At 42.2% G+C, this 222,180-nt stretch overlaps 10 protein-coding genes, 2 long non-coding RNA genes and 2 pseudogenes across 22 annotated transcripts; 9 read left to right on the top strand and 5 right to left on the bottom strand.

Annotated features, from left to right (window-relative positions):
* Nucleotides 1-3,382: 3,382 nt before the first annotated feature.
* Nucleotides 3,383-7,433, bottom strand: LOC115163527 (C5a anaphylatoxin chemotactic receptor 1). The gene is made up of 2 exons (XM_029715507.1): nucleotides 7,358-7,433; nucleotides 3,383-4,975 (listed from the first exon to the last, which is right to left on the bottom strand). Exon 2 carries the CDS (start codon nucleotides 4,961-4,963, stop codon nucleotides 3,908-3,910), a length of 1,056 nt encoding a protein of 351 aa, XP_029571367.1. The 5' UTR covers nucleotides 4,964-4,975; nucleotides 7,358-7,433; the 3' UTR covers nucleotides 3,383-3,907.
* A 23,466-nt stretch (nucleotides 7,434-30,899) lies between these two features.
* On the top strand, nucleotides 30,900-34,722 carry LOC115163525 (uncharacterized). The gene is made up of 4 exons (XR_003869761.1): nucleotides 30,900-30,936; nucleotides 31,605-31,683; nucleotides 31,981-32,046; nucleotides 32,285-34,722. It is a non-coding gene; the product is annotated as an uncharacterized LOC115163525 (long non-coding RNA).
* A 9,015-nt stretch (nucleotides 34,723-43,737) lies between these two features.
* Nucleotides 43,738-46,336, bottom strand: LOC115163524 (uncharacterized). The gene is made up of 3 exons (XR_003869760.1): nucleotides 45,705-46,336; nucleotides 43,865-43,976; nucleotides 43,738-43,761 (listed from the first exon to the last, which is right to left on the bottom strand). It is a non-coding gene; the product is annotated as an uncharacterized LOC115163524 (long non-coding RNA).
* An 11,470-nt stretch (nucleotides 46,337-57,806) lies between these two features.
* On the top strand, nucleotides 57,807-59,634 carry LOC115163523 (peptidoglycan recognition protein 1-like). Of its 3 annotated transcripts, none has more exons than XM_029715506.1 (4): nucleotides 57,807-58,214; nucleotides 58,395-58,587; nucleotides 58,678-58,796; nucleotides 58,885-59,634. In XM_029715506.1, the coding sequence occupies exons 1-4, from the start codon at nucleotides 58,196-58,198 to the stop codon at nucleotides 59,055-59,057; spliced, it is 504 nt and encodes a 167-aa protein (XP_029571366.1). In that variant the 5' UTR covers nucleotides 57,807-58,195; the 3' UTR covers nucleotides 59,058-59,634. The 3 variants fall into 3 exon arrangements, with proteins under 3 accessions (XP_029571366.1, XP_029571365.1, XP_029571364.1); XM_029715505.1 differs by having other exon boundaries at nucleotides 58,392-58,587; XM_029715504.1 differs by lacking the exon at nucleotides 57,807-58,214 and having other exon boundaries at nucleotides 58,294-58,587.
* A 419-nt stretch (nucleotides 59,635-60,053) lies between these two features.
* LOC115162841 (forkhead box protein G1-like) lies at nucleotides 60,054-68,145 on the top strand (annotated as a pseudogene).
* A 314-nt stretch (nucleotides 68,146-68,459) lies between these two features.
* LOC115163522 (small nuclear ribonucleoprotein Sm D2) lies at nucleotides 68,460-69,819 on the top strand. The gene is made up of 3 exons (XM_029715503.1): nucleotides 68,460-68,599; nucleotides 69,014-69,193; nucleotides 69,388-69,819. Coding segments are annotated over exons 1-3 (357 nt in total). The 5' UTR covers nucleotides 68,460-68,597; the 3' UTR covers nucleotides 69,563-69,819.
* Nucleotides 69,820-73,973: 4,154 nt separating this feature from the next.
* On the top strand, nucleotides 73,974-114,814 carry LOC115163521 (vasodilator-stimulated phosphoprotein). Of its 2 annotated transcripts, XM_029715501.1 has the most exons (14): nucleotides 73,975-74,655; nucleotides 99,644-99,815; nucleotides 101,798-101,978; nucleotides 102,150-102,216; nucleotides 107,394-107,485; nucleotides 107,599-107,834; nucleotides 108,055-108,197; nucleotides 108,355-108,406; nucleotides 108,525-108,552; nucleotides 108,671-108,716; nucleotides 108,865-108,921; nucleotides 113,054-113,123; nucleotides 113,228-113,285; nucleotides 113,421-114,814. In XM_029715501.1, the coding sequence occupies exons 1-14, from the start codon at nucleotides 74,651-74,653 to the stop codon at nucleotides 113,456-113,458; spliced, it is 1,245 nt and encodes a 414-aa protein (XP_029571361.1). In that variant the 5' UTR covers nucleotides 73,975-74,650; the 3' UTR covers nucleotides 113,459-114,814. The 2 variants fall into 2 exon arrangements, with proteins under 2 accessions (XP_029571362.1, XP_029571361.1); XM_029715502.1 differs by lacking the exon at nucleotides 108,865-108,921 and having other exon boundaries at nucleotides 73,974-74,655.
* Nucleotides 114,815-115,645: 831 nt separating this feature from the next.
* Nucleotides 115,646-141,333, top strand: LOC115163518 (clathrin heavy chain 1-like). 6 transcript variants are annotated; one of them, XM_029715498.1, is made up of 34 exons: nucleotides 115,646-116,186; nucleotides 117,120-117,327; nucleotides 117,772-117,774; nucleotides 125,220-125,488; nucleotides 125,783-125,944; nucleotides 126,067-126,180; nucleotides 126,302-126,475; nucleotides 127,406-127,603; nucleotides 127,776-127,976; nucleotides 128,218-128,370; nucleotides 128,517-128,639; nucleotides 128,804-128,941; nucleotides 129,119-129,283; nucleotides 129,478-129,658; nucleotides 129,793-129,956; nucleotides 130,099-130,224; nucleotides 130,331-130,473; nucleotides 130,614-130,848; nucleotides 130,964-131,086; nucleotides 131,276-131,421; nucleotides 131,573-131,756; nucleotides 131,903-132,095; nucleotides 132,359-132,516; nucleotides 132,655-132,927; nucleotides 133,094-133,261; nucleotides 133,457-133,606; nucleotides 133,803-133,934; nucleotides 134,049-134,159; nucleotides 134,333-134,503; nucleotides 134,707-134,928; nucleotides 135,633-135,653; nucleotides 139,570-139,607; nucleotides 139,692-139,767; nucleotides 139,944-141,333. In XM_029715498.1, the coding sequence occupies exons 1-33, from the start codon at nucleotides 116,145-116,147 to the stop codon at nucleotides 139,720-139,722; spliced, it is 4,920 nt and encodes a 1,639-aa protein (XP_029571358.1). In that variant the 5' UTR covers nucleotides 115,646-116,144; the 3' UTR covers nucleotides 139,723-139,767; nucleotides 139,944-141,333. The 6 variants fall into 6 exon arrangements, with proteins under 6 accessions (XP_029571358.1, XP_029571359.1, XP_029571354.1 ...); XM_029715499.1 differs by lacking the exon at nucleotides 135,633-135,653; XM_029715494.1 differs by lacking the exon at nucleotides 139,570-139,607.
* A 272-nt stretch (nucleotides 141,334-141,605) lies between these two features.
* LOC115163519 (cilia- and flagella-associated protein 45) lies at nucleotides 141,606-147,239 on the bottom strand. Its single transcript, XM_029715500.1, has 12 exons — nucleotides 147,096-147,239; nucleotides 145,300-145,413; nucleotides 144,995-145,137; nucleotides 144,651-144,795; nucleotides 144,305-144,475; nucleotides 143,930-144,108; nucleotides 143,680-143,809; nucleotides 143,304-143,450; nucleotides 142,946-143,056; nucleotides 142,633-142,826; nucleotides 142,105-142,329; nucleotides 141,606-141,868 (listed from the first exon to the last, which is right to left on the bottom strand). The coding sequence occupies exons 1-12, from the start codon at nucleotides 147,096-147,098 to the stop codon at nucleotides 141,793-141,795; spliced, it is 1,638 nt and encodes a 545-aa protein (XP_029571360.1). The 5' UTR covers nucleotides 147,099-147,239; the 3' UTR covers nucleotides 141,606-141,792.
* Nucleotides 147,240-153,953: 6,714 nt separating this feature from the next.
* On the top strand, nucleotides 153,954-158,806 carry LOC115163517 (glucose-6-phosphate exchanger SLC37A4-like; annotated as a pseudogene).
* Nucleotides 158,807-158,864: 58 nt separating this feature from the next.
* LOC115163516 (trafficking protein particle complex subunit 4-like) lies at nucleotides 158,865-160,537 on the bottom strand. Its single transcript, XM_029715493.1, has 5 exons — nucleotides 160,345-160,537; nucleotides 160,015-160,189; nucleotides 159,776-159,879; nucleotides 159,541-159,667; nucleotides 158,865-159,430 (listed from the first exon to the last, which is right to left on the bottom strand). The coding sequence occupies exons 1-5, from the start codon at nucleotides 160,517-160,519 to the stop codon at nucleotides 159,352-159,354; spliced, it is 660 nt and encodes a 219-aa protein (XP_029571353.1). The 5' UTR covers nucleotides 160,520-160,537; the 3' UTR covers nucleotides 158,865-159,351.
* A 199-nt stretch (nucleotides 160,538-160,736) lies between these two features.
* LOC115163514 (40S ribosomal protein S25) lies at nucleotides 160,737-163,065 on the top strand. The gene is made up of 5 exons (XM_029715491.1): nucleotides 160,737-160,840; nucleotides 161,556-161,651; nucleotides 161,758-161,941; nucleotides 162,668-162,829; nucleotides 163,016-163,065. The coding sequence occupies exons 1-4, from the start codon at nucleotides 160,838-160,840 to the stop codon at nucleotides 162,823-162,825; spliced, it is 441 nt and encodes a 146-aa protein (XP_029571351.1). The 5' UTR covers nucleotides 160,737-160,837; the 3' UTR covers nucleotides 162,826-162,829; nucleotides 163,016-163,065.
* A 2,276-nt stretch (nucleotides 163,066-165,341) lies between these two features.
* LOC115163513 (gamma-sarcoglycan) lies at nucleotides 165,342-184,890 on the top strand. Of its 2 annotated transcripts, none has more exons than XM_029715490.1 (8): nucleotides 165,342-165,613; nucleotides 169,119-169,316; nucleotides 173,314-173,418; nucleotides 174,243-174,330; nucleotides 175,140-175,256; nucleotides 176,344-176,416; nucleotides 176,559-176,682; nucleotides 182,361-184,890. In XM_029715490.1, the coding sequence occupies exons 2-8, from the start codon at nucleotides 169,122-169,124 to the stop codon at nucleotides 182,526-182,528; spliced, it is 870 nt and encodes a 289-aa protein (XP_029571350.1). In that variant the 5' UTR covers nucleotides 165,342-165,613; nucleotides 169,119-169,121; the 3' UTR covers nucleotides 182,529-184,890. The 2 variants fall into 2 exon arrangements, with proteins under 2 accessions (XP_029571350.1, XP_029571349.1); XM_029715489.1 differs by having other exon boundaries at nucleotides 165,343-165,613; nucleotides 169,122-169,316.
* Nucleotides 184,891-185,371: 481 nt separating this feature from the next.
* On the bottom strand, nucleotides 185,372-218,883 carry LOC115163512 (sacsin-like). Of its 2 annotated transcripts, XM_029715487.1 has the most exons (11): nucleotides 218,624-218,883; nucleotides 217,746-217,816; nucleotides 217,398-217,516; nucleotides 216,267-216,417; nucleotides 212,524-212,614; nucleotides 212,300-212,385; nucleotides 204,529-204,640; nucleotides 204,201-204,347; nucleotides 202,574-204,056; nucleotides 202,336-202,427; nucleotides 185,372-198,468 (listed from the first exon to the last, which is right to left on the bottom strand). In XM_029715487.1, the coding sequence occupies exons 3-11, from the start codon at nucleotides 217,460-217,462 to the stop codon at nucleotides 186,893-186,895; spliced, it is 13,803 nt and encodes a 4,600-aa protein (XP_029571347.1). In that variant the 5' UTR covers nucleotides 217,463-217,516; nucleotides 217,746-217,816; nucleotides 218,624-218,883; the 3' UTR covers nucleotides 185,372-186,892. The 2 variants fall into 2 exon arrangements, with proteins under 2 accessions (XP_029571347.1, XP_029571348.1); XM_029715488.1 differs by lacking the exon at nucleotides 218,624-218,883 and having other exon boundaries at nucleotides 217,746-217,957.
* Between the last annotated feature and the right edge of the window lie 3,297 nt (nucleotides 218,884-222,180).

Below are 222,180 nucleotides of genomic sequence, written 5' to 3'. Positions count from 1 at the left end.
TCCACCTGCCTGTATGACCTCCCTACAATGCCTGGGCATGCTCCTGATGAGGTGGCGGATGGTCTCCTGAGGGATCTCCTCCCAGACCTGGACTAAAGCATCCGCCAACTCCTGGACAGTCTGTGGTGCAATGTGGCGTTGGTGGATGGAGCGAGACATGATGTCCCAGATGTGCTCAATTGAATTCAGGTCTGGGGAATGGGCGGGCCAGTCCATAGCATCAATGCCTTCCTCTTGCAGGAACTGCTGACACACTCCAGCCACATGAGGTCTAGCATTGTCTTGCATTAGGAGGAACCCAGGGCCAACTGCACCAGCATATGGTCTCACAAGGGGTCTGAGGATCTCATCTCGGTACCTAATGGCAGTCAGGCTACCTCTGGCGAGCACATGGAGGGCTGTGCGGCCCCCCAAAGAAATGCCACCCCACACCATGACTGACCCACTGCCAAACCGGTCATGCTGGAAGATGTTGCAGGCAGCAGAACGTTCTCCACAGCGTCTCCAGACTCTGTCATGTCTGTCACGTGCTCAGTGTGAACCTGCTTTCATCTGTGAAGAGCACAGGGTGCCAGTGGCGAATTTGCCAGTCTTGGTGTTCTCTGGCAAATGCCAAACGTCCTGCACGGTGTTGGGCTGTAAGCACAACCCCCACCTGTGGACGTCGGGCCCTCATACCACCCTCATGGAGTCTGTTTCTGACCGTTTGAGCAGACACATGCACATTTGTGGCCTGCTGGAGATCATTTTGCAGGGCTCTGGCAGTGCTCCTCCTTGCACAAAGGCGGAGGTAGCGGTCCTGCTGCTGGGTTGTTGCCCTCCTACGACCTCCTCCACGTCTCCTGATGTACTTGCCTGTCTCCTGGTAGCGCCTCCATGCTCTAGACACTACGCTGACAGACACAGCAAACCTTCTTGCCACAGCTCGCATTGATGTGCCATCCTGGATGAGCTGCACTACCTGAGCCACTTGTGTGGGTTGTAGACTCCGTCTCATGCTACCACTAGAGTGAAAGCACCGCCAGCATTCAAAAGTGACCAAAACATCAGCCAGGAAGCATAGGAACTGAGAAGTGGTCTGTGGTCCCCACCTACAGAACCACTCCTTTATTGGGGGTGTCTTGCTAATTGCCTATAATTTCCACCTGTTGTCTATTCCATTTGCACAACAGCATGTGAAATTTATTGTCAATCAGTGTTGCTTCCTAAGTGGACAGTTTGATTTCACAGAAGTGTGATTGACTTGGAGTTACATTGTGTTGTTTAAGTGTTCCCTTTATTTTTTTGAGCAGTGTATGTCTGTCACTGATTGTTTCTACTGCCCATATCCTGAACAGTCTGATGGTTCATCCTACATCACCTACAGTTCACACCCTCTGTCTACCTCTGCTGGTCCGTGCAGCATTGTCATAAAATCAAAAGCTATTTTACCTTCAGGAAAAACTCAGATGTCTGTAACTGGCCTGAGATCAGTATCATGATATCATCTAGCTAAAGGACATTTCACCATCAGACTGTGCATTAACTCTGCATTAACCATTCATTTGTTTAATGAAAGTCATCCTCTGACGCTAACACTGCCATGTCACATATGGACACCTGAAAGTGAACTGCTACCTCTCTTCTCTCAGCTGCACCACCTTGCAGCCTGAACCTGAAGCCCATGTCTGTAGCACTGGCCCTGTAGGTGACTGTAGTGAGGGGTCAACACACACACTTCTGTCAATACCTACCTGTGGCCTTGTTTGTATGAATGTAGTTTGTAAATAAAGATGTTGTGGTCTTTTAGGCCATGTGTTTCATTTGACACTTTCTAGTATTCAACCTAGAATAGTGGACTCCAGAATGCCTACTGGATATTTCTCACACATAAATACAGTTATTCTAACATTAGATCTTATTCAGAGCTGATCTGATTGATCAAAGACCAATTAGTGACAAAAATATCAGGATTGAGCTGCCTGTGTTAGACGTAGCCTCTCTCTGGCAGCCTAAACTGCTTTCAGTGTGCTAGTTGTATAACATAAAGTGTACATCACTGTCGCCCCCCTGTGGTGTATCAGTAAAACTGCCTTAAACTTTGCTCAGAACATCTGCTGCATATTTTCATGTACCAAGTTATGAAAATATGTTCATTCTAAGATATTGTGCATGATTGAGAGCATGGTATACTAACCCTAACCCGGGCCTTAAGCTTTTTATTCCTATTTGTTTTTTTATGTCCCAAATGCGAACCCCCTCATCTTTAGGCAAGCACAGAGCACAGGGCTTGTGAATGATAAACAATTTGGTCACACTTTATTTTGATATTTTATTTTCCATCTGTAGATGCTCTACTGATGGTCATACTATCAACAAACTATCTGTTGATAAGCAACTGCCTGCTAAGCTTACGGTTAGAATTAGGTTTAGAATAAGGGTTAGGATAAGGTTAGGGCTAGGGTTAGGGTAAGGGTTATGTTTAAGGTTAGGATTAGGGTTAAGGTTAGGGTTAGTAGTTAGTTGAAATGTTACTAACAGTCTATAGAGCATCTACATATGGACTATCCAAATAAAGTGTTACCAACAATTTCAAAATGGCACCAGTGAACTGTATTTCTAGGGAATGCAGGTGTGATTTATTGAGGAAGTGGCACTGTTGATTACCACAGATGATATGTGAAAGAGAATGTCCAGTTTAGGTATAATGCCAGGAGTCGCTTGTCGATTTAACAGCTCTGACACAGTTCCACCTCCGACACTCCAACACAACCGCTATGGGGATGTCAGCTAAAGATTTAACAGCTCTGACACAGTTCCACCTCCGACACTCCAACACAACCGCTATGGGGATGTCAGCTAAAGATTTAACAGCTCTGACACAGTTCCACCTCCGACACTCCAACACAACCGCTATGGGGATGTCAGCTAAAGATTTAACAGCTCTGACACAGTTCCACCTCCGACACTCCAACACAACCGCTATGGGGATGTCAGCTAAAGATTTAACAGCTCTGCCACAGTTCCACCTCCGACTCTCCAACACAACCGCTATGGGGATGTCAGCTGAAGCGGATCTGATTGAATAGAGCCCGCAATTGCACAAGTGTGATTGCTGGCAGAAACATATTGCAGAGAGGACAGGGCTTCCTGTTCTGTTGCACAACACTGTATTAAAGTGGAATCTTTAGGCAAGCACAGAGAACAGAGCACAGAGATTGTGAATGATAAACAATTTCAAAGTGGCACCCCAGTGAACTGTATTTCTAGGAAATGCAGGGGTGATTTATTGAGAAAGTTGCACTGCTGATTACCACAGATGATATCTGAAAGAGAGAGCTTATCACAGTTGTGACAGAGGAAGAAGACATGGGTGTGGGATGAAAGCATTTTAAAGAGCAACTTTGGTTCATAAAACATTTTATTTCAACACAAATACATGTATTTATTTTCTTAATATAAATGTTTTACACAATTCATGTTCTGGTGTGCTCGTTAACAGTTCTTGTTATTATCTGAGGGCAAAAACATGGCATGTTTGTCAAAATGACATATAAAATCTAAACATAGCTGATGTTATGCAGGTGTAAATGCATTGGAGCTGTCAATTCGGTGAGCAGCTGCTCTTGATCATTGTCATGAAGCCACACCTGTCCCCCTTGCGTTAGGCTATCTATAAAATAATTATGCTTAAGTTGAAAATCATTAAACTAAATAATGAGGATTTCTATCAGCCTAATCAAGGTGTAGATTACATCTCACATTCCAGTGTTAGAACTTGTAAACAAGGCTGCATGGGATTTCTCTTAATGCGACTCCATGCAGCAAATTTGCAATGTCCACTGTAGTTATAACGCTTGTGGATTTGACAGCTCTAACGCAGTTCCACCTCAGACACGCAAAAACACACATGCACACAAACAGAACTTCACATAATATTCATCTCCTGGGTTCTTTCTGATGTGCTCTTGAACATGCTCTGTCTGGTTACCGGCTCCTCAGTGGCAAAGTTAAACATATTGCGCAGGGAGCAATTGATACTCTGCTTAAAGCCTTGTCCCAGACACACATAGATCAGAGGGTTGAGGCAGCTGTTACAGTAAGCCAGACAGAGGGCCAGAGTGTGGACCAGCTGTACGTTGGCGCTGTGCGATGAGTGCCGGGGGGTTGATAGAACCAGGAAGTCCAGTATGTGCAGTGGAAGCCAGCACAGGAAGAAGCTCAGCGACACGGTAACAATGACCCTCAAGATGCGTCTGGACCGTGCCTCACTCACCCTCCCAGGCCCCACCCTAGACCCCCGCCCGACCCTGTTGTACACAAACCAATGACAAGTCACAATGGTGATGAATGGCAGCACGAAACCCATCAGGAAGCGTACTGTAATGATAGCCCAGCCGCTGGCTACAGTGTACAATCCCAGGCACTCTGACTTACTGGTGCTTAACTGGACCTCCTTCACGTAGACAAACTGGGGGATGCTGCCCAGCAGAGCCAGGAGCCACACCCCAACACATACCCAGCCAGCCTCGCGAGGCCTCCTCCAGTTCTGGCACCACACAGGCTGGCTGACCAGCAGAAAGCGGTCCAGGCTGATGAGTACCAGCAGCAGCACGCTACAGTACATAATCAGGTAGATGAGGCCCTTGAGCAGCTTGCAGGCCACAGGGCCAAAGGGCCAGTGCTGATCCATGGTCAGGGGCACCATGAGGAGGGCCAGGGACAGGCAGCACAGCAGGTCAGCCAGGGCCAGGTTGAGGAACCACAGAGAGGTGACGGAGCGTGGCATGCGGAAGGCCGTCACCCACACCACCAGAGCGTTGCCCGGGACACCCAGCAGGAAGATCAAGCCATAGAACACCAGGGCGGACAGGTGACGGGGCCCGAGCACAGGACCAAGGACCTCAGGTTTGACGAATTCACAATCAGTGATGTTGTAGAAACTCAACTCCTCTTCAGTGAAAATCGAGCACAAATCATCCATGCTTGGAGGTGACTGTTGAGGGGAAAGGAAAAGACAGTCATTTGATAGCTACTATAAAATAATTGCATCAATACAATAATACAGGAAATTTTGAAAAAAGGAACAATCTCTACTTTTTTCACAAATACTTTTCCTAATATTAACAACATTTGAAATATATATTTTCTTAGGATGTATATAAACTCTGTCAGACAACTTAAAAGGCATTTCATTTTTACATGTATTATCCAAAAGTGTTTAAAGGCATTGATAGTTTCATGATAACATTAGATTATTCAAATATGTAATACAAATCTCCAAACTTATTTTGGTTTAATTTTGTTGACAAGTTACTAACAGAGTTGACAAAAACACTTAAAACAGACATATTTTTGCCTCTAAAAATAAAAGTTCTAAACAATTATTTGTCAAATATAGAAAGTCCTTCATTTGTAAATCCCCAATAAAAAGATCCTATCAGATCGTTCAGCACTCTGACGGAGTTAACGTTAGACGAGTTTATGTTTGACGGAGTTGAAAAAAAAACTATTCTTCGTTCAAGTGGTATACAAAGTAGCAATTTTGTTTTCCCTCAGTTGCTTTATGACTTCAAAACCTAATTAAAATAAACATATTTGAACCAAAATGAATATCCTATCTTAATCTATACTGAACAAAAATATAAATGCAACATGCAACAAGTTCATTGATTTTATTGAGTTACAGTTCATATGAGGAAATTCGTCAATTTAAATAAATGCATTATGCCCTAATCTATGGATTTCACATGACTGGGAATGCACATATGCATATGTTGGTCGCAGATACCTAAAAAAACATGGGCCTCACAATGGGCCTCAGGATGTCGTCATGTAATTTTTGTGCAGAAAAATTTCCATAGAGAAAATGCAATTGTGTTTGTGGTCCGTAGCTTATGCCTGCCCATACCATAACCCCACTACCACCATGGGGCACTCGTTGACATCAGCAAACCGTTCGCCGACACAACGCCATACACATGATCTACGGGTTGTGAGGCCAGTCAGTATGCCAATTGCACGCTCCCTCAAAACTTCACATTTTAGAGTGGCCTTTTATTGTCCACAGCACAAGGTTTACCTGTGTAATGATCATGCTGTTTAATCAGTTTCTTGATATGCCACACCTGTCAGGTGGATGGATTAAAAGGGATAAATGCTCACTAACATGGACGTAAACAAATTTGAGAGACCTGCTTTTGTGTGTATGTAAAATTTCTGGGATCTTTAATTTCAACTCATGAAACATGGGATCAACACTTTACATGTTGCGTTTCTATTTTTGTTCAGTGTATAAGGGAGATGGAGTTGACAGATTATGGTTGTGACCATGGTGATTTCAATATTATTTGTTTAATTCTATCAAAAGTAGAAAACTTTACAGGCCATGAGTGGTCTTGTTGCACTATGAGAACATGAAGGGTATTACGATGTAACTGACCCTGCTCATTCCTGATTCATTTAGGATTTCAGACTAATCTGATGGAGGTGACCAAGAGCTCTATTCCATCTGTATCGTTGTAGCGTAACAACAATTTAAGATAATTTCTGTTTAAACCGAATGCAGTCTCCGCTAAAGCGAGAACATTGCCTTCATATTTCAATCACGTTTTAATGCTGAACTTCCGTGACACATACTGAATAGAGCCGCAAATCTCCGGACACGTTTTTTAGGAACCACCGTTTTGAGAGAAATATTACTTAAGTTAAGAGAGGGCTATTGCAAGAAATTACATAACATTCCTTTTCAGTTCATATGTATTTTTGCTCGTTTTTACGAGAGTTTGAAATTGGGATCCTTTGCTCTGGACAACGGCATTTCTGAGAAATTAACGATATTGAAAATACTTTGAAATTTCCAAAAGCAAATCTTTCCCCTTATAAAATTCCACTAAATGTAATTTTTAGGCTCAAATAATGCAACAAAAAAATATTTTTTTACTATAAAATAAAGTTTCACTGCATGACAAGGATTGTCCCATCTTTCAAGAATCCCCGAATTGAGAATTGTATACATTTTTAAGCATTGAAAGCATTATATGTTTATCATTACATACTATTTTGATGAATTGCTATCTGCTATTGTTTTATTTGAAAGATTTAATCCGTAAGTGTCCATATCCAGACCAAAATAAATATTCATAGGACTATTATCATGTCATTAATGCTGGAATGGCTTAGTTGTGATAACAGGGTTAAAGAGGATATGAAACACAAGTTATGAAGTGACACAAAACCAATCAGAATTTTACTAAACTATATGACATTTAAAAGTCCTCATTCAAGTGAAAAATACCTCTAAAATGAAATAATTAGAATCAGATAATGAATCACCAAACACTGTAAAGTTAAGGTTAGAGTAAAGGTTGTACTTTACCTTAGATTTCAGATGTGATGACCGTACACACCCAGATAAACGAGGAACTGTTCTTCTTTTGCACAATTTCTGTCCACAGACCCCTCTACAATTATGACCTTATGACCTTCCTTATGATCAGGAATTGTAAAAATGTCAACGCATTACCAAATATAGACAGGCAGATACAGTGCCTTCGGAAAGCATTCAGACCCCTTGACCTTTTTCCACATTTTGTTACATTACAGCCTTATTCTAAAATGGATTACATTTTTTTTCTCATCAATATATAAACAATACCGCATAATGACAAACCAAAAACAGATTTTTATATATTTTTGGCTAATTTATATATATATAAAATATGTATATATCACATTCACATAAGTATTCAGACCCTTTACCCAGTACTTTGTTGAAGCACCTTGGGCAGCAATTGCAGCCTCGAGTCATTTTTGGCATAACGCTACAAGCTTGGCACACCTGTATTTGGGGAGTTTTTCCCATTCTTCTCTGCAGATCCTCTCAATCTCTGTTAGGTTGGATGGGGAGCGTTGCTGCACAACTATTTTCAGGTCTCTTCGATCGGGTTCAAGTCCAGGCTCTGGCTGGGCCACTCAAGGACATTCAGAGACTTGTCCCGAAGCCACTCCTGCGTTTTCTTGGCTGTATGCTTAGGGTCGTTGTCCTGTTGGAAGGTGAGCCTTCATCCCAGTCTGAGGTCTGGAATGGGTTTTCATCCAGGATCTCTCTGAACTGTTCTGCGTCCATATTTGCCTTGATCCTGACTAGTCTCACAGTCCCTGCTGCTGAAAAACACCCCCACAGCATGATGCTGCCACCACCATGCTTCACCGTAGGGATGGTGCCAGGTTTCCTTCTGACGTGACGCTTGGTATTCAGGCCAGAGAGTTCAATCTTGGTTTCATCAGACCAGAGGATCTTGTTTCTCATGGTCTGAGAGTCTTTAGGTGCCTTTTGGCAAACTGCAAGCGGGCTGTCATGTGCCTTTTACTGAGGAGTGGCTTCCGTCTGGCCACTCTACCATAAAGACCTGATTGGTGGAGTGCTGCAGAGATGGTTGTCCTTCTGGAAGGTTCTCCCATCTCTACAGCTCTGTCAGAGTGACCATCGGGTTCTTGGTCACCTCCCTGATCGAGGCCATTCTCACACGATTGCTCAGTTTGGCCGGGCGGCCAGCTCTAGGAAGAGTCTTGGTGGTTCAAAACTTCTTCCATTTAAGAATGATGGAGGCCACTGTGTTCTTGGGGATCTTCAATGCTGCAGAAATGTTTTGGTACCCTTGAATTTACTATAGGTGGACTCCAATCAAGTTGTAGAAACATAGCAAAGGGTCTGAATACTTATGTAAATAAGGTATTTCTGTATTTTATTTTGAATACATTTGCAAAAAAATTCTAATAACCTGTTTTCGCTTTGTCATTATGGGTTATTGTGTGTAATTTTTTTAAATCCATTTTAGTGTAAGGCTATAACGTAATAAAATATGGAAAAAGTCAAGCGGTCTGAATACTTTCCGAAGGCACTGTATATTGTAGCCTAGTACTTGTGCATAGCTTATCCATTTTATTTTTTAAAGGAATTTCCTCAGAGCCACATTGCTAATGCTAGCACCTATTACTATCATTGTTATGTTCACAGCAAGCCTTACAAAATCATAGTCCAACTACACTATTAAATCTGAATTTCACAACTTTATTGTTAAAGTCATTATGGTTATTACTGTACTGTTACATAAAATATTTGGACAACATTGTTTTATATTTACAATTTGCTGGGAAGCCAAAGCTATACACACACATGTTGAGTATGATGATAGCACATGTACTGCAAATTTGTTTAATATATAGATGTATCTACATATTAAACTGTCAACAGCAGATACAACAGCTGTGTTGTTCCCTTTTAATATCAACAAGCACCTTCAGGGTTTGCATGTGTTTACTCGTGTGTGTGCCCTAGCCTAGGAAGCCGACGAGCTTTAATGGTGAACTGCCTGAAAAAAAAGGTAAAATATGTGTACTGTCTTAATAAAGAAAAAAATCCACCACCATTTTCGGATTTTCGGGCAGTTTAAAATGTTGCACACCGCGTTCAACTAACACACATTTTCCAGTTTTTTTCCGTCACCTCGCCATTAAAGCTAGTTAATGAGGAAAGTGATGTCTTTGCAGCCTGAATGGTGGATTCTTTATGTACGTGTCGGTCCACGGGGACAGGAGTGTATTACTGGGAATGCACATCAATCCTAGACAATGTAGTGACCACTAGATCTAGCGATCACTATCGACTGCCTCGGCTATAGGTGTCCATAAAACAGTGGTCTAGGCAGCGTTTCCCAAACTCTGTCCTCCCCCCCCCCCACACAGCTGATTCAAATATCGAATCCATTATCAAGCTTTGAATATTCGAATCAGCTGTGTAGTGCTAGGACAAAAATCTAGACTTGCACCCAGGGGGGACCCAGGACCGAGTTTGGGAAACCCTGGTCTAACCCAGGGATATTCAACTCTTACCCTACAAGGTCCGGAGCCTGCTGGTTTTCTGATCTACCGGATAATTAATTGCACCCACCTGGTATCCCAGGTCTAAATCGGTCAGTGATTAGAGGGGAACAATGAAATAAACCAGTGGAACTGGCTTCGAGGTCCAGAGTTGAGTTTGAAGGGTCTAACCCTTATGGGTGGAGTGCCCATATCCGCTAACCTGGCTGACAACCCTTTTGTCCAAAGTGGTGTGGAGTACCAGGCTTCAACACCATAATTAAAACAATGAAATAAATACAGTTCCAGTCAAAAGCTTGGACACACCTACTCATTCAAGGGTTTTTCTTTATTTTTACTATTTTCTACATTGTAGAATAATAGTGAAGACATCAAAACTATTAAATAACACATATGGAATCATGTGGTAAACAAAAAAAAGTGTTAAACAAATCAATTTGACATTTGAGATTATTCAAAGTAGCCACCCTTAACCTTGATGACAGCTTAGCACACTCTTGGCATTCTCTCAACCAGCTTCATGAGGTAGTCACCTGGAATGCATTTTAATAAACAGGTGTGCCTTGTTAAAAGTGAATTTGTGGAATTTATTTCCGTTTGAGCCAATCAGTTGTGACAAGGTAGGGGTTGTATACAGAAGATAGCCCTATTTGGTAAACGACCAAGTCCATATTATGGCAAGAACAGCTCAAATAGGCAAAGAGAAACGACAGTCCATCACTACGTTAATACTTGAAGGTCAGTCAATCCGGAATTTTTCTATAACTTTGAAAGTTTCTTCAAGTGCAGTCGCAAAAACCATCAAGCGCTATGATGAAACTGGCTCTCATGAGGATCGCCACAGGAAAGGAAGACCCAGAGTTACCTCTGCTGCAGAGGATAAGTTCATTAGAGTTACCAGCCTCAGAAATTGCAGCCCAAATAAATGCTTCACAGAGTTCAAGTAATAGACACATCTCAACATCAACTGTTTTGAGGAGACTGCGTGAATCAGGCCTTCATAGTGAAATTGCTGCAAAGAATGACACCAATAAGAAGAAGAGACTTGCTTGGGCCAAAAAACATGAGCAAGGGACATTAAACCAGTGGAAATTTGTCCTTTCATCTGATGAGTCCAAATTTGAGAATTTTGGTTCCGACCACCGTGTCTTTGTGAGACGCAGAGTAGATGAACGGATAATCTCTGCATGTGTGGTTCCCACCGTGAAGCATGGAGGAGGAGATGTGATGGTGCGGGGTGCTTTGCTGGTGACACTGTCTGTGATTTATTTAGATTTCAAGGCACACTTAACCAGAATGGCTACCACAGCATTCTGCAGCAATACGCCATCCCATCTGATTTGCGCTTAGTGGGACTATCATTTGTTTTTCAACAGGACAATGAGCCAAAACACACCTCTAGGCTGTGTAAGGGCTATTTGACCAAGAAGGAGAGTGATGGAGTGCTGCATCAGATGACCTGGTCTCCACAATCACCCAACCTCAACCCAATTGAGATGGTTTGGGATGAGTTGGACCGCAGAGTGAAGAAAAAGCAGCCAACAAGTGCTCAACATATGTGGGAACTCCTTCAAGACTGTTGGAAAAACATTCCTTATGAAGCTGGTTGAGAGAATGCCAAGAGTGTGCAAAGCTGTCATAATGGCAAAGGGTGGCTACTTTGAATAATCTAAAATCTAAAATATATTTTGCTTTGTTTAACACTTTTTTGCTTACTTCATGATTCCATGTGTTATTTCATATTCGTGATGTCTTCACTATTATTCTACAATGTAGAAAATAGTAAAAATAAAGAAAAACCCTTGAATGAGTAGGTGTGTCCAAACTTTTCACTGTTACTGTATATATAAACATTCTACAATTACCAACTCTCATATGCACTCCGATAAACTCCAAAACCCTTATTGGGCCCTTGAAATAGAGGAAAAGAATAGAGGAAGTAATAACTAAAGTTATTTTCTTCTCTCCACAGATGGGTATCAATGATTTTCTTAAATGAAATACCCTTGCTAGATATTGTTAGGTATTCTCCTTCACACTACTCCTTCAGATAACACTTCTCCCTCAGAGCTGTCCTTGGTTTTATTTATGACATTTTGCATAGAACATTACACTACTGTCTAACTTAACTTATTTACATAACATAGAAGCTTATCCTCTTTCATTGTTGGACAATATTTGAACTGTAGTTCCATTCTGTCCAGGAATCTGTTTCATGTTGACTTGTGACCCATGGTCTGTGAGGGGTTTCCTCAGGAAGATAGCAGGGGTGTAGGGGTGGGGTTGGTGGCTCAGTTCAGGGCAGGTGAACCGCTAGGTGGTAGAATGGGTGTTTCATCCCTGAACGCATCTGACTGGAGGTCTGTAAGACAGAAATAATAATACATTACCAATTACTTATAATGAACGACTGATGATCGTATTGATCTTTCGTCTATGCAAGCAAAGAAGCATGGATGAATGAAAGTAAGAGATTTTGAAAAGAGAAAGAGAACACGCATTTACAGAGATTGAGAGAGAGAGAGATTGAGAGAGAGAGAGAGAGAGAGAGACAGACGGACAGACAGAAATACAGACAAAGAAATCCACACACAACGTACCAATGAGGGATGTGTTCTGCTGGTGGTTGATGAGAACAGACGTCTCTTCCTCCTCTCCCCAGTCTGCAATATTGGCCGGGGGGATACACTGCTCCAGGAACAGATCTTCATCCTCCTCAGAACAGAAGTCCATGTCCTCCGGGGGCCACCGTAACTCGCCACTCTCCACTTCGCTCACGTCCGTGGGTTCCACCACGATGGAGGGAAGCCGTTCCTTCTCAGAGGGACTGAACTGCTGCAGGTGATTGGGAGAGCCCTCTGGACTCAGATACACCTCCACTGGGTCTGGGAAGATCTGGATGCAGAGGGAGGGTCCAGAGGTGGGTGATTGAATGTTGGGTGACATGGATGGTGACATTAATTCACTGGTATAGATTCTTGTATTGTAAACCTTAATTAAAAGATCCATCAGGATCTATTGTTCAACAGCATGCCATTTATTAAGGGTATTTGGAACGAGAAACATGTCTGTGATATTGAATATTGATGCAGAGGTGGATGGGTGGGCAGGTGGCTGGGTGGATATGTACCTGGAAAGGTAACCTGTTCTCGTTATTCCTCTGCGGTGACATCTCGCTCATCGATGACTCCTGGGCACCAAGCACCTCCATCCTTCTGTGTGTAAAATATAGTTCAGCTAACTGATAACACACACACAAAGTATAAAAAGCCACTGGGATGAACGACAGGAACACAGCACATGAAGACAGAAACACATTCACACTCAACATTGATGTATCACTTTATATGGCTGAGTAGACAGGCGCATACTCATACTACTGTTGTGTCTCTGACTGATTAAATTATATGACAGGTTCTTTTATCAAATCGATTACGTAATGTTTGATTGATTACTTGATTGAATTATACCTTGCAACAATTAACTCGTTAATAACCTGGGGCACCAGGTTCCAAATAAACGCTTAAGATCTGAAGATCTTTTATATCAATAGCAGTCAATTGTTAATCGTCACCTTATTCAGTCTCTGAACGTCGTAAAATTCTTGGTTATCTTCACAAACCCTGGCTAACAAGTTGAATCAGCAATACAAAAACTGGCTTAATTATTTATTTACTAAATACCTAAATAATCACACAGAATTACATATACACAGGACGGATCATACGTCGATTACTAATCATGTCATAAAAGAAAAAGTCCCTAGCGGACGAAACCGATATGACAGCTGGTTACACAATGAAAGGGGGTTGGGTTTGAATGAAAGAGCAGGAAGACTGAGGGATAAAGGCGATTGAGTCTCTATCGGACCTTGAGAAGCTATGCTACCGTAAATACAGAATCTTATGCATTCTAATAACCGCCCATTTGGAAAAGGAAAATGCAAGATATATATTTACACTGAGCTGCGCTTCGATCGGTGGGTCGAAGATGGAAGACTGGTTTGCCCAGCAGAGATCGCCATTGTCCTTTGCAGAATCTTTCTGGTCGTAGTGTTGTAGAGAGGATACGTTGAAGTACCCTGTCATTCTCAGGAGATTGTCTGCCCATTCCTAGGCCACGTACGTTTACAGCTGCAGCTGATAACTCGGCTTCTAGGATGTATCACTTATTCTTTAGTGAATAAGAGTTCAAAGTTCATACCATTTTGCCATAATCAGCTCGCATTGAATTCTGGCTGGTCTAGTAGAAATGGATTCTTCCAGCGTAGTGATCGTCAACTCCACGTGATCTGGTCTCATGTAAGTTTCATTATGTAGAGTGGATATTCAACCATTCGCAACCACAGCTCACGCTGGGGTTTGCTTAGTCTGATGTGAATTGGGTCATGGGGACTTTTATACTGTTCACTTGGGCGTGGCCACTGAGTGAGCATAGTTTACTTATGAAAACAATTATCTAATTTAGAAGGCTAAAATTACATTTAATCTTTTCACAAATAGTTTCATATTTAAACATTTAAATTGCACAACAATTCCATGTGAATCTGATAACTAGGATGTGTAGACTTTCCAAGATACAATTTATGTTGTCCTGTCATCAGTAATAATGTCCCAGACAACAACTAATCTGACATCATATTCTTTAAGTACCAACAGATACTTTAAACTGGTTGGATTACAGAAATGTTGTTCCATAACCAACCTTTTGATGTTACTGTATTGCAAAGTCTCTCTCTGTGGTAACAATGAATTTTCAAAAGTCCATTTTTGTAGAGTGGAGAGAGAAGGGGGGGAGGTATTTATGGGAGGGGTCATAAACCGGTGGGGGGTTTTACGACCCTCACCCAACAGGGCAAAGTCATTACAGTCCCCCTCTGGTGATTTAAATGTTGTGATTATCCTGCAGGTTGCAAACCAACATAAAAATTACCGTGGGTTGTCCTGGTTGTGGACCATCATTGTGGTCCCCCTATGGTGGTTGACCTTGGTAGGCTCTCTGAAAGTGGAGCAGTCCACTATTAGGATGGGCAGTGGATGTTCAATTGGCGAATGCCGTTGCGGTCCCCCTCTAGTGGTTTACCTTGGTAGGTATCCTGGAAGCTACAAAGTACCACAGGAATGGCCAGGGGATGTCCTGGTTGGTGATCGACATTGCGGTTCCCCTCTGGTGGTTTACCTTGGCAGGCTCTCTGAAAGCGGAGCAGTCCAACACAAGGCTGGGCAGTGGATGTCCGGTTGGTAATCGCCGTTGCAGTCCCCCTCTGGTGGTCGACGCAGGTAGGATTTCTGCAAATGGAACAGGCCGCCACAAGAATGGGCAGCGGATGTCCGGTTTGGAATCGCCGTTCTGGACCCGTCATCTGGTTGTCCAGACTGGAAGATCTGGGCAGTAACTTAGGCAGATGTTAACAATGCACACACACTCATGAAATATAGAATTACATTTCCTCCCAAATGAGCGGTGTTGAGGCACTAACTGATGGTTGTATGGGGAAGTTGTTTATGGCTCTATCAGTTGTCTGAGTGTCAAAGAAAATGAAACAAAATGAATAAAAGCATTAACAAAAGAGATAACTATATTTTATTACACCTTAATCATCTAATTGGACTGTATTCTATATACGTCTGAGGTCTTGGCAAAATGAGCCTATCATGGCTTTGTCTAATATCATATCTAGGGTTTTCCGACTTAGTGGTGTGTTGCTTAGGGCACTATCCTAAGTTGATAACTATATAATAAGTCTACAGCTGTAAGGCGCTAGTTTTAGGCAGTCTACAGGGATGACCTATAGACTTCTGGGGAGAAAGTGGTGAGAACTGTAACTGTAGGGTCAAAGGCCTCAGGGTACATTTTCAATTTTACCCAGGCTGGCATTTTGCTCGGACCTGCGCATGTCAAGGGAAGAAAACCAAGTGTCCTGGTAGACTACAACTTGTTCAGAATGAGTCTGACGTAATCAGGTAATTTTCAGATCAATGCCTGGTGGTCAGTCAGAATTGGTGTCGAGGGAGTCTGTAGTGGTTTTACTACAAGTCACTGTGTCTTCCACTACAGTGGCTTACAAAAGTATTCACCCCCTTGGCATTTTTCCTATTTTGTTGTCTTACAACCGGGAATTAAAATAGATTTTGGGGGGTTTGTATCATTTGATCTACACAACATGCCTACCACTTTGAAGATGCAAAATATTTTTTCTTGTAAAACAAAAAAACAGAAAAGAAATATGACAAAAAAACAGAAAACTTGAAAGTGCATAACTATTCACCCCCCAAAGTCAGTACTTTGTAGAACCACCTTTTGCAGCAATTACAGCTGCAAGTCTCCTGGGGTATGTCTCTAAAAGCTTGGCACATCTAGCCACTGGAATTTTTGTCCATTCTTCAAGGCAAAACTGCTCCAGCTCTTTCAAGTTGGATGAGTTCCGCTTGTGTACAGCAATCTTTAAGTCATACCACAGATTCTCAATTGGATTGAGGTCTGGGCTTTGACTAGGCCATTCCAATACATTTAAATGTTTCCCCTTAAACCACTCATGTGTTGCTTTAGCAGTATGCTTAGGGTCATTGTCCTGCTGGAAGATGAACCTCTGTCCCAGTCTCAAATCTCTGGAAGACTGAAACAGGATTCCCTCAAGAATTTCCCTGTATTTAGCGCCATCCATCATTCCTTCAATTCTGACCAGTTTCCCAGTCCCTGCCGATGGTATTCTCGGGGTGATGTGTTGGGTTTGCGCCAGACATAGCATTTTCCTTGATGGCCAAAAAGCTCAATTTTAGTCTCATCTGACCAGAGTACCTTCTTCCATATGTTTGGGGAGTCTCCCACATGCCTTTTGGCGAACACCAAACTTGTTTGCTTATTTTTTTCTTTAAAAAATTGCTTTTTTCTGGCCACTCTTCCATAAAGCCCAGCTCTGTGGAGTGTATGGCTTAAAGTGGTCCTATGGACAGATACTCCAATCTCCACTGTGGAGCTTTGCAGCTCCTTCAGGGTTATCTTTGGTCTCTTTTTTACCTCTCGGATTAATACCCTCCACGCCTGGTCCATGAGTTTTGGTGGGCGGACCTCTCTTGGCAGGTTTGTTGTGGTGCCATATTCTTTCTATTTTTAATAATGGATTTAATGGTGCTTCGTGGGATGTTCAAAGTTTTGGATATTTTTTATAACCCAACCCTGATCTGTACTTACATTTACGTTTTAGTCATTTAGCAGACGCTCTTATCCAGAGTGACTTACAGTAGTTAATACATACATTTCATTTCATGCATTTTTTGTTGTTGTTGTACTGGCCCCCCGTGGGAATTGAACCCACAACCCTGACATTGCACACACCATACTTCTCCACAACTAAGTCCCTGACCTGTTTGGAGAGCTCCTTGGTCTTCATGGTGCCACTTGCTTAGTGGTACCCCTTACTTAGTGGTGTTGCAGACTCTGGGACCTTTCAGAACAGGTGTATATATACTAAGATCATGTGACAGATCATGTGACACTTAGATTTCACACAGGTGGACTATTTAACAAATTATGTGACTTCTGAAGGCAATTGGTTGCACCAGATCTTATTTAGGGGTTTCATAGCAAAGGGGGTGAATACATATGCACACACCACTTTTCTGTTTTTATTTTTAGAATTTTTTTAAACAAGTTATTTTTTCATTTCACTTCACCAATTTGGATTATTTTGTGTAAGTCTATTACATGAAATACAAATAAAAATCAATTTAAATTACAGGTTGTAATGCAACAAAATAGGAAAAATGTAAAGGGGATGAAAACTTTTGCAAGGCACTGTATTTTAGTGGCGATAGGTATGAAGAAGTCTATTTCATAGCTATGTTATCCACAGAGGAGCTAACCTCACGACGGAAGTACTCTCTAAGTACTGAACCAGTTGTACGCGGTGTGATCATGGTTCATGACTTCTAATAACTTTCCTTCTGAATGAAGGATTCTATTTATTAGTGGAATTTGATTTTTAATATCCTTGCTAAGGGTGTTAATTCCTGCGGACCTGGTGTCCGGAAATTCCCTTTCTAGTCCTTGTAACTTATCTTTTACCCTTTTCTCAAATGATTCTCGCTTCAGTTCTTCACGTTGTTTGATGGTATCAGCTCTTCCACTCCTGTTTCAGTGAGTAGGCCAAAGTAAGCTGAACGAAGCCTATGATAGTAAGCTTATGGGTGTTCATTCCGAGCTTGTTTGACAGTGTTAGCTAATGAGCTATCGTGTTTGCAAGTCGCAGAACCACTGAATTCTAATTTCAAAGCTGTGGCAAGTTTAGCGTAGTCGGTTAGCACATGTTGCTGTTGTAAACGAATGAACCTCGTCACGTGTCTATTAGACATTCGCTTCAACAGGTAAACGCTGTCAGAACCTGTAGCGTTCGGTAGCCATACAATGCGTCCTCTATGTCAGCTAGGAACGTCTCAGTATCGTTTTGCTGACCTGGAACGGGGTCAAAGGTGGGGAAATTCTTGACGAGTTTGTCAAGGCGTTCTGCACCAAGTGGGCAGAGAGGGTTGGCTTCATCCTGTGGGGTAATTGGGGCCGAAAGGCCAAGAGGAGAAGCAAAGCTTTGACTTTGTTGGCGAAGAGGTGCCATATTACTCAAGAGGAGAAGACTGAGGGACACATGAGAGAGGCAAAGTCTGAAACCTTCTATCGTCTTCACTCCTTTGAGTACCGGACTCTGGTTGTTTGGTTGGGTAGTCACGCTGTAGCGCGTGACCATTCTGGGATTCCACCAGATTGTACCTAAGGGTGGTATTCTGCTGCATTGCAGAGTCCACTTGAGCGCTTATAGTACTGATTTTGGACACGTGAGTGTCGCACTTGCTCCTTTCGGTCTCAAACTTATCTGTCATTGTTTGCAGATAGAGGTCTTGAGTATGGAGCGAGAGATTCAGTGATGAGATTTCCTCCTCTTGCTTAGAAATCAATATTTCCATCTTCATCACCTGAGCTCTCATCATTCATTTGGTCAGCGACTTCAATGAGTTCTGCTGATTTGTCATCCAACATAGTCATTGTGTTCATTAACTGATCATCTTTGGTCTGCAGCATTTGGAGTAGAACATTGTTACTTTGAGTAACGCTCAACAAAACTGCCTGCATGTTATCAAATTGCGCGCCCCTGTTTGCTAACAAGGATGGCGCCAACAGAGATGGTCGCCTCACTTCAAGTTCTCAGGAAACTATGCAGTATTTCGTTTTTTTATGTATTATTTCTTACACTGTTACCCCAGGAAATCTTAAGTCTTATTACATACAGCCTGGAAGAACTATTGGATATAAGAGCAACATTATGACCAGTAATACGACTTTCCTGAAGCGGATCCTCTGTTTGGACCACCACCCAGGACAATGGATCGGATCCCAGTAGGCAACCCATAACAATGGCGCCGAAGAAGGGGCAGACTGAGCGGTCTTCTGGTCAGGCTCCATAGTCAGGCACATCGCTCACCGCTCCCGAGTATACTACTCGCCAATGTCCAGTCTCTTGACAACAAGGTAGATGAAATTCGAGCAAGGGTTGCCTTCCAGAGAGACATCAGAGATTGTAACATTCTCTGTTTCACGGAAACATGGCTCACTCGGGATAAGCTCCCTAAATTTTATCAGCATATCGAATGTGCGACCCGGGCTGGCAAAATTCTGGATCATTGCTACTCTAACTTCCGCAATGCATACAAAGACCTCCTTCGCCCTCCTTTGGAAAATCTGACCACGACTCCATTTTGTTGCTTCCAGCCTATAGACAGAAACTAAAACAGGAATCGCCTGTGCTCAGGTCTGTTCAACACTGGTACGACCAATCTGATTCCAAGCTTCAAGATTGCTTCGATCACGTGGACTGGGATATGTTCGGGATAGCCTCAGACAACAACATTTTATGTATTCGCTGAGTTCGGTGAGTGAGTTTATTAGCAAGTGCATCGGTGATGTTGTACCCTCGGTGACTATTGAAACCTTCCCCAACCAGAAACCGTGGATTGATGGCAGCATTCGCACAAAACTGAACACGCGAACCACTGCTTTTAATCATGGCAAGGCGACCGGAAACATGACTGAATACAAACAGTGTAGCTATTCCCTCCGCAAGGCAATCAAACAAGCTAAGCGTAAGTATAGAGACAAAGTAGATTCGCAATTCAACGGCTCAGACACGAGACGTATGTGGCAGCGTCTACAGTCAATAACGGATTACAAAAAGAAAACTGGCCCCGTCACGGACACCGACGTCATGCTCCCAGACTAACTAAATAACTTCTTTGCTCGCTTTGAGGACATTACAGTGCCCCTGACACGGCCCGCGACCAAAACCTGGGGGCTCTCCTTCACTGCAGCCAACGTGAGTAAAACATTTAAACGTGTTAACCCTCGCAAGGCTGCCGGCCCAGACGGCATCCCTAGCCGCGTTCTCAGAGCATGCGCACACCATCTGGCTGGTGTATTTACAGACATATTCAATCAATCCCTATCCCAGTCTGCTGTTCCCACATGCTTCAAGAGGGCCACCATTGTTCCTGTTCACAAGAAAGCTAAGGTAACTGAGCTAAACGACTATCGCCCCGTAGCACTCACTTCTGTCATCATGAAGTGCTTTGAGAGACGAGTCAAGGATCATATCACCTCCACCCTACCTGACACCCTAGACCCACTCCAATTTGCTTACCGCCCCAATAGGTCCAATCGAAATCACACTGCACACTGCCCTAACACTTCTGGACAAGAGGAATACCTATGTAAGAAAACTGTTCATCCATTACAGCTCAGCATTTAACACCATAGTACCCTCCAAACTCGTCATTAAGCTCGAGACCCTGGGTCTCAACCCCGCCCTGTGCAACTGGGTCCTGGACTTTCTGACGGGCTGCCCCCAGGTGGTGAGGGTAGGAAACAACATCTCCACCCCGCTGATCCTCAACACTGGGGCCCCACAAGTGTGTGTTCTCAGCCCTCTCCTGTACCCCCTGTACTCCCAGCCAGAAGAGGACTGGCCACCCCTCATAGCCTGGTTCCTCTCTAGGTTTCTTCCTAGGTTTTTGGCCTTTCTAGGGAGTTTTTCCTAGGGAGTTTTTCCTAGCCATCGTGCTTCTTTCACATGCATTGCTTGCTGTTTGGGGTTTTAGGCTGGGTTTCTGTACAGCACATTGAGATTTCAGCTGATGTACGAAGGGCTATATAAATAAATTTGATTTGATTTGATTCACCCATGACTGCATGGCCATGCACACCTCCAACTCAATCATCAAGTTTGCAGACGACAGTACAGTGGTAGACTTGATTACCAACAGCGGCGAGACGGCGAGGTGAGGGCCCTCGGAGTGTGGTGTCAGGAAAATAACCTCACCCTCAACACCAACAAAACAAAGGAGATGATCGTGGACTTCAGGAAACAGCAGAGGGAGCACCCCCCACCCACATCGACGGGACAGTAGAGGAGAAGGTGGAAAGTTTTAAGTTCCTCAGTGTACACATCACAGACAAACTGAAATGGTCCACCCACACAGACAGCGTGGTGAAGAAGGCGCAACAGCGCCTCATCAACCTCAGGAGGCTAAAGAAATGTGGCTTTTCACTAAAAACACTCACAAACTTTTACAGATACGCAATCGAGAACATCCTGTCTGGCTGTATTACCACCTGGTACGGCAACTGCTCCGCCCACAACCGTAAGGCTCTCCAGAGGGTAGTGAGGTCTGCACAATGCATCACCGGGGACAAACTACCTGCCCTCCAGGACACCTACACCCCCCGATGTCACAGGAAGGCCAAAAAGATCTTCAAGGACAACAACCACCTGAGCCACTGCCTGTTCACCCCACTATCATCCAGAAGGCGAGGTCAGTACAGGTGCATCAAAGCTGGGACCGAGAGACTGAAAAACAGCTTCTATCTCAAGGCCATCAGACTGTTAAACAGTCATCACTAACATTGAGTGGCTGCTGCCAACATACTGACTCAAATCTCTAGCCACTTTAATAATAAAAATTGGATGTAATAAATGTATCACTAGTCACTTTAAACAATGCCACTTTATATAATGTTTACATATCCTACATTACTCATCTCGTATGTATATACTGTACTCCATACCATCTACTGCATCTTGCCTACACCGTTTGGCCATCGCTCATCCATATATTTATATGTACATATTCTTATTCATTCCTTTACACTTGTGTGTATAAGGTAGTTTTTTTGAAAATGTTAGATTACTTGTTAGATATATTACTGCACGGTCGGAACTAGAAGCACAAGCATTTCGCTACGCTCGCATTAACATCTGCTAACCATGTGTATGTGACCAATACAATTTGATTTGATTTGATTTGATGCAACAGATTTATCTAGTTTGGAGTGGACTACATCGTATTTAGTTTTGGCTAAATCGAGTTGTTCCTGGAGACAACAATTTTGTTGAAGAGTTTGTGCTCATTCATCGTCATAAGTATTTGCAATTACTTTAAATTGTTCAGATTTCAAACGCAGTTCCTCGGCTAGCAGAATGTTTTCATATCCTGCTTTGTCAATAGTTGCTCGGTTCTCTCCATCTGTCCCCTCATGTCAGCCATATCTTGCATGTGCTTCAGCTGTGCACTGCGGTATTGGACCGATACCAATCTTCGATGGCGATACATAAGGGCTAAAGTGGAGAGAACCATTACAAAGCCTGCGTTCGATGGTTGATTTTGGAGAGCGTTGTTCGTAATTTCTGCTGTTTTAACGCTAATGGCATACAGTTGAAGTCGGATGTTTACATACACTTAGGTTGGAGTCAATAAAACTAGTTTTTCAACCACTCCACAAATTTCTTGTTAACAAACTATAGTTTTGGCAAGTCGGGTTAGGACATCTACTTTGTGCATGACACAAGTAATTTTCCCAACAATTGTTTACAGACAGATTATTTCACTTTTAATTCACTGTATCACAATTCCAGTGGGTCAGAAGTTCACATACACTAAGTTGACTGTGCCTTTAAACAGCTTGGACAATTCCAGAAAATTACCTTTAGAAGCTTCTCAATAGGCTAATTGACATCATTTGAATCAATTGGAGGTGTACCTATGAATGTATTTCAAGGCCTACCTTCAAACTCAGTGCCTCTTGGCTTGACATCATGGGAAAATCAAATGAAATCAGCTAAAACCTCCAGAAGTCTGGTTCATCCTTGGGAGCAATTTCCAAACGCCTGACTGTACCACGTTCATCTGTACAAACAATAGTACACAAGTATAAACACCATGGGACCACGCAGCCATCATACTGCTCAGGAAGGAGACACATTCTGTCTCCTAGAGATGAACGTACTTTGGTGGAAATCAATCTCAGAACAACAGCAAAGGACCTTGTGAAGATGCTGGAGGAAACAGGTACAAAAATATCTATAACACAGTAAAACAAGTCCTATATCGTCATAACCTGAAAGGCCGCTCAGCAAGGAAGACGCCGCTGCTCCAAAACCGCCATAAAAAAGCCAGACTACGGTTTGCAACTGCACATGGGAACAAAGATTGTACATTTTGGAGAAATGTCCTCTGGAATGATGAAAGAAAATAGAACTGTTTGGTGATAATGACCATCGTTATGTTTGGTGGAAAAAGGGGGATGCTTGCAAGCCGAAGAACACCATCCCAACCGTGAAGCACGGGGGTGGCAGCATCATGTTGTGGCCGTGCTTTGCTGCAGGAGGGACTGGTGCACTTCACAAAATAGATGGCATCATGGGGTAGGAAAATTATGTGGATATATTGAAGCAACATCTCAAGACATCAGTCAGGAAGTTAAAGCTTGGTCGCAAATGGGTCTTCCAAATGGACGAGTATACTTCCAAAGTTGTGGCAATATGTCTTAAGGACAACAAAGTCAAGGTATTGGAGTGGCCATCACAAAGCCCTGACCTCAATCCTATAGAGAATTTGTGGGCAGAACTGAAAAAGTGTGTGCGAGCAAGGAGGCTTACAGACCTGACTCAGTTACACCAGCTCTATCAGGAGAAATGGGCAAAAAATCACCAAACTTATTGTGGGAAGCTTGTGGAAGGCTACCCAGAATGTTTGACCCAAGTTAAACAATTTAAAGGCAGTGCTACCAAATACTAATTGAGTGTATGTAAACGTCTGACCCACTGGGAATGTGATGAAAGAAATAAAAGCTGAAATAAATTATTCTCTCTACTATTACTCCTACATTTCACATTCTAAAAAAAAAGTGGTGATCCTAACTGACCAAAGACAGGGAATTTTTACTAGGATTAAATGTCAGGAATTGTGAAAAACTGAGTTTAAATGTGTTTGGCAAAGGTATATGTTAGCTTCCGACTTCAACTGTATTTAGGGTTGATATCACTGCTGAGGTCAGAGATCAATCCTTTTATGGGTGGAGGTTCACTAATTGGCAGAGGAGTGGTGACCACCTCTGATAACATGCACATTATTTTAAACATTTTGAGGAAAAATTTCCTATTTTTTTTCTACGTTTGGGTTTGGAATTCATTGGAAGCTGCAAATATTTTAATCTATTTATAGACGTTAATGAACCATCAGTACTGTATCAGTAATGTGGGAGTTGGACGTGAAAGAATTTTGCAAAAGCAAATTGATTAATCAATGATAATTATTAATCATACCTGGATCGGCTATCTGGGAATTAAACTTTAATTAACCTGAGAAGTTGGTCCATCTAGATTAATATGGGAATGTTTAAAATGTCTCATTTACTTGGAAGAACCTGAAAAGGTATGTTCGACAATTTAACTTATTCAATTCAATGAGACGATGAAATCAAATCAATTGAGATTGTCTGGATTATCATAAGTTTAAATAGTAGTTTAAATGTTAGGGTACATTCATCACCAGGTTCACATGTCCCTAAGGACGAAGCCCCATGGGATTCCTGCTGGAGGTGGGACTTCATTCAGTACTGAGTAGTCCTAAATGAGCTTTGAAAAGCATATTTTAATGATTTAATCGATGTTTATGATAAATCAAACCTGTATAGGCTATTTGGCAATTCAAAACTAATTAACCTGAGAGCCTTGTTGATGTAGGTTGTGTCGTGTCTCTGACTAACTGATTCAATTATATGACAGGTTCTTTTATCAAATCATTTACCTAACGTTTGATTGATTACTTTATTGAATTAAACCATCAACAATTAACTTATTAATAACCTGGGGCACCACGGAACAGTGTTTATAGAGCTGCTGTCTTCCGAATAAACGCTTATCAATAGCAGTCAATTATTAATCGTCACCTTATTCAGTCTCATATGAACGTCGTAAAATTCTTGGTTATCTTCACAAACCCTGGCTAACAAGTTGAATCAGCAATACAAAAATTGGCTTAATTATTTATTTACTAAATACCTAAATAATCACACAGAATTACATATACACAGGATGGATCATACATTGATTACTAATCATGTCATAAAAGAAGAAGTCCCTAGCGGACGAAACCGATATGACGGCTGGTTACACAAAGAAAGGGGGTTGGGTTTGAATGGAAGAGCGGGAAGACTGAGGGACAAAGGGGATTGGGTCTCTATCGGACCTTGAGAAGCTATGCTGCTGTAAATACAGAATCTTATGCATTCTAATAATTGCTCATTCTGAAAAGGAAAAGGCAAGATATATATTTTACACTGAGCTGCGCTTTGATAGGTGGGTCGAAGATGGAAGACTGGTTTGCCCAGCAGAGATCGCCAATGTCCTTTGCAGAATCTTTCTGGTCGTAGTGTTGTAGAGCGGATACGTTGAAGTACCCTGTCATTCTCAGGAGATTGTCTGTCCTTTCCTAGGCCACGTACGTTTACAGCTGCAGCTGATAAATCAACTTCTAGGATGTGTCACTTCTTCTTTAGTGAATAAGGGTTCATACAATTTTGCCATAATCAGCTCGCGCTGAATTCTGGCTGGTCTAATAGAAATTCATCCTTCCAGCATGGTGATCGTCATCTTCACATGATCTGGTCTCATCTAAATTTCATTATGTAGAAGAGAAGAGAAGAGAAGAGAGGGGTTTCATCCCTCTCCAACCAATGTCTGTTCACTTGGGCGTGGCCACTGAGTGAGCATAGTTTACTTATGAAAACAATTATCTCATTCAGAAGGCTAAAATTACATTTAATCTTTTCACAAATAGTTTCATATTTAAACATTTAAATTGCACAACAATTCCATGTGAATCTGATAACTAGGATGTGTAGACTTTCCAAGATACAATTTCTGTCATTTCCTGTCATCAGTAATAATGTCCCAGACAACAATTGATCTGACATCATATTCTTTCAGTACCAACGGATACTTTAAACTGGTTGGATTACAGAAATATTGTTCCATTCCCAACCTTTTGATGTTACTGTATTGCAAAGTCTCTCTCTGTGGTAACAATGGATTTTCAAAAGTCAATTTTTCTAGAGTGGAGAGAGAAGGAGAAAGGTATTTATGGGGGGTCATAAACCGGTGGGGGGAAGAGATGGAAAGGGGGTTTTATGACCCTCACCCAACAGGACGAAGTCATGACACTACACTGTACACATGCACAAGTGTCTCAGAGAGGAATACATACTATTGACCTACAGAAAACCTTGGATCAGGTGGAACTGATTGAACCCTAGTTTGGCTATCCTGGCACCAGAGTAAACCCTAGATTTCTCCCTTATATGGAACCCTCCCGGTGTTTACCAGACACAACCTTGAAGGATCATCATGTTTTTACCTGGATAACTAATTGACTTTCTCACGATGCTCAGAAGCCTTGTCACTTCAACCAGCAGGCTCTGGACATCCTGCAGTCACACAGCTGTTGTTGACAGATGCTTGCTTGTCCTCTATCCCTCCCTCCGTCTATCCCTCCCTCCCTCTTCCTGTTGCTCCCCTTATCCCTCTCATCGACCAACCCCTCCCGTACACACACCTGTCCCAGTGAGACCAACTTGGTGCTAGTACTATACACACACTGTCTCTGACACTCTGGTCTTGTCCAACTGGCTCAAGCAGCTTCCCAGTTACAAACGGACAGCAGGAAACTACTCACCCCAATGACCTCTCTAAGTACATATTCACTAGTGTACCTCATGACAACCACATCTGGTTTTCTCAGCATAATTCTCTCTAGCCCCTCATGCCCATAAATGGAGGCCGCATTACATGTCCCTTATCACTTTGAAACAGGCCCTTCTTTGGCCAGAGGGGTCAGTGCTATAGCTGATTGGCTGGGGCTGGTCTTTGAGGTACCAGAGTGAATCCCAGTTGTGGTGCGCTTAATCGCCACTTTCACATGGCCCCTCCACCCACACACACACACACACACACACACACTTAGCACTGAGAACTGAGCACTGAGGTTCAGATTAGATTGCTTATGGCTCCCAGGGCGGTTTGATCATATAAAAATAGAATATGTCCTCGTCCATCTATTTTTCATTATGTGACGGATTGGTAGAATGTGGCCATCATTTCGCTGCGTCCAAAGCTGAGCCTCCATGCTAAAAGCCCATATGACTTCCCTGTGATGCCAGCTATCCTCTGATGGCCAAACAGACACATTCCCCGAGAGTCATCTGCCATACATGGGTCAGATCCAGGTGAAATGTAACACACCCCCACACACACACACACACCCCCCGTCTGGTTCGACTGTCCCTTCTTAACCTGGGCCTCTATGGCCTTCAACTTCCATGTTGGATAACACTGTTAAATCATGTGATTAGGGAGAAACTTATTTTCACATTCACTGTATGAGCCTGAGTTATATCCTCTATAAATCTGTTTATGTTTTCCAAAAAAGCTGCCAGAGGATTGAGAGGGACTGAATATCTGTCTCCCAACCCTCACCGCTCCTCCCAGTGCCAGTCTAGTAGTATGGCCTTCTGTCACTGTGTCCCTCACTCACTCTTGTTGACATGTCTTTCGTTCTAATGAGGCTGGGCTGTAAGAGACTCTTTCAAAGCGGCAGAACAACTGTATAAACCACTTTTACAGTCATGTCCAGTTTTCTGTGAAATTGGTTTCAGCTTAAAAATACCATGTTTTTGACCCAATTCATTTTATGATATGTTATTGACATAGTATCTGTGCTATGTGCATGGCTAAGCTGTTTGTGTGTCATCTGTGACGTAACATTTTCAGCTGGCTTAGCCTAGATGTAATCTCCTCTCTGCCTCCTGAACATTCCTCTGCCAGCCTGTCAGTAACGAGCTAACACAGTCACTCACTTCACGGTAGCACGGGAGGATTGGGGGCAGGAAACAGGAACAAATCACCATGTGTAAACTGATGACAGACCACAGATAACACAAACATTTTCAGTTCCACTACTGATACACACACCCATTCACCAGTTTGACTCTCTAATTCCTCAAACCATCAAGCCCACACTATCTATACACTTTGCTACTGGTGCTTTCTTAGTATAATTTCTACACTCTACTATGAGGTCCTGACACAGGTCTCCATCTCCATAACAATCATCATCAACTATAACTAGAGTATCACTGCATACCTGTGTGATCCACACACACAATCAGTGAGGAGTCTTACCCTTCTGTGGTCAGGCAAAAGTCCTCCCTATCCTGGCAGACCTCCACGCCTTCCAAGGTGGTCACTCCCATGGTGGGCAGAGGAGGTGGTGCAGACGGAGGGGTGCAGCTCCTACAGCACTCTCCCTCCGCCGACCCCTCAGGAGAGCAGCTGGTCTCCAGGGCGACGCCTGGATGGGCTGTGATGGGGTCCACGTGGGAGGGGTTCTGACGGTGGAGACTCTGTGGTCAGTAAGGTCGCTCCCTCTGTGGGTCAACACGGGACTGACCTAAAAGACAAGAAACATGTGTCCACTAGTCCACAGCCTCCGGGCTTCTCTGTCAAACAGCTACCCCCTCTCTGCCCCTCTCTCCCTCACCCTCTCCCTCTCTCCCTCCACCTCTTTCTTTCTCTCTCTCCACCTCTCCCTTTCCCCCTCCCTCTCCCTCTCGCTCACTCTCTCTCTCTCCACAGGCAGGGCTTTGCAGTAGAGTGATTGTGGGATTATCGTCTCTTTCGATTACGGGGGCTGGGTGGGTGACGTCAGCCAGGCCTGCTTGTCCCTCCGCCAAGTGGGCACACAGTGCAGAAGATCTGGGGAACATGAAACAGGCACACCATACAGCCCGGCGTTCACTGTGCACTGTTACATTGGCTCAGTGAGTGTAAGTGTGCGGCTGCTCACACGCAGTCTGCAGAGGAGACATTTCACTCCTTCAGTCAAGACTAGGTAGACTGTGCCCCCACCACATCTCTCTCTATCTCTTGCTCTCTCCGCTCTCTCTCTCTCTCTCTCTATTTCTCTGTCTCTCTCTCCCAGTGAGTGCTGTCACTCTCGTCAGAGTGGATTTGGACAATTCAAGGGAATTAGCCCTGGGATCAAAGGCTCAGTGGTGTGGTGGAGATATATATATAGCAGCAGGCAGCAGGAAAGCCATGTCCACTCAAACGCAACATCAGTCACAGCACTGTAATCCCCACAGTACACATCCTGTGGTTCAGGCAGAGAAAGGACCAGCCACTGCCAGCCAACCTGTTTAATGGCCTCACCGATTGATTTTCCAATCACGCACCTGTGCAGAAGCCACTGATTGATAAATGAACGCATGATAATATTAACCTAGTTGCCTGATTGATATATCTAAGTGAACTATAGGACATCATGGTTTGATGGGTTCGATTTCTTATCTTTTGAAATCATGAAATATACTTATTAATTTCACTGAGGGAGAGAGGGTAATGTATAACGTTTACATTATGTCAGGATATGTTATCGTTAGCCGTCAGGGATCCTATGGGAGGAGAAGGGATACAGTCTGGTACAAGTCACCATGACAGCCATGAGTTGGAGAGGAGTGAGGAATTTGGGCAGAGGTCAGGTTAGATGAAGTGAGAAAGAACATATATCACTAATCTTCTGATATCAACAGAGGTGTATTGGTTCAGATGTGTAAGGAGGGGCTCAGCATAGGAGAAAGGGTTAAATACCAGTGCTTGTGTAAATATGGTCTTTGTCTTCTGTAGCTGAATGACTCAATGGGTGAATCATTTTGGTTTGAGCTTTACTAATCGTCCGTGAAATTTTATAAGGTTAATTTAGAACCTAACAGTATGTAAGTCAATGGTACTTTTTTTGTTGTTGTTGCGAAAGCAGAAGCTACTCTTCCTGGGGTCCACACAAAACATGAAACATGACAGCTCAGCTGTTTATGTCGATGTCACAATAAGTACTGACAGTTTGGTATGACGCATATGAACTGGTTCCCAATTTCTCTGATTTTTGTCAGTATCAATCTTGTGAAAATGTAGTTGAGTCCGAGTGTTGTCATCATGTTTGACTATCAGTGGACCTCATTTTGCCAACATTACCTGTTGTACTGGTTCATTCATCCAGAAACATAGCTCACCATCTGCTCTTTTGTTTTAGCGTCTCATGCTTCCTGTCTGAGTCATTTTTTGTCCAATTGTCATTTTTTGTCCACTTCACATTTACCTACTTAGGGCAGAGTTCTACTACTTTAGGTTGAAATTTTACAATATATTTCTGATAAAAATGTGCAATTAAAAAGATTGGGGACTCTAAAATCTCCTTTTCATCCCTGCATCAAATGACGTAACACATTTTCTGAATGTCAACACTTACCCCCTTCACTAACAAAAACTCTGCTATTGTTATTCGAGTGTTGAATGTGCTGAAAAGAATCTTAAGAATGTTGGTGATAAGAGAGGACATTGTGCTCTGCCTGCTTGACAATACGCCTTTTTTCAAAGGTGCAGTTCAACTCCTGTTTATTTTGCTCACACTTTGCATATACAGTACATGTTGTGATGGCGTATAGTTGTTACAACTGTACATTTTTCAAACACACCACATTCTCCTCTTATCTTAATCTCCAAGCTTTATAGTTTTATTCTAGCTTTCATTCTGGTTACATCTTGCACACCTTAAAAACTAGCCCCGCCTTTACATGTCTGTCTGCAAGCAGCCAAGTAGTCAAACCAGTCCGAATATTTAGAACACCTCTGCAAGATGTTCACAGGTAAAACTAACTACTGTTGTATACATTAAAAATATATTTGATGTAATGAGATGTCTTTCCAAATGTACATTCATAATGCCGACCTAATTCATATTTTACAACAGCTAGTTCATTAATGCATGTGAATTGTTGGATTCGAGGTAAACTTTGAACATTGTTATATGCATAAGCATAGTATATAAAGGAGTGGAAGAGACTGGTTTATATGTCAGAGGTTAATGGGTCTCTGTAGAAAGACAGATGGCTGTGGAATGTGTTGGGTGGATGGGAGGAGGTCACAGCATTGCTATAGGGGAACTCGGATGGAAATCTGTTGATTAGGCGAAGGAGGGGTTGAGGTCAGGTCAGATCCCCTGAAGGGAGAAATTATGGTTTATTAGCCTATTACCCTCTTCCTGTAGAACCGCAAGATGTAAGGATTGGAGAGAAGGAGTGTCCAAAGTGGAGTATATACTGTAACCCACCAATCCTGGTGGGAACATGTCTTTGTCTGGACACAGCTGTGTCGACACTTTGGGAAGAATTAAACTTGGTTAAGCTTCTCTAGTGTCCGTGAGTTATTTACTCTGAAAAATTAGAACCTAACAGAATGAAATGACATATGACTCTCTAACACAAGAACAATTAATTTGCCTATACTCCATTTCAACGGATTTATCTTTCTATAGAAGTAAACTCATCATCAGCTGTAGTTGCACATGGATTTTGAACCTGGCTGTGGAGACAATAATGGAAGCCTTAAGCCTGGTAATAACCTACACACAATAGTGACCTAAATACCTAACTACATTTCTTATGAAATACAGGTTAGTTGTGCAAGTAATCTTTGTAATTGAATGTCATGTATCCTTTGTTCACCTACATACTTGTATTTTAAGAGGCCTATGATGTGAAATGTATAAGAAATATATATATACAATATATCCTAGATCTCTGTGTGTATGCAATAGTCCAATGCATTTGTATATGGCATATGATGAATGTCCCTGACAAATCTTTACAGTGAAAGGGAGCTAAACAACTATATTGTATTCTGGAACACAGAACCCAAACCCACCGATCCTGATCCTACCGAGGGTGGCAGCGGTGGCCCAGCAAGTCCTAAACCAAGTAGGCCTTCTAACTCTATTTTATGCTGTTATAAAGTTGACAAGATAAGTGCATTACATATATATCTTATGGCATCTGTATTTTCCTGTATTTAATCATCATAATTGCTGTGAAAGGGAAGAATTTGTACGTATCTTATTGGCAAATCTTTGGGTATGCATCAAATGCCCTAGGCCTGGACTGATCTCTCTCTCTCCCTCTCTCTCCCTCTCTCTCTCTGATCATTCTTCCATTCTAGGAAAGATAGTAGCCTTCACAGCAAAACTTAACATCTGTGACAGCTACACAACTCACAGAGGAATCCTGAAGTTTACCAACATCCTGGTCAATGAGGGAGATGGCTACAGTACCGACACAGGAAAATTCACCTGCTCGCTAGCTGGCTTGTACCACTTCACACTGTACATGTCCACCTACGGGTGCGCCCAGTGGAGTATCTTAAAGAATGGCCAGCGGGTTGTCTCAGCATACCATACCAGCCTGCCAGACAATTGTTGCCATGTAGCCAGCATTGGTAGTGTGATTGAGCTCACTAAAGGAGACCATGTTTGAGTTAATCTGTGGGGGCCTACAAGGCATGACATTTTTGCTACTGAAGAGAAGGGTCATCTAATTTGTAATTGATGAAATTTCAATATTTCTCAGTGTTTTAGAATTTGTTGTTTATTAGGCTAAATATGTGTGCCCAATGCCACCCCTCATCTCTGATTCCCCGCTGTGCGCACAATATCAAGTGCGCCTATAGGCTATTTAGTGTGGTCTCAATCAAATGATCCAAATTATCCATAGCCTATAGGCTAAAGGCTATACGAAGTGCATGCCGAGAGAAGAGGAAGTTATATTTGTAAGGAAATTAACTTCCTTCCTGATTCTTTTGCGCTGCTGGGATGGTGTGATAAATAATTGTCTATTAGGCCTAGTCCAACAAATGCGACATCGTGCTTGCGGATTAGACTATATGTTCTGTTCAGCTTAAGAAGGACAGCATGAATATGAAAAGGAGGACCTAATGTTAACTTTGATAGCTTGCTACCACTATAATTGATTTTAAGAAAAACAATATGTTTTTTGCCCATTATGTTTTTATCAGAGGTATTGACCTCACAGAAAGACAGATTCAAGTAGCTTGGTGCTGAAACTTGAAGCAGGCAGCCGCGGCACAAGAAATCGAAAGAATCATGGTGCTGAAAGTAGGCATATTAGAGTAGGAATAATTCATTTCAACTGTCTTCATTATAGTTTTACTTAACTAACAAAAGGGATTTATATTGGAACAATTTTATTCCTATGTAAGAAATAAGAGGCAGGCCTACCTATTTTACAGATGAAATTAGGCAGTAGGCTTCAATCCAAACTCCATGCACTCTTCAAATAGTCTACCTGAGTGTCGGTGAAGGAAATTAAACAATTCCAGGTAGCCTAGCAGTTAAGAGCATTGGGCCAGTAACTGAAAGGGCGCTAGTTCAAATCCCTGAGCCGACTATGTGAAAAACATGTCGATGTTTCCTTGAGCAAACCACTTAACCCTAATTTTTCCTGTAAGTCGCTCTGGATAAGAATGTCTACTAAATGAATAAAATATACATTATTTGGCATCTGAAAAATACAGTATGATAAGATGAACCCATAGGCCTATCTCTCTGTCCATTCTTATCCTGTCATTTATGGTATTAAAAAAGATTCTCCTAAGGTCTCCAGTCATGTAAAATGGCATACTCCTAGAATTACAATAAATGTTTATAAAAGGCTATGCTATCTTGGACCCGTAAATGCAATACTTTTACTATACTCCGGCATAGTGGACGCGTCATAATACCCATAAAACCTAGCGGTAAAACCCAGTAATGGTTCCAATCGTTTTTTCACCATTCATTTTTGCGTCTGGGATTTTAGAACTACTTCATATAAGGTCTGTGTTTTGTGTAGGCTTATACTGACGTCTCGTTTTGATAACCATGTAATTCTCTCTCGGAAAAGGTGAGTTTTATCAATATATTGGCTTCAATTTACACAAAAAAATGTAAATGCTGATTAGCAACAGAAATGACCTCAGTAAGACTACAAATTCCTGCAGGAAGCTCCTGCACTTCATCTCTAGTCGACACTGTCAGCTACCGTTCACCAGCATGATCAGAGACCTGTGTACAATCCATAAACTTCTTATGTCCCCTTTCTCGGTCTTAGCTAGCCACTGACTACACTTTAGCTAGCTAATTATTACAGCAGTAGATCCCAAAAATATTTTGTTTTGCTTAGCCTAGATAATTGTTTGTCCAGTGTGTCGACTCAGGCCTTACGGCATTTTTCAAGTATGAGCATAAGAGCATTGAAAGGGGAGAAGACCACTATAAGTCTGGCCATGTGGAGAAGTGCAACTATAGTGAGGGGAAACATACCGGTTTGGTCAGGGCCAGCATGAGGGATAAAGTTTATCCTGTGTCGGTGAGTGTAGCTATTAAGTTAAGTTTGAGCATCTTAGCAATACAATGTGTTCTATACAGCTGTCAACATTCTACAGGGAAAGAGACACTTATACAATTATACTGTATAAGTATCAATTATACTGTATAATCATTAACCAGATTACCCTGGATACCAGACTTCAATGAGTGATAACTCAGTTCTAGAATGTTGTCATTGATGAGAATGAATTAAAAAATCTATTGACATTCAGAATGGACTTTGTTTAGACATCCAGCCTGTATGGTAGTTTCATGACCAGAGACAAATCTTCAGAGGCACAGTATTTATTTATAAGGAGTGGTACATGGAGTGGTACATGTGGTACATGTGGTAACGCTTTACTTGCAGCAACATATTATATATTATATCATAATATGTCATAACAGCTGACACAACTTGTTATACCTTATACCTGTTATAATATGGTCATAACACTGTCATGACACATACAGTATATTTAGACCTGTTGGGAAATATATTGCACATTTTATGGCTGGTTATGACACCTAACTACATAAGAGTGTAAAAACCCACAAAAACTACCACAGTAGTTATTTTATGGCTGATTATGACACATACATAGGAGTGTCAAAACCCACAAAACTTACCACACAAGGCAAAACATTCCATTACACCATAGCCTACCGTATGTTAATGTTATATATATAGTGCCTTTGGAAAGTATTCCGACCCCTTGGCTCCACATTTTGTTACATTACAGACTCATTCTAAAATTTATTAAATTGTTTTTTCCCTCATCAATCTACACACAATACCCCATAATGACAAACCAAAAACAGGTTTTTAGAATTTTTTTGCTAATTTACATCAGACTAGAGAATCTTGTTTCTCATGGTCTGAGAGTCTTTAGCTCACTTTTGGCAAACACCAAGTGGGCTGTCATGTGCCTTTTACTGAGGAGTGGCTTCCATCTGGCCACTCTATCATAAAAGCCTGATTGGTGGAGTGCTGCAGAGATGGTTGTCCTTCTGGAAGGTTCTCCCATCTCCACAGATGAACTCTAGAGCTCTGTCAGAGTGACCAGCAGGTTCTTGGTCACAGACCTGACCAAAGCCCTTCTCCCCCAATTTCTCAGTTTGGCCAGGTGGCCAGCTCTAGGAAGAGTCTTGGTGGTTCCAAACTTCTTCCATTTAAGAGTGATGGAGGCCACTGTATTCTTGGGGACCTTCAATGCTGTAGAAATTCTTTGGCACCCTTCCCCAGATCTGTGCCTCCTCCTGTCTCGGAGCTCTACGAACAATTCATTTGACCTTATGTCTTGGTTTTTACTCTGACATGCACTGTCAACTGTGGGACCTTATATAGACAGGTGTCTGCCTTTCCAAATCATATTTAATCAATTGAATTTACAACAGGTGGACTCCAATCAAGGTATAGAAACATCTCAAGGATGATCAATGGAAACAAGATACACGTGACCTCAATTTCGAGTCTCATAGCAAAGGGTCTGAATACTTATGTAAATAAGGTAGTTCTGTTTATTTATTTGTAATACATTTGCAAACATTTATAAAAAACAGTTTTCGCTTTGTCATTATGGGGTATTGTCTGTAGATTGCTGAAAAAATACCTTTAATCAATTTTAGGATACGGCTGTAACGTAACAAAATGTGGAGAAAGTCAAGGGGTCTGAATACTTTCTGAAGTCACTGTATATATTTATTTTTTATTTACCACATTAAATTATCATTGTAATTGCGCAAACATTTATGTCAGACATGTACCTACCCCAATGCTCTGTTGCTGATGACTGTAATGAATACAGGAACCGATTTCAGGAGCAGGACAAGACACCCTCTTTTTGACTGATGACTGATATAAGGGCCTGTACGTGATAGGCCTATCTGGCTTGTTTGATTATGATGGTCATAATGCTTCTTGACTGTGTCATAGTGTTTTTTGTTAGTCCAAGTAAAGTGACACAGGATGGTCATAATGCTTCATGTGTGTCATAAAGTGCATTTTCTACAAGTTATTGAAAATATGATGAAAAAAACATGACTGTAAAGAATGAATTACAAAAACTACTAAAGATTTAAGAAACAAACTTTCAAACGAAAGGAAAAATCATTTGAATAAATGTGGGTTTTGACATAACCAGCCATAAAATAACGCAATATATGTCACAGCCGGTGTAAATATATGGGTCATGACAGTGTTATGACCATATTATGACAGGTTATGACAAGTTATGTCAGCTGTTATGACATTATGACATGGTTATGACTGTTTTTATAGGATCCTTCCCACTATATGATTGATATGTCAAGCAATAAAATCCCAAGTTATCAATTAAAAGTTTATGTAAAAACACTACTTGTCCTCGTGAAAATTACAGCTGTAATGTCATCAATCAAATCAAACGTTTTAAACATAGCTGATTTCTTGCAACAAATGCATTTCAAGGTGTTCAAAGTTATGCATTGAAAGGCATGTGGCACCTTCCTCTTGGCAGGTCTCTATAGGTGACCAGAGGATTCTCTCTGCCACATGCAAATGCTTCCGTGGAGCTCATAAGTGTAGCCATGCAGCCTATTTTGGCAGTTCATAATATCGGCCGTACGGATGTGGAATGCGAGTGGAGGAAGCTGGTCGAAGACTACAACCCTCTGTCCCAAGGTCCCACACCGGAGGATCTTTAGTGGCTAAGGAACTGTCTCCTGGGCAGGTTCAGTGGAATGTCATGTTTCCTTGAACCTGAGCCAGAACAACCACTACCCTACTTATGTAATTCATTGCATTATCCTTTTGGCCAAATTTCATATTCACAAATGTAAATTTACAAACAAAACACCTAATTTTCTTACCTTACAAAAATACATTGAACTATATTTCAAGACAATTATATACTCTACCAACAAAAAAGCTGTTAGAATAATAAATGTGTGTATGTCTGTCACGGGAATTTTCGAATCCCAATGATAATAATTAACAATCAATAAGCCTTGACTAATCCCCAAGGTTTGTAAGACACTGGGTTAATAATAATTAGGCAAGGACTCAGCTTTCTGGAAAAGGTCTGTACAGTTTATTCAGTGAACGTTCTGAAGTACATTACACAAAGAAGTTCATTTTATGCTCCCTCCCTGCTTACGCACATACCTCCACACAAACAGTAGATATCCTATGCACATCCATACACACGAACAGTAGGTGAATAGTATCCCTCCCCGGACTTCTCACCACAGTTAATTACTATCCAGAGCTGCCTGTTCCTTTCCCCCGAGATTAGGGGGACCTTGAAGGTTACTCCCTGTTTCTTCCAAGCCTCTTCAGGTCGGGTCACACACACATGTCTACAGTTCCCTTAGACCCACTAACACACACATTTCTCTTCCTCCCAGGCCTCTACTAGACCTGGTGGGACTTACGTTCAGGACTTTAATTAGTCATCACACATGCTACATATCTACTAATTACTAATCAATTACGTTTCAGGGAGGGATTCTTTATTCATTTACCTTTACTATATAATTTCCTTATCATTCCACCCTTAAATGACTAAATAATTCACATTGATTATCAAATGCTATATGGAAACATAATTGTGATATAAGGACTAACCAAACCAATACATGTATATACATCCGATACTCATCAATCTCCAATTATGACACTTCATTTCAGGATTTTCATCATAATTATCATGAAAGGAACAGTCAATCTAAACATTGAAATCGGTCTCATTAAACATTGGCTCCTCGTGGTTAAAAGAAACGGAGCCATCTCCCAGGCCTGGAGGCCCGTATTCGTCCTCCCACTGGTCGGAGCTCGGAATCGGTCCATATCTCACCATCTGCTGCGTCATCGATCTCTCAAGAGTTCTGGTTTAAACCATTAAACCTCTCACACATGGGACAAGACAACATCCACACAGTACTAACACACTCATACAGGTGAAGGCAGCCCACAATACAGTACTTACAACACCTTTCCATTTCCCAAATATGCTATCGAACCATCCGGTCAGGGAAGTATCTACCCAAGCGTTCTCTGCTAATTCATGAGCTAATGTGGTTAAACCTGCCAGGGCCTTAGTCACTGATCCGTCTGGAGCTGTGTTATTTGGGATGTAAGTACAGCATGCTGATCTGAATATCACACATACACCACCCTTCTCGGCTAGTAACATATCCAGTGCTGAAGCTGTGTTATCAGGAATGTACGTGCAGCAATGAAACCCAATCATTCTACCTACACCACCCTTTTCTGCCAATAACATATCGAGAGTCAGTCTATTTTACCAGGTCATGAGGGAGGTGGCGGTTAATTGGTCAGAGAACCCCTTTACTGCATCCCCGGTTTCATTCATAAATCTCTGTTGATTATAATTGATGTCATTAATCCAATCCACATTTTTATTTATTGTCAACCACCAAAATAATGTAGTGGTAAAGCCTTCACCTATTTGATTCATAGCTTTATATTCATCTGGAACTTCCCTGAGGATGGCAATAGCATCCATCTAGACAAAGCTACTCCCATCCTGGTCAAAACTCCTCCTGTGCCTACTTTAGCCTCCTATAACTGGCCTCTGATGACTAACTCGAACTGGTTGGACCAATAACCCCGGGGTGCAAGTTCCTAACCACCCTTTTTGGTCATTTCTGTCGTATGTGTCCTTTGCTGGTACTAGCCCACCCTACATCAGTTATAGGTGCTGTGAGGTTAAGAATTTTCTCCTGTACTTCTAAACCTAAGTCCGTCACATTAAAACTTCTTAGGGCTAGGGGGCAGTATTGAGAATTTTTAGAAAAATATGTGCCCATTTTTAACTGCCTCCTACACCAACTCAGAAGCTAGAATATGCATATTATTGTTCAGGTTTGGATAGAAAACACTCTGAATTTTCTAGAACTGTTTGAATGGTGTCTGTAAGTATAACAGAACTCATATGGCAGTCAAAACCCTGAGACAAATTCTGACAGGAAGTGGATACCTGATGTGTTGAATTACATTTAAGCCTATGCCATTGAAACACACAGGGGCTTATTAATCTTTGAGCACTTCCTATGGCTTCCACTAGATGTCACCAGTCTTTACAAAGTGTTTTGAGTCTTCTACTGTGAGATCTGACCGAACAAGAGCCATGGAACGGTGGTGGCCGATTAGACTCTGGCGCGCGAGTTCATGTTGGGTACTCTCGTTCCAATACGTTTTAAAAGAGAATGCAATCGTCCGCCTTGAATATTATTCATGTTCTGGTTAAAAAAGGCACTAATGATTTATGCTATACAACGTTTGACATGTTTGAACGAACGTAAATATTTTTTTTCCCCTCGTTCATGAAGTGAAGTCCGGCGGGCATAGATCATGTGCTAACAACACGGAGCTTTTTGGACATAAATTATGAGCTTTTTCGAACAAAACTACATTCGTTATGGACCTGGGATTCCTGGAAGTGACATCTGATGAAGAGAATCAAAGGTAATGGATTATTTACATAGTATTTTCGATTTTAGATCTCTCCAACATGGCGGTTAGTCTGTATCGCAAAGCGTATTTTTCTGGGCGCAGTGCTCAGATTATTGCAAAGTGTGATTTCCCAGTAAGGTTATTTTTAAATCTGGCAATCCGGTTGCGTTCAAGAGATGTAAATTTATAATTCTTTGAATGACAATATAATATTTTACCAATGTTTTCGAATAGTAATTATTTAATTTGTTGTGCTGATTTGACTGGCGGTTATTGGAGGGAAACGATTTCCTGAACATCAACGCCATAGTAAAACGCTGTTTTTGGATATAAATATGAACTTGATAGAACTAAAAATGCATGTATTGTCTAACATAATGTCCTAGGAGTCTCATCTGATGGAGATTGTCAAAGGTTAGTGCATAATTTTAGCTGGTTTTCTGCTTTTGGTGATGCCTGTCTTTGAATTGACAAAACATTACACACAGCTATTGTCAATGTACTCTCCTAACATAATCTAACTTTATGCTTTCGCCGTAAAGCCTTTTTGAAATCGGACAACGTGGTTAGATTAAGGAGATGTTTATCTTTCAAAGGGTGTAAGATAGTTGTATGTTTGAGAAATTTGAATTATGACATTTAATTGTTTTCAAATTTGGCGCTCTTGATATTTCACCTGTTGTTGATAAGGTGTACCAGGGGTGGCACGCTTGCGTCCCACATAGCCCCTAGAGGTTAACGATTGCATTACAGCCATTAAAATCATCTAAGTTCTCGGTGCCATTCTTGTATCTATAACACTGGTACTCATCAGGAATTTAAGTGAACCGAGGTGGGTTGGCCGAGTACTTCAATCTGGCCAACCCAATCCCTGTAAAGTTATTTGCTTTCCTAGGGAATTGTTTAATGTTTACCTTAAATCCTACATCTTGATCTTCTTTGACTCCTTATTCTATAAGTCACTCTAATGGAAATTATATGATTAAAGGTTTGACTAAATGATTTCACCCTGAAAATGTATAACCGAGTGATTATAAGATGAATGTACTAATGTGTGTGTGTAGGAAAAGTTTAAGCTTAATGATTTAGCAATGTAAGTAAGACATTCAAGGAAAAGGGGAACTGTTAACAGACATCAGACAACTTGTGGCCACTGTGAAACTGATAACAGGAAGAAGGTCTCCCCACCCAAGGAGGGGAGAAACTTTTAGGCTTGCAGTAGATTATGTAACATGGTGCAGGATATGATAAGCAATGTATGTGATGGAGAAGACTTGTAAATAAGCATTGACAGTGTTAAAGAAGAGGGGCATTTGTAAGGGGTATGACATATGGTATGACCAAATGTTAGGTATAAAAGGCTGTGTACATTGTATGATATTCAGAGCTCTCGTGAATAAAAATTGTTGACTATTGTAAGCTGGGCCTCCGTCTGTGTCATTTAACCAGAATCTTATAAACTCTGGGGTGCAGACTGAGTAGTTTAATTGAAGTTCAGTTTATGAACATTGGGAACAGAATTCCCATAACAGTCACTCATCAGTGTATTATATAGTTTATCTTTTACTTCTTTTACCTCTCAATGACAACGGCGTCGTATGATTAGTACCGGAAGGTGTTGGATCTGGATGTATCAGAAAAGTTACCAAGACTATGATGCAGCTCAGAGTCCCTACTCTTCCCCAAAACCGCCAACCCTCTCCTGCCCTTAGTCGATCTGCTAGGTACTACCCCATACTCACACCTCTAGGAGCACACACAGTGATGAATGGTCAGGATAGGGAATCTTCGTTAAGGAGGTAACCCCCGGACCCTGTTGGTATTCGGTTCTTCTCCTCACTCTGTGTGTGATCAGCAGTGCTCATATGTGTACATACCTTCTTGTGGTGGATAACGTGGACCCAAGTGAGTCTCTCAGCTTTTCTAATGGCAAAGGTAGTGGTTTAACAGAACCTGGTACGGGCCTTCACAACAGGGCTGCTTCCAGTTTTTTCTCCTCAGGGACTGGATCCACACCCAGTCATCTGGTTGGATTGAGTGAATCACCTTCTCCTGTAATTCACCTGTTGGACACAAAATCTTGGACATATGGGTTTGGTTAACAAACAGTCTTCTCATGTGCTCTGCTAGTATATCGTCAACTTCTATGTCTACTTGTTCTGGTCTCCCTAACTCTGGCATTCTATTCTACCTGATTAGCTAAATTTGTCATCCATCATTTAAAGAAATAGATCCTAGTAAAAACACTCTAGGGATAATATCTTGACCTAATATTTTAGCTACCATAATCGTGTCCACCAAGTAAGTTGGTAATGCTTCTACCCATTTGCTATACTTGTCTATTATTGTTAAACACCCCTTCTTCCCCTCACTTCGGAATAGTTTAATAAGGTCCATTTCCAAATGTTGGAATGGATATTCTACAATTTTTTTTAAAAGTAATTATCCTCTAGGCCACTAAGTCTTTCCTAACCTGCAGTGTTTCCTTACCTGCTCTACCATCCTTCCTCCCTGTTGACACGTGGCTCCGCCCAGGTGTGAATATTGCTGCATATCTAAACAGTGTCTTTGGTAAGATTAGTGAATTATCCTTATGTCAGACCTTCTCTTGTAGGATTGCCCCTTTCATTTTCCACATGTCCAATTCTCCCTGGGGCATTCGTTCTTGGCTATCCTGTAACAATTCTCTGTCAAGTGTCTTATCATCTTTAAGATTTATCTGTGCTGCTTTGTATGGTTTTAAATGCCTATGTGCTTGTCTGTGTAAATAGTAACTTTTCTCTCCTTTCTTATTTCGCCGGCTCTAGTTAATGTTACTATTTTGGCCTGCTGTGCAGAATAGTGTCTGGGCAATGGTTCAGTGTCTAACACCTTAGTTCCTGAAACCAACTAAGCTTTCATTCCCCTTTCAGTTAGGGTAACAACTACTTTCAACAAAATCATCATATCTCTTCCTAGCGAATTTACTAAACATAAACTTAAAATCAAAACTAAAATACATGCCTCTCCTCCTAACTTTTCATATTTTTTTTAAAACCAATGGAGCCTATAGTCTCTCCATGAATTAATATCCTAAAGCTAAGCGAACCAATTTCTCTTCCCCTTTTATTCTTATTCTGTCTTTTTCTGTCTGTCACGGTATTATTTCTGTCCCCCATTTCTCGGGAGAGCCTTATACTCTGCCATCTAATCATGTTTATAATTTAACTATGCTGGTCTCCACTCAGTAACTGTTATCTAACCCTTCTGTGTCACTTCTATCTTCTCTTCCTGGCTTATGCTCTCCTCCTGCTACTCCCGAACCATCAAGGTCTCAGCAGTGCAGGGGAGGACTTCTCCGTCTGCCCTTCCTTCTATCTGTCGCTCTTTCTCATAACAGTCCGTGTCAAATATTGGTTCTGTTTCCACCTATTGACTAACTGTCTCACTGTCTCCCTGGTTGCACTCCTGGATTTTAGAAAAATCAACATGTCTATTGTTACGAACCGGCTCAAAATGGAGACAACGTGGAGACAAGGAGTATCAAAATATATATTTATTAACTAAAGTAAACTAAATACAATTAAGAATGGTGTGTGTAATCAGTAGTGTAAGTGAGTGTTTTGCATGCCTGAATGTAATAGTGCAGGGTGTTGAAGGGTGCCAAAGCAAATAACCAAAAAGCCACCAAGCTACTACAACCAAAATCAACAACGGTGTCTGCGTGGAGAGAGTCTCCACAATGACTGTGGAAGAGGTCTCTTTATCCTGGGACACACCCGGGCCCAGGTGTTTCCCATCTAGCTGACGACCCTCCCAACTCTGCCCACCGGCATCCTAATAAGGAAACAAGAACAAAGAAAGAGAATACGGCAGACAGAGTATTCTCCCCCTCCCCCCCATAAAACCAGGGACCAACAAGGACCCCGGAACAACGTACCAGCCTCTGCGTCCCAAATTGACACAGCCTCTGCGTCCCAAATTGATGAGGGGTTACGTGTTCACACCTCTCTTTGCCCCAGCTAACCTCCTCCGCCCCAGACCTCAGCAACCTTTACGCACAGGAAGCAAGTTTAAGAGGAAAGAAGAACACAAGACCAGGAGGGAACAGACAGGAAAGATAGAACATGACAAAACCAAACAATGGTCAGTCCAATAACATTCAGGAACAGGGCACACAAGAGACCGTCAGCTACCAGCTCCAACGAAAAGAACATCTCCCAACGGTTCATAGTCACTTCTCAACGGTTCATAGTCACTTCTCAACGATTCATAGTCACTTCTCAACGATTCATAGTCACTTCTCAACGATTCATAGTCACTTCTCAACGATTCATAGTCACTTCTCAACGATTCATAGTCACTTCTCAACGATTCATACTGTAACAGAAGCAGTTCTTTCTGCTGTTCAAAAAGAAGACTACTAGGACTAACCGATGAAGTCAAAAGTCATACCACCCTTTCAGAACCGTGTTTCTTACTACATTAGACAAATGAAGGAAAATCCATCACACATTTTGGATCCCAGGTTCCCAGAACATTTCCTTTATCAAAAGACTTCACTTTCCCTCATCAAAAGACTTCACGTGTTTAATTAAAACTCAGAAAATAAAACTTCAACCTATTCCATGTGTGTGTAACTTCTAAGATTCCATGTGTGTATACCCCTTTAAGAAATTGTGGCTCTGGGAAACATTCCAAAGAGAGACAATGAAGCCCTCCTTTTCCCCCAAAAAAACAACCACTTGGTCAGCATTTCATTATACTACACCGATTCAAAAACCCAAAACGTTGACTATAAACAAAACCTAATAACAATTCCACTGTAACCCCCTCAAATCATGAATCATTCGTTTTAAACTTCCTCAATGGTTATGTGTACTTAATTGAACATGCGCTACCCTTGGATACAATACAAATCTATGAAACTCCCATACCTAATATACTCCTTGACTAGTTTGGCCCAAGCTGGGTTTACAACATTAAATCCCCTTCAGTCTGTCTGCAAACAGGCTCTCAAAGTGTTTGATAGGAATACCCTGCCATTAGACACACACTACTGTGATTAATGTGCACTGTCCCTGTAAAATCAAATTAACTCCACCTGCAATCCACTTTACTGACTTAACATTGTTCCAAGTAATGGAAACAGATTATAATGTTAGAATACTTTAACTTCCTGCCTAAATTCACTGGTGTTACCTAAACAATTAAACCAAGAATCAATAACCAGAAACTATCACAAAGCTTTTACGATTTAACTATCCAAACCTGAACCGCTTTACAGCCAATATATAGCCCAGCGAGCGCGACTAACTCACCTATTCTTTCCAGTAGGCAAAATATAACCCCTACTCAAACAACATTCTGCCTTACCTCTATCGTAAGATTAAAACAAATGTTTACAACTTTCTCCTCTCTTTCGGCTTCACACTTATGAAATGTCTACGACTTTAAATGTACCATGTAAATCGCCAAATTTATAAAATACTTCATTCAACTCTTTTCAAATAAAAAACACATTTCGGTGGGTACTATTCTATCGCAATCCGCTATCCGCTCATTATAATTCATTAGATTTAGGTAACTGTCTCTTCCTTCATTCAGTTATTGAAATACAACTCCCATTCTCTATATGTCCTCTCAGCAGGCCATTTAGACAACAGACGCTATTTTTTTGAATGCACTCGTCTTTCAATATAAACTAAACAAGCTATCAAAACGTTCGGTTTATATCTTAAACAACCACTAACAACCGTATATTTCCAGGCAAAACATACCAGCAGTTGAATGACAATCAGCAACTCAAATTTTAATCCACTGATGCATAGGCTGAGAAACGAACCCGAGCCTCCCACATGGCAAGCGAGAATTCTACCGCTGAACCACCAACGCGCTATTGAAATGATGGAGACTCCTCGCAAATAACCCTATTTATAACACTATTTATAATTGTCTGTAGTCGTAAAATTAGGCACGTACTACCGATACAATTTCCAGAAAATAGCCCTAATTTAAAGGTCTAAGCCTTTCTCCTGCGATTACTCTCCTTAATCTCGCTCTCTCTTTCTCCCCCGATTGTCGCGCCTGTCCTTCCCCTTATGTTTGCAATTTCGGTGGTTGTGTCCTACTCGGTCACAATGTTTACAGGGAGCCTTACACTCCCGGGCGAAATGTCCTGTCTCATCGCAATTGAAACATTTTCTATCGTCTGATCCTGTCCATTTTTTTCTTTTTCTCTTAACCACAATTACCCCGATTGTTACTGTTAGATGCTCTGACTCAACCTGTTCTCTCTTTTTACAGTCTCAGTGATTATGGCCTACTTTATTGCAGTGTTTACACGGTGCCTAACAATCTCTAGCAAAATGACACGGTTTGTGACAGTTAAAGCATCTATTTCTGTAACGCTCGTCGTCGGGTGATAAGGAAGCGGACAAAAACGCAGCTGGGAGCGAACACATGTTTATTTAGACACAAATAAACACGTTACCAAAACAGACAAAGAATAGACGAAACGTTAACTTGCTCAAACAAAAGAGGCAACAACCCACAAACATCGTGGGGGGAAAAGGAACTTAAATGTGATTCCCAATCAGACTTCACAAGCGACAGCTGTCTGATTGGGAAATCACCCCGAGCCCAACATGGAAATAAAACACAAAGAAAGGCTATAACCAAAACATAGAAAATAAACCATAGAAATGCCACACCCTGACCAAAATAGCAGAGTTCACCTGGTCAGGGCGTGACAATTTCCCCCTTTCATTTGACTGTCTCTATACACTTTTCTCGACTTTCTCCCTTTCTCTACCTCTATCCACTTTCTCAATAAAGTTGCTAAATCCTGTCCTACTTTCTGTGTCTCTTCCTCCCTACCTCCCTCGGCTCCCTGAGGACTAGCATATGGGGGAGGGGGTAACGGGATGGGCGGTTTGATTGCCTCCGTTTCATTACCACCACCTCGTTATCTGGGTTTTCCCGCCACCCCTGGTCTGCCAGGGAGGGGTACAATTTGGGCTTAGGTGGTGTCTCTCTGGGAGCCGTGGGAGTCCTCTCTGTCTGCTCCTGGCTACCTAATTCTTCCTCCTTAGTAGCTCCCTTTCTCTTGGCCCCCTCCGCTCTTTTTCTAGCTTTAGCCAGCCAAACACAAGCGGTATCGAGGCCTTCTGTTCGTTGCTTCTCTATGTTATCCCCACAGACCCTCTTTATTTGTATAATCATTGATTCCAGTTTTTCTATATTTAAACATCCATCAAATTTGTACTTCTTCCTCCATTTCGGGCCAAAATAGATGTTCCTTTTATCATTTCCAAGCAGAAAACGCTCATCTCCCGTTAATACCGGGATCCCCTTCGAGGATTTACAACCCATGTTCGTTGAATTACTATCGCAGTTATTATGCTTCTTCTCACAAAATATATATACTTGCTATTAAACTCAATGTGTAAATGTACTTGCTATTAACTTCAATGTGTGTGCTTTCTACCGTTATTATCCTTAACCTCTTTTGAAAAATATCTACCGTTAATCTTTCCTAGAATTTCAGAATAATTATTTGTATGAATCCTGATACATTATTTATATCTCACACGTATACGACCATAAATAATGCTTATTTTTATATCATTCCTTGCGCCTTTAGACTGATCAATATATCTATCTCACACGCAAATAATTATCTTCTTATTCTATGTGCTTTTTAAAACTCTGATTCAGTTACTTCTATGTGTATTTCTTACCTACTGGTAATTTCCTCTAGGATCTCAGAATAATTACTTTTATGACTTTTGATAGATTATTGGGTCTCACATGTATCCAACAATAAGCTATTACCCAGAGGTTTTATGGCCCTGGTCAACAGCCCATTTTTGCGTTGTTACTTATGGCTTTTGACTGGTCAATATATCTATCTCACACGCAATTATCCTCTAACTCTTGTGGAAACTTCCCAATGTGTCTATGTGTCTTCTTCTACCTACTGTTAATTTCCTCTAGGATCTTAGAATAATTACTTTTATGACTTTTGATAGATCCATTAGGTCTCACATGTATCTAACAATAAGCTATTTTCCAGAAGTTTTTTAAGGCCCTGGTCAACAGCCCATTTTTGCGTTGTTACTTTATGGCTTTTGACCAATATATCTATCTCACACGCAATCATCCTCTTAGACACAATGTGTCTATGTGTTGCTATGTGTATCTCTTTCTTGAAACTTTATCTATAGAGGTGACTTTTGATCGGACATTAGGTCGCATACTGTAACGCCCTGGCCATAGAGAGGGTTTTTTTGTTCTTTATTTTGGTTAGGCCAGGGTGTTACATTGGGTGGGCATTCTATGTTCTTTTTCTAGGTTTTTTGTATTTCTTTGTTTTGGGCCGTGTGTGACTCCCAGTCAGGCACAGCTGAAGTTCGTTGTTGTTGATTGGGAGTCACACATAAGGAGCAGGTTTTTCCTTTGGGTTTTGTGGGGGATTGTTTTCTGTCTCGTTCGTTTTGACCAGACAGGACTGTTAGCTTTCGTTGCTGTTTGATGTTTTGTTATTAGTGGTTCATTTTATTAAATATTTATAATGAATCCACAACCTCCGCTGCATCTTGGTTTTCTTGCGACGACAGCCGTTACACATACGTCTACGACTATAAGCTATTTTCCAGGGGTCGTCAAGCCCTAGTTAACAACCTATTTTTCTGTCATTCCTTGCAATTATTGACTCGTTAATATCACGTATCTCACTCCGCTATATTAGGTTTCCCTTCTTCAATGGATAATCAGACCTAGATGTGCGCCTCTGGAAGATCTGACCTTCCCCTTCTATCGTCGTTATTTAGACAGGTGACCTATATTAATATAATCATGTCTCTGACCTCCTCTCTCATAATTCTATTATTATATTTCGCCTTCCAATTCACGAATTTCTTAGGTAGTTTATATTGGTAGTGGCCACAGATACCTTGGAGTCATTTCGGACCCCTCTTCTTACCTTGTTGAATTTACAACTAATTCCTGTCTTCCATTTGCATAGAATACTTGGTTCCCTTTAAAACATTTTTCTCCACACAAAATCCTAAAGACAGGTGACCAGATATAAACTCCTTCCGGATATTCCAGCGTCTAACACCCAGAGTACATTAAAATCCTTTATAAACGCTCCCGCCTTTTACTCTCACATCACTCATTTCAACATTTAATGCAATCATACAGGTGCAATACCCCAAAAAACTGAATAAAGCGCACTGACCTTATTTTATTGCAGCTGAGGTTTCAATGTTGGTAGGATCTCGTCACCGCTTTTGTCGTATACCAATAAGCCACCGGCCTGTAAAGAACCCTCAACAAGGGGCCGGGTCTTTAATCTACGGATATTTCATCCACCCGTGCACGGTTTCGGTGTCTCCATGGAACGACAGGAGCAGGTATTGAGTTCTGGCTGTCGAAAGGACCAAGCTGTCACGGGAATTTTCTAATCCCAATGATAATAATTAACAATCAATAAGCCTTGACTAATCCCCAAGGTTTGTAAGACACTGGGTTAATAATAATTAGGCAAGGACTCAGCTTTCTGGAAAAGGTCTGTACAGTTTATTCAGTGAACGTTCTGAAGTACATTACACAAAGAAGTTCATTTTATGCTCCCTCCCTGCTTACGCACATACCTCCACACAAACAGTAGATATCCTATGCACATCCATACACACGAACAGTAGGTGAATAGTATCCTTCCCTGGACTTCTCACCACTGTTAATCACTATCCAGAGCTGCCTGTTCCTTTCCCCCGAGATTAGGGGGACCTTGAAGGTTACTCCCTGTTTCTTCCAAGCCTCTTCAGGTCGGGTCACACACACATGTCTACAGTTCCCTTAGGCCCACTAACACACACACATTTCTCTTCCTCCCGGGACTCTACTAGACCTGGTGGGACTTACGTTCAGTACTTTAATTAGTCATCACACATGCTACATATCTACTAATTACTAATCAGTTACGTTTCAGGGAGGGAGTCTTTATTCATTTACCTTTATTATATAATTTCCTTATCAATGTCCCTTAAGGTCTTTATGTAATGTGATATTGTATATGGGGCAGTATTTACACGGCCGGATAAAAAACGTACCCGATTTAATCTGGTTACTAATCCTACCCAGTAACTAGAATATGCATATACTTATTATATATGGATAGAAAACACCCTAAAGTTTCTAAAACTGTTTGAATGGTGTCTGTGAGTATAACAGAACTCCTATGGCATGCAAAAACCTGAGAAGGTTTCATGCAGGAAGTACCCTGTCTGACAAGGTGTTGTTGTTCTTGCTTCTGTTTATTGAAGAGTCAGGATCTTAGCTGTAACGTGACAATTCCTACGGCTCCAATAGGCTCTCAGAGCCCGGGAAAAACATGAACGATGACGAGGCAGCCTCAGGCTGAAACACATTATCGCCTTTTCCAAGTGGCCCATCAGAGGACAATGGAATTAGGCGCGTGCCCGATTCGACCCCGTGCAGTATTTTCCTTCGGCTGTTTAGCTAATTGCAGATTCCCGGTCGGAATATTATCACTTTTTTACGAGAATAATGGCATAAAAATTGATTTTAAACAGCGGTTGACATGCTTCGAAGTACGGTAATGGAATATTTAGAAATCTTTTGTCACGAAATGCGCCATGCGCACGCCCGTGATTTACCATTCTGATAGTGTCTAGAACGCACGAACAAAACGTCGCTGATGGAACATAACGATGGATTATTTGGGACCAAACCTACATTTGTTATTGAAGTAGAAGTCCTGGGAGTGCATTCTGACGAAGAACAGGAAAGGTAAGACCATTTTTCTTATAGGAAATGTGATTTTGGTGAAGGCTAAACTGGGTGGGTGTCTAAATAGCTAGCCCGTGATGGCTGGGCTATGTACTTAGAATATTGCAAAATGTGCTTCATCCGAAAAGCTATTTTAAAATTGGACATATCGAGTGCATAGAGGAGTAATGTATCTATAATTCTTAAAATAATTGTTATGCTTTTTGTGAACGTTTATCGTGAGTAATTTAGTAAATTGTTAGTAAATTCCCCGGAAGTTTGCGGGGGGTATGCTTTTTCTGAACATCACATGCTAATGTAAAAAGCTGGTTTTTGATATAAATATGAACTTGATTGAACAGACATGCATGTATTGTATAACATAATGTCCTAGGTGTGTCATCTGATGAAGATCATCAAAGGTTAGTGCTGCATTTAGCTGTGGTTTGGGTTTATGTGACATTATATGCTAGCTTGAAAAATGGGTGTCTGATTATTTCTGGCTGGGTACTCTGCTGACATAATCTAATGTTTTGCTTTCGTTGTAAAGCCTTTTTGAAATCGGACAGTGTGGTTAGATTAACGAGAGTCTTGTCTTTAAATAGCTGTAAAATAGTCATATGTTTGAGAAATTGAAGTAATAGCAATTCAAACGTTTTGAAAATCGCGCCACAGGATTCAACTGGCTGTTACGTAGGTGGGACGAATTCGTCCCGCCGGTCCCATAGAGGCTAGCTCCCGAGTGGCACAGCAGTCTAAAGCACTGCATCTCAGTGCTAGAGTTGTCACAACAGACTCTGGTTTGATTCCAGGGTGTATCACAACCGGCCGTGATTGGCAGCGCACAATTGGCCCAGCGTCGTTAAGGTTTGGCCGGGGTAAGCCGTCATTATAAATAAGAATTTATTTACAAGTGTCATGAATCCCGCTTCCTGAGTCTCTTTTCTGCCTGAGTTGCCTGTTTTCTGTCTTGGAGTCTGTTCCTGAGGTTCCTGAACGCACCCTGTCTGGTTGCCGGGCGACGAAGCTAGGCGGGAGATCTCTCGATTACCCGCACCTGCACCTCATCAGCTATCTGCACACCTGGTCCTGATCATCACCTCTCCACTTCATAAGCTCTGACCTGACATCCATTCCCTGCCGGATCGTTAGCAATGAACAGTATGTTGTGTCAACGTATCAGCCTCAAGTTTACTAGAGTTAGTTTTGTTGTTCTGTACTTTTTGCTTGCCGTGTACTCACCTCCGCTTACTCTGTCTACAGTCATTCTCCCGGAACATTCACCCCACCCCTGCCTGGTCGTCGGTGGCTTCTGTGACATCATTGGATCTGCCTATTCACTCTCACCAACTCACCTCCGCTGCCCGCTCCGTCTCCTGGATTATTCTGCTTTCACATTTGAGTCTGTAAATAAATACTCACCTTCGTTCAACTCACCTTGTCCTGGTCTGCTTCTGGGTTCTGCTTTAGAGAATCGTGACAACAAGTCCCCCATGTACTTTTTGTATTGATTTGTTGTTAATACAAATAAAATGTAAAAAAGAACCCCAAAAAATATATACTTCGATATTTTTTGAATAAAATATTAAATAAATAAAAGATTAAAACGCGAGATAGATTAGCGTCAACACTAGCTGTTATCTATCCACACTTCCAGTTTTCGGAGCTTGCCTTTAAAATAAAAGCCTGCGGTAAAACGCTATGTGTATGATACAAAATCTATATTTTTTGCAGCTTTGCATAGTGCATAAGGTAAAAAAAATTATGTTAAAAAATATTATTATAACTACATTATAACTATATATTGTTCAAGGATGCAATTTTGAAATGAATGTTTAAAAAAAGTCTTACTGTATTTTTGTTGGATTGCACAAAAAATTGCACTGTACAGCAAAAATGATCGATGTGTGTCCATAAAACCAGAGTCCAGTATACTTACTAGAGTCTCAGGAATAAAAAAATCTGAGGAGTTTGAACAAAAGCTAGTTTATAGAAAGTGTTCCTGGACTTTTACTGTGGTCAATCAGCTTAAAATGGGGTGCCTGGACACTATATGGTACCAATATAGCACTGTACAGGAAAAACAATGATTTGTGCCGATGTAAAAGTGGGGTTGGGAGTACTCAGTAGGGTCTGTAGAATGTATATATGGTGTCATTTCATGGGGCTCTGAATAATACGGAGTGTTGCTGGCCTTTTACTCCACCCATTACATTAGCCAAAGCACAAATCACTTTATATGCATTACATATTGGCTTATAGAGAAAAAATATAATTTGTTCCGCTCTTGCTGCGGGTGATTATTTGATGACACCATTCTGTATACATCTGGCCCTTCTTTGGACACTGTGTTAACAAACCTCCAAAACGAACTTCAATGCCATACAACACTCCTTCCATGGCCTCCAACTGCTCTTAAACGCTAGTAAAACTAAACGCATGCTCTTCAACCGATCACTGCAATCACCCGCCCGCCTAGCATCACTACTCTGGACGGTTCTGACTTAGAATATGTGGACAACTATAAATACCTAGGTGTCTAGCTAGACTGTAAACTCTCCTTCCAGACTCACAATAAGCATCTCCAATCCAAAGTTAAATTTAGAATCGGCATCCAATTTCGAAACAAAGCCTCATGCTGCCAAACATACCCTCGTAAAACTGACTATCCTGCCGATCCTTGATTTCGGCGATGTCATTTACAAATAGCCTCCAACACTCTACTCAGCAAATTGGATGCAGTCTATCACAGTGCTATCCGTTTTGGCACCAAAGCCCCATATACTACCCACCATTGCGACCTGTATGCTCTCGTTGGCTGGTCCTCGCTACATATTCGTCGCCAAACCCACTGGCTCCAGGTCATCTATAAGTCTTTGCTAGGTAAAGCTCCGCCTTATCTCAGCTCACTGGTCACCATAGCAACACCAGCCCGTAGCACACCCTCCAGCAGGTATATTTCACTGGTCATCCCCAAAGCCAACACCTGTTTTGGCTGCCTTTCCTTACAGTTCTCTGCTGCCAATGACTGGAACGAATTGCAAAAATCACTGAAGTTGGAAACTTATATCTCCCTCACTAACTTCAAGCATCAGCTGTCAGAGCAGCTTACCGGTCGCTGCAGCTGTACACAGCCCATCTGTAAATAGCCCATCCAACCAACTACCTACCTCATCTCCATATTTGTTTTTTTTCTGCTCTTTTGCACACCAGTATTTATATCACTATTTCTACTTGCACATCCTCATCTTCACATCTATCACTCCAGTGTTATCTGCTAAATTGTAATTACTTCGCCACTACGGCCTATTTATTGCCTTACCTCCTTACTTCATTTACACACACTGTATACAGATTTTCTATTGTGTTATTGACTGTACGCTTGTTTATCCCATGTGTAACTCTGTGTTGTTGTTTTTGTCGCACTGCTTTGCTTTATCTTGGCCAGGTCGCAGTTGTAAATGAGAACTTGTTCTCAACTGGCCTACCTGGTTAAATAAAGGTGAAATAAAAATACATTTAAAAAAGATTGCCCACTAGGTTGAGTAGGTGATCCCTATTTCCCACCACTTATGCTCAGACACTCAAATAAACCTCTGTCATGGGCAATTAGGCCATCTGTCTTTTCTCTGTCTCATCTCTCTGTCTCATCTCTCTGTCTCATCTCTCCCCCTGAATCTGATTCGCTAATAGGCCTACTAGCTAGTGGAGGTGCCGATGGTGATGCTGAACTGGCAGGATTAGTATCGCCATCAGGAACAGTTCGCCCCTCACTCCTCTCGTCCTGCACTGACAGTTCTCTGGCTCGTTCTGGGTTCAATTCACCTTCTTTCTCTGGATTTTTGGACTTGAAAAATGTCAAACTCGTTTGCCTTTTATTATAATTTTTTGGGGGGCTTTCCCACGATTTAAATTCAGTAGGGAGACGACTAGGCTACATTACGTTATTACTTAGAGACCTCTTCACTAGCTGACCACCACTACCAAGACCTGTGTCAAGATCAGTTACTTACGCCACTGGCCCTCCCCATAACCTCTATGTACAAATAAGAGAGCAGGTCTGGAATCAGTGTGGCAGGATAGGTGGATTACATTTTACATGATGGTCTTTCTGGGGTGCGGGATAAATAACGAGGCAACTCGATTTAATGCTGATCGCTTTCATTAGAATGGCTACAGTGCAAACTGTGAAATAATTGATAAATCATGCCGCGAGAGGTACCGGATATGGGCAAATAGGTGCCGGAACAAATAAAGTCAAATCTGAGAGGTGCAGGATCCTGCTCAAATTAAGCACTGCTCATCTCTCTCACACACTCTCTGTCTCTTCTCTCTGTCTCGTATCTGTATCTTCTCTCTGTCTCACATCTGTCTCATATCTGCAGGGCTACCAACATGCATGCATTTTACGTACCAACTACGCAATTCTCTCAACAAAAGGTTGCAGCATATGTTGTGTAAATGGTGAACTCATACAGCTGTCAACTCTTGTCATTTTAATCCGTTTCACATTTGCTAGCTACCTTTTAGATCGAAGCCCAAATAGAATGATTGAAGATGATAGAAGCCCATCTCCTACTGTAAATAACCTACACACTGTGTGTGTAGCCAGCCAGCCAGCCAGGTAGAAAAATGGCAGAAAAATAAAAGACGGACATCAGAGTATTTTTCAATACACCAAAACGCATAGTAAGAACCCTAGTAGCCTAATATCTCAAAGACTAGTTGATAAAATGTTCATAAGAAAGAAATGAAATTCTAATGGAAATGTTTCACAATGATGTCATTAGGCAGAGCAGGCAACAGATGGCACACAGACAGCAGAGTTGGGGATAGATATGCAGGGACAGACTGGCAGAGACAGGAAGTCTCAGGTAAGTTTGTTGAGTCTTTGTTTGGCAACATTATGAAAGGTTCTCAATTTTTTGGACTTGTAAAATAGGAACATAATTGGAAAATGCCATGGATACGCCCACTCTCAACTTAAACTGGTGACTGAACTAAGATTTGTTAAAGGCAATGGTATTGCTGTTGTGATTAGTTGTGTAGTTTGGGGTACTGGTAGTTAGGAGTACGGCAAACACCTTATTTCTTTGGTTCCTCAATATACATTTACCATATTACAATGTAGGCTATGTGTTACAGCACTACTTTTGGTGTCCCCCCCAGGAATTGCTCTTGAGAACATTTCATGTAATTGTCCCCTCCAAAGTTGATATCAGATTTTCGCCCCTGGCTCTGTGTAGCCAGTTTGCGGTCTGTGTCGATGCTATCATTTGTTTTTGTTTTTATATTTTCAAAATGAATTTGCTTTTAGTGTTGATTAGGAACGTGTCTAAAAAGCCAATACTTGTGAGCTGGCCCTAGTGATTGGCCCTGTTTGAGAGGTGACAAGCGTTCCTCTACCCACTGTTTCCTATCATAGCGTTTATATTATAGATAACATGTTTATTTGATACTGATGCTCTGCGTCAAACATTTGTTCTTATCATATCAGAATGTATTTTTTTTTTATCGCGGATAAGACGTTTGTACATTTTGTACCTAAACAAATAACTTGTTATTATTTGTTTAATAAAATGTTTTTAAAAACTCCAAGAATAAATGCCCTTTGTGTGTTCTTTCTAATTAGATATTGTTAGTGACTTTCACCATATGTGTAAATGGAACGCTGTCAAGAAAGATACGTTGCGATCAGACTCACAAACAGCACACGCACAAGCGCTGGGGAAAAGAAAACCCCAATTCGGCGTGTGCTCGAGTTGAATCTCCCAATTTGCCGTGCGGTTCTGGTACTCTTAAAACTTGGACAGGGTTGGCAGGTCTGTATCTGTCTCTTCTTGGTCTCTTCTCTCTGTCTCACCTCTCTGTCTCTTCTCTCCTCAGTGAACTGAGCAGATCATTGCAGATGTGTCCCAGGATCCAACGCTACCTCAGACAGAGGATCACCCCTGCCCAAAGTGACGGTGGCCAACACAAACACACTCAAACAAACCCTCGTTCTTTATTTCCCTCCTCTAGCTCTCTGAAATCAGGCATTTTCTCCACACTATTTCTATTCACAAACTATCTCTATCATTTCAAAATAATGTCAGCTGACAAGGTAAAAATCTGTCATTCTGCCCCTGAGCACGGCGGTTAATCCACTGTTCCCCGGGCGCCGAAGACGTGGATGTCGATTATGGCAGCCCCCGCACCTCTCTGATTCAGAGGGGTTGGGTTAAATGCGGAAGATAAATTTCATGTGAATGCATTCAGTTGTACAATTGACTAGGTATCTCCCTTCCAGATAAATCTAAAATATTGATCTCGTCCCTCTCTTTTCAAGTGCGGCCACAAGGTGGCAGTGTTTTTCCAGTCACACAGTATGAAGGCTGAGGTACGTTGCTAATTGTTCATCATAGTCCCCAAATAGTTGCTAAATCTAGAAATACTACAGTATTCTAGAGTCCACTGAGCTATATGGAGACATTGGTATGTGGTGTATATGAAAGTTACTGCTTTATTTTCTTTGTAGGATGCCATGAGGCTGTACTATGTCTGCACAGCCCCTCACTGTGGACACTGCTGGACAGAGTGAGGAGGATGAAGAGGAGGCCTGATGTATGCATCCACAGTATCTGCTGTTGCCCAACAGGCCACCATGTCTCACAAGGGTTCACTGTTGCTTAAATCAGAAAGACTGGTGGATGTGTGGGGCTAAAATACTCTGCCAACTCAGAAACTTTTACAGGAACACTAACTTTGGGTGTTAGATCTTCATCATCTTGTTGGAGTGTACGTAGAGGAACTGCTAAGATTTGTATGGACCATTTAAATGCAATTTCTTACCATGTTGTGGAGGAACACCTGTTGGGACATACTTGTGTTAATGTATTAGCTCTAGTACTTTTGACATTTATTTGAAATTAAAAAAGACAAACTTTTGTTGTGAAATGCTTCTGTTTTCTTTCAAAAACTTGATTGAAAGACTTCTCTAAGACTTTGCATGCCACTGTTGTGTATTTGAAATGTTTCCTGAATTTCCATTGTTACACTATCGTGAGACCCGATCTCTGTTGCAATACTTGCATCCAAAAAAAAGAGCTGAAATATAGAAGGCAAAAAAACTTATTCTCTTTTATAGTTGGGCATATGAAATGTTCCTCTTTAGTGGTGTAGCTTCGACTTCCCTTTTTGTATCTTGGCATATCTGTTTGGCCACTGCAGTGTATTTCCCAATGTGTAATTTTCAATGCGTTTTAGACCCACTGAGCGTAATAGTGTCATTGAGAAAAGCATGAGTAATATGATTGGCATGCACATGAAAGGAAAGTACGCAGAACATGTAATAACCCGCTGGAGAAACACAGTCCACATACCCTTTAACAATATGTTGTTAACAAGTCACTTATTCTGAGGAACGTCAAGGAAACTGCCTCTTTTCAATGACCTCTAGCGACGAAATCAAAAGCAATTCTGGATAGTATAATACATGGACGTAAGAGTCACTGGTAAGGAAGTACCTATATGACTTCTGTTGAAAGGTAATGATTTCTGATGATGCTTTGAGATCTAGGTATGATACTTTGTTATGAATGGGTAAACTAACGTGAATTGTTAGGTCTACAGTTTGGATATGGTACATCACAGATTTACTGTGGTTGGTTACCCATATGCATGCATTTCAGTAGAGGTGGTTACTCGGGGACAGTGGGGAGCAGCAGCCCCTCGATGCCGGGAGACCCTCAAGTATCCTGCTCAAAGAGTTGTCAAACACCACACGGCACTGTTGCACTGCGGGGGCATCCAAGAATGTATGGACCAGCTCATCCACATACAGAGAATGCATATGCAGGATAGGAACTTTGATGACATTGGATACAAGTGAGTGACCTCTCCTTTCCAGGTATTTTCCATCATTCATTGTGTTTGGATAATACTATATGCATAATAACTGTTTTCTGGCATTTGCAGCTTTCTTATTGGGGGAGATTGCACAGTGTATGAGGGCCGTGGCTGGGGTGTTGTGGGCGCACATACCAAGGGCAACAACCACAACTCTTTGGCCATTGCCTTCATGGGCAACTTCAACAGTAAAAAACACAATATTGGACTTTCCATCTCCCGGTCCTTACAGTGTGTAAGGCATTGGTACCAATGGGTTATGCTTCTCTGTTTCAGATGAGAGCCCCAGTCCAGCAGCCCTGTCATCTGTTAAACAGCTCCTGCAGTGTGGGGTTTCCCAGGGACATTTGCACCCTGAATTAATCCTACTTGGAGACAGAGACTTGAGGGACACCGAATGTCCTGGGGAGAGACTATATGCTGCACTAAAACATCTCAAATTTCCCTGAACATAACCTCATCCACAGACTCAATTGCTGCTGGTTCAAAAGACAGAGAGAGTTGGCTGGTGGAAGAGATTACCCAGAACATCATAGCCATAGCCTATACTAGCAGGGTTTCCCAAAATCGGTCCGGGCAATTGATTTGTCAATTGATGTGCAAGCAGCTTCAGAAATTATCTGTTGTAAATTGCCACCCATTCACAGTGTAATTGTAGAGGTCATCTGTTTAGTATAAATATTAGACTAAACGTTATTATTTATTTTGGTATTCACATAAAATTGTCCACATACCATTATATTCCTTTTTCTATGAGTGTGCTGCTATAAAGTTTTCTAGGAAATAAGAACTGAGAAAGGTGTACGAGTAACTCACATTAAGAGAGTAAATACAAAGAATATGCTGCTGAACAAATACAAACTATTGACAGAAAACTGGATGAGATTTCAGTTGTGGGTGGCCAAAATATTATATTGTCCTGACTTGCTGTGTGGTGCTGGATGAGTTTAAGCTTTAGGAATGAATTGAAATGGCTTCTCAAATCACACAAAAAATCAAATAAAACAATTTGCCAAAGGGAGAAAAGCTTGTAGGCCTACCTGTAAATGTTTCAACATTGTAAGCAATGTTTAAAGGCACAACATTCCAAACAAGTGTACACTTGTATTGCATGGTGTAGGATTAAGGGGGAGAAAAGAGAGGAAAATGTGAAACATAAATGCAGCTTCATGCTGTGCGCCTTGATGTTACAACAAATCTTACCTGTCAACTGTTGTGCAGGAAGCTGCCCTGCAGGCAGACGTCTAGGCGTCACAAGCTGCCCGCACCTACGTCTCTTTTACATTCTCTGTTTGTTTACTTACCTTAAGAGTTTACCTCCTCCTGAATTACTTACACACCTTCACCTAATTCGTATTTGATTGGCTGTTTGCCAGGTTATTGTGTAAACAGATGGAAAGGAGTGGAGAGAGGCAGTACCAGAGGGCGAGACGCAGGTGACTGGTTTCAGTGTCACGCTCCTCGGAAGTGTTATAATTGAACCTGTGAGTTCATCGATCAGTCAGTCAGTGAAGTTGGCAGCGAACGAGGGGCGCATTTTGTCTTTCGCACCCTAATACGTTGTGCGTCTTATTTCGTGGATTTAGATATTCCTTCTCTTCAGACTGCCAGACACCGTGGGAACTGGGTGATGTTGAATATGGAAGATTTGAAAGCCCCTGTCGGATTTTTCAACAAGTCTTCATTCAGCATCAGCAGCCTGCTGTTTCGACGAGAGGGAGTGATGAGTGACGACGGCGCCGCCCTGGATGGGATCCTTTCCCGATGCTCCAAGCCCCTTTCCAGAAAACACATTTCTTCGGGGCTATCCGCTAGGCCTAAAGAAGTTTGGGCTGAAGATGGAAAATATGATTTACATAGAGACAAAAACTGTGATAATAACGAATACGCAGTCCAAGAGGACAAACGAGTCTCCAGAAATGGCAAAAGGGAAGACGGAGAAGATACCGAGAGAGTTGGAGAGGTGAAGACATGTATAGGAGTAGAAGGAAAAGCCAAACCGGAGAAACCTCCTTTCAGCTATAACGCTCTGATAATGATGGCTATTCGCCAGAGCCCGGAGCGAAGTCTTACCCTCAACGGCATTTATGAGTTCATCATAGGCAATTTCCCTTACTATCGAGAAAATAGACAAGGATGGCAGAATTCCATCCGACATAACCTGAGTTTGAACAAGTGCTTTGTCAAAATACCTCGCCATTATGATGACCCAGGCAAAGGCAACTACTGGATGCTTGACCCTTCAAGCGAGAACATGTTCATAGCTGGCACAACTGGTAAACTCCGGTGCCGTTCCACAGCGGGCACGCGGGCAAAGCTGGCAATTAAACGGGATTCCCGTTTGACCACCACTGCCGCCGGGCTGGCGTTCACTGGGTCCTTTTATTGGCCGGTGCCATCGTTTCTAAACCTTCAACATCCTGCGCACTCACTCCCGGGCACAGGGCCCCATCAGTCCAACTATGCCACCTCGATCCTTTCTCAACGGTCACACCACGTGAGTGCCATAAATGCTAGGGCAGACCGACTCTTCCAAACAAACCAAGAGTCGTCTTATGTTGGCATGGGTGGAGGCGCGCAGTACTGTCGCCATCACCAAATGAGCACAGCCACAACATTCGCCTCTTCATCGTTGCCATGCACTTTGTCTCTCCCTAACCCTTGTTCCTTTAACTTGCTCTCAGGACAAGCGAGTTATTTTTACTCACCAGGTACCCCACCCGGCGACGTTCAATGCATGGTACCAGGAGGCACTGGGGGGGGGGGGGGGAGTACCCCTGTGACAACAATTTTGGACCCCCTTGTGGCTCCCCTAAATGTGGACTATGAAATCATTTTTACATAACTAATTTTTGCTATCATTCTTTTTTTAAATCCGTTATTAGACAGTGGCAACGATGATGATTATGAACATGGTCTTTTGCCTGCTAATGCCTGCAATGCAGTGAAGAAAACGATATGACAACAATAACGTCTAATGTAACTGGCCCCTCTAACAGTACAACTGGCCCCAGCTTGGCCCCCCCAGTTGAAATGGTCTAGAACCGCAACTGCCAAGAGGAGTACCCCTCATCTAAGGCATCTCCAGACGGACACATTTACTCCGGAAAGAATGGACCATCGGATTGCTTGGGGAGTTTATGCATTGGGTTCACTAATTATTTTCCTCCAAGCAGCCCCACGAGCACCCTCAACACCAATCTTTCTTGGGATGCAGGGAAATGACCATATTTAATTCTCAAATTTAAATTAAAAACGTATGTTTCTCTTTAAGGATTGCATCTTTCTAATATCTACCAATACTGCGAAATTGATTTAAATAATTGATGTGAGTTTGCTATTATCCAAATAGTCCTATCTGTCTTTGGAAAGAAAACATGTATTTAATCTTTCTTTTTTAAATAATCATCTAAACGTATCACTAAAAACACCACTCACCATTTCAATTTTTTTCAGTGCAATAACCTAGAATAATATTGTATTATTTCACGAATAATGGGCAATATTTGTGGTGCGCTCAGATCACTTAAAAAAGTGTATTTTTCTTTGATAGCATTTCGTTAGTAGCCTATTAAAATACCAAATATAATACATTTACATTACATTTACATTTAAGTCATAATACTAACTATACATCACAAGATGAGAGATGCCGTAAGATAGTTTCATAATGGTGAATGATGTCGTAAAAAATACAACTATTTGGCATCTGTTAAGCTAATTAACCAGGTCGAGATTGTTATTGCGAGATTTTGCATCACCGTTTAGGCTACTTTTACGCACGTTTAGGCTCATCACTCTCTGACATTTGTATTCGTTTTTTCGTTCTTGGTGTTATAACTCCGTTTTGCGATTTTTAGGCCTAAGTCTTAGGGATGTTGGCTATATGGAACATCATTTAAAATATATATAAAATAATGAAAATAACTTGTCCAACAGTGTCCCATGAGTGCTCTACAGATATCTGTAGAAAACTGGCGAGATTGTCCAATGATGAGTCTTATTTCCATTAATATAAATTGAGAAATTGATGTGCTTCGACAAATCACTGTTAACTTAAAACAAACTTAAAATAACAATATTCTTAAATGTCCTCTATCAATCGTATTGCTTGAGGAAGGATGTGCGTAATTAATTAAAAAACGAAATATTTGGTCACGTCTGAAAAGGTATTGGAATAAAGTATTTACTCTGATGCAACTAAAATAATGTATAAATTAGAAACAAACGTCAATAATTATTTGGATACTCCAGAATTAAAAGTAAAACATTGGCTAAGAATTTTCTCTCCATCTGCACTAGCCTATTTCGTCACAATCAAAACTATAGGGATTGTCTCCATTTGTGTCTCAATATGAACACAATGCTGTGTTGTGCATTTCCTACATTTTAGAATACAACTAAGCTAAATAAAGTGGAAAGAAAAACCCTTTGGAATTACCTGGACTTGCATAAATTGATCTTGAAATTTAATCTGATTTTCATCTAAGTCACAACAATAGACAAACACAGTCTGCTTAAACTAATAACACACAAACAATTATACGTTTTCATGTCTTTATTGATCACACCGTGTAAACATTCACAGTGCAGGGTAGGAAAAGTATGTGAATCCTTGGATTTAATAACTGGTTGACCCTCCTTTGGCAGCAATAACCTCAACCAAACGTTTTCTGTAGTTGCGGATCCGATCTGCTCAGAGGTCAGGAGGAATTTTGACCATTCCTCTTTACAAAACTGTTTCAGTTCAGAAATATTTTTGGGATGTCTGGTGTGAACCGCTCTCGAGGTCATGCCACAGCATCTCTGTCCGGTTGAGGTCAGGACTCTGACTGGGCCACTCCAGAAGGCATATTTTCTTCTGTTGAAGCCATTCTTGTTGATTTACTCCTGTGTTTTGGGTCATGGCCCTGTTGCATCATCCAACTTCTGTTGAGCTTCAATTGGCGGACAGATAGCCTTACATTCTCCTGTAAGATATCTTGATAAACATGGGAATTAATTTTTCCATCTATGATAGCAAGATGTCCAGGCCCTGAGGCAGCAAAGCAGCTCCAAACCATGATACTCCCTCCACCATACTTTACAGTTGGGATGAGGTTTTGATGTTGGTGTGCTGTGCCTTTTTTTCTCCACACATAGTGTTGTGTGTTCCTTCCAAACAACTCAACTTTAGTTTCATCTGTCCACATAATATTTTGCCAGTAGCACTGTGGAAAATCCAGATGCTCTTTTGCGAACTTCAGATGTGCAGCAATGTTTTTTTTGGACAGCAGTGGCTTCTTCTGTGATGTCCACCTTTCTTGTTTATGGTTTTACATATCGTAGACTCATCAACAGAGATGTTAGCATGTTCCAGAGATTTCTGTTAGTCTTTAGCTGACACTCCAGGATTCTTCTTAACCTCATTGAGTGCTCTGTGCTCTTGCACTTCTAGGGAGAGTAGCAACAGTGCTGAACTTTCTCCATTTATAGACCATTTGTCTTACCATGGACTGATGAACATCAAGGCTTTTAGAAATACTTTTGTAACCCTTTCCAGCTTTCTGCAAGTCAACATTTCTTAATCTTGGGTCTTCTGAGATCTCTTTTGTTCGAGGCATGGTTTACATCAGGCAATGCTTCTTGTGAATAGCAAACTCAACATTTTTGAGTGGTTTTTAAAGTGCAGGGCAGCTCTAACCAACATCTCCAATCTCGTCTCATTTACTGGACTCCACATTAGCTGACTCCTGACTCCAATTAGGTTTTGGAGAAGTCATTAGCCTTGGGGTTCACATACTTTTTCCAACCTACACTGAATGTTTAAATTATGTATTCAATATAGACAAGAAAAATACAATCATTTGTGTGTTATTAGTTTAAGCAGACTGTGTTTGTCTGTTGTTGTGATTTAGATGAAGATCAGATCTAATTTTATGGCCAATTTATGTAGAAATCCACATAATTCCAAAGAGTTTGCATACTTTTTCTTGCCACTTGCTTTGAGAAATGCTTCATCCCAGAGGTGGTGACTATGTCCTGCATGATTTGGACTATATCTGCACTAGCTATTTATGCTATATTTTTCCCTTTAAAGCCTGCAAATGTTTGTGTACAGGGAACTCTATGCATGTCATACATATACTGTAGGCTATATGTATAATAATGTGATCCATTTTATAATGTGTGTGCAATAAAAACAAAAATAGTGATATAAAAGTGATGAGTTGTATGACATATACATTCAAAACATAAGAGTCGGTTCTGTGATACTTGAGGTACAGGAAGTGAGTATCAATGAGTACTTAAGGAATCCAGCACATAAACATACACACATTCCCTCAGCTCATTCAACACTTTTCTGTGTCAGACTCATGGTCATATTTAGACAGAAACTTCAATAGCACCTGCTGAAGAAACCCACTGTTACCACCACAAATAGCCATGCTGCTGTATCTGTAAGTATTAAAGTTCTAATGCAGCCATTTTTATCTCAATATCAAGCATTTCTGGGTAACAATTAAGTACCTTACTTTATATATATTTTTTATTAAAATGGTCAAAAAGAAACAGAAATAGCTTCTTAGCAAAGAGCAATTCCTCAAGCAATAATTTTGTTAGGACTGTCTGGGAGTGGAGAGGGGAAAACTGAAAACTAGCTGTTTTTGTCAGAGAGGATTGGAACTCTTTCTTATTGGTCTATTAACTCATTTACTGCATGGTGATGTCACCAGGCAGACCAAAACTCAATGCCATTTCAGTGTAAGAGCTGTTTGAAAAGACTGCCTGATATTTCAGCCTGTTTTGCCGGGATGATCTTCATGTTCATACATTTCAAAGCATTAGTCCATCCTCATATTGTGGAACTAAACACTACAATAACAAAAGTATGTGGACACCTGCTCGTCAAACATCTCATTCCAAAATCATGGGCATTAATATAGAGTTGGTCCCACCTTTGTTGCTATAACAACCTCCACTCTGTTGGGAAGGCTTTCCACTAGATGTTGGAACATTGCTGGGGGGACTTGCTTCCATTCAGCCATTCAGCCGCAGTCAGCATTCTTGGGTTGAGGTCAGGGCTCTGTGCAGGCCAGTCAAATTCTTCCACACCAATCTCAACAAACCATTTCTGTATGGACCTCGGTTTGTCCACGGGGGCATTGACATGTTAAAACAGGAAAGGGCCTTCCCCAAACTGTTGCCACAAACCTGGAAGCACAGAATCGTCTAGAATGTCATTGTATGATGTAGCGTTAAGATTTCCCTTCACTGGAGCTAAGGAGCCTGAACCATGAAAAACAGCCCCAGACAATTATTTCCCCTCCACCAAATATTACAGTTGGTACTATGCATTGGGGCAGGTAGCATTCTCCTGGCATCTGCCAAACCCAGATTCATCCGTCGGACTGCCAAATGGTGAAGAGTGATTCATCACTCCAGAGAACGCGTTTCCACTGCTCCAGAGTCCAATGGAAGCAAGTTTTACACCACTCCAGATGACGCTTGGCATTGCGCATGGTGATCTTATGCTTATGTGCGGCTGCTTGGCAATGGAAAGCCATTTCATGAAGCTCCCGACGAACAGTTCTTGTGCTGACGTTGCTTCCAGAGGCAGTTTGCAACTCGGTAGTGAGTGTTTGAACCAAGGACAGATGTTACGCGCTTCAGCACTCGGCGGTCCCATTTTGTAAGCTTGTGTGGCTTACCACTTTGCGACTGAGCCATTTTTGCGCCTAGATGTTTCCACTTCCCAATAAGAGCACTTAGAGTTGACCAGGGCAGCTCTAGCAGGGCAGAAATTTGATGAACTGGCTTGTTGGAAAGGTGGTATCCTATGACGGTGCCACATTGAAAGTCACTGAGCTCTTCAGTAAGGCCAGTCTACTGTTCAAGTTTGTCTATGGAGATTGCATGGCTGTGTGCTTGATTTTATACACCTGTCAGCAACAGGTGTGGCTGAAATAACCGAATCCACTCATGTTTAGGGGTGTCCACATACTTTTTTATATATGGTTTATACAAACATTGTAAACTCATGTTTTTGACTGCACCGGGCCTTTAAGATCATCAAAAGTTCAAAACTGAAACTACATAGGTGTGATAAAGGGCAGAACCAGCCTTGACTGAGATGTATAGGGAGGGAGATAGATAGATAAATATCACAGTCTGGCTGATCTCATTGATCTACTTCTACTGTTTTGCCTGCACGTGACATCAACCCCTGATGAATTTTCCCTCACCTTTCTTGGGGCTCATCCGAGATATAAGTTAACAAAAATAGACGTGTGAGGACAAAGATAAGGACAGATTTCTGGAGAAAAAAAAATATATATTTTTTTTCTCACCTATTTCTTACAACTATTTAACCAGGAAGGCTAGTTGAGAACAAGTTCTCATTTGCAACTTGGCCAAGATAAAGCAAAGCAGTTCGACATATACAACAACACAGAGTTACACATGGAATAAACAAACATACAATCAATAATACAGTATAAAAATCTATATACAGCATGTGCAAATGAGGTAGGATAAGAGAGGTAAGGCAATAAATAGGCCATGGTGGCAAAGTAATTACAAATTAGCAATTAAACACGAAGTGTGCCTCTATCAAACTAAATATGCTTCATGGGGACTGTAGCCACCTTTCCTAGACGGCTGCGGTTAGACCAGGATACTGCTCTTAGGATGGATCATGTAACCTTACACCAACACTGTTGGCAAACTTAGCATCTAGATACAAACATTATAATAACATTTTCATTACTCACATGAGTAAATGTGGTTTAGAGGTAAAGAGGGAGAGAGTGAATCAACAGGTAAGCTAGTACAGAATGGGGCTTTGTGTATCCTGGGGCAACTGTAATATGGTCCTGTTTGCTGTTAATTCAGTAATAAATAACAGCTATCCTCTGACAGGCGTTGATAATAACCCCACACCTCTAAATCCCTCAGCCAGCAGACTCACAGTACCACAGGGAAGAGAGTAAATCAACATCAGGAGAGGGACTGAGGCAGGCCTCAAGATGTGTCTGAGCACTCAGGAGCAGCTTGTGTTCACCAAGACCCTGTAGCTAGACCACACACACACACACACGCACGCACGCACGCACGCACGCACGCACGCACACACACACACACACACACACACACACACACACACACACACACACACACACACACACACACCTTGACATAGGTGTATGGACAGCTAACAGTCTAAAAAGCCCACTTTACAAGAAACAGTAAAAAATCCCAGCCCCTCTGGAATAATTCGTCCGGGGCTTATGGGGGACATTAAGGAAGTGAGTGAGTGAAGAGGGGCAAGTCTAAGCTGTTTGGTAAGTTTCGTAATGATAGTCAAGCACTGTAAATCAGTCCCAGACCTGGGCCTCCATAATCAGCACACTGTGGGTGTGATCACCTAACAAGGTAGAGCCGCCACCCTGTGAAATAAGGTTGGTGTCTCCCTGTCTCTGTCTCCCTGTCTCCTCTCAGGTCTACAACAGAGTTACCTGTGGGTCTGTGTCTGCCAATATTTGCAGTGATCGCTGATATGTAGCCTAAAGCTCTGTGTGTCCGGGACCTAAAAACATGACACTTCAATACAGCTACGACCGGAAGTGACTTTTTGTTGCAGGTTTTTAGGGAATCTCCTGTGTGTTTTAAGTATCATGTTCTTTCTCTCACAAATAATAATTTTCTTCTAAAATCATCTTGAGATTAATACGAATAAGCTCTAAATTATAGTTAATTTACTCTACTGCAATCTACAACTGAGACAGCATTTACATCATTGCATAAATAAATAAAATGTATCCAGATAATGTATTATAAATACATGTTAAGGCAACCCGGAAGTTATTGCAATATTTTAAAATGGGACCCGGAAGCCGTTGGACAGACAACACACGAGTGTGGCGTTGGAGCGATTGAAGAAGCCGGCAAAAAGCTAACATATTTACTAGATAGTTTTCCTGCTAAAATCGCCATTAGTTGAAGAAAATATGTAAGTACAATGTGTGCTTTGTTTGGATACAGTAAAACAGAGACCTCATCACTGTGGAAAGATGTGTAGCTAAATTTGTCTAGCTGGCTGGCTAACGATAGCTGTTCGTTAGCCAGCCATGATGATCTAACGTTATTAGCGATAGTAACTGCTGTAACTAGCTAACATATATTGTAGATGACCCATGTTGATCATAATAAAAATGGGAACTTATTAGCCAGCAAGCTAATACATCTTGTCTTTGGCCTCTTCATGTGAAACAGTTTTCAAACTTTGTTAGCAGCTAACAGTTGGTCTGAATTAACTTTAGTTGTGTCAAGTCGCCATAATCATCATCACGAAGTCTATCAACAATGTTTGAATTGCCTGGAGTTGAACTCTGTTAACAATGAGCATCCTCAATAATCCTTCCAGGAGCCTGTTAAATAAACCCAAGTCTGAGATGACTCCTGAGGAGCTCCAGAAGCGAGAGGAGGAGGAGTTCAATACTGGGCCCCTGTCTGTGCTCACCCAGTCTGTCAAAAACAACACACAGGTCCTAGTCAACTGCCGAAACAACAAGAAGCTGCTTGGCCGTGTCAAGGCATTTGACAGGTATTTATGTAGTTAGGCCACTGAGTTGGGAAGTCATCCATTGGAGTTATACGGTTAATCACAAATGTCCAGCAAATAGAGACACAAGAAAATGTCTGCATTTCGTCATCAAATGTTACCCATATCCTCCCAAAGGCTTAATTCTTAATACTTTTTGGTTAACTGCATACATTTGTATTCCTTTCTCAATGCAGACACTGCAACATGGTCCTGGAGAATGTGAAGGAGATGTGGACAGAAGTTCCCAAGAGTGGCAAGGGCAAGAAGAAGTCCAAACCAGTAAACAAGGACCGTTACATCTCCAAGATGTTCCTGAGAGGAGACTCTGTAATCGTGGTGCTGAGAAACCCCCTCATCACAGGAAAATAGACTGTTAATTTGCCCACTTCACCTGTCTTTGTCAAATAGATGATGGCAGGCAGTGGGTGGACTGTCATTATGTGAAAATTATGTTTTGTTTTGGATCAGAGAGGAATCTGAGCTGTGTGTTTAGAATTTAGTGTGAGAAAATGATAACTTCACTCTTTGGATTGCTGATTAGGATCGTTCTTGGCATTCTGTTTTGTTTTGGGCGCTCTTTTAGTTTTTCATTTTAATAATAAAATACGAGAAGTATGGTATTCAAAGTGTTGTATGTCTACACACTCTTAGCCAGATGTATTCTCTACTGTATGTTCTATCTCAAAATCATTTCAGGCTTGAAAGCTAGGGATATGTTGGAATGAACAGAACTCTGACTCTTGACTCCTCTTTCTCCTTCCTTCTCTCCATCCTCTAGCCTGTTTCCCCTGGCAGAAGCTAGGGTGTCAGTGTTGATTTCAGGCGGCAGCGCTCAATATGTGACAAACTGCCGTTTTAAAGACCCATGCATTATAGATGAGACCAGATGTGATGACTGTCACTTCACACCCCGCTCTGCGTTCTCCGTATCATCTTGTCCCTCGCTGTGGCTCACCCTCTCCTGACCACTTTGTTAGCTAATTGTCTCAATAGCATCTATTTCTTCTCAAACAGTTGGCACTTAAACCAGTGTGGTAGGCTTGAGTGACAAGGTTATTGCCCATTAAGTGGCATATGTGGAAGAGCACAATCATTTTCTTTTTACAGTGCTCTTAAATCATACGTCTGAATTAACAGACTGCATGGCTCTTTAGGTTTGGTCAAAGGTCAGAGTATTCCCTGCTGGGCATAAAGAATAGGACACTTAGTTATGCATAAATCCTGTTATGTCTTCATGATTGGCATCATCTAACCTTTAGAGTCCCAGTGGAGGAGGGACATGATACATGAACATTGTTGAGGAATTTTGGCAAACTCTTCCTTATCCCCAAAATAACAAGTTAAGTTTCCCATCTTGAATGTTGTGAAGTTAATGCCATTTTAATGTTTGCAGAGCAGTCAGAAGCAAGATCTCACAGTTCCCTGTATGCAATTTAGCCTAAATCTCACTCAGTCTTAAGTGTTGATTCCTATTCCATATTTCCCATTGAGGCGAGTCCTCTTATAGCTGACTATAACTATTGTGCTTCTCTATTCCCACAGCTACTCCATTCCTATTCATGGTTGTTATGCATCATACACTTTCAGCTTTTGAGAGTTTTCCCATGCTCTTTATTGGCCCACCTAGCCCTTCAAAGCCTGGGGCTGTCTTCCTTCTCTTTGTTCGGTCTCTTACTGCAGTAGTTCATGTTATCACCAATAATACAGTATATTACTGCAGTAGTTCATGTTATCACCAATAATACAGTATATTACTGCAGTAGTTCATGTTATCACCAATAATACAGTACATGCAGTCTCTTGAGTGTTCTGTTTAGTTACAAACATGCACACCTATTCATTCATTCATTCCTATTGCGTTCTAGAAAAGGGTGCCATGTGTCTTTACGTGAGACTTCATGAGTCCAGTTCCCTCCAGATTTTGGGGTGTGGATCTTCAGCAGGAAGGGGGATGTTTTATTCAGTTGGCAGCTGGGGCAGAAGGCGCATAAGAGGGGAAGTGTGATTATGATAGCATTCGGGCATGTGTTGATACTCCGCGCAATGCATCACCCTCGCCCGGCATGCGGCTCACACTCGCCATCGATCGTGCCCGGTAACCCGAGCTGCCGCAGTTTGTTTCCAAGCAGATCCATGGTCGGGGTGTCAGTGCAGCGAGGCAGGTAGAGAAAGAGTGATAGAGTATCAACTCTATTACACAGCAGTGGAGGCTGCTGAGGGGAGGACGACTCATAATAATGGCTGGAACGGGGCGAATTGAATATTTGATACATTCCACTTATGCCGCTCCAGCCATTACAATGAGCCAGTCCTCCCAATTAAGGTGCCACCAACCTCCTGTGACACACACTTGAGGTCACCTCATCACAGTGAAAGAAAAAGTGCTGCTACCCCACACATCAAGGCCAACATTATTTTAAAAAAAATCTTCATTTAATTAGGCCTACATATAGAAGTATTAATACATAGACATCCCATATGTTATTTGCAGACTAAAGGAAAATGTGGAGATACAATGTGTATTGCTACATGGCCAGGCCAGCTATGTTGCTCTGCTATGTGTTGTTCTTTTCCTGTTATCAATCAGATAATGGTGCAATTATTACATTATTACATCAGATAAAGGTGCAATTACTACATGGAGACGAATGTATTTTCTGTATACAACCTGACTGGAATGTTTTTCTTTCTCGAACAAAATAGTAGGTCTACACTTCATTATCACTATCAACCCATAAAACCATTCTCCTCTCAATTAAAACCTGTAGTATTTTCTGCCATCTAGCGGTGTATATTAGTAGTGTATGTTGTTTGCCGCCCAGTAGAGGGCGTGCTTAAACTTTAAGTACTCCAGGCTACATGAGTGCAGAACGCAGAGCAACACTCAATGTGCCTGTCAAACACAACCAGTCTACAGCCCGAACAAAAAGTTAAAGAGGGATAAACCTCTAAGGTTTGATAAAGCATTGTCCTCATGAAGACAAAATTAAGAGTTTCAGCTGGGTATCTTCCTTAAGGTATACCTATCTTCTTCCACTGTGCAGTGCCTCAGGTGATCCTCCCCAATTCCCCTAGTAGAGGTCATAGACCTAGTCCGGGTCAACTCATTTGGGCTAAAATTTCTTTAGCTTCCCTCTGCCTGGCGACCAGCACAGATCTCAAACACATAGTGTCTCTACCCCTCCCCCGCTCTCCTGTCCACACACACTACTTTTAACTGAATGGCATGTTATTTTAATTAAAATGTTCTTATGAATCTAGGATGTATTAACAAACAATCTTTTGGACATTGTGTTAGATGAGAAGATCATTACCTTGTCAAACCTGTTTCTGAAAGTTCCAGTGGTTACTGCCAACATTTAATTTCCTGAAAAATAATCTGTGGTCAAAATAACTCTTGCATATGGTTCTATTATCTATTATGCACAGTGAAATAATCCATGACCCATTTTAATCCCTATGAAGATGATTAGTACTCAAGGACCCTGCCTTTACCACCATTCCATTTTTTCCCCAGACTAATTTTCAATCTCTTCTCAATCTCATTTTTGCTACAGTCCTAGACTCACTGACACGAGGGCACACACACACACACACACTTAATGTACCCGGGTCTTCCTCTTATTTCTCACTGTCCAGCCGCTCTAACATAACCTTGGTCTCTACCTTAATCTAACTCTCATATTATCTAATCACTGGTGTCCAAATCCATCAGGCCCCATGTGAAACTGTGCCAACTATGGAGAGAGCTGACGTCACACTGTGGAAAAGTGGTACAGAGGACAGGAGGGGAGAATCCTAACATTACAGCACAGTCTACTTCTGGGTGAACCACTTTCTGGGAGTAGAGGAGTCTTTGACACACTTACATTTTCATTTTCTCCCGTCTTCCAAAAAATGACATGTTTTTCTGAGGAAAATCAGATTATATAATTAACATGAGCTTGAAAATGTGTACTCTATTTTGGGGTGCAGTTTCAGTAGTGGCCAGCAGAAAGCAGATTGAATGGAGGGTGCTCAAATTGTGGGACAGTTGCTCAGTAGATTGTAGAATGGTCAGCTGTCGTGTGTGTGTGTGTGTGTGTGTGTGTGTGTGTGTGTGTGTGTGTGTGTGTGTGTGTGTGTGTGTATTAAGACCTATCAGTGCTTCAGATGTTTACACATGCCATCGAGACGTAATGCATTCCTCCCTTTTCTGATCCAATTCCCTCTCCCCCATACGGAGAAAATAGGCTACAGTATCGCTCAAGAAGTTTTAGGAATACAGTGCAATATTTCATGTATATATTGGCCATATACTGCACCTCCTTGGCCCTTACTGCTTAAATAGTCTTTCCCATTATCTTCCTCCTTCATTATGTATGAAGTTAGTAGGCCTATAGTGGTGGCAGGTAGCCTAGCGGTTAGAACGTTTGGCCAGTAAACAAAAGGTTGCTGGTTTGAACACCCGAGCCAGGAGGGTGAAAAATCAGTCAATGTGCCCTTGAGCAGGGCACTTAACCCTAATTTGCTCCAGGGGCACTGTACTACAATGGCTGACCCTGTAAAACAACACATTTCACTGCACCTATCTGGTGTATGTGGCAATATAATTATTTGTTTTAGCCTACATAGAGCCTACAGCTAGTTTCTTAAACTACTTGTTGTCTCACCATTACTAATGTTATGTGCACAACGTTGATTATAGATAGGGCAGTCTTGTTTAGTGCAACAGGCCTATGTTGCTTAAATTCTAAGTACAGTATGTTCCCAACTTTCCACCAACTGCCTTGAACACCCGAATTGGAGTTATGCCTTTCAACCACTAGGGAAAGGCAGAGTGGTGTGGATTCTTCCCAAGGTTAGTGCTATCCGGGATCCTTGGGACATCCCTCGCCAAAACCCAAACCTTAATAACCCATTTAAAACGTCCACTTCAATGGGGGGACGTCCTAAGGATTCGGTATTGCAATAAAAAAAATCGAACTACATAGAGGGGCCGGTGAACATGGAAAGAAAGCCTACTTCGAGTTGAAAACTGGAGGCGGGTTGAGTTTAAACACCAATGAAATTACACAGACCGGGAAGGTCTAAAGAAGATTCCCAGCATTACCGATCAAGAGGAGTTCCCACTTTGACAAAATTGAGAAAGAGGCTTTAGTTTGTCCTGACATTGTTCGCTCGTTTGTAGTAGTCTGTTTAGAAAGGAGAGATGAGTCTCCGATCCTGATTGGAGTTGGCAAGCGCGCTTTACTACTGTATCCACTCTTTCAAATCCTCTCTCTCCGAAACCAGGAAATCATCGAGGTGTGCTTCTCTTTATCCTGCTTGTGGATCGTAGGCTATCCCTTTACGTGTATATAGATGTGTATCTTGCCGATATCGTCGTTTTTCTTTTCTTTTTTTCTTTTTGAACCCCGGGCTTAGATCTGAGGCCGAAAAAACTGCATCGGAGAGGATCTCCACTCTCGCCTAACAATGAGGTAAAGCAATTCAAATCTGATCGGTCTGTTCATTTTGTGTTGTGACTACCTGGTTAAATAAAGGTGAAATAAAAAAAACAACAATACAACATATCGATTTTGTGCGCTTGTAATGATCGAGCATGGCTGGTGCAAGTTTTTGTTTGGAGTCATATGATTTATCATATTGTAACTTCGAAAGATCTCAAACTGTTTTGGTAGTCTAGTTTTGTCTCGAGATAGCCTAAACATGTCATCATCAAAGTGACCGCCAGACTAAATCAACTTGTTTCAATGCAGAGCACCTGATACAATGTATCACTTTGTAGCCCATTGGAATTTTGGAACGGGATGAATGAGAGAAGAATCAGAGAAATGCCAGCTCGAGCGCTCTGTCCCCTTGTCATACCGTAGAAGCCTGCTGCTCTGTGATAGTTTAACATATTGTCAAGTGGCCTAATTCCAGTACAATAGGCCTAAGCCTAGACCGGGTCATTTGTACTTTACTTGAATTACAATTTGTGTCCCATGGTGATTTGCATGTATCATGGAATCAATATTTGTTGTCCTATTTGGGACATTTTGGTGGGAAATGGAACTGTAATGGTGCCCTGTGGTAGAGCACGCTGTTGTGTATGCTAGACATGGAGTTGTCTGGTCAGCTGGCCTGCCATAGTTCCACTGCTAGACATGGAGTTGTCTGGTCAGCTGGCCTGCCATAGTTCCACTGATAGACATGGAGTTGTCTGGTCAGCTGGCCTGCCATAGTTCCACTGATAGACATGGAGTTGTCTGGTCAGCTGGCCTGCCATAGTTCCACTGCTAGACATGGAGTTGTCTGGTCAGCTGGCCTGCCATAGTTCCACTGCTAGACATGGAGTTGTCTGGTCAGCTGGCCTGCCATAGTTCCACTGCTAGACATGGAGTTGTCTGGTCAGCTGGCCTGCCATAGTTCCACTGCTAGACATGGAGTTGTCTGGTCAGCTGGCCTGCCATAGTTCCACTGCTAGACATGGAGTTGTCTGGTCAGCTGGCCTGCCATAGTTCCACTGCTAGACATGGAGTTGTCTGGTCAGCTGGCCTGCCATAGTTCCACTGCTAGACATGGAGTTGTCTGGTCAGCTGGCCTGCCATAGTTCCACTGCTAGACATGGAGTTGTCTGGTCAGCTGGCCTGCCATAGTTCCACTGCTAGACATGGAGTTGTCTGGTCAGCTGGCCTGCCATAGTTCCACTGCTAGACATGGAGTTGTCTGGTCAGCTGGCCTGCCATAGTTCCACGCATCCATGCAAGGACCCTATTCCCCCGTAGTTGGCCAACCAGGCCTGTACACACAACCAAATTGCGCCGAGCATGGAACAAGCCAGTCAACGAATTCCACATCCTGTTGCAGCCTGTGAAGTTGGCAATTACACGCTTTGAAGCCAAGACTAGTTAGGCCTTTTCTGGAATGTAATTTTTTTCCTGATTCAAACACAATGGCCCTCGCATATCACCTGGGCCTATGTACATTTGTATTCTATAATATATCTGGGACTCTATCCACAATGTATATTTTTTGTGATTCCATAACCTGTGCAACAAGTTATTTATCTTTAACCAATCTTGAATTTCTCACTGCTTTTGCCAAACCAAGTTGAGTAAGTAAGGCCTTGTATTGTTTTTAACCTGTTGCTGGTCACTTTGGTTTACTTTGTTAAAGCCAACACTGATTTCTAGGCCTAATGAATGAATGGGCTCTGGCCCCATCTAAAGAGGCCATGTCATTTACCTTGCTTACATAATGGGTGAGGAATGTAATGTTGTCTGTCACGTAATCAAGTTCATTGTCCTCAGCATAGTTTACCGTATGTGAATGTTGCGACAAGTGTAGCCAGCTGGTTAAATGTCCCATGGTTTCTCCCAATACAGGTAGGCCTAGATCCTGAGGTGACCCACATCTAATAAATAGAAACCTCAGTCAATACATCCAAGGTAGTTTATTACACAAAGATAACCATATTCTCTGTCCACCCTGGCTGTGCATACATCCTCCCTATAACCATAATCAGCTGAGACAGTTTCCTCCATGTTTCTCTATCTCAGACTACACTGTCACACAGGAAATGCATCGGTGTCTGGTACTAACGGACTCCGCTGGGCTGGGCTAGCATACAGTAGGCTACACAGGGCACCCTTCAGGTGTAAGGTGGGTGTGAAACATGTCACATTCGATCTAAGAAGTTGTTCCATGCACTGTGTCAAAACATTTTATTTGGTTATGTCACATGTGCCAAATACAACAGATGTAAGGTCTACCTACACTGAAATGCTTACTTACCATGGTTGGGGTCAATTCAAATTGAAGGGAGTCAATTCAGGAAGTGAACTAAAATTATAGTTCAATAATCGAAAAAAGGGAATTTGTTTTCAATGACTTGTCAATGAAATTAAAAGCAGAAGCTGTTTTATTTCAAAAGTTTTTTTGTATATATTTTCTGAATTTTAAATTCAAGCCACTTCCTGAATTGAGCCCAACCCAGTTACTTACAAGCTCTTTTCCAACGATGCAGAGTTAAATAATAAGAATAGAAAACACAAGTAGTACCAATACACTATCAATGTGTAGGGGTACATGGTAATTGAGTCAGATATATACATGTAGGCAGAGGTAAAGTGACTAGGCATCAAGATATATAGTGTCTAGCAAGGAACTGTGTTTGGGGTGATAAAAGGCTGCTCTCACCAGTTACAAATGTTCTCCTTTCACTCTTACCATGTTGAGCACAGTTAAAATGTATATATTTTTTTTACATTTTGGGGAATATTCAGAGGTGGAAACTTTTTTTGTGGGAATTAACGGGAATATATGGGTATTAATACCATTTAAATGTAGATGTTTTTTTGCATTGGATATATTTACCATATCATATGGAGACAGAAACATAAGCCTTTTATCTTATCATAATTAGACATAATTGCAAATAATTAAATCCTTCCAATAGAAAAATGAATAATTTTGTTACGAATTTAACTTTAATTAAATCTGTTGACTCTTCACATGGGATGATTTTAATGAACAACAAAAGAAAGGAAATATTGAATGATCCATCGCATCTCCCAAAAACGTTTTCAACATCTGTAAAATGACAGTCTAGAAACTAAAGCTTTGGTTGTCTTCCTCTCAGGCTTCCATGTCTTCTCCCTGGACCTCCTCAATGTCCACCTCTTGAACATCAGACTCTGAGGCCTCATCTTCACTGTCCCTTTCCAAACTTGTTGAGGATGGCTTGTTGTCAGGCTCAAAAAGCTGCAAATTTGCCCAGATGGCCACCAATTTTTCAACCATTGTATTGGTCAGACTGTTGCGTGCTTTGGTGTGTGTGTCTGTGTGTGTGTGTTCCCAAACAAGGACCAGTTGTGCTCTGAGGCAACAGGGGAAAGAGCCTCAGATCCACAAAGTCCCTACCACCAGGTGGCTGATGAGATTTGTTGGGACGACTGCCATATTGCATCTCCATCCCAAAGCCCTTGCTTGGAAGTGTACTTCGCCAGACTGCCAAGAACCTTGCCCTCATCCAGGTCAAGGTGGCGAGACACGGTAGTGATGATACCATAGGGCTTGTTGATCTCTGCACCAGACAGGATGCTCTTGCCAACATACTTGGGGCCCAACATGTACACTGCGGCGTGTATGGGCTTCAGGCAAAAGTCTAAACGCTATTTGATGTTTTTCAGAACTGCAGTTTCCTCTGCTTGGAGCAACAGTAAAGTGGGCAGGGCAATATGGATTTCTTCTCTTACATCTGCAAGCAGAGTCTGAACATCAGACAGGATGGCATTGTCTCCCTCAATCCGTGCAAAGGCTACTGCTATAGGTTTCAGGAGTTTCGGGCTGCTTACCACTCTCTCCCAAAATACATAATCCAGGAGGATCCTCTTGATGGGGCTGTCCATTTCTTCAAGAGACTCCTTCCCCTCCAGGAGACTGTCAAACATGACAACACCACCCCAACGGGTGTTGCTGGGCAGCTTCAATGTGGTGCTCTTATTCTTCTCACTTTGCTTGGTGAGGTAGATTGCTGCTATAACTTGATGACTCTTCACATACCTAATCATTTCCTTGGCTCTCTTGTAGAGTGTATCCATTGTTTTCAGTGCCATGATGTCCATGAGGAGCAGATTCAATGTATGAGCAGCACAGTCAATGGGTGTGATATGAGGGTAGGACTCCTCCACTTTAGACCAAGCAGCCTTCATGTTTGCAGTATTTTCTGTCACCAGTGCAAATACCTTCTGTGGTCCAAGGTCATTGATGACTGCCTTCAGCTCATCTGCAATGTAGAGACCGGTGTGTCTGTTGTCCCTTGTGTCTGTGCTCTTGTAGAATACTGGTTGAGGGGTGGAGATGATGCAATGAATTATTCCTTGCCCACGAAGATTCGACCCCCCCCCCCCATCAGAGATGATTGCAATGAAGTCTGCTTTCTCTATGATTTGCTTGACCTTCACTTGAACTCTGAACTCTGCATCCAGCAAATGAGTAGATAAAGCATGTCTGGTTTGAGGGGTGTATGCTGGGTGAAGAACATTCAGAAATCTCTTCCAATACACATTGCCTGTGAGCATCAGAGGTGAACCAGTTGCATACACAGCTCGAGCAAGACATTCATCAGCATATCCTCTGACTACGTTCTTCCATTGAGTCAAAAAACTTCTGATTCCAGGAGGACAATGAGCTGTTGCTATCGATAAGGTGTCCGATTCATCATTTTCACCTCGACTAGAAGTAGAGGGACTTTTGTCAGAGGTTGCTTGTTGTAAGCGCTGAGGGAACTTTATGCACATGGCCAGATGATTCTGCATCTTTGTTGCATTCTTCACATATGATTTGTCACAATACTTGCAAATGTACACAGCTTTTCCTTCTACATTAGCTGCAGCGAAATGTTTCCACACATCAGATAGTGCCCGTGGCATTTTCCTGTAAAGATTATTCAATTAAAAAAAGTTTAAAAAAAAAATACAATTCCATGTACAGATAAATAGTTAAGCAGTTAGATTAAACAACTCCTTTGTAAGATAAATGTTTTAAAATGAAACATGTATGGAAACGGGTGAATTAACACTCAGTTACCAGGCTCAAGCTAGCTAAAACCCACATGGTAGCAAAAACTAACTAGCAGGAATTGTTAACAAGTTAGAAATGATTTAAACCCACTTTGCTGTAGGCTACTATTTACTAGTTAACAAAAAATCATGTATGTCATATAAAATGTATTCACCCCACTCAGTATTGTAATCAAAACTTACCAGAAAGCATGTAGTCCTTGGCTCAGACAGTATAGTAGTGTGGGCTCAATAGCATCTCATTAGTGTGCAAGATCTTGAGAATCAGTTGTACATGTGATGGAAGAATTCACTGTGCATGCAGAGGGTTGCAATTCCATTGAATTGGGGATAGTTTAACCAAAATATGCCACAAGACCTAGAATTGCCTTGTGTATCCTGCAAAAATGGTTCACTGTTATAAGCTAACTTTTTTTTTCTTTCTATGAATTAAAGCAAAATTCCCCAAATTCCAGGACTTAACTTCCCATGGAAAATTTCACTAAAATTTCCCAAAATTTCCTGGAAAGTTTTCCAACCCTTTGCAACCCTATAGAGCGACTTACAGGGTTAAATGCCTTGCTCAAGGGCCCATCAACAGATGTTTCATCTAGTCTACTCTGAGATTCAAACCAGCAACCTGTCAATTACTGGCCCAACGCTCTTAAAGCCAAATCAAATCACCCCAAACACACAGGGCGGCTACCTGCCGTTATGTGTGTTTGGGGTGATAAAATGTTCCCTTTTCACTCTCTCCATGCTGAGCACGTATACTATTGGTTTACTTAAAAGCAGGAACACACACTCTGTAGGTGAGTCAGTCTCCTTTATTTCTCTCACGTCATTCTTTGTCTGCCTGCCTGTCTGTATTGAAATGGGCTATGGAGGCCAGACTGGCTTGTGTAGTCTCACAGGGAGTGTATTCCACTTGCTACCCTCCCCTCCCCTCCCCCTCTACCATCATCAGTGAACGTTTAACCCCTAGTTGAGAAGTCAGAACTTATTATGGTGGTTTAGTTGTTTGTCTAACTTTGTCTCTTTGATGACACTGCCATGTAACAGTCATTATGTTGTAATCCTGTAGCTAAGACTTTTATGGCACATAATCATTGTATTTTTATTTTTTCATGTCTCCATAAGTAGACTATTTCCTTAATTCCTTTGTTCATCAAAGTAGATTCAGATGGGTTCCTTGTACAAAAATAAATTGTACTCGTGTGGAAATCAATTGGACTTGTGTAGTTGCGTGTGTGGTAGTATTCACTGAAAATACTTTGTGCGCCATCATTTATACATTAACACTGAATGACACTGTGGCCGAGCAATCTGTGACATGCTTCATCACAAGCTCTCCCATTTTAAAGCAATTAGATGCAGTGCACAATGTACAAAAATTAGCCTATATTGTCGCAATCGGGACATCCAGTTTCCTTGGTGGTTGTGGGTTTTCTTCTATTACTAAGCATCTAGATTACAATATCCCCCCTTGTTCAGCGGTGTCACTCACACGTCTAGGCGGGTGCAGAATGGTGGGTAGGGCATGGTAAACAGGAAGCAACAGTTTGGCTTTGGTCACTGACCAAAGAATCCTCTACACCCTCCTATAGTACGGTATACTGACGGTGAATAAAATGCATGTCTCATAATTAGGCTCACCTCTCAATTCTTCCTATGAAATTGCGCAAACTCAACATTTCGCAGTGCGTGTTGGGATAGCACTGCTCTGGGGCCTCCTGGCTTGTTTGATGTGGCTGTTGGAGGGTCTAATTAGCTGCTACACCCTCGATCATTTTTACCCCCTCAGCTAGCATTGGGACACTTGTGCATAAAGCAGAGGTGCGCATGAACGTGCAAATGGAGTTTTGAGGGGATTTGGGATTCTGCCTGACACTCCCATGTACACCATTCTGTTCCTTCCCTCCACCCTAGCTAGTACCCTTTCACACACCCATATCCCTCATTCCCAATGCTCCCAGTTTCTCCTTTTATATCCCATCAATAAGAAATGTAGTGCTGCCTGTAGCTGATCCTTATAGATGCTGTAGGTAAGGAGGAAACTGTGGTTTCTCAGGGCCACTTGTGTCTCTGGAACAACCATCATCATCATATTCTCCTTATGGTTCCCTGGTCAACTCCAGGTCTTGGTTGGCTTTGTCCCAACAAGCCGAGGGCATCAGCATAGCTACACAGTGTAAACTTGCACCGTCACTGGAGCTGTAGGTGAGAAACTAAACACTAGGCATTGGATACCATAGAATTAGGAACTAAAATAGAGATCCTATGAAAATTACTATGTTGGATGCTGTAAAATCACGAGCATGAGTGGTCGCTGACCGGGGCTGAGATGGGCTAGGTCTGACCTGGTGAAGCTAAAGCTTGTTGTGGAAGCCATGCTGTAACGTTTTAATGCACAGTCAGCAATGGCTGCAATTTCTCCCTCTTGTTCTCTTTGTCGCTCTCCATTCATAACTCTCTCTTCCTCCCTAGGTGAAAATGGAGAGGGAGATCTGTGGAAAACAGTTTTATAGCGTCAGCCATTGCAAAAACACTGTCACAAATACTGACTTTACCTTCTGCCATACATGAGGATGCTAAGACAATGCATTAACTGGATACAAGCTATATTTTGTTTTGAAGCTTTAAATAGAGGCTCAAGCGATGCCACTATTGGTTAAATAGGGAGTTTCTTTTTTAGATTTGGCATCAAACTATTTCCTGCATGGGTGACATTTTTGTGAATGATTAGCGAAGCGACTGTTGTTTACAGAAACTTTTGTGCTTTCGCTGGACTGGTTGCCTCTTTACATCTCCCGATTGGGTCTCTCTGTCTGATATCTGTGTTGAATAATTCTAGGTTTAGTCATTTGGATAAATTTTCAATGGGTAGTGAATCGTCTCTACTGAATGTCCACCATTGGGATATAGCTGTAAAAAGTACCACCTCGTTTAAAAGGTAGATTTACTGATCCTCATTCCATTGCTTCATTCTCTACTAACAAGCATGTTCATGCAATGACCCTTAGTGACCACGAGGCAAGTTTAACCATTTTGAAGACACTTTATTAGATGGTGTGTGCGTACTGTCAAAGAGTAGGACAGCAACATTTCATAGATCCATGATTTGATTGTGTACTTCAGCAAAAAAAATGTACTTCCTGTGTCTTGACCAGCGTTGACCCTTTTGAAGCTGATGATAAAGGAAATTCTACTACTCAGCATCTATATAGCTAATGCTAAGTGTCAATCCACAGGCATGCAGCACTCGTAGACCTCCATAAAGATGAGGTATCAACTCAATTTAGTTTCTATCCTTCCTCCCTCGCTCTTTTGTGCCCTGTGAGCGCAGCTTCATACCCATAACATATTCTCTAGAGATGTGGACAGAGTTACATGTCTGGACAACTGAGAGAGTGGGGAGTTTCTCTCATCATGTCCCCACCCCCTAATGAGGAGGGATCTTCTCCAATGGGCTATGCCTCCTCCTCAGCCTCTCAGGGAGGATATGCTTGGCCCTGTAAAAGGAATTAAGTGAATGCAGAGAGGAGAGAAATGATTCGATGGTCCAAATAAGGGCATAGTGAGTGCCAGTCACGGCACCCCCAGAGCGCTTCAGGAGCTGGAATGCTGCTTTTGCTCCTCGGCCTCTTTCAAGTGGTCAGAGGCCTGGCCCAGACAGCCAAGGAACGTTTCCACAACGTTGGAGAGACGATTCCAGAGAAACTCAGGCACCGATGAGTCAGCACACAAAGAATGCTGAGTGGTTTGGGCCTGACCGAGAAAGAAAGAGGAAAAAGTGAAAGAGTTTGAGAGGCAGAACATAACAAGAGACAGAGAATCTGACACCTTAGCGAGGGAGAGAGCGAGCCTGGTGCTGTGTTTATTTAACTAGGCAAGTCGGTTAAGAACAAATTCTTATTTACAATGACTGCCTACAGCGGCCAAACCCTAACCTGGACGACGCTGGGCCAATTGTGCGCCGCCCTATGGGACTCCCAATCACTGCCGGTTGTGATACAGCCTGGACTCGAACCAGGGTCTGTATTGATGCCTGTAGCACTGAGATGCAGTGCCTTAGACCACTGTGCCACTCACGAGCCTGGTGCTGTGTGCCTCACAGGGGAGAGACTAAAAGCACTAGTCTTCAGTCTGCATGTAGCAGCATGCTAGGACCTGTGTGAGGAGGGGCAGGCACGAGGAAGGGAGATGGAGAGTTAACAGCAGTAGGCAAAGGATTACAACAGGGGCCCTGGTCCTCCTCAATCTTTAGTCTGGGGGCTTCAGTAGTCAGCCAGTCGGTCCATACGGTTTGCCTCTTACAAAACGACCTGTTCTTCAAGGATCTGAGGTATTCTGTCCATTTATCATCCTATTTTGTGTACAGCCTATGTGTTTTTGTGTTTGACCGATTTAACACTCTACTTGTTATTCAGTGCTGTTACTGTCTGTGTCCCACTGTGTTAGTGTCAATTGGGCCAGATGTACACTACAAAAGTATATGGACACCTCTTCAAATGAGTGGATTCAGCTATTTCATCCACACCCGTTGCTGACAGGTGTATAAAATCAAGCACACAGCCATGCAATCTCCATAGACAAACATTGTCAGTAGAATGGCCCGTACTGAAAAGTTTAGTGACTTTCAATGTGGCACCGTCATAGGATGCCACCTTTCCAACAGGTTAGTTGGTCAAATTTCTGCCCTGCTAGAGCTGCCCTGGTCAACTGTAAATGCTGTTATTGAGAAGTAGAAACGTCTAGGAGCAACAACGGCTCAGCCACAAAGTGTTAGGCTACACAAGCTCACAGAACGGGTGTGCTGAAGCACGTACCACATAAAAATCGTCTGTCCTCGTCTGTCACTACAGAGTTACAAACTGCCTCTGGAAGCAACGTCAGCACAAGAACTGCTGATCGGTAGCTTCATGAAATGGGTTTCCATGGCCGAGCAACTGCACCCAAGCCTAAGATCACCATGCGCAATGTCACGCGTCGGCTGGAGTGGTGTAAAGTTCGCCTCCATTGGACTCTGGAGCAGCGGAAATGCGTTCTCTGGAGTGATGAATGAGTCTTCACCATCTGTCAGACCGACAGGGGAATCTGGGTTTGGCAGATGCCAGGAGATCGCATAGTGCAAAATGTAACATTTGGTAGAGGAGGAATAATGGTCTGGGGCTGTTTTTTTTATGGTTCGGGCTAGGCCCCTTAGTTCCAATGAAGCGAAATCTTAATGCTACAACATACAATGACATTCTAGAGTATTTGCTTCCAACTTTGTGGCAACAGTTTGGGGAAGGCCCTTTCCTGTTTCAGCATCACAATGCCCTTGGCACAAAGTGGGGTCCATACAGAAATGGTTTGTTGAGATCGGTGTGGAAGAACTTGACTGGCCTGCACAGAGCCCTGACCTCAACCCCATCGAAAACCTTTGGGATGAATTGTAACACTGACTGCGAGCCGGGCCTAATCACCCAACATCAGTTTCCTACCTCACTAATGCTCTTGTGGCTGAATGCTGTGGGGACTTGCTTCCAATGTTCCAACATCTAGTGGAAAGCCTTCCCAGGAGAGGGGAGGCTGTTATAGCAGAAAGGGAGTGTGGACCAACTCTATAATAATGCCCATGATTTTAGAATGAAATGTTCGACTAGCAGGTGTCCAAACACTACATGAAAAAAGTATATCACTGAGTCTGATGTCACTGTGACAGCCCTGGAATTGACTGGAGGGTAAATTCATTGAGGACAATACTGTCAGATGATACTGGAAACTTCAAAACTAATGCACTTGTTTTTGTACGTAAACTGAATAAGAGATCACACATGGTTGGTCACCTATGCCCATGTCGTTTGTGTGTGTACTCGCCTTGTGGTGCTAGAGATACCCAGGTAGTGCGCTGTATCCTGGAGAGACAGGACCAGGTTATTTTTACTCTGCCTTTAAGAACGTGTGTGATCGGCATCTTCATCATCCACGACTTGGAACTGGGGTCTTTATTTTCATCAAGGCTGAGAGAGGGAGTTAACATTGCTTTACTTTTTGTTTTAGCTCTCATTTTAAACTAGACATTTTTTAGTGGGAAGAGGTACTATGAGTGGAATAACATTTGTTCACATTTCCACTAGGCGTGAAGTCCTCCTGAGATCTGAATAAACTGAGCTGTGATGCATCTTATTTCATTACCTTTAGTCATGTTGATTTTCTCATGATATACAAATTAGAAAAATAAAAAGCTTTTGGAGTTCAAGCACCATTTTTGATTGGTACATGACTCTATCTGTGAGCAAATTAAAGTGCATTAGACTTTCTATTGATGTGATGTGCTAGACTGGACAGTTTGTCTGTCATGAATGACCCCACAGCATCATAGCACACTGACAGGACATAGAAAGCACTCAACATGTTCTGCCAAAGTGGAACAGTGGAGGGAAAGTCCAAATTGCTAACATGTTTGGCACGGGGCTTGGTAGACTGATTAACTGGTAGCCTAAGTATGAGCGCAGAGATGAGGATTGAGGGATTAAGAGGGACGATGGGGGACAGACGTGTAGACCGAGAGAGGGGGAGGGAAGAAAATAAGGAGTGTGGAGAAGAGCATGGTGGGAGGGCCAGGTAAACAGAGCGAGAGCCACTGGACCTGACTGTACTTGTCTGTACAAGCTCTGAGCAAAGCCTTATACAGACTTCTCAGAGCGTGTGCCCCTGTCGAGCACTGCAGTTTCCTGTTAACCCCTCACTGACTGAGAAATTATAGGCTCCGATTCTGGCTCTAAATGTCTGAGTTTCTATTTTTTTATTTTTTATTCAACGAAACGTTGTCATTGAGTTCGGTTTGTTGGTTCTCCTGTAGGTGTTGTCTGTCTGTGTATTCAGGCTGTAAACTTTATCATAATGTTTATCAGTTAGGTTGCTAATTTGTCATCTTGACAAACGGGATATTTTCATAAACTTTGCAGGAGCACTTGGTTATGACTTTGACATGTGCAGCAGCCACGTCCAACACAATTAATGTTTCATGGGTATGTGAAAATTCCTCAGATTAAGACTGTCCATTCCTTGTTTGAGTTATTTTAATGCTCAGCTAGCCAGTGAGCTATTGGCTCTCACTGTACAACACCTCTTAAACAAACCGGTCAGCTAGTTAACGCTTAGCTTAATTGCTAGTCTGGACTCTTAACTAACCTTCAAGGACTGCATTATGTGTGCTGCTTGGACACTGTCACAGGAATGGGGCGGCAGCGTAGCCTAGTGGTTAGAGCGTTGGACTAGTAACCGAAAGATTGCAAGATCGAAGCTCCGAGCTGACAAGGTACAAATGTCGTTCTGCCCCTGAACAAGGCAGTTAACCCACTGTTCCTAGGCCGTCATTAAAAATGAGAATTTGTTCTTAACTGACTTGCCTAGTTAAATAAAGGTAAAATAAATGTAAAAAATGAATGGTTTATGGACTTTTTTCCCCCCATGGTTCATTCAGATGGTAACACGTGGAAAAACATGTGCGTCCATGTAGCATGCCTGCCAAGCCCTTGGACTGCCTGCTTTAACATGGGAGTCTCAATGTCTGTAGATGTATCAATAATTCACTCCTCACTCTGTCCTCTTGAGCCCCTGCTTTCTCTCCTATTAAAAATGCATCCATTTCCCAGTCCCTTTTCTCTGTACCTTACCAGTTCGGAGCTGCCCTCACTGCTCCATACCTGGGTGGGTTGCATTCACTAAAAACAAATGTGAGCAAACCTTTTTAAATGGAATATTGGCATTCTTGCTGGAAAAGTTCAGCTTGCACTTCTGTTTCCGTGTCTACTGACCACGATCCACATCTCTTTCCTCACCCTCTTCCCTCACACCGCTGTGTCCCCAGCCAGGGACATCTTTTAAATCACTTCCTCCTTTCTTCACATGCCTTACCTAACAAACATTTAGGTCAACAGTGGGCACATGAGTGGGTAAACTTGAAAGGGTGAGTTTGTGTATATGTATGAGCGTGTGTCTATTGTTCACTAGTCAGGCTGAGTCAATCCTTATTAGGCATTGCTGGGAGCAGGAAGTGGGCTGTGGCTACAGAGCTGTGTCACAGGAAGTGGGAGATTGTATCACAGACTGGAGAGAGGTGAAGTGGGAGAAGAGATGGAAAAGGAGAGAAATGAGGCATGCTCTCTGACAGTCTGCTCCCTCTCCTTCACTGTCTTCCTCTCGGTCTTCACACTTATTAGACTTTAAGCCAAAATACCGTGGGCTACACATATACTGCAATGTAAACTGGCGAACTTGTGAAAGAGCAAGTAAGGCATTTCACTGTACTAGTGAACATGACAATAACTTGAAACTAGCTAGCAGGAGTTAGATGTGTATTGTCAGCTAATTTGATGTGTAGGGATGAGAAAATAAACCCTTTTAATTGTCAGCACATGCTTGTGGATTGTTGCATTATTCAATATTGTAATGTCTTAGATGAAAAGTTGCTCAGATTGTTAAGTAGTTTGCTTAGTGGCTACTGTGAAAGGTAAGGCAAGGATGTAATGTGAATTGAAAAGTAGAAATCTACAGTTGAAGTCGGAAGTTGACATACACCTTATCCAAATACATTTAAACTCAGTTTTTCACAATTCCTGATATTTAATCCCAGCAACAATTCCCTGTTTTAGGTCAGTTAGGATCACCACTTTATTTTAAGAATGTGAAATGTCAGAATAATAGTGGAGAATTATTTATTTCAGCTTTTATTTCTTTCATCACATTCCCAGTGGGTCAGAAGTTTACATGCTCTCAATTATTATTTGGTACCATTGCCTTTAAATTGTTTAACTTGGGTCAAATGCTTCGAATAGCCTTCCACAGGCTTCCCACAATAAGTTGGGTGAATTTTGGCCCATTCCTCCTGACAGAGCTGGTGTAAATGAGTCAGGTTTGTAGGCCTCCTTGGTCGCACACGCTTTTTCAGTTCTGCCCACAAATTTTCTATAGGATTGAGGTCAGGGCTTTGTGATGGCCACTCCAATACCTTGACATTGTTGTCTTGAGATGTTGCTTCAATATATCCACATGGTTTTCCTTCCTCATGATCTATTTTGTGAAGTGCACCAGACCCTCCTGCAGCAAAGCACCCCCACAACATGATGCTGCCACCCCCATGCTTCATGGTTGGGATGGTGTTCTTCGGCTTGCAAGCCTCCCCCTTTTTCCTCCAAACATAACGATGGTCAATATGGCCAAGCAGTTCTATTTTTGTTTCATCAGACCAGAGGACATTTCTCCAAAAAGTACGATCTTTGTCCCCATGTGCAGTTGCAAACCGTAGTCTGGCTTTTTTTTATGGGGGTTTTGGAGCAGTGGCTTCTTCCTTGCTGAGCGGCCTTTCAGGTTATATCGATATAGGACTCGTTTTACTGTGGATATAGATACTTTTGTACCTGTTTTCTCCAGCATCTTCACAAGGTCCTTTGCTGTTGTTCTGGGATTGATTTTCACTTTTCGCACTAAAGTACGTCCATCTCTAGGAGACAGAACGCATCTCCTTCCTGAGCGGTATGATGGCTACGTGGTCCCATGGTGTTTATACTTGCATACTATTGTTTGCACAGATGAACGTGGTACCTTTCAGGCGTTTGGAAATTGCTCCCAAGGATTAACCAGACTTGTGGAGGTCTACAATTTTTTTTCTGATGTCTTGGCTGATTTATTGTGATTTTCCCATGATGTCAAGCAAAGAGGCACTGAGTTTGAAGGTAGGCCTTGAAATTCATCCACAGGTACACCTCCAATTGACTCAAATGATGTCAATTAACCTATCAGAAGCTTCGAAAGCCACAACATAATTTTCTGGAATTTTCCAAGCTGTTTAAAGGCACAGTCAACTTAGTGTATGTAAACTTCTGACCCACTGGAATTGTGATACAGTGAAATAATCTGTCTGTAAACAATTGTTGGAAAAATGACTTGTGTCATGCACAAAGTAGATGTCCTAACCGACTTGCCAAAACTATAGTTTGTTAACAAGAAATTTGTGGAGTGGTTGAAAAAACAGTTTTGTCTTCCCCTGTATGTGTGACTAGGGGAGTGTGTGTGAGCCTTGACATGAGCCAGAGCATCGGGGAGGCCCTCACCATCTGTCATTGTCACCCTGCCAGCACCATGTCACCATGCCTGGCTCTAGTTAGTGACACTGGTCTGTCAGTGCCACTGCACATAAGCCTACTTGCATAACACTGCAGTCCTCTCCTATAGATCGGTTTGTATTTCCAGTAGTGTCTACATTTTGTTTAATTTCTCTTATATACCAGGGGCTGTGAAAGTGCCAAGGTTTGTATTAGCTGGTACATTTTCCCTAAGAACAGGTTGCATTTCCAGTGTTATTTTTCTGTCTGTGGGACTTAATGCAAAGCTGCCCTAGGAGCCTGCATGGCAGTCAGCTATCTGTAAGGGCTCTCCCTGTGGGTGGGTGGGAGGAGATGTTGATGTTGTGCAGGTGGAAGGTTCCAGATCCTCCTCTCAGACCCGGAGCACAGCAGAGCTTCCGGTCTTTGTCAGCCTCCATTGTTGTTCCCAAACAATCTTATTTTGGATCAAACCATCTTTCCTCTTGTCATAAAATTGGCCATTTTAATGTATCCTTTCATGAAGAGTGCCTTTTGTGTCCCTTTTGATATTTTAAGTAGAAATTGTGGACCAATATTGAATTTTAAAAGCCTGTTCTATTAAATGAAGTGCATTTTAACATAGACCACATGGCGAATTCAATAAATCTGAATTAAGACTTGCTAAAGTACCGAAATTCTTAATTTTGACATGTCCCTTTTGTGTATCCTCTGTTTATTTTACCTTTATTTATCTAGGCAAGTCACTTAAGAACTAATTCTTATTTTCAATGACGGGCAGAACGACAGATTTTTACTTTGTCAGCAAGGGGATTTGATCTTGCAACCTTTCGGTTACTTGTCCAATGCTCTAACCACTAGGCTACCTGCCGCCTCTGAGTTCTAGGAAGATTTTAACCCACTTAACCCCAACATTTAACCCACTTAACACCGAGTTTTGACAATCATTGTAAAGTAGTTATTTTGTTGCTTGACGAAGTAATTTCTGAAGATTAAATAAATCATAATCTGATTTAGTGATTAATTTACATCTGTCCCTCGTTTTTAAGGTCAACCCTGTTACTTTTACTGAACTCTTTCTTGTTTTAATACGCTGAAATTATTCTTTTTTTTAAAATTATTTTCAAAAGAAACATTGAAAATAAAACATCATTGTGTAAAAGCAGGTGAGCTGGTTCTATTATTTTTGTCCAATTTCTGCTGTTTTGTGTTGGAAAACCCAGCGTGTCGAGTAAAACACGTCAACCCTGTTACTCAGGGCTAGAAATGTTTTAACAATTTGAAAAATGTTAATGATGCTTGCATTCAATTGCCACTCGCTGTTGCAAACAAGTTTCCATTTCCCATCACAAGGAGATTCATGGCTGATTTTAAGATGAAATCGTCAACTCTTACTATAGTCATTTTTCATTTAACTTCTTGAGATGGGAAAACATGTTTTTTATGAAATTGAACATGTGCTTTTTTTATGACAGATTTCACCTAATTTTTACATTCGATCAAATGTATATATTTTTTTTACCAAGTTACACTTCTCAAAAGGCACCAAATTGGTGGAATGACCCTACTGCTTTCCTGCTCTTTTAGTCCCTCTCTGTCTCTCTATCCTTGTCTGTCTGGTCTGTTTCTCCTACTCTTAATCCATCTCTTCCCAAACTGTCTTTCACACACACGAACATCTGGTAAATGCATCAGTGCATATATTGTCATAATACACATGTCAAGGGAGGGCCTACACTTTGACTATACACTCACAGGTGTATAAATGGCCTGTTGATTGTGCTGAAGAGACACCATTCAATATGGTGTATTACCTGTTGCTTCCTCCCTTCATTAAGAGTTTATTGTGCTGGCTTGCATCAGTGGGTCCATTGACAGCCATAGTGTGACAGTGGCTGGGTGAGTTTGACCAGAGCAACTGGATGATGGCCTGTATGGACTGGCTCAACTCTCAAGTATGTCTTGTTTATGGCAGCGTGTGACCTGGCTAATGTTTCTGATTCTTTCTCCCCCTCTGCTCCCTGTCCCATCTTCTCCCCTCCCTCTCTTCCTACCCCACTGTACTCCACCATACTTGCCCCTGGTTCCCTCCTCCATCATTGACCCCTCACCCAACACATCCCTTCTTCTCCTTTCAAGTCAAAATCAAATAAAATGTATTTATTTAGCCCTTCTTACATCAGCTGATATCACAAAGTACTGTACAGAAACCCAGCCTAAAACCCCAAACAGCAAGCAATGCAGGAGTAGAAGCACGGTGGCTAGGAAAAACTCCCTAGAAAGGCCAAAACCTAGGAAGAAACCTAGAGAGGAGCCAGGCTATGAGGGGTGGCCAGTCCTCTTCTGGCTGTGCCGGGTGGAGATTATTACATTTACATTTTAGTCATTTAGCAGACGCTCTTATCCAGAGCGACTTAGCACATGGCCAAGATGTTCAAATGTTCATAAATTACCAGCATGGTCAAATAATAATAATCATAGTAGTTGTCGAGGGTGCAACAAGTCAGTAACACAAGAGTAAGTGTCAGTTGGCTTTTTCATAGCCGATCTTTGAGAGTATCGCTACCGCTCCTGCTGTCTCTAGAGAGTTGAAAACAGCAGGTCTGGGACCGGTAGCACGTCCGGTGAACAGGTCAGGATTCCAGCAGGTCAGGGTTCCAGCAGGTCTGGGACAGGTAGCACGTCCGGTGAACAGGTCAGGGTTCCATAGCCGCAGGCAGAACAGTTGGAACTGGAGCAGCAGTACGGCCAGGTGAACTGGGGACAGCAAGGAGTCATCAAGCCAGGTAGTCCTGAGGCATGGTCCTAGGGCTCAGGTCCTCCGAGAGAGGGAGAGAAAGAAAGAAAGAGAGAATTAGAGAGAGCATATTTAAATTCACACAGGACACCGGAAAAGACAAGAGAAATACTCCAGATGTGACAGACTGACCCTAGCCCCCCGACACATAAACTACTGCAGCATAAATACTGGAGGCTGAGACAGGAGGGGTCAGGAGACACTGTGGCCCCATCCGATGAAACCCCCGGACAGGGCCAAACAGGTAGGATATAACCCCACCCACTTTGCCAAAGCACAGCCTCCACACCACTGGAGGGATATCTCCAACCACCAACATACCATCCCGAGACAAGGCCGAGTATAGCCCACAAAGATCTCCGCCACGGCACAACCCAAGGGGCGGCGCCAACCCAGACAGGAAGACCACGTCGGTGACTCAACCCACTCAAGTGACGCACCCCTCCGAGGGACGGCATGGAAGAACACCAGTAAGCCAGTGACTCAGCCCCTGTAATAGGGGTAGAGGCAGAGAATCCCAGTGGAAAGAGGGGAAACCGGCCAGGCAGAGACAGCAAGGGCGGTTCGTTGCTCCAGCCTTTCCGTTCACCTTCACACCCCTGGGCCAGACTACACTTAATCATAGGACCTACTGAAGAGATGTGTCTTCAGTAAAGACTTAAAGGTTGAGACTGAGTCTGCGTCTCTCACATGGGTAGGCAGACTATTCCATAAAAATGGAGCTCTATAGGAGAAAGCCCTGCCTCCAGCTGTTTGCTTAGAATTCTAGGAACAATTAGGAGGCCCGCGTCTTGTGACCGTAGCGTACGTGTAGGTATGTACGGCAGGACCAAATCGGAAAGATGGGTAGGAGCGAGCCCATGTAATGCTTTGTAGGTTAGCAGTAAAACCTTGAAATCAGCCCTTGCCTTAACAGGAAGCCAGTGTAGGGAGGCTAGCACTGGAGTAATATGATCACATTTTTTGGTTCTAGTCAGGATTCAAGCAGCCGTATTTAGCACTAACTGAAGTTTATTTAGTGCTTTATCCGGGTAGCCGGAAAGTAGAGCATTGCAGTAGTCCAACCTAGAAGTAACAAAGGCATGGATTAATTTTTCTGTGTCATTTTTGGGCAGAAAGTTTCTGATTTTTGCAATGTTAAGTAGATGGAAAAAAGCTGTCCTTGAAACAGTCTTGAAATGTTCTTCAAAAGAGAGATCAGGGTCCAGAGTAACGCCGAGGTCCTTCAGTTTTATTTGAGACGACTGTACAACCATCCAGATTAATTATCAGATTCAACAGAAGATCTCTTTGTTTCTTGGGACCTAGAACAAGCATCTCTGTTTTGTCTGAGTTTAAAAGTAGAAAGTTTCAGCCATTCACTTCCTTATGTCTGAGACACAGGCTTCTAGCGAGGGCAATTTTGGGGCTTCACCATGTTTCATTGAAATGTACAGCTGTGTGTCATCCGCATAGCAGTTAAATTTAACATTATGTTTTCGAATGACATCCCCAAGAGGTAAAATATATAGTGAAAACAATAGTGGTCCTAAAACGGAACCTTGAGGAACACCGAAATTTACAGTTGATTTGTCAGAGGACAAACCATTCACAGAGACAAACTGATATCTTTCTGACAGATAAGATCTAAACCAGGCCAGAACTTGTCCATGTAGACCAATTTGGGTTTCCAATCTCTCCAAAAGAATGTGGTGATCGATGGTATCAAAAGCAGCACTAAGATCTAGGAGCACGAGGACAGATGCAGAGCCTCGGTCTGACGTCATTAAAAGGTCATTTACCACTTTCACAAGTGCAGTCTCAGTGCTATGATGGGGTCTAAAACCAGACTGAAGCGTTTCGTATACATTGTTTGTCTTCAGGAAGGCAGTGAGCTGCTGCACAACAGCTTTTTCTCAAATGTTTGAGAGGAATGGAAGATTCGATATAGGCCAATAGTTTTTTATAATTTCTGGGTCATGATTTGGCTTTTTCAAGAGAGGCTTTATTACTGCCACTTTTAGTGAGTTTGGTACACATCCGGTGGATAGAAAGCCGTTTATTATGTTCAACATAGGAGGGCCAAGCACAGAAAGCAGCTCTTTCAGTAGTTTAGTTGGAATAGGGTCCAGTATGCAGCTTGAAGGTTTAGAGGCCATGATTATTTTCATCATTGTGTCAAGAGAGAGAGGATCAAGGGAGACACTCAAGTTTTTAATACTATGTCCTGGCAGGGTTGTGCAGACTCAGGACAACGGAGCTTTGGAGGAATACGCAGATTTAAAGAGGAGTCTGTAATTTGCTTTCTAATGATCATGATCTTTTCCCTCAAAGATCCCTCAAAGAAGTTCATGAATTCATTACTGCTGAAGTGAGAGCCATCCTCTCTTGGGGAATGCTGCTTCTTAGTTAGCTTTGCGACAGTATCAAAAATAAATTTCGGATTGTTCTTATTTTCCTCAATTAAGTTGGAAAAATAGGATGATCGAGCAGCAGTGAGGGCTCTTCGATACTGCACGGTACTGTCTTTCCAAGCTAGTCGGAAGACTTCCAGTTTGGTGTGGCGCCGTTTCCGTTCCAATTTTCTGGAAGCTTGCTTCAGAGCTCGTGTATTTTCTGTATACCAGGGAGCTAGTTTCTTATGACAAATGTTTTTAGTTTTTAGGGGTGCAACTGCATCTAGGGTATTGCGCAAGGTTAAATTGAATTCCTTGGTTAGGTGGTTAACTGATTTTTGTCCTCTGACATCCTTGGGCAGGCACAGGGAGTCTGGAAGGGCATCAAGGAATCTTTGGGTTGTCTGAGAATTTATAGCACGACTTTTAATGCTTCTTGGTTGGGGTCTGAGCAGATTATTTGTTGCGATTGCAAACGTAATAAAATGGTGGTCCGATAGTCCAGGATTATGAGGAAAAACATTAAGATCCACAACATTTATTCCATGGGACAAAACTAGGTCCAGAGTATGACTGTGGCAGTGAGTAGGTCCAGAGACATGTTGGACAAAACCCACTGAGTCGATGATGGCTCCGAAAGCCTTTTGGAGTGGGTCAGTGGACTTTTCCATGTGAATATTAAAGTCACCAAAAATTTGAATATTATCTGCGATGACTACAAGGTCCGATAGGAATTCAGGGAACTCAGTGAGGAATGCTGCATATGGCCCAGGAGGCCTGTAAACAGTAGCTATAAAAAGTGATTGAGTAGGCTGCATAGATTTCATGACTAAAAGCTCAAAAGACGAAAACGTCGTTGGTTTTTTTTTTGTAAATTGAAATTTGCTATCGTAAATGTTAGCAACACCTCCACCTTTGCGGGATGCACGGGGGATATGGTCACTAGTGTAACCCTGGGGTGAGGCCTCATTTAACACAGTAAATTCATCAGGCTTAAGCCATGTTTCAGTCAGGCCAATCACATCAAGATTATGATCAGTGATTAGTTCATTGACTATAACTGCCTTTGAAGTGAGGGATCTAACATTAAGTAGTCCTATTTTGAGATGTAAGGTATCACAATCTCTTTCAATAATGGCAGGGATGGAGGAGGTCTTTTATACTAGTGAGATTGCTAAGGCGAACACCGCCATCTTTAATTTTGCCCAACCTAGGTCGAGGCACAGACACGGTCTCAATGGGGATAGCTGAGCTGACTACACTGACTGTGCTAGTGGCAGACTCCACTAAGCTGGCAGGCTGGCTTTCAATCTCTCACTATCTCTATCAATTCAACTCATTAAGTTTTCTTTTGCATAATAAATAATTAATTTGTACAATAACTGATTTTTCAACTCCCGATACCGATTTATTGGAGGTCCAAAAAAAGCCGATACAGATTAATCGGCTGATTTTTTTTAATTTTTTTTTTTGTTGTTTTTTTTGTATTTTATTTATTATTATTATTTTTTTTTAATTTTTATTATTATAATTTTTTTATATATACACTGCTCAAAAAAATAAAGGGAACACTTAAACAACACAATGTAACTCCAAGTCAATCATACTTCTGTGAAATCAAACTGTCCACTTAGGAAGCAACACTGATTGACAATACATTTCACATGCTGTTGTGTAAATGGAATAGACAACAGGTGGAAATTATAGGCAATTAGCAAGACACCCCCAATAAAGGAGTGGTTCTGCAGGTGGGGACCACAGACCACTTCTCAGTTCCTATGCTTCCTGGCTGATGTTTTGGTCACTTTTGAATGCTGGCGGTGCTTTCACTCTAGTGGTAGCATGAGACGGAGTCTACAACCCACACAAGTGGCTCAGGTAGTGCAGCTCATCCAGGATGGCACATCAATGCGAGCTGTGGCAAGAAGGTTTGCTGTGTCTGTCAGCATAGTGTCCAGAGCATGGAGGCGCTACCAGGAGACAGGCCAGTACATCAGAAGACGTGGAGGAGGCTGTAGGAGGGCAACAACCCAGCAGCAGGACCACTACCTCCGCCTTTGTGCAAAGAGGAGCAGGAGAAGCACTGCCAGAGCCCTGCAAAATGACCTCCAGCAGGCCACAAATGTGCATGTGTCTGCTCAAACGGTCAGAAACAGACTCCATGAGGGTGGTATGAGGGCCCGACGTCCACAGGTGGTGGTTGTGCTTACAGCCCAACACCGTGCAGGACGTTTGGCATTTGCCAGAGAACACCAAGATTGGCAAATTCGCCACTGGCACCCTGTGCTCTTCACAGATGAAAGCAGGTTCACACTGAGCAAGTTACAGACGTGACAGAGTCTGGAGACGCCGTGGAGAACATTCTGCTGCCTGCAACATCCTCCAGCAGGTTTGGCGGTGGGTCAGTCATGGTGTGGGGTGGCATTTCTTTGGGGGGCCGCACAGCCCTCCATGTGCTCGCCAGAGGTAGCCTGACTGCCATTAGGTACCGAGATGAGATCCTCAGACCCCTTATGAGATGATATGCTGGTGCGGTTGGCCCTGGGTTCCTCCTAATGCAAGACAATGCTAGACCTCATGTGGCTGGAGTGTGTCAGCAGTTCCTGCAAGAGGAAGGCATTGATGCTATGGACTGGCCCGCCCGTTCCGCAGACCTGAATCCAATTGAGCACATCTGGGACATCATGTCTCGCTCCATCCACCAACGCCACGTTGCACCACAGACTGTCCAGGAGTTGGCGGATGCTTTAGTCCAGGTCTTGGAGGAGATCCCTCAGGAGACCATCCGCCACCTCATCAGGAGCATGCCCAGGCGTTGTAGGGAGGCCATACAGGCAGGTGGAGGCCACACACACTACTGATCCTCATTTTGACTTGTTTTAAGGACATTACATCAAAGTTGGATCAGCCTGTAGTGTGGTTTTCCACTTTAATTTTGAGTGTGACTCCAAATCCAGACCTCCATGGGTTGATAAATTGGATTTCCATTGATTATTTTTGTGATTTTGTTGTCAGCACATTCAACTATGTAAAGAAAAAAGTATTTAATAAGATTATCTATTTCATTCAGATCTAGGATGTGTTGTTTAAGTGTTCCCTTTATTTTTTTGAGCAGTGTGTGTATATATATATATATATATATATTTATATTTATTTATTTATTTCTTTTTTTCTTTTCTTTTTTTATATATATATATATATATATATATATATATATATATATATATATATATATATATATATATATATATATAAAAATTTGTAATTAATGACAATTACAACAATACTGAATGAACAATGAACACTTATTTTAACTTAATATAATACAGAAATAAAATCAATTTAGTCTCAAATTAAATAATGAAACATTCAATTTAGTTTATAATGCAAGAACACAATGTTGGAGAAGAAAGTAAAAGTGCAATATGTGCCATGTAAAAAAGCTAACGTTCAAGTTCCTTGCTCAGAACATGGGAACATGTGAAAGCTGGTGGTTCCTTTTTAACATGCGTCTTTAATATTCCCAGGTAAGAAGTTTTAGGTTGTAGTTATTATAGGAATTATAGGACTTTCTCTCTCTACCATTTGTATTTCATGTACCTTTGACTCTTGGATGTTCTTATAGGCACTTGTAGTATTGCCAGCCTAATCTTGGGAGTTGATAAGTCATAAACAGCGCTGTGCATCTCAGCTTTGCTTAGAGCTGCTGTTTGAATGAATGCTTACGAGCCTGCTGCTGCCTACCACCACTCAGACTCCTCTATCAAATCTTAATTCGTAATTATAATATAATAAACACAGAGAAATACAATCCTTTGGTCATTAATATGGTAATATCCGGAAACTATCATTTCGAAAACATAACATTTATTCTTTCAGTGAAATACGGAACCGTTCCGTATTTTATCTAACGGGTGGCAACCCTAAGTCTAAATATTGCTGTTACATTGCACAACCTTCAATGTTATGTCATAATTATGTAAAAATCTGGCAAATTAATTACGGTCTTTGTTAGGAATAAATGGCCTTTCAACAGTTCGCAACGAGCCAGGCAGCCCAAACTGCTGAATATACCCTGACTCTGCTTGCACTGAACACGAGAATTGACACAATTTCCCTAGTTAATATTGCTGCTAACATTAATTTATTTTAACTACATATGCATGTTTTAGAAAATATACTTGTGTGTAGATTTTAAGAAAGGCATTGATGTTTATGGTTAGGTACATTATTGCAACGATGGTGCTTTTTTCGCGAATGCGCTTTTGTTAAATCAAGTTGAAGTAGGCTGTGATTCGATGCTAAATTAACAGGCACCGCATTGATTATATGCAACGCAGGACAAGCTAGTTAAACTAGTAATATCATCAACCATGTGTAGTTAACTAGTGATTATGTAAAGAGCGATTTAAAAAAAAAAAAAGTTTCATGCTAGCTAGCAACTTACCTTGGCTCATTGCAGCCACAAGGTCCTTTTGATGCTGCACTCGCGTAACATGTGGTCAGCCTGCCACACAGTCTCCTCATGGATTGCAATGTAATCGGCCATAATCGGCGTCCAAAAAGGCAGATTACCGGTTGTTATGTGAACTTGAAATCGGCCATGCCGATTAATCGGTCGACCTCTAACAATAACTCTCTTTCTGTCTCTCCCTTAGTGAGTCCAGTACCTGCCAGGCTCGGGCCACGGTGATGATCTATGATGATGGGAATAAGAAGTGGCTCCCGGCAGGAACAGGGCCGCAGAACTTCAGCAGGGTCCAGATCTACCACAACCCCTCTACTAACGCCTTCAGAGTGGTGGGACGCAAGATGCAGACAGATCAACAGGTTGTGTGTGTGTGTGTGTGTGTGTGTGTGTGTCTATTTACATTATCTATGGGTTTAAGTCTGTGCATGCATGTTTCACTGATTGTGTGATGTTGTACATCAACAGTACCAACAAGCCCTGCCAGCTGTACAACTGTGAATCAGCCCTTTTTCCACCTGTGGCCATGCACAGGCAGACTAACACCACTAACTTCCTCAGTAATGCAAGCACAGAGTCCCCACCAGGTTCTCTGTGCTGGGTCAAAGAGCTGTGTTCTGTCTACTATAGTTCCCCCATAAGGGCCAATAGCCTAATGCAGGCCTGGGTGGCATTGAGCACATGGGGCCTATCAATACTTACACCACCTCTACTGTTGCAGCTTTAACAATAAAACTAGACAAACAGCACTATATATACTGAACAGAAATATACATGCAACATGTAAAGTGTTGGTTTCATGAGCTGAAATAAAAGATCCCATAAATTATCCATACCCACAAAAAGCTTATTTCTCTCCAATTTTGTGTACAAATTTGTTTACATCCTTGCTAGTGGGCATTTTCTCATTTGACAAGATAATCCATCCAGCTGACAGGTGTGGCATATCAAGAAGCTGATTAAACAGCATGATCATTACACAGGTGCACCTTGTGCTGGGGACAATAAAAGGCCACTCTAAAATGTGCAGTTTTGGCACACTAGACAATGCCACAGTCTAAAGTTTTGAGGGAGTGTGTAATTGGCATGCTGACTGCAAGAATGTCCACCAGAGCTGTTGCCAGAATTTTCTTTTTTTGTTGTTGAGAATTTGGCAGTACGTCCAACCGCCCTCACAACCGCAGACCACGTGTAACCATGCCAGCCCAGGACCTCCACATCTGGCTTCTTAACCTGAGGGATCATCTGAGGTCAGCCATCCGGACAGCTGATTAAACTGAGGAGAATTTCTGTCTGTAATAAAGCCCTTTTGTAGGGAAAAACTGATTGGCTGGGCCTGGCTCCCCAATGGGTGGGCCTATTCCCACCCATGGTTGCACCCCCCCTGCCCAGTCATGTAAGATCTATAGATTAGGGCCTAATTAATTTATTTAAATTTAATAATTTCCTTTTATGAACTGTAACTCAGTAAAATCGTTGCATTTATGTTCAGTATAGATACAGTATTTCACCACCCCATCCCTCTCCCTCTCCTCCCTCTCCATACCATCCTCTCATTAAACATCCAGTCGCCTGACTGTTCCCCATAGACGTATGTTTCCTGAGAGGTGGTTGGCCAGCTCAACCACTTCCTGTGACAATTTAAGGATGCCTTCCCGATCTCTCATCTCTGTTGCCTCTGTTTGCGTCTCTCCCCTCCCTCCCTCCCCTTTGTTCTCTTGCTCTCTCTCTTTCTGAGTATCTCTGTGTCTGCGTCTCTCTCTCTCCCTGACTCTTTTGGCGCGGGGAGTTAAGGCGCTCGCTCCTCCGCTCTGTGGAATTCAGGGGTTGTAAAACAGAAACGATGCATCAGCACATTCAGACTGAGTCACTCAAACCCAGAGCACCATGGCTTGTATTGAATCACCAGGCTGGTGCCACCTGCTGGACGGATATAAACCTAGGGTGCATTTCTCTTGTCCAAACTGGCTTCCTCTCCTTGAGCTGAAAGCACAGGCTGAGTGCAATATGGAAAAAGCTTTCAATTAGGGAAGATTAGACTGAGATGCACCCTAAACACGAACAATTAGAGCTGGGCGATATATCATCTATACCGGAATGGATCTACATACCGGTATGGATTTTTATCACTGAGTGTCAGTATTAAGGCCTAGTATTGCCATAACCAATGTAGTTCCTTCCATACAACATGAGTAAAGACGGTTCTCTTATCTAAAATCTGCAGTTTGTTCATTTCAACTATACAGAGCATCACCTTGTTTTTTGATAAAGAAGTGGTATCCATGATATGCCAATGTTGGGAGTGTCATGTCTTGACTCCGACCCCCTTCTCTCTCTCTCTAAGGTGGTGATTAACTGTCCTATTGTGAAAGGCCTGAAGTACAATGAGGCCACGCCCAACTTCCACCAGTGGCGGGACACGCGGCAGGTGTGGGGGCTCAACTTTGGCAGTAAGGAGGATGCTGCCCTCTTCGCCAACGGAATCGCCCACGCACTGGAAGTGCTCAATTCCCTGTCAGACGCAGGTACTATTAGAATGGATCATACATGCAGCCTCAACATGCTTTGCAATTACCTAAAGGCACAGCACTGTCTGAGAAAGAATTGCGAGAGATGCATGTGTAGAAACATGAGCATGACTTGCATCTCACAGCTTTCTTCCTAAGTTATACTCTCTTTCCCCTCTCTATCTCCAGGTTATGCTACCCTCCCCCGCCCAGTGTCAAATGGACCCTCCCCAGAGGAACTGGAACAGCAGCGGAGGTACCAAGTGTGGAATATCTGGGGTGGGAGGGGGGGAGTACAGTACTCTCACCTTTACTTCCAGATTGAGTTGTAATTAAGGGTCAATACAAGTATCATGACAAAATAGCTTCGTATGACCAGAGTCCCACTGACCTGGTTTTACATAACCACACATGTACACTGACTCAAAGGATTTGTCAGCATTAGCCTTACGCTGCTTAGCCCTCAGCCAGCCTCTTGATGTCCGAGTCTGTAAAGCGAAAGAAGGTCAACTCTTTGACATCAGAATCTATCCTTTCCCAACAACTCCTCTCCCTGTGGACCCCACACTCGCCAAGGATACGCCCAGCTTTTACCTGTTAATCTCATTTAGTCTAATGGGCAATATATAACACACTGGGGAGGCTCTGGGATAGGCTGGCAAGATTGTCCATCAAATGGTGGTAGTAATGGTCACAGATATGATTGTCAAGATGGTACCGATGGTAAGGGGCGGCATCTTACGAGCTCCTACTCCTTTGCTATATAGTGACTTTTATCGTGTTTATCATAACTTTTTTTGTACAGAAAGTTCATAGTATTGTCACATATGATAGCCTAAGCACTTCTGGGCATCAGATCGACAGTTACTTACCTCGATTACCTTTGACTTCAACTCAGCTGTTCTACTGTTCATACCGGACCCTATTACAATTGTTCCATGGGCTACCAAAACGCTGTAGGCGTAGACACTGGAGATGAGGTAGAGTCCTGATAAAATTGAGGTGAAGAGAAACCGAACGGTGCTCCTCTGTTTTATTGGCAAATGTCCAGTCACTCAAGAATGAGATGGATGAGCTTTGTTCGAGAGTCTCCTATCAGAGAGACTTGAAAATACGCTATGCACGTAGTACTCAGTGGCTTCTCCATGCAGCGGCAGGATCAGATGGTGGCTTCAGGGATGTCGAAAGGCAATGGAGTGTTTTCATTAATAACAACTGGTGTACTGCTTCAAGTGTGATCCAGAGATGATCAATCTCAGTTGCACTTCACACTGCCGTCTCCCACCTGGATAAGAGGGGAAATAACTGCGAGAATGCTGTTCATAGACTACAGCTCAGCATTCAACACCATAGTCCCCTCCAAGCTGATTGTGGACTACAGGAGAAAGAGGGGAGAGCACTTCCCCATCCACATCGACGGGGCTGTTGTGGTGTGGGTCGAGAACCTCCACATCACTAAGGACTTAACCTGTCTGGGAACGTGGGACGCTTACCCTAGTCAACAGCCAGTGGAATCGCGTCGCGCGAAATACAAAACCTCATAAATGCTATAACTTCAATTTCTCAAACATGGATACACCTCTCCTGAATCGAACCACGTTGTCCGATTTCAAAAAGGCTTTACAGCAAAAGCAAAACATTAGATTATGTTAGGAGAGTACCCTGCCAAAAAAAATCACACTGCCATTTTCAAAGCAACTAGATGCATCACAAATACCCAAAACACAGCTAAATGCAGCACTAACCTTTGACAATCTTCATCAGATGACACTCCTAGGACATCATGTTACACAATACATGCATTTTTTGTTCGATAAAGTTCATATTTATATATAAAAACAGCATTTTACATCGGCGCGTGACGTTCAGAAAATATTTTCCCTCATTACTATTCGAAAACATTGTTAAAATTTAATATTGTCATTCAAAGAATTATAGATTAACATCTCGTGAATGCAACCGCATTGCCAGATTTAAAAATAACTTTACTGGGAAATCACACTTTGCAATTAACGACGTGGTATGCTCAGAAAAATAGGCTAGGCGATACATGTTAGCGCCATCTTGGAACCATCTAAAATCAAATATACTATTGTAAATATTCCCTTTGATTATCTTCATCGGAAGGCACTTCCAGGAATCCCAGGTCCACAACAAATGTAGTTTTGTTTGAAAAAGTTAATAATTTATGTCCCAATAGTTCCTTCTTGTTAGCGCGTTCCGAAGGCTACTCATAATGTACTGAAGCGCGCGGGACTTGTCATCACGAATGTGCAAAAAATATATATTTACGTTCGTTCAAACATGTCAAACGTTGTATAACATAAATCTTTAGGGCCTTTTTCAACCAGAGCTTCAATAATATTCAAGGCGGACGATTGCATTGTCTTACTAAACGTTTCGGAACAAAAGGGTTCCCATGGGCGCCCGCGTCATAGTAGTAATGGCCCTCCCCCTGCGACCAACTTCCCAAGCCTCTCTTTGGGTCAGTTTCTACCATAGAAGACTCAAACCACTTTGTAAAGACTGTTGACATCTAGTGGAAGCCTTAGGAAGTGCTAAATGATTAATAAGTCCCTGTGTGTTTCAATGGCAAAGGCTTGAAGTGATTCCACACATCAGATTTCCACTTCCTGTTAGGATTTGTCTCAGGGTTTTGACTGCCATATGAGTTCTGTTATACTCACAGACACCATTAAAACAGTTTTAGAAACTTTGGTGTTTTCTATCCAAATCTACTAATTATATGCATATTCTAGTTACTAGGCAGGAGTAGTAACCAGATTAAATCGGGTACGTTTTTTATCCGGCCGTGCAAATACTGCCCCCTATCCCCAACAGGTTAGCATAGTCCACACACACCCGCACAGTTGAATAGCGGGCATGGCAGCACCTCTTCCCACTCAGGAGTCTGAAAAGATTTGGCATGGGCCCTCGGATCCTCAAAGTTCTACAGCTACACCATCGAGAGCATCTTGACTGGCTGCATCACCGCTTGTTCAAGATGGCGCCGAAGGGGAGGGCTGCCATCTTATCGGCTCTTAACCAACCATGCTATTTTGTTTAGTTTTTTTGCGTTGTTTGTAACTTGTTTCGTACATAATGTTGCTGCAACTGTCTCTTATGACCGAAAAGATCTTCTGGACATCAGAGCTAGGATTACTCACCTGTAATTGGGCAAGGAGTTCTTCAATGAGTCGGACGCGCGGGATATTCTACAGACACCCGACCAGGCCCAGATCCCCGTGATTCGCTGGAAAAGGAAACACAGGTTTCACGGAAAGAGATCCGGATGCTTTATGAGGATCAGGCGACGAGTGGCTAATCTGCCCTTGCCTTCCGTTCTGCTAGCTAACGTTCAATCGCTGTAAAATAAATGGGACTAACTGAAAGCACGTATATCCTACCAATGGGACATTAAAAACTGTAATATCTTATGTTTAACCGAGTTGTGGTTGAACGACAACATTAAGAACATACAGCTGGCAGGTTATACACTCTGCAGGACAGAACAGCAGCCTCTGGTAAGACACGGGGCGCGGGCCTATGCAAATTTGTAAACAATAGCTGGTGCACGATATCTAAGGAAGTCTCAAGGTTTTGCTCGCCTGAGGTAGAGGATCTCATGATATGTTGTAGACCACACTATCTACCTAGAGTTTTCATCTGTTTTTTTTGTAGCTGTCTACATACCATCACAGACTGAGATTGGCACTAAAACCGCACTCAATGAGCTGTATTCTGCCATAAGCAAACAAGAAAACGCTCATCCAAAGGCGGTGCTCCTTCCTAGTGGCCGGGGACATTAATGCAGGGAAACTAAAATCAGTTTTACCTCATTTCTATCAACATGTTAAATGTGCAACCAGAGGGGAAAACCATCTAGACCACCTTTACTCCACACACAGAGACGCGTATAAAGCTCTCCCTCGCCCTCCATTTAGCAAATCTGACCATAATTATATCCTCCTGATTCCTGCTTACAAAGAAAACATTTAAAGCAGGAAGCACCAGTGACTCGATCTATTAAAAAAAGTGGTCAGATGAAGCAGATGCTAAACTACAGGACTGTTTTGCTAGCACAGACTGGAATGTGTTCCGGGAATGTGTTCCATTCTCATCGACGGGGCTGTAGTGGAGCAGGTGGAGAGCTTCAAGTTCCATGGCTTCCACATCACTAGTTCCACATCACTAACAAGCACACCAAGACAGTCATGAAGAGGGCACAACAAAACCTATTCCCCCTCAGGAGACTAAAAAGATTGAACATGGGTCCTCAGATCCTCAAAAGGTTTTACAGCTGCACCATCAAGAGCATCCTGACGGGTTGCATCACTGCCTGGTATGGCAACTGTTCGGCCTCCGACCACAATGCATTACAGAGGGTAGTGCGTACGGCCCAGTACATCACTGGGGCCAAACTCCCTGCCATCCAGGACCTCTATATCAGGCAGTGTCAGAGGAAGGCCCAAAAAATTGCCAATGGCTCCATCCACCCAAACCATAGACTGTTCACTCTGCCACAGTCCAGCAAACAGTACCTTAACATCAGCTGTCATACACTACATGCGCACATACACTACACACACACATACCGAAACAGCACACACACACATACACACTTTTACACTCATTTGCTGCTGCTACTCTGTTCTTTATTTTACTCTTATTATATATCCTGATGCCTAGTCACTTTACCCTGCTTGTACATACAGTATCTACCTCAAGTACCTCATAGCTCTGCTCATTTTATTTGGTACTGGTACTCCCTGTATGTAGCTCCATTCTTGTGTATTTTATTCCTCTTGTTAATATTTTATTTTTAAACTCTGCATCATTGGGAAGGGCTCGTAAGCAAATGTTTCACAGTAAAGTCTACACCAGCCTTCAGTCAACCAAGAGTGCTTTTAAAGTGTGTATGTGTGGCAGCTGCAGGTCCTGTGGGTGACAGATGTGCTGGGGTAGGGAACCTGGATTGACCCGGATTAGGGCTTCTTGGCCAAATGTGTACTTTCATTTCAGTGCTGGACTAATCAGGAGCTCCTTCACCAACCCAGCATAGCCGCATAGTCAGCACAATTTAATAACAGATATGCTCCTCAGTCTAACGCTGCTCCAGAGCCATTTGTCACAATTAGACAGTGCCCACAAGGATGTTTGAAAATGGTTGTTGCTTTAATTAAATAATTGCTGGGACAGTTCACTTGCCATGTCATTAGTGTGGAAAGATGAAAACCAAAATGTAATTTCTCTGCCAGGTCACCTCTGGCTTGAGACCTCCTTTTCAGGGAGGATGTAGTGCCTTCCCATTCATCGCCTCACCAGATACATTGTTATATTATTTGTGCCTCTTTATCTGTTGACTGTTTGGGTGTGTTTAGTGTATGTTTGTTTGTCTCTTAGTGTTATTCCCCATGAGTTTTATCTCTGTAGGCTGGAGCAGCAGAGGCTGGAGCAGCAGGAGACAGAGCGTCAGGAGAGGCAGGAGTGGGAGAGACTGGAGAGAGAGAGACAAGCTGCAGCAGGTCAGAGGTCACACTGAAAGCAATACAGTTAGCCTTTTTGAACACACCATTATTTGTTTTACCCATTCCCTGAACGCAGTACACTGACTGTCTTAACTTTTTTTTATTTCTAGTGCCCGCTGCACCATTGGCTCCCCCAGCACCTCAGGGCCCTCCTCCACCCCCCGGCCCTCCTCCGTCTGGGCCCCCTCCACCCCCGGGACCTCCTCCCCCAGGACCCCCGGCCGCAGGATCAGGACCCCCGCCCGCCCCACCGCTGCCCTCCCCGGGAGGAGATGGGGGCCTAGGGGGGGGTGCAGGGGGCCTGGCGGCAGCCTTAGCCGGTGCCAAGCTCCGCAGAGTGGCCAAGGTGAGAGGGAGAAAGGAGAAAGTGGAATCAGGATTAGAATTAGCATAACGATAGATACAAAACTATCTCCACATTTATGCAACCACCATTCATTTCTGATTTGGACTTCAATGTCATTCATTTTGAATGCCGAGCCTCTGTTTTGCAGTGCTAGCAAGAGCTAAAAGTGTTGTTGTGTCGATACTCTAACATCTCCTGTGTCTTCTACTGCCCTCTGTAGGATGATAGTGGTAGTGGTGCTGTTGCTGCTACTGCAGCACCGGCTGCCAAGCCTGATCAAAGCCGCACCAGTGCCTCCATCGGTGGTGGTGGTGGTGGAGGAGGCGGCTTGATGGGTGAGATGGCATCCATCCTGGCACGGAGGTAGGTGGTACTGAACGCACTCCTATAAATGAACAGATCCATACGCCTCAGTCTATAGCGCTGTGTATGCCCCTCTATGGCTCTGATCTAGCTTAGTGAATCTTTACGTGTTGTCTCACACTCTTACTCTCCTTTTATGTCTGTCTGTCTTGTTCAGGAAAAAAATGGCAGACGGTGGGGCTAAGCCACCTGCTAAGATGGCAGATAATGTAAGTATTTGTTAATTTATTGGCCAACTATGTTGTGAATACAGATTTGAAAGATGTCCATGTAGTCAGAAAACACAAAAGTTTGGCTGGTCTAACTATGTTTCCTTTCTCCCTACAGGATGACTCAGAGTCCCAAGGCCAAAGTGGTGAGAACCGTCTGTGTGCCAGTGTGCCAGTCTGTTTTGTTTGTACCTGGAAGACAAATTTGCTTAATATTAGACTTTTATACAGTTTGGATTTAAAATATGCCTCTCTGCTTTTTAGACACTCTTGGACGAAGACCTTGGGAGAAATCAGCCACTATGCCAAGGTAAGGTTTCAGCTTCCTATGTTCTCTTCGTGTCTGTAGTAAGAGCAGCCTGTGTGGACGCATGTCAATCTCAGAATTCAAAGAGGTGTGTGTGTTGATTAATTGATTGTGTCCCGTTCTAAGAGCAGAGTGTGTGTCTCACAAACAGGAATCACTCCATCTCCAAGAGCATGGACTCCACCTCTCCCTTGTCCCAGGGTCCCAGGTACAAAGTCCCTCCCCTGACAAGACAACAGGACTGACGCTTTGCTGCTCTCCCTAACATACCGTCCCACCTCCCTTCCCTCTGTCAGGTCAACAGGGGCACAGCTTCAGAGCGTGGTGCTGGGCCATTGTTCTGTTGACAGCACCACCTAGTGGACTGCAGAACGCTGTGACTTCTGTGACAGCTTTTATCATGTCTGCTCAAAAAGCTGCAAGATTCCATTCTGATATGTGAATTGATATTTTTTTTTATTCGTATTTATTCATTTGTACCAAAGAAAACAAGTGATAGACAACAATACAGATTTGTTTAAAAATGTTTTTTAAAAACGGTGTGGAGGTGTGGTTGGAAGCCCAAGGGCTTATATGAAAACAACACCACAAAAAAACAATATCCAATACATGAGTACAAAAACGTTTGTTAAAACGGATAACAAAACCTACTAATTATAAATGAATTGATCAGTAATCACGCAAAACATTTTTGTATGAGAGTTAGGCTATATGGAGATTACTGAATAGTTTGGTTCATCAGGCTGACGCCCAGTTATTGCTTAAGGTTATTGAGGGATTCTGTTTTGGCAATGTGAAGATAAGCATTTCAGAGTATGTTACCTCTATATCTGATAGATAATTAACCTGGAAGAATCCACTGAAGGGTTTAGGTAAACTGTCTGGGAGGTATTTGTAGATGAAAGTGCACAATTGGCGTACATTAATGTCGTAAATAGACACGATATTGAGTTTCTTAAACAAAGGTGCAGATGGAGCCAGGTAATTAGAGGAGGTAGCTAGTCTTGAGTAATGTGTGTAGGTAGGAGGCATGTGTACTGGCCCAGACAATATTACAGTAAATGAGATATGGGTATATTTAAACTATAGTATAGAGTTAGGAAGCAAGCCTGATTACCCAAACCACTAATCTTTCTGATGATACCAACCGATTTCATCACTTTGCTACCAAAAAATGTAATATGATCTTTCCAGGATAACTTTTCATCAATTAGAACTCCAAGGAATCTAGTGGATGTGACTTCCATTTCATTCCCACCAATTGAGATTCTGGCTCTTTATTATTATTATAATTGTTTTTTTTTTACAATATTTCTTATTCATACTAGTGAATACATTAAAGTTAGAATTTTGTTATGTTTATTTTTTTACATTTAAAGATAAACAAATGATCTGGAACCATTCAGAACATTTGACCATGCTTGAGTTGGCTTCATTAATTAGTGAATCAAAATTCTTGTGTGATAAAATCAAATTGGTATCATCAGCAAAGAGAATGGGAAGTACGGTAGAAGACACAGCAGCACGGTCATTGATATCGATTAGGAATAACAAAGGTACAATTATCCAAATCTTGACCCTGATAGATCCACAGCCATTTGAATAAACACATTGTTCTCTACCATAAACATAACTATATAACCAATTATACACTACCGTTAAAAAGTTTGGGGTCACTTAGAAATGTCCTTGTTTTTTTAAAGAAAAGCACTTTTTTTTTGTCCATTAAAATAACATCCAATTGATCAGTAAATTCAGTGTAGACATTGTTAATGTTGTAAATGACTATTGTAGCTGGAAACGGCTTTAAAGAAAATGTTTTTTATGAAATATCTACATAGGCGTACAGAGGCCCATTTATCAGCAACCATAACACCCGGTGTTCCAATGGCATGTTGTGTTAGCTAATCCAAGTTTATAATTTTAAAAGGCTAATTGATCATTAGAAAACCCTTTTGTAATTATGTTAGCACAGCTGAAAACTGTCCGCCTTTAGACTAGTTGAGTATCTGGAGCTTCAGCATTTGTGGGTTCGATTACAGGCTCGAAATGGCTAGAAACAAAGAACTTTCTTCTGAAACTCATCAGTCTATTTTTGTTCTGACAAATGAAGGCTATTCCATGCAATAAATTGTACAACGCTGTGTACTACTCCCTTCACAGAACAGCGCAAACTGGCTCTAACCAGAATAGAAAGAGTAGTGGGAGGCCCCGGTGCACAACTGAGCAAGAGGACAAGTACATTAGTGTCTTGTTTGAGAAACAGATGCCTCACAAGTCCTCAACTGGCAGCTTCATTAAGTAGTACCCACAAAACACCAGTCTCAGCGTCAACAGTGAAGAGGCGACTCCGGGATGCTAGCCTTCTAGAGGTCCTCTGTCCAGTGTCTGTTCTTTTGCCCATCTTAAATGTATCTTTTTATTGGCCAATCTGAGATCTGTCTTTTTCTTTGCAACTCTGCCTAGAAGACCAGCATCCCGGAGTCGCCTCTTCACTGTTGACATCAATTTGATGTTATTTTAATGGACAAAAAATGTGCTTTTCTTTCAAAAACAAGGACATTTCTAAGTGACCCCAAACTTAAAGTATTCAGACCCTTTACCCAGTTCTTTGTTGAAGCATTTTGGCAGCGATTACAGCCTCAATTCTTGGGTATGACACTACAAGCTTGGCACACCTGTATTTGGGGAGTTCCTCCCGTTCATCTCTGCAGATCCTCTCAAGCTCTATGAGGTTGGATTGGGAACGTTGCTTCACAGCTATTTTCAGCTCTTTCCAGAGATGTTCGATCGAGTTCAAGTCTGGGCTCAGGCTGGGCCACTCAAGGACATTCAGAGACTTGTCCCGAAGCCATTCCTGCGTTGTCTTGACTGTGTGCTTTGGGTCGTTGTCCTGTTGGCAGGTGCACCTTCACACCCCTCTGAGGTCCTGAGCACTCTGGAGAAGGTTTTCATCAAAGATCTCTCTGTACTTTGCTCTGTTCATCTTTTGTTCTCCTGACTAGTCTCCCAGTCCCTGCTGCTGAAAATCATCCCCACAGCATGATGCTGCCACCACCATGCTTCACTGTAGGGATTGTGCCAGGTTTCCTCCAGATGTGACGCTTGACATTCAGACCAAAGAATTCTATTTTGATTTCATCAGACCAGATAATCTTGTTTCTCATGGTCTGAGAGTCCTTTAGGTGCCTTTTGGCAACTCCATGCAGGCTGTCATGTGCCTTTTTACCGAGGAGTGGCTTCCGTCTGGCCAGTCTACCGTAAAGGCCTGATTGGTGGAGTGCTGCAGAGATGGTTTTCCTTCTGGAAGGTTCACAGAGGAACTCTGGAGTTCTGTCAGTGACCATCGGATTCTTGGGCACATCCCTGACCAAGGCCCTTCTCCCCTGTTTGGCCTGGCGTCCAGCTCTGAGAAGAGTCATGGTGGTTCCAAACTTATTCCATTGAAGAATGATGGAGGCCACTGTGTTCTTGGGGACCTTCAATGCTGCAGAAATGTTTTGGTACCCTTCCCCAGATCTGTGCCTCGAAACAATCCTGAATCTGAGCTCTACGGAAAATTCCTTCTACCTCATGGCTTTGTTTTTGCTCTGACATGCACTGTCAACTGTGGGACCTTATATAGACAGGTGTGTGCCTTTCCAAATCATGTCCAATCAATTAAATTTACCACAGGTTTACTCCAAGTTGAAGAAACATCTCAAGGGATGATCAATGGAAACAGGATGCACCTGAGCTCAATTTTTAGTCACATAGCGAAGGGTCTGAATACTTATGTAAATAAGATATTTCTGTTCTAAAACCCTGTTTTCACTTTGTCATTATGGGGTATTGTGTGTAGATTGCTGAGGATTTTTATTTATTTAATCATTTTAGAATAAGGTTGTAACGTAACAAAATGTGGAAAAAGTCAAGGGGCCTGAATACTTCCGAATACACTGTAGATGGCTTTTCCTTATTCAACAGTTGAGGGATGCTTTTCCAAGTTTACTTTATATTATTTAAGGATTCTTGGAATTTGTTATCCCTTGATGTAGTATAGAATGGAATATTGTTTGTCTGGCCTGTCATTTCTGGACATTTGGTGGTGTGGTCAACAGTTAAATGTCATTGAAACTTTGAAAGCCATCCTTGGGTTGTCTGTGTTTTTCACAGAATGTGGCTTTGTATGTGTGGTGCTTCCTGAGGCCTCTTTGGTGGTGCTATGGTGATGGGTTGGATTGACAGCGTAGGTTGTCACAGTGATGAGACTATGCTCAATCTTAATCAGTCCCTCCCTTTCTCTCTCTGCCTCCCCTACCCACTCGCTTTCTTTCCCCCCATTGCCACACCTCATCCAGGGTGAAGCCTGCAGGTGCTAATAATGATGCTGGAGGTGGTGAAGAGACCGATATTGAGAGGATTAAACGGGTAAATATTATTTTCTGCTGCACCTCTAATGCCAAGACTAGTAAAGATAATCATATACAATACTAATACTGTAAATGATAGAATGTTTTTATTGCTTCCTGCAGGAGATTCTTGACGAGATGAGGAAGGAGTTACAAAAAGTCAAGGAGGAGATAATCGGAGGTGAGACTGCAGATATTTGTTTTGGGCCACAACCATGTTTCACACACAGACTGATCCAATGAGGGGGAAAATAGCAAAGGCACTACTTATTTTGTCAGATGTTGTATTGATTGTTTCTTGTCTCCTGTTCCACAGCCTTTATTGAGGAGCTACAGAAGAGGGGCTCCACATAGTTCTGCTAGCGTAACGGGGGGGATAGAATGGATAGAGGAGGTTATGGCCCTGTGTGGACCTCTCCCCCATCACCCCCTCCAGTGTACCCCAGGGATTTTTCTTTCTCTTTCTCACACACCTACATAATTGCACATAATTATACCTTAACCCAGGGAACCGATTTAACAACAACATCCAAACAAAGGACTAGATCACCTGCTGCGATGACACCAGCTCTCCTCACTCATCCCTTCTTGTATCCAACTTTTCCTTCATTTCATGACAACCACTGCAGAGCACATAATCACGGCTGCTGTTGCTCTTACTCCTTGTCATGTACAGTTGTATCTCTCCCCCCATGTATCTGTCCCATAGAAATCCTGCTCCTATTCACTCCCTTCGTCAGACAGACCATTGTTTTTACTGGGGTATTCAGTAATCAGGGAAGATCATATCATTCATTCTTGTTACTGTAATGGCAGAGTGGATGGTTGGCTTTTGTACGAATCCTCTTTAACCTGGACAACTTCAACCTCATACTGCCTTCAAATAAAAACTTTTAGATAACCCTTGAAAGCTAGGCCTATGTTGTGTTGTCTTGGCCCATCTTGAGAATGTGGGAGGACACTACCAGATTGTTCATGGACCCTGTGGTTGAGGGCTTTCATCCACAGCACACACTGCTCCCTGCAGGCCTGGTGCACAACAGCAAGAGCTTATACTGCCTTGAAGCAACGTCTACCACTCCGAAGTGGACTGTTCTGTCATTGGCCAAAATAGAGAGACTACACAAACTTCAATTCTACAGACTTGGAGAAGTCAGAGGAGACATGCAAAGGGAATGTGATGGACGACTGCCCGGAGTGCTGTGAGAGAGGAGAGTGCTGTGGTTCTGTGCCATGGAGGGAATCCTTGTTCTTTCTGCAATGTACTTGGCCTAGAGAAAGTGTGTATTTTGTGTGCCACTCACACTCTCATCTTTACCTTCTGCTCAAAACAAGACACTAATCATTGGCCAGTGCAGTGGTCCTAAACTGTACTGTTTTGTTTTCAATTTTAGGTGTGTTTTCTAACTACATTGAAATATAAAAAATTTAAAAAATTGCCATAACTAAGTCAATTGGCCATGACCAACTGCCTTGGAGAATAGATATATTTGTTTTGAGGGAAAATTTTAGAAAAACTGAATTGCTCTTTCTATTTTAATTGAGGTGAATGGGAATTGTTTTGATTGTTTTTTTTTTAAGAGAGATTATTTTGGGTTACTGTTTTTTTTCTAATAGTTTAAGCTTTTTACACTGAAATATAAATAAAACATTGTAGAGACACTTGATTGGAGATGCCTTTATAGTCAAATACAGCCGCTTCTTGTAACGTATCAGAGTCTTGGGTTTTACCTTTTGTTGGTCTTTCCATTGAAGTGCATTTCCATCCTTTTCAAGCCTTTATTTTCAGGATATTCTGGCTGTCGAGGCATTGAATTACGATGTTGTGCATGTATTCAATACAGCTCAAACGCATTTATGAACATTTTAAATAGGAAAGAATGAAATGTATTTAGATATTTTCAATATGACTCACAGCATATAGGAATGTTTCTCTGGTTTTGTTCCTTCCAGAGTGAGGGATCAAATGTTTTTCTCTATTAAAGTGTGATGCTTGGGACGACACAACTAAAACAGTTGTGTAATGGTTATGGTCAGGGTTAGATCTACGGTTAGAGTAGGATCCCACTTATGATTAAATGATCCAATGATTCAGACAGGACATACATGAGACCTTATGCATGCTACAGGACAGTAGCATGCATGATAGAACAGCACCTATGAGTTTAGAATTCATTTCATGACTTAAAACGAGTCATTCTAGAGCTGAGACCTTTTGACAGACACGATATTTAAACATATGAACATGAACATCCTACACTGTATGAACATCATGCAGAGGACATATCCACTTTTAAAGTCCGCTGCCTATGATGAAGCGTGAATTATCCGGAACTGACGTAAAAGGGCGAATGATGTGGCACAAATTGGAAATCAATGTGAAACAAATAAGAATAAATAAGTGTTTGCCCTCTTAGATAAATTAAGGTTTGTTTTAGACTGTTCCATGTCAAAGCCAAAGATGAAATCACAGGTGGAACGATAATATTGGTTTGTCTGTCCTTCCAGAGATATCTTCAGCGGCTTCCGGATTGATAACATTCTGACAAAGATGGTGGCTAAATGAAGACGTCTAGCTCAGGCCATTTACCTTCGAAAAAAATGTCACAGTTCCGGTTTGCTTAAGGGGGTGGCTCTCAATGCGATAGCAGCTGTGTCTTATCGGTTTAGTTCACTGACTGTATATGAACAAAAACAATTAGGCAGTTGGATGTCTTGCTTCCTCTTCCGTCTCAGATTTTGAGCCGTTTCCGCCGCCATTGCAGGTTTGGACTGAGATCAGTGTTTAAGACACTGCCATCCATCCATTCCGGCAGTGGAGAAAACGCATAAACATCCGGCGGCTACACTTGACATAATATTTTGGAATCACAATTTAGAAAATATTCCCAATAACAGCTTGCTTGGACGTAAATATCCACTGTCTGACTACGACATACGAATCAGTGAGTGAGGAGGTCGTAGCTAGCACGGTGCTAACCTAGCCAGCTAGCTTTTTAGCTAGAATTCCAGGACTCCGTAGAAGCAAAGGAAAACCGCAATGGCTCAAATACTACCTATTCGCTTCCAGGAGCACCTGCAGGTATGAAAACAATATAGCTAAATACTAGTCGTGGCGAGGGATCGTAACTATCTCACTAAACCCCTCCAGGTCTTTATCGGCTGCTTGACGATTTTCGCTAACTGTTAGCTAGCTAAGCTAACTGTAGCTAGCTGTCCAACACCCGCAGCGAAATGAATGACCTCTCCTCCCCGTTGCCATATTATGCTAGCTAGCTAGCTAGCGAAAAGACTAGCACAGTGACAGTGAACGTTAACTTTCTGTGGTTGCCATCAAACGTAACGTTAACTGCTTTTATATGATAGCTGCTATTTAGATTTTAATTGGCCTGCTAACTCAAACATATGTCATGTTAAGTAATGGCTGCTAACTACTTAACTAGATAGATACGTTTCTGTTTGACAGTCCATTCAATAACAGCCAGATAGATACATTTAGCTATTTTTGCTAGTGTGACACTGATCTTAGATTACCCCTACCCTGACATTCAAGTGAGGCAGTTGTTCAGTAAACTAAATTGGTTTAAACAACAGATGTTCTATGGTTAAAACAACATAGCTATCAACAATACCTAGCTAGTTAGTATTATTTATTTTGATGTATTTATTTTGATGTAGTTAGCTATATCTATGGCCATAGGATGATAAAAGGGTAATGGGTTTGAGTCAGTACAAATGGATAGCTACAGTACGAATTATCATCAACATAAAATCTTAATCTCTGCTTTGATCATTAACCTGTGCATGAGCCTTAAGGTCTGTTAGCCCACTGATCTAAAGTGTTGGCATTAGTTCCAGGATAGGAGCCAACACGTTTTCAGGTCTCAGACAAGATCACTCACTCACTCATCATGTAAGCGTAGTTCACTGAACCACCTCTGCTACACAGTCACACTAGCAATTGTTTTTTTCAATCAAAATCTTTCTAACAATGTAATAATTCCATTTCCTTTAGCTCCAGAACCTGGGGATCAACCCAGCTAACATTGGATTCAGCACCCTGACTATGGAGTCTGATAAGTTCATCTGTATAAGAGAGAAGGTGGGCGAGCAGGCACAGGTTGTCATCATTGATATGGCCGACCCCAACACTCCCATCCGTAGGCCCATCTCTGCAGATAGCGCCATCATGAACCCTGCTAGCAAAGTTATTGCCCTCAAAGGTAAGGACTTCCACTGAGCCTGACTTGTTTCCTTTGACTGAACTAATATGTACAGAGGCTGTGTTTTTAACAACTTAATTCATCCAAACTAAGTGGTTAACTTCAACTTTATTGACTGCTGTAGGCCATCATTTCCCTATGTGTTGCTGTCCTAATATTAAAGGGAGTTTGTGTACGTACGATTTTGTTTGTCAGCAAGTTATTGATCTAGGCCTGTCACATTCTCCTTCACCTGTTAATGACCATATACAGGCCTGTCCATTTCTATTTTGTTTTAAAAAATCAGCAGTAAAACTGCTTGTGAGTTGCAATTTATAGTCTACATTTGAAACAATTGAACCCCTTTTGTACACTGATAAAATTGTCATACTATCATGAATGCTTTTTCTATTTTTGCTTGTTTTTGCTCTTTTCGTTTCTTAATGCTTTCTTATATGTTTGCAGACGGTGAGTTGGATTTTATATATCATGAGTTGTGGAAGTTGTAATCATGTTTGCACTGTGTTGGAATGTCTGCCCAGTACTGTATATGTTCTGTTTACATCGGAAAGAGTGTTAGAAAGTAGAATGGAAGCACAAGGGGATTGATTTAAAGAACAGGAGGCTATAGGGTAAATGGCAAACAGAATAGGGAAATTCAAGGGAGTTCATCAAGACCTCTAGGTTTGAGGAAAAAAGGGTTAAAGTAAAAACATCTGAGAATGCCTTGTGCACCTTTTATATTGCACACTACTGTCTCAATGGCGTAGAGGTCAAGGCTAATGCACAGGCTGAGACGGTGAAACATTCCTCTGACGCAAGATCCTTGTGATAACTTTTGATAATGTATTATTCATGCCCCTATTATGACTATATCCAGTTTGAGAGCTGGTCTTGGACTATAGGCCAAAATAGTCATGGTTTGCATGATTTTTGTCAGTGCATCCTGGGCTGCAGTGTAAGAACCTTGCATTTCAGAGACCAAGTGTATTGCAGATTAAACTTCAGGAAAATCAGATATGCAATGCAATATTTCAATACTAGACTATCGTAGCCAAATTAATTTGTATATTTGTTTGATTAATATTGATTTGACACTATGTATTCTATAATGTATTCTATTTTACTTGTCAGACAATATACACTAATGACCAAAAGTATGTGGACACCTGCTCGTCGAACATCTTATTCAAAAATAATGGTAATTAATATTGAGTTGGTCCCCCCTTTGCTGCTATAACAGCCTCCACTCTTCTGGGAAGGCTTTCCACTAGATGTTGGAACATTGCTGCGGGGACTTGCTTCCATTCAGCTACAAGAGCATTAGTGAGCTCGGACACTGATGTTCGGCGATTAGGCCTGGCTCACAGTCGGCGTTCCAATTCATCCCAAAGGTGTTAGATGGAGTTGAGGTCAGGGCTCTGTGCAGGCCAGTCAAGTTCTTCCACACCGATTTCGACAAACCATTTCTGTATGGACTTCGCTTTGTGCACGGGGGCGTTGTCATGCTGAAACAGGAAAGGTCCTTCCCCAAACTGTTGCCACAAAGTTGGAAGCACAGAATCGTAGAAAATGACTTATGCTGTAGCGTTAAGATTTCCCTTCACTTGATCTAAGGGGCTTAGCCCGAACCATGAAAACAGCCTCAGACCATTATTCCTCCTCCACCAAATATTAAAGTTGGCAGTATGCATTGGGGCAGGTAGCATTCTCCTGGCATCAGCCAAACCCAAATTTGTCTGTCGGACTGCCAGATGGTAAAGCGTGATTCATCACTCCAGAGAACCCATTTCCACTGCTCCAGAGTCCAATGGCGGCAAGCTTTATACCACTCCAGCAGAAGCTTGTCATTGCACATGGTGATCTTAGGCTTGTGTGCGGCTGCTCGGCCATGGACACCCATTTCATGAAGCTCCCGACGAACAGTTATTGTGCTGACGTTGCTTCCAGAGGCAGTTTGGAACTCTGTAGGTAGTGTTGTGACTGAGACCAGATGATTTTTACGTTCTACATGTTTCAGCACTCGGCGGTCCTGTTCTGTGAGCTTGTGTGGCCTACCACTTCACGGCTGAGCCGTTTTTGCTCATAGACGTTTCCATTTCACGATAACAGCACTTACAGTTGACCTGGGCAGCTATAGCAGGGCAGAAGTTTTACGAACTGACTTGTTGGAAAGGCGGCATCCTATGACGGTGCCACGTTGAACGTCACTGAGCTCTAAAGTAAGGCCATTCTACTGCCAATGTTTGTCTACGGAGATTTCATGTCTCTGTGCTCGATTTTATACACTTGTCAGCAACGGGTGTGGCTGAAATGGCCAAATTCACTAATTGAAGGGATGTCCACATACTTTTGTGTGTACATACCAGTCAAAAGTTTGGACATACCTAATTATTCCAGGGTTTTTCCTTATTTTGACTATTTTATACATTGTAGAATAATTGTGGAGACATCAAAACGATGAAATAGCACATGGAATCATGTAGTAACCAAAAAAGTGTTAAACAAATCAAAATATATTTGAGATTCTTCAAAGTAGCCACCCTTTGCCTTGATGACAGCTTTGCACACTCTTGGCATTCTCTCAACCAGCTTCATGGGGTAGTCACCTGGATTGCATTTCAATTAACAGGTATGCCTTAATTTGTGGAATTTTTTTCCTTGATGCGTGTTGGGACACGTTAGGGGTAGTATACAGAAGATGGCACTATTTGGTAAAATACAAAGTCCATATTATGGCAAGAACAGCTCAAATAAGAAAAGAGAATCGACAGTTCATCGTTACTTTAAGACATGATGGTCAGTCAATCCGGAAAATGTCAAGAACTTTGAAAGTTTGTTCAAGTGCAGTCGCGAAAACCATCAAGCGATATGATGAAACTGGCTCTTATGAGGACCACCATAGGAAAGGAAGACCCAGACTTAACTCTACTGCAGAGGATAAGTTCATTCGACTTACCAACCTCAGAAATTGGCAATTAACTACACCTCAGATTGCAGCCCAAATAAATGCTTCAGACTTGATGTAACAGACACTTCTCAACATCAACTGTTCAGAGAAGATTGCATGAATCAGGCCTTCGTGGTCAAATTGCTGAAAAGAATCCACTACTAAAGGACACCAATAAGAAGACTTTCTTGGGCCAAGGAACACAAGCAATGGACATTAGACCAGTGGAAATCTGTCCTTTTAGGTATGATGAGTTAAAATGTGAGATTTTTGGTTCCAACCGCCGTGTCTTTGTGAGATGCAGAGTAGGTGAATGGATGATCTCCGCATGTGTGGTTCCCACCGTGAAACATGAAGGAGGAGGTGTGGGGGTGCTTTGCTGGTGACACTGTCAGTGATTGACTTATTTAGAATTCAAGGCACACTTAACCAGCATGGCTACCACTGCATTTGGCAGCGATACACCATCTACTAAGCGCAAACCAGGTGGGGACTATCATTTGTTTTTCAACAGGACATTGACCCAAAATGCACCTCCAGGCTGTGTAAGGGCTATTTGACCAAGAAGGAGTGTGATGGAGTGCTGCATCAGATGACCAGGACTCCACAATCACCCGGCCACAAACCAATTTAAATGTTTTTGGGATGAGTTGGACCGCAGAGCGAAGGAAACGCAGCAAACAAGTGCTCAGCATATGTGGGAACTCCTTTAAGACTGTTGGAAAAGCATTCCAGGGGACTACCTCATGAAGCTGGTTGAGAGTACAAAGCTGTCATCAAGGCAAAGGGTGGCTAACACTTTTTTTGGTTACTACATGATTCCTTATGTGTTATTTCATAGTTTTGATGTCTTCACTATTTTTCTCCAATGTAGAAAATAAGAAAAACCCTTGAATGAGTAGGTGTGCACAAACTTTTGAAATGGTACTGTGTATATACAGTGGCAAGAAAAAGTATGTGAACCCTTTGGAATTACTGGGATTTCTGCAAAAATTGGTCATAAAATTTGATCTAATCTTCATCTAAGTCACAACAATGAACAAATACAGTCTACTTAAACTAATAACACACAAACAATGATACGATTTTATGTCTTTATTGATCACACCGTGTAAACATTCACAGTGCAGGGTGGGAAAAGTATGTGAATCCTTGGATTTAGTAACTGGTTGACCCTCCTTTGGCAGCAATAACCTCAACCAAACGTTTTCTGTTGTTGTGGATCAGACCTGCACAACGGTTAGGAGGAATTTTGGACCATTCCTCTTTACAAAACTGTTTCAGTTCAGCAATATTCTTGGGATGTCTGTGAACCGCTCTCGAGGTCATGCCACAGCATCTCTGTCCGGTTGAGGTCAGGACTCTGACTGGGCCACTCCAGAAGGCGTATTTTCTTCTGTTGAAGCCATTCTGTTGTTGATTTACTTCTGTGATTTGGGTCGTTGTCCTGTTGCATCACCCAACTTCTGTTGAGCGTCAATTTTCCAACCTTTTGGACAGGCCTAACATTCTCTTGCAAAATGTCTTGATAAACACGGGCGTTCATTTTTCCATCGACGATAGCAAGCTGTCCAGGCGATGAGGCAGCAAAGCAGCCCCAACCCATTAAGCTCCCTCCCCCATATTTTACAGTTGGGATGAGGTTTTGATATTGGTGTGCTGTGCCTTTTTTCTCTCTCTACACATAGTGTTGTGTGTTCCTTCCTTCCTTCCAAACAGCTCAACTTTAGTTTCATCAGTCCACAGAATATTTTGCCAGTGGTGCTGTTGAACATTCAGGTGCTCTTTTGCGAACTTCAGATGTGCAGCAATGTTTTTTTTTGGACAGCAGTGGCTTCTTCCGTGGTGTCCTCCCATGAACACCTTTCTTGTTTAGTGTTTTACATATCGTAGACTCATCAACAGATGTGTTAGCATGTTCCAGAGATTTTTTTTAAGTCTTTAGCTGACACTCCAGGATTCTTCTTAACCTCATTGAGCATTCTGTGCTCTTGCAGTCATCTTTGCAGGACGGCCACTCTTAGGGAGACTAGCAACAGTGCTGAACTTCCTCCATTTCTTGACAATTTGTCTTACCGTGGACTGATTAACATCAAGGCTTTTAGAGATACTTTTGTAACCCTTTCCAGCTTCATTCCAGTCAACAATTCTTAATCTTAGGTCTTCTTTGATCTCTTTTGTTTGATGCATGGTTCACATCAGGCAATTCTTCATGTGAATAGCAAACTCACATTTATTTTATATTTTTTTATATTGAAGGGCAGTTCTAACCAGCATCTCCAATCTCATCTCATTGATTGGACTCCAGGTTAGCGGAGTCCTGACACCAATTAGCTTTTGGAAAAGTCATTAGCCTAGGGGTTCACATACTTTTTCCAACCTACACTGAATGTTTAAATGATGTATTCAATATAGACAAGAAAAATACAATTTGTGTGTTATTAGTTTAAGCACACTGTCTATTGTTTTGACTTAGAGGAAGAACAGAATTCCAGGTAATTCCAAAGGGGTCACATACTTTTTCTTGCAATTGTATAATGTAAGTGATCAATGTGTCATTTCTCTTTGCATTAGATGGGCTAGTTTTATTTTTTAAAATGTAGTTCTGTGATTTGTAGTCCAGGTGTATAGCGTTACACAACAGGAAATGCAGGCCTATAGACTTTTGAGTGGTGAAATTTGAAAACAATAGCAGGTTCATCATAGGCTACAGACAGAGGAAATTAATGAATAGGAAACCCTTTCCTTGCTCCAATAATAAGCCAGTGATTGGAAAGCCTGAAATGGAATGGTTGTCAGTCAGTGCATCCAAAGACACTTCTCGTACGTCATCAGTTTGTGTTTTGTGGTCTTGCGTTAATCAGCATTCAGACCCAACCCCAAACTCCTTAATTCATCTCAGGATGAACATACTGCGGTTAGGAATCCTGTAGAGCTGCTTGAACTCCTTGAAGATCACCTATGACTAGGCACATACAATATTAGGACTTTTTAACAATAATTAATAGAAGGACCTTATACAGTTCCTTCAAAGTATTCATACCCCTTGACCTATACCACATTTAGTTTTTACAGCCTGAATTCAAAATTGATTAAAAAAAATCTCACCCATCTACACACAATACCCCATAATGATAGTGAAAACATGTTTTTAGAAATGCTTGCAAATTTATTGAAAATAAATACAAGTATTCACACCCCTTTGCTATAACACTCCAAATTGAGCTCCGGTGCATCCAGTTTCCTTTGATCATCCTTGATATCACTACAATTTGATTGTAGTCCACCTTTTGGACAATTCAATTGGTTTGACATGATTTAGAAAGAAACGCCTTTCAATATAAGATCCTACAGTTAACAGTGCATGTCAAAGCAGAAACTATACTGTGAAGTCCAAGGATTTGTCAATAGATCTCCACAATAGAGTTGTGATGAGGCATATGTCTGGGGAAGGGTATTAAACCATTTCTAGTGTGTTTTTAACATTTCCTCCAAGGGCACAGTGGTTGCCATCATTGGCAAATGGAAAAAATATGGAACTACCCAGACTCTGCATAGAGCTGGCCATTCGACCAAACGAAGCAACCGTGCAAGAAGGACCTTGGTCAGGGAGGTGATCTAGAACCAAGTGACCACTGACAGAACTATAGAGTTCGTTGACTGAGATAGGAGAAGCTGCCAGAAGGACAACCGTGTCTACAGCACTTCACCAATATTGGCTTTATTGGAGAGTGGCCAGACGGAAGCCACTCCTGAGAAAAACGCACATGACCGCACATCTGGAGTTCGCAAAAAGGCACGTGAAAGTCTAAGAGCGTAAGGCAAAAAATGTCTTTGGTCTAATGACAAATGTAACTCTTTGGCCTGAATGCAGAGAGCTATGTCTGGAGAACCAGGCACAGCTCATCACCCTTCTAACACCATCCCTACATGAGGCATGGTGGTGGCAGCAGTATGCTATGGGGATGCTTTTCAGTGGCAGGGACTGTGAGACTGGTAAGGATGGAGGGAGCAATGAATGGAGTCAAATACAGGCAAATCCTTACTGAGAATCTGCTTCAGAATGAAAACGACCTTAGACTGGGGACAAGATTTATGTTTCAACAGGACAATGACCCTAAGCATTCAACCAAAGCAACGCTGGAATGGCATCAGAACAAGAATGTGAATGTTCTTGAGTAGCCCAGCTAAAACCCAGACTTGAATCCCATTGGAAATCTGTGGAATGACTTGAAGATTGCTGTTCACTACTGCTCCCCATCTAACTTAACAGTGCTTGAGGGAATGGGAGAATCTCAAAATCCAGATGTGCAATGCTGATTGCACATACCCAAGACAACTCAAAGCTGTAATTAATCACTGCCAAAGGTTCTTCTACAAAGTATTGACTCGGGTGTGAATACTTATGTAAAATAGATATTTCTGTATGTCATTTTCAATAAATTAGCAACATTTCAAAATATCCTGTTTTCCCTTTGTCATTATGGGGTATTGTGTGTAGATGGGTGAGAAATCTATTTACCCCATTTTCAATCCAGGTTGTAACACAACAAAATGTGGAATAAGTCAAGAAGTATGAACTTTCTGAAGGCACTGGTTTGGAAGTTATCAGTTCACCCAGTCACTAGTGGTTGCTGTTTATTAGCCTCGTGGATTGGTGATGTCTTATCTTTTTTTTGGATTGGATCTTTTCCTTCCTGAATGCAGATCTTACCACGTTATTGGTTGCCCGTCGTTGTGGTCTTGCTTTCTGCATTGCAAGTGCTGTATTGTTTGGTCATTTGGTGGCACTCGCACCAAACCATGACTACCACTATTTCTAAATCAAGTGAAATTTGGTATTACAGTATTTTCATTTCCCCTCTAGTTTGTTTGTGTGTGGTGATTAGTAGTTTACATTAGTTAGTGGAGATACGGTGTTAGATCATCATATTGCTAAACCTTTTAATGTGTGAATTTTCAGCGGCAAAAACTCTCCAGATTTTCAACATTGAGATGAAGAGCAAGATGAAGGCTCACACCATGACTGATGACGTCACTTTCTGGAAGTGGATCTCCCTCAACACTGTAGCACTGGTCACAGACAACGCCGTCTACCATTGGAGCATGGAGGGAGACTCCCAGCCAGTCAAAGTCTTTGACAGACACTCCAGCCTAGCAGGCTGTCAAATTATCAACTACCGCACTGACGCCAAACAGAAATGGCTGCTTCTCATTGGGATTTCAGCACAGGTACTGAAATAGAGGGAATTAGATTGGATTTATGGTTGACGCTAGCTGTATTCTCCTGAAGTGACTTGAGTTTTTTTATTTTTTAAATGAGTTTGTCATAGAAGTTAATCCGTGTGAGTGTCTACACTAATGTACAGCAATACACTGACCTGAGATGCTAATAACTTGCTTTTTGGCTGTTTTGAAGCTTGCACAGCATTATGAAATGTTCTGCCCTGATAAGGCTTAATGTACCACTGGAAAATACTGCTGTAGCACAAGCTCTTGTACATTATGTGTTTTCCTTCATTTCAGCAAAACCGTGTGGTGGGAGCCATGCAGCTGTACTCTGTGGACAGGAAGGTGTCCCAGCCCATTGAGGGCCACGCCGCCGGCTTCGCCCAGTTCAAAATGGAGGGTAACACAGAGGAATCGACACTGTTCTGCTTCGCTGTCCGAGGGCAAGCTGGAGGAAAGGTAGGAATCTCCACTCAGCATGGACATGGAGTACTCAGGGAGGGCTGGAATGGAAAAAGAAAAATGAGCGGGGAGATGTCTCATAGTTGTTTTTCCCTCTGAATGTGTTTTTGCTTTTCTAGTTACACATAATTGAAGTGGGAACCCCACCAACAGGCAATCAGCCATTTCCAAAGAAGGCAGTGGACGTGTTCTTCCCTCCTGAGGCCCAGAATGACTTCCCTGTTGCCATGCAGGTACTGGAACCACTTCACAGACAAGAACTCAAACCTGTTCCATACAGTCATGCAGGCCCTCTGCATTAATACCTGTTATGATACAGCTTCTGAAGCCTTGTCCTTGCTCTCTGTCCTCTAGATCAGCTCTAAGCAAGATGTTGTCTTTCTCATCACCAAATATGGCTACATCCACCTGTATGACCTCGAGACTGGCACCTGTATCTACATGAACCGGATCAGCGGGGAGACCATCTTTGTTACAGCCCCACATGAACCAACCGCTGGCATCATTGGAGTCAACAGGAAAGGACAGGTAAGTCTCCACTGGGTAAATGGGAGTGTTTTAATCCTTTTATCAGGAGTAACCAGATGCCAGTGGGCTGATCTTTGCGTTTCCTGTCCAAAACACACAGATCCATTAAATATTAAGGAGGATGGAAAGCTGATCCATGTCTGTAGAGCCTACTGCTCCAGCTCTCCTCCTCAGAATTCACAAACACTGTATAGTACCTGTGTGATGATGACTTGAGAGTCCCATATATGTGACAGTGGAAAAACAGGGTGTGTTTGTGTGGAAGTGTGCTTTTGTCGATTTTTATTTTTTATTTTATTTAACTAGGCAAGTCAGTTAAGAACAAATTCTTATTTTCAATGACGGCCTAGGAACAGTGGGTTAACTACCTTGTTCAGGGGCAGAACGACAGATTTTTACCTTGTCAGCTCGAGGATTCGTTCTTGCAACCTTTCGGTTACTAGTCTATCGCGCTAACCACTAGGCTACCTGCCGCCCCAAATTGACGTGTGTGTCTGTCTGTCTGTCTGTCGGTGACCTTGGCTAAGGGAAGCCTTGTTTAATACTTATCTAACGGCACCTCCAGCAGAGAGCAGCATGTGAAACACAGTTGGAGATCCTGCCAGGCGTCCTAATCTCCTTAAAGCTCCTGGCTCTCTAACCCTCCAGTCTGCTGCTCCTTTACATCTTAATGTAACACACACACACACACTGCTCCATGGGGATGTCTATCTGTGTAGTTAAATCACAAATGCTATTCTCTAGTCTAGCAACATTCTTTTTACACGTTCAGTTAAATTCTGAATAAATATGTGAGTTTAACAAAGGAATTATATAACGGTTTTGTTACATTTGTCAGTACATATAAACGAATGTAATAGTACACATATTTTCATGTCTGTATAGGAGTGGGCTCTCTAACCCTGTCTGTGTGTTAATGTGTTTGTCCAGGTGTTGTCAGTGTGTGTGGAGGAGGAGAACATCATCCCCTACATCACCAACGTGCTCCAGAACCCAGACCTGGCCCTGCGCATGGCCGTGCGCAACAACCTGGCCGGGGCCGAGGAGCTGTTCGCCAGAAAGTTCAACACCCTGTTCGCTGCAGGGAACTACTCTGAGGCTGCCAAGGTGGCCGCCAATGCTCCCAAGGTACTGCCAATGCACCAAAACGCCCAAACAATGAAAATCATGATCTGGTAAATGTTTTTTGGATGATATTTCAGCTGTCTTGTGTATAATAAGGTTTCTACTACTACGGTCTTCTATGTATCATGTTCACATTTTTTGAAAGTCAAAACGCTCCTTTCCTCCTCCTCCCCAGGGTATCCTGCGTACCCCGGACACCATCCGTAAGTTCCAGAGTGTGCCGGCCCAGCCGGGCCAGACCTCTCCACTGCTGCAGTACTTTGGCATCCTGCTGGACCAGGGCCAGCTCAACAAGTTTGAGTCTCTGGAGCTGTGCAGGCCCGTCCTACAGCAGGGACGCAAGCAGCTGCTGGAGAAATGGCTCAAAGAGGACAAGGCAAGGAAACTATAGTTATCATAATAAACTGAGACTATAGTTGTCTCTTACTGTTGAGTTTGGATGTTCAACATTGAGCTTAACAGTTGTATGTTCCAATTATGTATTGCTCAACATATAGCAGTGCTCTAATCAAATATCCCTGTAACTATTGGGCTGGTTAGGACTTTATTCGAGACAGTGTTGGTTAGGGATTTACAGCTTGTAATGTGTGAATGAAAATTGCATGTCTTTTTTGCAGCTGGAGTGTTCAGAGGAGCTGGGGGACCTGGTGAAGTCAGTGGACCCCACTCTGGCCCTCAGCGTCTACCTCAGGGCCAACGTGCCCAACAAGGTCATTCAGTGCTTCGCTGAGACCGGACAGTTCCAGAAAATTGTCCTCTACGCCAAAAAGGTTAGTTGTGGTGGTTGTATTTCTATCGACAAGTCCTTTCCAATATAACATTTGACTTGACACAAAATGGAATTCTTTAATATGGTCAAATTAGATTGTATTCAGTTTTTAAATAACGGATGTGTTTTTCCTTATTTCCCTTCTAGGTGGGCTACACTCCAGACTGGATGTTCCTGCTAAGGAATGTGATGAGGATCAGTCCAGAACAAGGCCTGCAGTTCTCCCAGATGCTGGTGCAGGACGAGGAGCCACTGGCCGACATCACACAGGTCAGATGGCCAAACGTCTTCACCATCTCAACCCTTTTATCGTCCTATTTACATTTACATTTTCTGAAGGAAAAAAACCTTGTTCAGTGCTGCGCTGTGAGGTGCTGTATACAGTAACATGATTGATGTGTGGTAGCTGATGTATTGTCTGTCTCCCTGTTCAGATCGTTGACGTGTTTATGGAGTATAACCTGATCCAGCAGTGTACCTCCTTCCTCCTGGACGCCCTGAAGAACAACAGGCCTGCTGAGGGGCCTCTGCAGACACGCCTGCTGGAGATGAATCTGGTCCACGCTCCACAGGTACACACACATCACACCCCATCCCATACAGACCCAACACTTACACAGCAATTGTATGTTTTTTTTGTTGTTGTTTTTTTTATTTATTTTAGTGCCACACTCTTATTTGCTTCTCTTCCACTGACTCATGATGTCATGGATTTTAAATTCATGTATGATGTTTTTTTTCTGCTTCAGGTGGCCGATGCCATCCTGGGCAACCAGATGTTCACCCACTACGACCGTGCCCACGTTGCCCAGCTGTGTGAGAAAGCTGGCCTGCTGCAGAGGGCTCTGGAGCATTACACCGACCTGTACGATATCAAACGGGCTGTGGTGCACACACACCTGCTCAACCCTGAGGTATAGGACACTATCTAACACAACCACACACTGCATGGAATAGAATGTCCTGGAGAGTTCATGGTCTTGGAGAACAGTGTGTACTTGCTGTGTTTTGCTCTTAATAAACATAACCTTTATCGACTAATGTGTGCATACTGGTATTTCTCCTGTCTGTGCACAGACTCTGTATGTGTATTGACTCTGTCCTGCAGTGGCTGGTGAACTTCTTTGGCTCCCTGTCAGTGGAGGACTCTCTAGAGTGTCTTCGGGCCATGCTGTCTGCCAACATCCGTCAGAACCTGCAGATCTGTGTCCAGGTGGCCTCTAAGTACCACGAGCAGCTCTCCACCAACTCTCTCACTGAGCTCTTTGAGTCCTTCAAGAGCTTCGAAGGTAAGCAGGCCATACACCTGATGCAAACCACCTAGTCTTGTCCTCACCTGCATGGAACATGCTCATGACTGTCTCAACAACCACATCCTACCTCTCTACCTATAGGGACTAAGTTCTGTCTCTATTCATTCCAGGTCTGTTCTACTTCCTGGGTTCCATCGTTAATTTCAGCCAGGACCCAGAGGTCCACTTCAAGTACATCCAGGCCGCCTGTAAGACGGGACAGATCAAAGAGGTGGAGAGGATCTGCAGAGAGAGCAACTGCTACGACCCCGAACGAGTCAAGAACTTCCTCAAGGTAAGGGAGAAAAGTAGGCATTCTATAGCATGACATCACAGTTCAGCTTACTTCAGTCTTTATTTGTTTAATTACCCTGAAAGCCAAGTCTAGCTGTTCGTTTGATTCTGTGAGCTGATATCAATCTTTCCTCTCTTCACAGGAAGCTAAGCTGACTGACCAGCTCCCCCTGATCATCGTGTGTGACCGCTTTGACTTTGTCCACGACCTGGTCCTCTACCTGTACCGCAACACCCTGCAGAAATACATTGAGATCTATGTGCAGAAGGTACATAAACCCATATTAACCTGCGTAACAGCTTCTTTTTTTATACACACATACACCATTGTACGATATGTGAATTTTCTGTAAGAAAAATGTGTTTGTGTGTCAGGTGAACCCCAGCCGTCTGCCGGTGGTGATTGGAGGGCTGCTGGATGTGGACTGTGCTGAGGATGTGATTAAGAACCTGATCCTGGTGGTGAAAGGACAGTTCTCCACTGATGAACTGGTGGCTGAGGTGGAGAAGAGGAACAGGTAAGGACTGTGGGGACAGGTTATGTCTCAGTCCAGACTGGCTTTATGATGTAGTGCATTTAATTGTGACATTACTTCTGAATATATCTAGTTTATGAGCGCCTGAAACTTGAAGACGTGTATATATTTGTTGGCTCCAGACTGAAGCTGCTCCTGCCTTGGCTGGAGGCCCGTATCCATGAGGGCTGTGAGGAGCCAGCTACCCACAATGCCCTGGCCAAGATCTACATCGACAGCAACAACAACCCAGAGCGCTTCCTGCGTGAGAACACTTTCTACGACAGCCGTGTGGTGGGCAAGTACTGTGAGAAGAGGGACCCCCACCTGGCCTGCGTGGCCTACGAGAGAGGACAGTGTGACCAGGAGCTCATTAATGTGAGTGGGGAAATAAGAATTACATTTTCACTTGACTAATACATTGAAATGTTAATTTTACACTGTTTGCGTATGTTTTCCCTCAAATACTGATCATTTTACATTTCCTGTACAGGTGTGCAATGAGAACTCTCTGTTCAAGAGCCTGTCTCGCTACCTGGTTCGCCGTAAAGACCCTGAGCTGTGGGCCAGCGTGCTGCTGGAGAGTAACCCGTTCAGAAGACCCCTCATCGACCAAGTATGGACCTGTTCCTGCCTGTTTGAAACGCAAACCTCATCATCCTCACTAAAACCATGGCCCAAAATGTGCTGTGATGTCCCACCTAAACGTTGCTTATATTTCTCACGATGGTTAAATTATTTGTGACTTGTTGGCTATAAGTTCTCTCCATTCTGGAATAATGAATGATGTTTATCTTTCTTTCAGGTTGTTCAGACGGCCCTGTCTGAGACACAGGACCCAGAGGAGGTGTCAGTCACAGTCAAGGCCTTCATGACTGCAGACCTCCCCAACGAACTCATTGAGCTGCTGGAGAAGATCGTTCTGGATAACTCGGTCTTCAGTGAACACAGGTACTAGGGCTACTGAAGCTCTGCTACCTGTGCTCACTGGCAGACTGAGCTGTCCATTGTGTGTCTGCTCTTTCAATACCAGACTTGTTTGGAACTTTAAACTTGTTTTAGTTTGCCATGCTGAGGAGAGTTCATCTGTGTTTTTATTCAGAAACCTGCAGAACCTGCTGATCCTGACAGCCATCAAGGCGGACCGGACCCGTGTGATGGAGTACATCAACCGCCTAGACAACTACGACGCCCCCGACATCGCTAACATCGCCATCAGTAACGAGCTCTTCGAGGAGGCCTTCGCCATCTTCAGGAAGTTTGACGTCAACACATCCGCCGTGCAGGTCAGCGGTTGAGTCTTTTGCTCTGGCAAATGGAACATTGACCAAAATGTTGCTTGTTCAATTCCCGTTGTGGGCAATGCTACCGTTCTGTCTGAATTCTATGGATTAAGAGGTGAACTTGACAAAAGTTATTTCTGTGTTTTTAGGTTCTGATTGAGCACATTGGGAACCTGGACCGGGCCTACGAATTTGCTGAGCGCTGCAACGAGCCTCCGGTGTGGAGCCAGCTGGCCAAGGCTCAGCTGCAGAAGGGTCTGGTGAAGGAGGCCATCGACTCCTACATCAAGGCTGATGACCCCTCTGCCTACATGGAGGTGGGCCAGGCTGCAGCCCAGAGTGGTAAGAGACAAGAAAATGATCTACGTATTGTCCAGCATACAACCAACATTAGGGTTTTTCAATGTAGGCTTGCTATTGGTGGTGAAGGTATTCACCTGCATCCAATTTGGGGGGATAGTAGTCTGTGTACCAGTCTCTAACGTTCCACTCCTTGTGTCATATTCCAAAGAGACTGGACTTTCTGCAATCTCAAAGTTGCAGAAACCAGGCTAGGAGAAAAGGGTTTAGTGAAGTAAATCTAAATGTTCCTCTACTATCCTCAGGTAACTGGGAGGACCTGGTGAAGTTCCTTCAGATGGCCCGTAAGAAGTCCCGTGAGTCCTACGTGGAGACAGAGCTCATCTTCGCCCTGGCCAAGACCAACCGCCTGGCTGAGCTGGAGGAGTTCATCAATGGACCCAACAATGCCCACATCCAACAGGTACTCTCCGAACACAAAATACACATACTGGCGCATACACACACCGGCATACCCCCACACAGGTTTACCTGACACATCCTTCTCCATCACTGCTGACCAGTATCATACCTTTTCTTATGAAGTATTTCTCTATTCCAGGTGGGTGACAGGTGTTATGATGAGAGGATGTATGATGCGGCCAAGCTGCTCTACAACAACGTGTCCAATTTCGGGCGGCTAGCGTCCACCCTGGTCCACCTGGGAGAGTACCAGGCCGCCGTGGATGGAGCCCGCAAAGCCAACAGCACCCGCACCTGGAAAGAGGTGTGCTTTGCCTGTGTGGATGGAAACGAGTTCCGCCTGGCCCAGATGTGTGGCCTGCACATCGTTGTCCATGCTGATGAACTGGAGGAGCTCATCAACTACTACCAGGTAAGGCCCATTTGGTTCAATTACTACCAATATTCACTCTCATAGCAATTGCCTTATCCTGGCCAGAGTTAAAGAAAATAATTTACCAAATCATACCGTAGCATGTGATAAATGTGTTTTTAATGGTCCTGTGTTAATTGAAGATGCCATGGTTGTTTGTCTCTAGGACCGTGCTTACTTTGAGGAGCTGATCACCATGCTGGAGGCAGCCCTGGGTCTGGAGCGGGCTCACATGGGCATGTTCACCGAGCTGGCCATCCTCTACTCCAAGTTCAAACCCCAGAAGATGAGGGAGCACCTGGAGCTCTTCTGGTCCAGAGTCAACATTCCAAAGGTAAGAGAGAGGAAGAACGCTACGAGATAGATGTCTATATGCAAGCGGATTGAAATGATCTGCATAGTCTTTATATTTTCATATTTGTTCATATGTTATTTGAATGCAGCAATGTGTGTGATTTAGTGATTGTATCTTTGTGTGCTGTTTTGGGGTGGGTGTAGATAATGTTAATGTGTGTGATTGTATCTGCAGGTCCTGAGGGCTGCAGAGCAGGCCCACCTGTGGGCGGAGCTGGTCTTCCTCTATGACAAGTATGAGGAGTTTGACAACGCCATCCTCACCATGATGAGCCACCCCTCAGACGCCTGGAAGGAGGGACAGTTCAAAGACATTGTCACCAAGGTAACTGACTGACTGCAGCAACACACAAGCTCAGCATTGACTGCATGTCATGTTTTAGATTTGCAAACATTTCGTATTGGTCATTCAAGGACAAGTTGTCATGATGTATACCTTGGTCATTGTATTAGGCCAAGTATTTGTCACTGACTAGATATCCACATCCTGCAGCTAATTGTATGAGGCTTTGTGATTCCAGGTGGCCAATGTGGAGTTATACTACAAGGCTATCCAGTTCTACCTGGAGTTCAAACCATTGTTACTGAACGACCTGCTCATAGTGCTGTCACCACGACTCGATCACACCCGCGCAGTCAACTTCTTCATGAAGGTACTAGGATGCTACTCTGTCCATACTTGATAGCTTATTGTATGTCAATCTTTGGCATTCAGAACGACCTGCTTGACTGTTCACTGACCTGGACTTTTCTCTGTCCACCTCCAGACCAAGCAGCTGTCACTGGTCAAGCCGTACCTGCGGTCAGTGCAGAACCACAACAACAAGGGTGTCAATGAAGCACTTAACAACCTCTTCATCACAGAGGAAGACTATGCGGTACTAAGATCTTGTAACATAAGCTTAGTTTTGCATACTTTGGAGAAAATTATCTGTGAAAACTCTAAAATTACCATTGTGAAAAGAGAAAGTTCCGTTGTTGAAAATAAGTGTGCATTCATTTTCTGTCATGCGGAAATGACTTTCTCTCTTGTTACTCCTGTCCTGTCCAGGCCCTGCGTGCCTCCATCGATGCCTACGACAACTTTGACAACATCACCCTTGCCCAGGGCCTGGAGAAGCACGAGCTGATTGAGTTCAGGAGGATCGCTGCCTACCTCTTCAAAGGCAATAACCGCTGGAAGCAGAGCGTGGAACTCTGCAAGAAGGACAAACTCTACAAGGTCCAGCTTCTCCTCAACTTTATATCAAATACTAATATTTTGTCTAAAGACCAGTGATCATCAGCTCACACAGATACCCATGCTGCTGCTGTTTTTTGTAAAATGTGTGGATCATAACATTGCTTTTAGATATGACACTGTCTGAATTCTTTCCCCATGTTTCCCCTGTTTTGATGTTTATGTCTGTGGTGTTTTGTGTGTAGGACGCCATGCAGTATGCGTCTGAGTCGAAAGACGTGGAGCTGGCTGAGGAGTTGTTGGCCTGGTTCCTGGAGGAGGATAAGAAGGAGTGCTTTGCCGCCTGCCTCTTCACCTGCTATGACCTGCTGAGGCCTGACGTAGTGCTGGAGACGGCCTGGAGGCACAACATCATGGACTTCTCCATGCCCTATTTCATCCAGGTCATGAGGGAGTACCTCTCCAAGGTGGGTTAGGTTGGCCATGCCTCGGATGGCAGTTCACCCCATAGGGTATTTTATACAGAGTCTGGTAAGGGTTTTTTGTGCCTAGGTTATCAGTGTCTACAGTGAAAAGTAGGTACTGTTAACATGGTGAGGCAATTTGTTGTCAGGTGATGTTTTTAATGTACCAATTTACCTTTTTGAGGAGGTCACCTTTTAGGATCTTGTAAACAACCCACAACTTCAGCCGATCACATCCTGTTCCGTTTCTCTCGATCATGTGACCGGTAATCATGTGTTCTGTTTTGATTTGGGTTTTCATCTCTGCTACTTTTCCATACAAATGTTAACGTCAGGAGATTCATACTACTTAGTATTCTTCCATGCCACATATATTTGTCATATGGCAAGAAATATCACTTCTTGTGGTAGAACATAATGGTAGTATAGGCTATAGTCTGCTGGAATCGAGGACAGACCACTACGTAGACCAATTGTACAAAATTATGCATGTTGTATGATGCTTACTATAATGGTATTTTAAAAACAGGTCTGCTGATATAAAATATCTAACTTAAAAGTACCACATTTGTATCAAAAGTGGCTTATTTCCATCTCACTTTTTTTTTTTTTTTTTTTCTTCTCTGATTCCACGTTTGTTTGTTCTCTCTGTTGGGAGAGAGTGTTTTGTTTTTCTCCTTAAGTTGCCTCTCTGAATTCCCTTTCAGGTTGATGCGATTAAGGAAAAGGTGAAAGTCCAGCCATTTCCAGTCATTCTTTTTGACCCTCTGTAGTCTGTAGTTTGGAGGAGTGAAACTAGAGGAAACTGCATGAGTCTGTCCCCTCCCCATGTCACTGCTGCTTTTGACTCCACTCTCCACACCTTGACTAGACCCAGAATGGTCTGGAGTGGGGCTCTCCCACCCTGCCTCTGGGGAGCTGCTGGGCATGCTGGGGTTTGGGATGGCTCTATTAGCTATTGCTCTTTGTTCCAGGGTTGAATCAGTGACTGACCAATCAGGATTCAGGAACTCATTCACCCCAGCAACACCCAAACAGAGGGATGTTTAGTTCCGTTCCATTGAGGCTGCCCACATAAACCAGCAAACTCAGTAACTGTCTAGGAGCAGGAAAGGAGAGCTCTACTCTGGATAACCTACTGTTGTCAGACAATCCTCTTCCTTAGACCTGTAGATACTAATGAAAAACTACCACTGTCTGTAATATCACTGATCTGCAGTCTGCTGTTGGCTTGAGGCTGTGATAATCTCTACCACTTGCCATTTAGGGGTCAACTTTGGTAGAGTACTGGGGTTTGATTTGTACTGAAATGAATGCTGAAACAGCCCTGGGACCACATTGAATGTGGTCTGACCAGTGCTTAGGGCCAACATTGTTCAATTTTGTCCTTTATAGGGAAGTAATGTAGCCTCATTTGGGCTGTGCACAGCTGGAGACAGCTGCAAAGTGGGAGAATAGAACACATTGTGTATGGAGTACCCTCTTATGTAACGGTTTACGGAATTAACTCTCAAAGTAAAAAATGCCAAGTTTTAGATGTAAATATCCTCAACAAATTATGACGTTTATGTGGATGTTTTTTGCATTTTATTATAATTGTGTTCCTTTTATTTGTTATATTAGTTGTAGTGTCTTTGCTACTCCAGAACTGTAAAGTGTGGTCTGTTTAATGACAAGTGGGGTACTGTGTGTACATAGTGTGTAGAACGCGCGTAACGTACTTGTATTGTATTCAGGGCAAGCATGCGTTTCCCCCTCCCATAGCATAAGCAGCATTTTTGGACAGGCTTGGAGACATTGTTGTTGGCTGTGCCTGCTTCTGGATGCCTTGACTGGCTGTACAAACCATCCCTCCATCCTCTCACTCCCTCCACTGTGGCACACTGCCTTTTTCATGCACTCTTCTAAACAGAAATGATCTAACTGCCGCTTCAGCATGTCTCTTTCCCCTTCAATGAACCTACAGCCTGTTTACCTGTATCTTTAAACAATGTACTGACTGTTTTGCCAGAAGGCAAGTATGTAGAGAACTGAACCCTACGTTGTGATCTGACAGGAGAGAAGTATATTCATAACTTATCATGGTTTTGTTGAAGTGATCTTGTGAAGTTTCAGGATGCAGAGGTTGTGTATGTCTCTCTTATTCAAGATGCTGCTTGCTTGAACCTGTGAATTGTCAGTCTTGCCTTTTCTTTTACAATTCCTGCTCTAAGCTGCTTAACAACTAACCAAGCAGACCAAGCAGATAAAGATTTCCCTTATTTGCTGGTTATTGACAATTTTAATATAAATATAATCTTTCCATTTAGAACTTTTTATTATCATTGTGGTTTCCAGTTGATTCATTGAATCTGTTTGTTCAACTTCATGGTAGGGAACATTTTTGTTGTTGGTGTTAGCAATGTGATAGTGCTTGTAATCCCTGGTAGTTAGATTTCTGTGACGTTGGCCCATATTAGAGCTGTTGAAATGGGTTTGGTTCTCTACATACTGTCCAAACACATGGAAATAGATGCACCTGGTGGCTGGATGGTGGGACCATTCTAATTTATTTAATATTTACAGTGCCGTCGGAAAGTATACAGACCCCTTGACATTTTCCACATTTTGTTAGGATTCAGCCTTATCCTAAAATGGATTAAATAGTTCCCCCCCTCATTAATCTACACAGAATACCAGATAACAACAAAGCAAAAACAGGATTTCTTTTACATTTTTGTTCATTTATTTAATCCATTTTAGAATAAAGTTGTAACGTAACAGCGTGGGAAAAGTCAAGGGGTCTGAATACTTTCCGAAGGCACTGTGTGTATGTATACAGTGCCAGTCAAAAGTTTGGACACCTACTCATTCAAGGGGTTTTCTTTATTTTTACTATTTTCTACTTTGTAGAATAGTAGTGAAAACATCAACTATGAAATAACACATATGGAATCTTGTAGTAACCAAAAATGTGTTAAACAAATCTAAATATATTTGAGATTCTTCAAAGTAGCCACACTTTGCCTTGATGACAGCTTTGCATTCTCTCAGCTTTTGCTTCATGAGGTAGTCACCTGGAATGCATTTCAATTAACAGGTGTGCCTTGATAAAAATTTGTGCAATTTCTTTCCTTTTTAATGCGTTATAGCCAATCAGTTGTGTTGTGACATGGTAGGGGGGTATACAGAAGATAGCCCTATTTGGTAAAAGACCAAGTCCATATTATGGCAAGAACAGCTCAAATAAGCAAAGAAAAATGACAGTCCATTATTTTTTACATTTTAGCAGACGCTCTTATCCAGAGCGACATACAGTAGTGAATACATACATTTCATTAAAAAAAAAAATATTCCCCCGTACAGTCAATATGGAAAATTTCTGCAACTTTGAAAGTTTCTTCAAGTGCAGTCACAAAAATCATCAAGCGCTATGATGAAACTGGCTCTCACGAGGACCGCCACAGGAGTGGAAGACCCAGAGTTACCTCTGCTGCAGAGGATAAGTTCATTAGAGTTAACTGCACCTCAGATTGCAGCCCAAATAAATACTTCACAGTTCAAGAAATAGACCCATCTCAACATCAACTGTTCAGTTGAGACTGCGTGAATCAAGCCTTCATGGTCGAATTGCTGCAAAGAAACCACTACTAAAGGACACCAGTAAGAAGACTTGCTTGGGCCACGAAACACGAGCAAGGACATTAGACCGGTGGAAATCTGTCCATTGGTCTGGAATCCAAATTTGAGATTTTTGGTTCCAACTGCCGTCTTTGTGAGACGCAGAGTAGGTGAACGGATGATCTCCGCATGTGTGGGTCCCACTGTGAAGCATGGAGGAGGAGGTGTGATGGTGCTTTGCTGTTCTGTGATTTATTTAGAATTCAAGGCACACTTAACCAGCATGGCTACCACAGCATTCTGCAGCGATACGCCATCCCATCTGGTTTGCACTTAGTGGGACTATCATTTGTTTTTCAACAGGACAATGACCCAAAACACACCTCCAGGCCATGGTAAGGGCTATTTGACCAAGGAGAGTGATGGTGCTGCATTAGATGACCTGGCATCCACAATCACCTGACCTCAACCAAATTGACATGGTTTGGGATGAGTTGGACCGCAGAGTGAAGGAAAAGCAGCCAACAAGTGCTCAGCATATGTGGGAACTCCTTTAAAACTGTTGATAAAGCATTCCAGGTGAAGCTGGGTGAGAAAATGCCAAGACTGTGCAAAGCCGTCATCAAGGCAAAGGGTGGCTACTTAAACAAATCCAAATATATTTTATATGTGAGATTCTTCTAACACTTGTTTTGTTTACTACATGATTCCATATGTGTTATTTCATAGTTTTGATTTCTTCACTATTATTCTACAATGTAGAAAGTAGTTAAAATAAAAACCTTTAAATGATTAGGTGTCAACTTTCGACTTGTACTGTATATATTAGTGTTTTGTTTAGGCTTAGTTGTGTGTATCTAATCTGAAATTAGACTCCTTTACAACCCTAATGCTGGGCTGTCGTGGTCAAGCTTGGTAGCTAGTATCGCCAGTAGCCACTAGTAACAGTGCCTGACTAAAAAACCCTCCCACACACCGTAGCATGGCCTGCCTCTTGTGGCCTGTTTTTTTTTAATCTTGACTTTATTCATCTCTGCCTGTCAGGAATGGTCCCATCGGCCAGCCAGTGAAATAACCCAGAGGTCAGTTATAATGGCATCTCATTAGAGCTCCCCTTGCTGGCTGTGTCTGTGGTTAACATGCTCACCTCTCTTCCTGCCTCTCAGGTCGACAAGCTTGACGCCTCCGAGTCCCTGAGGAAACAGGAGGAGCAGAACACAGAGTCCCAGCCCATTGTTTATGGTACGGTGGCCTGACCTCTACATAACCCTGCCGCTCTATTGGTTGAATATGTTAAAGGGGGTCTATAATGCTTTGAAGTTTTAGCACCTGGGCAGTGTTAACCCTTTGCAGTGTGTTTGTATATTAGTAATCTTGTCATGAAGCTCATGCTAGTGTCCTCCGTGTTTGTGTTGCAGGCACGCCCCAGCTCATGCTCACTTCAGGCCCTGGTCAGGCTGTGCCCCCCCAGCCTGGCTATGGAGGCTACGGCTACCCAGCAGCACCCACCGGCTACGGCCAGCCTCCCCAGCCTGGCTTTGGCTATGGCATGTGAACGCCCACCACCCCTGACCCCTTAGTCACCTGTTTGTCTCTCCTTGTGTTCCTCACCAGCTTACCATGCTCACAATAGAGGATACAAACAAAAAGAAAACCTGCGCTCTTTTAAATTATTTGTATTATGTTCTCCTTTAAAAACTGCAATGGGCTTTTATTTGTATTGTTTTGAACAGATATTTGACCACTTTTTTTTCTTTTTCACATTCCATATTTGACTACTTAATAACACTTACTTTTAATGATGATTTTTGTGTAATAGTTTTTTTATGGGGTTATGTATGTAAGTGGACTTGAGAAAGAAGCAATTAACTTTTTTTTGAAGTAGTTGGAGAAGCATCTAATTTGCACTCTGTCGTGAGAAGAAACTAATATAGAAACTCTTAATTTTGATGTACTGAACGTGTGAACAGCTTACATTGTCTATTCGTCTGTCTGTATAATGCATTTCATTATTGTATATTCTGAAAAAAGGTTACATATAATATTTGAACATATATTGCCACTTCAACACTAAGTAACGATAGTATATTCTGCACAGGCGTGTAGCTTTAAGTTTTAAATGCGTACGGACGTATGTATCTGAGTGTGAATGTGTGTGTGATCTAAATAAGAATTTTAATCCCCCTTGTTCTATACTGGCTCTCCAGTCAACCCCAGTAGATGTTAGTCCTCCTTTGTTGGCTCCGTGTGTTTAATCTAGGTGACCTTCTGTTGTGCCGTGTACAGTGCTTGTGTGTGAGACTGTGTCTGTGTATGTGCAGGGGGATCGAAGGCTGACTCTTCAGACCCATACGTTTGTATTTACTCACCACCCTCCTTGTGCTGAGGTCTGTGTATGCCAGGTGTTGTGGTGTTCTAGGTCACCATATTTTTGTGTGTACAGAAGAACGATCGTTTTAAAAAAGTGGAGATCCTGCTCGTCGTCCTCCACGGCCCTGTCCCGTTTGGTTCGGTCAGTGCGATTGGCTCTGAGAACAAATGGAGGAATTGGAGGACAGGGCCGTTCTCCTTTGGTGTCCTAATGTCAACTTGTTTAGATCAGTAACACTCCTGTAGGTTATGTATTTCAATGGTTATTATGAAGAATTAGTTCAGTACTACAGCATACAGTTCTTTGTCAAGAATGGTCTGAAATAAAAGCCTGTATTTACCTTGATGTATTCCCAAAGTGCTTCGAGCTGTGTGTGTAAAGTATCATCCTAATCTCGGAACATTCCTTTCTATTATATTAACAATAAAACATTTTCATAAAAAACATGCTGGAAGAGAAATATAAAAGACTAAAGTCTATCCTGTAGATAAAATATTGGTCCCTGTATGACTGGAAGCTGTTAGGCACAGTCAAATTATTTTATCCTACAAAGAAAACATGTCATAACAGAATTTACGTTTTCACATAAACACTTTTTAAGTCTATATAAGCAATCAATTAGTATTTTTCCTTCAATCAGTTGAATAGTTAATGTGCACTGCTTAATCAAGGTCATGCCTACAGTAAAATAAAAAATGTTCATAGTATGTAATGTATACGGTCATGTTTATTCAGAAATTACATGATAAATCATATAAATGTGCTACATTAGATTTCTATCCTGTACCAATTCATTTTCTTCATTCTACCCTATCAAAAAGTGATGGTGGTGCCAATTTATCTCCATTATTGAAGTCTTTCATTTGTATCAGGGTTTTATGTTGTAGTCAGTCATGCTAGTGAGCCAGAGCAGGAAGAGCATGGACCCTTCTCTCCACTTCATTGCAATACTTCTCTGGAAGTCCAGCAGCCCTACAAGTAAAATTAACAAACATTAATTACAAAACTAAACCTGACTATCCTCTCAGTTCCTCTCAATTCTATGTACCACCTTGTTCCTGTATATAGTTAGTCCCCTCCCAGCCCCTGTACATAGTTAGTCCCCTCCCAGCCCCTGTACATAGTTAGTCCCCACCCAGTCCCTGTACATAGTTAGTCCCCACCCAGTCCCTGTACATAGTTAGTCCCCACCCAGTCCCTGTACTTACTTGAGCTCCCTGAGCTTCTTCTCCTTGATCTCGTCGAGGCGGATGTGGCGATGCCGGGCCTCCTCGTCCAGCCGGTCTCCCTCTTTGTAGACCTCCCTGCGCAGAGCGATGGCCTGCATCTCTCGCTCCCTCACCTGCTGGCGCACCCCGTCCGCTTGGCGCAACATCTTGATCCTGTGTTTCTCCTCCTTGTCCTTCTCCTTACAGATGGAAGCCTGCTGGGCTCTGGGGTGAGGGAAAAAAACTGTCAGTAAAACTCTACTGCTAATACAGAGGCCTTTGCTAACATTTTAAAACCTGGTTGTCCAAGACATAGCATAGTGTTATGCTTTGATTTCTGAAACCGCCTAACTGTAATACAAGTACAGTGATCGAGTTAGTACAGTAATAACTACCCACTGGGCACAGACGTCAATTCAATGTCTATTCCACGTTGGTTCAGCGTAATATCATTGAAATTACGTGGAAACAACGTTGATTCAACCAGTGTGTGCTCAGTGGGTACATTTACGTTGTGTCATGGTGTACCTCAACGCCCTCTCAAACTCAGCCCTCTCTCGCCCAGCCTCGATGGACAGGAGATGCTCCTTGTGTGTGACCTGCTCCAAGCGAGCTGCCTTCAACCTCTCCTCAACATCCACCTTCTTCTTCAGCTGCTCCTTCTCTTTTCTCCTCCAATCCCTCTCTGCTCCCTCCTGGTTCCTCCTGGCTCGAAGCTCATCCTGACAAAGTCATACACAAAACCACTGTAACCATTCCTCCATACCTTTTATAATCAATTACGACAACAACAGGTCAGTGTGAGCCACTGTGAAACAAATGGAACTTTGGTGCTGCTCACCTGCTCTGCCTTGTGGTCTTTGTCTCTCTCCTGTAGGGCTCGCAGTCTGGCCACCTTCTCCTTTCCTCTCTTGATGTGTCTCTGTTCAGCCTCGTACTCAGCCTCCCGCTCCTGTAGGGGTCACACAAAAGTCTATTTGGCTGCTTTAGCACAAACAGTCCAATTCTGATCTTTTAATCAATTATTGGCAAAAGAGCTGATCTGATTGGTCAAAAGACCAATTTGTGGAAAAAGATCAGACTTAGGCTGCCTGTGTAAACGCAGCCTTAGACAACTATTTTTCCCTTCTGCTTTCTGACCCAAAAACAAGAAGGCCAAAGATATATAATGAAGAAGTTCATAATGGAGTACCGCTTACCATTTTCTTGTAGGTGTACTCCATAGCCCGGAGGTCGGCCAGTCTCTCCTCTTCTTTGTTGCGCTCCTTGGCCAGCAGCCTGTCCTCGTTGATACGGAGGATCTCCTGTTGCAGACGCTGCTGCTCCTCCTTCTTCCTCTCCAGAGCCTGGGAGACACACACACCACACCATTCTGTTGTTTATTATTCATTATGCCTACAGTAACTGCATTACGATTCATTCATTAATGATATTCATGAGTTGCAAGAGCACAAACAGATCTTGGACCATGCTAATTCATGAGGAATTCCTATCTGAAATTCAAAGTGGAAATACATAAGCCTGGCTATAAGAATGTTGTACTGTACAAAGAGACTTGTCTCTAGCTAATAATACTTCCAGCTCCTCCATCTGCATCCTCTCCAGGTTCTCCAGCATCTGCTGGCCTTCGTGCTCCTTCATCTCATTCTGCAGCATCCTGTCCTCCAGACGCTCCTCAATCTGATTTATAATCAGATGACTTCCCCTATAGACACACGCAGGGAAGACAGCTGAGGTGTTACAGTATGGAAAAGAGATGTAGTGTATTTGACTTTAAATGGGCCATTGTGTGGGTGTATGTGTGTGTGAGCATGTGTGCCCTCACTGGATCCTCTGGTGTTTGCGCAGCTCGTCGATCTGCTCCAGGGCCTCCAGGGCTCTCATACGGTCCACCTCCATCATGGCATCCAGTCGCCTCTCCTCGTCCTGCAGCTCAGCCAGGATCTGCTGCCTCTCTAGGATCTGCGCATCCCTCACCGCGTGGCACTGGGCACCCAGGATCAACTGTCCACAACAATAAAATACCATACACAACACACACAAGGACACAAAGATGGAAGAGTCTGGACAGGGCATGGGTAGAATAACTGGGTAAATGTGTGATATTGCAGTGATGTTGGGACTGAAGCTGAGATAAAACGAATAACAAAGAGTATCAAAGTAAAGAGAAAGGGTGAGCAATGAGATTCTCTTGCTGTACCTCATTGAGTTTCTTGACCTCGTCCTCCTGCTCCATCCTCATGGCATTGGCCCTCTCCAGCAGGTACTGAGCTCTTTCCTTGGCCTCAGCCTCCAGCTCACTTAGGTCCTGGTTCTTCTGACGAGACAGGTCAGCCTGGCGGATATGGGCCTTCCTATCCTCAGCAGCATCCTGGTCAGGAAAAACAGCAACATTGGAACAGTGCAGAAGTTAGTTTGGTTTATTACTGTTACATCTCCACAAGGGTGTAGTGCTGTAGCTGGACCCTGTACTGCCAGTTAGTCACCCAGCTTTCATGAGGGAAAGGTTGCTTACAAATTCATCAGGTACATTTGTCCTTTCTCACCATAGCTGCTTCTCTCTCTCTCCTCTGGGCTTCCAGCGTGGCCTCCAGCTCCACCTTGGTTGAAACCCGAGAAGCTGTTGTGATCCACTCGATCTCAGTTGGGTGGAGGATGACAGACAGCCCAGACGGATCCTTACTTGGGATCCTGGCAAAATGACAGCATTGTTTTTATTTTGTAATTCACCACCACTTGTAAAATGTGATTGTGGGATATGTTTATTGGTGCAATGTAGGTTTATGGAACTGGATGGTATTCTCTTTTATAATAAGTAAACCGTGATAAACACTGCCAAGTGTAGTACTGGTATGTTCACAAAGAAATGGAGGTATTGACTGATACTTGCTTCAGGTCTCGGATGAGGTCCCTTGTGATGATGCGAACTGTCTCTGGTTTCTGTGTTTTCTGACTTGGAGAAGACATGGACTGGCCCCTGGGTCCAGACCGGCCACCCCTCTCAGTGTCCTTGACATCACAGGCTGACAGCGACTTCAGTGAGAAAATCCAACATACATTTCCACCAATTCTCTATCTCTCTCTCTCAAAAACACACATACACACACATACCTTGCACAGTTCAATTGTCACAGGTTACTGATATGTGTTTTATAAAATGCGGATCAAAGAGATGGCTGACATATGCCGGCCCACCTGTTTTGTGGTTCCAAAGAGGCTCTCATCCACATGAGAGGTGATGGCACGGGTGTGATAGCGACGTGAATGGGAGCCACCAGAGAGCCTTGATGAAGACTCTGCACTCTGTGGCTGTGAGAAAGTCAACAGTGTTAGTACTGGTACAGTTATACAGTAATTGAAAGTGTACAGAAGAGCAAATAATTGCTAGCTACATGTAGCTGCATATGACTGTCATGTACACTACCGGTCAAAAGTTTTAGAACACCTAGTCATTCAAAGGTTTTCCTTTATTTTTACTATTTTCTACATTGTAGAATAATAGTGAAGACATCAAAACTATGAAATAACACACCAAAAATGTGTTAAACAAATCAAAATATATTTTATATTTCAGATTCTTCAAATAGCCACCCTTTGCCTTGATGACAGCTTTGCACACTCTTGGCATTCTCTCAACCAGCTTCACCTGGAATGCTTTTCCAACAGTCTTGAAGGTGTTCCCACATATGCTGAGCACATGTTGGCTGCTTTTCCTTCACTTTGCGGTCAGACTCATCCCAAACCATTTCAATTGGTTTGAGGTTGGGGGATTGTGGAGGCCAGGTCATCTGATGCAGTACTCCATCACTCTACTTCTTGGTCAAATAGCCCTTACACAGCCTGGAGGTGTGTTGGGTCATTGTCCTGTTGAAAAACAAATGATATTCCCACTAAGCCCAAACCAGATGGGATGGCGTATCACTGCAGAATGCTGTGGTAGCCATGCTGGTTAAGTGTGTCTTGAATTCTAAATAAATCACTGATAGTGTCACCAACAAAGCACAACCACACCATAACTCCTCCTCCATGCTTTACGGTGGAAAATACACATGCAGAGATCATCCGTTCACCCACACCGCGTCTCACAAAGACACGGCGGTTGGAAGCAAAAATCTCAAATTTGGACTCCAGACCAATGGACAGATTTCCACCTGTCTAATGTCCATTCTTCATGTTTCTTGGCCCAAGCAAGTATTGGTGTCCTTTAGTAGTGGTTTCTTTGCAGCAATTCGACCATGAAGGCCTGATTCACGCAGTCTCCTCTGAACAGTTGATGTTGAGATGTGTCTGTCACTTGAACATTTATTTGGGCTGCATTTTCTAATGAACTTATCCTCTGCAGCAGAGATAACTCTGGGTCTTCCATTCCTGTGACAGTCCTCATGAGAGCCAGTTTCATCATAGAGCTTGATGGTTTTTGCGACTGCACTTGAAGAAACTTTCAAAGTTCTTGAAATTTTCCGTATTGACTGACCTTCATGTCTTAAAGTAATGATAGACTTTGCTTATTTGAGCTGATCTTGCCATAATATGGACTTGGTCTTTTACCAAATAGGGCTATCTTCTGTATACCACCCCCACCTTGTCACGACACAACTGGTTGGCTATAACGCATTAAGAAGGAAAGAAATTCCTCAAATGTACTTTTAACAAAGCACACCTGTTAATTGAAATGCATTCCAGGTGACTACCTCATGAAGCTGGTTGAGAGAATGCCAAGAGTGTGCAAAGCTGTCATCAAGGCAAAGGGTGGCTATTTGAAGAATCTCACATATAAAATATATTTTGATTTGTTTAACACTTTTTTAGGGTTACTACATGATTCCACGTGTTATTTCATAGTTTTGATGTCTTCACTATTATTCTACAATGTAGAAAATAGTAAAAATAAAGAAAAACCCTTGAATGAGTAGGTGTTCTAAAACTTTTGACCGGTAGTGTATGTAATTGTTAGGTCATGCAAGATTGTGGGCCTCTCTGATTCCACTTACCATGATGATCTTCAAAAATCGTCCACTCTCATCAACTGAAAGAAATAACAACTATAATAACACAACGAATATCCAATGTTGTGAAGCACCTAGTTAGCTATTTTCGGGCTTTGTTATGGGAGAAGTGCTTGGCATGTCCCTAAAAATGAGATGTTTTGTTGTTGTGTATCCATGGAAACCCCCATCTTCAACAGGGGAAGAGTCTACGTGGCCTCTGTACCTGCCTTTTTGACACAAGCCATATTAATCATCTCTTGTCTTGGATACTTTGTATCAAGGTGAATCAGATGTGAAATAATATTTGGCTTCAGTACATGCATGCATGCAGCATGTGCGATATTATATACAGTATGTGCAATGCATGTTGCTGTATGGTGGAGGTGGTGCATCACACTTTGTGCTCACTAAGTGGCGCTAAAGTACCTCATCTCTGCAAATTAGATTAGCCAACAACTATGTAACACAACGTCCTTATGATAAAACATAGTTCATTGCATTTTCGATAGTGGCGTGGTGGCGTGGTCATTGACTCGAATATCTGGTTTGGTGTACAGAGATTGAAAGAAATAGCCCACTGGGCACAGACGTCAGTCAATTCAACGTATATTCCACATTGGTTCAACGTAATTTCATTGAAATAACGTGAAAACTACGTTGATCCAACCAATGTGTGCCCAGTTTATGTTAACAAGAAACGTGGACTCACGATAGAGGTAAAGAGCAGAAAACAAATTGCATGCAATTCAGGGAAAATGATAATGTACTGTACAGTGCAGAAAGTATTCACACGCCTTGGCTTTTTCCGCATTTTGTTGTGTTACAGCCTGAATTTAAAATAGATTAAATTTGGATTTTGTGTCACTTGTTTTAACTTGTTATGGATAGGGGGCAGTATTTTCACGGCCGGATAAAAAACGTACCCGATTTAATCTGGTTATTACTCCTGCCCAGAAACTAGAATATGCATATAATTAGTAGCTTTGGATAGAAAACACTCCAAAGTTTCTAAAACTGTTTGAATGGTGTCTGTGAGTATAACAGAACTCAAATGGCAGGCCAAAACCTGAGAGGATTCTGTACAGGAAGTACCCTGTCTGACCATTTCTTGGCCTTCTTTGTCATCTCTATCCAAAACAAAGGATCTCTGCTGTAACGTGACATTTTCTACGGCTCCCATAGGCTCTCAGAAGGCGCCAGAACGTTGAATGATGACTTTGCAGCCCATGGCTGAAAAACAGTAGCGCATTTGGTAAGTGGTCGATCTGAGAACAATGAGACGGGTGCGCGCGTGCACGTGAAGAGTCCATTTTAGATTATCAGTCTTTGAACGAAAACAACGACTCCCGGTCGGAATATTATCGCTATTTTATGAGAAAAATCGCATAAAAATTTATTTTAAACAGCGTTTGACATGCTTCGAAGTACGGTAATGGAATATTTTGAAATGTTTTGTCACGATACGCGTCCGCGCGTCACCCTTCGTTACCCTTCGGATAGTGTCTTGAACGCACAAACAAAACACCGCTATTTGGATATACCTATGGATTATTTGGAACCAAACCAACATTTGTTATTGAAGTAGAAGACCTGGGAGTGCATTCTGACGAAGAACAGCAAAGGTAATCCAATTTTTGTTATAGTAAATCTGAGTTTGGTGAGTACCAACCTTGGTGGGTGTCAAAATAGCTAGCCCGTGATGGCGAGCTATCTATTCAGAATATTGCAAAATGTGCTTTCACCGAAAAGCTATTTTAAAATCGGACACCGCGATTGCATAAAGGAGTTCTGTATCTATAATTCTTAAAATAATTGTTATGTTTTTTGTGAACGTTTATCATGAGTAATTTAGTAAATTCACCGGAAGTGTTCGGTGGGAATGCTAGTTCTGAACGTCACATGCTAATATAAAAAGCTGGTTTTTGATATAAATATGAACTTGATTGAACAAAACATACATGTATTGGATAACATAATGTCCTAGGAGTGTCATCTGATGAAGATCATCAAAGGTTAGTGGTGCATTTAGCTGTGGTTTTGTTTTTTGTGACATTATATGCTAGCTTGAAAAATGGGTGTCTGATTATTTCTGGCTGGGTACTCTCCTGACATAATCTAATGTTTTGCTTTCGTTGTAAAGCCTTTTTGAAATCGGACAGTGTGGTTAGATAAAGGAGAGTCTTGTCTTTAAAATGCTGTAAAATAGTCATATGTTTGAAAAATGGAAGTTTTCGGATTTTCGAGGAGTTTGTATTTCGCGCCACGCCCATCATTGGATATTGGAGCAGGTGTTCCGCTAGCGGAACGTCTACTCTAGATGTAAGAGGTTAAGACATTTTTACATTTTTTTTTTTTTATGAATAGCTGAAATGTCTTGATTGAATAAGTATTCAACCCCTTTGTTTTTGAAAGCCTAAATAAATTCAGGTCAGGGGTAAAACAATGTGCTTAACACGTCACATAATAAGTTGCATGGACTCACTCTGTGTGCAATAATAACATAATCATATCTGTACCCCACGCATGCAATTACGTGTAAGGTCCCTCAGTCGAGCAGTGAATTTCAAATACAGATTAAACCACAAAGACCAGGGAGGTTTTCCCAAAAAAATTATGAAAAAAAACAGACACTGAATATCCCTTTGAGCATGACCCAAAAATGACCCAAAACACACCTCCAGGCTGTGTAAGGGTTATTTGACCATGGAGAGTGATGGAGTGCTGCATCAGATGACCTGGCCTCCACGATCACCTGACCTCAACCCAACTGAGATGGTTTTTGATGAGTTGGACCGCAGAGTGAAGGAAAAGCAGCCAACAAGTGCTCAGCATATGTGGGAACTCCTTCAAGACTGTTGGAAAAGCATTCCAGGTGAAGCTGGTTAAGAGAATGTCAAGAGTGTGCAAAGCTGTCATCAAGGCAAAGGGTGGCTAACATGATTTCATATGTGTTATTTCATAGTTTTTATGTCTTCACTGTTATTCTACAATGTAGAAAATAATACAAATAAGGAAAATGAGTAGGTGTGTCCAAACTTTTGACTGGTACTGTATATATAAATCAAATCCAAGTGTCTTTGTCACGTGTCTTTTGTCACCTTACAGTGAAATGCTTACTTACAGGCTCTAACCAACAGTGCAAAAAATAGGTATTAGGTGAACAATAGGTAAGTAAAGAAATAAAAACAACAGTAAAAAAGACAGTGAAAAATAACAGTAGCGAGTTTATATACAGTAGCGAGGCTATAACAGTAGTGAGGCTATATACAGGCACCGGTTAGTTGGGTTGATTGAGGTAATATGTACATGTAGATATGGTTAAAGTGACTACGCATATATGATAAACAGAGAGCAGCAGCAGCGTAAAAGAGGGGTTGGGTGGGCACACAATGCAAATAGTCCGGGTAGCCATTTGATTACCTGTTCAGGAGTCTTATGGCTTGGGGGTAAAAACTGTTGAGAAGCCTTTTTGTCCTAGACTTGGCACTCCGGTACCGCTTGCCATGCGGTAGTAGAGAGAACAGTCTATGACTGGGGTGGCTGGGGTCTTTGACATTTGTTAGGGCCTTCCTCTGACACCGCCTGGTGTAGAGGTCCTGGATGGCAGGCAGCTTAGCCACAGTGATGTACTGGGCCATACGCACTACCCTCTGTAGTGCCTTGCGGTCGGAGGCCGAGCAATTGCCGTAGCAGGCAGTGATGCAACCAGTCAGGATGCTCTCGTAGTTGCAGCTGTAGAACCTTTTGAGGATCTGAGGGCCCATGCCAAATCTTTTTAATTTCCTGGGGGGTAATAGGCTTTGTCGTGCCCTCTTCACGACTATCTTGGTGTGTTTGGACCATTCTAGTTTGTTGGTGATGTGGACACCAAGGAACTTGAAGCTCTCAACCTGGTCCACTACAGCCCCGTCAATGAGAATGGGGGCGTGCTCGGTCCTCCTTTTCCTGTAGTCCACAATCATCTCCTTAGTCTTGGTTACGTTGAGGGATAGGTTGTTATTCTGGCACCATCCGGCCAGGTCTCTGACCTCCTCCCTATAGGCTGTCTAATCGTTGTCGGTGATCAGGCCTACCACTGTTGTGTTGTCTACAAACTTAATGATGGTGTTGGAGTCGTGCCTGGCCATGCAGTCGGGGGTGAACAGGTAGTACAGGAGGAGACTGAACACGCACCCCTGAGGTGCTCCAATGTTGAGGATCAGAGTGGCAGATGTGTTGCCACCTACCCTCACCACTTGGGGGTGGCCCGTCAGGAAGTCCAGGATCCAGTTGCAGAGGGAAGTGTTTAGTTCCAGGATCCTTAGCTTAGTGATGAGCTTTGAGGGTACTATGGTGTTGAACGCTGAGCTGTAGTCAATTAATAACATTCTCACGTAGGCGTTCCTTTTGTCCAGGTGGGAAAGGGCAGTGTGGAGTGCAATAGAGATTGCATCATCTGTATCATATGTCTAATGTACACTGTCAATTTAAAATATATTACAACAGGCAATCACCATCACAAATTGGACACGTAGTTAAAGTGCTGAAACTCAAAAAGTCCACTACTTGGATACTGTACAGTACAAATACAATTCAATTGTGCTGTCCTTTGACTGTTTATGATGATTTGGACGTTTAAATGGCTGACTTGATGGCTGTCCAATTGCAAAATGATACAATGGCATTGGCCACATGATATATTGCAAGTTCATACTTCCTTTTTAGGATATGGAGGGGACTGCGTACTCTCATCATATCAATATCTGGAGAGGTACCAGTGGCTCTGAACACATGGCAAAAGGAATTTTGCAAATCGCATGCACGTAAGCAGAGTTAGAGCATAACCTGTAAACCAATGTTATCCTATGGGAGAATTCCGCTAGCACGTCGTGGAACACACTGCCATTTATTATTTTCAATAGAATGCATAGCCCCTCGTTAATTAACCCTTACTTATTGTACGGGTCATAAATAGGGTCAATTCAGAAAAAGTGGAACACTTTTTTGCATTTCTGTCATCTGTAGCCTCTTTCGACATCTATCCAATATAATAGCTACATTTCTGAAATCCTCAAGATATTTCCTAAATCACACAAACAGGGCAAATGTTGATATCATATTCTGAGGAGGTATTACACACTCATTTGTGTACACTGAGCCAAAACCCTATTTTCAGTGTGAATTCGGTAAATTGGGACCACAGGTTAGATAAACTGGGACACCATTTTTATAGTCCTAATTGTACCAATGATAATTCAATTCACACCTTGTTGTTATATTATCATCTTGAAGATTTCAGAAATGTATCATGTGTTGGGCTAATATGTTGGATAGCTGTCAAAAGAGGTTAAAAAAGATGCAAAAAAAAGTCCCCACTTTAGCTAGCAATGGTTGGTAAAGCGACAACCAAAAAAACTACATTTAAACATAATATTGGCAACTTTATTTATTTTTATGCACCAATACATAGTATTTTTTTTTTAATTAATAGGCTACTTGATGGCCAACAGATGCAAATGTGTCATTCTCCACGTTTAATGTCAGTTTCTTTGAGGACTTTTCCCTGTAACTGCAAAGATATTTATAGGGAAGGTAATCAGGGGAGTGATGAGGCGCAGGGGCGCGTAACGACGGTGACAGGTGTGCGCCATCACTAGCAGCCTGGTGACCTAGAGGCCGGAGAAGGAGCACACGAGAGTTCCATAACTTCCATTATGCCATTGTAGTCTACAGTTTGATACAATAAATATGTTGAAATTACTATATCACTGGAGTCATTGCAAATCAATTTGTTCCACTTGTTTAGCCTACCTGGAGCTGACAAACTGATTTAATAAATAGCCTACAACTTCAGTGTATTGTTGTTGTAGCCTTGTGTTATTATGCAATTATTAATGGCCATGTTTAGTTAATTAAATTGGAAGTTATCAAAGCTCTATCGAAATTGACGATCAGTTGTTAGAATGTATTAGATTGACAGTCTGTCAGATTAGGCTACAGGTAAAAATATATATCCTATGTTGACAAGCATATTATGTTCATATTTTTATTTAACTAGGCAAGTCAGTCAAGAACAAATTCTTAATTACAATGACGGCCTAGGAACAGTGGGTTAACTACCTTGTTCAGAGGGAGAACGACAGATTCTTACCTTGTCAGCTCGGGGATTCGATGTAGCAACCTTTCGATCTAGCAACCTTTTAAATTACGATATATATATAGGGGCGGCAGTAACCGCGTTGGGCCAGTAACCGAAATGTTGCTAGATCGAATATTAAGTATTATTTATATTTAATTCAGTGATTGAAATTACGACTCCATCCTCAGTAGCCGATTCCAGCAGATGATTGATTCGTGACTGCCGTTGACAAATACAAATATTCTCCCTAGAATAATCTCATAATGTAGACTACATTACCAGCACAGCCTACCCGCACTGTTTCTGCAAGCTGTTGGCTAGAGCGCAGGTGCCAAGACCATTTTGCCATTGAAAATGCAATGGAAACACATTCAACTTTAGATTTCTATTCGGTACATGAAAACTTCAGCGAAAAAGTATATGTTGTGTGCACTACGTCATCACGCACAGATTTGTATCTGCAACAAATCTGTTTGGAAACATCACCCGTGGGAAAATGCGCATATTTTCTGTATGCAGATTTTTAGAATATTCGCATGAAAATCAGTTGCCAATTGGATGGAAACCTAGCTAATGATGCATTTTCACACAGAACAACCCACAGTGATAATGGGTTTGTGTTTTGTGCTGATGGTCATCTCTGTTCACACACCCCCTGGGTTAAGGAGGATCCACCCTCTGGGCTTGCAGTCACCATTGGAATCCCCAATGAATCATTAACTAAGAACACTAATAATATCCAGTCACACCAGCAGGAAGGGACAGTCAGGATCAGCAAGAGGGGGGAGAAAGGTATATAAGAGGAATTAGGAGTGTCTTTTTTACATTTTCTTTTTTACAGACTGTTGGACAATACAAGCAGCGTTACGGGAGATAACAGAATCGGAGTAGGTCAATTCCATTCTTGCCTCTTCCCTTTGGCCCTTGTAGAACTCGGATAAGGCAGGGGAAATCAGTCTTAGAGTAGAGAAGTTGACCATTAACCCCAACTATTGATTACAGCTCTATCCCTCTTCTAACCCTCTCTGTACTGCACCGTGGATCCTGACACCAAAGTTCAGTCACTGGCTGCAGAAGTACTACAGCCTTGAACAACAGGAGCCTTTTCCCTCCTCTGTAGTTTTGTTTTTTGAATCCTCTTTTATTTAGCACTTTTTTTCTGCACTGCAAAAACCATGGCAACCACAGGGTATGGATACTACCACACCACAATTTTCCTGGCCATGTTTGTGGGCTATACGCCGTACTACTTCAATAGGAAGACCTTCTCCTTTGTGATGCCCTCTCTCATGCAAGATATCAAGATGGAAAAAGATGACATGGGTAATAGAATCCTCACTATTGTCTTTTCCTCTGTTTCTGTCTTGCATGTCCCAAACAGCAATTAACAACCAAAGTTTAGATACTGCTGATAGTGGTCTGACTTTGATTTGTTTCAAAGTCAGACCACCACATTTCTAAGCCAGCAACGATCCTATGGGGAGGTATCGGTTGATGCTTTATGTATATTGATATGTTTATCGAAATCAATAAAACATTGTGTTCTGCCTCTGTATTGTGTGTACTACCCCTCAGGCATGATCACTAGTAGCCAGTCTCTGGCGTATGCTATTAGCAAGTTCATCAGCGGCGTGCTGTCGGATCACATCAGCGCCCACTGGCTCTTCTCCATTGGCCTGTTCATGGTGGGTGCCATCAACATGGTCTTCTCCTGTGGCCGTTTTCCTGTGGCCGTACTGTGGCCGTTTTCTCTGGTCTCTGGTTCATCAATGGCCTGGGTCAGGGCCTGGGGTGGCCCCCATGTGGCAGGGTGCTGTGCAAGGTAGGACCAGGAAGCAACACTGTAGTCCCATGATATGAAGCTGTCAGACACGTATCAATCAATTGCCTGCACTGTTAAAAGATTGGTCAATCAGTGTACCATTCTGTACAATGCATTTGGAAAGTATTCAGACCACTTTACTTTTTCCACATTTTGTTACAATACAGCCTTATTCTAAAACGAATTGAACTGTCCCGTCCTCATCAATCTACACACAATACCCCATAATAACAAAGCAAAAACATTTTTTTTTTGAAAATTTATAAAATAATAAAAACTGAAATATCACATTTACATAAGTATGTAGACACTTTACTCAGTACTTTGTTGAAGCACCTTTGGCAGTGATTACAGCCTTGAGTCTTCTTGGGTATGACGCTACAAGCTTGTATTTGGGGAGGTTCTCCTATTCTTCTCTGCAGATCCTCTCAAGCTCTGTCAGGTTGGATGGGGAGTGTCACTGCACAGCAATTTTCAGGTCTCTCCAGAGATGTTCGATCGAGTTCAAGTCCAGGCTCTGGCTGGGCCACTGAAGGATTTTCAGAGACTTGTCCAGAAGCCACTCCTGCGTTATCTTGGCTGTGTGCTTAGAGTCATTGTCCTGTTGGAAGGTGAACCTTCTCCCCAGTTTGAGGTCCTGAGCGCTCTGGAGCAGGTTTTCATCAAGGATCTCTCTGTACTTTGCTCTGTTCATCTTTCCCTTGATCCTGACTAGTCTCCCAGTCCCTGCTGCTGAAAAACATCCCCACAGCATGATGCTGCCACCACCATGCTTCACCATGGAATATTGTGTGTAGATTGATGAAAAAAAGAAGAAGATTTAATCAATTTTAGATTAAGGATGTAACGTAACAACATTTTGAAAAAGTCGAGGGGTCTGAATACTTTCCGAATGCACTGTATATCCCTGTCCATTCAACACCAGTCATGTCAAGCCACGCAGCACATCACTAGTCTGATATTATGATATGTCATTCCCTTCTGCTCCTCAGTGGTTCGAGCCCTCTCAGTTTGGGACATGGTGGGCGATTCTGTCCTGCAGTATGAACCTGGCTGGGAGTTTAGGCCCCATTATTGCAATGTTGATGGCCCAGAGCTACATCTGGAGGACGACCCTGTCCATCTCAGGCCTCTCCTGTTGTGTGGTCTCCTTTGTCTGCCTGCTGTTGATCAGGAACGAGCCCAAGGACGTGGGCTTGCCCAACATCGACACTGGGGGGGCCAAGAAGGTCAAAGCAGGTCAGAGCTTGGAGCTAACCTCATTTGATTCTGTGGTTGAAACATTTCAAAATGTGTGTGACTGTGATATGCACAGATTTTCATTTGAACACATGCTTTTCTGAGTATTGTCTGCATGTGAAATTGTGTGTAAAATCAGTGACACTCTGTGAGAATTTACTCTGCACCCAGCGTGCTCCTCACATGCTAGCGTGCTCCTCACATGCTAGCGTGAACGAGTTCAAGATTTTATTTAACCTTTACTTAACTAGGCAAGTCAGTTAAGAACAAATTATTATTTACAATTATGGTCCACCCCGGCCAAACCCTAACCTGGACGACGCTGGGCCAATTGTGCGCTGCGTTATGGGACTCCCAATCACGGTCGGTTGTGATACAGCCTGGAACCAAACCAGGATCTGTAGTGACACCTCTAGCACTGAGATGCAGTGCCTTAGACTGCTGCGCCACTTGGGAGCCACTCTCTAAGTGATGTGCTAGTGTGACTTAAACCTCTCTCCCTTACCAGGCTCATCCAGTGATTAGACCACCTTCAAAGAGTTCATGCTGTCCCCCTACCTGTGGCTGCTGTCTGTGGGCTACCTGGTGGTATTCGGGGTGAAGACGGCCTGCACTGACTAGGGCCAGCTCTTCCTCATCCAGGACAAGGGCCAGTCAACACTCATTGGTTTGGAAGTCTGATACATTAACACCGGCGTTGTCCCTGTTTTACGCAGGTTGATGTCTATTTCCATGTCTTGTCCTGGAGGCAGAACAGTGATTTCCCCTTAGGTAGGCCAGCTGCAAAGTCAAAATGTAGCTATATTGTGAAAATTCATGAATACAAAAATGTGCTTTTTGGTATTAATTTAAGGTTAGGGTCAGGCATTATGGTTAGAAGTGTGGTTAAGGTTAGGTTTAAAATCAGATTTTATGACTGTGGCTGTGCCAGTTAGTGACCACTCTGCAGAGCTGCCTCCAGAACAAGATTAATGATGGAAAGCGCTAACCTGCCTGTTTTACTAGTGTGCAATAGCTTACTGTTGATAACTCAATATTAACTGCTTCTTGTTAGGTTTGCCTGAATGCAGCTCTTTTTCACAGGCAGTTCCTACAGGAGTGCCCTGGAGGTTGGAGGCCTGTTGGGCAGTTTAGCTGCAGGATACTTCTCTGACAAGGCTGTGGCACACGTGGGTTGACAGTGGCATCATACATTAATTCAGAGATCTATAAAAATCAAAGCAGTGTTTGTAAGGTACTATATTCATTTTTGTACAGCAAGGCATGAAAAGCCATGGAAGCCCCCATCATTTTCTCTTGATCTCCATGATGTCTGGGATGTTTGGTTCCATGTATCTATTCCGGGTCACTATCACTCCAGACAGCCCAAAGGTATAGTAAAGACATTATGTTCCTCAAATCTCCTTTCAGAGCCAGTACACTATCAGTCTATGTTTGTTAGTTCATGGTTTTCTTTTTTATGTTATAAATTCAGATATGGATCCTCTTCTTGGGGGCGACTTTTGGCTTCTCATCTTACGGACCAATATCCTTGTTTGGCGTGATAGCCAATGAGAGTGCTCCTTCAAACTGTTGTGGAACATCACATGCTATCGTTGCCTTAATTTTATTTTACCTTTATTTAACTAGGCAAGTCAGCTAAGAACAAATTCTTATTTTCAATGACGGCCTAGGAACAGTGGGTTAACTGCCTTGTTCAGGGGCAGAACGACAGATTTGTACCTTGTCAGCTCGGGGATTCGAACTTGCAACCTTTCGGTTAATGGCCAACAGTAAGTTTATCTCAACCTAGTCTCAAATTCCAATGAATGCTTTTCACACATTTGTGTGTAATGTCTTGGCTTTACTAGCAGTACAAGACATGTAGTTCAATGACTAAATCTATCTTTCCTATTATTTATGAGAACCAGACTAATTGACATCCCTGTATTGTTATCAGTTGGCGGCTTCTGCTCTGGACTGCCATTCAGCACCATCGCCAAGCACCACGGCTGGGAAATGGCCTTCTGGGTAGCAGAGATCCCCTGTCTCCTCACTACCATCAGCTTCTTCTTCCTGCGGAACATCAGAACCAAGATGGGTCACGTCCCAAGGAAGGCGGACTGATTATTACACCTCATAACTCTCTGTTGCCAATATGGGAAACTTAGGATAAGAATGTACATTTTCTTATTTGTGAAGTGTTTTTGAATTGACAGGAGACATGGTCCTATATATTCTTGTTTTAAGAGATGGTGAGACATGGAGTTGATCCAGGGATTATTTATTTTCACTGAAGATGTATTCAGGCAGTATTCAGGTGCAAGTACATCAACTATGTTGTGCTACTTAAAACTATCTTCAATGCTCATGGCTTAAAATAGATCCAAGATTTAATTATTGAAAATGTGTGTCAATCTGATTTTAATTTGAGCATAATCTTATAATTTGAAACCAAGGCACTTTAATGTACTGTTCATTTCTGAAAATGGCACTTGACACATCTCCTTATATGGGTGCAATCTGTTTGAGTTGATAAAAGACTTGAATAAAATACCTTATGTCGTGCTTGATTTTATTTCTAAAGGATCGCATTGAAAAGAGAGACGAGATATGAAAACATTACATAGTGGTGTTTATTCTTAAAGTATGTACAAAAATCTGTATTTACATTGTATCCCAGTAGAACATATTCTTATCATATACAAGTTAATCAAGGCTCCTGAGTGGCGCAGCAGTCTAAGGCAGCGGTCTAAGGCACTGCATCTTAGTGCTAGAGGCATCACTACAGACCCTGATTCGATCCCGGGCTGTATCACAACCAGCCGTGATCGGAAGTCCCATAGGGCGGAGCACAATTGGCCCAGAGTCGTCCGGGTTTCGCCGGGGTAGCCCGTCATTGTAAAATAAGAATTTGCTCTTAACTGACTTGCTAGTTAAAGGTAAAATAAAAATAAAAAATCAACATTAGTTCTGAAATAGCAGCACTGCTTGGAGACATATTGACCCATATGCTTGTACTGTAGCTTCCCAGTCATAAAACACAATTCAATGATTGGTTCAACAACAACATTTCAGGAGCAATTCATCCTTGTTCTTACTCAAGATCCAGGTCCAAAGTTACCAGCTTTATCTGCTATCTCCAATGCACCCTTCAAATTCTGATCAAAGAGTTCACACCTGTAACAAGAGAGGGCAAAATATATCTTGCCATGATTGCTCATCAATGAAATGGATAACTGATAGAGACTCATGTGACAGAGGGCAGATATTTGACATGTGAAAGTTACCTGATAGGCATCTCCAAAGAGTAGAAGGGGTTCTTGAGGGCAAAGTCTGAATAGATCTCGTAAATCTTCCTCAGGAGTGCATCAATGCCAGACTGCCGGGGGTCTGCCAGCACAATGAACTTTATACCTAAAAAATAAGTTGACACTGAGGCAGATTTCGTTTTTCAAACCAAGTGCATTGCATGTAGGCATCACACACAGAGACTGATAGCAGTGTTTGAATGCATGGCTTTACCAGTGAGTGTCTGAAAGCAGTGCAGTTTGAACATATCTGTCTCCAGCATCTCAATTCCTGTACTGCCAACTTCAGGGGACAGCTGTGAACCAATAGCAAACAACCTAGGAAAAGTACAACACAACATGTAGCAAGATCATGGAAAAGCAAATGTAACCATAGACCAAAGGATTTATTCATGTCAGAGCTGACAGTTCACCTGACAAGTGTACCTACTTACGAGAAGTGTAACTACTTACGAATGAAACATTGAAGCCAGCATCAGTTTTTCATTGGAGCTCAAGCGAGCCCTTCCGAACCGTATGGACAACGGATAGTTTGTTGAGTTTTTCAAGTATTCGATGATCTCCTTCCCATCTGCCGTGAACTTACCGTTGACGTCCAATCCATTGATGGACAGTAAAGCATGGCCCACTAGATTAATAGAAGTATGCGTGCACAATGTTAACAATAAATAGAAGCATGGAGAATGCAACATTTTAGTTCCAGCCATGACATGTATTACCAGCTATCACTATGTCAACTTTGTAAGCACTGATGTGATCACTTGACAGTTGCGGACAACCTACCTCGGATTCCATCGCGTTGACCAAATGATACAACAACTTTCTCATCGTGGATCTTTAACACCAAATCTAAAGGATAGCTGAATGTTTTCTCTGCTTCTGCTCTCGGTACATAATTGTCATACTGGTAAATTAATCCCCCAGCCTTATTTACAACATACACACTGAATATCGCCATCTTTGCCCTTTTTTCTGCACAGCTGACAAAATTGTCACGTGACAGGAAATATTTCAGACAAAATCTAAAATAATCTTGAACAGAGGTAACTTTACATGCGTGTTCATTCGTATTATTATTTTTGTTTAATATGACATCTATATTTATTTTGCAGATTTGTTTATTATTCATGCTAAAACCAATCTATAGAAACAGTATAGCAAAAGTAAACTACATTTCCCAGAACCATACTTCCACATCCACATGTGCGGGTTCTCTTAGGGGCTCGTGCACGGGTTGAACTTCCTTTCACTCCCGACATCTTGACGGTGGGACATCATGGTGAGAGTTTTAGCGTGATTTTTCATTAAATTCGAGGTCGAACAAAATATTTGACTCGAAAAAGTTCAGAGTCGGGATGGGTAGGTGGATAATATTCTTTGTCCGCAGCGTTCTGACCGTGATTATGGATGGAATAGCTCACTTTACGATTCCAGTTGGCCATGCTTTCTAGCTAACGGTAGCTGGCTTGGCTACATTAGCTGGGCTACGGCTGATGGTGAACTGCGTGATCAGCCAACCATCGGTTTATGTTGCAGACAATCGGTTGTCTTATCATTCCCCAATGTGTATATATCTCATAGTATGACCTTTCCCACACATGTATCAATTGATCAGATTATGCAAACTGCCCGCTAGTTCTCTGCAGACCACGGTTGGCTGGAGTCTAGACCACTGTTGGTTTAACTGGAGTCGGTTGTTGATTAGCTGGCTAGTTGTTAGCCTGTGACAAGGCCGTCGCTTGTTAGTTTAGGTCTAACTACATTTACAGACACTACTAAAATATGCACAGGCTTACATCCTATTTGGTTCAATTCCAATTGATGGACTAACGTTAGTGGCTACCTGAATTAGCAAACCAACTGTCGTTGTCTTCTGAAAATTATAGTGCACTTACAAATTACCAGCAGAAGTTTGTTAGTTTTGGGGAATGTGTGGTGGTTCATTCCGCATCAGTTAGATAACGTTAATGGTACTGTGATGTGGTTTATTATAGCCTCCTAAAGACGCCAAGGGGAAGGGGAAGGATTCCGGGAAGTCTAAAAAAGACAAGGATCCAGCCAACAAATCCGGAGGGAAAGCCAAGAAGAAGGTATGTCCTGATATCCATTGATCTCTTCTTGGGGGTGTATTCCTTTGGTGTCATAAAATGGTTGACCTGTCAGGAGTGAGCAACCTCTCCCATTTCCCCTGAGCAGAAGTGGTCCAAGGGAAAGGTGAGGGATAAGCTCAACAACCTGGTCCTCTTCGACAAGGCCACCTATGAAAAGTTGAACAAGGAAGTGCCCAACTACAAGCTCATCACACCAGCAGTTGTGTCCGAGAGGCTAAAGATCAGAGGGTCTCTGGCCAGGGCTGCCCTCCAGGAACTGCTCAGCAAAGGTAAACCCTGACCCCTACTCTTGATTCTCAACCATAGTGTTTACGGGTAGTGAATTTGATTAAATTAAGAATTAGTTGGGTAGCCAAATCTGACTATGTAAGACAGGGCCCTAACATCAAAGTGCGGATGGTACATGTTTCTCAGAATAGACATACTGTCATGTTTATCTACAATAGTGTTTTTTTTTTGGCATGCTACACTCTGTGTCAGTAGTCTGAGGACAATGATCTGGTTCAATTTTGAGCTTTGCTACAGTGAAGCCCAGTTTGACTCAACAAGGCACTGACTCTTGTGGGTCTGCCGCAGAGCCAACTGGTACAGATACATTTACAAAGCCGTTAAGCCCCACCTACATATACCGATGTTTAGCACTCCTCTCACTTGCCTTCCAAATGAAACACTAAATATTTCGGATTAACAACTCGAACTACAAAATTAACATGTTCCCTTCAATGTCACTTCTAACCCCTGTCGGCAGTATAGTCTTCCTTCAGGGGGGAAAAGTACTGTCGTTTTGGTGCACATTTGCTCTGATCAGTGACTACTAAGACTGGCACTGCAACTTAATGCCTGCTCTTTCAGCATCAAGTGTTGTGTATATTGTCCTAACTTGTGTCAGTGCAGTGAGAGGGTGTGACTTTTCTGGGTGAGTTGGTAATGTGGGACCATAGTATTTCAATATCTTTACAAAATAAATGGCACGTTCCATTCTGCCACCCCTCTAGGCATGATCAAGTTGGTGTCAAAACACAGATCGCAGGTGATCTACACACGTAACACCAAGGGTCCCGAGGAGGAGGGTGGTGTTGTGGTTCCAGACAAGCCAGAGAAGCCTGAGAAGGCAACTAAGGCAGCAAAGGCAGAGAAGGAAGAGAAAGCGTAACCTGGTATGTTATGATAGTAGTCCTGATGGAACTAGCCTACATTTTATTGCAACAAACTGAATATTCCTCACTGCAATTCACTGTTGCTGGTATTACCTGATTTTAATGTGTTTGGCGTTAAACATGTTAACAGGCAGGTTGGAGGACTACTGCTATAAATACCATCTAAAATCTTGTTTGTTTTTTCAGGTTGTGATTCCTGTGTTGTGATGTAAGGTGAATAAAATTCTTAAAAGAGATTTGCATTTCATTTTTTTGTATTCCTTGTGATATTCTCCCTGATGTCTGTGTACTTGTAATTTTGAAGGGCCTTTTAGCTCCAGATCATTTAGCTTGAATGAGTTGACACTCAATTGCATTTGGCTGGAGATCTGTGAATCTAGTTTCAGAATGACAACTCTAATTGATATATTCTAATGTACACATCAATTGATCTAGCAATATCCACAAGGTGCAAACCTTGGCTTTGAACAAATTGGGGTTACAATATCACATGTTTCCTCTGCATGAAAACACTTCAACTTCACTATGAACATCATTGTCAAATCAAATCCAGGGCCTCAGACCTGCCAATAACAAACCCTGCCATTGACTTGGTGGTTTTTCAGTCTTGCCCTTGTGTCAAATAAGTTTGAAAATGTAATCCCGGTGGGAGAGGACAGTGCTGTGGCGTGTAACAAAACTAAGTGGTGTGAAGTGTTGTGGCGGTATTACACTATCAAAATGGTGCTTTGGGACAGAAGACGAGCGGGCTGAGGCGTCCCCTTGGAGGCACACTGCCGAGGATGTTTACACCTCACTTAGTGTGTTGTGTTCAATTAGTATCAATGCTTCCCTTTATAATGGAACTTGCCCAATCCTACATTTGTGCTTTCACTTGAGCTGTATTTGTTAATTTTGTCACCCATTAAATTCAGTAGGACCTCCAGGTTCATGCCATGATTGTATTCCTGTATTCCAAATAAGGTGGATTGTTTCCAATGCATTTCTGGTAGGGTTTTGGGATCCTTGGAACTTAACCATAACCCCTACTGTAACCGTTTAACTTAAACTTCAATGTTGGGGGGGGTCCCAAAGGTCCCGGATAACGAGAGACCAATGTGTTTCTACTTTCATCCATGTGGGAGTCAGCAGTGGATGTATGTAAAGAGCTGCTACAGGCAACTGAAGGGTGTGTTATTTATTGACAAATGGCATGAAATAAATGAACTTCTCTGCTTCAGTTTAGGGGCTTGAGCCGGGGGTGGGTGAGACACAGGGTAGCTTACTGATGGATGCTGCTCCTCGTCATTGCACAGCACTACCTTGAGCGGTGATGGGGGGGGAAAAAACTGTCCACGGGACACTGACAGATGCTCAACCTCATCTGCCACCATCAGGTCCTCTGGCGTCATGCCTATGAGAGCAAAACAACTTTTGTTTCCTTAATTTTTCTCCCATTATTGATTTATGGAAAACTATGCTACAGCGGTTAAATGTCACATTAATATTGACGTGTAATTGTTTGTCTTAACAAACTCTACATTGAGTTTTATTCTCTGTTCATTTTGCAAACTATAAACCATCAGATGGCACTTTGTGTTGTAGTGGTAAACATTTTCTCCGTCTGCTCTCTGGCTGGGCAAATAAAACTAACTTTTTGTCAAATGACCAAGAAATGCATTTAAAGTAAATATTTGACCTAGAAACAGATTAGCATATGCACTAAGCTGTTTGTATTTTGTTACTGTTCCATCTCTGCTGGTAGCAATTTGCCATGTCTTCATATATGACAGTAGTATGAATCAAGGTTGAGTGAAATGATACAAAGCTCTATGCATAAACTCCCCACACTGCTTCCATTTCAACCTCTGCTACAGGAATGCCCCTATCTATTAATACAAGTTGTATTAGTCATATGTATGGGATACGCATTGTATATATCATCCAAAGAAACGCTTACTTGCAGGTTCCTTCTCGACAATGCAACAATAAGAAATAAAAGATAGCAATACGAATGTATACAGTGGCTGCTGAGGGGAGGACGGCTCATAATAATGGTTGGAATGGAGCCAATGGAATGTCATCAAACACGTAAATCATGTGTTTGATGTATTTGATACCATTCCACTTATTTAGCTCCATCCATTACCACAAGCCCGTCCTCCCCAATTAAGGTGCCACCAATCTCCTGTGGAACATAATGTAAATAGAGTAGAACAAAATACTTTAGCCTAAGTGTTTAATACATGCTGTAGTTGTAGCCTGCCTGTCTCTTCTGTTACTGACAGCCCTCCACAAGATCGACCAGGTCTACCTGTCATACTGAAGCTGTCAAGAAGACCACTGCCAAACTCCCAAGTGAAAGCTATAACTGAAGTTTCTTAAATTAGACTCAAGCTCATGCTTTGCAAGTGACACACTGGTATTCATGGAAGCTAAGGGCACATCAGATTCCAGATAACTGATTTCCCACCTCGACACTTTTGAAAGTATTTCCCAGAGTCACAGATATCCTGCTGTATCAATGAGCGTTGGCTGCTCGCAGAGACATGATTTGAGAGGGTAATCAAAATAAGAAGGGAAGCCCAAGGTAGAGAGAGAGGCACATTTGATATGCAGGAAGTGGGAGCGCCGTCTCATGGTGATTAGTTGGGGCAGTTCCATGGCTAGATTTATGGCACGCAGCTGTTGAACGCCTGACAGACATCCGAGGCAAGGGATCCACCGCTGCTACCCCTTTTACTGCTGCTTCAGAAGAGCTCTGTTTGCTACCGGAGAGGAAGCTCGTTGTCTCAGCACACAAAGGTAGGCAACATGCTCTCATTGTCATTGCTACTGTACTAGTCAGTGCTCTGTGAATATCTGCAGCTTTTGAATACTCTAGTGTTTCAGCTCAAGTCTTCACAGTCTAAACTTTGACCTGTCTTGTGATTGTCTGGTGGTGACATTGGTGTCCTTCACGTGTTTGTTTTCACTTTTTTACTTTAGATGTGATTTATATAGAAAGAAACTCGTGGATTTATTGTCCCAGAACTATTGTTTCATGTGCTGGTAATAATTTTACCATACATGGTCAAGAATATTGGAAGACAGAAAAAAGTTGTCAGTGTACTTCAGTTACAAATATAAGTTAATTTCCCTTGTTACTGTATCATATCATTCTGTTGATTAGTTTTGCTCATGTTATGTCCTGTGGCTCTTTTTAAATTTAGAACCCAATGCTATGCCCTATTTTTAGAAGTGGAAGCATTACAGCAGATGTGAGACATGGACACAGCAGCTTAGACAGAGACAAAACACTTAGCAGAGAAGTGAAAGTGCTTGGCCTTCGATGGCCTTTCTGACAGCTCACATCTGAGTGAGGTGACAGAACATGGCAGTAATCGTAGCATCACTGGTTTGAGGTTAATGGACAAGGGCCCCAAGATAAAAAGCAATGTTAAAAGTCTATAAGGTGAACTCAATACTCTTCATAATAGGAGGACAGTGAAGTCTTATTGGGCTTTTTAGATTCGTTTTAAAACCCTTTTCATGTGATCAGGCCTCATAAAGAATTGTGTTCAACTACTAGGCTTGTGTTCTGTGAAAGTGACATGACTAGCATTTTGTTTCCTAAAGCACATTAGCTGAGGAGGATTCTTTCCATTGCAGTCCAGTGGTGAGGTTGTTTAAGGAATGTTTATTTGGGTTGCTATGGTAGGACTGGTCTGTGGCTGGGCTGGCACGCTGAAACTGGAGCCTGAAAACCTTAAGAAGTTCTGCCACCAGGCTGCTCCCATGTTGTTGTTTAAGCAGTAGCTCTCCTCCTAATACTTCTCTTTAAATTGATTAGGGAAAGAAGATTCATTAACACCTCAATTAACATTTCAGTTATTCAACCTTTATTATTAATTTTGGCACTCCACAGAGTATTATTACAGTGTAATTCTTTTAACACATGTATGCACTTTCTTAAATTCATACTGCTAACACACTGTATGGGCGTCTCTAATTTATATTCTATGGTACCGTTTTATAAAGAAAGGGTATAAGCCCTGTGTGGATGGTTCTTTTCAGTTAGTTGTAATTTGTATTCACTATAAGATGGGTCAAGAGGAAACCAATTTTGGGAACTGTTGCAATCCAATTTGTCATTAGGATTTATTCTGATGACTCAGTCCAATTAATAATACAAATGAGCATTGGTATATAAAAAAAAAGAAGCATACCACACAACAAAGATTACCTCCACATTTCCTTGGGTTAGTTTTTTTGCTACATCATTTGTGTGAATAAGGGTTATTTATCACTGCTGGTCTGTGGATACAGTGTGACAGGTCCTGAGGAGAGGTGGGACCTGGTGGTGAGAGATACTCTCTCCTTTATGCCAACACGCTTGCTGCCTTTGCAAGTTTGCATTTTTATGGTAACAGCAGGAAACAAGCTGTTTGTATACGTAATGACTAGGCGTTTATCATCTTCTCTGAAACATCTCTTCCTAGGGGACGGACCCAAGTAGGGAGCATGTATACTATTAATCCATCTACCTATGATATAGTCACTAAGATATACCGCTGAGGGAGCAACATGGTGGTATGGTGGTCATACCTGTGGCTCAGTTGGTAGAGCATGGTGTGTGCAACGCCAGGGTTGTGGGTTCGATTCCCACGGGTGGCCAGTACAAAAACAAAATGCATGAAATGAAATGTATGCATTCACTACTGCAAGTCGCTCTGGATAAGAGCATCTGCTAAATGACTAAAATGTAAATGTATTCAGTAAAAAATGTTGTCTTAACAAACAAAAATGAAGAGTTATAATAAAAACAAAGAGCTATAATAGTGCCACACATTGCCAGTTAACTTCCCCAGCCTCTCCAGGTAGGCCTAACCTTATTATTATTGGTTGGGAGCCAGCCAAATTACACTGAGGTGCTGTACTAGCAAAGCATCTGTTCATGTCAGGAAAGAATTATAGATCACAATGAAAAGTTGCTCCTTAAACATGATGGAGACCATGTTTACTCCTCCAATGAGGCGGAGCATCTGTCCATATGTAAATCACCCAAGCTGCTATGTCTCCATTCCACACTGGCATGAAACAAATCAACCAGTCAGTTTACCATTTGTTTCGTTTTTGTCAACAAGCTAATGTCAGTATGAAGTAAACAGCAGATCTTGGGGAAACTGGGATGATACAGAAACTATGTTGTATATTTTGCAGTATTGGTGTCGACCAGTGTAGGCTGGTTAGGGGAGTATGGCTCATAGTAATGGCTGGAATGGAGTAGATGGAATGAAACGTTTCATTCCATTCCATCTATTCCATTCCAGCCATTACTATGAGCTGTCCTCCCTTCACCAGCCTCCACTGGTGCTGACAGAGATGAAATGAATTGAACAGATTAATTCATTTGTATCACCTTTATCAGTCACATTTAATCATGGTGTCTGTATATTCTTTATTCACTCAGTGTTAAACATGATTCTAGGATTCAGTGTGGAGATTATTTGGTGAAAGGGCTTGTTTCATTGTCATTGTTCGTGAAAGGCAATTTTTTAGCTACTGCCTACAACTCAATTAATTTTCTTCAGGCATTGACTTGAATGAAAGTATAAACATTGATTAATCAATTAAATGTGACACCAGCCCTGGCTCCATTCCTGTAGGGCAAAAAAGCTATGGCTTTGTGCTCAGCCCTCAGACTATATTCTCAGCGCATCCTTTTGAAATATTACTGAGGTTTTCATGTCCCTGTGTCATATCATCGATCCACCCTTTACAGAAGAGTAGAATGCTTGAAGAAAAAAAAGTTAGCTCTAACTGGTCAATAATTGAGATCATTTTGCTCTTATATGACATAAATATGAAGCAGCAGCAAAGCCTTTGCCATTTATATCTCTGGTACTGTTGATTTATATGAGTGTGCATTCCGATAGAACCCAAGAATCACGCTCTGTTCAGTTCTACAGTATATGGTCTGGACATAAAACTAAAGCCAATGGAATGAGGAGTTCTCTCTCTTTCTGACATCTTTGAGATGTCAGAAATATATTCAAGTTTTCCATGTGTTCTGGCCAGATATCCAGCTGATCATTAGTGACAGAGGTGTTTGGAGTCATAAGAACAGGCATTGTACTGTACATGGTTGCTAATAATATGAGGCAATTTCCAATAGATTTATTTTCGTCAACCTTTATTTATCTAAGCAAGTTCACTGGTGATGCATGATGATGATTATAAATAACTGCCACTTCAGGGTAATGTATAGTCAGTCAGACATGTCCATTGATCTAAACTGCCTCTTTTCATGTCCATGTGTTTTGCCCAGCAGATGGTGAGGGAGCAGTATGTCAACACCACCCAGGACAGCAGTGTCCCTGCCCCGGTCCCTGACTCAATCTATAAGATCGGGATCTACGGTTGGAGGAAGCGCTGCCTCTACCTGTTTGTCCTGCTGCTCATTATCATCCTCACTGTGAACTTTGCCCTTACCATATGGATCCTCCGGGTCATGTGGTTTAACACGGTATGTTGGTGTAACGGTACAGCGTCCGTCATTCTACTCAACCTAGGCTTGAACCAGGGACCCTCTGCGCACATCAACAACTGACACCCACGAAGCATCGTTACCCATCGCGCCACAAAAGCCGCGGCCCTTGCAGCGCAAGGGGAACAACTACTTAAGGTCGCAGAGCGAGTGAACCACCGATTGAAACGCTATTTGCGCGCACCACCGCTAACTAACTAGCCATTTCACATCGGTTACTGACATGGCTCTAGTTCATTAATAACACGTTACCTGACCTTTACAGTAGACTACAGACAGATTTAAAATCAAATCAAATTTGTCACAAGCTCTGAATACAACAGGTGTAGATTTTACTGGGAAATGCTTGCTTACAAGCCCTTAACCAACAATGCAGTTTTAAGAAAATAAAACTTGTGGGGGGGGGGGTCTGGGTAGCCATTTGATTAGCTGTTCAGGAGTCTTATGGCTTGGGGGTAGAAGCTGTTTAGAAGCTTCTTGGACCTAGACTTGGCGCTCCCTTACCGCTTGCTGTGAGAGCAGTCTTTGACTAGGGTGGCTGGAGTATTGGTATTGAGGTCCTGGATGGCAGGAAGCTATATTTTGAGGTGGTTGTATGGACCAAAACGCCATATAATATTTTTCTTGAATCAATGAAAAATGATAAATGTTTGTTTATGAGACAAAGAAACATCCCTCCAGATGCAAATGTGGATTTATGAAGATGCTCTAGAACAGTGGTCACCAACCAGTCCATAGCGATCGACTGGTCGATCTTCTAGGCATTCCTAGTCAGATCACCTTCCGTTTTTTGCGGAAGGTGCATTTGATTTAGAAGCTCTGCGCGCTGGGTCCGCAACGTGTTCCCATTTTTAACCTTTTCATTTGTCTGTAGTGACAAACTCCGCCTATCAGGCTGACAATGATAGCCAATCAGATAGTTTGAATCACCGTGCCTATAGGTTCCACGACCCCACAGCAAAGTTTGATATTATTATTTTTATTTAACTAGGCAAGTCAGTTAAGAACAAGTTCTTATTTACAATGACGGCCTCCTGCTAAGACAGGGCTGGGGTTAAAACATAAATATAAAATAGGACAAAACACACATCACGACAAGAGAGACAACACTACATAAAGAGAGACCTAAGAGAACAGCATAGCATGGCAGCAACACATGAAACACAGCATGGTAGCAGCACAAACATGGTACAAATATTATTGGGCACAGACAACAGCACAAAGGGCAAGAAGGTAGAGACAACAATACCACGCGAAGCAGCCACAAATGCCAGTAAGTGTCCATGATTGAGTCTTTGAATGAAGAGATGGGGATAAATCGGTCCAGTTTGACTGTTTTTTGCAGCTCGTTCCAGTCGCTAGCTGCAGCGAACTTAAAAGACGAGCGACCCAGGGATGTCTGTGCTTTGGTGACCTTTAACAGAATGTGACTGGCAGAACGGGTGTTGTGTGTGTGGAGGATGAGGGCTGCAGTATGTATCACAGATAGGGGGAACGAGGCCTAAGAGGGTTTTATATATAAGCATCAACAAGTGGATCTTGCGACGGCTATACAGAGATGACCAATTTACAGAGTAGTATAGAGTTCAGTTACTTGAGATTTCATAACTTTTAAAACCATTACCAGGGAGAAACTGTCAAAGAATACAGCACAGAGCTACTGTTTTTATAAGTGAGATTCTTCTCCTTACTTCCATCTCGCACTGCAGCTGCAATGACTGAGTTTGCGGTGCTTTTTAATCTGACGCATTCATTTACGGTAATGCGGCCTCTGCAGAAGTCAGACCCAACATGCGTTTTGCGCTGTTGTCAAGGAAGGGAGTTTGTGTTTAACAGGACCTCCCGCCCCCAACTACCGTCAACCAATCATATCAATGAGGAGCTTCTGAGCCACATATAGAACAATGAGGCATATATTTCACCAGATGTATAATGTAACGCATCCGTTTGGCGTTTCCACTCACATATGAAGCCCAGGGGCCGGTAGTGGGAGAAGATGGAACGAGATGGATTTTGGCCGACATTCTACACATTTGCTCATTGATGAAACATTTGATCTCAATACAGTTTGCTGTTCCCAAAACTAGAATCTGTTACGAACAGAGTGAACTACGTTTTGAAGAATTTCTCCTTTGCCAACGTTTTAAAAAATTGCGTTGTTTGGAAGGAGTGCACACGCGCACTTCACAGAGGCGTTCCCTAACGGAAATATGCGCGTGCATGCTAAAACTCACCAATAGTATCTCTAGCTCGTGCTTGGCTCTGCCCCCTCCTTGCTTGTTCTGCCCACTATGACTCATTTGTTTCCGTTAGACAACAGCCTGTTGTTTCAATCTTGATTTAGTTATAAGTATATTTGACTGAGCCCTCTGCGTTGTTAAAACATTTCGAAGGCGCACGACGATTCGGTAAAGAGCTCAATTTGGCCTCCGCATTCCTCTCGAGGCTCTGCAATTGCGTCACACCATCCATACGGCACCCGACCTCATTTCTGATCAAACATAAATTGGCTCTTAGTAGCCAAGTGTATCGATAGGCCAGCGTTTTTATTACTAGCAGCTCCTCCTGTCTATATTAATATCGAGGAGTATTTCACATTCTCCGGTCATAGGAACAACATGAATTTGTCCATGAGGCAGAAATAATGCGGTGCGACTCGAGTTTCGCCATCAATGGGAGCAGGTGTACCCTCTCTGGTCACTCACTGGAGGAAAGAGGAGAGCAGGGACCGTGAGAGGCGGATCCTCTGTTGCTCTCTCCTTCCCTCCGCTGAGACTGACCATCCAGTGCAGGTACCATCAGCAACTTGTGCAGTTACTAGTGCAGGGACTAAAAGCAACTTATTTCAATTTATGCTCAGCTGTTCCTCACAACTAATCGATTTTGTTATCAAAGCTCGAGTTTTGAAATATAATATGGTCTGAGATTAACAATTTTGGCAGGCCAAGCATATAGCCAATATGATGTGATAATGTATTAGGCCAAAACTGTTTTGATTCATTTTGCATTGATTTACAATTTTAAGTAATGTTTAAAAGTGATAGAAGCCCCATTTATACCTGCTTCTAACTTACGTCCTTTGTCCTGATTTTGTCCACATTCTTATTGTGCCCACATTTTTAGACCGGTGTAGACAATCAAAAGACATTGTGATCAGATCATCCTGCCACCCTCCGGAAGTAGTCAGAAAATGCATTGTGTCTGGATATCTTACAAGTGTTGACAGATCTGGACATGAGAAACCATTTAAATCATCATTATTCCACCCTCTAAAATCCTTGACAGGTGGAACCATTAACTGATTACATCAATATGTGTCTTACAATAAATACATACTATTTAGGTGTGAATCATTTACATAAAGGAAGAGACCAGGAAATCAGGTCACAATGCAGACCCAGGGCTTAGGAGTAGCTGAAACATCACAACACAACACATCCTGGGAATGTAGTGACTGCATTGGCTGAGCAAACACATAGATCTCTGCTGCTTTAGTTTGAGTTACCCTCAGTCTTGGAGGGTATATGTCTCTTATCCTTGCCATCCAATGGCTGCCTGGTGGGATGAATAAAACCAACATTTGCCCTCTAGCACAGTAAGCTTAGTTTTATACACTTTTCATGATTCCTCCGTCCTTTTGGAATATAGCCTGAGAGAAGTAGTTATTAGGTGGAATTGAAATCAGAGATTCTGCTTTTCTTTCACACTGGATCATTATCGAAGTCACTATTGCCTGGGGTGCTATGAATCATATATTCACTGCAGTGTGTTTAACTCCCAACACTATACCCAGCAGAGACCATCGCCTAAAATAGATTCACTCACCATCCAGAGTTAGAAACAACACATGGTGTTCCAAAAATCCTTGGGGACACAGTATAGTCATGGTTACAGAGTGAATTTCTTGTAGTATACCCTGTGCACTGCCTTTTCTCTGATGCCTTGCTGAGTTAATTCTTTCTGCTTGTCATTGCAGGAAGGGATGGGACACCTAAAAGTAACATCGGACGGAGTGAGGCTTGAGGACGGCGAGTCAGAGTTCCTCTTTCCTCTCTACGCCCAAGAGATCCACTCCAGAGAGGTAAGCGAACAGGCTCCTACACTCCTCCTTCTCCTCTTCCTTCCTCCTCCTGCTCCTCCTTCTCCTCAAACACTCATACCCAGTCCAATAGGGTTGTGTTGATTAAAGTGGTCTGGTTTCCCAAGCTCTGACTCATTGTCAGGAAACCATAGAAATCAAAGTTGATTGTTTGTTGAATCTAGAAGCGCTTCCTGTTAAAAACGCTGGGCAATTACACCAAAACAACTTTCCTGAGGTATAGTCAGATGATCTGTATTTTGACATCATTCTCTTGCATAGTTGGGAAATGTGTCTTACTCAATAAACTTTGGCAGTCCCTGTGGATGTACAGTGCAGCAAGTTCCTTATTTACCTCCTGGATATTTGTGGTGGAAAACCGTCAATGGTGTGCAATCGAGCAGCAGATGGTAACACTTTGCAGTAGTTGTCTACATGTTTATGGTTTTTCCTCATTGTGCTGTGTTTTCCCCCACTCTGTCTTTGGGCTAAATTAAAAAAGCAATGTATTCACCATTTATGGACTGACAATTTCATCACTGAAGTCGACAGTTTTGAATTTGATTCAGTGTTCATTATACACAACCTGCTTTTCACGACTTGCCCAAATAGGCTACATCTCTTTAGCCTATTGTAACTAAATAGTTTTTTCTGAAAGGTATGAATGAGGAACAGATACTTGAACCTAGGAGCATAACGATGCATTTTGTAGCATTCATTGGCAATGCATCATTTTGTGTTGTGCCCCATGTTCAATTAAAGTTATGTCCAGTGATATCTGACGTGCACAGGATGCTCATTGATGACCAAAGAGTTATTTTTTCCAGGACTCCTCTCTCTTGGTGAACTCGTCTGAAAACGTCACCCTCAATGCCCGCAATGAAAATAATGATGTCACAGGAAGTCTCTCTGTAGGTAAGTGGACAGAAAACACACACACACACACACATACAGCATGCTAGCAATGTTTATAAATTGCACTATTCAACTGATATATGGACACTTCAGCAATGTCATTCATGGACTTGTCCTGCAGCTGTACTGTATGTAATACAACATTAGCAATGACAAAACGCAGCTCCCCTTTCATATTCCATCAGATTGCCATTAAAATCCCATGCCCAGCTTTCTATCATCAGTACCAGAATGGCCTATCTGTTACACCAAGGGCCTCAGGCCTACAGAGACTATTATTTGCGCACCTTTAATGGCTGGCCAGTGGGGTTCGTAGAGGAGTGTGCCATAATTAGAGGGGTAACAAACGACTAAACAAATTACAGTGTTTCACGAGGCTGTTATGTATTCTTGGTCATTATGCCATAAAAGGCATTGACCTATCTATGTCACCCTCTGTGAAGGAAGTTTAAGGGTTTTAAAGACCAGTTATTTGGTCTATTCCCCCTCAGACATACTGTAAGTCGTTTGGAAAGAACATCTTGTTCTGTTCTTCTATAGAAAATGGTATTGAAGTGTATTAAATGTCTCACTGGCCTATTTCTGCCCGGAGACAGTTGGACAGTAGGTCTACCGGCACCCTGGCTTTATTTCTTATGAGAGAGAGGTGACAAAGTGAACAAATTCATCCAAATTTTAAAGTTGCGTGCAAAATGTACATGTTTTAGTGATACAGCATATGATATCTCAATTATGCTAAGCCTATGTTTCCCAGTCCCACAGCTTTGACTGGTTCTGGTCTCTAATAATTCTCCCTGATGTCATTTTAGGTCCAGATGTGGCCCAGGGAAATGCACAGAACTTTGTCATCAGCTCCAACACCAAGACGCTGTTTTCTGCAGATGACAAAGAGGTGGTTGTTGGGACAGACAAGCTCCGTGTCACAGGTACAATCATGTCTGCAGTGTCAGTGTCACACCAGTTAGCCCATACATGTGTATACAGCATTACAGATATGAACTACAAACAGGATTTTCATTCATTTTATTGTAATTTATGAGAGCAATGTACTGAATCATTGAGTGTTTTCTTACATATCAAAGTAATACATTTTCATTTGACATGGTAGTTACTGGACAGGAGCAGTTTTACTTTTTCTGCGAAGTTGTCCTTGAAAAGGTATTGAAAGTCAAGCTCATTCATCTAAAAATGACAGGAAAGGTGACAGAAACACTGCTTTTTAATTTGTTGGCTTATAATTAAAGTATATTTATAATATAACGTAAATTGAAGCTACAGTAACTAAGAACTGAGATCAAACATATCAGAGTCCACCCAATTGATTATAGACTGTATGCTCAAGTTGTCTATTTTGCCTAAATCTCTTTGTTGTGTCTAGTTTTAGTATTGATGGGAGGTCAGTGCCCTCGTGCTGTGTGGGGTAATTAGCTGAAGAGAGTTTCCTTTGATAGCTTCATTATGTCTCGGACATCTGGAGCCTGATGTACCGCTGGACGGTGACGGTCATTTCACTTTAGCTAGACACTGAGCAAAAGTTAACACAACCTTGGCCAGAAAACCATGCACAAACAGAACAAAGCTAAAGATGTGTATACTGTTACAATATCACTGTCAGACCTAGTGAGACTCTATAGTGTGATGTCAGGTGAGCAACTTTGCATGCTATGGTAACATACGATTGGCAAAGGCTGGTGGTAATAAAGATGTAATTAGCTAGCCAAGGGAGCTGTCAACCACAGTGATTAAAGCACTGCAAACATTCTCTATCTCCTTCAGGTCTGGTGATTGGAGGTGACTCTGAGGCAGTGCAAATGTCATCCTCTCACTAACACCAGTTGACAAGCACCTAGGGAAACAATTGACTGCCAGGACCTGTAGACCCACTCACAGTACATAGCAGAATGAAATAGAATACTATATGTAACCTGTATCTTTATGGTAACACCAATGATGTTTCATTGTAATTGACTATCAACTTAATAAGGAGCACCTTGTGTGTTTGTTTTTATTTAGGTCTAGAAGGTGCCCTGTTTGAACACTCTGTAGAGACGCCCCTGCTCAAAGCTGAGCCCTTCAAAGACTTGAGGTAGATGCTGGATCCCATAACCATTGACATCTTGGAATAGGCCAATATGAAATATGAACTCTTAATTCCAAGCACTTTATTGATGGTTTTATCACAGTCATATGTGGAATTGATCAAACTGATGTTCTCCTGTGTGTTCCAGGCTGGAGTCTCCAACCCGCTCTCTCAGCATGGATGCACCAAAGGGAGTCTTTGTCAAAGCACTGGCCGGGAACATCGAGGCTGCATCTAACATGGATTTTCTATTGCACTCCAGTGAAGGACTGGTGAGGCAATGTGTGATTTACTTGCTATTGACTGACAGTACTGTACTTATATTTTACACTACATGTGACAGAGACATGTACATTTACTTACTGGCCTTGATATCTATAAATAGCAGCGATGCTGTCCCCTGGAGGCATGTAAATGTGCAGTGCATTCGGAAAGTATTAAGACCCCTTGACTTTTTCCACATTTTGTTACATTACAGCCTTTTTCTAAAATGGATAAAATACTTTTTCCCTCATCAATCTACACACAATACCCCATAATGACAAAGCAAAAACTGTTTTTTTAAATAAAATAAAAAAACGGAAATATTACATTTACATACGTATTCAGACCCTTTACTCATTACTTTGTTGAAGCATCTTAGGCAGCGATTACAGCCTCGAGTGTTCTTGGGTATGATGCTACATGTTTGGCACACCTGTATTTGGGGAGTATCTCCAATTCTTCTCTGCAGATCTTCTCAAGCTCTGTCAGGTTGGATGGGGAGCGTCGCGGCTAGAGGTAGACCGATTATGATTTTTCAGCGCCGATACCGATTATTGGAGGACCAAAAAAATTTGCCGATACCGATTAATTGGCCGCATTTTTTTTTTTACATTGATTTATTTGTAATAATGATAATTACAACAATACTGAATGAACACTTATTTTAACTTAATATAATACATCAATAAAATCAATTTAGACTCAAATAAATAATGAAACATGTTCAATTTGGTTTAAATAATGCAAAAACAAAGTGTTGGAGAAGAAAGTAAAAGTGCAATATGTGCCATGTAAAAAAGCTAACATTTAAAGTTCCTTGCTCAGAACATGAGAACATATGAAAGCTGTTGGTTCCTTTTAACATGAGTCTTCAATATTCCCAGGTAAGAAGTTTTATATTGTAGTTATTATGGGAATTATATGACTATTTCTGTCTATACGATTTGTATTTCATATACTTTTGACTATTGGATGTTCTTATAGGCACTTTAGTATTGCCAGTGTAACAGTATAGCTTCCGTCCCTCTCCTCGCTCCTACCTGGGCTCGAACCAGGAACACATCGACAACAGCCACCCTCGAAGCAGCGTTACCCATGCAGAGCAAGGGGAACAACTACTCCAAGTCTCAGAGCGAGTGACGTTTGAAACGCTATTAGCGCGCACCCCGCTAATTAGCTAGCCATTTCACATCGGTTACACCAGCCTAATCTCGGGAGTTGATAGGCTTGAAGTCATAAACAGCACAATGCTTGAAGCATTGCGAAGAGCTGCTGGCAAACGCACGAAAGTGCTGTTTGAATGAATGCTTATGAGCCTGCTGGTGCCTACCATCGCTCAGTCAGACTGCTCTATCAAATCATAGACTTAATTATAACATAGTAACACAGAAATACGAGCTTTTGGTCATTAAAATGGTCGAATCGGGAAACTATCATTTCGAAAACAAAACGTTTATTCTTTCAGTGAAATATGGAACCATTCCGTATTTTATCTACTGGATGGCATCCCTAAGTCTAAATATTGCTGTTACATTGTACAACCTTCAATGTTATGCCATAATTAATTACGGCCTTTGTTAGGAATAAATGGACTTCACACAGTTCGCAATGAGCCAGGCGGCCCAAACTGCTGCATATACCCTGACTGCTTGCGCGGAACGCACGAGAAGTGACACAATTTCCCTAGTTATAAGAAATTCATGTTAGCAGGCAATATTAACTAAATATGCAGGTTTAGAAATATATACTTGTGTATTGATTTTAAAGAAAGGCATTGATGTTTATGGTTAGGTACATTGGTGAGACAAAACCGCAAACTCGTCAGTGAAGAGCACTTTTTGCCAGTCCTGTCTGGTCCAGCGACGGTGGGTTTGTGCCGTTGTTGCCGGTGACGTTGTTGCCGGTGATGTCTGGTGAGGATCTGCCTTACAACAGGCCTACAAGCCCTCAGTCCAGCCTCTCTCAGCCTATTGCAGACAGTCTGAGCACTGATGGAGGGATTGTGCGTTCCTGGTGTAACTTGGGCAGGTGTTGCCATCCTGTACCTGTACCGCAAGTGTGATTATTTTGGATGTACCTATCCTGTGCAGGTGGTGTGCGACTGCCAAGATGATCAGCTGTCCGTCCTGTCTCCCTGTAGCGCTGTCTTAGGCATCTCACAGTACGGACATTGCAATTTTATTGCCCTGGCCACATCTGCAGTCCTCATGCCTTCTTGCAGCATGCCTAAGGCACGTTCACGCAGATGAGCAGGAACCCTGGGCATATTTCTTTTGGTGTTTTTCAGAGTCAATCGAAAGGCCTCTTAAGTGTCTGTCGTGTCTTTGGCTATGCCGGATTAAGTGATATGACATGTTATTCTATAAAATCCTTTCTCTGTAATTAATATTACCTGATTGAGCTAATCATGTAAATGTAATTAACTAGAAAGTCGGGGCACCACGAAAGAGTGTTTATAGAGCTGTTATCTTCCGAATAAACTCTTAAAGACCTAGTAATATTTTACATCAATAGCAGTCAATATTAATCGTCACCTTATTTCAGTCTCATCTGAAAGTTGTAAATTCTTGGTTATCTTCACGAACCCTGGCTAACAAGTTGAATCAGCAATACAAAATTGGGTTCAATTATTTATTTACTAAATACCTAACCAATCACACAGAATTACATATACACAGAATGCAAATTACGTCATACAGAAAACGTCCCTGGTGGACGGAGACGACATGATGTCTGGTTACACAAAGGAAAGGGGGTTGGGTTTGAGTGAAAGAGCGGGAAGACTGAGGAACAAAGGGAGAAGCTCTGCTATCGTAAATACAGTATCTTATGCATTCTAAAATTACCGCCCATTTGGAAAAGGGAAATGCAATAAATATTACTCTGAGCTGCGCTTTGGTAGGTTGGTCATAGATGCTGGTCGTGTTGCCCAACAGAGATCTTGCTGTCCTCGGAAGAATGTCTCTGGTGGTAAATTGGATACGTTGTAGTATCTTCGTTGTGTGTTAGACTGGATTCGTCGTCCGTCCTTTCCTAACCCACGTTTACAGCTGCTGTTGCTAACTCAACGGCTAGGATGTCTCACTTCTTTAGTGAATAAGAGTTCAAAGTTCATACCATTCACAACCAAAGCTCACGCTGAGGTTGGCTTAGTTCTGTAGTTGACATGTTAGTCCTTTTTAACGTATGGACCGTCGTCCTTTCGTCCTCGGACCAGAAGGTTACATTTTCGTCAAGGGCTTATATAGTGGAGGGAGAGAAGGGTGTGTTTCATAGTTTATAACCCATGTCTCGTCACAGGGGCGGGCCACTGATTGAGCAGGGCTCTAACCTTATGAAAACCCAATTCTCTCATTTGGAAGCTAAAATTACATTTCATCTTTTCATAAATAGTTTTATATTTAAACATTTAAATTGCACAACAATTCCATGTGAATCTGATAACTAGAATGTGTAGACTTTCCCAGATACAGTTTATGTCATCAGTCATAATGTCTCAGATGACAACCGAACTGACATCATATTCATTAAGTACCAACGCATATATTCCACTGGTTGGATTACTGAAATATGGTTCCTTTCCCCCCACCGTTTGATGTTCCCAGACTCTCTATGTTTAACAAAGGCTATTCAAGAGTCCTTCAGTAGAGTCGAGAGAGAGAGGGGAGAAAGGTATTTATGGGGGGGGGGGTCATAAACCTTCCCCACAGGCCAACATCATGACATGTCCTAAGTTTTCATAACTGTGACTTTAATTGCCTACCCTCTGTAAGCTGTTAGTGTCTTAAAGACTGTTCCACAGGTGCATGTTCATTAATTGTTTATGGTTCATTGAACAAGCATGGGGAACAGTGTTTAAACCCTTTACAATGAAGATCTGTGAAGTTATTTGGATTTTTACGAATTATCTCTGAAAGACAGGATCCTGAAAAAGGTCTGTTTCTTTTTTTGCTGAGTTTGTGTTTCAGCAGTGGCGTGTATGTGTTTCTGCAGTGGCGTGTATGTGTTTCTGCAGTGGCGTGTATGTGTTTCTGCAGTGGTGTGTATGTGTTTCAGCAGTGGTGTGTATGTGTTTCAGCAGTGGTGTGTATGTGTTTCTGCAGTGGCAGTGGTGTGTATGTGTTTCAGCAGTGGCAGTGGTGTGTATGTGTGTGGTTCAGCAGTGGCGTGTATGTGTTTCTGCAGTGGTGTGTATGTGTTTCAGCAGTGGCAGTGGTGTGTATGTGTTTCAGCATTGGCGTGTATGTGTTTCTGCAGTGGTGTGTATGTGTTTCAGCAGTGGCAGTGGTGTGTATGTGTTTCAGCAGTGGCAGTGGTGTGTATGTGTTTCAGCAGTGGCAGTGGTGTGTATGTGTTTCAGCAGTGGCAGTGGTGTGTATGTGTTTCAGCAGTGGCAGTGGTGTGTATGTGTTTCTGCAGTGGCGTGTATGTGTTTCAGCAGTGGCGTATATGTATGTGTTTCAGCAGTGGCGTGTATGTGAATGCGTTTCAGCAGTGGCGTGTATGTGAATGCGTTTCAGCAGTGGTGTGTATGTGTATGCGTTTCAGCAGTGGCGTGTATGTGTTTCAGCAGTGGCGTGTATATGTATGCGTTTCAGCAGTGGTGTGTATATGTATGCGTTTCAGCAGTGGTGTGTATGTGAATGTGTTTCAGCAGTGGCGTGTATGTGAATGTGTTTCAGCAGTGGCGTGTATATGTATGCGTTTCAGCAGTGGTGTGTATGTGTTTCAGCAGTGGCGTGTATGTGAATGTGTTTCAGCAGTGGCGTGTATATGTATGCGTTTCAGCAGTGGCGTGTATATGTATGTGTTTCAGCAGTGGCGTGTATATGTATGTGTTTCAGCAGTGGCGTGTATATGTATGTGTTTCAGCAGTGGCGTGTATGTGTATGCGTTTCAGCATTGGTGTGTATGTGAATGTGTTTCAGCAGTGGCGTGTATGTGAATGTGTTTCAGCAGTGGCGTGTATATGTATGCGTTTCAGCAGTGGTGTGTATATGTATGCGTTTCAGCAGTGGTGTGTATATGTATGCGTTTCAGCAGTGGCGTGTATATGTATGCGTTTCAGCAGTGGTGTGTATGTGTTTCAGCAGTGGTGTGTATATGTATGTGTTTCAGCAGTGGCGTGTATATGTATGTGTTTCAGCAGTGGCGTGTATATGTATGTGTTTCAGCAGTGGCGTGTATATGTATGCGTTTCAGCAGTGGCGTATGTGAATGTGTTTCAGCAGTGGCGTGTATGTGAATGTGTTTCAGCAGTGGCGTCTATGTGAATGTGTTTCAGCAGTGGCATGTATGTGTTTCAGCAGTGGCGTGTATGTGAATGTGTTTCAGCAGTGGCGTGTATATGTATGTGTTTCAGCAGTGGCGTGTATATGTATGTGTTTCAGCAGTGGCGTGTATATGTATGTGTTTCAGCAGTGGCGTGTATATGTATGCGTTTCAGCAGTGGCGTGTATATGTATGCGTTTCAGCAGTGGCGTGTATATGTATGCGTTTCAGCAGTGGCGTGTATATGTATGCGTTTCAGCAGTGGTGTGTATGTGTTTCAGCAGTGGTGTGTATGTGTTTCAGCAGTGGTGTGTATGCGTTTCAGCAGTGGTGTGTATGCGTTTCAGCAGTGGTGTGTATGTGTTTCAGCAGTGGTGCGTCTGACCCCGCCCTTTGTTGTGTGTTGTCTCTGTAGGTGATTCTGGATGCCGAGACGGTGCGTCTGCCTAATCTCCCCCTGGGACAAGGAGGTGTGTCTGGAAACGCTCAGGGACTCTACGAAGTGTGTGTTTGTCCCAGTGGAAAGCTGTTCCTGTCCAAGGCTGGGGTCACCTCCACGTGCAGTGAAAGCCAAGAGTGCTAGTGAGTGTCTTTGGCATCAGATTATACCCTGGTGAATGAAAATGCCTTTATATTGGGTACTCTGAAACACTTTCATATGAATCCTCAAAAAGGCAAAAAAAACAACCACAACTTTTCATATCTGAACAAAACTGCCAGTTAAACTGCAGACATATCCTCCTAAGTAATTCTTTCATGGTGCATTTTATTGATGGAAGTTAAATTTGAGACTATTTTACTATGTAACTGAAACAGTGACATGACAACTTTATACCACAATAAGTGGTTTACTCCTGCAGTATAGTTGTTGATACCATCTTATGTTTACACTGAGTTGAGATTGTTTATTTTATAATTATGGTATTATGGCTGGGCAATGAGGAGCTGGTTAACAGATTACATCCTATGCAATATGTTTTTTTTTGTGATGCAATAATATAGGACTTTGTGTGGGCCCAGTTTCCTCAACCCAGATGAAGCCTTGTCCACAATGGAGAATCTCCCATTGAAAGTGATCTTTAGTGTAGGCTTAATCTGGGGCCGGGAAACCAGCCCTTAGTGTATTGATATGTTGTGCATATGAGCAGAAAAGCATTATATGATCTAGTCTGTAGATAAGATGAGTATACCAAACACTAGGAACACCTTCCTAATATTTTTGATACACACGGGAGACTGTTGTGTGAAAAACCCAGCAGCGTTGCAGTTCTTGAAACAAACCGGTGCGCTTGCCACCTACTACCATACCCCATTCAAAGGCACTTTTAATTATGTTGTCTTGCCTATTGACCCTCTGAATTGCACACAATCCATGTCTCAATTGTCTCAAAGCTTAAAAATCCTTCTTTAACCTGTCCCCCCCCCCCCCTTCATCTACACTGATTTGAAGTGGATATGACATCAATAAGAGGTCATAGCTTTCACCTGGATTCACCTGGTCAGTTTGTCATGAAAATAGCAGTTGTTCTTATTGTTTTGTATACTAAGTGTATAATATAGTTAGTACAAATACAACCTAGTAGAAATTAGAGGTACAGTTGAATGCCTTTGTGTTTGTGTTACACATTCATTATGCAACGTTGAGCAATCTGATACATCTGATCCTGTTGCTCGAGATTTTAAAAGTTACTGTGTTCCCAAGTACTTAATTTCATCTCACAGTTCACCTGCTGCCACTGTGTTTGTTTTTTTCATTTATGCATTTACTGTGTGAAATGTTTTTATATTGGAGTTTAGAGTATAGTCGGTCAAACTAATCAGTATTATAAGTAATAACTTTGTAATAATGGGAAATTAAAGGGACAGTGCAACATTTTGGCAACTTTTTCTACTTACCCAGTCAGATGCACTCATGGATACCATTTGTATGTCTCTGCTGCAGTTTGAAGGAAGTTGAAGGTACTTTCTGAAGCCATTGCTAACTAGTGCAATGACTGGAATTGTACAGGAACAGCAAGCATGCATTTTCAACACTCTCTGAAATGTTCTATATTTTGTTTATCAATACACCATTGTGTTTCGATCTCCTGTCTTGGTATAGGCTCTGAAATTAAATAGGCTATGTCGCACTCCTAATACTATTGTACTGCAATACTGTAGCCTACCCATAGCCTACTGTCACATACTATCAAGGCTACCGGTCTATTTACTTTCGAGCATGCTTGGCTATTTAATTAGCGATTGATAAATGGTACCCTACTATTTGTTGCGAAGCAGAAATAATTTAAATCAGGTATGTCAGAAAAGGAGGCATCCTGCAATATGATTATGATTTAGGCCTATATAATAAAAGTAAAATAAACAGACGACACGCTGGTATGCAATCTCCTTACCAATGGCAAATGCAACTATTTTATCATTAGGCCTACATTTGAATGTTTTTATTTCCCTACCATCATTATAATTCCTGTGCATCAAACACCTCCCATTTTCCCCAAACAAACAATAAGCCTATTTGTTGCAATACAGTTGTGCACACGCATGGTTTGAGATTTGCGTGGAGATATGCACTTTCCTGTCATGTTCACAATTGATCAATACCATCCTTTGCAGAAAAAGTGGCATACGCAAGATTGAGCATTTTTTGTGCGCACACACCTTTGATAAATGAGGCCCCTGTCATCTGTGCTCTACTACTTTAGGGAATATTTATTGTACATTTAGATTTTAGCAAAAATGTTAGATATCTTGTCACCACTTTGACTCTTACATAGATTCTAATGCATTACTGTTCACTGTTAACCCATGTTTTATGTGCGTTTGCTTGTACAGCACGGTATGAAAGTTTTAAATATTGTGAAGTTGAGGATGTTTTGATAAATTGTGGAACATGTGTGCCAGGTTTTGTATGTTTGAATAAAACATTTGTGCTATTCTTGTAAAAAGCTACTGTCTTTAACATAATAAAATGTATATCATTGTTTGAAATGTATCTGGAAATACATTTTCCATTAACATGATAAAATACCAGGGGGGGAAAAAGGAGAATGTCTTTATTTTAAAAGTTCCATATTTATCTTATTTCTGTCTTGCGACAATTAATAGATTGGAAGCTTTTCTACAGTGATGTCCAATGCGTATTACTTTTCTTCCATAATGTATAGCAGTGATGCACTCTAGTGGAGCATCTCTGCAACAGTAGTACATCATGAAAATTCCCCAGCCATGGCTCAGACGAAATAGTCAAACATGCAGTATTTCCTGTTCTTTGTTTACATGTCTATAGACAATCCCATGCCACTGCCTATAGTCACAGAATACATGCCTGTTACTTCTCCAGTGTTTGTACTTAATTCCTGTTATAACCAATTCATTAGTTACGCTATTACAGTTCCAATGAAACAAAATATATATGGATGCCAGCAACTGTACCTTTAATTCTTTAATAGATTCTCACTTAAGGTTACCATTAAGTGTATTATACTGGTTATGTATTATACAGAAGGAGGGTTGACTCAATTTATGTGGGGGAATTTATTAACTATGGCACTGCGTACATCAAGATTTGCTAAAGTTTGTCAAAGATCTCTTCAAAGGATTCCCCTTGGCATTAAACATAAAAAATGACATTTTAATGTATCAACAATATGTTGCCAGTGGATTTCTAGTCCCAAACATCATTCATGAAAATTAAAGCACAAAAAGACTAAAGATAATTGACAAAAACAGGCACCACACAAGGATGCCTCCTGCAATATTCCTCTAATATGAAAAGATCAGACAACCAAATGAAACAGAGCTTGATTCAACTTTGGCAAAATAAACATATATGTTACATTACCTATCTATAGAACACCATGGATCTTCGTTACGGTAATCAAGATTTTTCTTAAGGATGAATCCTTGCCCTAAATCATTTTGGTCAGCCCAATCCGTAATTAATCCTTTTGACCCATGACGTTTTCAAAGCAGGTAACTGCTTTGTTATCATGAGTACTACAAAAAGTACCTGATGTATCATACATACTCGTCAGCATACAGATAATTACAGTAGATGTAGTGTACAGTTGTGCTCCTAAAAGACACCACTCAAAGTATGATAAACTGACAAACAATTCAGTGGAGACACAATCAATGATGATAAAACAGAATCTAAAGTATAGATGCATGAAAGCTAGAAGTAACATTCATAATTTTCCTTTCAGTCTATTTCTCCCAATCTGTTAGGGTATCACAAGCACTCTACAAGTGCAAGTACTGGAGGAGTTTTGAGAAAGTGCTTTGTTCATTTACAAGCAAAGACTATGATACAGAACATTTACAACTTATTAAAAAAAAATAATAAACCACCTTCAAAATATAAAAATTACATTTTCAAAGTACAAATATGATTGTAATTGTGTTGGTTGATTTTCAGATATTGCAAATAGAACACATTGTATGACAACAGTGACAACATGAGAGAATTGTCAAGAATCAATTAACTTGACTTTTTAGATGGTAACAAACAAAATACAGACAAATGGCAGGAAAAATATACTTGTATAAAAGGTCAAGTAAAAAAGCAGCATAGTTGTACTCTATCTGAGAGCAAATATATTCAACATGGGACTTTGGTTAAAAAAGTATTGCTGGGGCATTTGTATGTACAGCATTGCAGCTAAAGATCATTTCTGTCTTTGTAGAATGGTACAGCCACATCAAATTACTTTCAGGCAGCTTGTTGTTAGGATATGAAGAGCCATACATGTATACATTAGCCACAGAACCAATATTGGTACTGGCGTGCTGCATATCTAAGCTGCCAGCTGGATACTTAATTTTGCCTCAAAACAATAATATACTAATCAGTATTGCACACAGCTACTATAATCTTCTGTTGTTCAGTGGATCTATGCATATTTGTATTATTTAAATGGTCTAATATGTTCCAATCACATGGCAGAACTAGATTTTTTGTTGCACAAAAGTTTCAAGTTTGATGATGATCCGTGCTGTACATTCCATCACTCTCATTGCCACCTCAGACGTGAATCTGTCATTGGGGATCTGGGGAAAGGGTAAGAGGTCAGGATAGCGAGTTCTTAGGCTGTCCACACCATATCCCTCCAAGATGTTGACATCCTTGGCAAGTCCTGCTAGCTGTGGGTTGTACTCCTCCACTTTCTGTGCCAGTGATGTGGGTTTCACATCCTTGTCTGATTTCCCTCTGACAGAATAGTCGGCAGCTATCAAGGCTAGTTTTGTAGCTAGGTAGCATTTGAAACACACCCACTCATTGGCATTTTTGTGAAGGTCATTCCGTGCAGCAGAAAAGTTGGCTCTTGCTTGCCTGAGCCACCTGCGGGCTTCCATCGGATTGCCAACAGACTTGAAGGTCGGGGGCACAAAGAAGCGATTAGAATGTGACGAACCTGCATAAGTAGTGAACTGCTCCCGGAACTGCTGTTTCTCAGACTTATGGCTTGTTGCCTCTTGGTTCCACGATGTGTAAAATCTTTGAAATGAAAACTTCTCTGACTGGAAGCGGGTGGAAGAAGTTGAGAAAGTTCTCCTGGATGCTCGGTCAGTGTTCTGCTGATCTGTCAGAGTCTGCTTCTCCATCCTGTTGATTTCATTCTGTAAATGCTTGAAGACCTCTGTAGCCACGTCTAGATTCTCTGCGTTCTTGTCCGGATGCCACTTGAGATACAACCGGCGAATTATCTTCTTCCTTTCCATTTCAGCGAGTTTCCAAGCTTGCTCAATAACTAAAGTCACATCTTTTAGGATTTCTGGCAATGCACTAAGTCTTATCTTTTTGGGAGATTGTTTTGTGGGAGGTACTTTGTGATTTTCCTTTCTAGTAAAAAGGGGAGGCACCAATCGTGGACCAGGACCAGGAGAGTGACATTCTGGGGGGGTTGTTGGAGTCGATGTGGCTCTGCTGTCTCGGATATGAGTACTTTCCTCTTGTCTAGAGAATTTGTACAGATCAAGAGAACTGACTATTTTGTACTCACTATATCCAATGTCAATTTGGAAGCATTTCCCAAGGAAGCTTGAGTTGTCCTCCTCTTCTTTCTCTACTTCTTGAACAATGATGGCATACGTGTACGTGGGCTGATATCCGCCATAGACATCCCCTCCTTCAGAGTCCACAAGGTAACCCACATATTCTCCTGGGTAAAACACATTCATTGGATCCATAAGGAGTATATGGTGTATCTCAGCTGGTATGGGTGTTCCAGGGAGGGGAAGCTCGAGTTTTGAGGCCTCTGTGGAGTCATACTTGACGCCAAGGTTGTCCAGCTTCTCTGTGATTCTGTAGATGTCGTTACAGCCCAGCATAGCAATTAGATAGGAGGTGTCAGATATCAAGTTGTCCGTTGCAGATTTTAGTGTCATCGCCAGCGCTAAGAGAAAATTTATGTCTTTGCTGTCTGAGTGTTGGATGTAGAGATGAATCACGGCTGTCCCGTACCTTTTCAGGAAGGCAAGAGTTTCACTCCGGCTATGTGGGATAGGGCTGCAACCTTTCACTCTTAGTGTCGTCTGGAGTTTCTCAAAACAAGACACCTTCAATCCCTCACAAAGTGCTTTGCACAATCGTATGGCTTTTTCTTCATTCACAAGGAATGCATTGTCATTTTCATGCTTCATTATTCGTATCAGTCCTGTGATGAACTGTTCTGATGACAGTAGAAGTTGAAGGCGACCCTGAAGCGAACAGAGAGCTCCAAACTGGCACATTTTGGGAGACTCCTCATCCAGTTGCTCCTCGAGGATACTACTCAGGAGTCTTGGCCTTAGCTTCTGTGGGAGCAGCATGATCAGCTTTGTGTGGAAGGAATGGTCCTTGCCAAGATAACACTGACTCATGTCCACAAGCATCTGAACGCCTACATTACCCTGAATTCTGCTCTTGTAGTGCGGGGCATCGTCAAACACTAAACTGTTTGATTTGGTTAATCTACCATCGTGACTTGGCAGGTAAAATATAAAATCTTTGAGGCTCTCAAGGTCTTTGCGTATCTGAACTGGGTCATTCTGTAGGCTTTTGAACAGCCCTGAGACAGCCCTTTTCACAGTTCTCATTTCATTCGGATCGAGCTGCTTACCCTCTGAATTTCTGTGAATGCGGCACAGCACTTCAGCGTATTGTTTTGTTGATACAACATCCTCTGTGCCCAAAAGCTTAAACATCTGATGAAAGATGCCAAGCTCTAGTGGTAGTTTGTATAGGTATGGCTTGAAGTCAGATTCATTGTCCAAGTTGATGACAACCTCCTCTGGCTTTAGAAGTTTCCAGCCCTCCTCAACCATGACAAAACTCACCCCTAGTAGCTGGAAGCGAAACTCTCTTTTATCTGCATTGAGAAATTCGTAGGTGGATCTCAAGACTTTGTTTCTTGTTTTCACCATGTCATCGTCAGGATTGGATATGTTGCAGATATTTTTGCAGTTGCTTATCACTTTGTCCAAGGGGGGTTCCAAGTTGACACTTAAAATCCGCAGCACTAAGTCCAGTTGTTCTTGGCCAGTCAGTGTGCTTCCCTCCTGGTCTTTAATGGCTGCTGGTGTGGCCTTCTCTGGGAGAATGGGACATGATGTCCATAGCAATTGAATGATATCAGTTTGTTTGAATTTTGGATTGACTTGAGACTCACTGAAACGCATCAGAGGGAGAGTGCCATTCATCTCTTGGAATTGAGCATGGAGCCGGATCAGCTCAGTGGGTGCACGCTCAGGACAAAGGAATGCTATCATTGACAGCTCTTTGAGGAAAGCTCCAACAAATAGGTCTGTCCTCTCATTGAATATGTGGTTAAGGAGAACATCAACAATCATTTGGGATTTTTCTTTGGACCAGTTCTCTGTTTGAGCTTTGATGCTGACTTCTTTTGCATACTGGAGAATTTGCTGTTGAGAGACAATGTGTTTGAGACCTATATTCCTTAGGAATGTGATCCATGAGGTGAGAAATGCGGTTCCATTTTTTGGCTTTGACACTTGCTCAACCTTCTTGAAAAAGTCATTGGGTATGAATGCTTTTGGAGAGAGCATCACTTCGAACACCTTCACGGTTTGATCGTAGAACATTTTGGTAGACCTGAGTCTGTTGGTGTAGTCATAGATTAATGGCAGACCTTCCAGTTTCTCATACAGCTGATCCTTCATCCCACATGACTCCTCTATTGCCAAAAGTCTCTCCTTCAGATATACAAGGTGCTCAATTTTTGCATCGTATGACAGGCTGTCAAACTTTGGAAGGAGATGCCTCAGGTAGACTTCCAGATCATCTATTGGGAAACATCCAAGGAAACTGTACAGTTCCTTCAATTGTGGATTGTCAGCAAGAAAGGCAAAGGATGTTGTATGGGCCCATTTTTCCATATCTGCAGAGGGAATGCTTTTTGCCAGAACATAGCATGACCCAAAGTTTGCAATACTGATGTATCTGCCACTGACTGCTTTGAAGCATGGGAGCAATTTCAGAGTTTGAATGTCCTCTTGGGAGAGGTTGATCAAATTACAGTTGAAGTACAACAGAAGAGCCTCAAAGTCTTTGTCAGTTAAGCTTCCTGTTTTGAAAGCTGCCGTCTGAATCATGTACTCCAGTGCTTTCAGGATGCTGGATGGGTTGTCTATGTTTGCTGTATGCTGTGCCAGAAAAGGCAGGACAGGATTCTCTTTGAAGCATATTTTGTTGACAGCAAGCTGAATGCATCCCCCTTTCATTATGATGTGAAAGACTTTGTCATTTTGCCCGTTTGGAAAGATAGCTGCGCTTATCAAACTCAAGGGAAGCAACACATCGTGATCAGGGACAACCAGCTTGTTGCTTGAAACCATGAATTTGATTCCTGGCAGCAAAGCCCAGTCTTTCAGTAGGTCAAGTACAGTCTCGAAATTGGGTTTGATGTCTGCCTGCTCTTCCTTGACTGCAATGTTCTCACTGATGAAGTGCCACGCACCTTTCAGCCAAGACTCACTGGCGTAGCTGTCTCTCCACTTCACAGGGATTCTTGTTCTGTATTCACGTGGGAGAACAGAACTCAACAGTTCCCCAAAACTGCTGATGTCGAAGACCTTTGCAACACCTGAATTCATCAGGATGTTGTTGTACTTCATGTACAGTGTATTCATGAACAGCTCTTTCCTTGATGAGACCAGTTCATGGTGTGTGGACAGAAACTTTGGTTTCTTGGAATCAAACACCTGGAGTATGTTGTCCATTGTCATCAGCAGTGGTAGCCCCTCTATGCTGATTTCATTCTCCTCTACGTCTTTGAAGCAGTAGTCAACCAGAAGCTTCAGGCTGTGGAAGAGCTTGTAATTGGACTGCTGGAGTCGACAGGGAAGTTTCCCAACTTGGCAAGATGTGTCTGGGGACGAGAATGTGAGGAGAAATTTTCGTACATCTTCTGGGGTAACATAGCTCACAGGAATGCCTGCATCATCCAAACAGAAGTAAAGACTTGCTGTTTCATCACAACTGTGGACCAAGTTGAAGCCCACATCCGAAAGCAGGGCCTTGAGTCGGAAGACATTTTCTGCAACAGACTTGCGTGAGGAGATGTTGTATTCTGTGTTCTTCAGATGTTGAAGTTCATCCTGCAGTAGATTGTCAAAGAATGCGCAACCTTTGTTGGCAGAGGATGTGTTCACCCAGGAGATGTATACGGCAGAGTGCATGTCTGTGTTGTCAATGTGGGGAGCCCTAACGACAGGAAGGAGACGTTTCAGGTCAGCATGAATGCAGGTGTACACTGCTTTGACAAGACAGTACCAATCTGGCTGGATGTCAAGTCTGTTGACTGGAAAGAAGTACAGGAATTTCCTCAAAGTGTCTTTAACGATGTGAATTGGTGTTCCCTGTAACACAGTCATGGTGGGATCGGGTCCCGGGAAGTACTGTCGTTTCAGCTGAATCAACAGCTCCACATAGGCAGGAGCTATCAAAGATGTCATCAAGTTGTTGTTCCAGTCACTCCTCACTCCTACTCCATTGTCATCCCTCCATAGGTTTCTCCTGGCAGAATCTAATGCAAAATGCCCATTAACATGAAAGGGCAAGCCAGTCTCCATTGAAAGGGGCAGAAAGCAGAATGCTCTGTGGGGCTTCTTGTAGTTGTGGCTTACACATGCAGCCACACCTCCACGTGGAAAGAGAGTAATGTCTTCATTTTTGTGGGCTGAAATCACACTCTTTGAGACTTTCTCTATGCAGGAGAAGCCAGATCGATTGCAGACCATCCAAGTTGTTAGATTGCCATCGGAGTCCTCTATATCAATTGAGTAGGTTATCTGCTGGACTGGAATTTGAGTGAGCTGCTTCCTTTTTGTCACACTATCCACCACTGAGGCGTGAAATTGCTTGCGTTTTAGACGGTCACCATCTGTGATTTTAGCAGTCACGGAGTATAGCACCTTCAGGTCTCCTGTAGCTTTCTCTATTTCACAGATGGAAATTTTCTCCATGTGGTTGAGGAACATGAGGAGTTCTGCCCCATCGGTTTTTAGTTTATCCAGAAGGTTTTGCACCATTCTGTCTGATGCAGGAACAGAGCTGATCTCTGATATTTTGGCCATTTCTGTTGAGCGTATGGGGAATCTGAACATTGTGCAATGTTCAAGCTTGAAATGAGATCCCAGGTAAAGATTTAGCACATCAGAGAATTGAGATCTAAAGTCAGAGTCCAAGTCTCTAAACATTCTTCCCGGACTAACAGATGTCGCCCCGGGTGCATATCGTGCATGTGGATCGAAGATGCAAAGAATGTCATTGTTTGACATGAAAGATGGGCAGTCTGTGATGTGATACACAGAGTTGAATCCTATGCCATATTGTCCAGTTTTGCCAGGGTTTGCTTCTTTTGTTCCTCTTCCTAGGTTCTGGATTCCTCTGACATCATCCTCAGTGAAAGGCTGATTGTTGTAGACACACAATGATGGGCCTTGCATTGGCAACCATTTGTCATCAAATATTCTGTCTGTGGGGTGGGTTCTTGGATCAAACACAAAGTAGATTTCAGTGGCTTTAGCATCATCTGCATTCTGCAAGAGTTCCTTTAGCATTTCCTTTTCTGATGGGTAAGCGTTGAGAATACTTTTAATTCTACTTGTGAGTTTCTCTTTTTGTCCAAACTCACTTCCAAGAGTAGTGAAGCAGATATTTGAGGCATACCTTTCCAGGGCTTTGTGACGTTTGGGAACTGCTCCTAATTTCACAGCAACCTCTCTTGGAATATCTGCATGGCAATATTTCACAGTTGTGTCTCTGACTTTGATCCAAGGACAGTCATTGTAACACAGAGACTTCGATGGCTGCAGTGTAAGATGGATGTCAGGAAGGAGAATTTCCCTGTAGGTAGCTTGGCAGAATTCTTGTTTTTTGTCTCTGATTAAGCCCCATATTCCTTCACTAATGATTCTGCGAGAGAGCTGAAAGCTATCCTCAGAGAGTGCTCTTCTCCCACACTCCTGTTTCACTAATTCAAGGACAGCTGAAAAGTTCTCAACTGTGAAGCTTGACTGAACCCCAACATTCTCAAAGAGCTCACGGCAACTGTTTCTGTACTTGTTGGGAAGCTGGTAGAGATATGGTGCTGCATCAAAGTTCTGGTAGAATGCAACTTTGGAGGGCTCAACGTAAGTGTTCTCCACCAGAATGGAGCAAAAGGATTTCAGCTCCTCATTGATCTGTGTCTTTGCTTTGGCATCCTGGAGCATTTCTTCATGTAGGTATTTGTAGCAGGCATTGGTAATATTTTCCTGATATAAAGTAACTCCGTCAAATGACTTAGCAAGTTCCTTAAGTTGACTGACAACTAGTCCAACTGTTGGCTTTCTTATCAATCCAAGAGAGTCTTTTACAGCCAATGTGATCGGGCCGCACCCTTTGAAAGATGGAGAGTTCTCATTAAGGATGGGCTTCATCAAGCACACTGTATCCTGGTGGTCAGTCGTAAAGAGCTCTTTGGCAGAAAACATGGTGGACGGGGGGAATGTATTCCCATGCCATGGTAGTGAAAACCCTGCAGGCTTTGTCAGAAAAGGAAGGAACTTTATGTCATGTAGCTTCTCCAGTAGTTTACCTGCTCCTGAGTCTGTCATTTTCAGCTTCTCATCAATGAGACTGAGAATAATGCTGCTCCGAAGACATGCAGCAGTGTGATCATTTTCATTTAGATCGAACACAGATTCAGCACGATCAATCAAATCCTCCCAAGAGAGGTCATCTTTGACCATTCCCAGCTGTACTAGCTTGACCAAGCACACTGGATTCATGTAGTCTTTCGAGGTTCCTTCTGGAAATCTTCCATCATCAGTGTTGTACAGTTTTGCAACTCTTCCTTCTGGATGGATTAGTCTGGATGGTAAGACTAATTGTTGATTGGGGCCAGAGCATGGGATGCATGGAGTCTCCATAAGAATTGATGCAAATTCCTCCAGTTTGTCATTCAAGACATAATGCATTAGGGGATTACGAAGTTCGTTGTCGATGTCTTGGATATGGGGAAAAAAGACATCTAAGAAGAACTGCTTTTCTGACAGGGTGTTCTCTATCAGCTTCCCTTTGCACCCAGCATCATCAAAACCTTCCTTGACCCATTCAGGCAGCTCAACAGCACAGAGGTCTTGCGAGCTGCTCTTCTTGAGGTATTTTAGGAAAATCTTGAAAGCAGCAGGACCAATGTCTGGTCTACAGAGCAAGGAGTCATCTAGGAATCTGACATACTTGATTGATACCCAGGTTTTGCCATCTGAGAAAACTTTTGCATGGTCACAGTCACCCCCTTTGGCGATCTCTTGGTAGACTCCTTGGCTGATCACTGTGAAGTCATCGTGTACCACACTTGGATCAGGCCATGCTACGTAGTAGCTGTAGTCAAGTAGTTCTCCACTTTCTGCCATTGAACGCAGCATATTGAGTGCTGCTATGTATCCCTGGACAATCACATGTCTCATGAACACTGAGTTCCAGTGTCCTTTGGTGTCTGTCTTCCAGATCTCTTTGCGGTTAGATGTCACAGCAAAACAGCCGTTTATATGAATTGGCAAGCCTGTCTTGATTCTGAGAGGTAAATAGCAAAACACCTCTCCTATCGGGTTGGTGTGGTTGGCGTTTGCCTTCACTGTCCATTTTCGATTCTCCTCCTCTGAGAGCAGAACAGCTACACCCCCACAAGGCACTAGTCCAAGTCGTTTTCCACTCTCACCAAGTGAAAATTTGAGAGCTTCGGTCACATCCATACATGAACAAATGAGCCAGTTTGTTAGATCAACTGCCTTTTGGGGCATTTCGTCTGTGAGTCGTCTGTTCTTTCCGTCTTTGGCAGCCATTTCAAAGTATGAGGAAGGATCCTCCTCTGAACCTCTGAAGAGGGGTGACTGGAGATCAACTATGCGCTTGAACACATTGTGAAACTCCTCCACCACAATGCGTATGATACAGCCAGACTTGGGAGTGTCAGCCGGTACCCTGTTGGTGGCTGCAACCTTTTTCATTACTTTTGCGGCAGATTTCAGGATGCTCAGAGGTCCATATGCAGCTTTGGATGACCATACACTTTTATTGATAGTAACAACATCCTGTGCTGCTGCTGGATTGGGCTCTTCATATTTCAGGTACTTCAGTACCATGGAGCCCACATGCTGCGTGAAGAGAATGAGCCGGTGGCCACATATACTGAACTCATCAACAAGGGAGTAGATGTCTGGGGTGTTGTAGTAGACACTGCTGATTTCACTCACTGATGCCTCTTGCTCGGTCCTGAAGGGGAGTCTGAACAGTGTTCCATCATACTTGTACGGAGACTCTTGTGCAAGAGGAAGTTGACAATTGAAGACATTGATGAAGGGTTTGAATTGATTGGGGAACTTTCGTAGCCGTTTCTGTTGTTTGCTCCAGTTGATCTTGATTCCTGGGTTTGACCGGTCTCTAATGTGCTTGCTGATGTGGTTGATGTTTGGATCGAACATGATCATGAACTCTCTGCTCATTATGATGGGGATGTCAGTGATGTGATAAACTGAGTTGAAACCTAGGCCAAATTTGCCAACTTTGTCTGCCTCACATCTCTTCATTGACCCACCTAACCTTGTTATGTTCAGAAAGTCAGTGTCAGAGAATGTAGAATTGTTGAATGACCACAAGGAGGGGCCATGGCATATAATCATGCCAGGGTCAAGCAGGTTCTCTCGAATGTCAATATTCTTTCGCATGTCTATCAGGAAGCTACACTCTGTAGCACTCGCATCATCTGCATTCTGAAGAAGTTCTTTGAAAATATCTGCGACAGATGGATATTCTTCTAGAATGTTCTTTATTCTCACTGTCAGAGGCTCCCGTTGGCCTGATTGTTCAAAGCCAAGGTTTTCTGGGTTTATCAGTCTTGTACTCAAACATGGTACGTTAAGCCATTCTGCTGTTTTCATGGGGATGTCATCATGGACTAAGATAATGGGTTCTGATGTATCATCAAGCAAGTCATGTAGATCCTCCACTTTAATGTCGCAGTAGGTGCATTCGTGAATAGGTTTCATGGCCAGTTTGCTTGGATCCTTGTAGCAAAGGATTGGTACATGCATGTCAATGTCCACAGAAATGTGACTGTTATACAGCCATCTCAGAATATTTATCAGGAGGAGGAGATCATGCTTACTTTCTTCTTGTGTCATTTCTTCCTCACACCTTTGCCTTACTGTTTTGATCACATCGAACACATGGTTTGGGACAACCTCTTCAACCGAACCACAGAATTTGAAAAGTTTGTGAAACTTTGCTATGGTCTTTGGCAAAGAGTACAGGTAGGGTTGCAAATCTAGGTCAGGAATGGGTTTTAGAACTGTGTGGCTAGGTGATGAGAAGGTCTTGCCAGTCCACACCCAATCAAATGGCAGTGACTTCATTGCCTCTCTTGCATCTTCAAGGTGTGCTTGCATGAAATCATAAATCTCAATAAGGATCTGTTGGAATTGATACCAGTCTTCCGTGGTAAATGCTTGAGATCTGTGCCAGTCATTCACTGCCTTCAAATGCTGTAACACTTGATCAATCTGTGGCTCTATAGATAACTTCAGGGCCTTCTTCATGCCAGAAGAAGTGCGCTCCACAAGTGCAACTGAAGAGCCTATCAGCACTGCATGGGATATATCGCACATTTCTGAGAATGAGCAGATGTTATGGGTGTCTCCCATCCAGGCAAGCGACTTTGGGTAATTTACAGGTCTGTCCTTGCAGACTGGCACCCATTTCAGTTTTTGCAAGGATGTCTGAGCTTCTGAAGACTTGACCAGCTTGGTTTGTCTATTCAGAATTTGCAGCAGTGTTTTCGCTTTCTGTATAACTGGTTCCCATTCTGGCTCAGTGCCACCCTGTAATTCCTCGATCTTCTGTGCCACCTGAAGTACATCTTTTTCGCTGAGTTGTACTTCACTTTTAAGTCCAAGTTGTCTCAGTGAATGTAGCATATCAGGAGAGGATGTATATGCATTTGTGGGAAACCTATTCTTCTCCTCCATGTAGAACAGATTCTGTAAAATCTCCAGCTCAGGGTCAAAAAGGTCTGTAGCAGCAACAGATTTCCCTGCAAATGTATGAATGAACTTCAGAGCCGAAAGCCATCCAATCACAGCTTTGTTTTCATTCTTTAGGAATGACAGATGCTTAAGGGCCCAGAGCATGATTTTAGTGATATCCTCTTTTGAGTAAAACCCTTTCTCCATGTCTTGAACAACCAACTTCAAGCATTCAGTGGTTTTCACCTGTTCCACGGTCAGCATCTTAATGAGACGAATCGATGCCTCATCACTGCAGCCCACAACATTGATGGATAGTTTGACATCTGGTGGATACTTGGCAGTATGGTGTAAAGCCCTGGCTCCTCTCAGTGAGGTATATGTTGGTATGCCTTTCTCTGAACAAGGCCCTACTTTCTCAAAGATGGTCAGCTCCAGGAGGATACGCTTCTCTTTCTCTGTGATGTCGGACAGTCCTGCCAGGAAGTCTCTCAGTGCCACTTTTTGTTTACTAGAGAAAGATGAGACCAGGCTGGCCACTCTCTGGGTTGATGACCTGTCCATGATTTGCAGTAGCATACTGGGAGATGAAGGATGGATGTAGTTCTTCAGTAGAGGATGCTGCAAACACAGGTCCAACTTTTTCATTACTACTACTCCAAGTTTTTTCATGATTTCAAGAAGGCTTTCAGAGAGTGGGGCCTCCTCCTCATCCACAATGATAATAGGGGATGGAGTTTTGAGACGATGGAGCCCGACTGAGTCCACACTTTCCACCAGGGGCACATTTGGGATCAAAGGCAGGTCTTCAAAGGTACTAAGGTCATCAGCAAAGTTAATATACAGATGCTTCCAAACCATCTTTAGCCAAGCATGTGTAGGATGCTTCTTCTCTCGGTTCCCAGGTTCCCACTGGACTGTGAAGTCTTTGGTAGGCCAGACTGTTGAGAGGACCTCCTTTATTAGTCGAGCTGACCGTTCAGGTGTTAGCACTTGTACCTGAGTGCAGGGTCTTCCTGTAGAAGATAAACATACAAGTTAATATAAATCTTAACTTTCTCAATTATCATTTACAGGAACTACATACAGTGCATTCAGAAAGCACGCAGATCCCTTACCTTTTTCCACATTGTGTTACGTTACAGCCTTATTCTAGCATTGATTAAATTACATTTTTCCTCAATCTACACACAATACCCCATAATAACAAAGCGAAGACAGTTTTTTTTTTAAATGTGGAAAATATATTACAAATTAAAAACAGAAATACCTTATTTACATAAGTACACAGACCCTTTACTATGAGACTTGAAATTGAGCTCAGGTGCATCCTGTGGTTCACCTGTGGCAAATTCAATTGATTGGACATGATTTGGAAATGCACACACCTGTCTATATAAGATCCCACGGTTGACAGTGCATGTCAGAGCAAAAACCAAGCCATGAGGTTGAAGGAATTGTCAGTAGAGCTCCGAGACAGGATTGTGTCGAGGCACAGATCTGGGGCAGAGTACCAAAACATTTCTGCAGCATTGATGGTCCCCAAGAACACAACACAGTGGCCTCCATCATTCTTAAATGGAAGAAGTTTGGAACCACCAAGACTCTCCCTAGAGCTGACCGCCCGGCCAAACTGAGCAATCGGGGAAGAAGGGCCTTGGTCCGGGAGGTGACCAAGAACCCAATGGTCACTCTGAAAGAGCACCAGAGTACCTCTGGAGAGATGGGAGAACCTTCCAGAAGGACAACCATCTCTGCACCACTCTACCAATCAGGCCTTTATGGTAGAGTGGCCAGACGGAAGCCACTCCTCAGTAAAAAAGGCACATGACAGCCCACTTGGAGTTTGCCAAAAGGCACCTAAAAAGACTCTCAGACCATGAGAAACAAGATTTTCTGGCCTGAATGCCAAGCGCCAAGTCTGGAGGAAACCTGGCACCATTCCTACGGTGAAGCATGGTGGTGGCAGCATCATGCTGTGGGGATGTTTTTCAGCAGCAGGGATTGAGAGAATAGTCAGGATCGAGGAAAAGATGAACGGAGCAAAGTACAGAGAGATCATTGATGAAAACCTGCTCCAGAGCGCTCAGGACCTCAGACTGGGGCGAACGTTCACCTTCCAACAGGACAACAACCCTAAGCACACAGCCAAGACAACGCAGGAGTGGCTTCGGGACAGGTCTCTGAATGTCCTTGAGTGGCCCAGACAGAGCCCGGACTTTATCCCAATTGAATATCTCTGGAAAGACCTGAAAATAGCTGCAGCGACGCTCCCCATCCAACCTGACAGAGCTTGAGAGGATCTGCAGAGAAGAATGGTATAAACTCCCCAAATACAGGTGTGCCAAGCTTGTAGCGTCATTCCCAATAAGACACAAGGCTTTAATCGCTGCCAAAGGTACTTCAACAAAGTACTGAGTAAAGGATCTGAATACTTATGTAAATGTTATATTTCCACTTATTTTTTTGCAAACATTTCTAAAACCTGTTTTTGCTTTGTCATTGTGGGGTATTGTGTGTAGATTGATGAGGAAACAACACAATTTTATCAATTTTAGAACAAGGCTGTAATGTACACAAAATGTGGAGAAAGTCTGAATTGTCCAAATGCACAGTATATAGAAGCCCAAACTTGAATCCAACAATGTTTGTCCTGCAGGCATGCTAGGTGATTTATTAGCTTTACTGCACAGCCACAGGTTAATTCCCATCAACACCACCTGTATCAACAAGAGATATTTGCATTTTGGCTCTGCAATGTAGTCAGGATTGACAGGACATTAGAAAATCTAGTTAAATAAAATATTATAATTTCTATCAAGACCATATGGGCTCAATTATGCAAACTACAACCATTTCGTTACAAAGACTTCTAGTAAATAGATTTCAAAGCACAGCAAAACATGACAACTACATTAAGTTACCATGCACAGCATGGCAAGTGTAACACACACTTAATATGCTAATATTTAGTAGACTCACAATGTCACATCATAATTCTATAATGAGTTCTAACTAAATTACTGATACAAAGATTCCTGCAATGAGCAAAGACAAAATGCATTCCAGTGACATTAGAATTCACACTGCCAGAGAGACACACTTTTCTGGGAACTCACACAGCTAAACCAATACAAACACAATATGGGCACTATGAAATGGGACATTTTTCCAATTTGATGGAAGGGAACATCATTTTTCAAATGCTCCCACTTCCACAAAGGTATTCTATTGTCTTTATCAATGTTGAGGCAATGTTAGCTACTGTTCACATTAAATGTATGATATAGATTAGAGTTTGCATAGTGTCTATTAAAAGCAGTGTATTGGTTTGGGTTAATGTCAAAAATGATTCCTTGACACAACACAACATGTCGAAGTCTGAACACCCCCAAAGAAATTGTTGCAATTACATTTAAAGTACATGTTTTAAACATTTAGGTTATCACGTTGATAACCATTTCAATTTAAATGCAACTACATCCCCTGATTCCCACAAATCAAATTGTCATTTTAGTTGTGCACATTTTATTTTAAAATGTAACTGTAATGGATTTTACTTTGATGTACTAGTTTGCATTGATAGCAGAGGATACAATCAATCTAACAAGAGACTGTGATGAGGTGGCGATTCTGAGGATGAGCCCATTGAGCCCTATTGGGTGGGGTGGGGTAGGCCTTCAGGCTGCAGCAGCAGGATACAGAGCTGCAGTAGCAGACAGTCAATGCCTGTAACAGCCACTGTAGGGCAGTGATCATACAACACAGCTGAGGTAGGGGAATGCTAGTGTCTCTGGCTGAGGTTCATACAAATGTCGTTCTGCATGGCTATGTGTGAAGGGTCTATTGTGTGAGACAACCTTCTATGGGACCCACTTAATTAAGTGTAATGGGAATAATACAATCCCTGATGCATGCAGTAGCTCCCAAAGTGGTGTCCTAGCTATGAGGTGGCATTGACAGACCAGCAGAGAGCCAGAGAGCCGTCAGGAAAATGACTGAGTAGAAAGTTAGAACTGTGTCAACTCGTAAACCTTAAAGGATAAATCTGATAATGGACCAATATTATTCAGGTTTGTCGTCTTGTTCTGAAATATTCCAAATTAATCCACAATGCTTATTTACAAAAATGCAATGGCTACAGTTAGAGCAGCATATTATTGCCTTACCCCTTCATATTATCTACCACTGGCAGTCAGAATGATGTGTACCTCTCTGACCAGGCTAGACCTTTCAACAGTTTCACAGACAACTAGCTCAATACAAAGAATCCTTCAATGCCATATTATGTCCAGATTATACACACTGTGAAAACAATTTTATTCACACATAGCGGTCAGGATGTGGACATGTTGTTTTCTCTGGACCGTGCAGCATAGGGCTTTAACGGACAAATCTGAAAATTCAGCATATTCCCCGACTGGCTCCTGGCCATTTGGCAAACTCCATGTTGGATATGGGAGCGAGCATGTCCAGGATCTGATAGCAGTGAGTGGAATGTGAGGCACAAAACCGACTCCCCCATCTGCCAGCTCACACACGCACTCAGCAGTTATATATGATCTATCAGCAGTGCACCAGGTATAATGTCCCACCGGGGCAGCAGGGGAATGGGGTGACCAGGAGTTACTACTACCTGGCTACAAACCTTACACATCCCTCACAGACCACAGCCTTTGAGTTTATGAACTAGGCAGTGAAGTCAGTGAAGCTGCCGTGTAACCCTTTAGAGTGCATGTCTTCTAGATTCATCGATCTTATTTCCTAGAAATAATGTTGGTATCCAAATCTAATATTAGGACTAAGGTGGCTCCTCCGATGACAGACACATACCAGATATAAAAATAAAAAGACATTCATGTAACATGTGAGTGGGGGTTTACCTCTGCTTTTGGCTGCATCCTTCAGGCTGCTCATAACTAATGGTTTAATGCCCTCCAGTATGAATCGTCCCTCCAGTCCAGGGTAAAGAGACCTTAAAAAAAACAGAGAGTACAGAGAGTACACACTCAGGCTGCAATCTAGCATATTGCTGACAGTCAACAATACTTGCATTCAAATATGAGGCTTTTTATGGTTTTGAAAAGGCATAGAGAAAGTCTCAGAACTTTAATTCTGTACCTGGGGTACTCTTCCGAAGCAATGTAAACTGCATCCTTATCACTGACAGAGGAGGAGAACGCTGCAAATGTCTCATCTTGCAAAGGCAGCAGCTCTAGACCAATTAGGTCGCTGTAACCGTTGTCGCTGAGGACAAACTCCAGCAGAAGCAGCTTCTCCTGAGAGGATCCTTTGTGTTTGGCCTTCCTGATCACCTGCCGCACCAGGGGAGGGGTCACCTTCTTCACAGAGGCAGGACCAGTCCCGTACGTGTTCAGGACCGCATCCACAGCAGCAGGCACCCTGGCCACCTGCATCCCTGAGCTTTGGAGGTAGCTGATAACCATCTCTGTGATGTCCACATCCGTGTCCAGCTCCGAAAACACAGCCTCGTCCACCTGGATCCAGCTGTTAGTGAGAGAGTAGATGACCTGCTGCTGTAGCAAGTCATGAAACAGAGGCTCCAGTATGGGCTTCCAGCGAGGCTTGATCTGGTTGGGGTCTGGCCAGGCCCCATATGCACCTCTGGGGGAGAGGGGGAAGTCTTGGTCCTTCTTGGTCTGGATCCTCTTGATGGCCTCCATGATGAGGGTGAAGTAGGCCCTGGGGATGACGGTGACGATGAGTAGCTCATTCCAGAGTGCTGCAGGGTCCCTCCACTGGTCCACCTCTCGCCATTTGATGCTCCTGCGATTGTCTGTGAGGCCGAAGAAGCCGCTGACGTGGACCGGCAGCCCCGTCAGGCTCTCCTCTCCAGGGGGGAGAGGCAGGAAGCAGAACGCTCGCCCCGAGAAACCAGACGTGGCGCCCTTGTCCTCGTCGATGCAGGTGAGAGGAAGGGCGATGCCGATGGTGGGGATGAACTTCAGGTCATCTGCCAGGGAGTCCAAGTCACTGCACAAGCCCCGACCCCCCACTCCATTACATACCAGCCAGGTGGTCCTCTGGGTCTCCTTGGCTGTCTCGTCCTGGGTCTCGATGTTGACCTGGTAGGTGGCGCACGTGACAGTACCATTGGGCACTCCGTTGCTGTAGCTGTCTGTGGCCAGGCCCAGGGTCTTTAGAGAGTTAGGACGCTCTAGCTTGTCTTCTGGGTTTTCTCCTGCTGTCACCCGGAAAAGCATGCGTTCTGTACCGTCTGACTCACGCACATGCAGGGAGACCTTCTGAACGCTCTTGAGGAAGAGAAGAACTGTGTCAGCGTCGGCTTTGAAAGACTCAAAGAGCTCCAGCACCTTCTCTTTGTTGTAGATGTTGGCGCTCAGCTGGGAGGGTTTAATGCGGAGGGGGAAGCGGAACAGAGTTCCAGAGAAGCTGCCGTCCTTGATAGTTTTACCGGCGTTTCCAAATAAGCCAACGTAGGGTGCAAACTGGTCAGTGAGCTCTGTGATCTCCTTCATGTCTGTCTTCAGATTCCAACACTGCCCAGACTCATGGGCACCAAACAGCGTCTGGTGAGGGTCCAGCATGCCGATCTGTTCTCCACTGAATATACTGGGGACATCTGTAACATTCAAACAAGATTTTTTTATTTATTGATTAAATGTAACTTTAAAAAAAAGTGCAGATTGAAAGATATATGAATCATAATACTGATTAATCACCTTACTCATATGCAGGTAAAATAATATTTCAATAAAAGCCTCACCTGTTATGTGGTATACAGAGTTGAACCCAATACCAAATCGTCCAACTTTCAAAGGATCCTCTCTCTTTCTGCTCCTTGCTATCTCCTGAATTCCATTCCAATCTTCAGTCGTGAACACTGCATCATTATACACATACAAGGCCGTTCCTAGAACCAAAACAAGAAATAAGATCATCCAAATAAGATAAATCTTGATGACAGTTTTCCGATGTTTGGTAAACCAACGAAACAGCACAATATCTCACTATACTGCAACTTTTATTACTTAAAACAAAAATGGCCCTATATCTGGTAAACTGAATAATCTGTGAAAATGACTAAAACCTACCTTGATACTGAGCCATGTCATGTGACCAAAGTGACTCCACTCCATACTCTGTCTCATCGTACATAAACTTAACCTCTGTGGCTCCAGCATCCTCAGCATTCTGGATCAGCTCCTGCAGAGAAAAACAGTGAGCTATTTAAAACAACTTAAAGGTTCAGGGCCTTGTTTTATAACATTAAGATGCATACATAAATACTGTATATACAGTACCAGTCAAATGTTTGGACACACCTACTCATTCAAGGATTTTTCTTTATTTGTACTATTTTCTACATTGTAAAATAATAGTGAAGACATCAAAACTATGAAATAACACATATGGAATCATGTAGTAACCACCAAAAAAGTGTTAATCAAAGCAAAATATATTTTAGATTTTAGGTTCTTCAAAGTAGCCACCCTTTGCCTTGACAGCTTTGCACACTCTTGGCATTCTCTCAACCAGTTGCACCTGGAATGATTTTCAAATAGTCTTGAAGGAGTTCCCACATATGCTGAGCACTTGTTGGCTGCTTTTCCTTCACTTTGCGGTCAGACTCATCCCAAACCATCTCAATTGGGTTGAGGTCGGATGATATAAAAATATATATTATAATTCTCCACCTTTATTTAACCAGGTAGGCTCTCATTTACAACTGCGACCTGGCCAAGATAAAACAAAGCAGTGCAACACAAACAACAACTGTTACACATGGAATAAAAAAACATAGTCAATAAAATAGAAAAAGTCAATATACAGTGTGTGCAAATGAGGTAGGACAAGGGAGGTAAGGCAATAAATAGGCCATAGTGGCGAAATAATTACAATATAGCAATTAAACACTGGAGTGATAGATGTGCAGAAGATGAGTGCGCAAGTAGAGATACTGGGGTGCAAATGAGCCAAATAAATAACACTATGGGGATGAGGTAGTTGGATGGGCTATTTACAGATGGGCTATGTACAGGTGCAGTGATCTGTGAGCTGCTCTGACAGCTGGTGCTTAAAGTTAGTGGAGTGCCAGGTCATCTGATGCAGCACTCCATCACTCTCCTTCTTGGTCAAATAACCCTTAAAAAGCCTGGAGGTTTGTTGGGTCATTGTCCTGTGGAAAAACAAATGATAGTCCCACTAAGCGCAAACCAGATGCGATGGCGTATTGCTGCAGAATCCTTTGGTAGCTATGCTGGTTAAGTGTGCCTTGAATTCTGAACAAATCACTGACAGTGTCACCAGCAAAGCACCCCCACGCCATCACACGTCCTCCATTATGAGACCGAATGACAAATTTCCACCAGTCTAATGCCAATTGCACTCATTTTGCTGGGCCCAAGCATGTCTTATTTTTATTGGTGTCCTTTAGTAGTGTTTTTTTGTTGTAGTAATTCGACCATGAAGGCCTGATTCACGCAGTCTTCTCTGAACAGTTGATGTTGAGATGAGTCTGTTACTTGAACTCTGTGAAGCATTTATTTGGACTGCAATTTCTGAGGCTGGTAACTTATCCTCTGCAGCAGAGGTAACTCTGGGTCTTCCTTTCCTGTGGCGGTCCTCATGAGAGCCAGTTTCATCATAGTGCTTGATAGTTTTTGTGACTGCACTTGAAGAAACGTTCAAAGTTTTAGAAATTTTCCGGATTGACTGACATTCATGTCTTAAAGTAATGATGGACTGTTGTTTCTCTTTGCTTATTATTTGAGCTGTTCTTGCCATAACATGGACTTGGTCTTTTACCAAATCTTCTGTATATCACCCCTACGTTGTCACAACACAACTGATTGGCTAAAACGCATTATTAAGAAGGAAAGAAATTCCACAAATTAACTTTTAACAAGGCACACCTGTTAATTGAAATGCATTCCAGGTGACTACCTGGTTTTTGAGAATGCCAAGAGTGTGCAAAGCTGTCATCAACGCAAAGGGTGGCTACTTTGAAGAACCTCAAATATAAATTGTTTAACACTTTTTTGGTTACTACATGATTCCATATGTGTTATTTCAGTCTTGTAGAAATAATAAAAAATAAAGAAAAACCCATGAATGACTAGGTGCGTCCAAACTTTTGACTGGTACTTTACACACAAACATGCATACAGAAAGATGTTATTGCATTCAGGGTATTGTGCATGTTGATATTATTTCTCTATGTAATAGTGTGATAGTTAGAGAGCCTCTGATCCATTAACTTCACGGTAAGGTTCAACCTTTAGGAGCCTTTTCATCCCCCAGAGGTATTGCATCTTCCATGGCAGTGTGAAATGAGTGGAACGTTGCTAGTTAATGAGCTTCAATTGTCTAACAGTGAGAGAGAGTGTCAGGCCTATTTTCGGATCCAAACCTAGGACTGTTGCAGTGACCATATTAACGCCACACTGACAGTCATGAGTCATGACCTCAGTAAATTTCCATGTGACCATTGAGTCATGGTAATCTCCTTTTATGCACTCTGGACATGCTTTGGTAGTACCCAACTTGCTAACTACCATCAGGTCCTAATGGCCTGCTACTCAGGGCTCTATTGTCCCTCTAACCACTCTGACATCAATGCAAATTAAATGGAAATTCACATCAAACACATCATCAAAACAGTAGAACTATCAAACTCCCCTCACTGTGATGATCAATTTAAAGAAAGAAGTTCAACAGCAGGTTTAAACAGTTTAAACATGGTTGTTGTGGATGTTGTTTAAAAGCCTAACAAATGAAATGGACAGCCCTTTCTAAGGTGATGATTAATTCAAAACATCCATATGCATATTACAGCTTATGCATAGGCTTTTTAACCTCTATGGGCTAGGTGGGACGCTTGCGATATTCAAATACCTTAGAAATGCTATTACTTCAATTTCTCAAACATATGACTATTTTACACCATTTTAAAGACAAGACTCTCGTTAATCTAACCACACTGTCCGATTTCAAAAAGGCTTTACAACGAAAGCAAAACATTAGATTATGTCAGCAGAGTACCCAGCCAGAAATAATCAGACACCCATTTTTCAAGCTAGCATATAATGTCACAAAAACCAAAACCACAGCTAAATGCAGCACTAACCTTTGATGATCTTCATCAGATGACACTCCTAGGACATTATGTTATACAATACATGCATGTTTTGTTCAATCAAGTTCATATTTATATCAAAAAACAGCTTTTACATTAGCATGTGACTAGCATGTGACTAGCATTCCCACCGAACACTTCCGGTGAATTTACTAAATTACTCACGATAAACGTTCACAAAAAACATAACAATTATTTTAAGAATTATAGATACAGAACTCCTTTATGCAATCGCTATGTCCGATTTTAAAATAGCTTTTCGGTGAAAGCACATTTTGCAATATTCTGAGTAGATAGCTAGCCTGTGATGGCCGGGCTATTTTGACACCCACTAAGTGTGGTACTCACCAAACTCAGATTTACTATAAGAAAAATTGGATTACCTTTGCTGTTCTTCGTCAGAATGCACTCCCAGGACTTCTACTTCAATAACAAATGTTGGTTTGGTTCCAAATAATCCATAGTTATATCCAAATAGCGGCGTTTTGTTTGTGCGTTCAAGACACTATCCGAAGGGTAAAGAAGGGTGACGCGCCCGGCGCGTTTTGTGACAAAAAAATTCAAAATATTCCATTACCGTACTTCGAAGCATGTCAAACGCTGTTTAAATCAATTTTTATGCGATTTTTCTCATAAAAAAGCAATAATATTCAGACCGGGAGTCGTTGTTTTCGTTCAAAGAGAAAGAAAGTAAACATGGTGGAGTCTCGTGCACGAGCGCCCCAGTCTCATTGTTCTCAGATCGACCACTATCCAAATGCGCTACTGTTTTTCAGCCATGGCCTGCAAAGTCATCATTCAACGTTCTGGCGCCTTCTGAGAGCCTATGGGAGCATTAGAAAATGTCACGTTATGCCAGAGATCCCCTGTTTTGGTTAGAGATGATCAAGAAGGCCAAGAAATAGTCAGAGAGAGCGCTTCCTGTTTGGAATCTTCTCAGGTTTTGGCCTGCCAAATGAGTTCTGTTATACTCACAGACACCATTCAAACCGTTTTAGAAACTTTAGGGTGTTTTCTATCCAAATCAAACAATTATATGCATATTCTAGTTACTGGGCAGGAGTAGTAACCAGATTAAATCGGGTACGTTTTTTATCCGGCCGTGCAAATACTGCCCCCTATCCCCAACAGGTTAACCGAATCCCCACAAATAAAACGGAATAAAAATTATGATTGTGCCCTTATATGTACAATATATAGCCTACCTCATATTACACATGGCAGAAAAACATAAAACAAAACTGATTTAAAACCTCTTAAGGATCCGCCCCTTTTTAAAAATTTTACCTAAAAATGACATACCCAAATCTAACTGCCTGTAACTCAGACCCTGAAGCAAGGATATGCATGTTCTTGGTACCATTTGAAAGAACAAAGTTTGTGGAAATGTGAAAGGAATGTTGGAGAATATAACAATAGATCTGTTAAAAGATAATACAAAGAAAATAAAAACATTTTGTATTTTCTTTGTACCATCATCTTTGAAATAAGAGAATGACCATAATGTATTATTCTAGCCCAGCAGCAATTTAGATTTTGGCCACAAGATGGCAGCAGTGTATGTGCAGTTTTAGACTGATCCAATGAACAATTGTATTTCTGTTCAAAATGTTGTATCAAGACGGCCCAAATGTGCCTAATTTGTTAATTAATAACTTTTCATGTTCAAAACTGTACACCCTCCTCAAACAATAGCATGGTACTATTTCACTGTAATAGCTACTGTAAATTGGACAGTGCAGTTAGATTAAGATGTCTTTGGTACATACAGGGCATTCGGGAAAGTATTCAGGCCCCTTCCCATTTTGTTACATTAAAGCCTTACTCTAAAATTGATTAAATTATGTATTTTTTCGTCAATCTTCACACAATACCTCGTAATGACAAAGCAAAAACAATTGTAGAAATTTTTGCAAATGTATTAAAAATACAAAACAGAAATACCTTATTTATATATGTATTCAGACCCTTTGCTATGAGACTAGAAATTGAGCTTAGGTGCATCCTGTTTTGATCATCCTTGAGATGTTCTACAACAAGATTGGAGCCCACCTGTAGTAAATTCAATTGATTGGACATGATTTGGAAAGGCACACACCTGTCTATAAAAGGTCCCACAGTGCATGTCAGGGCAAAAACCAAGCCATGAGGTTGAAGGAATTGCCCACCATTCTTAACTGGAAGAAGTTTGGGACCACCAAGACTGTTCCTAGAGCTGGCCGCTGGGCCAAATTGAGCAATTGGGGGAGAAGGGCCTTGGTCAGGGAGGTGAGCAAGAACCCAATGGTCACTCTGAAAGAGCTCCCGAGTTCCTCTGTGGAGATGGGAGAACCTTCCAGAAGGACAACCATCTCTGCAGCACTCTACCAATCAGGTCTTTATGGTAGAGTGGCCAGACGAAAACCACTCCTCATTAAAAGTCACATGACAGCCCGCTTAGGACTCTCAGACCATGAGAAACAAGATTCTCTGGTCTGATGAAACGAAGATTGAACTCGTTGGTCTGAATTCCAAGCATCACGTCTGGAGGAAACCTGGCACCATTGCTACGGTAAAGTATGGTGGTGGCAGCATCATGCTGTGGTGCTGTTTTTCAGGGACTGGGAGACTAGTCAGGATCGAGGGACAGATGAACGGAGCAAAGTACAGAGAGATCCTTGATGAAAACCCGATCGAACATCTCTGGAGACCTGAAATTAGCTGTGCAGCGACGCTCCCCATCCAACCTGACAGAGCTTGAAAGGGTCTGCAGAGAAGAATGTGAGAAACTCCCCAAATACAGGTGTGCCAAGCTTGTAGCGTCATACCCAAGAACACTCAGGCTGTAATCACTGCCAAAGGTGCTTCAACAAAGTACTGAGTAAAGGGTCTGAATACCTATGTAAATGTGATATTTCAGTTGTTTTATTTTAATAAACTTGCAACAATTTTGAAAAAACAGTTTTTGCTTTGTCATTATGGAGTATTGTGTGTAGATTGATGAGGGAAAAAACAATTTCATCAATTTTAGAATAAGGATATAACATAACAAAATGTGGAAAAAGTGAAGGGGTCTGAATACTTTCCCGAATGTCACTGGTCTAGCCCAATACTCCAAAGTTAAACAAATGTACTGTATTATTATGCACACTGGATGGACTGGTTACCTTATGCTACACTCCAACATTTCTATCCGTGAGAGAACGAATAGCCCTAGGCCATGCTATTGGTTCATTGATTATGCAGGGCGGCTTACAGTTAGTCTACAATTAGTGCATTTGTATTTCATTTTGAATAGCCTCGTAATAGGGAATTTTTAAACTTTTATAATTAATTGGGTGGCACATTACCTTTAGCTGTACAGAATATCATGCCACCATGCGTTTCCTTCTCCCCCCTCTTCTTTTTTTTATTTCTCGAGCATGCAGACCTGTTGTCAACAGTTTAGTGAAATATGTTTTGTTGCAAAAACATGTTACTATCGATGTTCCCGAATAGATTTCACTTTGTTTACGAAATTAAGCACTGGGTTGCTGCAGGAACAAGGCTGGAGAGCCCATGGCATACAGAGTTTGGTCAGAATATCACCTTTCAGGCAGCGAAAGCATGCTCCTCAAACAGTGGCTGATGCTTGGAGTGAAATAAGTGTTCCTATGTTTATTTTTCAGCTGCTCATATTAAGTACAGATCCTCTATAAAACAAAAGTAGCCTACAAAACGGACAGGCGGGAAATCGCTTGGCCTCCATTCGCGATTCGAGTGCACACAGATGACATGTGTTTTTTCCCCTGCCCATTTTACAATAGGCCATTCTAAATCTAAAGTAATTTGACATATTAGTAAAGACAAGATTAAATTGAGAATAGTCTGATGTGAAAATATAATCACTTGAGAGAATAGCTGTGCGGCCTGAGGCAAGGAACAGAGCGCAAGCTTTTTTCTCTACTTTCTCAAATCATCAATAGCCGATAGTAGCACCATGCAGCCCATATATGTTTTGATTTGTAAGATATTCTAAGGTTTGTATAATTCACAAATAAAGTTGCCAAATAAGTCCTAAATGCTACATTTGAGTTATTTCAAATGATCACTTTTGCGCTCAACATTGCCACTTCATATGCGCACTCACTCTGGAATGGGAAAAATACCCTTTCTTTCTATTTCCTTCAGCTAAGTTAAATTATTTTCTTCTTACTATAAAATCATCTAAAATAATGGCACAGGAACTTAGAAGCATATCTTGTCAGCTAATGAACAAGTCTACAGCCAATGCCATGGAGCATAGACAGATAACGTAGGCCTACAGTAGGCCAACTCATTCTGTTCTTCTGAAATACATTTTCTTCATATCATGTTTATTTAGACCTGACTAAAATAAATAATGGATTTTTTGTGATTGTGTATATTTAAATGCTTTATTAGACTTTTTTAAATGTAGATGTTCCACAGGCGCACATAAGCGGCTTGTATGAATGGAGGCATAGATATTCTAAATTGGTTATGTTAATTAACGGTCAACTTCCGTGAGACAAGCAGTCTTTTGCATGACAATAACCGGTGGAAAAAATGTCATGACCCCCACAGCCAATGTGTGTTCCTCTCAAGTGTATAATCACCTTTACCTGGATGTAATACTATTAGACATGGTTGTTCATCATCACCATCAATGAATCCACGTGTTGGGCTACTACAGACTCTTACAGGGTACAGTATGGTAAAGTCAGACACCATTAATACATTGAACTTACTTTCAAAATTTGTCCACCTTCAGGATACCTCCTTAGAATATCTTTCAAAAACTCGACCAATGGTGGTGTCGTCTGTCCAAACCGCCCTGTAAAAATAGCAGTGCAATAGAACGGCATGTAAAACATATTACGCATGTATAATTAAACTAAAGGATTATGAACACCCATGTGAGAAGTAAGAATGGATTAATCCCAGAACTATTTCCAGTTATCTATTATTTTACCTCCCCCTTTCAGGCCCCTTCCCTCCAGTGTCATGGATACTTCAGGGCTTCCCGTGGGCACCAGGGTCCCAATCTGCACTTTGTCATCCAGCTTAAGTAGGGGGAGACAGAACACACCATGAGTACTATACAATATGCTTGTCCTTAAGCTTTAGTAACTGCACTGGAACTATAATGAACGTCTTATATACAAACCCCTAAATATTAATGCTTCAAATGATGAAACAACCTGATAAATATCTTGAATTGCACATCAGATCGCATTTGTTTATTTATTCGCTGCCTATGATCATAATGCAAGACCATTAAATTGAACAACATTCACAGCATCATAAAGAACATTCAACTGTCAACCAGGCTAAATCTTGGGGTGGTGTTATTGCATTGGTGTCAATGTGATACACAATCCCACTCTGCACCTAACAGGATCGATACTGAGCAGAGCAGGCTGGACGTGCACCAGCAGCAGGCAGGCTTACAAGAAGTCTTATCTCTCGATCTCCAAGGTGAAAACCCTCATCTGCAGCGTCACTCGCTTCGCTCAGCACTTCTGGCACATGAACAAGCAGTCCTACACGACTGTAACTGACTGACTAATGCTGATTGTCACTTTTTCTTGCTGGCCATGGTTTGTACAATATTGTGTTACTGATATGTAAAAATCAACAACTAAATTCAACACAGGTCAGGTACTAGGCCAGGACTAAATTAACTTTTCATTTAACCTTGTGAATGAGAGTTCATTAAGGTTGTTGGTCTTAACCTGCCAATGAATGTCCTTTTGTTGCACCAATGAGATGTGTATAATAATAGCACAAAATAAAAGGTGTAAAAGGTTGACAGAGAGGGCAGGGCTTTCAATCTGATTAAAGCAGGGATGAATTGCAGTATATGCTGACTGACCATAATAGGCCTACTAATACGATACTGGTAGTGGTGCAATGTCCTACTTCTGAGCTTGGAAAGCTTCAAACGCCCATAATTATCCAAATAACTGGAATCATTCATTGCCAATTGTCCGGGTAAGCATTTCAGCTGTAACAAATCTGGCTCTCTACTCCTTTCCCTGATGAAGATGTTCAGTTTACATTCAAAGTTTTTTTTCCTTCAGATGGTTAGCTAACCTTCTTAGTTAATTTGTTTTCGGAGAATCAGCTGACCCTCTGAGGCACACTGAAGAATATGTTTGGGGAGTATGGAGACCAAGACTAAACTTGTTACTGCCTTTAAGTGTCCCCCAAAGCAAGACATTCCCAAGCTAAGTATGGACGCTGGGACATGGCCAACCCTTCAGATGGATAGCTGTTTTCATAATCAAATAAACTAGATCTCAACTTGCATGAAAGTCAGTCAGACACCCTTCTCAACTCTGTTGGACTGGACAGAGGGAGGGCTCCCCGTGGGTATAGAGTACCACAGTATGTCCCACAATACCCATAAAACCTAGTGGTCAAACAAGGAAATGGTTCTAATCGTTTTTCCACCATTCATTTTTCTCATGCGGGATTTTCGAAACACTTAAAATAAGGGCTGTGTTTCGTGTAGGCTTACCCTGGCGTGACGTTTTGATAACCGTGTAAATCTTTCTAGGACAATGTGACTTTCATCACAATATATTCGCCTATATTTATCCCCCCAAAATAAAATGCTAATTAGCTGCTAATGTGGCTGACATAAAGAAGTACAAACGCCACGATAATCTGGACGAGACTGCCGAATTGAGGCAAAGGTAAGAATCTCTGGATTAACTATGTAATGTTAGCTAAACTTAGTACTGAATAAATTGCCAACATTTCTTTAAATTGACAATTCAGTGAACTGTCTTGGCCAAGTTTTAAATTGACACAACAGCTGTTAGCAAAAGTGTCAGCTAGAGATGACGTACAGGAGCTTGCAGGGATTTGTAGTTTTGCATAATGTCTACCTTAATGCTAATTAGAATTTTCGAATCTGAGAGTAAATAGGGCCGAATACATTGATAAAAGTCACCTTATCCGAGAGAGATTTACATGGTTATAAAAACGTCAAGCCAGGGTAAGCCTACACGAAACTCAGCCCTTATTTTAAGTGTTTCTAAAATTCCCTATGTGAAAAATGAATGGTGGAAAAATGATTGGAACCATTTTCCTGTTTGATTACTAGATTTTATGAATATGATGTCACCACTATTGCAGCTGATATAGGATAGTTTGTGGCCTGTGGCTAATTTCTGAGGGTGACATCAGAGGGGCTGAAGGCAGGGATCCACCGGCTCCTTTCCCTCTGTCAGTAAAGGCTCAGCAGAACAGTGGGTCCTTAAATCTTGTTCATTATGGCACATTACAACCCAACATAGAACACAATGCTGCTAGGCTGTATACATGTACCTAATACAAATAATGTAAGCGTTGATAAAATATATGAATAGCTATAAAATGTAATGCATAACATGATTAGAGCCGAAGTGACAAAGCAAGTTGTCTGCAGTCATTCTTCCTATAATATGAGCCAGGCCCACAGGAGGGGATCTGAAACTCTATCCCATACTCCACATAGCCACAGAGCATGGTGATCAATCTGTAGCAGCAAACACTCAGTTGTCTAATCCCAAACCTTAATCCTGAGTTGTGGTGGTCTAATGGAGTGTAAATACCTTCCCTTAGCAGTAGGCCTATCATACCATCTGTTGGACTTTAAACAAACTAGTTGCGTAGTTTAGCAATAGGTGAGACCTGTCAGCAAGCATCACTGACAATGTATGTGAATGTACATTAGAATAAATTAGTTATCCTAAATGTCATATTAGAGAATAAATCACAGGCTACATCATATAGAGCATACTTTTGCAAGACATGAAAAGGAACTGTGTCTGTAATCATAGGCACTCTTGATCACCATGACTGGAATTCTATCAAGAGATGAAAACCAAAGAGCCTTGAGACTATTGAATCAATACACAGTCCTATCAGACTGGTGATAAACAAAAAAAAGTAGTCCTTTCAATGATGACATTGTTAATGGTGAAGATTACGTCATTGTTATGTTGTTGTGGCAATGGAGAGCCATTAACTACTTTGGACAGTTATCTGTTGGGAAAAATATTAATAAAGGAAATACATCATGTTATATCCTCAGCCACTGTAGTAAAGAGAAATTTGGCCAGGTCAATGCACAGGATGTGCGGTAATGAAGAGGGTATTAACATGTTCCAATATTGAATTGACAATGCAGAAGGACATGTGTTGGAAAGAGACAAGCTTGACTGCACAAAGAAATTGACACTAAAAACAAACGTAGATGAGTTCTAATCCTGCCCTAGCAACACAGGAGGTATTTACTCAGCAGCACCGGCTGAGATACAATCCCTAAATCGGTACATTTCTGGATGTTGTTGTTTTTATTATGCAGTCAAACAAAGGGGCCAATGTTGCTTACTAGTAGAACACATATTTAATAACAATCTAACCAGCACTGTTGTAGCCTACATTGACACTGTCAGGATGGAGCACTTTAACTTACTCTATTAAAGACATTTTCAATACATCACAAAACAATAAACAATGGAGGAGTATGAGTATGAGATGAAACAATGGGGTCACACACAGGATGTTTGCACAGACAAGGGATGGTCTCTTATCAATTAATCTTACCATTGTGCTCTCATGCCAAGCATGCCATCTACTATAGTCAAACCTTGTCACAAAATATTTGTACATGTTCCGTAATGAAAATAGCTACAATTTGTAAAATTGCTTTTTACCTACCACTTTCCCATTGTGAACCAGCTGCTGCTCGATGACAGGCAGGTCAGTTTCTTCATAGATAAGTTGCTTGATGTCCCTGACAGCTGTAGAATGAGGGATCTGGTAGGCCTTCTGGCCAATATACTCATGACGGACTGTCACCCATGGCAACCTAGAAAAATAAAATAATAATAATCATCATCATCATCATCGCACTGTGAATCATAGATGGCATTGCATTCTTCATTTGGTAGATCACAAGCATAGAGCAACACCAAGCTAACAATGATTTTCTGGGAAGATATTTTTCTGGCAGTGCACTGATTTTATCACAAATTGAAATGTGTGTGTAATTCTAACTACATGTTTACTTGGTCATCCTGAGTTCATAAGATCAGATGGCTTTTCTATTGATATGTAAAGGACACAGATTGCTGGTAGCACTTAAACATAAGGAACAATGGGTCAGCAAGGCTTGCTTGCAGTTTGTATTGATTAAAGAGAAACCTGAGTGTATAACCTTATCTAACATTTCAAATCTGCTTGTGTTTCAGCTGTTTTCTGCTCTGCCTGTGAGAAATAATGTCATAAAAAAAACACCAATCTCAAAAAGGTTTTCAAGAAGGTGCAAATAGCAGCACTTTCCCCAAAAGAGAATCGCTAGATCCTGACTTCAACATCTAGTGTAGTCATAACACTATTTAGGCTCTGTCTGAGTCATTAAATACAGAGACCTGTATGCATATATTTACTTATGCAACAAATATTGATTGTGCAGGCAGCAATAAAAGTTAATAGCTTTGCCTATTCTGCAAACCACTTGACTCAAGCTACCATCTCTGCAATGTCCATATTTCTATTTAAAAAAATGGGTGGGGCATTCAACAGGGGGATGGATTGAACACAACCTGTTCCAGACAAAGGTTCACTATAATGGCAATGCGTCTTCTATAGCCGCTTCAGAAATGACATTAGGGCTATAATTAACAGTTGTATGTGATATCTCACACCAGGGTGTCAAAACAGGTAGAGAGAATAACGGTGAGTAAACAACTCAACATAATTTGACAGCAGGTTTGAATGGGGATCTTGACGAATAGACCTACTTCAGCCCCCATGTTTCAATCTGAAATGTGTAAAAATAGAACTTACCATGGGTCTCGACAGTTTGCCATCACTTCTAAGCCTTTTTTCGTGCTATGTCCCCGCGTGCACATTCATTGGACTTCTATTTTATGCTCTGAGCGCTGGGAAACTCCACCGGGAAAAGACTGTCGCACAAACAAAGAGGACCATTATTTTCTCACAATACACCTCATAACGTTTTCACTCTATCCATATATCTACTGTAGGTTTATTGTTATTAATTTACATTCCATGAGTTAAGTACAGTTAGCCAATGTTGCGGTTGTAAGAAGCTTTATTTAGCCATTCCCCCTCAACCGGTCTGCCGCTAAGGCTACAATGTATCAATGCGGTGCTCAGTTATCCGCTACTCACTTAGGTCCCGCAAAGACATTTGTTTCATGATCTTGTAATCCAGTTGTATCTTGTCAATATCATCTGCGTTTCTGAAAATTATCGATAAAACAGTCATAAGCTAGCAAAATTGTTACTTCTTACATGGTAATTCCTTCAAAGGCGCTGTTTCTAATAATGTATTATCAGCGCACGTGATAACTGCGGCTGTTGCCGGTTGGCTGGACTGCTGGTGGAAAGCTACGGAACTCTGGTAGTTGTAGTCACGACAGTAATACGATTAGAAACACATTGCAGTCCCTCTAAAATTGCGTTCATCTAGGTACTTTCTCACAGAAACCAATATTATTATGGGGTGAAAAATATGCCATGGTTATAATAGCAATATTTTGCTGGTGATTCATTAGGTTATATGTTACACTTTCTATGTCTGCAGTAAATCTATTTCACATACACTTTCTCGTCTATTTTATAGGCCTGTCTTTAGAATGAAGTAGTTGCATAATTGTCAATATAAAGTAATCATCTCTGAAAATGTTTTGATAACATTTTAGGATTTTGGTGCAGTGCAATTGGCACCAGTATCCAACGCACCGTAGAATAATTACATCATCCAACCTTTAGTCAAGGACTTTCAGCACTTGAAAACCATCCATCTGCACTCGTTAAAATATTTTATGCTTAGCATGTCAAAAAACCTTTGATATGATCTATTAAAGACTGACACTGTTGTATGCAACATACATAGGGCAGACACACATTGTTAGGCCTATTTGGCTACCCTACTCGTAAATAAACAATATCATATTCATGATGCGGGGAAAGAACAGCTTGACCCAGTTCGCTATTTTCAATATATGTTTGATGCCGCAGTAGCCTATACCAACAGGGATACTTACATCGGAGCAAGGTTCCGCCAGAAGCATCACTCTCACGCATTGTGCGGCATCTGCTCTTTCCTCTCCACCCTCTCACATGTGCATGTCGCTGCTTGACAGCCTCTAAAAAGGTAGTCCTGTCCTGGGGTGATCACACGAATGTGTTGGCCTATCCAGTATCTTTTCAACATAAATATTCCTAGAAACTGTAAATGTGATAAGGAATCCTATATCGAATGGTCTTGTCCAAACATCTCTGAACAAGTTCAATACTGCAACACTCCCGCACGCATTTCTTAAAGCTAAAGCTACAGTATGAATGGGTGACCCGACTGCACACCAAATCAAAATCAAATCACATTTTATTTGTCTCATGCCTCGTAAATAACAGGTATAGACTAACAGTGAAATGTTTAGGCTACTTTTCCAACAATGCAGAGTTAAAGATAAAGACAATATATGCACTACCGTTCAAAAGTTTGGGGTCACTTAGAAATGTCCTTGTTTTTGAAAGAAAAGCCAAAAAATGTGTCCATTAAAATAACATCAAATTGATCAGAAATACAGCATAGACATTGTTAATGTTGTAAATGACTATTGTAGCTGGAAATGGCTGAATTCCCTGAATTCCAGTTTGCGCTGTTCTGTGAAGGGAGTAGTGCACACAGTATTGTACAGATCTTCAGTTTCCTGGAGTGTCTCTGCACCGCCAAGCTCCTCAACTCCAGGCAAGCGAGATGGGCTCTGCTGTTTACCCGGTTGAACTTTTTCTTGTCTTACCGACCGGGGCCCAAGAACGTCGAGCCGGATGCCCTGTCTCGCGTCTATAGCCCCATGGTTACCACTCCGGAGCCCGAGACCATCCTTCCCACTTCATGCCTGGTGACAGCACTCAGCTGGGGTATAGGGAAACAGGTCCGGGAGGCGCAGCGGTCCCAGCCGAACCCTGGGGGAGCCCAGATAACCGGATGTTTGTGCCTGACACTGTCCGCTCTGCGGTCTTGGAGTGGGCCCATTCCTCCAGGCATGCCTGCCATGCGGTAGCAGAGAGAACAGTCTATGGCTTGGGTGGCTGGAGTCTTTGACAGGTTTTTGGGCCTTCCTCTCCCACCGCCTGGTATAGAGGTCCTGGATGGTAGGGAGCTCACCCACCGTAATGTACTGGGTCATATTCATCACCCTCTGTAGCGTCTTGCATTTGGGTGCCTTGCAGTTGCCTTACCAAGCAGTGATGCAGCCAGTCAAGATGCTCTTAATGGTGCATCTGTAGAACTTTTTGAGGATCTGAGGGCCCATGCCAAATCTTTTCAGCCTCTTGAGGGGGATGAGGCACTGTCATGCCCTCTTCCAAACTGTGCGGGTTTGTGTGGACCATGTTAATTCCTTAGTGATGTGGGCACCAAGGAATTTGAAGCTCTTGACCCCCTCCACTACAGCCCCATCGATGTGGATGGGGGCATGCTCGCACTTCCGTTTCCTGTAGTCCATGATCAGCTCCTTTGTCTTGCTGACACTGAGGGAGAAGTTGTTGTCCTTGCACCACACTGCCAGGTCTCTAACCTCCTTCTTAGGCTGCTTCATTGTCGTCGGTGTTCAGTCCTACCACCGTCGTGTCATCAGCAAACTTGTTGATGGTGTTGGAGTCGTGCGTGGCCACGAAGTTGTGGGTGAACAGGGAGTACAGGAGGAGACTAAGCACACAACCCTGAGGGGCTCCCGTGTTGATGGTCAGCATTCGTAGATGTGTTGTTGCCTACCCTCACTATGAGGTGTTCAGTCCCAGTGTCCTAATCTTGGTGATGATCTTGGAGGGGACTATAGTGTTGAATGCTAAGCTGTAGTCAATGAACAGCATTCTTACATAGCTATTCCTTCTGTCCAGGAGGGTGAGGGCAGTGTGGAATGCAATAGAGATTGTGTCATCTGTGGATCTGTTGGGGAAGTATGTGAATTGGAGTCGGTCCAGGTTGTCTGGGATGTTGATGTGAGCTAACCTTTCAAAGCATTTGGCTATAGATGTGAGTACTACGGGGCGATAGTCATTTAGGCAGGTTATCTTGGTGTCTTTGGGTATGGGGACTATGGTGGTCTGCTTGAAACAAGTTGGTATTACAGACCAGGTCAGGGATAGGTTGGAAATGTCAGTGAAGAAACTTGGCAGACCTCAAACGGAGGTCGTATAGTGGGATTTCTTATAAGCGTCTGGATTAGTGTGCCGCTCTTGCCTTTAGCTCAGTATGGATGTTGCCTGTAATCTATGGCTTCTGATTGGGGTATGTAAGTATGGTCACTGTGGGGACGACGTCGTTGATACACTTATGAATGAAGTCGGAGACTAATGTGGTAAACTCCTCAATGTTATCAGATTAATTCTGGAACATATTCCAGGCTGTGCTAGCGAAACAGACCTGTAGCTTAGCAAACGCTTCATCGGACCGGTTCCGTATTGAGCACGTCACTGGTACTTCCTGTTTGAATAGGCCAATAGGCATGTGTGTTATTACACCTTAATTAACCAATCACCAGATGCAATTCAAACTTTTTTTCATTGTCCAAAAGTTAAGATACATGGGGTTACAATTTGGGGTTCAAATCAAGTTGCACCATGGTGGTTCAAACCACAACGGATTTATCAAAACATTTGACATTGTGTTAAAAACACCCATCTTATTTTAGCACACGTTTCTATGGATATCAACAAATACGTTTATTCAAAGTAGTCCCTCACACCTGAGACAAATATAGGCCCAGGCATATACCTGCATGTATTCACTTTAGGGAGCAGAGATTTTTGAAAATATGATTTAAGTTACAAACCTTTTTAGGTCATGAAGAAGAGAATGGTGTGCCAAAATAAACTAGCCTACAGTTGAGGAATCCCCATGGATGAAATTATCATGACATTTTATATGCACTAGATGGAGACAACGTATAAACCCCAGTCAACAGTCCCACAAATAGATAATATGGAAACGTATTGAATGATGCATTGAAACAACTTGATGGACAGTTTTATAACTCCATAACAGTGTGCCCACCAGGCTGAGATTAACACATACTTGTAGAGGTGAAAGCACCTACAGTTTTCCCTGGTTGCTATACTTGTGTATTGGAAGCAGGTCTTATGTACATGCACAAAGAGCAGAAGAGTGTTGTTTTTCTATTTGTGAATGGCTCCATTATAGATGTGTGCCTTATAGATGTGTGCCATTCATTAAAAAGTAAAGGACTGCAACCCTATAGTACACACACATATATACAACAAATTAAACACTATAAACACAGACATATAGGATGTTTTTATGTGTAGAAATAACTTTGTATTTCTGAAATATGTCCCCATTCAACTTTATTATAATGCATTCAAACCAGAGATATTTGCCAGATGCATTATTAGTGAAATAGTAAGCAGAGCAACATTCCACTGTAGAAATACTGTAGATCCATTATTTGAAATTTGGGGCAATAATGAAAATATGCAGCAACTACCTCAAGTTTGTATAATCATGACACAAATCTCTAGAATTTATTTACAACATGCCCTGACATGTCTAAAAATTGGCTACTCTGACTGAAAA

The sequence above is a fragment of the Salmo trutta genome, chromosome 26 (assembly GCF_901001165.1).
Source record: "Salmo trutta chromosome 26, fSalTru1.1, whole genome shotgun sequence".
In the NCBI taxonomy this organism is placed as follows: domain Eukaryota; kingdom Metazoa; phylum Chordata; class Actinopteri; order Salmoniformes; family Salmonidae; genus Salmo; species Salmo trutta.
The sequence above is the reverse complement of the archived record's forward strand: the minus strand, read 5'-3'. Positions and strand labels throughout refer to the sequence as shown.

What these genes read in the sequence shown, in the direction of transcription:
- LOC115163527 (XM_029715507.1), bottom strand. Translation starts at nt 4,963, where the DNA reads ATGGATGATTTGTGCTCGATTTTCACTGAAGAGGAGTTGAGTTTCTAC.
- LOC115163523 (XM_029715504.1), top strand. Translation starts at nt 58,340, where the DNA reads ATGGTACATCACAGATTTACTGTGGTTGGTTACCCATATGCATGCATT. An exon ending in TTTGATGACATTGGATACAA is followed by an intron (nt 58,588 to 58,677) that starts GTGAGTGACCTC and finishes TGGCATTTGCAG; the next exon opens with CTTTCTTATTGGGGGAGATT. An exon ending in CTTCATGGGCAACTTCAACA is followed by an intron (nt 58,797 to 58,884) that starts GTAAAAAACACA and finishes TCTCTGTTTCAG; the next exon opens with ATGAGAGCCCCAGTCCAGCA.
- LOC115163522 (XM_029715503.1), top strand. An exon ending in CGTGTCAAGGCATTTGACAG is followed by an intron (nt 69,194 to 69,387) that starts GTATTTATGTAG and finishes TTCTCAATGCAG; the next exon opens with ACACTGCAACATGGTCCTGG.
- LOC115163521 (XM_029715501.1), top strand. An exon ending in GAACTGGAACAGCAGCGGAG is followed by an intron (nt 102,217 to 107,393) that starts GTACCAAGTGTG and finishes TTATCTCTGTAG; the next exon opens with GCTGGAGCAGCAGAGGCTGG. An exon ending in AGAGAGACAAGCTGCAGCAG is followed by an intron (nt 107,486 to 107,598) that starts GTCAGAGGTCAC and finishes TTTTATTTCTAG; the next exon opens with TGCCCGCTGCACCATTGGCT.
- LOC115163518 (XM_029715494.1), top strand. Translation starts at nt 116,145, where the DNA reads ATGGCTCAAATACTACCTATTCGCTTCCAGGAGCACCTGCAG. An exon ending in ACTTCCCTGTTGCCATGCAG is followed by an intron (nt 126,181 to 126,301) that starts GTACTGGAACCA and finishes TCTGTCCTCTAG; the next exon opens with ATCAGCTCTAAGCAAGATGT. An exon ending in GAGGTGGAGAAGAGGAACAG is followed by an intron (nt 130,474 to 130,613) that starts GTAAGGACTGTG and finishes TGTTGGCTCCAG; the next exon opens with ACTGAAGCTGCTCCTGCCTT.
- LOC115163519 (XM_029715500.1), bottom strand. An exon ending in TCTTTGGAACCACAAAACAG is followed by an intron (nt 145,138 to 145,299) that starts GTGGGCCGGCAT and finishes TTCTCACTGAAG; the next exon opens with TCGCTGTCAGCCTGTGATGT. An exon ending in TGCAGATGGAGGAGCTGGAA is followed by an intron (nt 143,451 to 143,679) that starts GTATTATTAGCT and finishes TGTGTCTCCCAG; the next exon opens with GCTCTGGAGAGGAAGAAGGA.
- LOC115163516 (XM_029715493.1), bottom strand. Translation starts at nt 160,519, where the DNA reads ATGGCGATATTCAGTGTGTATGTTGTAAATAAGGCTGGGGGATTAATT. An exon ending in TCAACGCGATGGAATCCGAG is followed by an intron (nt 160,190 to 160,344) that starts GTAGGTTGTCCG and finishes CTATTAATCTAG; the next exon opens with TGGGCCATGCTTTACTGTCC. An exon ending in CTGCTTTCAGACACTCACTG is followed by an intron (nt 159,668 to 159,775) that starts GTAAAGCCATGC and finishes CTTATTTTTTAG; the next exon opens with GTATAAAGTTCATTGTGCTG.
- LOC115163514 (XM_029715491.1), top strand. An exon ending in GAGGGAAAGCCAAGAAGAAG is followed by an intron (nt 161,652 to 161,757) that starts GTATGTCCTGAT and finishes TCCCCTGAGCAG; the next exon opens with AAGTGGTCCAAGGGAAAGGT. An exon ending in CCAGGAACTGCTCAGCAAAG is followed by an intron (nt 161,942 to 162,667) that starts GTAAACCCTGAC and finishes CCACCCCTCTAG; the next exon opens with GCATGATCAAGTTGGTGTCA.
- LOC115163513 (XM_029715490.1), top strand. Translation starts at nt 169,122, where the DNA reads ATGGTGAGGGAGCAGTATGTCAACACCACCCAGGACAGCAGTGTCCCT. An exon ending in AGACAAGCTCCGTGTCACAG is followed by an intron (nt 175,257 to 176,343) that starts GTACAATCATGT and finishes GTTTTTATTTAG; the next exon opens with GTCTAGAAGGTGCCCTGTTT. An exon ending in TGCACTCCAGTGAAGGACTG is followed by an intron (nt 176,683 to 182,360) that starts GTGAGGCAATGT and finishes TTGTCTCTGTAG; the next exon opens with GTGATTCTGGATGCCGAGAC.
- LOC115163512 (XM_029715487.1), bottom strand. Translation starts at nt 217,462, where the DNA reads ATGTGCACGCGGGGACATAGCACGAAAAAAGGCTTAGAAGTGATGGCA. An exon ending in TGGTTCACAATGGGAAAGTG is followed by an intron (nt 212,615 to 216,266) that starts GTAGGTAAAAAG and finishes CCCCTACTTAAG; the next exon opens with CTGGATGACAAAGTGCAGAT. An exon ending in CTCTGTATACCACATAACAG is followed by an intron (nt 204,057 to 204,200) that starts GTGAGGCTTTTA and finishes TGAATGTTACAG; the next exon opens with ATGTCCCCAGTATATTCAGT.